The following is a 288,358-nucleotide window of genomic DNA, read 5'->3' on the forward strand; positions in this document are numbered from 1 at the left end:
AGACCAGCCTAACCAATCCGTGGCACTTGTTCAGTCACTACAAACAGGAATTACCAAAGGAATCTCCAGTTTTCAGTGAGCTGCTGTATATATTGGGTGAGCTATTGCACTATTACATAGACTAGTGCAACCTAACCAATCCGCTGCGCTTATTCAGTCACTACAAACAGGAATTACCAACGGAATCAGCAGAGATGGGGGATTAAAACAAATAGATTTTTAAATAAAAACTAAAAACAGTTTTGTGTACAAAAATGCTATATTTGAAAACTAAAACTGAATTTATTTTAAATAAAATGAAAATGGAAGTAAAAGAAGTGTTGAGAAAGAACTGGTGTTATTCTATAACAGGAGCATATAAATGATTTCACGTGCCTGTGATGTAGACTTTTTTTTGCCAGAGCTTGTGTGTTTTCCAGCTCAGTCTGCCATCTACTGGTGACTCTATGCAGTGCATCACGATGGTATTTAAGGACAAGTACGTAAAAAAGCATTGGAAAAGATCACAGCAATGGCTTTACTCTCACCAAATGTATGTAAAGACAATGGTCTGTATTAACTTGTGTATTATGTTAAAGATGTGGATATTTGGGACATGCAGTATACTAATAAATGTTATTTAAAAGTAAAAGGGAAAGCTATAACATGAGTAATTACAGAAAGGGCCCACAGTGCAGTTCAAAACAGATTAGGGGTTTCGAACACTAGAAGGAAACAACAGTAGAGTTTAAATGTGGCATTTCATCAGCAACAGTTTGTAGATCATTGAAGAAACTGGTTCTATGTATTAAAATAAAATAAATTTTAAAAACAGGCTTCAGCTAAAAACACGAAACTCGCGGGGCCTGATGTTTGCTTGCCTGGTATCAAACTCTCACGCAGTCTTTCTCAGATCTAAGAGACGCTTCCCATGTCTAAGATCTGTAGCCGCGGAGGAAGGGTCTGTGACTCTCACGCAGTCTTTCTCAGATCTAAGAGACACTTCCCATGTCTAAGATCTGTAGCCGTGGAGGAAGGGGCTGTGTACTCATTTTTTCCTTGTTTGATCTTTTTAGACTCAGAATTCCTCAGGACCCAGGCTGTTGTTAGGTGAGGATATTTAAACACAACACTGCTAGAGACACCTTCACACATCTGTAATAAATTCAACAAACACTTAACAAATATAATTAACAAAATACATTTTACAGCAGGACAACCAGACCTCAGGGTGTGATCTATTTCAGAGTAAACCAATCAAATGCGGATTATGGCAAAGCTGATGAATAAACTGCATCTTCAGATATTTATATACATCTAATACCAGCTTAAGAAACTTCTATCTATGGAGTACTTTTAACTTTTACCGCTTTTCTTGGCTTGGATGTGAAGAATGTGTCTTATTTTACTGTTTAAACAGTGGTGTGTTAACACAGCTGTCGTAAAAAGTGTTTGTTTTTGTGTTGTATGCACGGCTGATTTCCCCACTATTGAACTTCAGTCTTGCTCTGAAAATGCAGCTCTTCTATTCCTAGTCATGTGTTTATGTATTTGGCAGTGGCATGACTCTGAGAGATGGTAATTTCGGTTACAGCTCAGTGAATGAGGGCAATATGTACACATGCCTCTGACAAGTATTAGTTGGACACAGGTGTCAACGTTTCCATGTTTCCTGAATAAACTACAGTTCCCAGCATGCAATTCACCAGTCCAACCCTGATTTGAAACCATGCAGTAACCCCACTCCCCGGCAGGCAGCCAAGCTATCTCAGGACAAGACTAGCGGGGTGAGTTCGCTGTTGCCGCAATAATAAATAACAATAATATTAATACGTATTAATTTTGACATCTCATAATGATACCGTTTTGCTAATATCAGGTGCTTGTGAAGATGCCACACCTGTGTGTCGTGTAACATCAATAAACAGTACACAATGTGTAGAATTCATTATTCAGTCCGTGTGTGCCCACATTGTAATACAGGATGGTTATTTGCCCTACTGTTACTTTTATTTTTGCCCCAATACGGGCACTTTCTTTAAGTGATTCCACAAGCAGTGCAATGCGGTAACGCTTCGAGCGCTCTCTCTGTGCCACACGCACGCCAGTGTTGGGCTGGAGCTGTGCAATCCGCGCTTGTTTACCGGCGCTGGAGCTGTGCAATCCGCGCTTGTTTACCGGCGTGGAGCTGTGCAATCCGCGCTTGCGCTGGAGCTGTGCAATCCGCGCTTGTTTACCGGCGCTGGAGCTGTGCAATCCGCGCTTGTTTACCGGCGCTGGAGCTGTGCAATCCGCGCTTGTTTACCGGCGCTGGAGCTGTGCAATCCGCGCTTGTTTACCGCTGTGAGCCGGTCCAGCGGCGCTGGAGCTGTGCAATCCGCGCTTGTTTACCGCTGTGAGCCGGTCGAGCGGCGCTGGAGCTGTGCAATCCGCGCTTGTTTACCGCTGTGAGCCGGTCGAGCGGCGCTGGAGCTGTGCAATCCGCGCTTGTTTACCGCTGTGAGCAGGTCGAGCGGCGCTGGAGCTGTGCAATCCGCTCTTGTTTACCGCTGTGAGCAGGTCGAGCGGCGCTGGAGCTGTGCAATCCGCTCTTGTTTACCGCTGTGAGCAGGTCGAGCGGCGCTGGAGCTGTGCAATCCGCTCTTGTTTACCGCTGTGAGCAGGTCGAGCGGCGCTGGAGCTGTGCAATCCGCTCTTGTTTACCGCTGTGAGCAGGTCGAGCGGCGCTGGAGCTGTGCAATCCGCTCTTGTTTACCGCTGTGAGCCGGTCCAGCGGCGCTGGAGCTGTGCAATCCGCGCTTGTTTACCGCTGTGAGCCGGTCCAGCGGCGCTGGAGCTGTGCAATCCGCTCTTGTTTACCGCTGTGAGCAGGTCGAGCGGCGCTGGAGCTGTGCAATCCGCGCTTGTTTACCGCTGTGAGCCGGTCCAGCGGCGCTGGAGCTGTGCAATCCGCGCTTGTTTACCGCTGTGAGCAGGTCGAGCGGCGCTGGAGCTGTGCAATCCGCGCTTGTTTACCGCTGTGAGCAGGTCGAGCGGCGCTGGAGCTGTGCAATCCGCGCTTGTTTACCGCTGTGAGCAGGTCGAGCGGCGCTGGAGCTGTGCAATCCGCGCTTGTTTACCGCTGTGAGCCGGTCCAGCGGCGCTGGAGCTGTGCAATCCGCGCTTGTTTACCGCTGTGAGCCGGTCCAGCGGCGCTGGAGCTGTGCAATCCGCGCTTGTTTACCGCTGTGAGCCGGTCCAGCGGCGCTGGAGCTGTGCAATCCGCTCTTGTTTACCGCTGTGAGCAGGTCGAGCGGCGCTGGAGCTGTGCAATCCGCTCTTGTTTACCGCTGTGAGCCGGTCGAGCGGCGCTGGAGCTGTGCAATCCGCTCTTGTTTACCGCTGTGAGCCGGTCGAGCGGCGCTGGAGCTGTGCAATCCGCTCTTGTTTACCGCTGTGAGCCGGTCCAGCGGCGCTGGAGCAGAATCAGCATCGCAAGCAGCAGAGGAACTGCGCTCGCTGCATCTTGGGATAGCTCCCCTTGTGCACGGCCAGCCCGGTGAAATCAAGATGGCCGAGTTGGTTTTGTGGAAATCAGAGTGTCAAACAGGCCTGAAATGAAATATTTTCTCAGTAAAGCAGACACCTCTTCCGAAAAAAAAAAACCAGCAGAAACAAATATCCCATTCCGGCATCTTGCTGACATCGCTGAAAATTAACCGAAGGAGGTGTTTGTATACATACGCAAATAGAGAGAGAGAGAGAGTCTCGTATGAATTCCGACGAGAAGCCGGACTGTGAGTGTGCGCCACCACAGGCCAAGCCTAGCCCAGCAGCAGCAGCAGACAGGTCGGTAAGGGGTTGGGGCAAGGCCGGGGATGCAGGGGAACAGCAAAGTGAGAAGAGAATTGTTGTAGAATATTTGTGGAAGAGGCGTGCAACATTGTCAAGGTGAAATTGTCACAATTTCTAACTGCAGTACGGACATTAATTTCATTCGTTGCGAGAATGCATGCATGCATGTATTTATTTATTTATTATGCCAAGTAGTGTTTTTGACAGTTGCACAGCGACAGCGTACAGCTAATCGTGTTTAGGCCTGACAATATAATTTCAGAGGTTTGTAAGATACCAGCGCATTAAGCCTCTACCATTTGCATTTTTTAGATGTTGTCTAAATGCGAGCATGATTTTAACGCGCTGGACTGGCAGCAGTTAGATGCCGTTCTGTTTTTAGTAGATCTAAATGCCAGCTGTAATAGTTAATCATGCCCTGTCATTTCCCAGAAAGGCGGTTCTGTCAGTGGCACACACTGTACTGTTGCTAAGAAAGTATGTCTGTTTCCTGATACAAATATGACGGGTTTCTGTGTGCGCTGGAATTGTGTGTGTGTCTGTTTATAATCTGACAAGTGGATCCAGGCAGGTTGGCTTATTTGTCAACAGTAATAGCAGCTGTAGTATTGAGTTTGATTTGGTTAGTACACTTCAGATCAGGGTGACCGGAGGGCCTCCGCTGTGGGTCGGTTAGAGTTAAAGAATTCAGTTCGTCTGCATCTCTGTGCTTAAATTAAACCGGTCGTACATTTTGATGACTCTTCGTGTTAGTTTTATAAATAGAAAATGAATACAGTACAAAGCACATGTCCGTGTATCTTCCGTATGTACAGCGATAAAGAATGGGAACACGTTTTGATAAGTAGCACCTCTTAGACAGTATTGTTCCATTCCTTTAAAAAAGCACCTTCTTCTATTAAGACTTGGCGAGGGTACGTGATGTGTGTTGTGTTGCCTGATAAACTACAATGGGATTTGCAGTCCACTTGTCCATCATACACCTTGAGTTTTTATTTCCTTGCAAAATATTCATTAAAACAAACTTGCAAGATACATTCTTAGGCTCATCATACTCCTTTAAAAATGTACCTGAAATAAGCATGCATAAAAAAACAGGCCACAAGGAGTATACTTTGAAAGTACTAGCATAATGAGAGTTCAGAATAATGTGTTGATGTGCAATCTCTGCACATAGCTGCAGGGGATATTCCTAAACTGTATACAGTATAGCATTTACAGTGACTGTAGTCTCCATTGGGAAATCCTCAAACTGGTTTAACAACTGGGACTGTTACTGTCAAAATGAGATCCATTTTGTACCAAAATACAGATATTTGCCTACTGTTTTAATAATATTGTTTGCAGATGGCCACTATATTCTTATAGCCATTGCTATGACCAAACTGATGCGCATAACTGCAGCTAAGTTACATTTTCTGTTGCTTCAAGTACAGTAATGCATTGGTGAACATAAGGCATAATTGCTATTTGTGGCAAGAGCTGGGAATGAACATGGAAGTGCAGTGAACCAGTGACTGTACCAGTAACTAGGGTACTGATTTGTAACTATTGTAATGCTTATTTCTGTTAGATCATCAGGAGACCCTCACATAGAAACCCTTGAAGCTAGCCGAATGTAAGTACATACTGTGCTGCTTGCTGTGTCCTAGTGTGTCTTCATTGTGTAGTTGTACTTTTTTTTTTTTTTTAACATTTGTAGGGATGTTTATTTTAATTCTATTACATTTGTTTTGATTCTGGTGACATTAGCCAACAAAAAAGACTTCACTTGGTATGCAGTTTACACACGACTGTGTTTCACCCCTTGAGCGTTTCTATTTTTCTTGCATGTGCTCTTTACATGCTAGATGTGCACATGATGTTTCCCAGGGAGTTCAGTATGTCAGCGTTCCAGACCTTTATCAATACCGTTGGCAACCTGTTGCCTTTAGTCATTAAAATTTTGTAGGGAGCATTATAGTTAGTCAAACTTATGCAATGAGCCATCCAAATATGTGTTCTGGTTAAAAACTTTTCTGCTGAAAAATAAGATTAGATAAATTGGGGACTTAGGTATGTTACCAGCAACTGAAAAATGAGACTCCACATGCAGGTCCCTCATAATCCAATTGTTTGCACTCCTAACATTAAATCATGTATTCAATTATGAGCATAACCAGACCAAATGGGATTAGGATCTGTGAGGAAACCAGATAGGATTAGGATCTATGAGACACCCTGATAAACCCATACTAGCACAGTCTTTCTGTGAGACACCCTTATAAACCCATAAACCCAGATTAACCCAGACTAGCACAGCCTTTCTGTGAGACATGACCAGCACAGCCCTTCCTGATTAACCCAGACCAGCACAGCCTTTCTGTGAGACACCCTGATAAACCACCCTGATAAACCCAGACAGCACAGCCCTTCTGTGAGACACCCTGATTAACCCAGACCAGCACAGCCTTTCTGTGAGACACCCTGATAAACCCAGACCAGCACAGTCTTTCTGTGAGACACCCTGATAAACCCAGACCAGCACAGCCTTTCTGTGAGACATCCTGATTAACCCAGACCAGCACAGCCTTTCTGTGAGACACCCTGATAAACCCAGACCAGCACAGTCTTTCTGTGAGACACCCTGATAAACCCAGACCAGCACAGTCTTTCTGTGAGACATCCTGATTAACCCAGACCAGCACAGCCTTTCTGTGAGACACCCTGAGACCACAGTCTTTCTGTGAGACATCCTGATTAACCCAGACCAGCACAGCCTTTCTGTGAGACATCCTGATTAACCCAGACCAGCACAGCCTTTCTGTGAGCCACCCTGATAAACCCAGAGCAGTACAGTCTTTCTGTGAGACACCCTGATAAACCATGACCAGCACAGCCCTTCTGTGAGACACCCTTAGAAACCCAGACCAGCACAGCCTTTCTGTGAGACACCCTGATAAACCCAGACCAGCACAGCCTTTCTGTGAGACACCCTGATAAACCCAGACCAGCACAGCCTTTCGGTGAGACACCCTGATAAACCCAGACCAGGTGAATTTCCTGAAGCTTTTAGCAGCTTCCACTGCTGCGTACAATACAAGCAAAATCTATTCTGTTTGTTAATGTGTGCTTCTAGTTGCTATGACCACATTTAAAATTTTTTTATCTCGCTCTCACTGTGAGCATGGTTCTGGAATGTGAAAGCATCACAAGTAATTAACAGTGAGCACACCCTCGCTCTCACTGTAAGCTTGGTTCTGGAATGTGAAAGCATCACAAGTAATTAACAGTGAGCACACCCTCGCTCTCACTGTAAGCTTGGTTCTGGAATGTGAAAGCATCACAAGTAATTAACAGTGAGCACACCCTCGCTCTCACTGTAAGCTTGGTTCTGGAATGTGAAAGCATCACAAGTAATTAACAGTGAGCACACCCTTGCTCTTACTGTAAGCTTGGTTCTGGAATGTGAAAGCATCACAAGTAATTAACAGTGAGCACACCCTTGCTCTTACTGTAAGCTTGGTTCTGGAATGTGAAAGCATCACAAGTAATTAACAGTGAGCACACCCTCGCTCTCACTGTGAGCTTGGTTCTGGAATGTGAAAGCATCACACCCTTGGAAAACTTCATTGTTAATAAGGGGTAAGTTCCCATTAAGAATAGCTGACAATCATTCGGTGAGCGTTCTTTACAGAGCTGATCGACCCACACCCCTTTCACCATCAGATCAAGAGCCCTCAATAGCCCCTTATTCTTTTCTCATGGTCTGTTGATATTGTAATGAAATATGTGGATCAGATCAGATCAGCTGGTCATAATTTGAATTCCCTGTGTCTGATTGTTTTTGTAATTTGTAATTGTTTCAGACAGTGTCTTTTGCTATATATGAATTGTACCAGGAAGTTTCACAAGTATAGGGCAGCACTGTACTGCATTGACTGGTGTGTGCTGCTGTTTTCCACACACAGCCAGTCTTAGCAATAAGATCACTTCAGTCTCCGGAAAGCCCTCTATTAGTCTGTTCTACATTCATGTCCTTCTGTAGGCATTAGTGGGAGTGAGAAATTGTGAATGAAGGTTTATAGAAGCCTGAGGGATAATACAAAAAACAATGCAGTAGTTGGCATACTAAAGGTGATATTGTGATATAACCATTTTTAACAAACACAAAAAAAAACATGTTGGTAGAATTTAACTTAGGCTGCATGAAAAGAGAAGCCTTCACAGTTGCTAGTTTCACTTCTCGGTCAGTTCTCATATCTACTTTTCTAAAACCAAGGTCACATAACACCCATCTATTTTCAGCAGCAAAAGTGAGTAATTTTTTGGTGTTCACCGTGGTGTTTGGATTGGGGATGCGCTTTGTTTTGAAACCAGAAGTCTGCAGCATCAGACACCAAAAGCCTGACAACAGCTAGCACCAACATTACAGTTATTTTAGGGGTTCATTCATTTTTTTAGTTCCATGCGTCTTAGAAAAGTCCTTGCAAAGCGTTCTCAATTCCTATGAATTTGATTTGATAACTGCATCCCTCGTCATTGAGGGATTGTCTTCTGATCATGTCAGTCATTACGGAAACAGTTGATGACACAGCAAGCAGGTGGCAGGGTTTCTCAATCCCTGTTTGATGATGCCATTGACCACAGGAAAGACCAGATAGAAGAGCATGTTTGCCAACAGAAAGCTTCTGAAATGCCTGATGTTTGTAATCATGTGTCTGCCTTTCAAAAACCAGGATGTGAAATACTGTCTGGCTTTGGAATTCATTGGTCAGCTTTACATCCCTTTACGGTAAAAGAGACGTGTGTGTGACCCACAAAATAAATAAAGAATAATGGTAACTTTCTTATTTGTGCAGTGAGCTGCATGAAGCAAGGTTTGAAATGTACTGACAGGTTGGACCTGGTCATCCTCATTGTGAGTGTCCTCCTCGTGATGCTTGAGTCGCTCTCCAGTGTATCTTCAGAAGAAACCGTTTGATCAGCCGCTCAGGTCCTTGTGTATCTTCAGGGCTTAGGGTTCAACATAAGGACAAAGAGGGTAATACAGCTAGAGGCAGCTTTCATGGTTGTGTCCACAAGGAGGTGCTTTTATTTTTATGATCAATTGTCCAACCAGTTCTAAACATCCTGCCCCCGTTTTGCAATAGCTGTGTCTAGACAATTTCATGCAACGCTTTTGCTGAAAACAAGACGTTTTTAGAGTGTTCTCTACATGGACATCAAGATATATCGCCAAATACAAGGCCAATGTGTCTTTGCTGTGCAATTCTGTGCATTTTTCCTTTTTATCTACACAAAGATGGAAAGGTATTGTCTGGCCTTAAATTAAGAGAATGTCATTGTTTTGTTCGATTTGTATTTAGGTGTTTTCCACAGCTCCCAGTTATGTAAAGCATTTGCTAGTTGTCTTGTACAAAAAATGTATTCCTTTTCTTCTCCCATGTTTTTTTTTCATTTTTTTTCTTGTCATATTTATTACTCAACGCTGTTTGAGAGGATGCTGTAGTTTTATAATGATAACTGACCGTGATTGGTAATTGGCACATGTGATAGCATTACAAATGACATTATTTTATATATTGTTTAATATAGTAAATCTGAAGAAACAATGTGCTGAAGTGGAGTTTAATCCTGTGCTTTTTCATTGTGTGCACAGCGAGTAATTGAATGAGAATGCACTGCTCCACTGTGTCTCAATACAACCCTGCCCTGAAGGCTGTACTAATCCTTGTGCCTACTGTTTGAATATTTGGTACAGGAAGCGAGCCGCTGCAAAGCATCTAATAGAGCGCTACTACCAGCAGTTAACTGAGGGCTGTGGAAATGAGGCCTGCACGAATGAGTTCTGTGCTTCCTGTCCGAGTTTCCATCGTGTGGATAACAATGCGGCCGCCATCAAGGCCCTCGATCTTTATAAGATTAATGCAAAACTATGTGATCCTCATCCCTCCAAGAAAGGAACGAGTGCTGCTTACCTAGAGACCAGTGCCAAAGGAGCCCGCAACAACGCGTGCAGCGCCAGGGGGATGAACCGGACGGAGGAGCCTCCCGCGAGGGATCACTTCAAAGGTAACATACTGATTCTTCCAGCCACACCTCCTTCCGCCTGTAACTTCGAATGACCTGAAGCCCTTTGACGTTCAGAGAATGCAAACGTTGCAATGCATTACCTGAAAATACCAGTCAAGCTACAAATGTAGACTCTTTTTGGTTTGTTTGTTTTAAGTTAGTCATTCCACCCGAGTTAGTATGTTCAATGCAGTGCGTTACTTTTATGCAGAGTGAAAATGCTGGAACAGATAGATTAGGATTTTTTTTCTGAACAATGAAAACAAGCAGTAGAATGAGCACAGGTTAGAAAGATGTGCATTTACGTGAATGCTAGATGTCATTTTTTATTTTTAATAATGCTTGCTAAAAAAATTGTGCTTCATAACGTGCAAGTTATTTAGTTAGTATTTGTTTCACATTGGAAAGCTGTTTCAGTTAATGGCTGCTTTGAAGTGCAGACTACATACATATCTTACAATGGTATATAATGTGGGTAACCCATATAAACTTCGCTTTTTTTTAACACAATTACTATTTTTTTAAACTTTTTTTTTTTTAGTTTTTTTAATATTTATTATGTACTCTGCTTAGAGACACATGTATAAAAACACGTTATTCTATGACTTGAGGGATCTTGCAATACTTCCTGAAAGCTTTATTGAAAAATATTGGTGTTTGGGCAAATTACAAGACATTGTTTCACCTGAGTGATTACAATGACATCATACAACACGTTTATTGTCAGGGTCTTTATAAGCAGTAACTCTTGATTACTTTCTCAAATATTTATAAATGTTGTAAAAACATTTATTTATATATAATTAAATGTTCTACTATAACTGTCAGATAGTGCTGCTGAAAATGTCTCCACTCTTTAAAAATGAAATTCCTGTCTCAGTGACGTCACACGAAATTACAAACAAGCAGGCAGTGCAATTCAGTTCCTCCCCTGTCCAGTGATGTGTTAACAAGCTGTACTGCAAGTCAAAGAAACAAAGTGTGTTTTTTTTTTTATCGTGTTTACCTGATCACGGACCCAGAATGCCACGTCAGTGTGATCATGTTTACACCATCACAAGCTGCTTGCTGTGTTGCTTTGATCTGAGGAGCAGGATTTTGGGAGTTGTTTGCAGACCACCTGGAGTTTTCTCACAGTCCACAGGTTGGGAACCACTGTCCTAATACATTGCTATTGATTCTTACCTGTTGGGGCTCTAGCAAGTGTAAACTCAGGTGTGTTGTACAATAGCCTTGGATATTGTTACGTTCAGGCAGGGAGCCCTGCAGTCTCTTTATAAACCACAGCCCGTCTGGCTGCCACGGCTTCTTCTCCTTCTCATATTCATTGTCATGCCCTGATTAAAATAGAAATGTCTTCGATACACACATGCATGTAAATCGGCTGTCCCTCACACTCATTTGTTTGTTGTGCACACAATCCTTGACATGCATTGTCTTTAAACAATGCTTAGTTGGTAGGTACTTTGAAGACTGCATGCATGGTGTTTCACAAGGAACGCTCTCTATTGTGACGTGTTCATCAGAATGAACATCTTTTTGCATGTATTACCCCACTTCCCTTGGGGTAATGCATTGTTCTGGAGGCATGTAATACAATGCATGGGCCTCCAGTACAATACTCCTGCTTGTAAGTGATGACCCTACACCTTGTGGACATTTCTAGCCTGTTCGTTATGGGTTAAAAAGGCGCGAAAAAAGCATTTGCAATCGCACTTCTATTTTAAACCTCATTTTGTTCCTTGAAGCTGCAGCAGCTTTGAGTAAATGTAATCTCCCTGTGTTTATTTGATGGCTTTAAAAAAGAGTTTTGCTGTGGTCTGGTCAAGCAGAGGTAAATGAAGTTTTGTGTTCCCTACAATGCATTATTATTTTTATTCACACATAATGGGTAAGTGAGCTGTTCTTTTACTTGAATGTTCACCAGAAGAAATATAATTTTTCTTCAAAAAATCGCAAATGTATAATACTTACATTTTGTTTTGCTTTTTTTCCCATAAAGATTTGAATTACCTTACAGAGGAGAAAGTGTATGAGATCCTGGAGACCTGTGGTGAAAAGGAGGATTATTCCCCGTTGATCCGGGTGATCGGCAGAGTTTTCTCCAGCGCCGATGGCTTGGTGCAGAGCTTCCGAAAGACCAAGCAGCACACAAAGGAAGAGCTGAAATCGCTGCAGGGGAAGGATGAGGACAAGGATGAGGATGAGAAAGAGAAAGCCGCCTGCTCTGCTGCTGCGATGGAGGAAGACTCAGGAGCCTCGTCTTCCAGGTTAGAAGCCGGCAAGCCGGGCCCTGACGAAGTGTCTGTGGATGTGGAGGCGGTGAGGAGGGTCTACAGCAAACTGCTGGCCAACGAGAAGATAGAAACAGCCTTTCTCAACGCACTGGTTTACTTGTCACCCAATGTGGAATGTGACCTGACGTACCATAACGTGTACTCCAGGGATCCCAATTACCTGAACTTGTTTATCATAGTCATGGAGAACAGCAACCTCCACAGCCCTGAGTACTTGGAGATCGCCCTGCCTCTGTTCTGCAAAGCACTGAGCAAGCTCCCACTCCCTGCTCAAGCCAAGCTGGTGCGGCTGTGGTCTCGGTATAGTGCGGGGCAGATCCGTCGCATGACCGAGACGTTTCAGCAGCTCATCACCTACAAAGTGATCAGCAACGAGTTCAACAGCCGCAACCTGGTGAACGACGATGACGCCGTCGTGGCTGCCACCAAATGCTTGAAAATAGTTTACTATGCAAACGTGCTGGGAGGGGAGGTGGACAGGGGTCACAATGAGGAGGAGGACGAGGAGCCCATCCCCGAGTCCAGCGAGCTCACTTTGCAGGAGCTTCTGGGGGAGGAGCGGAGGAACAAGAAGGGGCCTCGGCTGGACCCGCTGGAGACAGAACTGGGCGTAAAGACTATCGACTGCCGCAAACCACTGCTCCCTTTCGAGGAGTTTGTAAACGAGCCACTCAACGACGTGCTGGAGATGGACAAAGACTACACGTTCTTCAAGGTGGAGACGGAGAACAAGTTCTCCTTCATGACCTGCCCCTTTATCCTCAATGCTGTAACCAAGAACCTGGGACTGTACTACGACAACAGGATCCGCATGTACAGCGAGCGGCGTATCACTGTCCTCTACAGCCTGGTTCAGGGGCAGCAGCTCAACCCCTACCTGAGACTCAAAGTGCGGCGGGATCACATCATCGACGATGCCCTTGTCAGAGTAAGTACTGCTCTCCTCAGCCTGTTTCAAAAGTTTCTGCTTGGGTGTAGGAGCTGAGAATCCTCACCTTATGAAAGTATACATGAATAGGTGGTGTGGGATTTATAATTATTATTATTATTATTATTATTATTTTTTTAATTGGATCGAAACCAATGTATTAATTCTTCTCACATTTGCTAAGACTGACGCATGGCATTCAACAGGGGCTGAGGGGGGGGGGGCGAAAGTCAGTAAAGTCATGGGTTTTATATTTCAAGCTACTTGATTGTTTAAGAAAGTCTTGAGTTGGAGGACTTACATCTGAACATATTGAGTGTAATAGAATTTATGTATGTATTTAAAAAAAAAAAAAAATGGTTAAAGTATTGGTCAGACCTACTAAGATCAGCCTGGGTTTAACCCCTGAATCACATGCTGGGCATCTTATCCATGTGACTGCCACTCAATGCACCACGAAGGTCCCTGCTGGAGTAATGCAAGAAGATAGGATTTCTACTCTCTTTGAAACCCAGTCGTTTCCCTTAAATTAACTGGTTTTAATGGTTTGTAAAGGGGCTGGTAGTTGCTCAAGGGATTCATCTATTTGCTGCACCCAATTCAATTGCTGTCACTTCTCTGAAAGGTGAGAAATGGTTTTGAGGGAAGGAGACGTGTTCAGTCTCATTTTGAGTCTTATTGGTGGATTAACCCAGAACTTTGAATACAACAGTTAGTCAGTTTTTAATACTACTGCTCTATTAAACATGTGAAATCAGCGTGCAATATGAGAAAGGCATTGCTGTATAACCTCAACACTCTATTAAACATGTGAAATCAGCGTGCAATATGAGAAAGGCATTGCTGTATAACCCTAACACTCTATTAAACATGTGAAATCAGCATGCAATATGAGAAAGGCATTGCTGTATAACCCCAACACTCTATTAAACATGTGAAATCAGCGTGCAATATGAGAAAGGCATTGCTGTATAACCCTAACACTCTATTAAACATGTGAAATCAGCGTGCAATATGAGAAAGGCATTGCTGTATAACCCCAACACTCTATTAAACATGTGAAATCAGCGTGCAATATGAGAAAGGCATTGCTGTATAACCCCAACACTCTATTAAACATGTGAAATCAGTGTGCAATATGGGAAAGGCATTGCTGTATAACCCCAACACTCTATTAAACATGTGAAATCAGCGTGCAATATGGGAAAGGCATTGCTGTATAACCCCAGCACTCTATTAAACATGTGAAATCAGCGTGCAATATGAGAAAGGCATTGCTGTATAACCCCAACACTCTATTAAACATATGAAATCAGCATCCAATACGAGAAAGGCATTGCTGTGTAACCGTAACACTCTATTAAACATGTGAAATCAGCGTGCAATATGAAAAAGGCATTGCTGTATAACCATAACACTCTATTAAACGTGAAATCAGCATGCAATATGAAAAAGACATTGCTGTATAACCATAACACTCTATTAAACATGTGAAATCAGCGTGCAATATGAGAAAGGCATTGCTGTATAACCCCAACACTCTATTAAACATGTGAAATCAGCGTGCAATATGAGAAAGGCATTGCTGTATAATCCTAACACTGTTAAACATGTGAAATCAGCGTGAAATATGAGAAAGGCATTGCTGTATAATCCTAACACTGTTAAACATGTGAAATCAGTGTGCAATATGAGAAAGGCATTGCTGTGTAACCGTAACATTCTATTAAACATGTGAAATCAGCGTGCAATATGAGAAAGGCATTGCTGTATAACCCCAACACTCTGTTAAACATGTGAAATCAGTGTGCAATATGAGAGGCATTTTTGTCCATAGTGACCTTTTTCTATCTGACCTGTGGCGACATCATTCTTTAACAATTCTTTCCTTGTAACTTTTCCAGTATAGCTTGTTACCCTCTTGGCCCTTATAATAAACATCCTCACAATTTATGCATTTGACACAGCCTGCTAATAAGAGCTGTCACTACAAGAGATTACAACAGAAGAGTACCAGACACCAACAACCTCCATATATCAAACCAGTTCCTTATCCAGTAGCTCGCATTTTCAGAGCACAGCAACATATAAAACCGAGAAACATTATAAAACAGCAGCTTATTCGTTGACAGATGGATTCAGATCATGTACTTGTATAAGTGGCTGTGAATACAAGTCATTTCAGAATGGCAATACAGAGACTAGGAAATCAAACCACTTGTATTGTTTCTGTGGTAGTTTATTGGTCAAGAAAGTTAAACCCCTTTTGCGCCACTCTCATTGGTTCTAGTTTTGAGTGGTTGAACTCGCTGCTGGTGCCTGGTCAGTGCTGGCTGCGTGTAAAACTCTATTGAGAGATGGGTTACCAATCAAGGCATGAACACCCAGAGATGCTTAGCGGAACCATCAATAATAAGGCATTAAGTACTCTCTTGCAGAGTGAAAACTAATTGCAGATAAAATGCATTTGGTTTATTTAACACGATTGGTGGTGGAATTGTGAAATTCTTATTATCCATAGCAGCTCATTCACTGGCTGGATTGGCTTTGTTTATATTGGAAAGAGCCAACCCATACGGAAGCAGTTGTCTGGCACTGACCGTAGATAATGGTGTAATTACCATTATGAAGTGCTGTACCCAGGATGAATGACTTTAACAATTAGCCCGTAGTCGGTGTAAAAGAAATCAATTCACTTTATTTCCTGTTTTTCCCCGCCCCCCCCCCCCCCCCCCCCCCCTCAGCCCCTGGTGAATGCCATGCAGAATCGTCTTAGCAGATGTGACCAGAATTAATACATTGGTTTTCGATCCATTTAAAAAAAAAATATATAATAATTTTATATATATATATATATATATATATATATATATATATATATATATATATATATATATATATATATATATATAAAATCTTAATCATGAATTTTGAGCTTGTGACGCAAGTGGTGGCACACTGCCCTTGGCAGACTGCAACATATACTGAGCAGGGAAATGCAATCTCCTCCAAACACTTCCACTAACTGAAATTGCACACATTCTGAAATTGCACCCATTCTGAAATTGCACCAATATGGTTTAAGTTCCACATTCTACTCCAAGGACAAGTGGATATTATTCTGCTTAATTTGTCAGTTACTTCTGAAAAGTGTTGTGCTGGGTTTAATCTGTGATTTTGATTATAGGGACAATACTAATGTAACAAATTCTAGGGGAGCCAAATCTAGTATAATGTATTCATTGTGTCTATGTGTTCTGCACAGGTGGCCTTTTATATAAGCGTGGGCCTGAGAATGTTATTCCATGTCCTATCGCCTCCCTAAGATCTTCTATCCTGAGACAACCAGACCCACTAGTCCAGTCAAACAACTCCTTTTTATTTCTGCAAGCCTTGTTACCTTGCTGTTTACTTTGGTTCACTACACAGCACAGTTTTTGCCCATTTCATTTAAAGCCTTATCCGTTTGCTGTGCTCTTGCCTCATGTTGACTTGGCAGTATGTTATTAAAGCTTGCAAACTTTACATTGACACTTGCTTTGATTGATGTAGGACTCTTGGGATATTGGTTTGTTTGCAAGATAAATGACAACAAAAAAATCTTAACCTTCTATACTAGAGCCATGAAATTTAATATGGCCATAAAAATATTCAAACTGTGAAGTTCAGATCTGGACAACGGGCCTAACATACAGTATATGGGTTCTCATTTGCAGGTTTTATTTTTGAGCTATGCCCAGAATTCAGTAGTAAATCTCATGCCTTTAGAAGAACTAGTTTGTTTTGAAACCCTACTTGGGAATTTCGTTGAAAGACCTTGAAATCTGTGCACCAGATTGCAGGGGACCTGGTACTGAATGCAATACACTGCTGTTGAAACACTGTTCAAATCATGGACTTTGAAGCCATTCATCATATTTCAGTGAAGCATAGGCGGAAAACCAATATGCTTCATTTACTCCAAAATAAAACCCTGAAATCAGAACCCCTGCTAGTACAAGCGGCCAGTTTAGGTACTAAAATACAAAAATGTTAAAATCATATTTGGCACAAATCAGAATCTCAGAATGTCAATCGCTGCAGCCCTCTTTTCCCAGCAAGCTGCAGCGTTGAGCTCTTGAGATTGAGAGAACACCTTTCAGTTAAAACTCATACCCCTGTGTTCTGCAGATACACAGACCTCCGGCACGGAGTCTGCCATGCCAAGTGTTTTGCAACGAGTGGCGTTCTTGCATTGGTGAACAGGACAGTCGCTGTATTAATCCCATGGAGCTAACCCTGTTGTTCATTTGGTTCTTCACGTTGAAATTGATTTCCTTCTGTGATGTAGCTTGAGATGATTGCCATGGAAAACCCTGCAGACTTGAAGAAGCAGCTGTACGTGGAGTTTGAAGGAGAGCAAGGAGTGGATGAAGGAGGAGTTTCCAAAGAGTTCTTTCAACTCGTAGTGGAGGAACTCTTCAACCGCGATATCGGTAAGATCTTCAAACTAACTTTGATGAATTTATTATTATTATTATTATTATTATTATTATTATTATTATGTTTTGCAATAATAAACATTAACCCTTTGCACCTCAGTGTCTTTAATGTATTTATGTTTGCAGTAGCAACATGTACTGACTGGCCAAACAATGGTAGACTGGCATTGCTCCATCCCCTAGTGCGTTGTTTCAGTGGAAGCCAGTGTTTTTGCAACAGTTTTGAAGGTTCAAGTGATTCGGGCCACTGTAGCATGTCTCGTTTGTCGCTACACGTTGCCACGCCTGCAGGCTTCAGTCCTTGTCATGCTTGAGAACAGCGTTGTGCTTTGCAGTGGTGGTTGCCATCCCAGGAGATGGACATGTTAAGCAGTGCAGACACTAATAGACACCCACCTTCATTCCCCTTGTGTAGACACTGGAGTGCTTGTGATTTCTCATTGCTGAACAGTTTCACCCAATTCTCACGCATGTTATATAGGCCTAGCAGGTCACATGACCATGCACATTTGAACACTAGTGGAACTATGAAGTACCTTCGTGAGGTGCTATGGAGTAGTCCTCCTACAGCTCTGTGAACTTTACAAAACATTGCCGATGCTGAATTCACATATTCCAGAATTCCTTGTGGAAAACGGAACCCTTCACTTTGCCCTGTGACCTAAGATGTCTGGCATATTCTGGTACACAGCTGTGTTCTCTGATCCTCTTGGTCCAGTGGGATTGTGGGCTTAGTATAAGAAAAACAAGCCCTTTTGTGTAAGTAGTTGTACAAAGCTGACGCTGATGTGTTGTCCTGTGTGCAATGCTTTAAAAACAATGTGCTCTATATTTTGGTGACCGTGACATTGATCTTTGACTTAGTATGGCTGAAATATTGAGGTCATGTGACTTCTATAGGTTTGTGGGGTGAGCAGGAACAGGTTTGAGCGTCCTGTATAAATTAAACGCTTCGCAGCCACATCAATTATACAGACTTCACACCATTTTCACAGCTGAAATACAGCTGGGATAAGAACATAAGAACATAAGAAAGTTTACAAACGAGAGGAGGCCATTCGGCCCATCTTGCTCGTTTGGTTGTTAGTAGCTTATTGATCCCAAAATCTCATCAAGCAGCTTCTTGAAGGATCCCAGGGTGTCAGCTTCAACAACATTACTGGGGAGTTGATTCCAGACCCTCACAATTCTCTGTGTAAAAAAGTGTCTCCTATTTTCTGTTCTGAATGCCCCTTTTTCTAAACTCCATTTGTGACCCCTGGTCCTTGTTTCTTTTTTCAGACTGAAAAAGTCCCTTGGGTCGACACTGTCAATACCTTTTAGAATTTTGAATGCTTGAATTAGGTCGCCACGTAGTCTTCTTTGTTCAAGACTGAACAGATTCAATTCTTTTAGCCTGTCTGCATATGACATGCCTTTTAAGCCCGGAATAATTCTGGTCGCTCTTCTTTGCACTCTTTCTAGAGCAGCAATATCTTTTTTATAGCGAGGTGACCAGAACTGAACACAATATTCAAGATGAGGTCTTACTAGTGCATTGTACAGTTTTAACATTACTTCCCTTGATTTAAATTCAACACTTTTCACAATGTATCCGAGCATCTTGTTAGCCTTTTTTATAGCTTCCCCACATTGTCTAGATGAAGACATTTCTGAGTCAACAAAAACTCCTAGGTCTTTTTCATAGATTCCTTCTCCAATTTCAATATCTCCCATATGATATTTATAATGTACATTTTTATTTCCTGCGTGCAGTACCTTACACTTTTCTCTATTAAATGTCATTTGCCATGTGTCTGCCCAGTTCTGAATCTTGTCTAGATCATTTTGAATGACCTTTGCTGCTGCAACAGTGTTTGCCACTCCTCCTACTTTTGTGTCGTCTGCAAATTTAACAAGTTTGCTTACTATACCAGAATCTAAATCATTAATGTAGATTAGGAATAGCAGAGGACCTAATACTGATCCCTGTGGTACACCGCTGGTTACCACACTCCATTCTGAGGTTTTTCCTCTAATCAGTACTTTCTGTTTTCTACATGTTAACCACTCCCTAATCCATGTACATGTGTTTCCTTGAATCCCAACTGCGTTCAGTTTGAGAATTAATCTTTTGTGCGGGACTTTGTCAAAAGCTTTCTGGAAATCTAAATAAACCATGTCATATGCTTTGCAATTATCCATTATCGATGTTGCATCCTCAAAAAAATCAAGCAAGTTAGTTAGGCACGATCTCCCTTTCCTAAAACCATGTTGACTGTCTCCCAGTACCCTGTTACCATATAGGTAATTTTCCATTTTGGATCTTATTATAGTTTCCATAAGTTTGCATATAATAGAAGTCAGGCTTACTGGTCTGTAGTTACCTGGTTCAGTTTTGTTTCCCTTTTTGTGGATCGGTATTACGTTTGCAATTTTCCAGTCTGTCGGTACCACCCCTGTGTCAAGAGACTGCTGCATGATCTTGGTTAGCGGTTTGTAAATTACTTCTTTCATTTCTTTGAGTACTACTGGGAGGATCTCATCCGGCCCAGGGGATTTGTTTTGTTTTGGGATGATTCAATCACGTTTCACTATCAGTGTTTCTAAATGTAATCATTTCATTGCCATGAAGATCCTGTTCAGAGTCATTTCACTTCATGTTTATGTCAATTCCATCAGAGATCCTTTGCCCTTCTGTTGTTGCTGGAGCTGGGGTGCATTCTCCTAGTTTTTTGGCCAGTCAGTGTGTGAGTCCACCCTCCTCCTGTCTAATGTCCTGTGTTGTTCTCACAGTAAGAATCTGTAACGACTGTAGCAACATAATTTATTTGAGGTATGCAAAAATATATTATGAAAATATAAAAGTAAATGAATATAAAGGAACTAGAAGGTGAACTTTGAAATGAAGCTCAAAACAACCCTGTGCATGTAAGTGAAATACTTCAGTATTAAGGGCTAGAGCCTGAAAAATACAGCGATTATCATATACAATACAGTGTCTGCTATTTCACAGTGAAAGAAAACTTTAGCAATTGCATTCGTTACGAGATTTTTCTATTTGAAACCATTAACTTATATTTAGTTTAGTTTATATTGTAATTTTAATATTCCCATGTTATTCACACTTTGCAAATAGTCTGTACAAAATGCACCCAGACTCTGGATCATTACAGGTCCTTCAGGAGTGAGTGAATAATTAGACGTGGAAAAGCATGGCTTTTGAATCTGCTGTAGAGGCAGTGGTGTAGCTGTCTGTGAATTGGAGAGGAGCAAGGTCAGGTTTATTTCCTGCACATACATGGGCATGCTTCACCATTGTGTTGTTAACAATGTGTTCCAGGAATGTTCACGTACGACGAGATGACCAAACTGTGCTGGTTGAATCCGTCCTCGTTCGAGACGGAGGGTCAGTTTACACTGATTGGGATTGTGCTGGGGCTTGCCATTTACAATAACTGTATCCTGGACGTTCATTTCCCCATGGTCGTCTACAGAAAGTTAATGGGGAAGAAAGGAACTTTCCGCGACCTGGCCGATTCTCATCCGGTAACGAACACACCCTGTTGCTGCATGCTTGCTGTTTTCAATGCTTTTACTTGCTACACCTACCTTTGGAGATTCATATTGAATTGCTGGGGCTTGAGTGTGTGGTAGGAGTTTCACCTGTAACGTTTTAAAAAGGTTTTAGATGAAACTTAATTAAAAGGTGGGAGAGACTAATGCGCCGGTGTGTCTAATATTAAACTACTGTGCCAGGGCCACAGTGGGGTTACTACAGACACAGTATGCGCTGGTGTGTCTAATATTAAACTACTGTGCCAGGGCCACAGTGGGGTTACTACAGACACAGTATGCGCTGGTGTGTCTAATATTAAACTACTGTGCCAGGGCCACAGTATGGGATTACTACAGACACAGTATGCGCTGGTGTGTCTAATATTAAACTACTGTGCCAGGGCCACAGTGGGGTTACTACAGACACAGTATGCGCTGGTGTGTCTAATATTAAACTACTGTGCCAGGGCCACAGTGGGGTTACTACAGACACAGTATGCGCTGGTGTGTCTAATATTAAACTACTGTGCCAGGGCCACAGTGGGGTTACTACAGACACAGTATGCGCTGGTGTGTCTAATATTAAACTACTGTGCCAGGGCCACAGTGGGGTTACTACAGACACAGTATGCGCTGGTGTGTCTAATATTAAACTACTGTGCCAGGGCCACAGTGGGGTTACTACAGACACAGTATGCGCTGGTGTGTCTAATATTAAACTACTGTGCCAGGGCCACAGTGGGGTTACTACAGACACAGTATGCGCTGGTGTGTCTAATATTAAACTACTGTGCCAGGGCCACAGTGGGGTTACTACAGACACAGTATGCGCTGGTGTGTCTAATATTAAACTACTGTGCCAGGGCCACAGTGGGGTTACTACAGACACAGTATGCGCTGGTGTGTCTAATATTAAACTACTGTGCCAGGGCCACAGTGGGGTTACTACAGACACAGTATGCGCTGGTGTGTCTAATATTAAACTACTGTGCCAGGGCCACAGTGGGGTTACTACAGACACAGTATGCGCTGGTGTGTCTAATATTAAACTACTGTGCCAGGGCCACAGTGGGGTTACTACAGACACAGTATGCGCTGGTGTGTCTAATATTAAACTACTGTGCCATATTAAACTACTGTGCCAGGGCCACAGTGGGGTTACTACAGACACAGTATGCGCTGGTGTGTCTAATATTAAACTACTGTGCCAGGGCCACAGTGGGGTTACTACAGACACAGTATGCGCTGGTGTGTCTAATATTAAACTACTGTGCCAGGGCCACAGTGGGGTTACTACAGACACAGTATGCGCTGGTGTGTCTAATATTAAACTACTGTGCCAGGGCCACAGTGGGGTTACTACAGACACAGTATGCGCTGGTGTGTCTAATATTAAACTACTGTGCCAGGGCCACAGTGTTACTACAGACACAGTCTAATATTAAACTACTGGCCAGGGCCACAGTGGGGTTACTACAGACACAGTATGCGCTGGTGTGTCTAATATTAAACTACTGTGCCAGGGCCACAGTGGGGTTACTACAGACACAGTATGCGCTGGTGTGTCTAATATTAAACTACTGTGCCAGGGCCACAGTGGGGTTACTACAGACACAGTATGCGCTGGTGTGTGCCAGGGCCACAGTGGGGTTACTACAGACACAGTATGCGCTGGTGTGTCTAATATTAAACTACTGTGCCAGGGCCACAGTGGGGTTACTACAGACACAGTATGCGCTGGTGTGTCTAATATTAAACTACTGTGCCAGGGCCACAGTGGGGTTACTACAGACACAGTATGCGCTGGTGTGTCTAATATTAAACTACTGTGCCAGGGCCACAGTGGGGTTACTACAGACACAGTATGCGCTGGTGTGTCTAATATTAAACTACTGTGCCAGGGCCACAGTGGGGTTACTACAGACACAGTATGCGCTGGTGTGTCTAATATTAAACTACTGTGCCAGGGCCACAGTGGGGTTACTACAGACACAGTATGCGCTGGTGTGTCTAATATTAAACTACTGTGCCAGGGCCACAGTGGGGTTACTACAGACATGCGCTGGTGTGTCAAACTACTGTGCCAGGGCCACAGTGGGGTTACTACAGACACAGTATGCGCTGGTGTGTCTAATATTAAACTACTGTGCCAGGGCCACAGTGGGGTTACTACAGACACAGTATGCGCTGGTGTGTCTAATATTAAACTACTGTGCCAGGGCCACAGTGGGGTTACTACAGACACAGTATGCGCTGGTGTGTCTAATATTAAACTACTGTGCCAGGGCCACAGTGGGGTTACTACAGACACAGTATGCGCTGGTGTGTCTAATATTAAACTACTGTGCCAGGGCCACAGTGGGGTTACTACAGACACAGTATGCGCTGGTGTGTCTAATATTAAACTACTGTGCCAGGGCCACAGTGGGGTTACTACAGACACAGTATGCGCTGGTGTGTCTAATATTAAACTACTGTGCCAGGGCCACAGTGGGGTTACTACAGCCATGGTTATGGCTCTCACAAACTTTACTGTCAAAAACACGATTTATTTTTTCAGGCTCTATGGCATGCAGGTCTGGGTAGAACCACAAAACCACTGTTCTGCTTAAGTTTTACTCTGTCATTTTGAATGCTAAACGCAGACTTTCAGTCTCTGGACTGACCTCATCTCGACCCAGAGGCGTGTACATGGAGAAAATAAAAGTAGCAGTTAAAGTTATTTGGAATATGAAAACGTCACAGCTATACTGCTTCACTGTTAACACAATGGCTGTCCATCTCTGTGAATTTCATTCCCAAGAGGGATGTCACGGTATTCCGGTTTTACGGTAAACTGCAGTATAAACTGCCACGGTTTTGAAACCGCAACCATTTTTCTATCCCATGATTACCGAGTTCACTCGGTTTAAGGTGATGTGCATGTTTTTTTATTCACAATTTGTCCATTGGTGAGCCACTTTGTTCGTTAGAACTAATTAATGAACACAGACATCTCAAGTTCTGAAAACTGCCGTGCAGGAGATTATCCAAGCAGGCAATTAAATAAGTGACGTCATATTTAATATAAACCGCCTACTAAACAGAGATCGCTAGCAAGCGTGATTGTCAGTAACTGAAACACAAGTACTCAAATATCCGCAAGAACAAGGCCCTGGAACTTTTCATCACTGCCTTCCTGTTAATTTACCAAACCAGAGAAGTAACAGTAGCTATTATCTACCGTATCGGTCAAGAGAAACGCAATAAGCACACACCAATGCAGAGAATGAAAAAGTCTATTTACTACTATGTAACTGAATCTAAGATGCTACAGGCATTTGTATTTTTATTTCAAACAGTATTATAAAGATGTTGCCTTCTCCTCAAGTTGATAGTTTTATATTTTAAAAAAATGCAATTTTATTTACATTTAAATAAATAAATAAATAATCCCCTAGATGCCGTTTAACTTTGCAATGGTGTCATCCCCACCTTAACTTTTCTTCTTTCCTTTGTGTTCATTGTTGTTAATATGCAGTAAAAAAAAACAATTTGCAGGTACCTTATCGTTAAGTTTTGCACTGTGCCGAGAGATTAGTGGGTGGGCACTGCATGTCTCAAAATTCACTCGATTGGCTATTGCTAGGTAACACTTTGCTTCTCTTAACTAATAGGATGCCGTCCAAACTGATAAAGATGAAGAGGGTATTCAGTTGCAGTGGTCACATCCTTACCCCTATCGTTCCAGTCTGAGCCCAGAAAATGTTAATATTTTGGTGTTTCTCCACAGTAATTTGAAATAAAAAAGCAGCATTATTTTGCTGAGCCTGTATGAGCTGGAATGAACACTACTTCCAGTTCGGTAGTATCTGACAGAACTGTAGTATCAGTCTGTTATTTGTTTTAAAACTTAAAAAATGACTTGACAAGTGTATTTCTTTAAATAGCCATTTAAACAAACAGATTACAAAAAAATGACATTATACCACGGTATGACGATAAACATGGTACATTTTTTGACGGTTACCATACAGTCAAAATTTGATACCGTTACATCCCTAATTCCCACCCTTCCAAGCCATTGGTTAGTCAACATTCAGAATGAACCCGCCTCTGGGATCCGTAACAAACAGCTATTGGTTAGAAAGCTGAGTAAACTTCTCAAGTCTTCCATTCGTTGTAACTACAATGCAGTATTATATAGTGAGGGTGTCTTTGAGACTAGATCAAATAGGACAGTCCAGACAAAAAATGAAAATGCTACACAACAGGCCGAAATGCATGGCAATCGCAATGCTGAAAAAGCAGTACGAGACTTGAGACGAAACAAAGACAAACTGAAACAGTACGAGACTGGAGACGAAACAAAGACAAACTGAAACAGTACGAGACTGGAGACGAAACAAAGACAAACTGAAACAGTACGAGACTGGAGACGAAGCAAAGACAAACTGAAACAGTACGAGACTGGAGACGAAACAAAGACAAACTGAAACAGTACGAGACTGGAGACGAAACAAAGACAAACTGAAACAGTACGAGACTGGAGACGAAACAAAGACAAACTGAAACAGTACGAGACTGGAGACGAAACAAAGACAAACTGAAACAGTACGAGACTGGAGACGAAACAAAGACAAACTGAAACAGTACGAGACTGGAGACGAAACAAAGACAAACTGAAACAGTACGAGACTGGAGACGAAACAAAGACAAACTGAAACAGTACGAGACTGGAGACGAAACAAAGACAAACTGAAACAGTACGAGACTGGAGACGAAACAAAGACAAACTGAAACAGTACGAGACTGGAGACGAAACAAAGACAAACTGAAACAGTACGAGACTGGAGACGAAACAAAGACAAACTGAAACAGTACGAGACTGGAGACGAAACAAAGACAAACTGAAACAGTACGAGACTGGAGACGAAACAAAGACAAACTGAAACAGTACGAGACTGGAGACGAAACAAAGACAAACTGAAACAGTACGAGACTGGAGACGAAACAAAGACAAACTGAAACAGTACGAGACTGGAGACGAAACAAAGACAAACTGAAACAGTACGAGACTGGAGACGAAACAAAGACAAACTGAAACAGTACGAGACTGGAGACGAAACAAAGACAAACTGAAACAGTACGAGACTGGAGACGAAACAAAGACAAACTGAAACAGTACGAGACTGGAGACGAAACAAAGACAAACTGAAACAGTACGAGACTGGAGACACAAAGACAAACTGAAACAGTACGAGACTGGAGACGAAACAAAGACAAACTGAAACAGTACGAGACTGGAGACGAAACAAAGACAAACTGAAACAGTACGAGACTGGAGACGAAACAAAGACAAACTGAAACAGTACGAGACTGGAGACGAAACAAAGACAAACTGAAACAGTACGAGACTGGAGACGAAACAAAGACAAACTGAAACAGTACGAGACTGGAGACGAAACAAAGACAAACTGAAACAGTACGAGACTGGAGACGAAACAAAGACAAACTGAAACAGTACGAGACTGGAGACGAAACAAAGACAAACTGAAACAGTACGAGACTGGAGACGAAACAAAGACAAACTGAAACAGTACGAGACTGGAGACGAAACAAAGACAAACTGAAACAGTACGAGACTGGAGACGAAACAAAGACAAACTGAAACAGTACGAGACTGGAGACGAAACAAAGACAAACTGAAACAGTACGAGACTGGAGACGAAACAAAGACAAACGAAACAGTACGAGACTGGAGAACAAAGACAAACTGAAACAGTACGAGACTGGAGACGAAACAAAGACAAACTGAAACAGTACGAGACTGGAGACGAAACAAAGACAAACTGAAACAGTACGAGACTGGAGACGAAACAAAGACAAACTGAAACAGTACGAGACTGGAGACGAAACAAAGACAAACTGAAACAGTACGAGACTGGAGACGAAACAAAGACAAACTGAAACAGTACGAGACTGGACTGAAACAGTAAGACAAAAACAGACAAACTGAAACAGTACGAGACTGGAGACGAAACAAAGACAAACTGAAACAGTACGAGACTGGAGACGAACAAAGACAAACTGAAACAGTACGAGACTGGAGACGAAACAAAGACAAACTGAAACAGTACGAGACTGGAGACGAAACAAAGACAAACTGAAACAGTACGAGACTGGAGACGAAACAAAGACAAACTGAAACAGTACGAGACTGGAGACGAAACAAAGACAAACTGAAACAGTACGAGACTGGAGACGAAGCAGACAAACAGAAACAGGTCATTTAATACAGTTGTACTGCACATATGCAACACTAAGATGTTTTGTTTACTGGTTATTAGATGTTGTCCTCTCTAGTTTGTCTTGGGGGGGGGGGGGGGGGGGGGTGCTTTTTTTAATTGATGCAAGCAGCACTGGTTAATGCTTTTCTTTTAAATTTGAATTAGTACAAGTGAATTTGTAAAAGCCAATGCAGCTGGAACTGTTAACTAAGTGTAGTTTTGGAAAGAAATGTTCAGTAAATCAAAGATGATACATTCTTGAAGTGTGTGGGTACTTGATAAGCTATAATAAAATACCGGTAGGTTAATTTTTCACTCTGTTAATTATTACTTTTGAAATCCATTCAAGTACCAATTGTCCGTGGCTTACACTTACTACTGGAATTTACACATTTACAGAAATGCAGGGTTTTTTTTGTTTTTTTTTCTCCCCCAAACACTTGGGCTGACTATTTTTCTGCGTGTGTTTTAGGTGCTGTTTCAAAGTTTAAATGAGCTTCTGGAATACGAGGGCAGTGTTGAAGATGACATGATGATCACTTTCCAGATTTCACACACCGATCTCTTTGGCAATCCGCTGACGTATGATTTAAAGGAAAATGGAGACAAAATCCCTGTTACTAATGAAAACAGAAAGGTAAGTTACAGAATGAATTCACAACTGAATGTATACCACTGTTATAACCTGTTACTAATGAAAACAGAAAGGTAAGTTACCGAATGAATTCACATTGCACTGATGTTACAAATAGGAAACGAACAAGCAAATAATACAGGCATTCACTTGATCCATGAGGGAAACTCTGTATCAGTGTTTCAAAATGTACAGGATTGTAAAATAAACCTGCAGTGGCTGTCCTGCCGCTGTGTTTAAACTGTTCTTGAGGGAAACCAACTCATTCCTCCAATGTTACTGTCTCGCGGGCTGGATTTTACCAAACCTTGGGTCTCTGTTTCTTTCACAGGAATTTGTTGCCCAGTACGCTGAATATATGCTGAACAAAAGCGTTGAAAAGCAGTTCAAGGCGTTCCGGAGAGGTTTCCACATGGTGACCAGCGAGTCTCCGTTAAAGTATTTATTCCGACCCGAGGAAATCGAGCTGCTGATCTGTGGAAGCAGGGTAAGGCCCTCAAACTCAGGGAGCTTCTGCAGTCTTCTCTCGCTCGCTGTCCATAAGAACAGTTACTGAAACCCCTGCATATATTGTGTGTGTTTGATTCACAGAACCTAGACTTTGAAGCACTTGAAGAAACAACAGAATACGATGGAGGCTACACCCGAGATTCCCGTGTCATTAGGTGAGTCTGCGTGTGCTGTATATTAATGTAGAACACCTTTGTGTCATTAGGTGAGTGTATGTGTGCTGTATATTAATGTAGAACACCTTTGTGTCATTAGGTGAGTGTATGTGTGCTCTATATTAATGTAGAACACCTTTGTGTCATTAGGTAATGTAGAACACCTTTGTGAGTGTGTGTGTGCTGTATATTAATGTAGAACACCTTTGTGTTATTAGGTGAGTGTATGTGTGCTGTATATTAATGTAGAACACCTTTGTGTTATTAGGTGAGTGTATGTGTGCTGTATATTAATGTAGAACACCTTTGTGTTATTAGGTGTTATTGTATCACTTCATGCCACAAACAACTTATTGAAGAGTTCTAATAATAATAGTACTAATACACTCTGTTTAATGTGATGCTGGTACAGTAATCCACAGAACCGTGTGTTTTTAGAGCCTTGTATAATGCGGTGTTGGTACAGTAATCCACAGAACCGTGTGTTTTTAGAGCCTTGTGTAATGCGGTATTGGTACAGTAATCCACAGAACCGTGTGTTTTTAGAGCCTTGTGTAATGCGGTATTGGTACAGTAATCCACAGAACCGTGTGTTTTTAGAGCCTTGTGTAATGCGGTATTGGTACAGTAATCCACAGAACCGTGTGTTTTTAGAGCCTTGTGTAATGCGGTATTGGTACAGTAATCCACAGAACCGTGTGTTTTTAGAGCCTTGTGTAATGCGGTATTGGTACAGTAATCCACAGAACCGTGTGTTTTTAGAGCCTTGTGTAATGCGGTATTGGTACAGTAATCCACAGAACCGTGTGTTTTTAGAGCCTTGTGTAATGCGGTATTGGTATGGTAATCGGTAATCTTGCAAATTGGCATTTTTTAATTTGAATGAAGATGGGTTTTGCTTTCAAACAGGAGCTTCTGGGAGATCGTCCATTCATTCGCAGAGGAACAGAAACGGCTGTTTTTACAATTCACCACAGGCACAGACCGGGCCCCTGTGGGTGGCCTTGGCAAACTGAAGATGATTATAGCCAAGAATGGCCAAGACACAGACAGGTAACACTGTGAACATTGGAAAGAAAACGCTCTGGAAAACATGGGCTTTGTTTTCTGACACCTGTAGGTTTTAAGGGTTGCTTGTTTCAGTTTGTACTGTGGAAGATGTCTTGCAGTGTTTAAACTCTACTAGAGTCACACTTACTGTACTTCTTAATATATGTTGAGTAAATCTCTGTTAAAACTCTGGATCTAAAAAAGCAAGTCACATTTAAAACATCACATCAACGAAGAGCCACAAAGATTTATAATGGGGGGCGGGGGGGTTTGAATGATGTGAGAATTTTACTCCAAACCCTTTTAGCAAGATAACCACCGTGGTGAAATGCCTGGTATTGTATTAACGAAGTGTATTGAGGGTGACTGCATTTACAGTGTGCAGCCACTGGGTGTCTCCCTGTTCACTTGGTAGAAATCTGAAGCACAATCAAACTGAAACAAAAACAATGGAGAAAAGCCCTTTTAAGTGTGTGTTGTGTGCACACCCCTTTTCCTCTAATAAATCTGTGCAGCTCCTTATTCCTCTAATAAATCTGTGCAGCTCCTTATTCCTCTAATAAATCAGTGCAGCCCCTTATTCCTTTAATAAATCTGTGCAACTCCTTATTCCTCTAATAAATCTGTGCAGCTCCTTATTCCTCCTTATTCCTCTAATAAATCTGTGCAGCCCCTTATTCCTTCTAATAAATCTGTGCAGCCCCTTATTCCTCTAATAAATCTGTGCAGCCCCTTATTCCTCTAATAAATCTGTGCAGCCCCTTATTCCTTATTCCTCTAATAAATCTGTGCAGCCCCTTATTCCTCTAATAAATCTGTGCAGCCCCTTATTCCTCTAATAAATCTGTGCAGCTCCTTATTCCTCTAATAAATCTGTGCAGCCCCTTATTCCTTTAATAAATCTGTGCAGCCCCTTATTCCTCTAATAAATCTGTGCAGCCCCTTATTCCTCTAATAAATCTGTGCAGCCCCTTATTCCTCTAATAAATCTGTGCAGCCCCTTATTCCTCTAATAAATCTGTGCAGCCCCTTATTCCTCTAATAAATCTGTGCAGCCCCTTATTCAGCCCCTTATTCCTCTTATTCCTAATAAATCTGTGCAGCCCCTTATTCCTCTAATAAATCTAATAAATCAGTGCAGCCCCTTATTCCTCTAATAAATCTGTGCAGCCCCTTATTCCTCTAATAAATCAGTGCAGCCCCTTATTCCTTTAATAAATCTGTGCAGCCCTTTATTCCTCTAATAAATCTGTTCATAACTACAAAAGGGCATTCGGTACATCTTGGACGACTTGATTACTTTAGGTAATAAATATTGCATTTGTGTAAGAGGTCATGCAAGTCTGCTGTCATAAGTTAGTGTATTTCATACTAAAATCACGGACCACTTGGAGAGATCCTGCATCCTGGGAATGTATGTTGTACTTGCATCTCTCAATACATTTGAAGTAACTTGAATATGAATAGAATTCATTACTTTTGAGACATTTTGAATGAAGAACTGAATCGCATTTTCTTTGAGGAATACGATCCTTTTAGTGGTATAAAAATACATGAAGCTTCTCAGAGTAATATACTTCTCTGTCCTTTTTCTTGCCTGCTTTATTCTTCTTAAAATCTGCTTCAGAATACGGGCCTGTGTTTGGTTGCTACTGTAACCTGATTTCTGTTTCCTCTCTCCCCAGGTTACCCACATCGCACACTTGTTTTAATGTCCTCTTGCTTCCTGAATACTCCACTCAGGAGAAGCTTAAAGAAAGACTCTTAAAGGCCATTACCTATGCCAAAGGATTCGGAATGCTGTAACAGATACATGGCTGTTATAAAGCACTGACATTTCTTTGGAAGTTTAATGTCCCTATTTAATAAAGAAAAGCAAAGCTGTCTAAGTTAGTGAGCTCCAGTAGTCACTTGTGTCTGTGCCTCCCTCCTGTACAGGGCAGTGAGCTGGAACAGCAGAGTACAGCTGCTTGCAGGAACACCTTTTTTCTGTTCATGTGAATTGTTCTATATTCCTTCACTTGTCTATACAAAAATGGGTTTTCCTGACTATTTTAAAGGTTCAGTCAGTTTCTCATTGTTGCGTCTGCTTGGAGTTGAGCTGTTTTTTGGGGGCGGGCCGGTATATCAATTGTAAAATCTCTGGAAAATCTTTCCATTGTTTAAGAGAAAAAAAGAAAAAAAAAACTTGGAGCTTCCAGCTCTTTTGCTTTCCCTTGTTTGTGACTTCACTCAGTGAGGAGCTGTAAGTTTCATCACTGGTTTGCTTTGAAACTTGAAGCCATGGAAGTGGTGTATTGTAACTACTCCTGTTGTAGCTGAAAGAGAATCCAGACCTATCTCTGCTCAATAAAGATGGAAGGGGGACTTTGGACTGTTAAACTGCAGCCTTGAGAATTTGACTTCAACCACAGCACATAAAAGCAAAAGAAAGGCAGCATTCACCCCACGATTGAGGGGCTTTACCAGTCTAGCAACCTGAGTATCGTACTTGTTATTTGTAAAGGATATCGTTTAGTAGTGATATCCTCGGGGGGGGGGGGGGGGGGGGGGGGGGTGCATTTTCATGAATTAGTGCGGAATACTGAAGAACAGTAAGAGATTGCTGTACCGTGCAATCATGCAGCGTGTGAAAGTGCACTTACAAAATGTGAAATGTTTAAACTTACGTTACAATGACATTGTTTTTTGTTGAAATTACCACTTAATTTTGAGTCTCACCAGTTTTCCATTGTTTTACATCTCGGGTTTCTAACAAGAAATATATTGTCATTTGCAGCAGCCAGTTTATTTGCTGTAGACTAATTATTCAATTTGATGCCCCCACATCCACATGAGCTTCACACTCACTGTGGCACAGGGAGTGAACAGAGACAGGAAACACAGTACTTCAATTAAATTTAGTGTCAACGCAGGATCCAAAGTCTGAAAAACTAAACTCTTCTGCAAGATGGGGGATTGTTTTTGAATTCTTGGTTATAAGACTTGACGTTATGCAACTGTATCCATTTCACTGCCGTTTGGCAATATGTGATCTTACATTTGTATGTGTCCTTCCTTTATTAGAAATATTGGCATTTTGTAGACAACAGGATAATACCACTTTCCCTGACAGTTTTGAATAGCGCCATCAATTCCACACTCACTAGTGTGTGAGGGGGGTTAATATAGGTAAGTGATTCCACAGTGGACTTTACCTGAACGCAAAGTTCATAAATCTGTCGCAGTACTCTATTCAACTGAAACAGTCACAGGAGTTCAATTCACACTGTATACAAAATCTTCAAATGAAGAGTGATAACCATTTTCTGTCTTCAGTCACTCCAGCAAACATATGCACATGCATTCAGTTTCCATACACGTATGTTTATAGTTTGTGCTTCCACTTCTTTTCTAACCTTGTTAACCAGATGCCCTGATGTCTGTTGATGTAATGTACCTGTTAATTGTACACCCCCACAGCTGTATATCTGAAAGAAGTCCAATCTTTAAGGGAAGCAAATAATCAATGTTGTTTTTACTGGGTTCATTTAAACCCAACCTTCTCTTCAAAACGAAAGAACAAGAAAAATAAGTGGTATGTAAACATGATGCTGAATAAAAGTGACTGCATTTTTAAAACAGTGATTTGATTATTTTAACAGGCGAGTTAGTACAAAGTAATGCCCCAGGAAATCAGTATATTATTCATATTCAACCTGGATTGAGTCACTCGAAATGCGAGGTATGTGTTGTGGCAAGATGAGAGATCTGTGAGCGAGGAGACCAGCGCTAGTGAGCTGGATAAGCAGTTCATCAGCCTTGTGGGGATGTACATCTACAAGGATATCGTGGAGCCACTCGTTGGTAAGTGTGTCACACTTTCACAGTAGATGTGTGAAGGACAGCTGATTCCAGGTAATGTTGTCGGCACAAGTACCCTACTGCAGTCGTTCAGCTATAACGAAACCATTCGGCTTTTGAGAGATTAGTGTTAGAATATAGGCTGCTGTTTCCTGTGCTATCTTTTTTTTAAATATCTTTTGAGAAATAGGTGTCTCATGTACTAGGGCCTTCCTGACAGCACAATTATGAAAATGTGTATTTAATTAGTTGTTGACTGTATGTCTATTACTACAGATGGGAATCTCGTGAGAAGGGTCCTGTATTGGTTTCCCTGCAGCATTGCTGCTAATTCTTGGCAGGTCAGTTAGTGGGACTGATCTTGTCGACAGAAGTGGTTCCTTCCCTGTCAAAAGATTTTAAAACGTTTGCATTGCAGTAAATCACTTTGTGATGTATTGCACTTTCTATGTGTGATGTACTCACTCTCCTTGCCAGTTCGTGAATGAAAAAAGGGGGGGGGTTCTTGAAACACGTTGTGTTTCATTTTGCAGTCTATATCCCACAGCTGGCTCTCTTAAAATTCCACCTGTAGATATCACATTATGGAAATCACTGATGCTTTTTTACAATTCTGAATTTTCAATGCAATGTTGACTACACTTTGTAAAACTCACCTGCAATACAGAAAACAACTGAATGTCCTACTAAGTGACAGTTGTCCAGGTTTCCAGGGTTGCGTGGCTTAAAGTAACGGTGCGCAACTCTGTCCTGGAAGGCCAATGTCCCTGCAGGTTTTTATTACCCCAGAGTACTTTATTGGACCTTATTAGAAGTTTAATTGGTTCAATTAACTAATTTAGGGTATGGTTAGAATAAAAACCAGGAGGGACACCAGCCCCCCATGACCTGAGTTGTGCACCACTGTCTTAAAGCATCAGTCTTCCCCTGCACACCACCCCGAGCTCCATTCATCTGTAGAGCTTCATTCAATTCTCCTTTGCGGCAGTGCATAATGCAACTGCCTGCGAAATGCTTTAGAATTGGCTGTCCAACATGGCCTGCTTCAGTGCTGTGTTCAATCCAACTGGAACTGCCGTAAGACAGGATTCATGGAGCGAGAAATACTAGGCGGGGGATCTGCCAAGAAATAAACATGCTTGAACTACACTGGGATACTGTGGCTCTAGTTTTACACATTAGATTTAACAGTAAATCTTGTTTTTTATTATGGGTGTAAAAATAATAGATTACATGTAACTACCACACTAGCATGGTACCATCCAAATCAATAAATATGTATTGTATTCAGGATGAATTGCTTATATGGAAAAAGAGACAAAGAAAAACAACTACTAATGAACATGCATCAATTAGGCTTTAATTAAACTAACAATAATTTACAAGCTTTATATTTGCATATTGTTAGTAAAAGCTTTCCATAGAGTTTTGTAGTTGTTGAAAGTTTAACAAGCCCTTTAAAATCCACACAGGGTATCAAGGGTCTTTTAAAGAAATCCCATCACAAAGGAAGTTCTGTTCGAAGTCGATTGAAATCCCATCAATGAATTGTGAATTGGATCTGCGGCTGGGTAACACAGCGTGTCGTCTGGTGCTCCTCCAGTATGAAGGTGGGTTTCTTTCTAGTTGGGTGAAACTGCAGCTTGTTTTCTACACCTTGCTTGTGAAATCCAAATCTTATGTGTTTTATTATGTTATTGTTATAATGGTAACTGCAGGAAATGCCTAAAACAGTACTGTTTAAGAAAGAAAATAATATATACATATACAAACACTAAAGACAATGTTCAGATCTACCAAATATCTATCAAATAAACTTTGAAGTGATTAGTAGACAAAATGACTTCAAGACTCCCATTTGCCGAATGAGAAAGGGTTAAGCCGTGGGTTAATACGGATTGTTAGCAATCCAGTTTCTTTCTTCCTTGTTTTCTTTGGTGATCAAAGCGCTATAGCTTTCCAAGAACAGCACCTCGGGAGGGATGTCCTTCCTTGTGAAATTCCTGTCCAGCTTTCTGATGGTGATGCTTGTGTTGGTGAGCCCTGTGCCAACAAGACCCCATTTGCACCGGTCTTCCTCCATGGCCAACAGCAGTTCCATGTCCCGACTCTTCTTTGTGGAGCTGTTGAAGTTTTCCAGCAGCCTCTGTGAATAGTAATCGCTCAGAGCATGACCTGGCTGCTGCTTGAGTTCAGTCACCCTGTCTACAAACTGACTCACTCTTCCCCCGAAGTCATGTCCTTTGTTAAGAGCAATAAGAACCTCTGCTATTGACTGTTTCTTAACTTCAACCCCAGTCTTTATGAAAAGGCTCTTGGAATCTGGGCAGTTCAATCTTTTCTTCTCTCCAGCCCTGCGAGTTGTAGCTCTTGGAAGGGTTTCTTCTGGAGAACTGGACGTGTGGCGTGACTCTATTTCAGCATTGGGCATTGGAGATCTTCCTTTCTGTGGCTTTACTAATTTGGCTGAAATGTCTGGGTTATTCTGAATGATGACTGCAGCAGTGTGCGGGCGCATGACCAAATCAATTTCTTTGGACAGTGAAGCCTTGGTTGTGTGAGGTCTTAGCTGAGCAAACGACACACCTTTCCCATTGCCTTTCCATTCACATGGGGTGCTATCCACATCGTCTTGAGGGTCTTTTTCCTCAGCCCATTGGATCTCAGGCTTCCCATCAGAGCAAACCTCTGGGGTGAATCTTACACCTCCTGCAGATTTTAATGAGCATAGCCCAGTTGCTTTGGGTTTGCAGAGTCCAGTACTTTTTGATGCTTGCAAGATCTGTCTCACTGCCATTCTGCTGTTATCTATGACGTTGGTGTTGAGCGAGAATGTGCTGATCTGCAGCTGCTGCATGAGATCCTTGTTGCCCATCCGTCTTGCATGTGCCATCTCCGATCTCTTAAGTTTGATCCGGAATCTGTTGTATACAATGCTCTGATCCAAAGTGTAGGAATCCTCAACCTGTTTTATCATCAAGTCCAGTGTATTCAACCTTTTCTTCAGCATCATCTCCTCTTTCCAGTTGAAGGACACAATTCGCAAAGACTTCTCTGAAACTTTGATTTTCATTTTCTCTGTCATTGTACAGTTTTCAGCTGAAACTCTTGCTGACCTAGCAAAGAAAGCAGATGATTGGATCTCCTCCCACAGTACTCGGTATAGGGACACTGTTAGCTGTCGCACACTAAACCTGTACAGTTCTTCCCCTGGAGTACAGCTCCTTTCTGTTGACAGTATTTCAAACCCTCCCCTGCGTTGTCTGTTGTCAAGGATCTTTGTTGGGTGCTTGGTGACATGAATGCTTGCCAAACCTTTTAATAAAATTCAACACTGTTTATTGTTAGTGCAGACGGATTCAGGAAATACCACATTCCAAAGCAAGGCTTCAAGCTAGGTCAATAAGATTATGACCTCACCTCAATTGAAAGTCACAGACGGTATTGATTTCTTTATTGTTGGTTATTACGGGAGTGCTTTTACAGTAATTCCAGTTATGTTCCATCACCACAGTAACTCCACACAGCAGCTCAGGAAACCTGAAGGCCTGGGTGTCCCCCCGGTCCCTATCCCAAACCAATTCCTTCTACAAACAGGTGCTTGTCCAGTCGCTCTGCCAAGCCAATAAACCTTTACAAACAGGTGCTTGTCCAGTCGCTCTGCCAAGCCAATTCCCTTTACAAGCAGATGCTTGTCCAGTCTCTCTGCCAAGCCAATAAACCTTTACAAACAGGTGCTTGTCCAGTCGCTCTGCCAAGCCAATTCCCTTTACAAGCAGGTGCTTGTCCAGTCGAGTGTCGTCGAGATTCAAATTCTTCAGACTTGTGAAGACTGCGAGACTGCTAACAGAGACACCTCATTCAAGAATAATCACTTTTACAGCGAAAGATAATGGGCAATTAGTTTATAAGTAGCAGTTAATAATGCTCCTAACAGTATAACAGCCAAATGAATAACAATAGTAGCACATATACAAAGTGTCTGTGGCATGTGATTTTGACTTCTGAATCAAAAAAGAGATTTGATTTTTCAAGAGCAGGTTGATCAAGGTCAAGGAAGCAATGGTTAACTGTGGCTACTTTCCTCCAACATGCACCGCTGGTATCCCCTGAGGGAAGAGACCATGCTGCAGGGAGGAAGCAATGCAAACCGCTGGTGAGAACGGGTGTGTTCAAATACCCTGGGGCTGCTTCTGATTGGCAGTATCTCAGTGCAGCGCAGAGAAGAGTTTCAATTTGAGTTTTGCAACAGTTTTTATGTTTTCTGTCTGTTTTCTGCTATTGTACAAAAGGACTGGACTTACTAAACTGTAGAGATTGCCTTCAAATTCCTATCTTTTATTTTGTAACTGTCTCAGCGGTTCCTGATTCGCTCATCATGCCAGAGTCACGAGAATGGAACTTTTCAGTAAACCGCTGCTGTTCTGGAAGGAGGTTAAAATACATAAACACAACGTTTGCTCAAATAAACCATTTTTATTTATATATGAAGGTTTTCATTCAGATGTTAAAACTTGCATAATTGAAATTACATTACAAACATACATAATAAAAAATAAATTACATTACAAACCAAAAACAATATTTAAGCATTGTAAGATGGGTCTTTCACTTTTGGAATGACCCACTAGTACCATGGAGTCTAATGTGTTCAGTTCAAGTACTATAGAGTCTAATGTGGTCAGTTTCTGTAAGTAGAGCCTGTTTTGGATGAATGCAGATCTTTATTTCTCTGGGTCTAAATGAAATCCCTCCGATTGCTCTATCGTCACTGTACTTAGCAGTTAAGGGAATTGCAAGTGTGATACAAGTGTATGCTCTGTTTTGATGAGATCTGAAAACCAAGTAAACCAATGTGTGTGTCAGGGTGAGACCCTCACAGTAATATTGAAATGCCTGTTATTGTGTTTGTTTATTGTTGTTCTACGAGTGATAGAGCCATGGGCTATCTGTATCATTTGTGCTGTTGAGCAAAGTGTATTTGATATGATGGTTTATTGCCGTATTTAGATTAGGGAGCTTACTTTAATGAAGTTACCGTAGCTTTACTGTACATGTGGGACAAATGTTTGTTATAGGCATATGTTCGGTAACCTTCCAAAAGAAGGGGTAATGCTTATGTTCAGTCATTATACTGGTAAGTTAGGGACTAGAGAAGAAGAAGAAGAAGGGTATTGATTAGGCGTAATAATGGAATAGTTAGTGATCGTCTGTTTAACAGACGGTATTCATGCAGGTTAAACACAAAAGTGTGAAGCAGAAGAAACATGTTTATTGTAAAAAGTAGGAATGGAATGAATGTTAGAGTTTCTTTGTGTATAAGATCATTCCGAGTGTAGCTGTTTATTGAATAATTCAAGAGCTTTGTGATGGTGGTCCACTATGAAAGATTGATTGAATGTTCATTCTGTTCGAATCAGGTGGGGCTGGGGCTTATTTCATGCCATGTCTTTCCTGTGCTTTTTGGGTCTTTCATGATCTTGTCTTTTGTGAACGTCGGTCATTTTGTGTTCAATGTTCGTCTGTGAGCATCAGTTGTAATTTGTGTGAAGTCTTCTTCCAGTGCCAAGGTAAATCTGTATGCCTGTGAACACTATCAAGTGGTTTTTTCCTGCATTCCACAAACCTCAGTGTTCCTGAGCTGATAAATGTGATTGTGAGTAGGGGAAGCTCGGACCATCACCCCGTCACAGTGTGCTGTATGTTTCTGTTCACTGTATTCGATGTCATGGATTCTTTTGGGGATACCCTGTGCAGCAACAATTACCAAAAGTGCTGTGAATCTTTACCATGGCTCATTTTCCCAGCTAATTGTGTTTGTCTTTGCAACTGCAAATGATCCAGTATAACACACTACATACAGAACTGATACTCATAAAGAGGCTTTTGCTAAAGGAAAACTATTTTCAGAGGAAAAAAAGTATAACTTTACATTGTATGTTAAATGAAAACAAGTTAAAAAGTATCAAACTATATTTTTTTCCTGTTTGGTGTCTTATAAAAAAACAAGTACCATTAGCTGGTCTAGTCCAAGATAATCAGAAATGCTCAGAGCAGTGCATGTTATTTGTCCTTTTTGGCCTCTTTTGCAGCTTCGTTGTCTGTTTCCAGATCCTCCGAGAAGCTTGCGCTCCCGTACTTCTTCACTTTGGACTCCACTGTTGCGAGTCTCTGTTTGAGCTTTTGCTGGCTCGAGGTAAACTCTGCCATCAGTCTGGCGAATTTCGTTTGCATGAGGTCCAGAACGGTTTCCAGCTGGTCCACCTTTTCTTGCATGTTTTGCGGGTCGTCTCCCTGTTTGGCCACCTCCTCGTCTATCAAGCCGTCCTTCATTAAAATGGCTTTCCCTTTCTCCTCCAGCGCCGCCTTGGCCTCCGGATACTCAGTCAGGGCTTCCATGAGGTCATCCTTGGATAAGCAGAAGAGATCGGAGTAGCCTATGCTTCTAATGTTTGCAGTCCTTCTGTTCCCCGACTTACTCCCCTTGATGTTCAAGATGCTGATTTCTCCAAAGTAACTCCCGTCACTCAAAACTACAAACTGGGTGATGCCGTCGTCCGCTACGACAGCCAGCTTCCCCTCTTTGATGATGTACATTTCTCTGCCAATGTCCCCTTTGCGACAGATATAGTCTCCAGGGCTAAACACCTGTGGCCTTAGCTTCAGCACCAGCTCTATCAGCAGCCCTGCTTCGCAGTCCTGGAAGATGCGCACTTTCTTCAGCGTGTCCAGGTGGACGTTGATGGCGATCTCGGCTTTCAGCTTGTCAGGCAAGTTCTTCAGGACCTCTTTTTCATCCACCGTTTTCTTGTTGGTCCAGAGATAGTCGAACCACTTGATGATTCGTGCCTCCAGGTCTTTGGTGACTTTGCGGAAATGCATGTATTGCTTAATGGAATCTATCTTGGCCTGGAATTCCGCTCTGGAGGCGTTCATGTTGGAAATCATGGCACCCACGTTACCGACGATGGTAGCGAAGATCAGCACTCCGATCAGGAAGTCGAACACCACAAAGAGGTACTCCACGTCCTTCACTGGGGGAGGGGTCTCCCCGATTGTGGTCAGCGTCAGTGTGGACCAGTACAGGCTGTAGATGTACTTCCTGGCCAGTCGACCGTATTCAGGGTGGCTTATGTTGGGGTACACCCAGGTATCTGTCCCAAACCCTATGGCTTTGGAAATGGCAAAGTATATGCATGCGTTCCAGTGGATAATAATCAGGATGTACAGGACAAGGTTGCCGATTCGAAAGATGTTGGGATAATTGGTTCTGGTTTCGGTGCGGTCAAAAAACTCAAACATGCGTGCGAATCGGAAGAGCCTGTTAAACCTCAGTTCAGGCCAGTTTGACCCAATTTTAATGCTGATTAAGTCTGTCGGCACAAGTGAGAGTGCATCAAATTTGAACTGCAAAGTCTTCATGTAATTCTCCCGTAACGCCTTTGAATCCTTGACGAGCAATCCTTGTTTGAGGAAACCTGGATTTTTATAAAACATAAAAAGGGTATTTAAGAGCAGCAGGCAGACGTGTATTTTTTCCTGTATATGGTTAACTTTAAAACAGTTTTAAATTGTCTTTGATGAAGAAACTGATAAACAGAGTTAGACATCATGCATTAACTTTTCATTGTATAGTTTGTTGATTCTGGGATCAATAAACTACTAACAACAAAACAAGCAATATGGGCCAAATGGCCTCCTCTCATTTGTAAACTTTATGTACAGAACATGCTGACTCGCACACACATGTACAGCACATGCTGACTCACGCACACACACATGTACAGTACATGCTGACTCACACACACACACACATGTACAGAATATGCTAACTCACACACACTTCAGTCACATATGCACTCACCTGTCCTAAATCTCACAAAAGTGTCAATGAGGTAGACACAATCTGAGGAGTAATCTAAAACACCCCACAAAACCAGGTAGTCCATTTGAAGTTCATCAAAACATGCCCTAAAACAAAATAAACAAGTTGTAATTACCATGTTTTAAATGTTTTAACAATGATTTGACATGTTCATTTTCTACATTAAAGAAGTAAAAGCCAATACATACAGTCTTGCCATGAATTGCAGGGCTGCTCTGCTGTCAGAGGCCAGGGAGATTTAAAGGGTGTGCCATTGCCTTGTGAGCCACTCTGGGACCATGAAGAAATCTCTTAACCTTTCCATTGTTTGTCAATCCCCACAGTCAATATTAAGGGGCCAGGAAAGAGAAACGGGGGGATAGTGCAGTCTGCAAGCGGGGGGGGGTGGGGGGGGGGGGTGGGGTGGGGGGGGGGGGTTAAAGATGCATTACAACAGTGCAGTCTGCAAGCCAGCCTGTGTTGTGTATCAGAGGGGTTAAAGATGCATTACAACAGTGCAGTCTGCAAGCCAGGCTGTGTTGCGTATCACAGATAGGATCCCCAGTTTTAGGAGCTGCCTCTTCATGGTTTCTTATTTCTGTGCAAAGGGTTTGCAGTAGTAGTCATACCTTCGACTAACTGTGAGGAGGTCAAGTGGAACCAGGTATCTCATGACACATCCGGTCACCTGGGGCTGGTTATTTAACACAAGGGCTGACTGCCTCATATGAATGATGGACTAGTTACTGTGCAGCGAGGGACCAAAGTTTTGCATCTCCTCAAATTTTAGGATTGAGATGTAATAAAACAAAAAAATAAAACTACATGAACATAATTTAGATCTTTTATTTAAAATTAAGTAATCATAAATTACAAAATGATATTGCAGATGTCTACCGGAAGCCATAATAGTAATACAGTATTTCATGTTACATTTTAAAGTCATATTTTTTAATTTTTGTCAGTTTACCATTAAGTATATATGGAAAACTGCAAAGGTAAGAAATTCAATGTTAATGTAACATTATTTTACAGGTTTCATTTGACTTAATGAAGCAAAATAAGTTAATTCTATAGGGTGATGCAACACTTTTAAGCATAGCTTTATTATTGCAGAAAGCGAGGGCGTTTGCAGTTTATGTTGATATTAAATCTTATAAATAAAGACATTAAAAACAAAAGCTTGTGTGTTGTATAAAATGATAATGGGAGTGCATTTAAAAGCATGGCTGAAACCCCTACCTGCACACCAGCAGACACCAGTTGTACATGACAGGAGCTGCAATAATGGACAGCCACCTGTAGTATAGATTGCTTGCAGGGTCGATGACAAACACTTCTTTTTTCTTCCTGCAAAATAATTCAATATGTAAAGAACACACATGGCAAGACTGAAGCCCAGCTTTAAGTCATCAAGTGAAAGCCAATGACCTCGTCCACTGATCCGCCTGGTTTATCATAACCAGAAGTATAATGGCACCATACAGGTCGTTCAAAGGGAGTAATACAAACAGAAAGCCACACAAAATGGTGCATACACAGTATATAGATATTTGCAAAGCATTTAGATCCTGATTTGAATATATGCAGAGCCACTTCAAATCCCTCTCTTTATGTCTGAGGTAAAGAAGTGTAATATATAGAAACCAGTGGATTAGTGAGAAGCCCGTACAATCCAGTATTAAAGATGCAAGTTTCTATGTCGTCTGCCCATTTTCAGATGTGTGATTATCATGCAGCTCTGTGTTAAGAAGTTGTGATTGTTCTGCAGTAATGTGTACTACAATCACAGCCCACTAGAAAGGGTTTGATTTCAGAAAGCCATCAAGCCCTTACTTCAGGACAAGAGTGGTGATCAGGAAACAATAAAAACAGATGCTTCTGGAATTGGAACTGCTTTTCATGTGTTTATAATATCCCTATGCAAATTTCAATCATTCTCTCAATTGTACAGTTTGTAATATACGGGTGGAACCCTGTCTAGAACTTTCATGACCAGCCTCAGAGTGTAGCTGCCATGGCAACATATTGTTGGTCTCTGTTTACACTTCTAGCAAAGGTGCCAGTTAGTGTCAATTATACGGCTGATTTACATGATGTGGAGACCTTTCTGCTAGGAATAAAAAGAACCCAACACCTCAATATGAGCAGCACTGGAGGTGGTGAGAAATGGGTCCAAGTCCTGTGTGTGTTTCAGCCGTTTAGAAGATGCTCGTGGCACTACTTCTGTTTATAGGTAGCAGTAAAAGCAACCTGTAGAGTTGACCCTTTCTAGAGATTTGCAATCGTTTTCACCATGTTCAATGGGCCAGGTCTCAAAGGGAAGCTGGTAATATTAAAGAAAGCCAGTTAGAAACACTGCCAGATAAATACTTACTCCTCTTTCTTTTTATCATCCTTCTTGGCATCTTTTTTCTCCTTTTCCTCTTTTTTATCATCTTCTTTCTCCTCCTTTTTGTCTTCCTTTTTGCTGTGTGATTTTTTTTAGTTTTTGGAGAAGCGCACAGGTTGTGAAAGTCTCAACTAGCAGGCATGCTATGAGGACTCTACAAGTCTCAGAAAGCTATGCATGGGAGGGAGGTCTAGCAGCTAACACTGAAGTCCTTGTCACAGCACATGATTCTTTGGACAGAGTGCTTTAGTTAAGAATCTTTTTCCCTTAGTGAATAAGAAACCCTCTACAATCCATTTCAGTTAACTGTCTCTTACAGCAAACGATTCTTCTTGTTCCACCTCAACTAAGAAAGCGCCAATGAGAAGACAGTACCGTTAGAGATGCAGGAAATGTATCAAAGAGGCACTCAGAGGATTGCACACAGGCATTCTCTGCTCAAGGCGAGGGATATTACTTTGGCAGCATTGATGACCCAGGATAAAAGAACCCAAACAATCCTAGTTTGTATTTTAATATGCAAAACTACACTGTGCACATAGGTGGCACTAAACGGGAAGAACTGGCAATGTTTAAAAGTAGAACTTGAAACAAAGTAACTTGAATTTATTGTCTTACCAGTATACCCTGCCTGGATAAGCCACAGCACCATCGCAGTGACTGCTTTAGAGCAATAATAGTAATGCTCTAATAAAATCCAGCGGTGCTATATCACAGCTGGGTACAAATTGATCAAATCGACCCCTAGGTCAAGAAGACAAGCGTCATTTTTTTCTTGTGAATGGAAGTCAGTGTAAGGTTCTGGTTAGGGAATGCTGAGTGTGTTCTGGAAGAGTGTAAGGTTCTGGTTAGGGAGTGCTGAGTGTGTTCTGGAAGTCGGTGTAAGGTTCTGGTTAGGGAGTGCTGAGTGTGTTCTGGGAGTCGGTGTAAGGTTCTGGTTAGGGAGTGCTGAGTGTGTTCTGGGAGTCGGTGTAAGGTTCTGGTTAGGGAGTGCTGAGTGTGTTCTGGGAGTCGGTGTAAGGTTCTGGTTAGGGAGTGCTGAGTGTGTTCTGGGAGTCGGTGTAAGGTTCTGGTTAGGGGGTGCTGAGTGTGGAGTCGGTGTAAGGTTCTGGTTAGGGGGTGCTGGGAGTCGGTGTAAGGTTCTGGTTAGGGGGTGCTGAGTGTGTTCTGGGAGTGTAAGGTTCTGGTTCTGGGAGTCGGTGTAAGGTTCTGGTTAGGGGGTGCTGAGTGTGTTCTGGGAGTCGGTGTAAGGTTCTGGGCTGAGTGTGTTCTGGGAGTCGGTGTAAGGTTCTGGTTAGGGAGTGCTGAGTGTGTTCTGGGAGTCGGTGTAAGGTTCTGGTTAGGGAGTGCTGAGTGTGTTCTGGGAGTCGGTGTAAGGTTCTGGTTAGGGAGTGCTGAGTGTGTTCTGGGAGTCAGTGTAAGGTTCTGGTTAGGGAATGCTGAGTGTGTTCTGGGAGTCAGTGTAAGGTTCTGGTTAGGGGGTGCTGAGTGTGTTCTGGGAGAGTGTAAGGTTCTGGTTAGGGAATGCTGAGTGTGTTCTGGGAGTCGGTGTAAGGTTCTGGTTAGGGAGTGCTGAGTGTGTTCTGAGTGTAAGGTTCTGGTTGTGCTGAGTGTGTTCTGGGAGTCGGTGTAAGGTTCTGGTTAGGGAGTGCTGAGTGTGTTCTGAGTGTAAGGTTCTAGGGGCTGAGTGTGTTCTGGGAGTCAGTGTAAGGTTCTGGTTAGGGAATGCTGAAGTCAGTGTAAGGTTCTGGTTAGGGAGTGCTGAGTGTGTTCTGGGAGTCGGTGTAAGGTTCTGGTTAGGGAGTGCTGAGTGTGTTCTGGGAGTCGGTGTAAGGTTCTGGTTAGGGAGTGCTGAGTGTGTTCTGGGAGTCGGTGTAAGGTTCTGGTTAGGGGGTGCTGAGTGTGTTCTGGGAGTCGGTGTAAGGTTCTGGTTAGGGAGTGCTGAGTGTGTTCTGGGAGTCGGTGTAAGGTTCTGGTTAGGGAGTGCTGAGTGTGTTCTGGGAGTCGGTGTAAGGTTCTGGTTAGTGCTGAGTGTGTTCTGAGTGTAAGGTTCTGTGCTGAGTGTGTTCTGGGAGTCGGTGTAAGGTTCTGTGCTGAGTGTGTTCTGGGAGTCGGTGTAAGGTTCTGGTTAGGGAGTGCTGAGTGTGTTCTGGGAGTGTGTAAGGTTCTGGTTAGGGAGTGCTGAGTGTGTTCTGGGAGTCGGTGTAAGGTTCTGGTTAGGGGGTGCTGAGTGTGTTCTGGGAGTCTGGTTCTGGTTAGGGAGTGCTGAGTGTGTTCTGGAGTGTAAGGTTCTGGTTGTGCTGAGTGTGTTCTGGGAGTCGGTGTAAGGTTCTGGTTAGGGAGTGCTGAGTGTGTTCTGGGAGTCGGTGTAAGGTTCTGGTTAGGGAGTGCTGAGTGTGTTCTGGGAGTCGGTGTAAGGTTCTGGTTAGGGAGTGCTGAGTGTGTTCTGGGAGTCGGTGTAAGGTTCTGGTAGGGAGTGCTGAGTGTGTTCTGGGAGTCGGTGTAAGGTTCTGGCTAGGGAGTGCTGAGTGTGTTCTGGGAGTCGGTGTAAGGTTCTGGCTAGGGAGTGCTGAGTGTGTTCTGGGAGTCGGTGTAAGGTTCTGGCTAGGGAATGTTTTGCTCAGTACATTCTTGTTGGAATATGGGGGTGCCCTGGGTTTTTTTTCAGATTTAAATTAAATATGGATCGTGCTCAAGCCTCTGTTGTAGTAATGTTTTTGTTTTTTGGATTTTTTTTTGCCCAGCAGAGGGCATACTGGCCTGAATCAGACACTGGATTAGAGTGAGACTTCCATTGTATAGAGGTTTTAACAAATGATTTTGCTTTCAGTGTTTCCAAAGAAAACATCCTGACTGCACACTTGAACACATTCTGACCCTTGTTTCTCAGGTTACTATGGAATCAGAGTGGATACATAATGATTGTGTTGCTGTCTCTCAGTCTGATACCTTTCTTGTGTACTTTTACCTACCCATGAATAATACATGATGTGTCACATGCAGTCTTAGTGGTAGTTGCTGCCTGGTTGTATAAAGATGTTTTTAATGTAGTCTCTGAATTGCATGTCACACTTTGTCACACACAGCAGCTACAGTTCTGTGGGCCGCCCCTCCCTGTCAGTATATCAGTGTTCCTGTCTCACTGCACAGCCGAATGTGGGTTACCTGCATCGATAATTCCTTACAAGAATGAAATCTGTTTATAGAAAAAACGAATGTTTGTAATCCGTGTTGGCATGTGATCTGTGACAAGTTTTAAATAATCATTTATACCCTTTGAATTTGTCCCATATTTTGTATGTGCTCTTAATGTATTAATATTTATTATCCAATGACATGATTTATTAATGTTTGACTAGGTACTGAGCAACACGCAGTAATGGGGAGGGCTGTATAACAATGACCACTAGGGGCGTGCACTGATAAATCCCTCCCCTGAAACAGTACATTTGTTAAAGATTTCTAAAGGAACTCTCTGACCAACTCACTGTTTTAGTGGGGTGCAAATTACTAGTGACACCCCAAGTGCAAACCTAGTGGTCATTTTTATACCAGCTTCACTGCAGCAATCCACCTTGTTCAGGCTTACTCAAAGACAGTCCCAGAGGTAAAATATACCAAATATTCAGAAGTGCTGAAATACACGATAACTAAGAACACATACAACAACATTATAGACCGGTACAATATCATTTGAATATTCTGTAAATTCCGAGGGTATTCTTTCAAGGGTTTGAACAGGGTAAATACTAGGCAAGCACTAACAGCACAATGCAAACTGTTCTCTTTCCAATCTAGAATTAAGAGTTCCGAGAAAGGGATATATCAAATTTAAGTGGAAGTGCAAATGAATAGATCACAGTGTGGAAAACAACTGAATTAGAAACTTTGAAATGTTCTCCAGTTTTAAATGGATTTAAAATGATGATTTATAAATAGCCAGTATTTATAAAATAAGTGTGCATTATAATTCATAGTAATTGATTGTTATCCACATTCACTGCAGTATATGCATTATGTACACACGCTAAGAATAAACTATGCTAATCACAGATATATATTTCTACAAATTCTATTTTGTGGACATCTGAGATACACAGCATAAATACTGTAATAAAACATATAAGGAAATATGGCAAAAGCATTTAATGAAACCAAAATATAAATATAATTTATTATTATTATTATAATAAACACTACAGTTAAAAGAATGCGATATGGATCCTCTATTATGCACACAATATAAAATCAGAATTCTGGATTTAAGGAATAATGCTTTTAACAGAACAAATTAAGGAGACTACAATCTAGAGAGACTAGCTAGAAGAGCAGTGAGAATCTCAGCGTCTGCTTCACTAGAACTAGAGACTAGCAAGAAGAGCAGTGAGAATCTCAGAGTCTGCTTCACTAGAACTAGAGAGACCAGCTAGAAGAGCAGTGAGAATCTCAGTCTGCTTCACTAGAACTAGAGACTAGCTAGAAGAGCAGTGAGAATCTCAGTCTGCTTCACTAGAACTAGAGAGACCAGTTAGAAGAGCAGTGAGAATCTCAGCGTCTGCTTCACTAGAACTAGAGAGACTAGCTAGAAGAGCAGTGAGAATCTCAGAGTCTGCTTCACTAGAACTAGAGAGACTAGAAGAGCAGTGAGAATCTCAGTCTGCTTCTCTAGAACTAGAGACTAGCAAGAAGAGCAGTGAGAATCTCAGTCTGCTTCTCTAGAACCAGAGAGACCAGCTAGAAGAGCAGTGAGAATCTCAGTCTGCTTCTCTAGAACTAGAGAGACCAGCTAGAAGAGCAGTGAGAATCTCAGTCTGCTTCTCGAGAACCAGAGAGACCAGCTAGAACAGCAGTGAGAATCTCAGTCTGCTTCTCTAGAACTAGAGACACTAGCTAGAAGAGCAGTGAGAATCTCAGTCTGCTTCACTAGAACTAGAGACTAGCTAGAAGAGCAGTGAGAATCTCAGTCTGCTTCTCTAGAACCAGAGAGACCAGCTAGAAGAGCAGTGAGAATCCCAGTCTGCTTCACTAGAACTAGAGAGACTAGCTAGAAGAGTAGTGAGAATCTCAGAGCCTGCTTCACTAGAACTAGAGACACTAGCTAGAAGAGCAGTGAGAATCTCAGTCTGCTTCACTAGAACTAGAGACACTAGCTAGAAAAGGGTTCGCTACAACTCCTCTGGTTGTACTTACTCGTCTGTATTGTTGCAGTTGTTCACATTGAAGTTTGCCGAGGGCCAGTGGCTGCGTTTGAAATATTGTCATAGTATTAGAGGCACGGCATGACTCAAACTCTACAACTACACAATCATACTTCTGTTTATGCCGTCTGAAAACACAATACGAAATGGCTCTGTTAAATACATCAGCATCAGGTCTCATTATTGTACATCAGAGAAGTACTACACTGTTAGCTACTGTGCTGCTGTACCAAGTGGCAAGTCTGCAAAGAAACATAGGTCATGTTTGTGTTCTTTCAGGGCATGAATACAACAACAGGACTCACGCGTTTCTCTATACCTGAGGTCTCTGTCCATTTCAGGGCACGCTAATGCTTCATGAATACAACCACAGGACTCACACGTTTCTCTATACCTGAGGTCTCTGTCCATTTCAGGGCACGCTAATGCTTCATGAATACAACCACAGGACTCACACGTTTCTCTATACCTGAGGTCTCTGTCCATTTCAGGACATGCTAATGCTTCATGAATACAACCCCAGGACTCACGTGTTTCTCTATACCTGAAGTTTGCCGTTATGGATTATGTGCCGCCCCCAGACAGAGACCTGTGTTAATGTCTCTTGATGTCCGCTGTGTGTGTGAGACTCACCTCTTCAATCTGCCATGCTGGCCCAGGCACAGAGACCAGTGTTAATGTCTCTTGATGTCCGCTGTGTGTGTGAGACTCGCCTCTTCACTCTGCCCTGCTGTCCCGCGCACAGAGACCAGAGTTATTGTGTCTTGATGTCCGTGTGTGTGTGTGACTCACCTCTTCACTCTGCCCTGCTGGCCCAGGGCTGACTGGGTGTTGCTCTCTCTGCTGGAAGCCTCCTTCAGCTCCGGGCCTCGGAAACGCTCCAGAAAGGAGTCTGGTCTCTGCTCTTCGTGGTGCAGTCGTTTCCTCGCCCAGTTTCTTATTGAAAGGAGAAATCGAGACACCCTGGAAGAAACAAATTAGGCTTTGACATTCTGCTTTAACTGAGCGTTTCCTTGGCTTGTTTTAGTCAGTGTGATGCTGTGTTTGGTTGGTTTGTTTTAGTCAGTGTGATGCTGTGTTTGGTTGGTTTGTTTTAGTTAGTGTGATGCTGTGTTTGGTTGGTTTGTTTTAGTCAGTGTGATGCTGTGTTTGCTTTGTTTTGGTCAGTGTGATGCTGTGTTTGGTTTGTTTTGGTCAGTGTGATGTTGTGTTTGGTTGGTTTGTTTTAGTCAGTGTGATGCTGTGTTTGGCTGGCTAGCTTTAGTCGGTGTGATGTTGTGTTTGGTTGGCTTATTTTAGTCGGTGTGATGTTGTGTTTGGTTGGTTTGTTTTGGTCAGTGTGATGCTGTGTTTGGTTGGTTTGTTTTGGCCAGTGTGATGCTGTGTTTGGTTTGTTTTGGTCAGTGTGATGCTGTGTTTCGTTGGCTTGTTTTAGTCAGTGTGATGTGTTTCGTTGGTTTGTTTTAGTCAGTGTGAAGCTGTGTTTGGTTTGTTTTAGTCAGTGTGATGTTGTGTTTCGTTGGTTTGTTTTGGTCAGTGTGATTGTGTTTCGTTGGTTTGTTTTAGTCAGTGTGATGCTGTGTTTGGTTGGTTTGTTTTAGTCAGTGTGATGCTGTGTTTGGTTTGTTTTAGTCAGTGTGACCCTGTTTATGGTTTGTTTTGGTCAGAGATGCTGTGTCTGGCTTGTTTTAGTCAGTGTGATGCTTTGTTTCGTTGGTTTGTTTTAGTCAGTGTGATGTGTTTCGTTGGTTTGTTTTAGTCAGTGTGATGCTGTGTTTGGTTTGTTTTGGTCAGTGTGATGCTGTGTTTCGTTGGTTTGTTTAAGTCAATGTGATGCTGTGTTTGGCTTGTTTTAGTCAGTGTGATGCTTTGTTTCGCTGGTTTGTTTTAGTCAGTATGATGCTGTGTTTCTTTGGCTTGTTTTAGTCAGTGTGATGTCCATACATATATACAGTCAAACCAACTTAATAGTACTCTGTTTAGTATCACACCCACGTATTTTCATCACATTGAAATGTCCCGCCCACAATGTGATGAGTAGATGGAAACAAGCTCCTCATAATGTCACGTGGGTTCATGTCACACTCCGCTTACTATCAAAGAAATGTAACTGATGCAACTGATGTCTGCCCACTTAATATCACTTCAGAATGCCTGCCTCCACTGGCCTGTATTGTGACACATTTTGTATAAACTGTATTCAACAGCCTTGTGGTCAAAGAATCACCCAGCTTGAGTCGTGCGATTTAAAAGTGTGTCTTCAGTGTTTTTTTGACCACTGCATATTAAAATGAAAAAGTCTCTTGACTTGTATAGCCAGTGTTTCACAAGCAGCAACATTCATAATTGTGATGCCTCCCCTTTCTCGGAGTTGAATAGATGGTGCAGACTGTTGCTTTTCTGGAATAATGGTCAGGTCCTTGCTAAGTGGGCTCTCTTCCCTGTGAAAGGTCATTACCTGGCCATGGCTCCCCTGCCTGTGAATGAACTCCTGCGGGATTCTGACATCTCTCTGGTCTCCATGGAGACAGCTCTCTGCAGCTCAGAGCAAGTGTCTTCGCACAGCGACTGATCCCTGAGGAATGACATGTACAGGAGGATGAGCACTGCTGTCCTTGTGCATTCAAAGGGCCTCTCGAGAGCTGATACTGCTGTTCTGAAGAGGCCCCGGAGACCGTGTCAGGCAGCAAGCTAACCATTTCTCTTGCAGGACTGTCAGCTCGTGCTTTTCTCTCATGTCTATCAAGGGGCTGAATGTAATTAAGGAAAAGGACAGGTCAACAAATGACAATGTTGTGTATAAAGAAGGATTGGGCATCATTGCTAATGAAAACTGCCACCTTGATAGATAAGAACGCACAGCTCTAGCCAAACGGCTTGCATCACCTAGACTTTTAGGATTGAGACATTATTAAAAAAAAAAAACTATATGAACATAATGGAGATCTTTTATTTAAATTCATGCAATCAAAGCAAATACAAAATGAAATGGCAAAAGTCTACTGGAAGCCATTATAGTAGTACAGTATTTCGGGTTCGATTTTGAAATGTCACATTAGAAATTGTTTGTCACTTTTGCGTTATGTATATGGAAAACTACAAAGCCGTCTGTAGTAATTCAATATGTTAACCTAACATTATTCAGCAGGTTTCATTCGGCTTCATAAAGCAAAGTGAGTTCATGTCAGTTTAGGGTTAGGGTTTATCCACATGATAAAGTGCTGGCTCTGATAAACCACACAGTGGCTTTGTGATTACATCTGAAGACATCGAGACGCTCAACTGAGGATGCTTGTATAGTTTATACACTAGACTTGTATCATCCAATTATTTCATATTTGAGGAAGCTTCACAAAGCTATCATAGAAATATCCACAAATGACCTCCTGTACCTTTGATTTATTTATGTATTTATTTATTTATGTTGCATATCTAGGATTAAAATGTAAACATGGCTCATACACGAATGTCCATTTTTAGGTGAGTCTCATTGCTAAATTAAATCTTGTGGGACTTTTGAAATAAGTGCTTCAATACAATGGGCTTACTGTAGCTAGTGTTAGGGTTCTCACACTATTCCTGACTCCCATTTTTCAGAGATGCACAGTATAACACTGATTTCAACTGCATGTTTGTGTTTTTTATATAACAGAATGATGTGTATGTTTGAAAGGTGATTATGACTTGCACAGTTAACCCTAAACACACAAGAAACTAAAGTTAAGAGAACACCCTGGTTAATTAATGTTCCTCATAAGAAAGCATTGCACTGGAGTACCTTCCTACCACTGTAGCCACCCTTGTGTCAACAACTGGGTAAGGGATACACAGTTCCATGGAAACGATTGGTTGTTACCTGCTGTTGCCGTTCTCAATGCAGTCTGCCTCGTCCTCATTGGTCCTGATTGACAGCCTGTGTGGGCCAGGGTAGGGTTGCTGGGTGCTGACTGACAGCCTGTGTGGGCCAGGGTAGGGTTTCTGGGTGCTGACTGACAGCCTGTGTGGGCCAGGGTAGTGTTGCCATGTGCTGATTGTCTCCATGTTGACTTGCCGCATCCCAATCCACGGCATCCAGACTCTGATTGACAGCTGGAGCACAACAAAGAACATCAAATAACTCTCCCATCACAAAAGAGTTTCCTTCCAGGATAAAACATTGAACCTCACTGACTTTCACATGTTCACATGTAACACTGAATCTCATTGGTGCTTTCAAATGTAACACTGAATCTCATTGGGGCTTTCACATGTTCAGATGTAACAATGAATCTCACTGGCGGGCAGTGTTGTGTGATACTCTCCCGTTATGGATTCTGTCCCGTCGGTGAGATGAGATGAGGTTAAAAGCTCTAAAACCACGAATACAGACAAGCCCTCTTATGCATAGCGGTTAAGACGCTCTGTTGCAGTGCGCGGGTTCACTGGTTCACACCCAGCCTCCGCCCTGTCACATAAACATCCGAGCCACATACTGTAATAGAACTATGTATTTTAAACTAGAAACAAGCAACTTAAACGCTATATATTTTTAAATCTTGATCTGTTTAGTAAATACAGTTTCAGTAAAACATCTGTTATCCAACTTAATTGGGACCAGGGTTCTGTGTAAAATTGATGCTACAAAAAACTAAAAACCATTCAGATCTGTTAACTGATGAAGTACTTGGCTTTCTTTCACTGGATGATCTGTACATTTCTTTTTACAGCTGGAGGGGTAAAACAGTCACATAAAGAGTGACCCACTGGCCACCGGTTACAGAATCAACTGGCACGCTCAACCTTGTTTATTGGAGAAACATGCACTTTAAAAACTATAGTTTAAAAGATGAACTGTTTAGTTTTAGACTGAGTTAGTAAAACACGGTTGCAGGCAGACAGATGGTAAGGGGAAGCTTTAAAGTGCACCAAACAGCAATTTAAAAGAGGACCCTGTGCTTGTCAGAGAGAACACTGGGGATTAAAACCTTCCAAATCTAAAACAGTCTCCTTCCTTCCATCACCCTTATAACATCACGGTTTCCTGAGTGGAACATCAAACAGGCTCTGATGTTACAATCACTTCAGGTAATAAAACAAAAGTGCACCTGCGTGATCAATGATATTCTGAAATAAGGGGTGATGTCTAAGAGAAGCAGTATTAACCTCAACATTGCATTGTCTTGTTGATTCTGTTGTGACCTGTGCTTAGCGATAATGGATAACTGTTCGACTGTATTGAATAAATGATCTACAACGGAGTTCGGAATCTCAATAATCATTTATACTGACGGAAGCATGAAGGAAAAAGAACACTAGCTTCTAAATATCCTTTTATGTTTAACTCAACATTGTTTAATATCACTTATATATAGTGCTGGGACAAACACGGGATTTTCATGTTCATATATTCACTCACAACTGAAATATTTGTTCGGATGTTCGTTCATTTTTCAAAAAGTAATGAAAATCATTATGTTCACAGAGAACAGGGGCCATCGACACGGTTTTATAAAGTAATAACACGATGTTCACTTGTGCCTTTTTTGTAGCTGAACAAGCAAACAATAACTTAAATTTAACTTTAAGCACTTATAGAAAATAAAACAAACATGAAAATGGCCCTGTAAAGTGACGGGGAAATGCTCACCATTCGGTTCTCGTTTATTACATTCCACATAACAGAAAGTTGCAACAAAAAACATATATAATATATCCAATCTATATACAAATCACTACACACCATTTTCAGGAAGTGGGGTTCAGAATGACATGCTTGCCTTGTTTCTGTTCCTTGAGATTCTGGCTCTAAAGCATCACAACGTGTTTTTGACCCAGATGGCTTTCCATAGAGTCCACTATGAGCATGTGCAGTATCTGGTTTGTTTACTTTTTACTGTCTAAACCTTTTAAATAGAGGCTCAAGAGCTGCTGTGTTGATCCTGTGTTCTTTATATATTCATCTCACATATATCACACAGAGCTCTTTTTCATTTGCCATTTTTTTAAGCTGTCACGCAAATTCTGGTGAGGCGGTAAACAAGTGCAAGGTATTTTTGTCATTTCTAGCAAAGATGAACATCTGATTTTTGTATCCAAATACATGTCAAAAAATATTTGTTTGAATATTCGTATATTTGTCCATGTACAACTTAAATGGTCTCTAATGTGTTATATCATTTCTTCAATCCTGCATTGCTATGTCAGTCACTATACAGTTAAGAATCATAACAAGCTGTGAAGACATGCTTTTCAATGTTGTTGTTGTTCTTATTTTACCCTAGATTACTGTTTTTTTAATGTAATTAAGGGGTTGCAAAAAAATCCAATAAATTATTCATTTAAATGTAGAATGCAATGGACCACATTCACAATGGTTTTTTTTTAGTCTGTCTGGATAACCCAAATACAGTTTGATACGCATACAACTCTTTTAGGTTTTTTTTTCTACCCAACTAATAATAACCAGTGATGTCTCCAGACCACTGCAACTCCCCACAACACCTCAGAAGAAGTGAAGGCTAGTGGGTGCCCATCTCCTCCAGTCCTGCATCCCACAAAGCTGTGCCTTTAGCAGGGGAGCCACTCAAGGACCCCTGAGCGAAACACATTATACATGCAACACTATACAGTATAATGCATTATACATGCAACACTATACAGTATAATGCACCAGAAAAGACTTAAGAACATTTATGTGACATAACAAAATAACCTGGCATCAAACCTGGCTGCAAACCTGTACCTCAGTCTACAGCAGTTTATTTTTCCCTCCAGTTAAATAAATGTTAACTAATATAACTAACATATTGCTCTTCTTTTACCACTGGGAGACTCTGGATGATGTAGGCACAGATTGTGTAAAGTAAAAAGGGTTACAGTTTGAATTGACCAGTACTTCAAAACCCAGAGAAACAGTCCAAGTAAACATGTTCTTGATGATAAAAAGTTATTATTGTTACTTTAAACAAATCGATGAATTATTCCAAAGAACATAATAGGCTTTACAGTGTCTTTGCTGCCTCGCATTAGTCCTTGTTATTGCCACTGGAGTTGCACAGGATTTCTATTGACGTAAGTAATCTCATGCTATTCAAAGAGAATACTGGTAAATAATGTATATGCTTATGGCTGTGATCAGTTGTTAAAGGCTGTTGATTAGCAAGGTTTTTAACACCTACTCTTTTTATATCTTTAAATCATTTGGTAACACTGCAGTTTAGGGTTCCATTATAAGTGATAATAAACAATAGCAAGAACAAAACAATGGCAAAAGTGTATAATAATACTCTCATTATTTCTAATAATATTCTGTAATTGTTAATAGCATAATTAATAACATGTTTATAGATTGTTTATAATCACTTATATAGGATTCCTAAACTAAAGTGTTACCAATCATTTTAAGATCTCTCAAATTCAATATAAGATATCTCGAAATGACTTCTTGTTCAATTAGAGATATCTCAAAATCATTTAGAGCTATCTTGAAATGACGTCCTGTTCATTTCAAAATATCTTAAAATAATTTGAGATATCTCTAAATGAACAGGAAGTTATTTCAAGATATCTATTGGCGTACCATGCTAGCAAAACATTATATAAAGATATCTGTAAATCAATTTGCGATCTCTTTCACTTTTGAGAGATCTCAAAATGAAATTAAGCTATCTTCAAAAGGGTTTCTTTGCAGATATCTCAAATTAATTTAAAGATATCTACAAATGATTTACAGATATTTCAAGACTTCTTAAAATGCAATTGATGATATCTCTAAATGATCATTTGACTTGCCACAGTTCTTCAGTTCAAGTACCTTGTACATAAATGGGAATATGGTTTGAGAACAGTGCTTTTACCTACCTCTTTCAAAATGTGAAACATGTATAAAGAACAGACGTGGCGGTGTAGCCCGAAAGTGATGCGTCATCAGAACATGACAGGCATGCCAAAACGCGACCCGTTTAAGTCAGAAAATGGTATCTGTCAAAAAGTGGAGTGTTTGTATTTCAAGTATATTTTTAATGCAAGTGCCAGTTCTTTTTTTTTCAATCTATACACTGATAGTGGTATAGCCTACAGTACAATGTGAAGCAAGGAAGTACTGAATAGGCTACTGGTGCATGCTTGCTATAAATATATCCATTTCAGAACCATTAGCTGTGTTCATAAGTTACTACAGAACTTAACATTGCCTAAACACAATATGCAGATTTAAACTCCTGGATTCTGCATTTTCAAATGTTTACATGTGATTGTGTTCCCTCATTTAAACAGATGAATAGAGTATACAGTAATTGTATTAAATGAGGTGTATATGCATGCTACATGTGTGTACTGTATACCAAGGACACAACACTGGATATGTTATGTTGGCTATAGCTAGATATTACTATTATCTAGCTATAGCCAACATGTGTTTTGTAGGCTACCTCTTCCCTCTAGGAATGTTACCATGTAAATGCAATGTTAATATGAACAGTTGTCCCTGGTTCCATGGTGAAGAGTGTCGTGTAAATGCAATGTTAATATGAACAGTTGTCCCCGGCTCCACGGTGAAGAGTGTCGTGTAAATGCAATGTTAATATGAACAGTTGTCCCCGGCTCTACGGTGAAGAGTGTCGTGTAAATGCAATGTTAATATGAACAGTTGTCCCCGGCTCCACGGTGAAGAGTGTCGTCTAAATGCAATGTTAATATGAACAGTTGTCCCCGGCTCCACGGTGAAGAGTGTCGTGTAAATGCAATGTTAATATGAACAGTTGTCCCCGGCTCCACGGTGAAGAGTGTCGTGTAAATGCAATGTTAATATGAACAGTTGTCCCCGGCTCCACGGTGAAGAGTGTCGTGTAAATGCAATGTTAATATGAACAGTTGTCCCCGGCTCCACGGTGAAGAGTGTCGTGTAAATGCAATGTTAATATGAACAGTTGTCCCCGGCTCCACGGTGAAGAGTGTCGTGTAAATGCAATGTTAATATGAACAGTTGTCCCCGGCTCCACGGTGAAGAGTGTCGTGTAAATGCAATGTTAATATGAACAGTTGTCCCCGGCTCCACGGTGAAGAGTGTCGTGTAAATGCAATGTTAATATGAACAGTTGTCCCCGGCTCCACGGTGAAGAGTGTCGTGTAAATGCAATGTTAATATGAACAGTTGTCCCCGGCTCCACGGTGAAGAGTGTCGTGTAAATGCAATGTTAATATGAACAGTTGTCCCCGGCTCCACGGTGAAGAGTGTCGTGTAAATGCAATGTTAATATGAACAGTTGTCCCCGGCTCCACGGTGAAGAGTGTCGTGTAAATGCAATGTTAATATGAACAGTTGTCCCCGGCTCCACGGTGAAGAGTGTCGTGTAAATGCAATGTTAATATGAACAGTTGTCCCCGGCTCCACGGTGAAGAGTGTCGTGTAAATGCAATGTTAATATGAACAGTTGTCCCCGGCTCCACGGTGAAGAGTGTCGTGTAAATGCAATGTTAATATGAACAGTTGTCCCCGGCTCCACGGTGAAGAGTGTCGTGTAAATGCAATGTTAATATGAACAGTTGTCCCCGGCTCCACGGTGAAGAGTGTCGTGTAAATGCAATGTTAATATGAACAGTTGTCCCCGGCTCCACGGTGAAGAGTGTCGTGTAAATGCAATGTTAATATGAACAGTTGTCCCCGGCTCCACGGTGAAGAGTGTCGTGTAAATGCAATGTTAATATGAACAGTTGTCCCCGGCTCCACGGTGAAGAGTGTCGTGTAAATGCAATGTTAATATGAACAGTTGTCCCCGGCTCCACGGTGAAGAGTGTCGTGTAAATGCAATGTTAATATGAACAGTTGTCCCCGGCTCCACGGTGAAGAGTGTCGTGTAAATGCAATGTTAATATGAACAGTTGTCCCCGGCTCCACGGTGAAGAGTGTCGTGTAAATGCAATGTTAATATGAACAGTTGTCCCCGGCTCCACGGTGAAGAGTGTCGTGTAAATGCAATGTTAATATGAACAGTTGTCCCCGGCTCCACGGTGAAGAGTGTCGTGTAAATGCAATGTTAATATGAACAGTTGTCCCCGGCTCCACGGTGAAGAGTGTCGTGTAAATGCAATGTTAATATGAACAGTTGTCCCCGGCTCCACGGTGAAGAGTGTCGTGTAAATGCAATGTTAATATGAACAGTTGTCCCCGGCTCCACGGTGAAGAGTGTCGTGTAAATGCAATGTTAATATGAACAGTTGTCCCCGGCTCCACGGTGAAGAGTGTCGTGTAAATGCAATGTTAATATGAACAGTTGTCCCCGGCTCCACGGTGAAGAGTGTCGTGTAAATGCAATGTTAATATGAACAGTTGTCCCCGGCTCCACGGTGAAGAGTGTCGTGTAAATGCAATGTTAATATGAACAGTTGTCCCCGGCTCCACGGTGAAGAGTGTCGTGTAAATGCAATGTTAATATGAACAGTTGTCCCCGGCTCCACGGTGAAGAGTGTCGTGTAAATGCAATGTTAATATGAACAGTTGTCCCCGGCTCCACGGTGAAGAGTGTCGTGTAAATGCAATGTTAATATGAACAGTTGTCCCCGGCTCCACGGTGAAGAGTGTCGTGTAAATGCAATGTTAATATGAACAGTTGTCCCCGGCTCCACGGTGAAGAGTGTCGTGTAAATGCAATGTTAATATGAACAGTTGTCCCCGGCTCCACGGTGAAGAGTGTCGTGTAAATGCAATGTTAATATGAACAGTTGTCCCCGGCTCCACGGTGAAGAGTGTCGTGTAAATGCAATGTTAATATGAACAGTTGTCCCCGGCTCCACGGTGAAGAGTGTCGTGTAAATGCAATGTTAATATGAACAGTTGTCCCCGGCTCCACGGTGAAGAGTGTCGTGTAAATGCAATGTTAATATGAACAGTTGTCCCCGGCTCCACGGTGAAGAGTGTCGTGTAAATGCAATGTTAATATGAACAGTTGTCCCCGGCTCCACGGTGAAGAGTGTCGTGTAAATGCAATGTTAATATGAACAGTTGTCCCCGGCTCCACGGTGAAGAGTGTCGTGTAAATGCAATGTTAATATGAACAGTTGTCCCCGGCTCCACGGTGAAGAGTGTCGTGTAAATGCAATGTTAATATGAACAGTTGTCCCCGGCTCCACGGTGAAGAGTGTCGTGTAAATGCAATGTTAATATGAACAGTTGTCCCCGGCTCCACGGTGAAGAGTGTCGTGTAAATGCAATGTTAATATGAACAGTTGTCCCCGGCTCCACGGTGAAGAGTGTCGTGTAAATGCAATGTTAATATGAACAGTTGTCCCCGGCTCCACGGTGAAGAGTGTCGTGTAAATGCAATGTTAATATGAACAGTTGTCCCCGGCTCCACGGTGAAGAGTGTCGTGTAAATGCAATGTTAATATGAACAGTTGTCCCCGGCTCCACGGTGAAGAGTGTCGTGTAAATGCAATGTTAATATGAACAGTTGTCCCCGGCTCCACGGTGAAGAGTGTCGTGTAAATGCAATGTTAATATGAACAGTTGTCCCCGGCTCCACGGTGAAGAGTGTCGTGTAAATGCAATGTTAATATGAACAGTTGTCCCCGGCTCCACGGTGAAGAGTGTCGTGTAAATGCAATGTTAATATGAACAGTTGTCCCCGGCTCCACGGTGAAGAGTGTCGTGTAAATGCAATGTTAATATGAACAGTTGTCCCCGGCTCCACGGTGAAGAGTGTCGTGTAAATGCAATGTTAATATGAACAGTTGTCCCCGGCTCCACGGTGAAGAGTGTCGTGTAAATGCAATGTTAATATGAACAGTTGTCCCCGGCTCCACGGTGAAGAGTGTCGTGTAAATGCAATGTTAATATGAACAGTTGTCCCCGGCTCCACGGTGAAGAGTGTCGTGTAAATGCAATGTTAATATGAACAGTTGTCCCCGGCTCCACGGTGAAGAGTGTCGTGTAAATGCAATGTTAATATGAACAGTTGTCCCCGGCTCCACGGTGAAGAGTGTCGTGTAAATGCAATGTTAATATGAACAGTTGTCCCCGGCTCCACGGTGAAGAGTGTCGTGTAAATGCAATGTTAATATGAACAGTTGTCCCCGGCTCCACGGTGAAGAGTGTCGTGTAAATGCAATGTTAATATGAACAGTTGTCCCCGGCTCCACGGTGAAGAGTGTCGTGTAAATGCAATGTTAATATGAACAGTTGTCCCCGGCTCCACGGTGAAGAGTGTCGTGTAAATGCAATGTTAATATGAACAGTTGTCCCGGGCTCCACGGTGAAGAGTGTCGTGTAAATGCAATGTTAATATGAACAGTTGTCCCTGGCTCCACGGTGAAGAGTGTCGTGTAAATGTAATGTTAATATGAACAGTTGTCCCCGGCTCCACGGTGAAGAGTGTCGTGTAAATGCAATGTTAATATGAACAGTTGTCCCCGGCTCCACGGTGGAGTGTCGTGTAAATGTAATTTTAATATGAACAGTTGTCCCCGGCTCCACGGTGAAGCGTGTCGTGTAAATGTAAACAAGGGAGACAGCAGCTGCTAAAGTAAAAATAAGATACTTTTAAAAATAAAGAATACAAAAAAATTAATAATCAAACACTTAGACTGCCCTTGGAGAATTGCTGGGAACTACGCGACTACACGCCGTTTGCAAGAAATGGAATGAGGGAGTAGGTAATCACCAATATATATAATTACTGAATATTTAATTTAAGTATAATTACTGATAAGACTAATTAAACATTTGAATATAGACTATTTAATGGTTATTTAAACAGCCAGTCTGTCACTCGTTGTATAATCCTTTTTTTTTTTTTTTTTTTTTAACGCAGCAGCAGCAGCTAATCTTTCAGTCGCTCCTGGGTGTATAATTTGTGGCTAATTAGTTTAAGTAGCCATATTGTGCTATACCTATTGCGCACTTTAATAATGAGATGATTTATTATTATTATTATTATTATTATTATTATTATTATTATTATTATTATTATTATTATTATTATTATATATTATTATTAATAATAATATAATAATAATAATAATAATAATACATTTACGTTTTGGCATTGTTTTCTTTTTTGTATTGATGTTGTTGGTGTGGTTTAACCTGGTGGATTCAGATGCTTGCAAGTTGCAACCTTTCGCTGCTCTATCTGGGTTGTTTACGGTTTTTTGACGAAATTAATGATTTGGAGTGCTGAAAACAAGGTCCCTGTGGTCTACAGATCTGTAGTTCGGGGTCGGTCTGTGCTGCTCGGACACGCGTGCTCTGCATTTAGATTAGCGCTAATGCCCAACGGCAAACCCAGCTAATTCAAAGTAAAGCAGATCCAGACAACTGCTATCCTGTTAGCTGCTTTACACGGATCAAAATATCCTTCGAGTGACCCTATTTTTGAACCCCATTCCTAAAATATCCCATTGTGAGAACAAGGAGTTGTATCGCATTTTGCATTTTGATTCAATTAAACGCCCCGATAGGAACTGCTCATTAAACTTTTAGTCACCTGTCTAAGATGTCTAGTATTTTATAGTAGGCTCTCATTTACCACGCACTACTTTCAAACATATTTCTCGTGGTGTCTCTTTCTTCACGTTTAGTGCTGTAACCGTTCACTCAAATCAATTTACCAAAATAACACAGATATATAATTATGCATAATCAATATAGAGTATATAAGAACGACATATAATTAAAGCTGAACTACTGTAGCCACTTACCCTGTAGAAATAGTTGTAACGCCTGCCTTGCTGTATTACTTGTGCAAACCGTAGTCCTCAAGCAGTTCCACAGGAAATTACACTTCCAGTAATCCTTTTCAGTTCCATTTTAAATAATCCCATTGTTGCAACAAGAATAAGGATAAGAATAATATATACATAAATCCTGGCGAAACAGTAACCCGCAATCGCGTAGTTCCGTTAGTTCAGTGCGCAACAAGTCCATAGGCATCATAAGAATCCTTCAGGGGTAGACTTTGCAGTCTCCGTAAAGTCTGTTGCACTTCTTTTAGCAGCTCGGGTGAAGGACAGCTCCGAGCTGAATCCTGATGTCACTGGCAATCAGCGCTCGCTCTATCCTCCCCTCACTCACTCACACTCTAAATTCGCAAACGTCACGCACCTCTTCTTAATATTCATCAGTGCCACAGCGCTTGTGCGCCACAAACGAACTATTTTCACCACACTGTTGAGCGTGTGCTCCAGATTGTATTTTTTTCTTCACTTCATTACGGATTCTGCGTTTGAAGAACATCGGCGAGGTATTTTATTTTATGTAAAGTGGATACTCTTTCTGGCTCCCCGACTCTCTGTAGGCTACTGTACTTGTGTTAATGTACAAACATTTTGAGAAAAGGAGACTGCATTCGTTTTTAATAAACCCTCAATTCAACCATTCGACCATTGGTCTCTTCTGTGATGTTTATATTTGGCCATAATACATATCATGCAGACCAGAATGAAAGCCTCAGTGTGGTCACCTGACAATATTGCCCCCAGCTCCCTTACCCCAATCCACAGCTACAATATTCATGTGTTAGCGTGCTCCTGCTTAGCAATATTCATCCAGTCCTGTGCACACTGCTTACAGTGTTAGCGTGCTCCTGCTTAGCAATATTCATCCAGTCCTGTGCACACTGCTTACAGTGTTAGCGTGCTCCTGCTTAGCAATATTCATCCAGTCCTGTGCACACTGCTTACAGTGTTAGCGTGCTCCTGCTTAGCAATATTCATCCAGTCCTGTGCACACTGCTTACAGTGTTAGCGTGCTCCTGCTTAGCAATATTCATCCAGTCCTGTGCACACTGCTTACAGTGTTAGCGTGCTCCTGCTTAGCAATATTCATCCAGTCCTGTGCACACTGCTTACAGTGTTAGCGTGCTCCTGCTTAGCAATATTCATCCAGTCCTGTGCACACTGCTTACAGTGTTAGCGTGCTCCTGCTTAGCAATATTCATCCAGTCCTGTGCACACTGCTTACAGTGTTAGCGTGCTCCTGCTTAGCAATATTCATCCAGTCCTGTGCACACTGCTTACAGTGTTAGCGTGCTCCTGCTTAGCAATATTCATCCAGTCCTGTGCACACTGCTTACAGTGTTAGCGTGCTCCTGCTTAGCAATATTCATCCAGTCCTGTGCACACTGCTTACAGTGTTAGCGTGCTCCTGCTTAGCAATATTCATCCAGTCCTGTGCACACTGCTTACAGTGTTAGCGTGCTCCTGCTTAGCAATATTCATCCAGTCCTGTGCACACTGCTTACAGTGTTAGCGTGCTCCTGCTTAGCAATATTCATCCAGTCCTGTGCACACTGCTTACAGTGTTAGCGTGCTCCTGCTTAGCAATATTCATCCAGTCCTGTGCACACTGCTTACAGTGTTAGCGTGCTCCTGCTTAGCAATATTCATCCAGTCCTGTGCACACTGCTTACAGTGTTAGCGTGCTCCTGCTTAGCAATATTCATCCAGTCCTGTGCACACTGCTTACAGTGTTACGTGCTCCTGCTTAGCAATATTCATGTGTTCCTGCTCACACTGCTTACAGTGTTAGCGTGCTCCTGCTTAGCAATATTCATCCATTTCCTGTTAACACTGCTTACAGTGTTAGCGTGCTCCTGCTATTTCAATGTTAATAATCTGTGTTTCAGCTCACAGGTATTTCATGTTAATAATCTTGTTTCAGCTCACAGGTATTTCATGTTAATAATCTGTGTTTCAGCTCACAGGTATTTCATGCTATGTTTCAGCTCACAGGTATTTCATGTTAATAATCTGTGTTTCAGCTCACAGGTATTTCATGTTAATAATCTGTGTTTCAGCTCATAGATATTTCATGTTAATAATCTGACATGCTTGGCTGCCAGTAAGGCGATTGACCGTGAACAAACTGTTGAGGTGAAATGACCTGGGAAGTAGAAGTGTAACATATTTCCTGGAAGACAAAGCAAGCAAACAGAGAACTTCCGTTAAGATAGCGCAGTACCAGATATCCTTTTGAAATTGAAAATATGTGCTTGTGAGGTATTTCAGAATGCTTTCTTCAAGCTACAGTATTTCATGTTTAATCTGTGTTTCAGCCTAGTGCATGTACTGACATGCTTGTCCAGTGTTTGAACAAACTGTTGAGGTGAAATGACCTGGGAAGTAGAAGTGTAACATATTTCCTGGAAGACAAACAAGCAGAGAACTTCCGTTAAGATAGCGCAGTACCAGATATCCTTTTAAATTGAGAATACATGCTTGTGACAGAGTGCTTTCTTTAAATTGAGAATACAACCTTGTGACACCAGTGCTTTCTTTAAATTGAGAATACATGCTTTTGACAGCGTGCTTTCTTTAAATTGAGAATACATGCTTGTGACAAAGTGCTTTCTTTAAATTGAGAATACATGTGTGTGACAGCGTGCTTTCTTTAAATTGAGAATACATGCTTGTGACAGCATGCTTTCTTTAAATTGAGAATACATGCTTGTGACAGCGTGCTTTCTTTAAATTGAGAATACATGCTTGTGACAGCGTGCTTTCTTTAAATTGACAATAGATGCTTGTGACAGCGCGTTTTCTTCAGAATGGTATTTGAGAGCTGATAGTGAATGCAGGCGCATGACAGGTAAAATCATTTCATTATTATTGTTTAGCTACAGTCAGCTTAAATAACACTTCAGCATATACTGAGACACTCATTGTCCAATCAAAATGAATGTGTGCATGCAAGCTGTGGTTAAATAATGAGAATGATTAGAAGCAATAGTGTTTTTATTAGATTGCACAAATCACAATGCAATAGCATTTATTAGATTACACACGTTATAATGCAATATTATTTATTAGATTACACAAGTTATAATGCAATAGTATTTATTAGATTGCACAAGTCATAATGCAATAGTATGTATTAGATTACACAAGTTATAATGCAATAGTATTTATTAGATTGCACAAGTCATAATGCAATAGTATGTGTTAGATTACACAAGTCATAATGCAATAGCATTTATTAGATTACACATGTTATAATGCAATATTATTTATTAGATTACACAAGTTATAATGCAATAGTATTTATTAGATTGCACAAGTCATAATGCAATAGTATGTATTAGATTACACAAGTCATAATGCAATAGTATGTATTAGATTACACAAGTTATAATGCAATATTATTTATAAGATTACACAAGTTATAATGCAATAGTATTTATTAGATTACACAAGTCATAATGCAATAGTATGTATTAGATTACACAAGTCATAATGCAATAGTATGTATTAGATTACACAAGTTATAATGCAATATTATTTATAAGATTACACAAGTTATAATGCAATAGTATTTATTAGATTACACAAGTCATAATGCAATAGTATTTATAAGATTACACAAGTTATAATGCAATAGTATGTATTAGATTACACAAGTCATAATGCAATAGTATGTATTAGATTACACAAGTCATAATGCAATAGTATGTATTAGATTACACAGATTAATGTATGGCTTTGTAGAAAGCTTTAGGAGACACACTGTATTAGTATGTATGTAGTATTCAGCACAATACCAACCAGCTTATTTGTATTATTGAAGTCAGAACTGAATTAAAGAAAATCTCTTTAATTGGAAATTGGCAGAAATTGACTAATCCATTTTTTTTTTATTTCCCTTCAGTACTTTAAATCATCAGATCAAAGCATGTAAAACATATAATTGAGGAATTCAAATTTCACAGAATTCAAACCACTGCAGCCGTCCGCCCCAGTGATTATGTAGAGGTTCAATTACACACAATGTCTCTTTATCTGTTTGTAAAAAAAGTAGACTTTGAACTTACCAGCTAAGTAGACCCCTGGAAAAAAAAGTAAATTTCAATTGCAATGCCTGTGTTTCATACATACTGCTCATTGATTACCCTGAAGTGTCTGTCAAACACAGTCTGTATTCACACTTTTCAAATGAAATTAAAATCTTTTTTTTTATTTTTTAGATTACCATCTATAATGATTATTGATGAGACGCTAAATGCTAAGCGTTATTGTAGACCCAGTTCCATCGCCCTATTTACACACAAAGCACACTGCCTGAATATGCATGAGAAAGATTTCATGACTAATGCATGTTTAAACCACTCGGGGAAAGGACAAGCCCTGAATATAAAGCACTATATTCAGGTAGGGCCTTTCCTCAAAGCTCTTTACTCAGTTCTTAAGAGTCTTTTCATGAAACGATACACTAGTTTAATTCTGGTTTTGTAAAAGCAACAGGTGTTTTTCGTTCACAACATCTCTCGCTGTCATACCCACTGGTGGCTCTTCCAATCTCTGATGGTGAAAATAAACAATGACCTGGATTGGAAGCAGATCCGGCACTGGAAGAGATGCAAAGCAGCACCTCTGTCTTTCAGCGATGCTGTTTGTTAAGCAAGTTGGAAGCATAATATGTGATTAATGACTTGAAGCACTGCTGGACACTCTAGAGTCACCAGACCCTGACCCTTCAGCTTCATCAGTCTCACTGCCCTCTTCTTCTTCATGCTCAGCTTGCTTCCTGTTATACATGTGCACTGCCTCATTGAACTGCTCCCCTGAGAGCCAGAAGCAGTGCTGGGGTTCCACATGCCAGCCGCTGGAAAGACACAAAGCAGCAGTGAATATCACTAGCTCATCAACCACTGTTCATTACAGCTCTAGACAAAAGATTTGCATCCCCCTATACAATGAACTCATGCTGCTTCATGAAGCCCAGTGAAACCTGCATGTATTACATACCGCTTTGTGGTTTTCCATATACTTAACAAAAAACTGACCAATTAAAAAAAAAAAGTGACATTTCTAAATCTAACATGAAATACTGTACTACGATAATGGCTTCCGGAAGAGTTTTATGATATCATTTTGCATTTCTTTGATTGCATGATGTTAAATATAAGCTCTACATTATGTTCATGTAGTGGTTTTGTTTGATGATGTCTCAATTCTCATTGTAGGTGATGCAAACCGTTTGACCAGAGCTGCAGTTGTGTTTTGGATGCCTGAGAGTAAATACCTGGACCTTTGAACACTGCAAACGTTACAAACTCAAGGTTCTTATTTTCTAACAGTGACTTTGGGAAAAATGTCTATGTAGAGTATTTACATTCTTAGTAAGAAAACCTTTAGGGTTTACAAGGAAGCCTCTCTCTCAATTGACATGTTGGCTTTGGCGATATCATAAGAACATAAGAACATAAAAAAGTTTACAAACGAGAGGAGTCCATTCGGCCCATCTTGCTCGTTTGGTTGTTAGTAGCTTATTGATCCCAGAATCTCATCAAGCAGCTTATTGAAGGATCCCAGGGTGTCAGCTTCAACAAAATTACTGGGGAGTTGATTCCAGACCCTCACGATTCTCTGTGTAAAAAAGTGCCTCCTATTTTCTGTTCTGAATGCCCCTTTGTCTAATCTCCATTTGTGACCCCTGGTCCTTGTTTCTTTTTTCAGGTCGGAAAAGTCCCTTGGGTCGACATTGTCAATACTTTTTAGAATTTTGAATGCTTGAATTAGGTCATCTGTGTAGTCAAGACTGAATAGATTCAATTCTTTTAGCCTGTCTGCATATGACATGCCTTTTAAACCCGACTGCGAGACAGGAACAGACTGCATGTTACATATGAATCCAAATCCAAATGCTAGCGTCATACCTTTTTCCACTGCAGAAGGAAACAACCAGCTTGGTCCCATTGAACCCACGGATAACCCCAGGCAGGTAAGTGAGGGAGGCGGGCTCTGCTAGTGTTAGAACACGGTCTCCCAGCGTCAAGGTACGAGAGCGAGTAAACTTTCCAAAGATAAAAGCAGCACTCTGCACTGCGGTGGAGCCATCCGCCCACAGGATCACATAGTGCTTTCCATCACCAACTCGCTCAAGGACCTCCCCTGAGATTTAAACAAAGACAACAAATTAAATGCCGGGGCTACTTAGCACAGCAGTCTTATTCCATCTCAGCTCTAAAGAAAGTGCCCATGTGTGTTGAGTGAGGGCAGGACTGAGCGAGAGGGAGTCTCAGCTGTAATGAAAGTGCTCATGTGTGTTGAGTGAGGGCAGGACTGAGTGAGGGGGGAGCCTCAGCTGTAATGAAAGTGCTCGTGTGTTGAGTGACGGCAGGACTGAATGAGGGGGAGTCAGCTGTAATGAAAGTGCTCATGTGTGTTGAGTGAGGGCAGGACTGAGTGAGGGGGAGTCTCAGCTGTAATGAAAGTGCTCATGTGTGTTGAGTGAGGGCAGGACTGAGTGAGGGGGAGTCTCAGCTGTAATGAAAGTGCTCATGTGTGTTGAGTGAGGGCAGGACTGAGTGAGGGGGAGTCTCAGCTGTAATGAAAGTGCTCATGTGTGTTGAGTGAGGGCAGGACTGAGTGAGGGGGAGTCTCAGCTGTAATGAAAGTGCTCATGTGTGTTGAGTGAGGGCAGGACTGAGTGAGGGGGAGTCTCAGCTGTAATGAAAGTGCTCATGTGTGTTGAGTGAGGGCAGGACTGAATGAGGGGGAGTCAGCTGTAATGAAAGTGCTCATGTGTGTTGAGTGAGGGCAGGACTGAATGAGGGGGAGTCAGCTGTAATGAAAGTGCTCATGTGTGTTGAGTGAGGGCAGGACTGAATGAGGGGGAGTCAGCTGTAATGAAAGTGCTCATGTGTGTTGAGTGAGGGCAGGACTGAATGAGGGGGGAGTCTCAGCTGTAATGAAAGTGCTCATGTTTCTGGAGCAAAATAGGTTTTATGGGTGTGATTCGCTAAATATTTTGGTCAGAAATATTTATGGCTTTACAGTATTTTGTTTAAATATAGCTGATGCAGCATAAGTAGATGGCGTTTCCTTTGAAAAGGGGTGGGACTGACAGTGATGTGAACCAATCACTGACAGATGGAGACTATTGCCCGGTGGTGTAAAGATATTAGAGCAAAAGTTCAAGCTATTTTTCCTCCTATGATGAGGTTTTAACTAATCACAGACCATAATTTCTAACACTATGTGTGTGTGTGTCTATATATATATATATATATATATATATATATATATATATATATATATATAGAGAGAGAGAGAGAGAGAGAGAGAGAGAGAGAGAGAGAGAGAGAGAGAGAATTTTAATAGCATGCATGCATTTGCAATATTTTGCTGTACAGTGTAAAGTACGTCTCTACCCAGGTGATACGTTCCACTTCTGTTATCTCTTGCTACAACTGGCTGTCCCACCCATCGTGCTTCACATTCTAGCAGATAGGCAACGTCTCGTTCAAACTTCTGGGTGGAAATCAAATAGGCCTGGTCCCTGGGCACCAGAGCTTCAGTCCCATCGTAATATCTCACCTACGTGAAGAAAACAAAACACATTCAATTCTACTCCATCTCAGTATCCTCAGTGCTGATTCTACTCCAAGACCCAGTCCATATCTCAATATCCTCAGTGCTGATTCTACTCCAAGACCCAGTCCATATCTCAGTATCCTCAGTGCTGATTCTACTCCAAGACCCAGTCCATATTTCAATATCCTCAGTGCTGATTCTACTCCAATACCAGGTCCATATCTTCATATTCTCAGTACTCTGGGTCCCAAACTCCAAATAACATTCTTGTCATGACTGGAAATACCGTCATGTTTTGCTTTACAGAACATCTATGGCTTCTACATACAAGCTTGAAAAGAATGCCTCGTGTGCCTGCACAGCAAGAGCACTGAGGCGTGCTTCAAGCATTTCAGAACTCAATGTAATGTAGTGTTTTATAAACTGCGCTAATACAAAAGAGAGTGTTGATCTTTACAAACCCCAGAACCTTTCCTGCATTGCAATGTAGTGTTTTACAAACTGCACTAATACAACAGAGTGTTGATCTTTACAAACCCCAGAATGTTTCCATTGCAATGTAGTGTTTTATAAACTGTGCTAATACAAGAGAGAGTGTTGATCTTTACAAACCCCAGAACCTTTCCTGCATTGCAATGTAGTGTTTTACAAACTGCGTTAATACAAGAGAGAATGTTCATCTTTACAAATCCCAGAACCTTTCCTGTATTGCAATGTAGTGTTTTACAAACTGCGCTAATACAAGAGAGAATGTTCATCTTTACAAACCCCAGAATCTTTCCTGCATTTGCAAGCACTTTTGGAACACTCAGGTATATTTATTTCAGTTGTCTAATTGTATTAAATGTTTCACTATGTGTTGAGAATGGTTTTTGTGTTCAATTGTAAATGTTACTTTATTTGTTTATTAACCAAATAAAAAGAATTGGACGGCACTAAACGTGCCGTACCCTGATGTTTTTTTCTTTAGATGTTAAAGATGGGTCTATATTGAAAACATTAGGTTTATAACTATACTGTAGGTGTTTTTTGTCTTGTTTTTTGTTGGATGTTCTCTGTGATCCCACTGTGGTGTAGGTAGTAGCAGGAGAATGAATGTTAATTTTACTGTTACACAAGACATACTAAACACAGTGATTGTGCACCTCTAGCTTCAAGTCCGGCATGACTCGAAGGACAGCTCCAGGGCAATAGCTGTGTGGATACAGTTGGTGCAGGCCAATGACAGGGTCCCCCAGCTGTGAAAATACAAAGCATGTGAAAATAAGCAAGACCAGGCTGTATCTGATTATAGCTGGCAAGCATGACCTGGGTCGGTGGTACTATAATCAGAACAGAGCACAACAACACACAAGCTCTTCTCTTGGGGATGCATTGATATACAGTACTGGAAAGCACTATCACTTACAATATTGATATATAGTACTGAAGAGCACTGTCACCTACAATATTGATATATAGTACTGAAGAGCACTGTCACCTATAATATTGATATATAGTACTGGAAAGCACTGTCACCTGCAATATTGATATATAGTACTGGAAAGCACTGTCACCTGCAATATTGATATATAGTACTGAACATCACTGTCACCTACAGTATTGATATATAGTACTGGAGACCATTGTTACTTACAATATTGATATATAGTATTGAAGAGCACTGTCACCTACAATATTGATATCTAGTATTGAACTGTCACCTGCAATATTGATATATAGTACTGAAGAGCACTGTCACCTACAATATTGATATATAGTATTGAAGAGCACTGTTCCACTGTTCTCTATAATTGGGGTCCCCAGCTGTTTTTGTGTCTCTTAGTCTCCTCATGGTAATATCAAACATTGTTTGTTGATGACGTTGCTATCTGTAATGTATCTGTTTTGATAGCACACAGCTGATATACAGTATTTTCACTATGCCGCTCCACAGGTTTACCTGTATTATGCTTTCAGCATCTTCAGTGTCTGTGATAAGATCCTCTCTCCATATTCTCTCAAGCTCTCCCTCATTGTTTTGCACAAAGTAACTCTGATCACCACAGGAGTGAATAACAGAACCTAAAAGAAAAGAATCTCACTGAACTCACTGAAATATCCACAGTGAATCTGATCTAACCCTAACCCATTGAAATATCCACAGTGAATCTGATTAACCCATTGAAATATCTATAGTGAATCTGATCTAACCCTAACCCATTGAAATATCCACAGTGAATCTGATATAACCCTAACCCATTGAAATATCCACAGTGAATCTGATTAACCCATTGAAATATCCACAGTGAATCTGATCTAACCCTAACCCACTGAAATATCCACAGTGAATCTGATTAACCCATTGAAATATCCATAGTGAATCTGATCTAACCCTAACCCATTGAAATATCCACAGTGAATCTGATTAACCCATTGAAATATGCACAGTGAATCTGATCTAACCCTAACCCATTGAAATATCCACAGTGAATCTGATTAACCCATTGAAATATGCACAGTGAATCTGATCTAACCCTAACCCATTGAAATATCCACAGTGAATCTGATATAACCCTAACCCATTGAAATATCCACAGTGAATCTGATTAACCCATTGAAATATCCACAGTGAATCTGATCTAACCCTAACCCATTGAAATATCCACAGTGAATCTGATCTAACCCTAACCCATTGAAATATCCACAGTGAATCTGATTAACCCATTGAAATATCCACAGTGAATCTGATCTAACCCTAACCCATTGAAATATCTACAGTGAATCTGATTAACCCATGGAAATATCCATAGTGAATCTGATCTAACCCTAACCCATTGAAATATCTACAGTGAATCTGATCTAACCCTAACCTTTTTCTGATACAATTGTGTACTTAACCCATTGAAATATCCACAGTGAATCATCTAAAAGTGAATCACACACAGTGTTAAGATACATTGTAACTATGCATAATAACATAATAACACTTAATTATGTGCTAGTACACATGTATTTACTAAATAACTACTACGTAATTACACAGTAATTAGAGACACCATGTAAAGTGTTTCTGAGTTTGGACTGTACTTACATGCACTTCGTGTAAGAGACTCAGATACAAGAGATGTTCTCAAAGTCTCCTTTTAGTGATTTAAACAACAGATCTGTTAAAACATTCAGAGCCATTGAATAGACCCTTGCTGCTTCAGTTCCCTCAATACAAGTGGCACCTTCTGTAAAACCTACCTGGGGAATACCATCCATCTAGTGACCAGCGGGCAAGCGGCTTCTCTCCTGGAGTCAGATTAGGGAGGCTGCGTCTGGCAATCTTTACATACTCGGGAATATCCTCAAAGGTACCCGCACCTTGCCATAAAAAACAAACCAATAAATCACACAGAAGAATCCACAGGTGGGTACTGTGGAGACCCTGGTAAAAATACATACTCCACAAGTCAGATCCATCTGGCTGCACAGCACTGACCTGCTCCATACAGTGTACAAGAAGCAATTGAAGTTATATAAATAATGCATTGCTGAGTTTCTAATAAAATAGGAATTCCATGACCTGACTTAAACCGTGTTTCCATGGTAACATGTCAAGATTTGATAAAGTCATTGCGAAATCTTCTGAAGCTTCACAGAAAACTCTTTTGAACTGTTTCTGAAAAACAACTCGTAACCTAATCAATGCATAATAATAAAATAGCAGTGCTGGTAAATGTGCTTTATTAGTATGTTATATATTCTGGATTATGTGGTTTCTCTTCTGTTTTAATCACAGGTAATCTCCATTCATAGAAACGTTGCTATTCTTTTAGCATGGTGTACCACAGCCTGAGCACACAGGCAACTGGCTTTTCTTTAAAGAGTCAGTGATAAGAGGTTTGGGAAAGCTGGATGTGTTCAGTGTATATCACAGTCCCCCAGCCTAATGGAGGGTAGTATCATAGTGAGTGAATATCACAGTCCCCCCAGCCTAGTGGAGGGTAGTATCATAGTGAGTGAATATCGCAGTCCCCCAGCCTAGTGGAGGGTGGTATTGCGTTCATGTGTTTTTAAGCGATCTAGTCCATGTAAAGCAGACGGGCTGCTTCTCATTTTCAATCTTTAAGCTGTTTCACTTGTTTATGCCGATACCTGCATCTGCTGGATGTGAACTTCAATCTGTCGGGAGTGTGCAGGCACTTCTGTTTTCATCTGTAACTCAAAACACGTAACGCTGTTATGCTAAATATTTCAGCAACACCTGCCTAGTTTGGGTACGTTCTTTTGTAACGCATATCAACGTCCCATTCTAAATGAGCTTTCTGCTCCTATTTCTGGATAGGATACTCGAGCTCATAATCTTTGTGTTGTTCTTGTCCTCTGTGCAATTCCACTGTCACGCCTGCCACAGAGTCCGTCTTGTGTAACTGGTGAACAAGCCAAGCAGATATATGATGACAGAAGGATCAGTCCTGAGCTGATCTTAATGAAATCATAAGGATTGTATATGCCAGCCTACTAGGAGCTCATCAAAGCATTCTCAGAGAATCCAGTTTCCAGTCCGATAGTGAGATCCCTTGCAGGCGCTCATGCAAGATGCATGGTCAGTGATGCATTTCACTGCCTGAATAACAGACGTGTGGGTTTCTAATCCTCAAGGTCTTCTGTTTCCTCCTAATGCATTTCAGTGAGGTCATGCTGTTTTATACACACACACTCACACTCACAATCACAGTTAACTCAGCATAATTTCCTTGATCCCTGACAAGGCTGCCAGGTGAAACTGTGTAAAGGCAGCATTTATTTATATAGAAGATACTTGTTTTAAAGATGAAGTTCTGTAAATATTTCACGGTCTGAGATTTGGATTTCTATATAGAAGATGCTTGTTTTAAAGACAAAGTTCTGTAAATATTTCATGATCTGAGATTTGTATTTCTATATAGAAGATGCTTGTTGCAAAGATGAAGTTCTGTAAATATTTCATGATCTGAGATTTGTATTTCTATATAGAAGATGCTTGTTTTAAAGATGAAGTTCTGTAAATATTTCACGGTCTGAGATTTGTACTTCTATATAGAAGACCCTTGTTTTAAAGATTACGTTCTGTAAATATTTCATGATCTGAGATCTGGGACAGTAAGGGGAATACTAGAATGAATACATTCCAGGTGTCTTACTGCAGACACCTTAACCAAATGCTTTATTTTACATCTGCTTTGATACCTTGCTAATGAAAGTGATTTAAAAAACACCATCATACCATGCAGTTTTAAGTATAAGTCTTGTTAACAGTCAATTCAAATGGTATTAGAAAGTCAAATAAGCTAATATTGGAGAAACAGAACTAAGAGTGGTACGTCTACTGATGTACAAGTTGCTGTGACATCACCAGTCGTTATGCATTGTGTTTGTGAGTAAGCAGCAGGCGGTGTTGTGATGTCACAGTCGTTATGCATTGTGTTTGTGAGTAAGCAGCAGGCGGTGTTGTGATGTCACAGTCGTTATGCATTGTGTTTGTGAGTAAGCAGCAGGCGGTGTTGTGATGTCACAGTCGTTATGCATTGTGTTTGTGAGTAAGCAGCAGGAGGTGTTGTGATGTCACAGTCGTTATGCATTGTGTTTGTGAGTAAGCAGCAGGCGGTGTTGTGATGTCACAGTCGTTATGCATTGTGTTTGTGAGTAAGCAGCAGGCGGTGTTGTGATGTCACAGTCGTTATGCATTGTGTTTGTGAGTAAGCAGCAGGCGGTGTTGTGATGTCACAGTCGTTATGCATTGTGTTTGTGAGTAAGCAGCAGGCAGGGTGTTGTGATGTCACAGTCGTTATGCATTGTGTTTGTGAGTAAGCAGCAGGCGGTGTTGTGATGTCACAGTCGTTATGCATTGTGTTTGTGAGTAAGCAGCAGGAGTCGTTATGCATTGTGTTTGTGAGTAAGCAGGTGTTGTGATGTCACAGTCGTTATGCATTGTGTTTGTGATTGTGTTTGTGAGTAAGCAGCAGGAGGTGTTGTGATGTCACAGTCATGCATTGTGTTTGTGAGTAAGCAGCAGGAGGTGTTGTGATGTCACAGTCGTTATGCATTGTGTTTGTGAGTAAGCAGCAGGCGGTGTTGTGATGTCACAGTCGTTATGCATTGTGTTTGTGAGTAAGCAGCAGGAGGTGTTGTGATGTCACAGTCGTTATGCATTGTGTTTGTGAGTAAGCAGCAGGAGGTGTTGTGATGTCACAGTCGTTATGCATTGTGTTTGTGAGTAAGCAGCAGGAGGTGTTGTGATGTCACAGTCGTTATGCATTGTGTTTGTGAGTAAGCAGCAGGAGGTGTTGTGTGTTGTGATGTCACAGTCGTTATGCATTGTGTTTGTGAGTAAGCAGCAGGAGGTGTTGTGATGTCACAGTCGTTATGCATTGTGTTTGTGAGTAAGCAGCAGCATCTCTTCTGTGAATAACAAAGAGTAGTATAAGGTCTGACAGCTCATTATACAATGCCTTTCCTGCTCTCATATTGTGAAGGTAATCACTGTCAGCACCAGCCCAGCCCAGAGAGACCTGGTAATCCGCTGACCAATCAGCAGCCAGCGTAGCTAATCACGGATTAAAACTCATCTCTCAACTGAGCCTCCTAATTCCTTTTCTTGGATCAGGGCGAAAAGCATGTACTGACTATAGAGCCTTAAAGTGCATGATACCCAGTGGTGAATACACCCCAGTGGGCAGCTCTGCTTATCAGCTATAAATAAAAGCACGGACTAGAAGAAGCAAGCATGTGCTTCAAAAGCAATGCTGTTCATTTAACCCTTTACTGTATTTGATTCTCCTCACTATGATGAAACTAAAGCAGTGTTCTTTCTGCTGTTGAAAATATTAGGTCATAAGAATACATTATTGTAAAATTAATTTCAAATAACTTTTGGATAAGCCACATAGTTAAAATTGTATTGTATTTTAGTTCTTTTCCTTAGTGATTTGTGTGAATACAACTTGTCTTGCTTCAAAGTACCTGAATGTAATACTTGGTCCCAAAACAAAGTACACAAACAGACCTGTGATACAAGTGCATATTAAAAACAGAAATGCATAAATCAATAATAAAAAAAAAAAACATCCATTCTTTTAAATCAGGGCTTGCCCTGGGATTAAACTTTCATTATTGTGCTGTAGTCCTTACAGCTATCCTTAAGAAAGTAGACTCACACAGGTCTAAAGCTGAGGGAACACGAATGTGGCTTCGAATTTGGTTTCAGGAGACTGAGTTTCAGGCCACTGCACGGCACACCAGGGTAGACGTGGGGGTTTAACACAGCAAAGCTGCCTCAAACTAGAATTTACTTGACATTTTTCAAAAATGAAGAATACAGTAAGTCACTTTTATAGCTAGCCCTTGAATTATCTAACAGATTGAAACATCACTCTGGGCCCAGTTCATTTAACTCTGTTTAATATGTGAATTATTTCATATGTGCACACTAGCATGTTTTATTCCCCAGAAAGTACAAAAACACTTTCAAGTTACCAAACCAAAGAACTGTGATAGTGATTGTAACCCCGAATGGATGTGCTCCTTTACGTTGCAGTGATTGTAACCCCGAATGGATGTGCTCCTTTACGTTGCTGTGATTGTAACCCTGAATGGATGTGCTCCTTTACGTTGCTGTGATTGTAACCCTGAATGGATGTGCTCCTTTACGTTGCTGTGATTGTAACCCTGAATGGATGTGCTCCTTTACGTTGCTGTGATTGTAACCCCGAATGGATGTGCTCCTTTACGTTGCTGTGATTGTAACCCGAATGGATGTGCTCCTTTACGTTGCTGTGATTGTAACCCCGAATGGATGTGCTCCTTTACGTTGCTGTGATTGTAACCCCGAATGGATGTGCTCCTTTACGTTGCTGTGATTGTAACCCCGAATGGATGTGCTCCTTTACGTTGCTGTGATTGTAACCCCGAATGGATGTGCTCCTTTACGTTGCTGTGATTGTAACCCCGAATGGATGTGCTCCTTTACGTTGCTGTGATTGTAACCCCGAATGGATGTGCTCCTTTACGTTGCTGTGATTGTAACCCCGAATGGATGTGCTCCTTTACGTTGCTGTGATTGTAACCCTGAATGGATGTGCTCCTTTATGTTGCTGTGGTCATTAGGGCAGCATCTTTGCAGAAGTGCAGGGGCCTGTCACAGTGTGTTCCCCACTGGAAGCACAATGCTCAGGGTGCTGACCACACACACATCATGAACACTGGATTTAGGCTTTTACACAGAATTCACAGCTGATTTATCATAGGGCAGGCACACTGCTGTTTAAAAGCTATAAAGAAGTGGATTCAGTGTTTATCCAGCCATGTGTGCCTCACCCTGTCGTTACAGGAATTAAGCAATCACATCTGCTCAGCAGAGAACTACATACATTTTCCCAGGCAAAGTAAGACTATATTTCAGCTAAATAAATGCTAACAAAAGGTTTGACTAAGGTTTTTTTTTTTTATATGCTTTTAAGAGTTGCGCTAAAAAGCTCCAGCTGTAGCTAGCAGTGCTGTTTGTACATACAGAAGATCACAGCTTCAATCTTGCCTCTTGTTTTCCTCATCACTGCTTATTCACAGAGCTCTTGGAAGTGTTTGCCTCACTTTTCTTGGGATTAGCAGCTGCAATGAGATTTATGCTAATCTTTTGATGCCATTTGGAAGCTAAATGAAAGTGGCACCCCATCTGCCTTTGAGAGAAGATTTCTCAGAACAGCAAGCGCAATGTCAGACTCAATCACCAATCAGATTCAACAAGCTTTGAGAGAAGATTTCTCAGAACAGCAAGCGCAATGTCAGACTCAATCACCAATCAGATTCAACAAGCTTTGAGAGAAGATTTCTCAGAACAGCAAGCGCAATGTCAGACTCAATCACCAATCAGATTCAACAAGCTTTGAGAGAAGATTTCTCAGAACAGCAAGCGCAATGCCAGACTCAATCACCAATCAGATTCAACAAGCTTTGAGAGAAGATTTCTCAGAACAGCAAGCGCAATGCCAGACTCAATGACCAATCAGATTCAACAAGCTTTGAGAGAAGATTTCTCAGAACAGCAAGCGCAATGTCAGACTCAATCACCAATCAGATTCAACAAGCTTTGAGAGAAGATTTCTCGGAACAGCAAGCATAATGCCAGACTCAATGACCAATCAGATTCAACAAGCTTTGAGAGAAGATTTCTCAGAACAGCAAGCGCAATGTCAGACTCAATCACCAATCAGATTCAACAAGCTTTGAGAGAAGATTTCTCGGAACAGCAAGCGCAATGCCAGACTCAATCACCAATCAGATTCAACAAGCTTTGAGAGAAGATTTCTCAGAACAGCAAGCGCAATGCCAGACTCAGTCACCAATCAGATTCAACAAGCTTTGAGAGAAGATTTCTCAGAACAGCAAGCGCAATGCCAGACTCAATGACCAATCAGATTCAACAAGCTTTGAGAGAAGATTTCTCAGAACAGCAAGCGCAATGCCAGACTCAATCACCAATCAGATTCAACAAGCTTTGAGAGAAGATTTCTCAGAACAGCAAGCGCAATGTCAGACTCAATCACCAATCAGATTCAACAAGCTTTGAGAGAAGATTTCTCAGAACAGCAAGCGCAATGCCAGACTCAATGACCAATCAGATTCAACAAGCTTTGAGAGAAGATTTCTCAGATCGGCAAAACGTTTTGTTTTGTACAAAATGAGCTTTCCTTTGTGTACCATGGGTTAGAGACAGGAGACTGAATGGAATATCCTGCAGACAAGAGACTGAATGGAATATCTTGTAGAGACAGGAGACTGAATGGAATATCCTGTAGAGACAGGAGACTGAATGGAATATCCTGCAGACAGGAGACTGAATGGAATATCCTGCAGACAGGAGACTGAATGGAATATCCTGTAGAGACAGGAGACTGAATGGAATATCCTGTAGAGACAGGAGACTGAATGGAATATCCTGCAGACATGAGACTGAATGGAATATCCTGTAGAGACAGGAGACTGAATGGAATATCCTGTAGAGACAGGAGACTGAATGGAATATCCTGTAGAGACAGGAGACTGAATGGAATATCCTGCAGACAAGAGACTGAATGGAATATCCTGTAGAGACAGGAGACTGAATGGAATATCCTGCAGACAGGAGACTGAATGGAATATCCTGTAGAGACAGGAGACTGAATGGAATATCCTGTAGAGACAGGAGACTGAATGGAATATCCTGTAGAGACGAGACTGAATGGAATATTCTGTAGAGACAGGAGACTGAATGGAATATCCTGTAGAGACAGGAGACTGAATGGAATATCCTGCAGACAGGAGACTGAATGGAATATCCTGCAGATACAAGACTGAATGGAATATTCTGTAGAGACAGGAGACTGAATGGAATATCCTGTAGAGACAGGAGACTGAATGGAATATCCTGTAGACAGGAGACTGAATGGAATATCCTCCAGATAGGAGACTGAATGGAATATCCTGTAGAGACAGGAGATTGAATTGAATATTCTGTAGAGACAGGAGACTGAATGGAATAGCCTGTTCAAGATCTTGTCAAAGATGTCTTTGCTGCAGATGACTGTCAGTAATGTGGTGTCAATTGGTCTGATTGAAAGTGATACAGAAAGTAGGAATCTCCTCCTCTGCATATCAACGTGTTTCCAGCCCTACAGTACGGATGCACTGGGATCAATTAGGATCCCCTGTAGACAACCATCTAAAGGCTAGAGCAAATTATTTAACAGTGATGTCCCAAGTGTCAGTAATTTATCTTTTACTCTTCTAAATTAAACACTGCAGGACTTGTAAGAGAAACCTGGCATGGGGATGAGATACTGGAAATCATGTTCCTCTCAAGCCTTTGCACGCCTGAAAAAAAATCTATATTATCAAATAAAACATTTCATGAAAGCCAAATCAACAAAGAAGCTTCTGTCACCTTTCTTTTCTTTCATTTTAATTGTGTCCTCAAAAACAAACAGCGTCTGTCCTCTGTGAGACGGACTGGTTAGATGGTATAGGTAGTTCTGTTAACTGCACAGTGAAACTGTCATTTGGTGATGCTTTGTTTTTAGTGTAATGGAATAGGCCTCCTTTGCCCTAAAAGCATTACAATGTATTTTGGGTTATTAAATTAATTCAAACTTTTAATTTTGAATACAGCAGCATTTAAAATAATTAGCTGTTGTGTAAGTTAATCTTAAAAATGCATGCCACACTGTTGCTCTGAGCACAATGAGAAAACAGACAAGCCAGCAATTGTCTTTAAGCACTAGAGAAGAGCTCAATCAAGCTTGCTTTCCTTCATCCCTGCAACTATTCATTCCCCTCTCCATCACTCTCAATGGGGAACTAATTGTTCTTCCTTGACAGCAGGACACTCTGAATTACAGCCTTGTCAAAAGCCTACAATAGTAGTGGCTTCATAAAATGTCAGTCTGCATGATGTATTCCTGTTCAAGACTTTTCTTTTATCTAGCATATATATGCATATATATATATATATATATATATATATATATATATATATATATATATATATATATATATATATATATATATATATATATATTGTTAGTAGCTTATTGATGCCAGAATCACATCAAGCTACCTCTTGAAGGATCCCAGGGTGTCCGTTTCAACAACATTACTGGGGAGTCGGTTCCAGACAGTACCTTACACTTTTCTGTATTAAATGTCATAACATAACACTGTGTAACAATTTTTTTTTTTTTTTTTGTTCCTGGGTAGTAAGTGTTATTTCCTAATTGCTTATGCCTCAAAAGTATAGAAAATGGCTATTAATCCCCACAAACTTTGCTTTTGTGACCAGGACAGTGATATTTTAAAATTTACCTATTTTCCAGAACATTCCAGATAGATTCAGTGCTGAGTAAACTTGGAGTAACTTCTAGAACTTTCTAGAACTTTCCAGTAATATAAATAGTAGTATAAATACAGGGGCCTTAAGCCAACCAGTTCAGTTTAGTTCCAGCTGCCTAAGTGGATACATATCTGCATTTTTCTGAGATGGCATCAAGAGGCTGCAATGGTGGCATTCCTGATGGGTCTCCAAGGCAGTTTTACCAAGTTTCCCTGCTATCTTTGCCTTTGGGACAGCAGGGACACCAAGGTGCACTACCACAGGCGGGACTGGCCACAGCGGACCGAGTTCTCTGTGGGGAGGAACAACGTCAAGTGGGAGCCACTGGTGGACCCCTGGAAGGTGCTGATGCCACCACTGCACATCAAATTGGGCCTTATGAAACAATTAGTCAGAGCTCTAGATAAGGAGTTGTCAGCCTTCAAGTACCTTCAAGACTTCTTCCCTAAGCTGTCTGAGGCAAAGGTCAAAGCCGGTGTCTTCGTCGGACCACAGATAAAGAAGATCCTGGAATGCAATGAATTTCCCAAGAAGCTCACTAGTAAGGAGAAAGCGGCTTGGAACAGCTTTGTGGCAGTGGTTCGGGGCTTCCTGGGCAATCACAAGGCCGAAAACTATGTGGAGCTGGTTGAGACTCTGGTGAAGAACTACGGCACAATGGGCTGTAGGATGTCCCTCAAAGTCCATATCCTTGATGCTCATCTTGATAAAGTCAAGGAGAACATGGGCGTGTACTCGGAGGAGCAAGGCGAGCGCTTCCACCAGGATATACTGGACTTTGAACGCCACTACCAAGGACAGTATAACGAGAACATGATGGGAGACTACATTTGGGGGCTGATTCATGAAAGTGATTCACAGTACAATCATAAATCCCAAAAAACTACTCACTTCTAAATCTTTTGTAGTCATTTTTGTATTACTTTAGTATAAATACATGTTAATTTGGATTCATATGTTGTTTTTTTCTGACTTTATGTGAACAAAAAGACTGTTTTCTTTTTTCAATATTTCAAAATGTCACTGTCCTGGTCACAAAAGCAAAGTTTGTGGGGAATAATAGCCATTTTCTATACTTTTGAGGCATAAACAATTAGGAAATAACACTTACTACCCAAAAATTGTGTTACATGGTGAATCAAACTGGCATGCATTCAGGGTTAATACAGCATTTAGTCACACTTGCATATAAATTGGCTGAGGAACCTTGACAAACTGATACACAAAATGTGAGCTTCATAAGGAAAGCATTTACTTGTTCCAATTTTAATATTCCACTTTTTAAAACAGCGATTGCAAAATACATTTTACACTGTTCAACCAGCAATGCCTGTGATATGTTAGCCTGTACTAAAGCTCCGGGCCAGGGGCCAGAAAAATGCAAAATCGTTTTTTCCGAACTCCAGGTTTACTCAAGTGTGGCAAATGCAAGCTTCCTCGAGTAGCACATTTCATATTAGCAGATGCATCATGCAGTAGAAAGTGACAGAAATACATAAAGTAGAGATCAGAAACTGAAACACAATTGTCCCACGTGTTAGCTGCAGCGGTCATGAATACACTCAGAAGCAACCTTTGTTTAAACCTGGACAGCATTCTTACTAGTCTCTCGTGGCTTTGCTGTCAATCTTTTTGTATCCACATTTTATTTTAATTTGACTGAAATTAACAGCAAAACAAAGGGATTTTTGTGACGGTTTTTTGTAATGGGTTATAAAAATCAGATGAATTGGCTTCTAATTCATAAATATTCCATTGGAAGAGTTGTTATTTCTTTTTTCAAAAATGTATTTAAGTTATCTGTACAACTCATTTAAAATAACTGGAAAAGCTAAAGTGGTATGACTCAATTCATATGCATTCCAATTAAATTCTAATGGCTTTTTAGTTCTCTTAGCATTACTGAAACAAGTCTGGACAAGTGTCTTTTTCAGTGTCAGACAAACAACAACAAACAACTATTGCCTAGCAATGTGTCAGTTGCTTGCTGGAGTGTGTGTAATTGAAAGGGTGCTGTTTCTTGTAAGAGCTGTGTTTGCTTGCTGGATTGTTTGTATTTGAAATGGTGCTGTTTCTTGTAAGAGCTGTGTTTGCTTGCTGGATTGTTTGTATTTGAAATGGTGTTGTTTCTTGTAAGAGCTGTGTTTGCTTGCTGGATTGTGTGTATTTGAAAGGGTGCTGTTTGACTGTGTTTCTTACCTCTCTCATCATGTCTCCTGTTTGCGCTGCTGCTTGTAAGAGGTCTCTGCTTTGTGAGTCGTTCTAGAAGCTCCTGCTGCTGTTGGGCTAATTGTTTCTGGTTGTCTAATATATCTGCGTCTTCATGAATCTTCCAGCTCACCAGATCTTTTACATGCTTTTGAATGAGCTATTGAGAAATCAAGACAATTCCACTGTCATGTCATCTTAAGTAAGAGGCACATGTTTGTAAATGAAGAGTGAACAGGTTCCATGTAATATCCCTGGTCTTTCTCTGAATATGATACCTACAGGCCTGCATTGCTGTGACGATCATGTTGCCCAATGCACACATGATCATCACATGAACTGTGTCAAGAACCTGCCACAGCTTGGGAGTGTTTGCAGAGGGAAAGGGTTTGTTTTGGTATATCCAGTTTATGCACCCCTTGCAACAATGCTGCTTGCAATGGCGTATTGGTGTACTGTGGGCACAGAGCATTACAATGAGCACAGTGGAACTGACACACACACACACACACACACACACACACACATTAGAACTGACACATCGACACACACATAGTGGAACTGACACACACACACACAGCGGAACTAACACATTCTGATACACACACACAAACTGACACACACACAGCGGAACTGACACATTGACACACACACAGCGGAACTGACACATTGACACACACACAGCGGGACTCACACATTGACACACACACACAGCGGAACTGACACATTGACACACACACAGCAGGACTCACACATTGACACACACACAGCGGGACTCACACATTGACACACACAAAGTGGGACTCACATATTGACACACACACACAGCGGAACTGACACATTGACACACACACACAGCGGGACTCACACATTGACACACACAAAGCAGGACTCACATATTGACACACACACACAGCGGAACTGACACATTGACACACGCACAGCAGGACTCACACATTGACACACACACACACAGCGGGACTCACACATTGACACACACAAAGCGGGACTCACACATTGACACACACAAAGCGGGACTCAAATATTGACACACACACAGCGGGACTCACCTCTTGTTGTTCCCTGTGCTCAGTGAGGGCCTGCTCCAGCTCTTCAGCCCAGTCCTCCAGTTTCCTGATCCTCCGTGCAGAGTTGTCACTCTGCTCTGAAGAGGCTGGTTGTGCTGATGGAGCTGTCAGCACCTCAGAATGCCTTGAGGACAGAGGGGTGGACAGTCTGCCAGATTCCAGGGAGCTGGTCCTGGAGTGAAGTTTAGACTGCAGAACACATGAAACTGCTCTGGAGGCGCGAGGAGGCGTGCCGGCTCTCTCTCTTTCATAGTCCCCGTTGGATTTCTCCTCTGTCAAATCAAACAGATGCAGCAGAGGATGACCAAAGAAGTGTGCAAGCAGGCTGACCCAGGGAATGCTGCCTTGCCCTTCGTGTCACAAAGGAACGGTGGGGGTCAAGTGTCTTTATTACCATGTGTGACTTCCCATAAACAGGAATGCAATATGAGCAAACAGAACCTCCAGCACGACGACCACAGCGCTGTAGGTCACAGTTATTCCCAGGTAAAGGTAAACCAACTAGAGGGATGTCTTATACATGTTTTACGAACCGCAAAAGAAACAACACATTTTTCAGACAATGAAAGGTAATTGTTTAATTGCCAGTTAAGTCACTAGCAGCAGAGGGAAGTGATTAATTAGTGACAAATAATTAATCTCTGTAATTAGGCCAATGAAGATAACTTGTGAAAGGTTTTCTGAAGTATCTGAATGCAAGACAGGTTGCAGCCCCTGATAGATACATGGCTGTATTCATAAAGCATTAACATTCATTCTGCAATATAGTTATCTCTAATGTTTCATGAATACAGTCATGTATCCATCAGGGGCTGCAACATGGAACCCCAGTGTTACCTGTGCAGGCTTCATCCCTTGAGGCACTCCCTGGGTCATGTTTACTGACAGCTGTCTCCTCGCTGTCTGAAGAATCCTGGCATGCTTTCTGCTCCCTCCTCTCTCTTCTCCTCTTCTCCTTCTTTGGATCTCCTCCCTGCTCTTCTGATGGATCCTTTCCTTTTTCTTTCTGTTGTTTGGAATCTTTAAGAAATGGCTTCACAGATTGGACGCTCGGTCTGGAGAGAAAGTATAGGGTTAACACGGACTGTGCTACAGGGTTACCTGCTCATACACAAGGTTACCACATTGCAATCCAGTCTCCCAGTAAACGGAAATCACCTTTACAGCAGTTTATCTGCTAAAGGATGTGCATATGTTTCTCTTGTACTTGCTCTGTACTTTAGTGTACGAGTGAAGAGAGGAACAATGGCACAGCTGCCATGAGAGTGTCCATTGACAGCTCTGCATGTCACCTCAACCCTCCCTGTCATTCAGACCTGTCCCTCACTCCAGCAGAGACGTGAGAGAGTCCATTGACAGCTCTGCATGTCACATCAACCCTCCCTGTCATTCAGTCCTGTCCCTCACTCCAGCAGAGATATGTTTGGTGTGAAAGGGGCTTTGTCATTTTTGTCATTCCTATTCAACTGTGTCACAAAATAATAACTGTAATTAGATGATTGCACAGCAGCTGTGATAATTATAGGATGTTAATGTACTGCACATTTCTAGGGTTCAGAAGACTATGGTGTGTTGTGCGGGTTTATTGAATTCATGAAGCTAAGAAAAGGTAACCAAGAGAATAAAGAATTCAGATATGCTTAGCAATTAGAATTCTTTTTAAACTGAAGGGATAGTAATTCAGCCAGAAGCACTTGGCATTGATTTAGATGTGTTATTTAATGTTGGGTGGTTCTTTGACTATGTTTCGGTTTCTAACCCTGCACTGAAGGAACAGGCATTTTTGTTCTGTCTGTGATGTGTACTTCAATACTGGAACAGGGCACAACAAGCCTGGCATCTACATAGATTGATTTGTAATGCAATTGATGACAGATATTCATAGGAGCTAATGACAAACTAGGTCAAAGAATATATATATATATATATATATATATATATATATATATATATATATATAATATGAAATACAGTAAATCTTAAATTGTATTGTATACCATAAGAGACTACAACTCATTTGGGGTATTCTGGGGCAACACTTTGTTATAAAACAAGGCTTTCATAGAAACACATCCACATGAGTAAACCCATAGAAACAGTATGTGTCTGTACACAGAGCTCACACACACACTATAGAAGAGCACACATCCACACGAGTAAACCATAGAAACAGTATGTGTCTGCTCACAGACGCACACACACACACACACACACTATAGAAGAGCACACATCCACACGAGTAAACCCATAGAAACAGTATGTGTCTGTGCACAGAGCTCACAGACACACACACACTATAGAAGAGCACACATCCACACGAGTAAACCATAGAAACAGTATGTGTCTGTGCACAGAGCTCACACACACACCATAGAGAACAAGGAAGGACAAGTCTAGTTCCAGCTCAGCCCAGGAAACATTCAGCTTGCTGATTTGTCAAATGATGCAGGTGCTTTTGGTATCTGTTAATTAGGACACATGCAATTATAATTCTCCAATACAGTCCCGTATGCCAGTATGAAAGGAAATACTGAACCCTTGCAAACAATGAGAGGTGCACCTCAACAAATGAGATGGTAAAGAAATGAGAGCAGCCTCTCTCTCTGTTTCCAATGAAACAATGCCATTGATTCATGAAAGACAAAGGGGAGGATGATTCAATTAGTTCTTCAATAGAATGCTTTTTTAATTACAATCCCCGCTGGATTTTTTTTTTACAAACTCTTAAAGGTGTATTCATCAAGTTGTTTTGAAGCTTTTGAAGCTGTTTGAAGCTGAGAGTGAAGCTACATTAAAACACTGAGAGAGTGAAGCTACATTAAAACACTGAGAGAGTGAAGCTACATTAAAACACTGAGAGTGAAGCTACATTAAAACACTGAGAGAGCGAAGCTACATTAAAACACTGAGAGAGTGAAGCTACATTAAAACACTGAGAGTGAAGCTACATTAAAACACTGAGAGTGAAGCTACATTAAAACACTGAGAGAGTGAAGCTACATTAAAACACTGAGAGAGTGAAGCTACATTAAAACACTGTGAGAGTGAAGCTACATTAAAACACTGTGAGAGTGAAGCTACATTAAAACACTGTGAGAGTGAAGCTACATTAAAACACTGAGAGTGAAGCTACATTAAAACACTGTGAGAGTGAAGCTACATTAAAACACTGTGAGAGTGAAGCTACATTAAAACACTGAGAGAGTGAAGCTACATTAAAACACTGTGAGAGTGAAGCTACATTAAAACACTGTGAGAGTGAAGCTACATTAAAACACTGTGAGAGTGAAGCTACATTAAAACACTGAGAGAGTGAAGCTACATTAAAACACTGTGAGAGTGAAGCTACATTTAAACACTGTGAGAGTGAAGCTACATTAAAACACTGTGAGAGTGAAGCTACATTAAAACACTGTGAGAGTGAAGCTACATTAAAACACTGTGAGAGTGAAGCTACATTAAAACACTGTGAGAGTGAAGCTACATTAAAACACTGTGAGAGTGAAGCTACATTAAAACACTGTGAGAGTGAAGCTACATTAAAACACTGTGAGAGTGAAGCTACATTAAAACACTGTGAGAGTGAAGCTACATTAAAACACTGTGAGAGTGAAGCTACATTAAAACACTGTGAGAGTGAAGCTACATTAAAACACTGTGAGAGTGAAGCTACATTAAAACACTGTGAGAGTGAAGCTACATTAAAACACTGTGAGAGTGAAGCTACATTAAAACACTGTGAGAGTGAAGCTACATTAAAACACTGTGAGAGTGAAGCTACATTAAAACACTGAGAGAGTGAAGCTACATTAAAACACTGAGAGAGTGAAGCTACATTTAAACACTGTGAGAGTGAAGCTACATTAAAACACTGAGAGAGTGAAGCTACATTAAAACACTGAGAGAGTGAAGCTACATTAAAACACTGAGAGAGTGAAGCTACATTAAAACACTGAGAGTGAAGCTACATTAAAACACTGAGAGAGTGAAGCTACATTAAAACACTGAGAGTGAAGCTACATTAAAACACTGAGAGAGTGAAGCTACATTAAAACACTGAGAGAGTGAAGCTACATTAAAACACTGTGAGAGTGAAGCTACATTAAAACACTGTGAGAGTGAAGCTACATTAAAACACTGTGAGAGTGAAGCTACAGCTACATTAAAACACTGTGAGAGTGAAGCTACATTAAAACACTGTGAGCTACATTAAAACACAGAGAGAGTGAAGCTACATTAAAACACTGTGAGAGTGAAGCTACATACATTAAAACACTGTGAGAGTGAAGCTACATTAAAACACTGTGAGAGTGAAGCTACATTAAAACACTGTGAGAGTGAAGCTACATTAAAACACTGTGAGAGTGAAGCTACATTAAAACACTGTGAGAGTGAAGCTACATTAAAACACTGTGAGAGTGAAGCTACATTAAAACACTGTGAGAGTGAAGCTACATTAAAACACTGTGAGAGTGAAGCTACATTAAAACACTGTGAGAGTGAAGCTACATTAAAACACTGTGAGAGTGAAGCTACATTAAAACACTGTGAGAGTGAAGCTACATTAAAACACTGAGAGAGTGAAGCTACATTAAAACACATTAAAACACTGAGAGTGAAGCTACATTAAAACACTGTGAGAGTGAAGCTACATTAAAACACTGTGAGAGTGAAGCTACATTAAAACACTGTGAGAGTGAAGCTACATTAAAACACTGTGAGAGTGAAGCATTAAAACACAGCTACATTAAAACACTGTGAGAGTGAAGCTACATTAAAACACTGTGAGAGTGAAGCTACATTAAAACACTGTGAGAGTGAAGCTACATTAAAACACTGTGAGAGTGAAGCTACATTAAAACACTGTGAGAGTGAAGCTACATTAAAACACTGAGAGTGAAGCTACATTAAACCACTGTGAGAGTGAAGCTACATTAAAACACTGTGAGAGTGAAGCTACATTAAAACACTGAGAGAGTGAAGCTACATTAAAACACTGAGAGAGTGAAGCTACATTAAAACACTGAGAGAGTGAAGCTACATTAAAACACTGAGAGAGTGAAGCTACATTAAAACACTGTGAGAGTGAAGCTACATTAAAACACTGTGAGAGTGAAGCTACATTAAAACACTGAGAGAGTGAAGCTACATTAAAACACTGAGAGAGTGAAGCTACATTAAAACACTGTGAGAGTGAAGCTACATTAAAACACTGAGAGTGAAGCTACATTAAAACACTGTGAGAGTGAAGCTACATTAAAACACTGTGAGAGTGAAGCTACATTAAAACACTGTGAGAGTGAAGCTACATTAAAACACTGAGAGTGAAGCTACATTAAAACACTGTGAGAGTGAAGCTACATTAAAACACTGAGAGTGAAGCTACATTAAAACACTGCGAGAGTGAAGCTACATTAAAACACTGTGAGAGTGAAGCTACATTAAAACACTGTGAGAGTGAAGCTACATTAAAACACTGTGAGAGTGAAGCTACATTAAAACACTGTGAGAGTGAAGCTACATTAAAACACTGTGAGAGTGAAGCTACATTAAAACACTGTGAGAGTGAAGCTACATTAAAACACTGTGAGAGTGAAGCTACATTAAAACACTGTGAGAGTGAAGCTACATTTAAACACTGAGAGTGAAGCTACATTAAAACACTGTGAGAGTGAAGCTACATTAAAACACTGTGAGAGTGAAGCTACATTAAAACACTGTGAGAGTGAAGCTACATTAAAACACTGAGAGAGTGAAGCTACATTAAAACACTGTGAGAGTGAAGCTACATTAAAACACTGTGAGAGTGAAGCTACATTAAAACACTGTGAGAGTGAAGCTACATTAAAACACTGAGAGAGTGAAGCTACATTAAAACACTGTGAGAGTGAAGCTACATTAAAACACTGAGAGAGTGAAGCTACATTAAAACACTGTGAGAGTGAAGCTACATTAAAACACTGAGAGAGTGAAGCTACATTAAAACACTGTGGTGAAGCTACATTAAAACACTGTGAGAGTGAAGCTACATTAAAACACTGTGAGAGTGAAGCTACATTAAAACACTGTGAGAGTGAAGCTACATTAAAACACTGTGAGAGTGAAGCTACATTAAAACACTGTGAGAGTGAAGCTACATTAAAACACTGTGAGAGTGAAGCTACATTAAAACACTGAGAGTGAAGCTACATTAAAACACTGTGAGAGTGAAGCTACATTAAAACACTGTGAGAGTGAAGCTACATTAAAACACTGTGAGAGTGAAGCTACATTAAAACACTGTGAGAGTGAAGCTACATTAAAACACTGTGAGAGTGAAGCTACATTAAAACACTGTGAGAGTGAAGCTACATTGAGAAAACACTGTGAGAGTGAAGCTACATTAAAACACTGTGAGAGTGAAGCTACATTAAAACACTGTGAGAGTGAAGCTACATTAAAACACTGTGAGAGTGAAGCTACATTAAAACACTGAGAGAGTGAAGCTACATTAAAACACTGTGAGAGTGAAGCTACATTAAAACACTGAGAGTGAAGCTACATTAAAACACTGTGAGAGTGAAGCTACATTAAAACACTGTGAGAGTGAAGCTACATTAAAACACTGAGAGAGTGAAGCTACATTAAAACACTGAGAGTGAAGCTACATTAAAACACTGAGAGAGTGAAGCTACATTAAAACACTGAGAGTGAAGCTACATTAAAACACTGTGAGAGTGAAGCTACATTAAAACACAAGAGTGAAGCTACATTAAAACACTGTGAGAGTGAAGCTACATTAAAACACTGTGAGAGTGAAGCTACATTAAAACACTGAGAGAGTGAAGCTACATTAAAACAGTGAAGAGAGAGTGAAGCTACATTAAAACACTGAGAGAGTGAAGCTACATTAAAACACTGTGAGAGTGAAGCTACATTAAAACACTGTGAGAGTGAAGCTACATTAAAACACTGAGAGTGAAGCTACATTAAAACACTGTGAGAGTGAAGCTACATTAAAACACTGTGAGAGTGAAGCTACATTAAAACACTGTGAGAGTGAAGCTACATTAAAACACTGAGAGTGAAGCTACATTAAAACACTGTGAGAGTGAAGCTACATTAAAACACTGTGAGAGTGAAGCTACATTAAAACACTGTGAGAGTGAAGCTACATTTAAACACTGTGAGAGTGAAGCTACATTTAAACACTGTGAGAGTGAAGCTACATTTAAACACTGTGAGAGTGAAGCTACATTTAAACACTGTGAGAGTGAAGCTACATTAAAACACTGTGAGAGTGAAGCTACATTAAAACACTGTGAGAGTGAAGCTACATTAAAACACTGTGAGAGTAAACACTGTGAGAGTGAAGCTACATTAAAACACTGTGAGAGTGAAGCTACATTAAAACACTGAGAGAGTGAAGCTACATTAAAACACTGTGAGAGTGAAGCTACATTAAAACACTGAGAGAGTGAAGCTACATTAAAACACTGTGAGAGTGAAGCTACATTAAAACACTGTGAGAGTGAAGCTACATTAAAACACTGAGAGAGTGAAGCTACATTAAAACACTGTGAGAGTGAAGCTACATTAAAACACTGTGAGAGTGAAGCTACATTAAAACACTGAGAGAGTGAAGCTACATTAAAACACTGTGAGAGTGAAGCTACATTAAAACACTGTGAGATTGAAGCTACATTAAAATAAAGTGAAGCTACATTAAAACACTGAGATTGAAGCTCCATTAAAATACTGAGAAAGTGAAGCTCCATTAAAACACTGTGAGAGTGAAGCTACATTAAAACACTGTGAGAGTGAAGCTAAAACACTGAGAGAGTGAAGCTACATTAAAATACTGAGAGAGTGAAGCTCCATTAAAACACTGTGAGAGTGAAGCTACATTAAAACACTGTGAGAGTGAAGCTACATTTAAAACACTGAGAGTGAAGCTACATTAAAACACTGTGAGAGTGAAGCTACATTAAAACACTGAGAGTGAAGCTACATTAAAACACTGTGAGAGTGGATTGTATGCAGCATCATTTTAATGTATTCAGAATCATTTTAATACTGTATCCAGCATCATTTTAATATGCACAACTGCAGCCTTCTGGTAATGTATTCAAATTCTGTTTCATGCATTATTATTATTTTCTTAGCTTGTTCTGCAGATGTCTCATTGATGCTTTCTCTGTGGGTCCTTCAGTGTGGCTAAAAGAATGATAATGTTGTTTCCACAAAGCATTTAAATGGCAATGGGAAATGCATGTGGTATTATCCTTTATAAGCAGTTTGGGTGCAGGATGCCATATGTTCACATTCAGGTGAGAGGAAAGCTGGAGTGAAGCCAGTAAGATGCTGAGCATATAGAAAAGAACAGGAATCTCAGTCCCTGAAGGAACCACACCTAAACAGCAGCATCACAACAAGCTGCAACAGAGCCTATATAAGAGAGAACTGCAGATGTCTGCAAAAGACCTAAGGACTTGCCTGTATTTAGCTCCATCCATTTTGCCATCTACCCTGACAAGCTTCCCAGTCCCTGCCGATGAAAAGCATCCCCATAGCATGATGCTGCCACCACCATGCTTCACAGTAGGGATGGTGTTACCTGGGTGTTGTGCTGTGTTGGGTTTGCACCAGACATTATGCTTTGCATTTAGGCCAAATAGTTCAATTTTTGTTTCATTGGACCACAGAATCTTTTGCCACATCTTTTCAGACTCCCACATGCCTTTTTGCAAATTCCATTCTTCAGAAATGGCTTTCTTTTTCCATACAAGCCAGATTTGTGGAGTATCTCAGCTACTGTTGACACATGGACATTTTCTCCTATCCCAGCCATGGAACGCTGTAGGTCTTTTAGAGTTGTCATTGGCCTCTTGGTGGCTTCTCTGACCAATGCCCTTCTTGCCCGGCTGCTCAGTTTGGGAGGATGGCCTGCTCAAGCAGATTCTGGATGGTTCCTTATACCTTCCACATCTTAATGATCGACTTGACTGTGCTCCAAGGGATATTCAATGCCTTTGAAATCTTTTTATACCCCTTTCCTGATCTGTGCCTTTCCACAACTTTATCCCAGAGTTGTTTTGAAAGCTCCTTGGTCTTCATGGTAGTATCTTTGCTTTGAATGCACTACCCAAATGTGGGACCTTACAGAGACAGGTGTAATCATGTGAACCACTTTTATTGCACACAGACAGACTTTTACTGCACACAGAAGGCAACTGGTTGCACCTGAGCTTGTTTAGGAGTGCCACAGCAAAGGGGGTGAATACTTATCTAATGAAGACTTGTCAGGTTTTATTTTTAATTGATTCGTTTTTTCCCCCCCCCCCCCCCCCCCCCCCCCCATTTTTTTCACACACTGAAAGTGTTGAGTGGGTTGTGTAAATCAAAGAAAAAAAATCCCATTTAAGTGCATCAAGATTTCAGGTTGTAACACAGCAAACTGTGAAAACGTCCAAGGGGGTGAATACTTCCTATAGGTACTGTATATAAGGTGTCGCAATTCTATACCTCTCAGTCCTAAAATTAAGCATATTAAGTATTAAGTATAGATTGCTGGTAATAAGGACATGACTCTCACACTGTGTGATGCTGGTCTATTTCTGATTGGTATATTGATATATTGTTGTCTGATCTTAATCATCTCATAATAATGCCAGAATAATGCCATAGCTGAAATCTGATATGTTGTGGCAGAATACCATTTGATGAATGTTGAATCACTGTTTACCATACGTGTTCTATATTAATTTAAATTACATATATACTATATCAAAATGGAATAATTGCTAAAGAAAATAAGAACTAATTATCATATTAGTAAAAATCCAACAGTCATGCATTTGCAGCTTATAAAAAAAATCTTATTTCCTGTCTTCGTTTATTACATAATATCCCTACAGTTTTAACTGCGAACATTAATCCTTTATATTGTTGTTATTCTTCACCAGGTAATACTTACATTGTGTGAGAGATCATCTGGCATTCTCTTATGTAACGGCAGGCCAGGGCATACCTTGTCTGGCTAGTTTTAACAATCCCGCTGCGCAGCAAAACCTCCTGGAACAGCAGAACATGTCATTGAACATGGATTTCATCAATGGATTACTATTAATAACTAACAAGGATTTCATCTATGAATTACTATAAATAACTAACAAGGATTTCATCAATTAATTACTATTAATAACTAACAAGGATTTCATCAATGAATTACTATTAATAACTAACAAGGATTTCATCAATGGATTACTATTAATAACTAACATGGATTTCATCAATGAATTACTATTAATAACTAACAAGGATTTCATCAATGAATTACTATTAATAACTAACAAGGATTTCATCAATGAATTACTATTAATAACTAACAAGGATTTCATCAATGAATTACTATTAATAACTAACAAGGATTTCATCAATTAATTACTATTAATAACTAACATGGATTTCATCAATGGATTACTATTAATAACTAACAAGGATTTCATCAATGAATTACTATTAATAACTAACAAGGATTTCATCAATGAATTACTATTAATAACTAACAAGGATTTCATCAATGAATTACTATTAATAACTAACAAGGATTTCATCAATTAATTACTATTAATAACTAACAAGGATTTCATCAATGAATTACTATTAATAACTAACATGGATTTCATCAATGAATTACTATTAATAACTAACAAGGATTTCATCAATGAATTACTATTAATAACTAACAAGGATTTCATCAATTAATTACTATTAATAACTAACAAGGATTTCATCAATGAATTACTATTAATAACTAACAAGGATTTCATCAATGAATTACTATTAATAACTAACAAGGATTTCATCAATGAATTACTATTAATAACTAACAAGGATTTCATCAATTAATTACTATTAATAACTAACAAGGATTTCATCAATGAATTACTATTAATAACTAACATGGATTTATTAAAAACTAACATGGATTTCATCAATGGATTATCAAAAGCACCCTAAACATCAGGTCCAGGAGTTTGGCAATAGCTGTCCAGATGATAAAGACTAGCTCGGAGATAAACTCACATGAACACTATGTTTTGGTTTGTGTTGTTCCTACACAGACACATTGTAATGTTAAAAGTAAAATGGTAAGTTTGTTTATATTATTGATTGATGGCACTGGTAAGCTTCTAACTTCCTTAGAATTTGAAAGTGCCTCAATAAATACGTCCTGTGTTAACTGTTATTCAGTAGTACTGTTTGTGTATCTTACAATGTGACAGGGGGCAACTCAATTTTAGCCTTTTATTTTAATGCAGACTTTAATGCAGATTTTTTAGTTTTTTTTTTATCTGAGAATTTGGGAGGAGGGGGGGTTATTGTATAAAACTAGGATCCTTGTTAATAACTAACGGACAGTTCTATAAAATAAAAGACTATTTTTTTTTTTTAATATAGGGAAATTATTCATATTCTAATGTTGTACTGAAGATAAAAACACATTTCTGAACATTCTGAACCCTTTCAGACAAAAGCTGGGTGAGGGGATTTCATTGGGTTTCAAATGCAGTGCAAGAAGAGCAGCTGAACCCAGCTGAACAGCAAAACCATAATGAGAAAGAAAGCCTCCAATTAAAGAATGTCTGTTTATTACTATACTTTTCCCTATAGAGCAATCCTTTTTATTTTGAACATGCATTTTCAGTCATGTTTTTCAAAGAGCTTTCCTAGCATTGGAAGATGATTACCCAACACATAATTGCTCGCAGGTCTTCCCAGCGACAGCGAGTGGAAGCGACAGCGAGTGGGAGAAGTACAGGCGTGGAAAAGTACAGAGCAGTTTCGAAGCAGAAAGGAGAAATTGCATCTTGAATTGCTTTAATCAGAAAACAGAGGACATTGGGGAAACACAGCAGCAGCTCAAAGTCAAACAGCCGCGTGTGTTTTTCTGATAACAAACAAGCTGAAACTCGGAGCAGCTGATTCAAATTCAGCGCCGTTTTGAGACACGGGCGAGGGGAGGAGCCGACAGCACAGCAGAACAACGCAGTTAAACGAGGCAGTCTTCCCAGCGACAGCGAGTGGAAGCGACAGCGAGTGGGAGAAGTACAGGCGTGGAAAAGTACAGAGCAGTTTCGAAGCAGTTTGAAAGCAGGTTGACGGCTGCAGAAGAAACTAAACTTAAAAAAAAAAAAAAAAAAACCCTCAACATGGTCTTCAAGCCAGTAATCTGTGACACCTGCTTGATGTGGGAAATCCGAGAAAACCCAGCGGAGCTAAACCAAGTGTGCGTAAAGTGCCGCGCGATCCAGGATTTGCATAAACTAGTAAGTATGCTAGAAATGGAGCTGGAGGAAGTGAGACAGCAACAGGATCTTGAGGAACTGGCACACCCACAATTCATGGAAGTCTGCATCACCCCTAACAGACTGAAAGCCACCAGGGAGATAGAAGGTCAGAACAGCTGGGTTCAGGTAGGCAGAAGCAGGGAAAAAAAGAAACTTCGTCAAACACAACCACCAGAAATCAAAACAACCAACAGATTTGAGTCACTTCAGAATTGTGATGAGCAGAACCAACAACAAGAGAATGAAAGGAACAACATCCAGGACCCCATTGACAGTGGTGACCAGACAGCAAAAAGAAGGGAGGTCATGATTGTTGGGGACTCCATATTGAGAAACACAGCAAGTTCAGTTCGCAGTTTGGACCCCCTTACTACAACAGTGTGCTGCCTTCCGGGAGCCTCGGTCAAGCACATCACTGAAAACGTGGACAGGCTCCTAGAACGAACAGGAGACGACCCGGTAGTAGTCGTCCACATCGGTACAAACAACATTGGAAGAGACAGACCAAAATCCCTGCAAAATAAATTCAGAGAGCTAGGAAGGAAATTAAAAGAGAAAACCAAAACTGTGGTATTTTCTGGTATACTACCCGCACCTTGCAAAGGACCATATGGACAGCTGGAAATAATTAATCAAAACGCATGGCTGAAGACGTGGTGCACACGGGAAGGCTTCACCTATCTTGATCATTGGACCACATTCTACAACGAGGACTATCTGTATAGACGGGATGGACCGCATTTAAATAACAAGGGAACTAGTCTACTCGGAGAAAAGATCCTCGAGCAGGTTCGGAAGCATTTAAACTAGAAAGGAAGGGGGGAGAAATCAACAAAAAAACAGAAGGGAGACCGCATCAAAACAAGAACAACAACTCAGGTAAGACAACCATTAAATGTATTTATCTAAATGCTAGAAGTATCAGAAACAAAATTCTAGAACTTGAAGCTACTGCACTAACAGGTAACTATGATGTGATAGGTGTTACAGAAACGTGGTTATCTGAGAGTGATGGGGACGAATATAATATTTGTGGGTATACACTGTATAGGAAAGACAGGCAGGACAGAAGAGGAGGAGGGGTAGCGCTATACATAAGAAACAGTCTTGAAGCCCAGGTGTTAAACCTGGACAAAGAAAATAAAACCGAATCAATATGGGTCAGAATAACAGACAAAAATTCAAAGGGCATAATAATAGGAGCATGCTATAGACCGCCAGATTCAGACGGTGAGCACAATAATCTGTTATACAATGACATTAGAAATGTGTGTAGCAAAGGAGAAGCCATACTAATGGGGGATTTCAACTTCCCCCAAATAAAATGGGAAAACCCGGTGGGTAGCACGAAGGATGAAATAGAAATGGTGGAAATGACAAATGACTGCTTCCTAACACAATTTGTGAAGTAGAGGGGAGGCATGCCTTGATTTAGTCTTTTCAAATAACGAAGATAGAATAACTAAAACAGAGGTCAGAGAACCACTGGCAAACTCAGACCATAACATGGTCTCATTTGAAGTGTTTTTTAAATCCCCAAAAGTAAAGACTAAAGTTAAGGTTTACAATTTTAGAAAAGCAAACTATGAAGGTATGAAACAGAGACTAACAGAAGTAGATTGGAGTAAAATAGAGAAAACACCCACAGAAGAAGGATGGTTGTTCTTCAAAAATGTAGTACTAGAGGCGCAAAACAATTACATCCCTAAAGTAGACAAATCTAAATGTAAAACTAAATTGCCAAAATGGTTTAATAGATCAATTAAAAAAAATATTCAGCGAAAAAAGGCACTTTACAGAGCATTAAAAAAGGACCAAAAAGAAAGTACGCAGAAAGAGTACACGGAACTGCAAATGCAAGTCAAAAAGGAAGTTAGAAAGGCCAAGAGAGAAATAGAAATGAACATTGCTAAGGGAGCTAAAACCAATTCCAAAATGTTTTTCCAATATTACAACAGCAAGAGAACATTCAAAGAGGAGATTAAATGTTTAAGAGATACAAATGGCAAAATCGTAGAGGAAGAAAAAAAAATAGCAAATATGTTAAATGATTACTTTTCACAAGTTTTTACAAAGGAAGATACTGACAACATGCCCCACATGTCATCCAGTTCCTATCCAGTTTTAAATAACTTTAGCATAACTGAGGCAGAAGTGTTAAAGGGACTAGGAGCTCTTAAAATAAACAAATCCCCTGGGCCGGATGAGATCCTCCCAGTAGTACTCAAAGAAATGAAAGAAGTTATTTACAAACCGCTAACCAAGATCATGCAGCAGTCTCTTGACACAGGGGTGGTACCGACAGACTGGAAAATTGCAAACGTAATACCGATCCACAAAAAGGGAAACAAAACTGAACCAGGTAACTACAGACCAGTAAGCCTGACTTCTATTATATGCAAACTTATGGAAACTATAATAAGAAACCAAAATGGAAAATTACCTATATGGTAACAGGGTACTGGGAGACAGTCAACATGGTTTTAGGAAAGGGAGATCGTGCCTAACTAACTTGCTTGATTTTTTTGAGGATGCAACATCGATAATGGATAATTGCAAAGCATATGACATGGTTTATTTAGATTTCCAGAAAGCTTTTGACAAAGTCCCGCACAAAAGATTAATTCTCAAACTGAACGCAGTTGGGATTCAAGGAAACACATGTACATGGATTAGGGAGTGGTTAACATGTAGAAAACAGAAAGTACTGATTAGAGGAAAAACCTCAGAATGGAGTGTGGTAACCAGCGGTGTACCACAGGGATCAGTATTAGGTCCTCTGCTATTCCTAATCTACATTAATGATTTAGATTCTGGTATAGTAAGCAAACTTGTTAAATTTGCAGACGACACAAAAGTAGGAGGAGTGGCAAACACTGTTGCAGCAGCAAAGGTCATTCAAAATGATCTAGACAAGATTCAGAACTGGGCAGACACATGGCAAATGACATTTAATAGAGAAAAGTGTAAGGTACTGCACGCAGGAAATAAAAATGTACATTATAAATATCATATGGGAGATATTGAAATTGGAGAAGGAATCTATGAAAAAGACCTAGGAGTTTTTGTTGACTCAGAAATGTCTTCATCTAGGCAATGTGGGGAAGCTATAAAAAAGGCTAACAAGATGCTCGGATACATTGTGAAAAGTGTTGAATTTAAATCAAGGGAAGTAATGTTAAAACTGTACAATGCACTAGTAAGACCTCATCTTGAATATTGTGTGCAGTTCTGGTCACCTCGCTATAAAAAAGATATTGCTGCTCTAGAAAGAGTGCAAAGAAGAGCGACCAGAATTATTCCGGGCTTAAAAGGCATGTCATATGCAGACAGGCTAAAAGAATTGAATCTTTTCAGTCTTGAACAAAGAAGACTACGTGGCGACCTAATTCAAGCATTCAAAATTCTAAAAGGTATTGACAGTGTCGACCCAAGGGACTTTTTCAGCCTGAAAAAAGAAACAAGGACCAGGGGTCACAAATGGAGTTTAGAAAAAGGGGCATTCAGAACAGAAAATAGGAGACACTTTTTTACACAGAGAATTGTGAGGGTCTGGAATCAACTCCCCAGTAATGTTGTTGAAGCTGACACCCTGGGATCCTTCAAGAAGCTGCTTGATGAGATTTTGGGATCAATAAGCTACTAACAACCAAACGAGCAAGATGGGCCGAATGGCCTCCTCTCGTTTGTAAACTTTCTTATGTTCTTATGTTCTCAATAACTGCATGATTTTCACAGTAACTGAATGCTTTGCTTCAGAATCTGTAAGACACGAGGAGCTTAGCAGATCCCCTTGTTGCAGAGAACACAGTTACAGGCAAATCTGTTTGCCTGTGTGCCAATAACGTAAACTATTAAAATACAATACCATGCATCTCTACAAGCTCCTGTTCCAGATTTGTAACCTTTAAATCACTAACGTGTCATTTGTAATATACAGTACGTCTGATCTATATAATAGTAGGTATCTCTTTTTTTAGAACAAGTGTGCAGTTTGAAACCGATGGCAGCCATTTCGGAGAACCAATCATTGTGTTTTTTCTAAAGATTACCTCAATATGATAACCCTGAGCCCCCTTCATTTATGAGTGGTTTAGACTCACAAGAAACTGCTGAAGCACAAAGAAAACAATCTGCCAGTTTGAATGAGAAAGTAATGACACGATGCTTGGAGAGAGGTCTGCTCTTTTTAGTTCTTTATTTTCAATTCAGTAAACTGGACCTACTTGTTTGTTGTTGTATTTCAGAACCATGTAGAATTTATCTGTTGATTTGCCTCGTTGTGGGGTTGCTATAACAATACCAGGGACATAGCACTCTCCGGCACAGTCAGTCCCACTTCGAACAAATACAAAATCTCCAACCTGAGGAAAGCAACAGAGGACCTCAAATTAGAGCTCCCAGAGGGTCCTGCTCAAACTGACTTTCACCTGAAATCAAAATAAAGTCTTATCAAGGCCTAATTATTGCAATCACTTGTATTGTGCTCTTTTGCTCGTCAAAGTGTGGAGAGACTGTTTGAGTGGAATAGAGGGCTTTTTAAAAGGCAGGCGTTGTTATGAACTGTCTTTACAAGGGCTCTGGAATAGAGGGCTCTTTAAAAGGCAGGCATTGTTATGAACTGTCTTTACAAGGGCTCTGGAATAGAGGGCTCTTTAAAAGGCAGGCGTTGTTATGGACTGTCTTTACAAGGGCTCACACCACTGCTGGTCAGTTATGCACCTTGATCATTAGAATAATTCTAGGCAGATGTCTCTATTTTCACAATGTATCTATAGGGACTATCATTCTGACTCAAAACACAATGTTTGTGCACATAATCAGTCCAAGGAAATAGTAAACTTGGCAGAAAGGCACTTTCTGTGTATTTGTTCATGAGCCCAAGTTAGGAATTCATGTCATGATGTTAAAGTTATAATTGTAACATACAGCTCTGGCCCAAAGGTTTGCATCCGCCTAGACTTCTCTACTTGTGCTTCACAAAGTGGAATGAAAGCTGCTGAATAATATTACGTTAACATATTGAATTACACACCGCAGCTTTTTAGTTTTCCATATAGTTAGGAAAAACTAACAAACACTTTAAAATGTGACATTTCGAAATCTAACATGAAATACTGTACTACTATTATGGCTTCCGGTAGACTTTTGCGATATCATTTTGTAGTTTCTTTGATTGTATGATGTTAAATATAATATATATATATATATTATATGTTATATATATATATATATATATATATATATTTTTTTTTTTTTTTCAAAAAAAAAAAAAAATTTGTCTCAATCCTAAAATTCTAGGTGATGAAATACTTTTGGCCATAGCTGTACATATAATTAGACAGCAATTTGTTTTTTTTATTTTTTTTTATGTATAGTCTTTTGATATTTACAATAAATATAGTATTGCAGGTACTAATCTGTATGTTTTCTACACCAGTACGTTGTCAGTGTATTTGTGTGTTTTCTACACCAGTACGTTGTCAGTGTATTTGTGTGTTTTCTACACCAGTACGTTGTCAGTGTATTTGTGTGTTTTCTACACCAGTATGTTGTCAGTGTATTTGTATGTTTTCTACACCAGCATGTTGTCAGTGTATTTGTATGTTTTCTGCACCAGCACAGATCAGATCCAAGCTGGTAAATCTCCTGCTTCTACTGATGATACAGAACTGAAGAGAGGAGCATGGCCAGAAGATGCTGCCTGGCGTAGTATACGGGCAGTCAGACCCACATTCGAGTGGTATCATGCTGTCTAGGTGCTTACCTGCAGTGGTGGGCAAGGGAGAGCACCTCCAATGGGAATCAGAAGCCCTAGTGGTGTAATCTGGGTATCTCCATTGCTGAAACTAACAATAGCCTTTTTGGAGCCAATGCATTTTGTCACTGTACCTGAAAACAAACATATTCAATTAATAGTTTTTTTATCTTTTTTTTCTGACAAACCATAAATGAACGAATCCTACAAAAAATAATAATAAAATGTGACCACACATTCGTAATATCACAACATTTCAGAGTGGTTCAGCTTTCCAGAATAATTTCAAAAACTCATTTTCGAGATTTACGATTATACTGTATTTACCCTATGATCGTAAATCTCCAAAAACTACTCGCTTCTAAATCCTTTGTAGTCATCTTTGTATTACTTTAGTATAAATACATGTTAACTTGGATTCATATGTTGTTTTTTTCTGACTTTATGTGAACGAAAAGACACACATTTGCCTATTTTCCCATTAGAAATAGTGATATTTTGAAATATCACTGTCCTGGTCACAAAAGCAAAGTTTGTGGGGAATAATAGCCATTTTCTATACTTTTGAGGCATAAGCAATTAGGAAATAACACTTACTACCCAGGAACAAAAAAAATAAAAAAAAATTATTACAGTGTTATAAAACAAATAATGAAATATTGAAATGTTGCCTGAAATACGGGAAATGCTGAATTGTTGAATATTTTTTATGACCCTTTTAAAGACATTCTATTTTCACCATCAGTGAATTATCAGACAAAATAAAAACATAAACACATTTAAAACTAACAGCAGGCATGTGAAATGTTCCTTTATTTTACTGGACAGAGGAATCTTTAGCAGAAACGTTGCTGATGCAGCTGGAGTCTTTTTCTTTGAAGACATTTTAAAGTAATTGTACAGCTCTATGCAGTGTGTGTTTAGTGGTGTTATTTTGTTTTATGGTGTAGTGGTGTTATTTTGTTGTGGTGTAGTGGTGTTATTTTGTTTTGTGGTGTAGTGGTGTTATTTTGTTTTGTGGTGTAGTGGTGTTATTTTGTTTTGTGGTGCAGTGGTGTTATTTTGTTTTGTGGTGCAGTAGTGTTATTTTGTTTTGTGGTGCAGTGGCGTTATTTTGTTTTGTGGTGCAGTGGTGTTATTTTGTTTTGTGGTACAGTGGCGTTATTTTGTTTGTGGTGTAGTGGTGTTATTTTGTTTTGTGGTACAGTGGTGTTATTTTGTTTTGTGGTACAGTGGTGTTATTTTGTTTTGTGGTGTAGTGGTGTTATTTTCTTTTGTGGTACAATGGTGTTATTTTGTTTTGTAGTGTAGTGGTGTTATTTTGTTTTGTGGTGCAGTGGTGTTATTTTGTTTTGTGGTACAGTGGTGTTATTTTGTTTTGTGGTGCAGTGGTGTTATTTTGTTTTGTGGTACAGTGATGTTATTTTGTTTTGTGGTGCAGTGGTGTTATTTTGTTTTGTGGTGCAGTGGTGTTATTTTGTTTTGTGGTACAGTGGTGTTATTTTGTTTTGTGGTACAGTGGTGTTATTTTGTTTTGTGGTGCAGTGGTGTTATTTTGTTTTGTGGTACAGTGGTGTTATTTTGTTTTGTGGTACAGTGGTGTTATTTTGTTTTGTGGTACAGTGGTGTTATTTTGTTTTGTGGTACAGTGGTGTTATTTTGTTTTGTGGTGCAGTGGTGTTATTTTGTTTTGTGGTACAGTGGTGTTATTTTGTTTTGTGGTACAGTGGCGTTATTTTGTTTTGTGGTACAGTGGTGTTATTTTGTTTTGTGGTACAGTGGTGTTATTTTGTTTTGTGGTACAGTGGTGTTATTTTGTTTTGTGGTACAGTGGTGTTATTTTGTTTTGTGGTACAGTGGTGTTATTTTGTTTTGTGGTGTAGTGGTGTTATTTTGTTTTGTGGTGCAGTGGTGTTATTTTGTTTTGTGGTACAGTGGTGTTATTTTGTTTTGTGGTGTAGTGGTGTTATTTTGTTTTGTGGTACAGTGGTGTTATTTTGTTTTGTGGTACAGTGGTGTTATTTTGTTTTGTGGTGTAGTGGTGTTATTTTGTTTTGTGGTACAGTGGTGTTATTTTGTTTTGTGGTACAGTGGTGTTATTTTGTTTTGTGGTACAGTGGTGTTATTTTGTTTTGTGGTACAGTGGTGTTATTTTGTTTTGTGGTACAGTGGTGTTATTTTGTTTTGTGGTACAGTGGTGTTATTTTGTTTTGTGGTACAGTGGTGTTATTTTGTTTTGTGGTACAGTGGTGTTATTTTGTTTTGTGGTGCAGTGGTGTTATTTTGTTTTGTGGTACAGTGGTGTTATTTTGTTTTGTGGTACAGTGGTGTTATTTTGTTTTGTGGTACAGTGGCGTTATTTTGTTTTGTGGTACAGTGGTGTTATTTTGTTTTGTGGTACAGTGGTGTTATTTTGTTTTGTGGTACAGTGGTGTTATTTTGTTTTGTGGTGCAGTGGTGTTATTTTGTTTTGTGGTACAGTGGTGTTATTTTGTTTTGTGGTGCAGTGGTGTTATTTTGTTTTGTGGTACAGTGGTGTTATTTTGTTTTGTGGTACAGTGGTGTTATTTTGTTTTGTGGTGCAGTGGTGTTATTTTGTTTTGTGGTGCAGTGGTGTTATTTTGTTTTGTGGTACAGTGGTGTTATTTTGTTTTGTGGTACAGTGGTGTTATTTTGTTTTGTGGTGTAGTGGTGTTATTTTGTTTTGTGGTACAGTGGTGTTATTTTGTTTTGTGGTACAGTGGTGTTATTTTGTTTTGTGGTACAGTGGTGTTATTTTGTTTTGTGGTGTAGTGGTGTTATTTTGTTTTGTGGTACAGTGGTGTTATTTTGTTTTGTGGTACAGTGGTGTTATTTTGTTTTGTGGTGTAGTGGTGTTATTTTGTTTTGTGGTACAGTGGTGTTATTTTGTTTTGTGGTACAGTGGTACTGCACAGGATATTTCTCACTTGATGTGTTTTGAGCTGCATTTTTTTCTTTTTCATTTCTTGCATTGTTATAGTCAACCTATAAATTCCCTGGATCTGTGATTACTTTTTTTTTCCTCATTTCAAAAGCAAGGTGCGTCAACATTAATCTGATCTATAAAAGGGAGATGGTGCTCTATTATTTAGAACAATGTATTTGTGTTTAGTAAAATGCAAGATGCTGTAAATAAATCTTCTAAATGTAAGACTAGATTGCTGAGTATGAAATCATACATTTAATTTATTGGTCACTCTCAATGCAATGAGGTCTGCTGTTCGCCAGTTTCATATCAGTACGGAGAGTTGTATTTTAAATGCTACCTCACCTCTGACTCATGGGGTTAAGTCCCTCCCATACATGTAGGAGTCTGGCACTTCAGCTGTATCATTTTAATGGACTTCACTGTTAATGTGCAGGGTGAGAAAAAATTTCATTACACCGTTTATCACCAAGTGTGTGTTAATGTGCAGGGTGAGAAAAAATTTCATCACACCGTTTATCACCAAGTGTGTGTTAATGTGCAGGGTGAGAAAAAATTTCATCACACCATTTATCACCAAGTGTGTGTTAATGTGCAGGGTGAGAAAAAATTTCATCACACCATTTATCACCAAGTGTGTTAATGTGCAGGGTGAGAAACGTATTTCATCAAGCCGTGAAAGCTCAGCGAATAAGATAATTTATAATAAGAAGACTGCCCAATTTTTTTACCCCCGAGAACTGACGGTTCAGTGGGCGTCCTCCGATCCCACGACCGAGCCAGCTTCCTCTTTTACACCCAGGAACTCGAGAGTGGATGTCAGCGAGCTACTGGCCTCTGGAGGACAAAGGCCAGCCCTGCAGGTGTCCACTCTGAGCTCACTGGGCGCCTGGCCAGCAGGGTTCGCTGCAGCACGATGAGGAGAAACAGTCTCTGCTAGTTTTGCCTCCCTAACCCATGGGAGTGCCAGAGCCTATGAGACACTCCCTTCTGAGTCACAAGCGAAGACTGGCAACTCCACATGGCCATGCTTTACCAGGTGAGCCACATGAGGACCCAACACTGGCTATTTTAATATACCAGACACACCACTGAGTTTTGTAATTATGATGCTATATGCTTTTATTTGAAAGGAGATCATAATAATAGTCATTACCTGGGTAATAAAAGCCATCCGCCTCTGCCCTGGCAATGGCCCGCTGGCCTCTTAGTGTGTCCAGGACCCTTTTCTCTCCTGCACTGGCTCTGAACACATTGCTGCCTTGGATCTTTTCTTCCTGTACAAACAGGGAGAATACAATCATCTTTACAGCATGTTGAACAGAAAGCCGAAGGGATGTGAACCCATTACTATGAAAGATCACATTTCACCTTGCAGCTTTCCTGGTCTAGCTAAGCATCGGAAAGTGGATTTTATACAAAGAAGTGCCTGGATTATTAAAACTTGTTAAGGTATACATACAGGAGGAACCCTACATTTCAATTCTACACTTTATGATGCAGTGTGCATGTTGCACAATCCCATCTTCTGTCTTCACACTGAAGAATGTTAGTTTTCCTCAGCCAGCAGTATTGTCAGCAATCTAAGTGATATTTGCTGAGCTTTGAGCACTTGGAGTGGTGGTCATGTGACTTGGGCTGAAATCACAAAGTCTCATTTTCACTATGGGAAACTTTTATAAGGGCTGTTTCATGACAGGGTTTTCAGGTCAGGAATTTTGTCCACAAACCTTAACAAAAGGAACGTTAACTGCTTGGGGGGTGCTTGTGATCCCCAGGCTAAACGAACAGCAGTTAGATTAAATATCTGTTTCAGGTCCATTTGAGTGACCCTGAACGAACTAAAACAAGCATGACTCTTCAGCCATGTGCAAGAGGCTTGCCTTCTTAACACTAAAACAAGCATGACTCTTCAGCCATGTGCAAGAGGCTTGCTTTCTTAACACTAAAACGAGCATGACTCTTCAGCCATGTGCAAGAGGCTTGCTTTCTTAACACTAAAACGAGCATGACTCTTCAGCCATGTGCAAGAGGCTTGCTTTCTTAACACTAAAACGAGCATGACTCTTCAGCCATGTGCAAGAGGCTTGCTTTCTTAACACTCAGTGCAGGTTAAAAGCAGTGAGATGAGTCTGTCTGTCTGTCTGTCTGTCTGTCGCACTTATCATTTATCTACAGAACCGCTTATCCAGTTATGATGAAGCTTAAAAAAGGATATTCTTTTACACAACCTATTAAGAATCTGCAGTTATATGGACATGCATATTTTACAGGTAAGAGCTCATTCAATCAGCTGACAACTGACACATGGTTTGGATTGAAAGCTATTGAGAGTATCAGAATGCAATGCTACATGTTTATACAGTGCTTGTTTTCGTAGTCTTGCTCTAATTTTGTATTTGCAGCGTGGCAGGGGATGTCATATTATTTATTATTACTTTATTATTATTATTATTATTATTATTATTATTATTATTATTATTATTATTAAACATGCAGTTTTGTTAGGTTAGGTTTGTTAAACAATATTGTTAGTGTCCACTCATGGAAAATCCATCCTGTATCTTAAAGAACAATAAGATATATAATATTTGTATATACTATAATAAAGCACATCAGCATAGTAAGAGTCTGAAGCACATCAGCACAGTAAGAGTATGAAGCACATCAGCACAGTAAGAGTATGAAGCACATCAGCACAGTAAGAGTCTGAAGGACATCAGCACAGTAAGAGTATGAAGCACTTCAGCACAGTAAGAGTATGAAGCACTTCAGAACAGTAAGAGTATGAAGCACATCAGCACAGTAAGAGTATGAAGCACATCAGCACAGTAAGAGTATGAAGCACATCAGCACAGTAAGAGTATGAAGCACATCAGCACAGTAAGAGTCTGAAGCACATCAGCACAGTAAGAGTATGAAGCACATCAGCACAGTAAGAGTATGAAGCACATCAGCACAGTAAGAGTATGAAGCACATCAGCACAGTAAGAGTATGAAGCACATCAGCACAGTAAGAGTATGAAGCACATCAGCACAGTAAGAGTATGAAGCACATCAGCACAGTAAGAGTATGAAGCACATCAGCACAGTCAGTTTGAAGTACATCAGCACAGTAAGAGTCTGAAGCACAGGCACAGTAAGAGTCTGAAGCACATCAGCACATTAACACATGACTGCCACAGTTAGGGATCTAAGTTTTAATATCTTAATCCAGTGATGACTGTGTGGGGTTTTGCTTCATATTTGATTTCAAAGCACACCACAGTCATTTGGTAATACTTATGATTCCTCCAGGCTCTCAGGCAGACCACGGTTACGGCAGGTTAGGGATCTGTTTATTTGGGTTCCTCCAGGCTCTCAGGCAGACCACGGTTACGGCAGGTTAGGGATCTGTTTATTTGGGTTCCTCCAGGCTCTCAGGCAGACCACGGTTACGGCAGGTTAGGGATCTGTTTATTTGGGTTCCTCCAGGCTCTCAGGCAGACCACGGTTACGGCAGGTTAGGGATCTGTTTATTTGGGTTCCTCCAGGCTCTCAGGCAGACCACGGTTACGGCAGGTTAGGGATCTGTTTATTTGGGTTCCTCCAGGCTCTCAGGCAGACCACGGTTACGGCAGGTTAGGGATCTGTTTATTTGGGTTCCTCCAGGCTCTCAGGCAGACCACGGTTACGGCAGGTTAGGGATCTGTTTATTTGGGTTCCTCCAGGCTCTCAGGCAGACCACGGTTACGGCAGGTTAGGGATCTGTTTATTTGGGTTCCTCCAGGCTCTCAGGCAGACCACGGTTACGGCAGGTTAGGGATCTGTTTATTTGGGTTCCTCCAGGCTCTCAGGCAGACCACGGTTACGGCAGGTTAGGGATCTGTTTATTTGGGTTCCTCCAGGCTCTCAGGCAGACCACGGTTACGGCAGGTTAGGGATCTGTTTATTTGGGTTCCTCCAGGCTCTCAGGCAGACCACGGTTACGGCAGGTTAGGGATCTGTTTATTTGGGTTCCTCCAGGCTCTCAGGCAGACCACGGTTACGGCAGGTTAGGGATCTGTTTATTTGGGTTCCTCCAGGCTCTCAGGCAGACCACGGTTACGGCAGGTTAGGGATCTGTTTATTCCTCTAATCCTTGTATTTTGCTAAAGTAGCTTGAATGAAATGTTCAGCATTTTTCCTTCCTGTCCTTTTATCTTTGCATGATGTGGAAGATGATGTGTTGAATTGTGTTGTGTGTGTGTCGAGTCCCTTTTATCTTTGCATGATGACGAGGATGTGCTGAATTGTATTGTGTTCGTGAGTCCCTTTTATCTTTGCATGACGAGGATGATGTTGTGTTGAATTGTATTGTGTGTATCGAGCCACTTTTATCTTTGCATGATGATGAGGATGTTGTGTTGAATTGTATTGTGTGTGTTGGGTCCCTTTTATCTTTGCATGATGACGATGATGCTGTATTGAATTGTATTGTGTGTGTGTCGAGTCCCTTTGCATGATGAGGATGATGTTGTGTTGAATTGTATTGTGTGTGTGTCGGATCCCTGTTATCTTTGCATGACGATGATGAGGATGTTGTGTTGAATTGTATTGTGTGTGTCGGATCCCTTTTATCTTTGCATGATGATGAGGATGTTGTGTTGAATTGTATTGTGTGTATCGAGCCACTTTTATCTTTGCATGATGATGAGTATGTTGTGTTGAATTGTATTGTGTGTGCCGGGTCCCTTTTATCTTTGCATGACGATGATGAGGATGTTGTATTGTGTGTGTCGAGTCCCTTTTATCTTTGCATGATGATGAGGATATTGTGTTGAATTGTATTGTGTGTGTCGAGTCCCTTTGCATGATGATGAGTATGTTGTGTTGAATTGTATTGTGTGTGCCGGGTCCCTTTTATCTTTGCATGACGATGATGAGGATGTTGTGTTGAATTGTATTGTGTGTTTTAAGTCCTTTCTAGCCCAAGTTCAGGAGTAGCTCTTGAGATGTAGTTGCCAAACTCACTATAACACATGTGACACAGGCTAGGCCAGAAACGTCTCTTGTAAATAACACACAGTAGCTACTAGTAGCTATTACCGGTTAACACAAGAAGAATCTACTGTGTTCAGCAATATTACAAGCTCTACCGATTCAGTGGCTAAGGACAGTAACATGCCATGTACTCACGGCTGTGTTGCCCTCTTGAGATTGTGAGTGCGTTTCCAGTGCTAGGTTTTGTAAGTCTGAGGCCTGCTGAAGATACGCCTGCCCAGTCTCTATCTCCCCCTCCAGCACAGACAGGCTCTCCTCGGGAATCGGCCAGCCCAGCCTGTCCAGAGCCTGAAGCAGAGCTTCCTTGTGTTCTTTGAAGGGAACTGGCTCAGTGCTATCAAACCTAGAGGAGGAACACAGTTAAACCAGGCATTGCATTGACATGATCGCTTTCAACACAATCTGCTTCACTGTGTCGCGCTGTGATCCAGACAGACATAGTCCTGGAACTACTGTGCTTATAGCAGTGGAAGTGTAGGAGAGACAAGAAAGAACAAACATGTGACCTATATTTACTGTGTGTGTGTGTGTGTCTATATATATATATATATATATATATATATATATATATATATATATATATATATCAATATTATATATATATAGCCTATTATAGGGATATAGTAATTTAGATTAAATATATATCTGTATATATATGTAGCTCATTTCATAGGGTTACCTAAGTATACATAGTGTATTGAAGAGGCTTGTACACATTCAACAACCTCAATCTGCTAAACAGCTGTGCGTAAAAAGGGGTCAAATTCAATAAACTTCAGGGATAGAAACGAGACTCCAGTTCCACAGACGTTTGATCCATTCCTGGCTTTACTATAAGTCTAATAAGATGCACCTGAGCTTGTTACCTACACACTGTGGCTAATCAAGCTGGGGCTAATCACATGGAATGTGTGAAATGGATACTTTCCTCCTGCACTTTTAAGCTTGGAAAACCCCTGAATTCATACAGTGAATGTGATGAATAAGCTCCATATCTGCTCAGCTTATTCCATTCGTTTCTGTTATTCTGAAATGCAGACACGTTGCAGAGTTGCCCTCAGATATTATTCATGCGTTGGTTGATTTGTAACAATACGATGCACAACGATGATCACATACTTATCTCTTTCTTCTTGGGTTAAAGCTCTCCACACAATTCCATTAAGACGTCTTGTGAAAGAAAACAGAAAAGCCTGTTATTGATGAGTTTTAGTGCTGTTCTAATATGATGAATACATATCATTCTTACTCTGACATGTGATTTCAAGCTGTTTTTTATGTATGAGTCACACTCCTGTGGCCCATCCTTGAATTAGCATTAATATATCTTTACACTTGACCTGTGTGCCCTTATACACGTTTACCAGGGTATCTTTGCACTTTTTCCATGGCTCTGCTATACCATTCCCATAGCGCCCCCTGGTTTATCACACCTAGCCATTCTGTGCCATGCTGTTACTGTGCTTTATTACACATTGCTATGTGTTTCTGTAGGGCACTTGTATAAGGTGTGGCTGTTAATGCATGTACACAGCAACAGCTCTACAGTCTTCACCCCAATCTGGACTAACTGGGGTTTCTGAATGCGTTTTTCAGACGACACACTAAATCAATGTGATCTTGTTTAACTGCAAACTCATTGCGTAAAGGTGTGCTGGTAAAGCATAGTAAAGAGCAGTAAAGTGAAATCACGGTAAAGCACCCACATGCATCGTATACAACATATACACACTGTAAAGCATCGTGAAAACAATGGTTAACCTTTGCAAAGCAGGAGCAACACTGTACATCCCATGAGAATGGGAAAAGTGCATCCCATCAGCAAAATGACTGTGGTAAAGTACTGGAACCCATTAATCCTGCAGCAATACACTGCTCTGTAACCCTGACGTGATCATTATATAACCCAGTGAAGTGGTGTGTGTGCTGTTGTCAATGATACAAATATAACCCAGTGAAGTGGTGTGTGTGCTGTTGTCAACAGTACAAGTATAACCCAGTGAAGTGGTGTGTGTGCTGTTGTCAGTGGGGCTTTGTTTTTGTTGTTTTTCTTTGTTTGCTTGTCTGTTTTTTTGGTTCTTTGTTGTAAGAGTGTAAAAAGTTTCATATTGAAATGCAGATTCCGAGATTCCGCAGATTCACCTTTCATAGGCTTTCAGAGCCTGCTTCAGCTTCTCTTTGTAAACTTCCAGGTTCACAGCCTGGGGATTAACCAGCGTGATCCGTGTCTTGCTGTTACTTACATGGGCCAACGGTAAAATCTAAGAATATAAAAATATAAGAACAGATGCTTGAATTACTGGGGTTTTACAGTAATATCAATCGTGTGAATAGCACATCGGGCAAGAGAGCACAGGACAGGGTGCCAGGGGGCAATGTGTGAACATAAAGAACATAGAACATAAGAAAGTTTACAAACGAGAGGAGGCCATTCGGACCATCTTGCTCGTTTGGTTGTTAGTAGCTTATTGATCCCAAAATCTCATCAAGCAGCTTCTTGAAGGATCCCAGGGTGTCAGCTTCAACAACATTACTGGGGAGTTGATTCCAGACCCTCACAATTCTCTGTGTAAAAAAGTGTCTCCTATTTTTCTGTTCTGAATGCCCCTTTTTCTAAACTCCATTTGTGACCCCTGGTCCTTGTTTCTTTTTTCAGGCTGAAAAAGTCCCTTGCGTCGACACTGTCAATACCTTTTAGAATTTTGAATGCTTGAATCAGGTCGCCACGTAGTCTTCTTTTGTTCAAGACTGAACAGATTCAATTCTTTTAGCCTGTCTGCAATGACATGCCTTTTAAGCCCGGAATAATTCTGGTCGCTCTTCTTTGCACTCTTTCTAGAGCAGCAATATCTTTTTTATAGCGAGGTGACCAGAACTGCACACAATATTCAAGATGAGGTCTTACAAGTGCATTGGACAGGACAGGACAGGGTGCCAGGGGGCAGTGTGGATAACAAGAGCACAGGACAGGACAGGACAGGACAGGGTGCCAGGGGGCAGTGTGGATAACAAGAGCACGGGACAGAACAGGCTGCCAGGGGGCAGTGTGGATAACAAGAGCACAGGACAGGACAGGGTGCCAGGGGCAGTGTGATAACAAGAGCACGGGACAGGACAGGATGCCAGGGGGCAGTGTGGATAACAAGAGCACAGGACAGGACAGGGTGCCAGGGGGCAGTGTGGATAACAAGAGCACAGGACAGGACAGAGTGCCAGGGACAGTGTGATAACAAGAGCACACAACAGGCCAGGATGCCAGGGGGCAGTGTGGATAACAAGAGCACAGAACAGGACAGGACAGAGTGCCAGGGGCAGTGTGATAACAAGAGCGCATAACAAGACAGGATGCCAGGGGGCAGTGTGGATAACAACAGCACAGGACAGGACAGGACAGGATGCCAGGGGGCAGTGTGGATAACAGAGGTGTCGAATAATCGAAAATTGGATAATCACTGTGTGTTTTTATTTGCTGTTTTACTTGAAAAGGTTGTAATATAGGCTCTGTAGCATGGAAAATGTATGTAAAACTAGACATTTCAAACTCAAATCAAGCCATAGTATAGGCCAATGGAACAATATAACTTCCTGAAAATGGTTATTGTATTGCAGGACGGTAAAGATCTCGAAACAGCCTTATTCAGAATCTTCCTTCCGATTATAGTTGGTTGTACTGATTCCTGGTAACCACAACATGATTATTATTATTATTAATTATTATTATTATTTGTACTCTCTCTGGACACACAGCCACACGTTGATTTCAAATCCGGACCCAAGTGATGTGGTTGCATGCAATAGAGGCAGTAGGGTAGAAAGTGCTGTAAATCAAACTCCTACCCTCAATTATCAAATAACAAGTATCCGAGCTGAGTTATGGAGTCATCTATTTACATAAATCAAACTGTAGCACATTTTGAACTGATAATTTTATCAGTTTTGTTTTCCACTATGTTTTCTCTCACGATTCACTGAAGTGCTATATCCAATAAATTCTACAAATGCAAGGTGTTTCTTCAACAGACTGAAGGGGGGTGACCCGCTCAATTAATTCATTAAAGCCCTTGCATGGACCCATTACCTGATTTAATTCACTTAGCTATGGCCGCTGTCTACAATTCATCACCATATACTCTTTCCTCAGGCTTGAGGGACTTTTCATGGGCAGTCTTTCAAAAATTACTGACACAAAGTATATTTATATTATATATATAATAATATATATGTATATATATATATATATATGTGTGTAAATGTGCGAGAGAGAGAGAGAGAGAGAGCGACAGATAGAGAGAGAGAGAGAGAGAGCTAATTTATTGTTGTGTACATTAACCTGCCTCCTGTATGGAAAATGTTTGCCTTTTTATTTTAAAACAAAACCTTGTCATGTTCCTTTTATTTATATTGGATTTCTACAAAATCAGTAACAGTAAGAAATAAATGTCCATCAGGACTACAGCAAAAGTATTGCGACTGTATTTCAAGAATGGAGCTTTTAGTTTTAAGTATTGTATCCATTATGATTTTCATAATGGAGTCTTTATTTTAGCACCTATTTGATGCCTTAGTATGTAAGATTAAGAAACATTGAGACTTTTTTCCATGACACGAGGGAAACAAATAGCAAGCGAGGGTGAGGCTGCCTATTTATTATAGTTCCAAAATTAGGATCCTGTTGTACGTTTATTGTCCCAAAATTTGGAGCAATATAGGCTGCAACTCAATGCAGCATTCCTGTTTTGTAACACCCTAACCCCAAACCCACTACATTGTCACTGCAGCTATAGTCAAAGAGAAGAGCCTAACCTGTCCAAATATCAAAACACTGTGAGAGTGAAGCTACATTTAAATACTGTGAGAGTGAAGCTACATTAAAACACTGTGGTGAAGCTACATTAAAACACTGTGAGATTGAAGCTACATTAAAATACTGAGAAAGTGAAGCTACATTAAAACACTGAGATTGAAGCTCCATTAAAATACTGAGAAAGTGAAGCTACATTAAAACACTGAGATTGAAGCTCCATTAAAATACTGAGAAAGTGAAGCTACATTAAAACACTGAGATTGAAGCTCCATTAAAATACTGAGAAAGTGAAGCTACATTAAAACACTGAGATTGAAGCTCCATTAAAATACTGAGAAAGTGAAGCTACATTAAAACACTGAGATTGAAGCTCCATTAAAATACTGAGAAAGTGAAGCTACATTAAAACACTGAGAGAGTGGATGTATGCAGCACATTTTCTAATTGTAGTCAGAACATGGTAATACTGTATCCAGCAGTCATTTTAATATGCACAAATGCCAGCCTTCTGGTACTTATTCTAAATTCTGTTTTCCATGCGTTATTATATTTCTTAGTGTCTGAAGATGTCCATTGATGCTTTCTCTGTGGGCCTTCAGTGTGGCAAAAGATTGATATGTTGTTTCCACCAAGCATTTTTAATTTAAATGGCAATGGAAATGCATGTCTTATTTCCTTTATAAGCAGTTTTGGGTTTTGCTTGCAGGATCGCATAGGTTCACCATTCCGGTGAGAGGGGAAAGCTGGAGTGAAGCAGGAAGATGCTGAGCATAAGAAAAAGAAAAGGAATCTCAGTCCTGACAGGAAACCACACCCTAAACAGCACGCATCACAACAAGCTGACAAACAGCGCCTATATAAGAGAGACTTGCAGATGTCTGGCAAAAAGGACATAAGGAATGCCTTGTATTTAGCTCCATCCATTTTGCAATCCACCCTGACAAGCTTCCCAGTCCCTGCCGATGAAAAGAATCCCCATAGCATGATGCTGCCAACACCATGCTTCACAGTAGGGATGGGGGTTACCTGGGAATGTTGTGCTGTGTTGGGTTTGCACCAGACATTATGCTTTGCATTTAGGCCAAAAACATCAATTTTAGTTTTGTCAGACCACAAAAAAAATTTTGCCACATCTGTTCAGACGCCCACAGCCTTTTGCAAATTCAATCTTCAGAATGGTTTTATTTTTCCAACAAGCCAGATTTGTGGAGTATCTCCAGCTACGTTGACACATGGACATTTTCTCATATCCCAGCCATGGAACCGCTGTGTCGCTTTTAGAGGTGTCATGGCCTCTTTGGTGGATTCTCTGACCAATGCCCGTCTTGCCGGCTGCTCAGTTTGGGCAGGAGGCCTGGTCAAGCAGATTCTGGAGGTCCGTAGTACCTTAACTCTTAATGATCGACTTGACTGGCTGACGAAGTGGATATTCCCCCCCCCCACCACCCCCCTTGGTCTTCATGGTAGTATCTTTGCCCCCCCACTGTGGGACCCCCCCCCCCCCCCCCCGCCCCCCCACCCCCCAACCCCCCACGCCCCCCCACCCCCCCCCCCACACCCCCCCCCGCAACCCCCCCCCCCCCCCCCCCCCCCCACCCCCCCCCCCTCCCCCCCCCCCCCCCCACCCCCTCCCCCCCCCCCTCCCCCCCCCCTCTCCCCCCCCCCCCCCCCCCCCCCACCCCCCCCACCCCCCCCCGCCCCCCCCCCCCCCCCCACCCCCCGCCCCCCCCCCCCCCCCCCCCCCCCCCCCACCTCCCCCCATTTTTTTCACACACTGAAAGTGTTGAGTGGGTTGTGTAAATAAAATAAAAAAAATCCCACTTAAATGCATCAAGATATCAGGTTGTAACACAACAAACTCTGAAAACGTCCAAGGGGGGTGAATACTCCTTATAAGGAGTACTGTATATAAGGTGTCGCAATTCTATACCTCTCAGTCCTAAAATTAAGCATATTAAGTATTAAGTATAGATTGCTGGTAATAAGGACATGACTCTCACACTGTGTGATGCTGGTCTATTTCTGATTGGTATATTGATATATTGTTGTCTGATCTTAATCATCTCATAATAATGCCAGAATAATGCCATAGCTGAAATCTGATATGTTGTGGCAGAATACCATTTGATGAATGTTGAATCACTGTTTACCATACGTGTTCTATATTAATTTAAATTACATATATACTATATCAAAATGGAATAATTGCTAAAGAAAATAAGAACTAATTATCATATTAGTAAAAATCCAACAGTCATGCATTTGCAGCTTATAAAAAAAATCTTATTTCCTGTCTTCGTTTATTACATAATATCCCTACAGTTTTAACTGCGAACATTAATCCTTTATATTGTTGTTATTCTTCACCAGGTAATACTTACATTGTGTGAGAGATCATCTGGCATTCTCTTATGTAACGGCAGGCCAGGGCATACCTTGTCTGGCTAGTTTTAACAATCCCGCTGCGCAGCAAAACCTCCTGGAACAGTAGAACATGTCATTGAACATGGATTTCATCAATGGATTACTATTAATAACTAACATGGATTTCATCAATGAATTACTATTAATAACTAACAAGGATTTCATCTATGAATTACTATAAATAACTAACAAGGAGTTCATCAATGAATTACTATTAATAACTAACAAGGATTTCATCAATGGATTACTATTAATAACTAACAAGGATTTCATCAATTAATTACTATTAATAACTAACAAGGATTTCATCAATTAATTACTATTAATAACTAACAAGGATTTCATCAATTAATTACTATTAATAACTAACAAGGATTTCATCAATGAATTACTATAAATAACTAACAAGGAGTTCATCAATGAATTACTATTAATAACTAACATGGATTTCATCAATGGATTACTATTAATAACTAACAACACACTATACTATTGGATTGCATCAATGAATATTATGGCATAAGAACAAGGAGTTCATCAATGAATTACTATTAATAACTAACAAGGAGTTCATCAATGAATTACTATTAATAACTAACAAGGAGTTCATCAATGAATTACTATTAATAACTAACAAGGAGTTCATCAATGAATTACTATAAATAACTAACATGGATTTCATCAATTAATTACTATTAATAACTAACATGGATTTCATCAATGAATTACTATTAATAACTAACAAGGATTTCATCAATTAATTACTATTAATAACTAACAAGGATTTCATCAATTAATTACTATTAATAACTAACAAGGATTTCATCAATTAATTACTATTAATAACTAACAAGGATTTCATCAATTAATTACTATAAATAACTAACAAGGATTTCATCAATTAATTACTATTAATAACTAACAAGGATTTCATCAATGAATTACTATTAATAACTAACATGGATTTATTAATAACTAACAAGGAGTTCATCAATGGATTATCAAAAGCACCCTAAACATCAGGTCCAGGAGTTTGGCAATAGCTGTCCAGATGATAAAGACTAGCTCGGAGATAAACTCACATGAACACTATGTTTTGGTTTGTGTTGTTCCTACACAGACACATTGTAATGTTAAAAGTAAAATGGTAAGTTTGTTTATATTATTGATTGATGGCACTGGTAAGCTTCTAACTTCCTTAGAATTTGAAAGTGCCTCAATAAATACGTCCTGTGTTAACTGTTATTCAGTAGTACTGTTTGTGTATCTTACAATGTGACAGGGGGCAACTCAATTTTAGCCTTTTATTTTAATTGTGAAATAATGCAGACTTTAGTGTTTTTTATCTGAGAATTTGGGAGGAGGGGGGGTTATTGTGTAAAACTAGGATCCTTGTTAATAACTAACGGACAGTTCTATAAAATAAAAGACTATTTTTTTTTTTTAATATAGGGAAATTATTCATATTCTAATGTTGTACTGAAGATAAAAACACATTTCTGAACATTCTGAACCCTTTCAGACAAAAGCTGGGTGAGGGGATTTCATTGGGTTTCAAATGCAGTGCAAGAAGAGCAGCTGAACCCAGCTGAACAGCAAAACCATAATGAGAAAGAAAGCCTCCAATTAAAGAATGTCTGTTTATTACTATACTTTTCCCTATAGAGCAATCATTTTTATTTTGAACATGCATTTTCAGTCATGTTTTTCAAAGAGCTTTCCTAGCATTGGAAGATGATTACCCAACACATAATTGCTCGCAGTCTTCCCAGCGACAGCGAGTGGAAGCGACAGCGAGTGGGAGAAGTACAGGCGTGGAAAAGTACAGAGCAGTTTCGAAGCAGAAAGGAGAAATTGCATCTTGAATTGCTTTAATCAGAAAACAGAGGACATTGGGGAAACACAGCAGCAGCTCAAAGTCAAACAGCCGTGTGTGTTTTTCTGATAACAAACAAGCTGAAACTCGGAGCAGCTGATTCAAATTCAGCGCCGTTTTGAGACACGGGCGAGGGGAGGAGCCGACAGCACAGCAGAACAACGCAGTTAAACGAGGCAGTCTTCCCAGCGACAGCGAGTGGAAGCGACAGCGAGTGGGAGAAGTACAGGCGTGGAAAAGTACAGAGCAGTTTCGAAGCAGTTTGAAAGCAGGTTGACGGCTGCAGAAGAAACTAAACTTAAAAAAAAAAAAAAAAACCCTCAACCTGGTCTTCAAGCCAGTAATCTGTGACACCTGCTTGATGTGGGAAATCCGAGAAAACCCAGCGGAGCTAAACCAAGTGTGCGTAAAGTGCCGCGCGATCCAGGATTTGCATAAACTAGTAAGTATGCTAGAAATGGAGCTGGAGGAAGTGAGACAGCAACAGGATCTTGAGGAACTGGCACACCCACAATTCATGGAAGTCTGCATCACCCCTAACAGAATGAAAGCCACCAGGGAGATAGAAGGTCAGAACAGCTGGGTTCAGGTAGGCAGAAGCAGGGAAAAAAAGAAACTTCGTCAAACACAACCACCAGAAATCAAAACAACCAACAGATTTGAGTCACTTCAGAATTGTGATGAGCAGAACCAACAACAAGAGAATGAAAGGAACAACATCCAGGACCCCATTGACAGTGGTGACCAGACAGCAAAAAGAAGGGAGGTCATGATTGTTGGGGACTCCATATTGAGAAACACAGCAAGTTCAGTTCGCAGTTTGGACCCCCTTACTACAACAGTGTGCTGCCTTCCGGGAGCCTCGGTCAAGCACATCACTGAGAACGTGGACAGGCTCCTAGAACGAACAGGAGAGGACCCGGTAGTAGTCGTCCACATCGGTACAAACAACATTGGAAGAGACAGACCAAAATCCCTGCAAAACAAATTCAGAGAGCTAGGAAGGAAATTAAAAGAGAAAACCAAAACTGTGGTATTTTCTGGTATACTACCCGCACCTTGCAAAGGACCATATGGACAGCTGGAAATAATTAATCAAAACGCATGGCTGAAGACGTGGTGCACACGGGAAGGCTTCACCTATCTTGATCATTGGACCACATTCTACAACGAGGACTATCTGTATAGACGGGATGGACTGCATTTAAATAACAAGGGAACCAGTCTACTCGGAGAAAAGATCCTCGAGCAGGTTCGGAAGCATTTAAACTAGAAAGGAAGGGGGGAGAAATCAACAAAAAAACAGAAGGGAGACCGCATCAAAACAAGAACAACAACTCAGGTAAGACAACCATTAAATGTATTTATCTAAATGCTAGAAGTATCAGAAACAAAATTCTAGAACTTGAAGCTACTGCACTAACAGGTAACTATGATGTGATAGGTGTTACAGAAACGTGGTTATCTGAGAGTGATGGGGACGAATATAATATTTGTGGGTATACACTGTATAGGAAAGACAGGCAGGACAGAAGAGGAGGAGGGGTAGCGCTATACATAAGAAACAGTCTTGAAGCCCAGGTGTTAAACCTGGACAAAGAAAATAAAACCGAATCAATATGGGTCAGAATAACAGACAAAAATTCAAAAGGCATAATAATAGGAGCATGCTATAGACCGCCAGATTCAGACAGTGAGCACAATAATCTGTTATACAATGACATTAGAAATGTGTGTAGCAAAGGAGAAGCCATACTAATGGGGGATTTCAACTTCCCCCAAATAAAATGGGAAAACCCGGTGGGTAGCACGAAGGATGAAATAGAAATGGTGGAAATGACAAATGACTGCTTCCTAACACAATCATGCCTTGATTTAGTCTTTTCAAATAACGAAGATAGAATAACTAAAACAGAGGTCAGAGAACCACTGGCAAACTCAGACCACAACATGGTCTCATTTGAAGTGTTTTTTAAATCCCCAAAAGTAAAGACTAAAGCTAAGGTTTACAATTTTAGAAAAGCAAACTATGAAGGCATGAAACAGAGACTAACAGAAGTAGATTGGAGTAAAATAGAGAAAACACCCACAGAAGAAGGATGGTTGTTCTTCAAAAATGTAGTACTAGAGGCGCAAAACAATTACATCCCTAAAGTAGACAAATCTAAATGTAAAACTAAATTGCCAAAATGGTTTAATAGATCAATTAAAAAAAATATTCAGCGAAAAAAGGCACTTTACAGAGCATTAAAAAAGGACCGAAAAGAAAGTACGCAGAAAGAGTACACGGAACTGCAAACGCAAGTCAAAAAGGAAGTTAGAAAGGCCAAGAGAGAAATAGAAATGAACATTGCTAAGGGAGCTAAAACCAATTCCAAAATGTTTTTCCAATATTACAACAGCAAGAGAACATTCAAAGAGGAGATTAAATGTTTAAGAGATACAAATGGCAAAATCGTAGAGGAAGAAAAAAAAATAGCAAATATGTTAAATGATTACTTTTCACAAGTTTTTACAAAGGAAGATACTGACAACATGCCCCACATGTCATCCAGTTCCTATCCAGTTTTAAATAACTTTAGCATAACTGAGGCAGAAGTGTTAAAGGGACTAGGAGCTCTTAAAATAAACAAATCCCCTGGGCCGGACGAGATCCTCCCAATAGTACTCAAAGAAATGAAAGAAGTAATTTACAAACCGCTAACCAAGATCATGCAGCAGTCTCTTGACACAGGGGTGGTACCGACAGACTGGAAAATTGCAAACGTAATACCGATCCACAAAAAGGGAAACAAAACTGAACCAGGTAACTACAGACCAGTAAGCCTGACTTCTATTATATGCAAACTTATGGAAACTATAATAAGATCCAAAATGGAAAATTACCTATATGGTAACAGGGTCCTGGGAGACAGTCAACATGGTTTTAGGAAAGGGAGATCGTGCCTAACTAACTTGCTTGATTTTTTTGAGGATGCAACATCGATAATGGATAATTGCAAAGCATATGACATGGTTTATTTAGATTTCCAGAAAGCTTTTGACAAAGTCCCGCACAAAAGATTAATTCTCAAACTGAACGCAGTTGGAATTCAAGGAAACACATGTACATGGATTAGGGAGTGGTTAACATGTAGAAAACAGAAAGTACTGATTAGAGGAAAAACCTCAGAATGGAGTGTGGTAACCAGCGGTGTACCACAGGGATCAGTATTAGGTCCTCTGCTATTCCTAATCTACATTAATGATTTAGATTCTGGTATAGTAAGCAAACTTGTTAAATTTGCAGACGACACAAAAGTAGGAGGAGTGGCAAACACTGTTGCAGCAGCAAAGGTCATTCAAAATGATCTAGACAAGATTCAGAACTGGGCAGACACATGGCAAATTACATTTAATAGAGAAAAGTGTAAGGTACTGCACGCAGGAAATAAAAATGTACATTATAAATATCATATGGGAGATATTGAAATTGGAGAAGGAATCTATGAAAAAGACCTAGGAGTTTTTGTTGACTCAGAAATGTCTTCATCTAGGCAATGTGGGGAAGCTATAAAAAAGGCTAACAAGATGCTCGGATACATTGTGAAAAGTGTTGAATTTAAATCAAGGGAAGTAATGTTAAAACTGTACAATGCACTAGTAAGACCTCATCTTGAATATTGTGTGCAGTTCTGGTCACCTCGCTATAAAAAAGATATTGCTGCTCTAGAAAGAGTGCAAAGAAGAGCGACCAGAATTATTCCGGGCTTAAAAAGGCATGTCATATGCAGACAGGCTAAAAGAATTGAATCTGTTCAGTCTTGAACAAAGAAGACTACGTGGCGACCTAATTCAAGCATTCAAAATTCTAAAAGGTATTGACAGTGTCGACCCAAGGGACTTTTTCAGCCTGAAAAAAGAAACAAGGACCAGGGGTCACAAATGGAGATTAGAAAAAAGGGGCATTCAGAACAGAAAATAGGAGACACTTTTTTACACAGAGAATTGTGAGGGTCTGGAATCAACTCCCCAGTAATGTTGTTGAAGCTGACACCCTGGGATCCTTCAAGAAGCTGCTTGATGAGATTCTGGGATCAATAAGCTACTAACAACCAAACGAGCAAGATGGGCCGAATGGCCTCCTCTCGTTTGTAAACTTTCTTATGTTCTTATGTTCTCAATAACTGCATGATTTTCACAGTAACTGAATGCTTTGCTTCAGAATCTGTAAGACACGAGGAGCTTAGCAGATCCCCTTGTTGCAGAGAACACAGTTACAGGCAAATCTGTTTGCCTGTGTGCCAATAACGTAAACTATTAAAATACAATACCATGCATCTCTACAAGCTCCTGTTCCAGATTTGTAACCTTTAAATCACTAACGTGTCATTTGTAATATACAGTACGTCTGATCTATATAATAGTAGGTATCTCTTTTTTTAGAACAAGTGTGCAGTTTGAAACCGATGGCAGCCATTTCGGAGAACCAATCATTGTGTTTTTTCTAAAGATTACCTCAATATGATAACCCCGAGCCCCCTTCATTTATGAGTGGTTTAGACTCACAAGAAACTGCTGAAGCACAAAGAAAACAATCTGCCAGTTTGAATGAGAAAGTAATGACACGATGCTTGGAGAGAGGTCTGCTCTTTTTAGTTCTTTATTTTCAATTCAGTAAACTGGACCTACTTGTTTGTTGTTGTATTTCAGAACCATGTAGAATTTATCTGTTGATTTGCCTCGTTGTGGGGTTGCTATAACAATACCAGGGACATAGCACTCTCCGGCACAGTCAGTCCCACTTCGAACAAATACAAAATCTCCAACCTGAGGAAAGCAACAGAGGACCTCAAATTAGAGCTCCCAGAGGGTCCTGCTCAAACTGACTTTCACCTGAAATCAAAATAAAGTCTTATCAAGGCCTAATTATTGCAATCACTTGTATTGTGCTCTTTTGCTCGTCAAAGTGTGGAGAGACTGTTTGAGTGGAATAGAGGGCTCTTTAAAAGGCAGGCGTTGTTATGAACTGTCTTTACAAGGGCTCTGGAATAGAGGGCTCTTTAAAAGGCAGGCATTGTTATGAACTGTCTTTACAAGGGCTCTGGAATAGAGGGCTCTTTAAAAGGCAGGCGTTGTTATGGACTGTCTTTACAAGGGCTCACACCACTGCTGGTCAGTTATGCACCTTGATCATTAGAATAATTCTAGGCAGATGTCTCTATTTTCACAATGTATCTATAGGGACTATCATTCTGACTCAAAACACAATGTTTGTGCACATAATCAGTCCAAGGAAATAGTAAACTTGGCAGAAAGGCACTTTCTGTGTATTTGTTCATGAGCCCAAGTTAGGAATTCATGTCATGATGTTAAAGTTATAATTGTAACATACAGCTCTGGCCCAAAGGTTTGCATCCGCCTAGACTTCTCTACTTGTGCTTCACAAAGTGGAATGAAAGCTGCTGAATAATATTACGTTAACATATTGAATTACACACCGCAGCTTTTTAGTTTTCCATATAGTTAGGAAAAACTAACAAACACTTTAAAATGTGACATTTCGAAATCTAACATGAATATTACTGTACTAGCATTATGGCTTCCAGTAGACTTGTGCGATATCTTTTTGTAGTTTCTTTGATTGCATGATGTTAAATAAAATATCTAAATTTTATATTATATATATATATATATATATATATATTATATATATATATATATATATATATACTTTTTTTTTTAAATTATGTCTCAATCCTAAAATTCTAGGTGATGAAATACTTTTGGCCATAGCTGTACATATAATTAGACAGCAATTTGTTTTTTTTATTTTTTTTTATGTATAGTCTTTTGATATTTACAATAAATATAGTATTGCAGGTACTAATCTGTATGTTTTCTACACCAGTACGTTGTCAGTGTATTTGTGTGTTTTCTACACCAGTACGTTGTCAGTGTATTTGTGTGTTTTCTACACCAGTACGTTGTCAGTGTATTTGTGTGTTTTCTACACCAGTACGTTGTCAGTGTATTTCTATGTTTTTTACACCAGCACGTTGTCAGTGTATTTGTATGTTTTCTGCACCAGCACAGATCAGATCCAAGCTGGTAAATCTCCTGCTTCTACTGATGATACAGAACTGAAGAGAGGAGCATGGCCAGAAGATGCTGCCTGGCGTAGTATACGGGCAGTCAGACCCACATTCGAGTGGTATCATGCTGTCTAGGTGCTTACCTGCAGTGGTGGGCAAGGGAGAGCACCTCCAATGGGAATCAGAAGCCCTAGTGGTGTAATCTGGGTATCTCCATTGCTGAAACTAACAATAGCCTTTTTGGAGCCAATGCATTTTGTCACTGTACCTGAAAACAAACATATTCAATTAATAGTTTTTTTATCTTTTTTTTCTGACAAACCATAAATGAACGAATCCTACAAAAAATAATAATAAAATGTGACCACACATTCGTAATATCACAACATTTCAGAGTGGTTCAGCTTTCCAGAATAATTTCAAAAACTCATTTTCGAGATTTACGATTATACTGTATTTACCCTATGATCGTAAATCTCCAAAAACTACTCGCTTCTAAATCCTTTGTAGTCATCTTTGTATTACTTTAGTATAAATACATGTTAACTTGGATTCATATGTTGTTTTTTTCTGACTTTATGTGAACGAAAAGACACACATTTGCCTATTTTCCCATTAGAAATAGTGATATTTTGAAATATCACTGTCCTGGTCACAAAAGCAAAGTTTGTGGGGAATAATAGCCATTTTCTATACTTTTGAGGCATAAGCAATTAGGAAATAACACTTACTACCCAGGAACAAAAAAAATAAAAAAAAATTATTACAGTGTTATAAAACAAATAATGAAATATTGAAATGTTTGCCTGAAATACGGGAAATGCTGAATTGTTGAATATTTTTTATGACCCTTTTAAAGACATTCTATTTTCACCATCAGTGAATTATCAGACAAAATAAAAACATAAACACATATAAAAATAACAGCAGGCATGTGAAATGTCCCCTTCTTGTACTGGACAGAGTGATCTTTAGCAGAAATATTTCTGATCATTGATGTAGCTGGTGTCTTTTTCTTTGAAGACATTTTAAAGTAATTGTACAGCTCTATGCAGTGTGTGTTTAGTGGTGTTATTTTGTTTTGTGGTGTAGTGGTGTTATTTTGTTTTGTGGTGTAGTGGTGTTATTTTGTTTTGTGGTGTAGTGGTGTTATTTTGTTTTGTGGTGTAGTGGTGTTATTTTGTTTTGTGGTGCAGTGGTGTTATTTTGTTTTGTGGTGCAGTAGCGTTACTTTGTTTTGTGGTGCAGTAGCGTTATTTTGTTTTGTGGTGCAGTGGCGTTATTTTGTTTTGTGGTACAGTGGCGTTATTTTGTTTTGTGGTGTAGTGGTGTTATTTTGTTTTGTGGTACAGTGGTGTTATTTTGTTTTGTGGTACAGTGGTGTTATTTTGTTTTGTGGTGTAGTGGTGTTATTTTCTTTTGTGGTACAATGGTGCTATTTTGTTTTGTAGTGTAGTGGTGTTATTTTGTTTTGTGGTGCAGTGGTGTTATTTTGTTTTGTGGTACAGTGGTGTTATTTTGTTTTGTGGTGCAGTGGTGTTATTTTGTTTTGTGGTGCAGTGGTGTTATTTTGTTTTGTGGTGTAGTGGTGTTATTTTGTTTTGTGGTACAGTGGTGTTATTTTGTTTTGTGGTACAGTGGTGTTATTTTGTTTTGTGGTGCAGTGGTGTTATTTTGTTTTGTGGTACAGTGGCGTTATTTTGTTTTGTGGTGTAGTGGTGTTATTTTGTTTTGTGGTACAGTGGTGTTATTTTGTTTTGTGGTACAGTGGTGTTATTTTGTTTTTTGGTGTAGTGGTGTTATTTTGTTTTGTGGTGCAGTGGTGTTATTTTGTTTTGTGGTGCAGTGGTGTTATTTTGTTTTGTGGTACAGTGGTGTTATTTTGTTTTGTGGTACAGTGGCGTTATTTTGTTTTGTGGTACAGTGGTGTTATTTTGTTTTGTGGTACAGTGGTGTTATTTTGTTTTGTGGTACAGTGGTGTTATTTTGTTTTTTGGTGTAGTGGTGTTATTTTGTTTTGTGGTGCAGTGGTGTTATTTTGTTTTGTGGTGCAGTGGTGTTATTTTGTTTTGTGGTACAGTGGTGTTATTTTGTTTTGTGGTACAGTGGCGTTATTTTGTTTTGTGGTACAGTGGCGTTATTTTGTTTTGTGGTACAGTGGCATTATTTTGTTTTGTGGTGTAGTGGTGTTATTTTGGTTTGTGGTACAGTGGTGTTATTTTGTTTTGTGGTACAGTGGTGTTATTTTGTTTTGTGGTGTAGTGGTGTTATTTTGTTTTGTGGTGCAGTGGTGTTATTTTGTTTTGTGGTGCAGTGGTGTTATTTTGTTTTGTGGTACAGTGGTGTTATTTTGTTTTGTGGTGTAGTGGTGTTATTTTGTTTTGTGGTACAGTGGTGTTATTTTGTTTTTTGGTGTAGTGGTGTTATTTTGTTTTGTGGTACAGTGGTGTTATTTTGTTTTGTGGTGCAGTGGTGTTATTTTGTTTTGTGGTGCAGTGGTGTTATTTTGTTTTGTGGTGCAGTGGTGTTATTTTGTTTTGTGGTGCAGTGGTGTTATTTTGTTTTGTGGTGTAGTGGTGTTATTTTGTTTTGTGGTGTAGTGGTGTTATTTTGTTTTGTGGTACAGTGGTGTTATTTTGTTTTGTGGTACAGTGGTGTTATTTTGTTTTGTGGTACAGTGGCGTTATTTTGTTTTGTGGTGTAGTGGTGTTATTTTGTTTTGTGGTGCAGTGGTGTTATTTTGTTTTGTGGTGCAGTGGTGTTATTTTGTTTTGTGGTACAGTGGTGTTATTTTGTTTTGTGGTGTAGTGGTGTTATTTTGTTTTGTGGTGTAGTGGTGTTATTTTGTTTTGTGGTGTAGTGGTGTTATTTTGTTTTGTGGTACAGTGGTGTTATTTTGTTTTGTGGTACAGTGGTGTTATTTTGTTTTGTGGTGTAGTGGTGTTATTTTGTTTTGTGGTACAGTGGTGTTATTTTGTTTTGTGGTGTAGTGGTGTTATTTTGTTTTGTGGTACAGTGGTGTTATTTTGTTTTGTGGTACAGTGATGTTATTTTGTTTTGTGGTACAGTGGTACTGCACAGGATATTTCTCACTTGATGTGTTTTGAGCTGCATTTTTTTCTTTTTCATTTCTTGCATTGTTATAGTCAACCTATAAATTCCCTGGATCTGTGATTACTTTTTTTTTCCTCATTTCAAAAGCAAGGTGCGTCAACATTAATCTGATCTATAAAAGGGAGATGGTGCTCTATTATTTAGAACAATGTATTTGTGTTTAGTAAAATGCAAGATGCTGTAAATAAATCTTCTAAATGTAAGACTAGATTGCTGAGTATGAAATCATACATTTAATTTATTGGTCACTCTCAATGCAATGAGGTCTGCTGTTCGCCAGTTTCATATCAGTACGGAGAGTTGTATTTTAAATGCTACCTCACCTCTGACTCATGGGGTTAAGTCCCTCCCATACATGTAGGAGTCTGGCACTTCAGCTGTATCATTTTAATGGACTTCACTGTTAATGTGCAGGGTGAGAAAAAATTTCATTACACCGTTTATCACCAAGTGTGTGTTAATGTGCAGGGTGAGAAAAAATTTCATCACACCGTTTATCACCAAGTGTGTGTTAATGTGCAGGGTGAGAAAAAATTTCATCACACCATTTATCACCAAGTGTGTGTTAATGTGCAGGGTGAGAAAAAATTTCATCACACCATTTATCACCAAGTGTGTTAATGTGCAGGGTGAGAAACGTATTTCATCAAGCCGTGAAAGCTCAGCGAATAAGATAATTTATAATAAGAAGACTGCCCAATTTTTTTACCCCCGAGAACTGACGGTTCAGTGGGCGTCCTCCGATCCCACGACCGAGCCAGCTTCCTCTTTTACACCCAGGAACTCAAAAGCAGATGTCAGCGAGCTACTGGCCTCTGGAGGACAAAGGCCAGACCTGCAGGTGTCCACTCTGAGCTCACTGGGCGTCTGGCCAGCAGGGTTCCCTGCAGCACGATGAGGAGAAACAGTCTCTGCTAGTTTTGCCTCCCTAACCCATGGGAGTGCCAGAGCCTATGAGACACTCCCTTCTGAGTCACAAGCGAAGACTGGCAACTCCACATGGCCATGCTTTACCAGGTGAGCCACATGAGGACCCAACACTGGCTATTTTAATATACCAGACACACCACTGAGTTTTGTAATTATGATGCTATATGCTTTTATTTGAAAGGAGATCATAATAATAGTCATTACCTGGGTAATAAAAGCCATCCGCCTCTGCCCTGGCAATGGCCCGCTGGCCTCTTAGTGTGTCCAGGACCCTTTTCTCTCCTGCACTGGCTCTGAACACATTGCTGCCTTGGATCTTTTCTTCCTGTACAAACAGGGAGAATACAATCATCTTTACAGCATGTTGAACAGAAAGCCGAAGGGATGTGAACCCATTACTATGAAAGATCACATTTCACCTTGCAGCTTTCCTGGTCTAGCTAAGCATCGGAAAGTGGATTTTATACAAAGAAGTGCCTGGATTATTAAAACTTGTTAAGGTATACATACAGGAGGAACCCTACATTTCAATTCTACACTTTATGATGCAGTGTGCATGTTGCACAATCCCATCTTCTGTCTTCACACTGAAGAATGTTAGTTTTCCTCAGCCAGCAGTATTGTCAGCAATCTAAGTGATATTTGCTGAGCTTTGAGCACTTGGAGTGGTGGTCATGTGACTTGGGCTGAAATCACAAAGTCTCATTTTCACTATGGGAAACTTTTATAAGGGCTGTTTCATGACAGGGTTTTCAGGTCAGGAATTTTGTCCACAAACCTTAACAAAAGGAACGTTAACTGCTTGGGGGGTGCTTGTGATCCCCAGGCTAAACGAACAGCAGTTAGATTAAATATCTGTTTCAGGTCCATTTGAGTGACCCTGAACGAACTAAAACAAGCATGACTCTTCAGCCATGTGCAAGAGGCTTGCTTTCTTAACACTAAAACGAGCATGACTCTTCAGCCATGTGCAAGAGGCTTGCTTTCTTAACACTAAAACGAGCATGACTCTTCAGCCATGTGCAAGAGGCTTGCTTTCTTAACACTAAAACGAGCATGACTCTTCAGCCATGTGCAAGAGGCTTGCTTTCTTAACACTAAAACGAGCATGACTCTTCAGCCATGTGCAAGAGGCTTGCTTTCTTAACACTCAGTGCAGGTTAAAAGCAGTGAGATGAGTCTGTCTGTCTGTCTGTCTGTCTGTCTGTCGCACTTATCATTTATCTACAGAACCGCTTATCCAGTTATGATGAAGCTTAAAAAAGGATATTCTTTTACACAACCTATTAAGAATCTGCAGTTATATGGACATGCATATTTTACAGGTAAGAGCTCATTCAATCAGCTGACAACTGACACATGGTTTGGATTGAAAGCTATTGAGAGTATCAGAATGCAATGCTACATGTTTATACAGTGCTTGTTTTCGTAGTCTTGCTCTAATTTTGTATTTGCAGCGTGGCAGGGGATGTCATATTGTTATTATTACTATTATTATTATTATTATTTATTATTATTATTATGCAAAAACATGCAGTTTTGTTAGGTTAGGTTTGTTAAACAATATTGTTAGTGTCCACTCATGGAAAATCCATCCTGTATCTTAAAGAACAATAAGATATATAATATTTGTATATACTATAATAAAGCACATCAGCATAGTAAGAGTCTGAAGCACATCAGCACAGTAAGAGTATGAAGCACATCAGCACAGTAAGAGTATGAAGCACATCAGCACAGTAAGAGTCTGAAGGACATCAGCACAGTAAGAGTATGAAGCACTTCAGCACAGTAAGAGTATGAAGCACTTCAGCACAGTAAGAGTATGAAGCACATCAGCACAGTAAGAGTCTGAAGCACATCAGCACAGTAAGAGTATGAAGTACATCAGCACAGTAAGAGTATGAAGCACATCGGCACAGTAAGAGTCTGAAGCACATCGGCACAGTAAGAGTCTGAAGCACATCAGCACAGTAAGAGTCTGAAGCACATCAGCACAGTAAGAGTCTGAAGCACATCAGCACAGTAACAGCCTCAAGCACATCAGCACAGTAAGAGTCTGAAGCACATCAGCACAGTAAGAGTATGAAGCACATCAGCACAGTAAGAGTATGAAGCACATCAGCACAGTAAGAGTCTGAAGCACATCAGCACAGTAAGAGTATGAAGTACATCAGCACAGTAAGAGTCTGAAGCACATCAGCACAGTAAGAGTCTGAAGCACATCAGCACATTAACACATGACTGCCACAGATAGTCTTCTAAGTTTTAATATCTTAATGAGTGATGACTGTGTGGGGTTTTGCTTCATATTTGATTTCAAAGCACACCACAGTCATTTGGTAATACTTATGATTCTTCCAGGCTCTCAGGCAGACCACGGTTACGGCAGGTTAGGGATCTGTTTATTTGGGTTCCTCCAGGCTCTCAGGCAGACCACGGTTACGGCAGGTTAGGGATCTGTTTATTTGGGTTCCTCCAGGCTCTCAGGCAGACCACGGTTACGGCAGGTTAGGGATCTGTTTATTTGGGTTCCTCCAGGCTCTCAGGCAGACCACGGTTACGGCAGGTTAGGGATCTGTTTATTTGGGTTCCTCCAGGCTCTCAGGCAGACCACGGTTACGGCAGGTTAGGGATCTGTTTATTTGGGTTCCTCCAGGCTCTCAGGCAGACCACGGTTACGGCAGGTTAGGGATCTGTTTATTTGGGTTCCTCCAGGCTCTCAGGCAGACCACGGTTACGGCAGGTTAGGGATCTGTTTATTTGGGTTCCTCCAGGCTCTCGGGCAGACCACGGTTACGGCAGGTTAGGGTTCTGTTTATTTGGGTTCCTCCAGGCTCTCAGGCAGACCACGGTTACGGCAGGTTAGGGATCTGTTTATTTGGGTTCCTCCAGGCTCTCAGGCAGACCACGGTTACGGCAGGTTAGGGATCTGTTTATTTGGGTTCCTCCAGGCTCTCAGGCAGACCACGGTTACGGCAGGTTAGGGATCTGTTTATTTGGGTTCCTCCAGGCTCTCAGGCAGACCACGGTTACGGCAGGTTAGGGATCTGTTTATTTGGGTTCCTCCAGGCTCTCAGGCAGACCACGGTTATGGCAGGTTAGGGATCTGTTTATTTGGGTTCCTCCAGGCTCTCAGGCAGACCACGGTTACGGCAGGTTAGGGATCTGTTTATTCCTCTAATCCTTGTATTTTGCTAAAGTAGCTTGAATGAAATGTTCAGCATTTTTCCTTCCTGTCCTTTTATCTTTGGATGATGTGGAAGATGATGTGTTGAATTGTGTTGTGTGTGTGTCGAGTCCCTTTTATCTTTGCATGATGACGAGGATGTGCTGAATTGTATTGTGTTCGTGAGTCCCTTTTATCTTTGCATGACGAGGATGATGTTGTGTTGAATTGTATTGTGTGTATCGAGCCACTTTTATCTTTGCATGATGATGAGTATGTTGTGTTGAATTGTATTGTGTGTGTTGGGTCCCTTTTATCTTTGCATGATGACGATGATGCTGTATTGAATTGTATTGTGTGTGTGTCGAGTCCCTTTGCATGATGAGGATGATGTTGTGTTGAATTGTATTGTGTGTGTGTCGGATCCCTGTTATCTTTGCATGACGATGATGAGGATGTTGTGTTGAATTGTATTGTGTGTGTGTCGGATCCCTTTTATCTTTGCATGATGAGGAGGATGTTGTGTTGAATTGTATTGTGTGTATCGAGCCACTTTTATCTTTGCATGATGATGAGTATGTTGTGTTGAATTGTATTGTGTGTGCCGGGTCCCTTTTATCTTTGCATGACGATGATGAGGATGTTGTATTGTGTGTGTCGAGTCCCTTTTATCTTTGCATGATGATGAGGATATTGTGTTGAATTGTATTGTGTGTGTCGAGTCCCTTTGCATGATGATGAGTATGTTGTGTTGAATTGTATTGTGTGTGCCGGGTCCCTTTTATCTTTGCATGACGATGATGAGGATGTTGTGTTGAATTGTATTGTGTGTTTTAAGTCCTTTCTAGCCCAAGTTCAGGAGTAGCTCTTGAGATGTAGTTGCCAAACTCACTATAACACATGTGACACAGGCTAGGCCAGAAACGTCTCTTGTAAATAACACACAGTAGCTACTAGTAGCTATTACCGGTTAACACAAGAAGAATCTACTGTGTTCAGCAATATTACAAGCTCTACCGATTCAGTGGCTAAGGACAGTAACATGCCATGTACTCACGGCTGTGTTGCCCTCTTGAGATTGTGAGTGCGTTTCCAGTGCTAGGTTTTGTAAGTCTGAGGCCTGCTGAAGATACGCCTGCCCAGTCTCTATCTCCCCCTCCAGCACAGACAGGCTCTCCTCGGGAATCGGCCAGCCCAGCCTGTCCAGAGCCTGAAGCAGAGCTTCCTTGTGTTCTTTGAAGGGAACTGGCTCAGTGCTATCAAACCTAGAGGAGGAACACAGTTAAACCAGGCATTGCATTGACATGATCGCTTTCAACACAATCTGCTTCACTGTGTCGCGCTGTGATCCAGACAGACATAGTCCTGGAACTACTGTGCTTATAGCAGTGGAAGTGTAGGAGAGACAAGAAAGAACAAACATGTGACCTATATTTACTGCATGTGTGTGTGTGTCTATATATATATATATATATATATATATATATATATATATATATATATATATATATATATATATATATATGTAGCTCATTTCATAGGGTTACTTACGTATACATAGTGTATTGAAGAGGCTTGTACACATTCAACAACCTCAATCTGCTAAACAGCTGTGCGTAAAAAGGGGTCAAATTCAATAAACTTCAGGGATAGAAACGAGACTCCAGTTCCACAGACGTTTGATCCATTCCTGGCTTTACTATGAATTTATTAAGAGATACCTAAGCTTGTTACCTATACACACTGGGGCTATTCAGCGCTGGGGCTAATCACATGGAATGTGTGAAATGGATACTTTCCTCCTGCACTTTTAAGCTTGGAAAACCCCTGAATTCATACAGTGAATGTGATGAATAAGCTCCATATCTGCTCAGCTTATTCCATTCGTTTCTGTTATTCTGAAATGCAGACACGTTGCAGAGTTGCCCTCAGATATTATTCATGCGTTGGTTGATTTGTAACAATACGATGCACAACGATGATCACATACTTATCTCTTTCTTCTTGGGTTAAAGCTCTCCACACAATTCCATTAAGACGTCTTGTGAAAGAAAACAGAAAAGCCTGTTATTGATGAGTTTTAGTGCTGTTCTAATATGATGAATACATATCATTCTTACTCTGACATGTGATTTCAAGCTGTTTTTTATGTATGAGTCACACTCCTGTGGCCCATCCTTGAATTAGCATTAATATATCTTTACACTTGACCTGTGTGCCCTTATACACGTTTACCAGGGTATCTTTGCACTTTTTCCATGGCTCTGCTATACCATTCCCATAGCGCCCCCTGGTTTATCACACCTAGCCATTCTGTGCCATGCTGTTACTGTGCTTTATTACACATTGCTATGTGTTTCTGTAGGGCACTTGTATAAGGTGTGGCTGTTAATGCATGTACACAGCAACAGCTCTACAGTCTTCACCCCAATCTGGACTAACTGGGGTTTCTGAATGCGTTTTTCAGACGACACACTAAATCAATGTGATCTTGTTTAACTGCAAACTCATTGCGTAAAGGTGTGCTGGTAAAGCATAGTAAAGAGCAGTAAAGTGAAATCACGGTAAAGCACCCACATGCATCGTATACAACATATACACACTGTAAAGCATCGTGAAAACAATGGTTAACCTTTGCAAAGCAGGAGCAACACTGTACATCCCATGAGAATGGGAAAAGTGCATCCCATCAGCAAAATGACTGTGGTAAAGTACTGGAACCCATTAATCCTGCAGCAATACACTGCTCTGTAACCCTGACGTGATCATTATATAACCCAGTGAAGTGGTGTGTGTGCTGTTGTCAATGATACAAATATAACCCAGTGAAGTGGTGTGTGTGCTGTTGTCAACAGTACAAGTATAACCCAGTGAAGTGGTGTGTGTGCTGTTGTCAGTGGGGCTTTGTTTTTGTTGTTTTTCTTTGTTTGCTTGTCTGTTTTTTTGGTTCTTTGTTGTAAGAGTGTAAAAAGTTTCATATTGAAATGCAGATTCCGAGATTCCGCAGATTCACCTTTCATAGGCTTTCAGAGCCTGCTTCAGCTTCTCTTTGTAAACTTCCAGGTTCACAGCCTGGGGATTAACCAGCGTGATCCGTGTCTTGCTGTTACTTACATGGGCCAACGGTAAAATCTAAGAATATAAAAATATAAGAACAGATGCTTGAATTACTGGGGTTTTACAGTAATATCAATCGTGTGAATAGCACATCGGGCAAGAGAGCACAGGACAGGGTGCCAGGGGGCAATGTGAACAACAAGAGCACAGGACAGGACATAAGAACATAAGAACATAAGAAAGTTTACAAACGAGAGGAGGCCATTCGGCCCATCTTGCTCGTTTGGTTGTTAGTAGCTTATTGATCCCAAAATCTCATCAAGCAGCTTGAAGGATCCCAGGGTGTCAGCTTCAACAACATTACTGGGGAGTTGATTCCAGACCCTCACAATTCTCTGTGTAAAAAAGTGTCTCCTATTTTCTGTTCTGAATGCCCCTTTTGGATAACAAGAGCTCCATTTGTGACCCCTGGTCCTTGTTTCTTTTTTCAGGGGCAGTGTGATAACAAGTCAATACCTTTTAGGATTTTGAATGCTTGAATTAGGTTGCCAGTAGTCTTCTTTGTTCAAGACTGAACAGATTCAATTCTTTTAGCCTGTCTGCATATGACATGCCTTTTAAGCCCGGAATAATTCTGGTCGCTCTTCTTTGCACTCTTTCTAGAGCAGCAATGTCTTTTTTAGCGAGGTGACCAGAACTGCATACAATATTCAAGATGAGGTCTTACAAGTGCATTGACAGGACAGGACAGGGTGCCAGGGGGCAGTGTGGATAACAAGAGCACAGGACAGGACAGGACAGGACAGGGTGCCAGGGGGCAGTGTGGATAACAAGAGCACGGGACAGAACAGGGTGCCAGGGGGCAGTGTGGATAACAAGAGCACAGGACAGGACAGGGTGCCAGGGGGCAGTGTGGATAACAAGAGCACGGGACAGGACAGGTTGCCAGGGGGCAGTGTGGATAACAAGAGCACAGGACAGGAAAGGGTGCCAGGGGGCAGTGTGGATAACAAGAGCACAGGACAGGACAGAGTGCCAGGGACAGTGTGATAACAAGAGCACACAACAGGCCAGGATGCCAGGGGGCAGTGTGGATAACAAGAGCACAGAACAGGACAGGACAGAGTGCCAGGGGCAGTGTGATAACAAGAGCGCATAACAAGACAGGATGCCAGGGGGCAGTGTGGATAACAACAGCACAGGACAGGACAGGACAGGATGCCAGGGGGCAGTGTGGATAACAGAGGTGTCGAATAATCGAAAATTGGATAATCACTGTGTGTTTTTATTTGCTGTTTTACTTGAAAAGGTTGTAATATAGGCTCTGTAGCATGGAAAATGTATGTAAAACTAGACATTTCAAACTCAAATCAAGCCATAGTATAGGCCAATGGAACAATATAACTTCCTGAAAATGGTTATTGTATTGCAGGACGGTAAAGATCTCGAAACAGCCTTATTCAGAATCTTCCTGTTGAAATCTTTACAGAGCAGCACACTGAAAGCTGGATGTGCATTTCACCAGGGCTGCGTGCAGCATACAAATACAAGAGAGAAATGTGTTACATATTGTCTAGTTGAGCTGCAGAGGTCACACATGCAGTGGAAGTGGAGCACTGCTCCTTGGTAATGAGGAGTTGCCATGGCAGCCTCTTATAGCGCCATTTCATATGCAAGGAAATGCACTTCATAGGGGTGGCCTTCCAAAATGGCCTTCTTTTATTGCATTTGCTTTTTTTTTATAATACAAGAAATCCCAGCACACAAAACAACTACAAGCAACACACAACTCCAGAGCTCAGACTATTTAACCAGTTGCTGCTGGAAACGCTTTCTGAATGCAAGGTACCTGTTGCTCTATCTGCATTTCCAAGTACATATGGAAGACTCATCATTTACAGGAAGGCTTGTATACTTGTAGACTACTGAATGCAAAGTGTGCTGCATGTAGTGAAGCATTTGCTTCACTGTGATTAATACACTGCACACAAGCGAGCCTAGCATACTGCACATTGCCACTACAATACTTGATAAGACCCTCATGTTTTAAGCATGGAAAGATTCGGTACCTTTAGCACATCAGTTTGGCACAGGCTTCACAATGCATTTTAATGGGAAACCATTTGAATACATGTTCAACTTTAAATAAATAGCAGTAATTATCCTTGTATTTACAAAAACATACCTCTTTTTTTTTATCCAAACTAATATTTAGGCTGCTTAGTGTCTTATATTTTACACAACCATTGCCATGCTAAAATGTAAGGACCCAAATTCCACATTCATTGATCAGATGCAAGTGGGCCATTGGTCGCTCAACACCAGAACAACCATAAAAAAGCAGAGTTCCAATCCTTTCCCATTGGAAACGAAAAGATAAGCATCTGTATACAGTGTCTGCTGCATGAGAAATATCATGTGTGATAAATGCTGAAGGCTTTCCACACAGTGCAGAAGAGTTAGAGTGCCCTCTGCTGTTCTCACACCCTCATCACAGACACCACAGCTCTCTTCGTTTTGCTGACAGTTCATTTCCAAGGGCTTTGATTGAACTTTACACTCTACAGCGTTAAATCAATACCGTTGGCGTGTGTTTGACATCCCTGTGGTAACGGTGTTAGCAATTGAGTCAGCTGCAAGTGTCAGCATTGACATACAGTAACGCTCAAGACAATCCCAGAGGAAGTCTTTCAAGATAGAAACATGCAGCAGAATGTTTGTCTGCTGCTCAGCTTCTACCAGTGACTGTGGCCAAAGCTGGCCAACCTGCATTTGCAGGCATCTCAAATCGAACCAGCAGCGTATGTTTCTGTAATGCTTGGCGAGGCAGCGACAGCAATGCAGCTCCCTGAGCTGCATTTGGGTTACAGCCTTAGTTGCTTGATAGGAACTTAATTAAGCGAGATTCACCCATAGCAGTCGGAATTCTCAGATACTTTAATAAAGTCAAGTAGACATTATAAACACATCACCCATAGCAATCTGAATTCTCAGATACTTTAATAAAGTAAGTCTATTCCAAGCGCTGGTCCAATCTTTCGATTTTCTTTCTCTTTGTACTTGCTGGGATAATCCTTGTGGTTTGGCCATGCTATGGTGGTATTTCTAATGGATACTGTAGTTATTGCAGGAATGAGGACAATGGGACGAGCTCCTGAAGGGGTAGACAGTCTCATTGGTATTTCTAGTGGATACTGTAGTTATTGCAGGAATGAGGACAATGGGACGAGCTCCTGAAGGGGTAGACAGTCTCATTGGTATTTCTAGTGGATACTGTAGTTATTGCAGGAATGAGGACAATGGGACGAGCTCCTGAAGGGGTAGACAGTCTCATTGGTATTTCTAGTGGATACTGTAGTTATTGCAGGAATGAGGACAATGGGACGAGCTCCTGAAGGGGTAGACAGTCTCATTGGTATTTCTAGTGGATACTGTAGTTATTGCAGGAATGAGGACAATGGGACCTGAAGGGGTAGACAGTCTCATTGGTATTTCTAGCTGTAGTTATTGCACTGAGGACAATGGGACGAGCTCCTGAAGGGGTAGACAGTCTCATTGGTATTTCTAGTGGATACTGTAGTTATTGCAGGAATGAGGACAATGGGACGAGCTCCTGAAGGGGTAGACAGTCTCATTGGTATTTCTAGTGGATACTGTAGTTATTGCAGGAATGAGGACAATGGGATGAGCTCCTGAAGGGGTAGACAGTCTCACATTTCTAGTGGATACTGTAGTTATTGCAGGAATGAGGACAATGGGACGAGCTCCTGAAGGGGTAGACAGTCTCATTGGTATTTCTAGTGGATACTGTAGTTATTGCAGGAATGAGGACAATGGGACGAGCTCCTGAAGGGGTAGACAGTCTCATTGGTATTTCTAGTGGATACTGTAGTTATTGCAGGAATGAGGACAATGGGACGAGCTCCTGAAGGGGTAGACAGTCTCATTGGTATTTCTAGTGGATACTGTAGTTATTGCAGGAATGAGGACAATGGGACGAGCTCCTGAAGGGGTAGACAGTCTCATTGGTATTTCTAGTGGATACTGTAGTTATTGCACGAATGAGGACAATGGGACGAGCTCCTGAAGGAGTAGACAGTCTCATTGGTATTTCTAGTGGATACTGTAGTTATTGCAGGAATGAGGACAATGGGACGAGCTCCTGAAGGGGTAGACAGTCTCATTGGTATTTCTAGTGGATACTGTAGTTATTGCAGGAATGAGGACAATGGGACAAGCTCCTGAAGGGGTAGACAGTCTCATTGGTATTTCTAGTGGATACTGTAGTTATTGCAGGAATGAGACAATGGGACGAGCTCCTGAAGGGGTAGACAGTCTCATTGGTATTTCTAGTGGATACTGTAGTTATTGCAGGAATGAGGACAATGGGATGAGCTCCTGAAGGGGTAGACAGTCTCATTGGTATTTCTAGTGGATACTGTAGTTATTGCAGGAATGAGGACAATGGGACGAGCTCCTGAAGGGGTAGACAGTCTCATTGGTATTTCTAGTGGATACTGTAGTTGTTGCAGGAATGAGGACAATGGGATGAGCTCCTGAAGGGGTAGACAGTCTCATTGGTATTTCTAGTGGATACTGTAGTTATTGCAGGAATGAGGACAATGGGACGAGCTCCTGAAGGGGTAGACAGTCTCATTGGTATTTCTAGTGGATACTGTAGTTATTGCAGGAATGAGGACAATGGGACGAGCTCCTGAAGGGGTAGACAGTCTCATTGGTATTTCTAGTGGATACTGTAGTTATTGCAGGAATGAGGACAATGGGACGAGCTCCTGAAGGGGTAGACAGTCTCATTGGTATTTCTAGTGGATACTGTAGTTATTGCAGGAATGAGGACAATGGGACGAGCTCCTGAAGGGGTAGACAGTCTCATTGGTATTTCTAGTGGATACTGTAGTTATTGCAGGAATGAGGACAATGGGACGAGCTCCTGAAGGGGTAGACAGTCTCATTGGTATTTCTAGTGGATACTGTAGTTATTGCAGGAATGAGGACAATGGGACGAGCTCCTGAAGGGGTAGACAGTCTCATTGGTATTTCTAGTGGATACTGTAGTTATTGCAGGAATGAGGACAATGGGACGAGCTCCTGAAGGGGTAGACAGTCTCATTGGTATTTCTAGTGGATACTGTAGTTATTGCAGGAATGAGGACAATGGGACGAGCTCCTGAAGGGGTAGACAGTCTCATTGGTATTTCTAGTGGATACTGTAGTTATTGCAGGAATGAGGACAATGGGACGAGCTCCTGAAGGGGTAGACAGTCTCATTGGTATTTCTAGTGGATACTGTAGTTATTGCAGGAATGAGGACAATGGGACGAGCTCCTGAAGGGGTAGACAGTCTCATTGGTATTTCTAGTGGATACTGTAGTTATTGCAGGAATGAGGACAATGGGACGAGCTCCTGAAGGGGTAGACAGTCTCATTGGTATTTCTAGTGGATACTGTAGTTATTGCAGGAATGAGGACAATGGGACGAGCTCCTGAAGGGGTAGACAGTCTCAACGCTTGTTGTACAAGTTTCAAGACTTTGAGAAAGAAAGTTTCTTTTCATTCAGCATAACATAGTATAGTAGCCCAGCATCTTGACCACTTTATTGACATTACAGTACACTGGATGCAATGCAACAAAGGGTTAATGTGTTTGACACAAGCTAATCTTATACGTGTCAGCGCGATTACTGAACTGAAATAGAAAAACATGTACAAACTTGCAGTGTTTGCCTGATCTGCTTATTTAAAACATGCCTGATTTATTGAGGTTCCTGAGAGAGTATGTGCTGTTTGTAAACATGCCTGCTCAGAAACTAGAAGGTATCAAAGTGCTGTGTTTATAACTGATGCCCTTGTGAATAATTCATTTCCACATCACTGACAAACCATTCCCAGGAATGAGATTTAAAGTATCTCTAGCGTAACACTGTTTATATTAGATTAAATCTAAGCAGCCTATCAGAAAGAAAAAAAAAAAACATAATGCTGTTTACTTAACATTTTAACCTTCTACATATAATCGGTTTTAAAATAAATGCTATAAACATACCTTCATTAATGCCTGTGTCTCACTGAGTAACCTGTGCAACTGCACTGCTCTCTAGTGGTGTAAAACAGCACTGCAAGAATGATCCTAATTTTTGTATGTGAAGTAGCATAATATTTCTGCCATGCACCAGAGGAATTCATCATACTGACAGAAACATATTCTTGATAACTGCATGTATTCCTGTTACATACACGGCTATTGACATGAACTTTACAAGAACCTCCAAACAGACAGCTGACTCATCTATGATCTGCAGCAATGGATTCAAATTCAACCTCCACACTTACTTCAAAGTAGTGAATTAGAGCTGGCAGCAGACAGGCATCTCCAGCATGTGTGTTCATGAAGCTACTAAACCACATTACACCACAACTGGGCAAGCAGTTCTCCAGATATGCAAGTGGCATGTAAGTGGCATGAACTCATCCCTACAGTGTATACCTGGACTACAATACTCTCACTTACTGAACCAAGCCAAGCACATTATGTATAAACTCTACAGCGTGACTTTGTGACACAGTGTGCCTCCAGGGATATACACCCCCCACTTGGGGACCAGCTACTTGCCATTGAAACAGTTCATGCAATTCAGAATCTGCAGGGTTTTCCATTGTAACCAAAGAAACCAGGGGCTTACCTCATCAAACACCTTAGAACAGACGTGCTTGTCCAATATGGGAATGTATTTCGCGGTCTGCGGCACAGCGGTAGGTGCCAAGGCATCCATGATGGTGAGCCTTCTGGCAACCAAACCATTGGTTTTAAGCCAGCGAGCTGAGGACATGTCCAATGACCTTCAAGAGAGAAAAGACGAGTTAAAGGGGCCTTTGGTGACCAGTAAGCACACACACACAAACACAGTGAATAAAAGAAATTATCATACATTTGGAGGTATATCATAAGGAATGAAATGGTTGATTTGATCAGCCTCTATCCTGCTGGGATAAACCCACCCTGGGGAATATTCTGAATTGCATCAGAAAGCAATGTTGGTTCTTGGGATTGTCCTGAACAAACAGGAGGTTCCCCAGGGCTGTGCAATGCTATAATAAAAGACAGCTTTGACTTCTCAGCAGGGTACAGTTGATCAGATCCATTTCATCTGTGTTATATGACTTAGTGCTTCATCTACAGCTGTGTTTGTTAGAGACAGTATAATATGTACAGTAGAAAATAATCCATAAAGCATAATCCATGTCCACTTCCACCTTATCATGTAAAGCATGTTAACCCATTCACTGAAGCACATCTATAAAAGCGCAAAGCTGCATTCAAACAGCAGCAATGAATGTGTGTGGCTTGGTTTTACACACGGGTTAAAGACACTACACTCCATCACAGCAATGGTACACAGGGAGGAAGAGAAACATTGAATTGCAACATCAAAATACATGTTTGTTGGGTTTTAAAAAAACCTTGTTTCAGAGCACCTGCCTAAAAGGACTGTTCTTAGTCATTGATTACTTATCCCAGCAGCCCTTTTCCTGTTTGTTGAAGCATCCTGGGAAATGAAGTCTTTTCGTAGACTTTTAACTGGTAGGACTACATTTTTCTTCCTAGCATTTTATCCCAGTATTTAAGCCATGGGGTACAGACTTGGGGTTATGTGGGGCCCACACGGGTCAGAAGCTTGTGCTGTCCTTCTTGTTACAGGACACACACAGAGTGCCTGCTGACTTGCTGAGTTTGTAGTACTGCATTACTGTCTGAAGTATCTGCATCTTTTATTCAGACTAGAACCAGCATGTGTTGTGTTTAAAGAAAAAAACAAGGCCTATCTGTGAGCATTATTGTGTGTTATTTAATTCACTTGCAGGGTATACGTGTTGATCATAAATCATCCAGTCTCAATACTGTAACTCAATACTGCAGCTTGAGCTCCTCAAGATAATAAAAAGACAAGCAGCGCTCGTCCACTCACTCCTTTGGTTTGCATTTTGCTTTCTTCTGAATCTGTTTGTTTGCTGTTAAATGGAGTCCTGCAATAAGAAATGAAGCATTGATTAAACACAGGCTTACAGAATAATTATAGAAATGAAGCATTGATTAAATACAGGCTGATGTAATAATTATAGAAATGAAGCATTGATTAAACACAGGCTGATTTAATAATTATAGAAATGAAGCATTGATTACACACAGGCTGATTTAATAATTATAGAAAGGAAGCATTGATTAAACACAGGCTGATGTAATAGTTATAGGAACGAAGCACTGATTAAACACAGGCTGATGTAATAGTTATAGGAACGAAGCACTGACTAAACACAGGCTGATGTAATAGTTATAGGAACGAAGCACTGATTAAACACAGGCTGATGTAATAGTTATAGGAACGAAGCACTGATTAAACACAGGCTGATGTAATAGTTATAGGAACGAAGCACTGACTAAACACAGGCTGATGTAATAGTTATAGGAACGAAGCAATATACGGCTGTATACTGAACGGCAGAGCTATCAGTGTGATTAACACACACACACATACACACACACACACACACACACACACACACACACACGAGCGCGCGCACACACACACACACACACTTTCCAAAATTACCATTTAGTACTTGATTTTGTTTTGCTAAATTCCTTTTAAAAATCTGCTGGGTTTCCGGCAGCATCCACTCATGCAGAGCGCTGTCTTTGCCACTGATTCCCACACCATTGCTCAGGAATCGCAGCAGACTGGACCTTGTGTAAGCTGCAGTGAACATAAAGACAGCAGGAGATGCATAGCAATACTGAACACGGGTACTGGGTCTTTGCAGATCCTTTGATCTGTGGGTCTGATCCCTGTCTCTGTGACTGTGATGAGAGGCTGGGGTCCAGGGGAGTGCTGACAGGGTTAGGGTTAACTCAGCCCCTGTGCTGTACATTACAGATGCATAAGAATACTGGGGTTTCACTTCTTTTCCTACCTGCATGTCTAAGCTTCTGTCTTTGCAGATCCTTTGATCTGTGGGTCTGATCCCTGTCTCTGTGACTGTGATGAGAGGCTGGGGTCCAGGGGAGTGCCGACAGGGCTCTCTTAGTCACTTCAAGATCCTCAGAGCTGGACTGAAGCATGGAGGCACTGTGGGGTCTTTCCTGGTTTCTGGTAATAGAGAAAATAGCTTGTGTTGAACATCACAGAGTACAGTACCTTGTGTTCAGTCTCAGAGTACAGTACCTTGTGTTCAGTCTCAGAGTACAGTACCTTGTGTTCAGTCTCAGAGTACAGTACCTTGTGTTCAGTCTCAGAGTACAGTACCTTGTGTTGAATCTCAGAGTACAGTACCTTGTCTTCAGTCTCAGAGTACAGTAACTTGTGTTCAGTCTCAGAGTACAGTACCTTGTGTTCAGTCTCAGAGTACAGTAACTTGTGTTCAGTCTCAGAGTACAGTAACTTGTGTTCAGTCTCAGAGTACAGTAACTTGTGTTCAGTCTCAGAGTACAGTACCTTGTGTTCAGTCTCAGAGTACAGTAACTTGTGTTCAGTCTCAGAGTACAGTAACTTGTGTTCAGTCTCAGAGTACAGTAACTTGTGTTCAGTCTCAGAGTACAGTAACTTGTGTTCAGTCTCAGAGTACAGTACCTTGTGTTCAGTCTCAGAGTACAGTAACTTGTGTTCAGTCTCAGAGTACAATAGCTTGTGTTCAGTCTCAGAGTACAGTAACTTGTGTTCAGTCTCAGAGTACAGTAACTTGTGTTGAATCTCAGAGTACAGTAACTTGTGTTCAGTCTCAGAGTACAGTAACTTGTGTTCAGTCTCAGAGTACAGTAACTTGTGTTGAATCTCAGAGTACAGTACCTTGTGTTCAGTCTCAGAGTACAGTACCTTGTGTTGAATCTCAGAGTACAGTACCTTGTGTTCAGTCTCAGAGTACAGTACCTTGTGTTCAGTCTCAGAGTACAGTAACTTGTGTTGAATCTCAGAGTACAGTAACTTGTGTTGAATCTCAGAGTACAGTACCTTGTGTTCAGTCTCAGAGTACAATAGCTTGTGTTCAGTCTCAGAGTACAGTAACTTGTGTTCAGTCCCAGAGTACAGTAACTTGTGTTCAGTCTCAGAGTACAGTAACTTGTGTTGAATCTCAGAGTACAGTACCTTGTGTTGAATCTCAGAGTACAGTAACTTGTGTTCAGTCTCAGAGTACAGTACCTTGTGTTCAGTCTCAGAGTACAGTAACTTGTTTTCAGTCTCAGAGTACAGTACCTTGTGTTCAGTCTCAGAGTACAGTAACTTGTGTTCAGTCTCAGAGAATACCTGTTTTGTATCTGCTCATCTCCATTGTGGTACCAATCCAGTATCACACACTCGGCTTGAAGCTTCAGTACTTTGTCCAGGTCCTGCTTCCCCTGCTCCATTTCTTTCTTTAAAAGATATGTGTCTTCACTCTAATAAACAGAAAGCACAATAACTCCATTCAGAGCACACTGATCAAATACTTTAATTGCCACAGATCGAGGTCCTGGAAGGAACTTCACTATGATAGCAAGCTCCCATACTCAACAGTGTAAACCCAGTGAGGAATGGTACAACATATTAAACATGGAAAACCGTGGGCAATGCACAGTAAACCATGGGCAATGCATAGTAAACCATGGGCAATGCACAGTAAACCATGGGCAATGCATAGTAAACCATGGGCAATGCACAGTAAACCATGGGCAATGCATAATAAACCATGGGTAATGCACAGTAAACCATGGGCAATGCACAGTAAACCATGGTGAATTTTAGAGGCTGTGGTACAGTGGTTAAAGAAACGGGCTTGTAATCAGGAAGTCCCCAGTTCAAATCCCAGCTCAGCCACTGACTCACTGTGTGACCCTGAGCAAGTCACTTAACCTCCTTGTGCTCCATCTTTTGGGTGAGAAGTTGTTGTGACTCTGCAGCTGATGCATAGGTCACACACCCTAGTCCTGTATCTTGCAAAATGCTGTGATGGTGGTCCACTATGAAAGGCACTATATAAAAATAAAGATTATTATTATTATTATTAATGCATAGTAAGCCTTGGGCAATGCATAGTAAAGCAGGGTAAACCATAGGTAAAGCAGGGGAAACTGCAAACTTACTGTGCAAACCTTTATTAGGGTTATATAACAACAGCTTTCATATTGCTTGTTTTTAAATTCCTGGGTTTTAATAAAATAGATAAGTTATGTGTTGCTTCCTCTGCGAGTGAGACTTCAACAGAATCCCTGACAAGATTATGAGAGAACAACGTGCACTGAAGGACAGAACGAGCAGGGACATCCTCCTCTGTGCACACTACACACAGTCCTGATAACTACGGGACATACAGTACTCTGATAACTACAGGACAAACAGTACTGATAGCTGCAGTGCATACAGTACCGATACCCAGCTCTAATGCCAGTGAAGACTGTTACCACAAATGGCTGAGGAGCTTGGGGCTCTGTGATGTCACACTGGTAGCAATGGAACCTGCCCCCAGTCTCCTCGGAGAGCTCATGCAAGAACCTGGAGGCTTCCAGATCAGCACAGTGGAATGAGATGCTGTGAATGGGAACCGGAGGATGCAGATGCATCTGAGCCAGAATCGTCTTCGGAGGCTGTTTTATAGAAATAAGACACAAGGTTAGTCCATCTCCACGTCTGTGGAAGTCATGTGTCAGGGTCTCTTACCCCAGGCTAGTCCATCTCCACGTCTGTGGAAGTCATGTGTCAGGGTCTCTTATCCCAGGCTAGTCCATCTCCACGTCTGTGGAAGTCATGTGTCAGGGTCTCTTATCCCAGGCTAGTCCATCTCCACGTCTGTGGAAGTCATTTGTCAGGCTCTCTTATCCTAGGCTAGTCCATCTCCACGTCTGTGGAAGTCATGTGTCAGGGTCTCTTATCCCAGGCTAGTCCATCTCCACGTCTGTGGAAGTCATGTGTCGGAGACTCTTATCTTTGTGGGGCGTGAAGGCGAAGGTGAGTTTTGGCCCACACTGTCAAAGTGATTGATGCTATAATAAGAGACGGCCGACACATGCTGTTAGGTGTTGTTTTTTTATTCTGTAATATGTACTGTGATGATATCTATACACAAGGTAAGTATAGGAATTTCCACACATTATTAGCACTGCTTTTCTCATATTTGATTTTTAAGTATGTAAACAAAGGCAATTATCTTGTCCATAGGTGTGTTCTGTAAGAATGAGTAAAAAAAAAAAAAGATATATGGTAGGATTTAGTCTAAATTCAGGTCATACTCTGGCAGCACACTGGCACTGAAACGATACCGTGGTATTGCAATAGAATCCTAGTGTATATTGATCACACCGTCTACCAAATTCACCAATGGCTCATAACACTGTATCTGCCCTTGTGCCACTATTGCCCCTTATTAAAGGGTCAATGCATTGAAGATCAGTAGGTAAAGCTGAGCCCAGCTCAGTCTGTTTTGCCTTGGCTTGCATGAATACTTCAATCTGGGTTTAGTCCAGCAGTACAACACATATTATTCCTCTAATCCTTTTCATTACTCAAAATACTCAATGCAATCGGCTGCATCTACTTTCTTTTACCCTAATGTCTGGAATGCCATTGTCCTGCTTGCGAGTACCTGATCTGGTCTCCCATCGCTGAGGAGGTAGACCGCGTGAGTTCCAGGATCAGCCAGGGCCAGCCTCAGAGCTCCCAGTGTGTTTGTAGAGCCGCCTACCTGCAGCAAACCACCAATGAGCTTCGACACTCAACAAACACATTGTTCCAGGGCTCTCTCACAAACACCACTGTCTTTCAATCGACTCCTAGTCTTCAGCTAAATCACCTAGCCACGCTATTGAGAGCCTGCTGTATTTCAATGAATATTAACATTCCGCTTTACAGATGTTGCTTTTCCAAGCTGCAATATTCCTCGCTATGCACCTCCCTGTTGCAGGGTTTCCAGTGAAACTCAGCACTCTGTAATTATCCGTTAACAAATCCATGCATCTTATTTACTGGCACTGACAGCTGTATGTGAGGAACTTGCTTATGCATTTCCCACATTTAAATTAAACCCCCTGGAGTACTTATTTTAAAAAAAGTCAAAGACACAAACACAGCATTATGTTGAAATTCTTACTTGAATGATTTCTTTGTCTTTTATATGCTGTACTCCATATGGCCTTGAAATAGTTTTTACAAATTTCAGAAATGCATTTCCTAGTAAAGTGCTCATGTTTCAATGTTTTTGGATAGTCTGTAAATGTGTGCTTACCTTAAATCCTTTTACCCAAAGCCAGGCATTTTCCAGATTTTGTTCACTGACTTCTGCCAGTCGATCGCGCCAGGCGACAGCGCGGGAATCAAACCTCACAAAGTTCACTTTGCTTTTGTGTCGTAGCTGTTCCTGTAAATGATGCAGAGCTAACAGTTTATATGTAATGTTGCATCCAGTGGCGAATGTAAAAAATCACATCCACATAAAATAATCAAGGAACACTATTGTTTTTAACCTGCATAAGCTGTAAGATTTTGTCCTTCACTGTTGGCAGCTTGTCCTTCATAGATTCTGAAGTGTCTATGAGGACGTACACCTGATCCTCAAGAACTGTTCCAAACAGCTCCCTGCTGCCAGTCTGAAGCCAGTCAAGCCTGCCATGAGAGGAACATTATTCAAATCTCTATTATAATCCACTAGTGACAGAAACCTGCATGTTTCATGATGCTAATGATACCCGTCTATCATTTTACTATGGTACATCTGCAAAGCATCGTTCCTGCTTTGCCTTGCTTTTCTTGTGCTTTTTCTATGTTTTGGCCATAGCTACCCAAAGTGTCCTGCTGTTACAAGGCTTCAACACATGAAGCAATAGCAATGCATCAAAGGCACAAAGGCAGGTGCAATCGAGAGAGTCATGCAGCAGTGCTTCACTTTTCAGATTTTGACACATTGTAATATAAGAAGGGAATGATGCTCATCTGGTAACTCTATGAAGTTCTAAGGTGCTATTTAGGACCAGTGTGCTGTGTTTGTTCCAAATCAACTGTGTTACCATTGTTCCTAATGGGTAATACGCTGGTATTTTAATGGTATTCCAGTGGTATTTTTAAAACCTTTTTCTGCAAGCTCTTACTATGAATTACAACACTTTGCACAATCTTGTTTTGCAATTAATATCACAAATACACAGTAATGAAGGGTTACATCATCTACTATACTAAAGACTTGCCTACAGGCAAAAGCACATGTGTGTTTGTTAAATGGTCATTATGGTTGCATGATGTTCAATAACGTGTTGATCATATCACTACATGTGCTGTAAAAATCACTGCAATATACAGTATAGCAAGCGGCTGAAAATAATTTGGGATTTCACTGCATATCTCCATTCAACATTGACACATAAATAACTGCTGATTGGTACCTTTCCAGTTTAACTCTGCAGATCAAAACCTTCCATAGATCATTAAATGCAATTCATTTCATAAAGCAATATATTGCATGGGCTATCTTCACACAAAGGAATACAATTGCATGTTCATGAGAAATACAGGAGGTGTACAAACAGCAGCACTCTACAATGTCATGTTTAACTCTCACTAATTTGCTGACCTTTTCTGTAAGTGATTGAGAGCTGTCTTCATCCTTCCTTCATACCACTTACACTTCTCAGCAGTGATATACATGTGGACCACTGATCCATCTCTCCACTTTGTGTGAGCAAATCGGTCGCAGTATTTGGCATTGACAAGCTTGTCTCTCTTTTCCTGATGGCAGCAAAATAATGACAATTTACAGTATTTATACTGAAGCTATAGCATTCTCCTCGCAAGACTGCCACCTCTATGGGACTGTTGAGGGGTTTCTAAAGGGTTGGGTCAGGGTCAGGGGTATCTTTGAAGTTATTGGGTCCCAGGGCAGCCCACTGATGAAAAGGAAACAGCTTTTATCATCAAAAGTGACCAGATTAATATTTAGGCGCACATCCTTAACTGGCTGATAATGACGTGTAGGGTTTGGTTGGGGACGAAGCCAACTGATACGTCTAGAGTTTATTACTCACAGCATCGGTGTGCAAGCTCTCATCAGCTGGCTTGGATTTCACATCAACGACACCATCAGAATGGGGAAAGGCGCAATCGCCTAGAGCATCGTAAAATAACAGCTTCTGTGCCTTCAAGCCATACTTCTGCAGCCAGTCCCTGGAGCTCATGCAGTCCTCTGACTTCGGCATGTCAGGGTGCTTTGAAATCATTGCCTCTAAAAATAAATAAATACACAGAAAACAAGAAATCTCCCAGTATGTACAGTAACATCACGCCATTCTGGAATCTTTCAGCTTACCACTTCCATGCTGAACTAAACATTGTGGACTGGGAAAAGAAAACAAATTCAACTCCTGCAGAGTTACCAAGGTCACGAAACTGCTTGTTTTCAAATTGAAAGTAAATTACAAAAGTGCAATATTTTGCTTTACAAGCATTATGACTTTTATGTAAGATAAACTACTAAAACTGCTGAATGTGTGCAATACTCCAAGAGCATTGTGTAGGAGAGATGGGTCAGTCAGTACACTCTGAATGTGCGCAATACTCAGAGTGCATCGTGTAGGAGAGACGGGACAGTCAGTACACTCTGAATGTGTGCAGTACTCTGAGTGCATCGTGCAGGAGAGGCAGGTCAGTCAGTACACTCTGAATGTGCGCAATACTCAGAGTGCATCGTGTAGGAGAGACGGGACAGTCAGTACACTCTGAATGTGCGCAATACTCAGAGTGCATCGTGTAGGAGAGACGGGACAGTCAGTACACTCTGAATGTGTGCAGTACTCTGAGTGCATCGTGCAGGAGAGGCAGGTCAGTCAGTACACTTTGCAGCAAGTGGTCTGGAACTCCATGAAATCTCTGTTATGGCTGCAGTGGGGAATGGCACTGTATTGAGCAGAGATAATACTTTATCAACACAATAATATTCTTTTGTGAAAGTTACCGTGACCCCCTATTGGCTGAGGAACTTCCAGAACAAGAGCCTGAACATGTTGCAGAGTGTTCCTGGCTTCCTCCATCTCTCTCCAAATCAGGAATACATCTTCCCTAACTCCAGCTCCTGTGGGGGAACAGCAGGAAGAGCAGGCAGTGATGGAGACGGAGCACATGCCAGAGATGCATTCCACTGTTGTGCTCGAGGCACTGAATTTACTGTCACACAGGCCCTTGTGCATTAACATGCAGAATTAGGGGTCATTGTAATACTACAGTTATAGTTCTTTTTAGCTCACATTTATAGTAACACAGCACATGTGAAGCAAAGTCAAATGGAAGCATGTCTAATCATGAGCCTCTTGTTATGTTAAGATATCTTAAATGCATAAATATCTTCATATTCAGTCAGAGCAATTTAAACAGATCTCAGTCCTGGCTTTGTGTCTGCTGACATGTAACACACACGTATCAGAATCTACTTTATTTGTATTAATTTAGCATGCAAAACATAAAGTGTGTGTTGGGGTGGTTTTTCCATATATCTCGACAAAACTAAAATGATATGTGAGTGGGGGAGCATATATAGCAGGTCTAAAGACTGTCTCACAGAAACAGCAGCTGTTACTCTGTGTGGAGACTGTCTCACAGAAAGGCCGGTTGTTACTCAGTGCCAGTCTCAGAAGGGCATTACCTGGGGGTAGACCTCCAACAGGTCTTCTTAGTGTCTGGAGAGCTGAGCCATGCACACCACTCTCTCCACCCGCAATACACAAAGCATCTTCTGTGTAATCAAACATTTCTGCGAAAGCATGGAACCTAGAGAAACAACATCACTCTCAAGAGTTTCAAAATGTGTAGTAGCATTTATTCATCAAAAAATCAATAGCACCAAGATGAAGCTTGATTTTGCCTACCCTAACCCTAACTCTAACTCTAACCCTAACCCTAACCCTAACCCTAACCCTAACCCTAACGCTAACCCTAACCCTAACCCTAACCCTAACGCTAACGCTAACCCTAACCCTAACCCTAACCCTAACGTTAACCCTAACCCCAGCTTCAGCTTTTAGATTGTGTTAAGTTTGGGTGCCGATCCTAATCCTGGTTAAGAATTAATAATCACAATACAGCAGTGGCAGATGGCAAAAACTGTTTAATAATATATGCTCCTACAATCCTTTCTGTAAACCCTTTCTTCCATCCTTGCTAAAAACAGATAGTAAACGATTCCAGGTGTCTTACCTCCCTGCAGTGAGATGGGCTAAATTCTTTAAGAGCTTTATAGTTCCTTCATGTTTGGCATTGAATGATACAGTGTGGACAGGGCACAGACTGGGAAACGCTGTCAACAGATCCACCATAGCTTCTTTAAAATCCCCCGCAGCAAAGAGATAAACGGCTTCAACCTAAAAGAAACATCCCATAGAATGAGTTTAAAAAACTGCAGGATACAGATTCATGCTACAAATGAACAGCTGGATGTTAAGCTATCACTTTTGAATGATTACTATAGAGTAATACACAGAAAAAGAAAGAAACAACTATTTTCAAAAATCAAATGCTGTTTTGAATTGATCTGTCCAGGAAATTGAAACCGTTATCTATTCACAATTAGCAGCAGAACTTTTAGCAGTTCCCCCCTTTCTTATTATGTTGGTTCTCTGCTTGTTATTTTACGTTTAACACAATTGATTAAAAGTTGCAGTTGCTTCCTGTGCTGTAGGTGCACCTCACTCCAATAGTCTTTCTGCACACCATGTGACCTACAGAACAAATGGGGTTCTAAGAAGCAGCAGCCTAGACTGTGGATCAATAGTAATACAAATAAGCAAAGAAACAAGATATCCTGGGCAAAGCAGGCACTGTTGCCAGTTCAAATAAGAGGCAGGAGAATTGACCTTAGCCTTGGTTCGAGCTCTGAATGGGCTCATAGAAATACCATGCTTTTAAATGACATGAAGCGAATTCATGAGTTTAGTAAATCTTCCTTTAAACAGAGTGCTATTCACCAAACTGCGGCAAACTGCAAAATAACCTTACTTCAAATGAAAGGTGTGTTTGTTTTTGACATGGTATATATATATTGTGTCTATGTTCTCATCTCTGCACTGTTTATTTTACTGAGCAGTTTCATCTCACTGTTTTGTTGCTCATGGCTTTCAGAACTGCCTCCACCGCTCTGCTCTGGCTGCTCCAGGGCTTGTGCTCCAGGTTCCTTATCCAGCCCACTGCAGAATCGATGGTGGCTCTAGTGCTGTGAACTGCTTTCTCATGATACATTTCCATCTCTGCAGCTGCCCTGCAAATTGACCGGTAAATACAAAAATATCACAAAAAAGCTATAGTACAGTGCAGTGTTAGTGTGGTGCAGTGTTAGTGCGGTGCAGTGATAGTGCGGTGCAGTGATAGTGTGGTACAGTGATAGTGTGGTGCAGTGTTAGTGTGGTGCAGTGATAGTGTGGTACAGTGATAGTGTGGTGCAGTGTTAGTGTGGTGCAGTGTTAGTGTGGTGCAGTGTTAGTGTGGTGCAGTGATAGTGTGGTGCAGTGATAGTGTGGTGCAGTGATAGTGTGGTGCAGTGTTAGTGTGGTGCAGTGATAGTGTGGTGCAGTGTTAGTGTGGTGCAGTGTTAGTGTGGTACAGTGATAGTGTGGTGCAGTGTTAGTGTGGTACAGTGCGGTGCAGTGATAGTGTGGTACAGTGATAGTGTGGTGCAGTGATAGTGTGGTGCAGTGATAGTGTGGTGCAGTGTTAGTGTGGTGCAGTGTTAGTGTGGTGCAGTGTTAGTGTGGTGCAGTGTAGTGTGGTGCAGTGTGGTGGTGCAGTGTTAGTGTGGTGCAGTGTTAGTGTGGTGTGTAGTGTGGTGCAGTGTAGTGTGGTACAGTGTGTGTGGTACAGTGATAGTGTGGTGCAGTGTTAGTGTGGTGCAGTGTTAGTGTGGTACAGTGTTAGTGTGGTGCAGTGTGGTACAGTGTTAGTGTGGTACAGTGTTAGTGTGGTGCAGTGTTAGTGTGGTGCAGTGTTAGTGTGGTGCAGTGTTAGTGTGGTACAGTGTTAGTGTGGTGCAGTGTTAGTGTGGTGCAGTGTTAGTGTGGTACAGTGTTAGTGTGGTGCAGTGTTAGTGTGGTGCAGTGTTAGTGTGGTGCAGTGTTAGTGTGGTGCAGTGTTAGTGTGGTGCAGTGTTAGTGTGGTGCAGTGTTAGTGTGGTGCAGTGTTAGTGTGGTACAGTGTTAGTGTGGTGCAGTGTTAGTGTGGTACAGTGTTAGTGTGGTGCAGTGTTAGTGTGGTGCAGTGTTAGTGTGGTACAGTGTTAGTGTGGTAGTGTTAGTGTGGTGCAGTGTGTTAGTGTGGTACAGTGTTAGTGTGGTGCAGTGTTAGTGTGGTACAGTGTTAGTGTGGTACAGTGTAGTGTGGTGCAGTGTTAGTGTGGTGCAGTGTTAGTGTGGTACAGTGTTAGTGTGGTACAGTGTGGTACAGTGTTAGTGTGGTGCAGTGTTAGTGTGGTACAGTGTTAGTGTGGTGCAGTGTTAGTGTGGTGCAGTGTTAGTGTGGTGCAGTGTTAGTGTGGTACAGTGTTAGTGTGGTGCAGTGTTAGTGTGGTACAGTGTTAGTGTGGTGCAGTGTTAGTGTGGTGCAGTGTTAGTGTGTACAGTGTTAGTGTGGTACAGTGTTAGTGTGGTACAGTTAGTGTTTAGTGTGGTACAGTGTTAGTGTGGTGCAGTGTTAGTGTGGTACAGTGTTAGTGTGGTGCAGTGTTAGTGTGGTGCAGTGTTAGTGTGGTACAGTGTTAGTGTGGTGCAGTGTTAGTGTGGTGCAGTGTTAGTGTGGTACAGTGTTAGTGTGGTGCAGTGTTAGTGTGGTGCAGTGTTAGTGTGGTGCAGTGTTAGTGTGGTGCAGTGTTAGTGTGGTACAGTGTTAGTGTGGTACAGTGTTAGTGTGGTACAGTGTTAGTGTGGTGTGGTGCAGTGTTAGTGTGGTGCAGTGTTAGTGTGGTGCAGTGTTAGTGTGGTGCAGTGTTAGTGTGGTGCAGTGTTAGTGTGGTGCAGTGTTAGTGTGGTACAGTGTTGTGTGTGGTGCAGTGTTAGTGTGGTGCAGTGTTAGTGTGGTGCAGTGTTAGTGTGGTGCAGTGTTAGTGTGGTGCAGTGTTAGTGTGGTACAGTGTTAGTGTGGTGCAGTGTTAGTGTGGTGCAGTGTTAGTGTGGTACAGTGTGGTGGTGCAGTGTTAGTGTGGTGCAGTGTTAGTGTGGTGCAGTGTTAGTGTGGTACAGTGTTAGTGTGGTACAGTGTTAGTGTGGTACAGTGTTAGTGTGGTGCAGTGTTAGTGTGGTACAGTGTTAGTGTGGTAGTGTTAGTGTGGTACAGTGTTAGTGTGGTACAGTGTGGTGCAGTGTTAGTGTGGTACAGTGTTAGTGTGGTGCAGTGTTAGTGTGGTACAGTGTTAGTGTGGTACAGTGTTAGTGTGGTACAGTGTTAGTTAGGTGGTGCAGTGTTAGTGTGGTGCAGTGTTAGTGTGGTACAGTGTTAGTGTGTGGTGCAGTGTTAGTGTGGTACAGTGTTAGTGTGGTGCAGTGTTAGTGTGGTGCAGTGTTAGTGTGGTGCAGTGTTAGTGTGGTACAGTGTTAGTGTGGTGCAGTGTTAGTGTGGTACAGTGTTAGTGTGGTACAGTGTGGTACATTGTTAGTGTGGTACAGTGTTAGTGTGGTACAGTGTTAGTGTGGTGCATTGTTATGCTTCTAAATGAACCTGCTTACAACACCACTTTCAAATTCCAATCACAGTATCTGGGAATCAGTAGCTTGGCAAGTCCTGCCTGACTAGTCTCAGCCTGGCCAGTAGGGGTCGCTGTGGCACAGTAAGGCAAACCTGTCCCAGAGCACTGTGGGAGCGTAAAGGCCAATGAGACCCCCAGCAAACATCAACAACTCTGTGCAATCAGCGTTTAAACCAGCACACTACCAATGGAATGACTACCCTGCGCTCTACACTTCAGTGTCTTTTACTGCATGGGCCACTGTGAAGGTATACATATCCTAAAGTGTGAAGCTTGCCAAACTGGTGACAAAAAGATCGTAAAACCAAAAAAAAAAGCTATTAACCCTTTTGGTCTCGTCTTACTGATTGGCAATTACCAGGTGGCACAATAGCACCACTATGAAAAGGGGTGATCCTGTAAAAATAATGAACCAGAAACTGGAATGTCTGAATTTTGATCACCCACTTGGACATTTGGAAGGAAAATCGTTTTGGGGGAAAGTACAACAGGAGCAAAAAACAGCTGATTTGTCTGTGGAACTGCCCCTCTCCCAACCCCCTTGCATACAGAGTGTACCTGTATCTTACCGAATGAGATGAAATGTGGCAATGTGTGCCACCTGTTCCCTGAGCACAGCACACAGCACGTCACAACAAAGATCAAATTGAGCCTTGGAAACGCTGCCAAAGTCCAGGACGAGAGCAACAGAGTGTTCCTGAATGACACCGAACATCTGCCGACTTCCACTGGTCAGCCAGTCCAGGCGCTGCTTGTAGAGCTTCATTCTCCTCATCAAGCTGGCAACAAACTCAGAGAGCTGGTCTCTGCTGGCTGTTAACTGCAGAGGACAAAACATGATCCAAATCCAGAAAAAGAAAACACTCACATTTATATAAGGGCTTCACTCTCAATCATAGTTCACAAGGGTCTGAGCTGTGCTGGCATTACACATGCAGAAAGACCATGCTGTATGCAGCAGTACTGCTCAGGTGAGATTCTTTAAACAAGGATTACTGGGCAAAACAGCATCACTGACTGTGAACATCAATGCACAGCATCGTTCTTCAAACACATGCTAAGGTATTGGACATTACAGGCATACTTACATTATACATTTGTCCATTTTTTGTGAACTGCGAAAACAAACCTTCAGCATATTGAGAGGAGACAGGTTTTCTCAATGAGGAAATGTATTCTGAAAAGAAGGTTTGATTTCGGTTTATTAAACAGGTGTGCACATTGCAAATTGTTAAAACAGTTTTCCTGTAACATTGACTGATAACACTAAGTAACACAATTTTTGTTCCTGGGTAGTAAGTGTTATTTCCTAATTGCTTATGCCTCAAAAGTATAGAACATGGCTATTATTCCCCACAAACTTTGCCTTTGTGACCAGGACAGTGATATTTCAAAATATCACTATTTCCAATGGGAAAATGGGAAAATGTGTGTCTTTTCGTTCACATAAAGTTAGAAAAAAACAACATATGAATCCAAATTAACGTGTATTTATACTAAAGTAATACAAAGATGACTACAAAAGTGAGTAGTTTTTCAAGATTTACAATTATACTGTATTTGCAGTATAATTGTAAATCTCGAAAAACTACTCACTTCTAAATCTTTTGCAGTCATCTTTGTATTACTTTAGTATAAATACATGTTAATTTGGATTCATATGTTGTTTTTTTCTGACTTTATGTGAACGAAAAGACACATATTTGCCCATTTTCCCATTGGAAATAGTGATATTTTGAAATATCACTGTCCTGGTCACAAAGGCAAAGTTTGTGGGGAATAATAGCCATGTTCTATACTTTTGAGGCATAAGCAATTAGGAAATAACACTTACTACCCAGGAACAAAAAACATTTTTTTTTTTGTTACACAGTGTAATTGATAATATTGATCATGTTCTTTCTTAATGCCTTTCAATAAAAGTCATCTGTCTTTCAAACTATAAACACAATTAAATATTCAGAGAGTGTAGACGGTATATGATATCATAAACAAACCGAGGTCTGTCAATAAATATTAAATATTATATTGGGGGGATATAATATAAATAAATATTGGGGGGATTTTAACGGTCATTTTCCCAAAGTGTGACAGATTGTAATGTGATGGCAAATGGAACAGGCAGCAGACCGAGACCAATATTGCAGAATCGGGATCAGATTGAATTTTACACAGTGGTTTAATGGTGCAGATTTCTTTCTTGAGAAAAGATCATGTATTATCCCCAGACGTGAGCTTTGGTGTTAAACACATGGAAAGTCTGGACAGCTTCAGAACCCCCTCGTCTACCTTCCCTGTGCTTGAATCCTATCTGAGAGAATCTGGGACAGAACCCGCTCGTCTGAGCATACCTTCCCTGTGCTTGAATCCTATTTGAGAGAATCTGGGACAGAACCCGCTCGTCTGAGCATACCTTCCCTGTGCTTGAATCCTATCTGAGAGAGAATCTGGGACAGTTGAAGCCTGGATTCCTTAAGACCATGAAGCCTCAGCCACTTTGAGGAAGAGATGAGGGTGCAGGCATCCAGCTCAAAGGAAGCATCCTTATTCCTGAAACCGATGCGAGGGACTGTCTCCTGATTCCCCTGACTGAAGGCATGGAGACCCAGCTTCCCTCCTTCATCAAAACTGACTTCTGAAAAACAAGTAGGGAATGCATCTCCAAACAAATCTGTTCAGCAACCTGTAGCTTTTTCAGCCCACCCTTACAGAAATGCATATCCCTGTTTAGCACATCATTACAGATGTGCTGCACATGTTGCACAGTGGTTGTGTAATAGGTATGGTTCTGCTTCCATGGTCCTGCAATGGTGACCAGTGAGTCATACCGCTGGTCTGTCTAAACTGCAGTGCTGCATCACCAGGTAAATGTACATAACTTAACAATTCACAGGTTTTCATTCTGTAGTTATTATAACCCAAGCTGAATTGGTTTGTAGAATTAAAAAAATGGGTCTGGATATTGTGGGTCTAAAAATGTGCAATTAAAAGCATGCATCATCTTATTGCATTGCAAGCCTGTGATCACAGTTACATCCCATGGTAACACATTAACTGCAGTTTGCTTATGTAAACACCGCACCACAGCTCTGAAGATGTCACAGTTGTATGTACTTTATACATTTGTTTTTGGATTTGGTTCATAGTAAGAATAAGATACAGCTTCTTGTTCCTGTTTCATTTTTTTTTTCTGTGGAAATTCAAAGCTAACTTTAACTACCATGTGACGGCCTTTAAGCTAGAACTACCATGTTACAGCCTTTAAACTAGAACTACCATGTGACAGCCTTTAAACTATAACTACCATGTGAAAGCCTTTAAACTATAACTACCATGTGAAAGCCTTTAAACTAGAACTACCATGTGACAGCCTTTAAACTAGAACTACCATGTGACAGCCTTTAAACTAGATCTACCATGTGAGAGCCTTCAACCTCTCCCTCAGGACCTGCTTGTTAATGTGACACCCCTCTCTCTCAATGGGGCCAGCTTAGCACATATTAAATAATCAGAAAGCTGCTTGCTGTCGTCTGAACTGCTTATATTCCAGATGTCACCAGCCATCTTTGTGCTTCCAGGTAGCTGCTTTTCTTCTGTGATAATAAATGACATTTTTTACTTAAAGCAAAAGTGTTTGAAACTTTTTTTTTCTGTACTCATCATAAACCAGACCCTGGCTCTCAAGTTTTTTAAAATGTGCGTGAGAAAGTTACAGCCTTCCTGCCGCCTTCTTGACACTGTGAGCTGATCAAACATGATCCGCTGCCTGCAGCAGTAGCAGGTAATCTGCAAACACAGCTGTAACTCAGGGGAGCAAAACACAAATGTAAACCAATTTAAGAAAAAACAATTGTGTTTTTGTTTGACATACTGACAATATTGAGCGGGAAACAATGGGGGTGATGTAAGCATAGGCGCAGTGCAAATAATTGCGGATGCAAAATTCAAATTCTTTGCGGTCAGGCAATTATTTTGCACTGTGTCCTATGGAAGCTTAAGAGCAATGCAAATTACTCAACATGCACAAATAATGATCCGCAATTTTGATAACGAGGGTCTCAATGAGCGCATCACTCTATTTAGCGGCCACACTTGCAGAGTTAGGAGTACAGAGAGCAGGAGTCATGAATGGCATTTGTGAAGCATGAAAATACAAAGCAAAAACATTGTCAGATGAAGAGCAGCAAAGTCCTCCTGAAAAGAAAAGTTTTCTGAGAAGGAGCTGAGAGTCCTTATGGCTGAGGTCACTCAGCATGAGTTGTTGGAAAAGCCTCAGTCAACATCAGTTATACAAGTATCCTTAGGAAATGACATGTATTGGCCTGCCCTTTTTAGCATGACATCCAGAAATGTGCCTAGCACTCTGGAAAAGGTGGATTTTACTATCCCTCGAGACATTCCAACTGTAGTCTGAAAGGAACCAGAGGCTTAGTGCAGAGAACACAGCACTTTCACATCTAGGGATAACGGTCCCTAGATTGATGCTGGGGTCTAGCTCATCCCTCAATTCAAGGATGACCTGTACAGAGAGACAATAATGCTTTAGCACCACATCCTTCAGCATCCCAATCAAAGTGACCCTGGGATTGAATATGCAGGGTCTTCTTCATCTTGCCCTTCTCCTCCGAACGTGTTCCTGCCTCTCCTCAACAAGAGCCAAGTGTCGCCGCATCAGGAAGTGAACCACAGCAGCCATCCTGAAGCCAACGACAGGTCTCTGCAGGTGTGTGCTTTTATACAGCTCTTAGTTACTCACTTCTATAATGGTGTGCACTTGTAAGAGAGGTGTAAAGTTTTTGGAGGATCAGCAATTACCTAGTGCAGGGCAAAATCCTTACATCTCATTATAATGTTTGCGCCCGCTTGGTATCCAGATCCCGCCCAATACCACACACTTTTCTTCCTTTGAATGCATTTCAATATAATTTTAATGGATTAATGATGGCAAAGTGCAAATTTGATAGCCTGGTGCAGAACACCAGGGGCAGGTTTTTCAAAACTCTGGTAATCGGATTTATGCGTTTGATCTGGATTATATTGTGCAATTGGGTTGTTCAAAACATCGAAATGCGATCGGGATTACTGTGATCCAGATTTTGTTTTGGAAATCATATCGCTCTTTTAATCATGATTAAATGTTGCAATTGGGTTTTTCAGAATTTAAAGAGGAAATCAGGATTACTTTGATCCAAAATACCAAGATTATTTTGATCTAGCTTTAAAATGATCAAAAAACAGCAATATTTAGTTTGAATTGTCATAGCAAACACATGCTATATGTCAAAATAGAGTGTTATAATATAATAGTTACATATTTATTTAAGTTTTGTATCCATGCAAGCATAAAGGAAAACATGTATTTAGTGGTATAGCTTTAATAAAAAAGCATACGCCTTCACAAACACCTCCTTAAAGATCGTCTGAGAGATGCTGAATATTCAAAGTGATTTAGATGTTGTTTACAAAATAATATATAAAAAAAGTTGTGCATTATTCATTATTACCATCATCTTATTTCTTTTGTTAAATGTATGGTAGCGTATGCAAGGTTTAACACATATATGCAGTTTTGTGCTTTTGCAGGCTGTAACACATTCTGTATATGAAGCTTTGTGCTTTTGCAGGCTGTAATACACGCATGTCCTCAGTGTAACACATTCTGTATATGAAGCTTTGTGCTTTTGCAGGCTGTAATACACGCATGCCCTCAGTGTAACACATTCTGCTTTGTGCTTTTGCTCAGTGTAACACATTCTGTATATGAAGCTTTGTGCTTTTGCAGGCTGTAATACACGCATGCCCTCAGTGTAACACATTCTGTATATGAAGCTTTGTGCTTTTGCAGGCTGTAATACACGCATGTCCTCAGTGTAACACATTCTGTATATGAAGCTTTGTGCTTTTGCAGGCTGTAATACACGCATGCCCTCAGTGTAACACATTCTGTATATGAAGCTTTGTGCTTTTGCAGGCTGTAATACACGCATGTCCTTTGTTATCTTGAGGGAGCAGAGGCCTCGCTGAACATTTCATGAATACACATAAAGGCCATCAGACAGAAGACCACCTTCTAACTAATAATGGCATATACATATGAAACACATTACAAGACATCCACAATGCAGAGTATGCCAGGGACAATGTGCAGCTGTTTGATATGTTGCTCGGAGAAAAGCAGCTAGAATAATGTAGTCTAGCATTTTAAAAAGATAAGTACATTGTATAAAAGCAGCTGTTATTATAATGTTCACAAGGGTTTAGTAGTTCACACAAACAGATGCTTTGGTTTGAGCAGTGGGTCAAACTTTATATCATAAGAATATAACAACATAAGAAAGTTTACAAACGAGAGGAAGCCAAGCTCGTTTGATTGTTAGTAGCTTATTGATCGCAGAATCTCATCAAGCAGCTTCTTGAAAGATCCCAGGGTGTCAGCTTCAACAACATTACTGGGGAGTTGGTTCCAGACTCTCACAATTCACTGTGTAAAAAAGTGCTTCCTATTTTCCGTTCTGAATGCCGCTTTATCTAATCTCCATTTGTGACCCCTGGTCCTTGCTTCTTTTTTTCAGGTTGAAAAAGTTATTTGGGTCGACATTGTCAACAACTTTTAGAATTTTGAATGTTTGGATTAGGTCGCCATGTAGTCTTCTTTGTTCAAGACTGAATAGATTCAATTATTTTAGCCTGTCTGCATATGACATGCCTTTTAAACCCAGAATAATTCTGGTCGCTCTTCTTTGCACTCTTTCTAGAGCAGCAATATCCTTTTTGTAGCGAGGTGACCAGAACTGAACACAATATTCAAGATGAGGTCTTATTAAAGCTTTAACATTACTTCCCTTGATTTATATTCAACACTTCTCACTATATATTTTATAGTTAAACAGAATCCAAATGTAAATTTTACCAGATGTGTTTACATTCATGCATAATTTATTTAAACAGATGTAGACAGTCATCCATAGCTACCCATCACACCAACAAGTACAGTAAAGGTGGCACGCTTTTAGCACGTTCCCCCAAACCACTGGAAAGTTACATTACTATATAGAATGGGCGCAAAACAACTAAACACACAAAAGCAAACCTAAATATACAATTTCTTTACATTTTATAAAATCAAAGCTCCTTTAATGAAATGCGCATTATTTATTAAAGTTGCGTGTGCATTTTGAATGCATGAATAATTAACAAAGCTAAATACGAAGGTTTATTTTTCTATTACCGCTAACAAAAAACAAATAACCTTTACATTCGAATCAAAACACTGTTCCAGTACAACTTAAAAAATCGCATGTGTTTTGAGAACACAGAAGTAGCACACGCCAAATTCTTTACCTTTCTTTTGTGACGTATTCATTTTGGAGGACAATTCTTCGATTACATTATTCTTGTTGCTCTGTTATACAGTACAGTCCGCGTACAGGCGTCTTCACTCCACTGTTGTTCATAGTTACCATTCAGTTGCGAGGCTCTGACCAATCAGAGCCCACCCAACCCCTATATATATATATATATATATATATATATATATATATATATATATATATATATATATATATAAACACACACACACACACACACACACACACACACACACACACACACACTCTCTCTCTCTCTCTCTCTCTCTCTCTCTCTCTCTCTCTCTCTCTCTCTCTCTCTCTCTCTCTCTCTCTGCCATTGCTAAGGACTGGAAATGTCTTGAGAGAGAACAGACGCCCTGCAATATATGGTAATGCTGTAACTCCATTGCCGTTATCAGAGTCTGATTAATTACTTTATGAATCTTCTATTTGTTTTGCATAATAGTAACACACACACACACACACACACACACACACACACACACACACACACACACACACATAATTAGCCATGAAATGCATCGCTAACAAAAGTGAAGTGATAGGTATAGTGAAGTGATAGATATAGTGAAGTGATAGATATATTTAAATGATAGGTATAGTGAAGTTATAGATATAGTGAAGTGATAGGTATATTGAAGTGATAGGTATAGTGAAGTGATAGATATATTGAAGTGATAGGTATATTGAAGTGATAGATATAGTGACGTGATAGATATATTTAAATGATAGGTATAGTGAAGTTATAGGTATAGTGAAATGATAGGTATAGTAAAGTGATAGGTATATTGAAGCGATAAGTATAGCCAGAGCGCATGCAAAAACTGTTTGTGTTACACAGATAACAATTCTCAAGAAATACCTGCAGATATACTGTAAAAACCATAAAACTGCTTTTAAACCTGCATGGGCCACAACACGTTTCAATAGGTTTCTAATTGCAGGCTGTTTGTTGAGTTTTAGTTCAGTGGTCCCTTAGTGACGTATTTCTGTATTGCTGCTAGTTAAACATTACCTAATATTCTGCTTGAAATACCTACAGGCGGCGCTCCTTTTGTATTAAGTAACTAAAACAAGCTCCCTGCCCAGTGATATGAATGAGTAACACAGTCAGCAGCTAGGTGGGTACAGGTTGCATTAGTTAAAAGTCACACTTGAAACAGAGAAGGGCAGAGCAATGTTTGTCTGTGAGTGGTGTGTCAATTCAGTAGACACAGTAAGAGAAGGAATTGTGCGTCTCATAGTGACATTAGGTTAGGATGAAGCTTAGGGTTTGGATAGTTCCTAAATGAAGGTCTCATAATAATATGCCTTTATCTGACTTTGAAGCAGTGCTCTTTACCTGGCTTTGAGACAGTGCTCTTTACCTGGCTTTGAGGTAGCGCTCTTTACCTGGCTTTGAGACAGTGCTCTTTCCCTGGCTTTGAGACAGTGATCTTTACCTGACTTTGAGACAGTGCTCTTTACCTGGCTTTGAGGCAGTGCTCTTTACCTGGCTTTGAGACAGTGCTCTTTCCCTGGCTTTGAGACAGTGCTCTTTCCCTGGCTTTGAGACAGTGCTCTTTACCTGGCTTTGAGGCAGTGCTCTTTACCTGGCTTTGAGACAGTGCTCTTTCCCTGGCTTTGAGACAGTGCTCTTTCCCTGGCTTTGAAGCAGTGCTGTTTACCTGGCTTTGAGGCAGTGCTCTTTACCTGGCTTTGAGACAGTGCTCTTTCCCTGGCTTTGAGACAGTGCTCTTTCCCTGGCTTTGAAGCAGTGCGCTTTCCCTGGCTTTGAGACAGTGCTCTTTCCCTGGCTTTGAAGCAGTGCTCTTTACCTGGCTTTGAGACAGTGCTCTTTCCCTGGCTTTGAAGCAGTGCTCTTTACCTGGCTTTGAGGCAATGCTCTTTCCCTGGCTTTGAGGCAGTGCTGTTTACCTGGCTTTGAGACAGTGCTCTTTACCTGGCTTTGAGACAGTGCTCTTTCCCTGGCTTTGAAGCAATGCTCTTTACCTGGCTTTGAGACAGTGCTCTTTACCTGGCTTTGAGACAGTGATCTTTACCTGACTTTGAGACAGTGCTCTTTACCTGGCTTTGAGACAGTGCTCTTTACCTGGCTTTGAGACAGTGCTCTTTACCTGGCTTTGAGACAGTGCCCTTTACCTGGCTTTGAAGCAGTGCTCTTTACCTGGCTTTGAGACAGTGCTCTTTACCTGGCTTTGAAGCAGTGCTCTTTACCTGGCTTTGAGGCAGTGCTCTTTACCTGGCTTTGAAGCAGTGCTCTTTACCTGGCTTTGAGACAGTGCTCTTTGCCTGGCTTTGAGGCATTGCTCTTTACCTGACTTTGAGGCAGTACTGGGGACTGAACAACCTCCCTCCTTTACCTCACATCATGTGGAAATGTAGCTTTTTAGGTGGGGCTGACAGAGTTGAAAGATTACACTGTCACATGATTTAAATGGAATGAGGAAGGGAGACAGTGCCTTTTTTATTTGACTCCAAAAAAGACAAATGGTAAAAGGTTAATATTGGAACAACAGAACCCAGAAACACTCTGAATGAATGAAAACATCCTGAAACAGAACCCAGAAGCACCCTGAATGAATGAAAACATCCTGAAACAGAACCCAGAAGCACTTCGAATGAATGAAAACACCCTGAAACAGAACCCAGAAGCACTCCGAATGAATGAAAACACCCTGAAACAGAACCCAGAAGCACTCTGAATGAATGAAAACACCCTGAAACAGAACCCAGAAGCACTCCGAATGAATGAAAACACCCTGAAACAGAACCCAGAAGCACTGAATGAATGAAAAGTCCCAGAAACAGAACCCAGAAGCATTCCAAATGAATCAAAACTCTGAAATAGAACCCAGAAGCACTCAGAATGAATGAAAACATCTTGAAATAGAACCCAGAAGCACTTCGAATGAATGAAAACACCCAGAAACAGAACCCAGAAGCACTCAGAATGAATGAAAACACCCTGAAACAGAACCCAGAAACACTCTGAATGAATGAAAAGCTTGAAACAGAACCCAGAAGCACTCTGAATGAATGAAAAGCTTGAAACAGAACCCAGAAGCACTCTGAATGAATGAAAAGCTTGAAACAAAACCCAGAAGCACTCTGAATGAATGAAAAGCTTGAAACAGAACCCAGAAGCACTCAGAATGAATGAAAACATCTTGAAATAGAACCCAGAAGCACTGAATGAATGAAAAATCCCAGAAACAGAACTCAGAAGCACTCCGAATGAATGAAAACACCCTGAAACAGAACCCAGAAGCACTCTGAATGAATGAAAAGCTTGAAACAGAACCCAGAAACATTCTGAATGAATGAAAACACCCTGAAACAAAACCCAGAAGCACTCTGAAGAATGAAAACACCCTGAAACAGAACCCAGAAGCACTCTGAATGAATGAAAACACCCTGAAACAGAACCCAGAAGCACTCTGAATGAATGAAAAGCTTGAAACAGAACCCAGAAACATTCTGAATGAATGAAAACACCCTGAAACAAAACCCTGAAGCACTCTGAAGAATGAAAATCCTGAAACAGAAAGAGAAACACAGAAGAGCAATTGAAATGTTCTTCAAAGCCAGCTACTCTAAGTTTATTGGAGGTTTCTGTGTTGATGGTCCTGGAGTCTTTGTACATAGAAACCAAGGCTTTGCAAACACGGCTTCTTCACAAAACAATGTTCCCAGGAATATTGTTTTACAGGATATTCTTCTTTTCACTTTGACTCAAAGGAAACACATGCATGTTTGATACAAATACTTTCTGTGCTTCAGACCCAGTGATTGGAGGCCACATGGTTTATTATTATTAGTAGTATTATTATTTGTAGCAGGTCACCTGAGTGTAAGAGCACAGGCTGGGTGCCAATCAGCAACCACAAGCAAGTGCCTTAACCGCTTTGCAAAAGAGCCAGACTCGTCGTGGTGTTAGAGCTTTTAACCTTCTCCCATCTCACCGGCTGGAAAGGACACAATAGGATCAGCGCTAGTTCTGTCATGACCCTCTGCAGGTATGAACTGGGGAAATGGCATTAATCAAGTTTAACACTGCAGGCCTACAACTACCTGGTGGCTAGTGATTATCTGCATGTGGCAGTGTTGACTGTGGAGTCAGCAGCCTGGTCACATGTTTACTGTGCTCTCCACAAGGATTATATTGGCATGGGTGTACATGATGGTTTTTGTTACTATAATGTGTGCCGTGTTATAACATTAAATCAATGAATGTAATGTAAACTGAAATTATTATTCCTTTTGTCAGTCGCATGCCTGGTTTCTCAAGAGTTCTGATAAATGTAAATACTTTCATTCTCACAGGGATCAGTATTAGGTCCTCTGCTATTCCTAATCTACATTAATGATTTAGATTCTGGTATAGTAAGCAAACTTGTTAAATTTGCAGACGACACAAAAGTAGGAGGAGTGGCAAACACTGTTGCAGCAGCAAAGGTCATTCAAAATGATCTAGAAAAGATTCAGAACTGGGCAGACACATGGCAAATGACATTTAATAGAGAAAAGTGTAAGGTACTGCATGCAGGAAATAAAAATGTACATTATAAATATCATATGGGAGATACTGCAATTGGAGAAGGAATCTATGAAAAAGACCTAGGTGTTTTTGTTGACTCAGAAATGTCTTCATCTAGACAATGTGGGGAAGCTATAAAAAAGGCTAACAAGATGCTTGGATACATTGTGAAAAGTGTTGAATTTAAATCAAGGGAAGTAATGTTAAAACTGTACAATGCACTAGTAAGACCTCATCTTGAATATTGGGTGCAGTTCTGGTCACCTCGCTATAAAAAAGATATTGCTGCTCTAAAAGGAGTGCAAAGAAGAGCGACCAGAATTATTCCAGGCTTAAAAGGCATATCATATGCACAGGCTAAAAGAATTGAATCTGTTCAGTCTTGAACAAAGAAGACTACGTGGCGACCTAATTCAAGCATTCAAAATTCTAAAAGGTATTGACAGTGTCGACCCAAGGGACTTTTTCAGCATGAAAAAAGAAACAAGGACCAGGGGTCACAAATGGAGATTAGACAAAGGGGCATTCAGAACAGAAAATAGGAGACACTTTTTTACACAGAGAATTGTGAGGGTCTGGAATCAACTCCCCAGTAATGTTGTTGAAGCTGACACCCTGGGATCCTTCAAGAAGCTGCTTGATGAGATTTTGGGATCAATAAGCTACTAACAACCAAACGAGCAAGATGGGTCGAATGGCCTCCTCTCGTTTGTAAACTTTCTTATGTTCTTATGTTCTTATATCTGCTTTCACTTTCCAAATACTACATGCACGGGTGCCGGGCAGCAAACCTTACAAATCTTATTTTAATCATTTAAAGAAAGCTTTGTTACTTTGTTACTTCTGGCCCATATTGTCTGATTTACTTCTCTAATACTACTACTACTGCTACTACTACTGCTACTGCTACTACTACTACTCCTGCTGCTACTACTACTACTACTACTGCTACTGCTACTGCTACTGCTACTGCTACTACTACTGCTACTACTGCTACTACTGCTACTACTACTGCTACTGCTACTACTGCTGCTACTACTACTACTACTACTACTACTGCTACTGCTACTACTGCTACTGCTACTACTACTACTGCTACTGCTACTGCTACTACTGCTACTGCTACTACTGCTACTACTACTGCTACTACTGCTACTGCTACTACTACTACTACTACTACTACTGCTACTACTACTACTGCTACTACTACTACTACTGCTACTGCTACTGCTACTGGACTACTGCCGACTGATAATACTGCTGACGATGCGATACTGATGATGACTGATACTGACGAATGACTACTACGATGACGACTGATGATGACGATGACGATGACGATGACGATGATATATGATGATATGCTACTGCTGACGTGACGATGACTACTGCTATGCTACGATGACTGATACTTTCGTTCAGTGGTATGACCACTAGTAAAGCAGCACCATACTGTGAATGTGGCACCGTGCGCTTCTACTGCAGGCGTGTTCTCTGTTGCAGTACCGCGCTGTGCCGCAGCGTGTCTCTCTTCCCAGATAGCGCTGTATATATCAGTTAATACGCTGGGGTCCTTCTCGTACTCATAGTGATATACAGATATAGCAGCATGGCGAATTGGGGGAGAGCTCAGTTCTTCCCTCACCTTTCAGCGGAGAAAAAAACAAGATGCTTGGAAGTCCTCCGGATTTTATTTATTGTGTTTTTTCACACAGCACACGCCAATAAAGAAGGTCGGTACATGTTCCTGTTGCTTTGTTATTGCAGTGTATTGCGTTCCGCTGCTGCGTGCATACGGGCTCCTTCGCTACACACAGCTCCCAGTCAGCAAGGGGATGTTTCCCAGTCAGTGGAAATATCGGGCGAATTATTTCTTAAAACTTCCGCTGTGCGGAAGAAGCGGTTTATTAATAGTGTTGGGTTGCTTGTTTTATTAAAGAGCCTTGTATAGCTGTCCTGCGTTTCCCAGTGGATGCCCTAATAAGAGTACATAGCAATGTTTACCTGGCTGGATATATTTCACTGTGGTTCTAAAATAATAATAATATTCGTATATAGCTGCTCGTGAAGTTGTGAGCATGTCGGACGTTGGTTGAGTGTTTTTAAAAGCATTCTTGAGTTTAAAAGCTAGTTTTTCTGTCTTTCGCAACTGTGTGTGTTCAAGGTATAACAACACAGCGACGCAGACAGCTCCCTCTATCCCGTCTGCTTTTTCTTTTTGCAGGACTGACTCTGAACGTCAACCCCCAGGCTTCATTTGGGCCTGGACTCCGTTCTGGTAGTGACAATTTATTTGAAACCCAAGCACAAATATTTGACCGCGCTTTAGTTAATTAACTAGCGTAATTATAGCAAGCACTGCAGGGGTGTATGCTTTATCTAATGGTGTAATTTAAACGTTGTCACTGACAAAGAAAAACAAATCGGTACTTCAGGCATAATAATTTGTGACTGTCAGTTTAAAAAAGAAGTTACTCAACATTTATTTTTTGGAAAGGGTATTTGATCTGCCATAGAAGTTTACACATTACTTTTTTTCAGCAGGGGATACGTGTGAAGCGAAAATAAAATAACACACGCTGACTGCCGTTGCGTTGTGAGATCTGCCAACTCACATTTGACTGTCTTGTCATCGAGCAATCATTATCGGTTTGTTTGGTATTTGCGCGTTGAACATGGATGTGTTAACTTTTATTTAAACCAACGGGATGGGACACGCTTCAGTTTAATGTTCGTAGAATATCGTAAACTTTAAACACTGTTACCATCGCTAGTTGTACAGTACAGAAATAATGTTGTCGCTAGTGCATCTTGTGAGTGTGTGTATATGTTAATGTAAACATAATGATTAGCTCTCAAGTCAAGTTTACAGCTGTGAGTTGCTTGGTTTCACTTGCGCAACATTCTATGTATGTTTGTTTTTGTTGACTGAATTAGACGCGCTACGCAACATGCTTGTTTACTTATTTTAAAATCGTATGATTCCACTTCAGTGACTGTTAAGAAAATAAATAAAGGAATCATGGGATTCACGTAGCTCGTAAAACTCCATTTGTGTGATGAACGTTTGTTTGTACGTTTGTAATTTTATATAATACATTTAGATGTGGGCTGGTGTTTTTAGTACCACAGTACTAGCAATGTTGTAGCTGCACATTTGAAAGAGATCCGTTTACAACTGAGAATGTACAAGTAGTTGTGAATTTTGTGAGATTCAGCATTAGTATTGTAAAAAAAAAATAAAGAAACGTGGATATTAAACCAGACACATTTGACTAAAAGGTTTTAATAGTATATCATAACATTCGGTATAATTAGTGTATAATTTGTCATTGCTTCATTTTTATAGTTTTATGATGCTGTATGTTGGCTGATATTCACGTGAATCGTTCAAAGATAACGTTCTAATTTATCTGTACAATATTTGCATTGGGTTGGAATCAAATGTACTAGAACATCAATGATTGTCCAAACCTTTGGGCTGTTTCCCAACGCCTTGGACATTGTGAATGTTTCTCTTGGTATGAGGGCACTGAGTGTTATAGTAATGGATGAGGTCTTCAGACAGTGGAGCTCCTTTTGAAACCATGCCCCAGTCTTGGGCTTAGGTAAAGTGTTTTATTTAAGCTCTAGGTTCCAGATATTTGAGCAGCGGTGTGTGCTGAACAGATCAAACTTCATACAAAATTGTTAAGCAGTGATGCTGGACCAGTCACCCCAGTCTGAGAGTTCAAAGCACAGGATTGTTAAGCAGTGATGCTGGACCAGTCACCCCAGCCTGAGAGTCCAGGAGAGTCATGATTGCTCACAATCCTGGCACCTGGTCTATTAAATATGAGTGATACAGAAGTTCTTCCTTAATAAAGGAAAATGTTCCTGAAATAATATAAAATGAAAAAACACTTTTTTTTTAAAAAACTTTCCAAATAACAAAAGCACATTTATCCCAGGACTGTGCGCTGGTCCATTGCTTGTACAGTACAGCATAGATACCTGAATCATAGCATAGTAGCCCATTTGTTTTTTGTTCCCTCTTTACTCACTTTATTGTGTGCACTAGTGGATTAATAGTGTAGAGTGTAAAGAATGCAATATAACATCAGCATTGTATTCTGCAGCTTTCAAGTGTCTGACACACAGTGTTTCTGACACAAATACAGTGTTTCTGTTAATTAATGTAAAGAGACTGTCTTTACATGCACGATCAGGGACTGTTTCTTGCTATATTAATTAGGGCTATGCCAGGAGCATAATGTAAACCTCCATGCGCTCAGTGTACCTGGGATCAGTTACATTCCAGCTGTGTGTGTGCAAGTCACGTGATACATGCTCATTCTGAAGCATAGTGTAAACCTCCATGCGCTCAGTGTACCTGGGATCAGCCACATTCCAGCTGTGTGTTTGCAGGTCACATGATACATGCTCAGATCCTGAATTGTCAGCACCAAGCTGCTCTTTTAGAAGTGCATGCCTCTTGGTTGAGTCATGCTGGCTGCCTCGGAAGTTCAGTAACACTTTGATTCATTTCTCTGGAATGAAGAGTCATTTGCTGTATGAGTACGTCATCCACGGATGGGTGAGGTGAGGTTTTGAGTGTCTTTGCTCGTGGCAGAGTGCTTCAGAGGACCTGGTTACATGTGACTGAGCCCTGCCCAGCACAAGAACCATACCTGTGTCTAATTCACACTTTTTATTGCCCTGAAAATTGTGTTCAGTTAGCATGGTACAGCACACTGTGAAGCATAAACAAGCCTCTTGTGTGCTGATAGAATGCTGCTTTTTAAATAAAAAAAAAAAAGGGAAGAATAACAGGCAGTTCTGTGTGGCTCAAAAGATGTCCAGATATAAAACTCCCATTTAGAGATCTGTATTGAAATCCACTGTTTAGATCATTCAAATGACAGCTACAGAAAATTTCAAAATCTTCTACTCAAAGTAAACATTGATGATTGTTTCTTTTCTTTGTTTTTTTTATTTCATATCTGATTTTTTTTTTTTTTTGTTTCTATACTTTGCTCCTGCAGGTACAGTATTCTGAGCCCTTGCTAGTTTCCTGTACTGACTGTAAAGTCAGGAAATTTTGTATAAGCTGGTGTTTGTTATATTGATCATTTTCACTGTTCTCTAGTCAGCTGTGCCAGTGTTCAGCTTAGTATTCTTACAGGTATGTTCAGAAATAGGAGGAGCCCCTCTCCTTTACAGCCTGCTATTAATAGAACAGCATGTTTTACTGCTGAGAGAGCTATTGCATAACTCTCTAAATGTTATTGCATACCTCTCTGAAACCTGCGATGAACTAACAAAAACAGCTAACATTACCCGGTTGCTGTTTTATAGTCAGAAATGTTGTGCATGTTTTAAAGTAAGCCTGTGGTTACCTACTAAAGCTTTCTGTTTTCTTTGTTGGCAGTCAGTATTTACAGTACTCATGAAAGACTGTGGCTTGATCAGACTTTCTTGAACCCTAATCTGCAGTGCTGACAAGAAAATCTTGACAAAGCAAACGTGCTGGATATTGTAAATGGGCCAGCTACTGGCTGTAAAGGATGTAATGCAGAACACGTGTGTGGAGCCAGCTTTCTGAAGGTACAAAGTGTGATGATTCAGTCCCAGGTTATAGTTTATGAATAGTTTAGCAGCAGCGTTCCTGCGCTGTTTGCTTGTACTAGCTTCATAATATTTCATGCATATACCTTTTACAGGCATCTCTTACTGGTTAAGCATTTAAGAAAAAAAGAAATGGCTTTGAAAATCTAAAGGATGAGAGACACACACACACAGTCCAAATCTGCTACCTTGGAAATCTATCAAGGTCAGTAGCCATCTGCCTGCACCATTCACTTTTCATTGAAATAATATGCATTTAGTGTCTCTGATCAAATACCAGATATACGGTTAAACCTGCTTTTGCGTTAAAAGTTGAGCCCAGGCTGCAGTGGTCAAACTCCATAGCCATTGTTTGTTCAACTGGACACGCTTGTTTGTGGCAAGACATTGATGTGTAACTTTTGAAACCTGCACAGTTCAGTAATTCATGATCAGAGCTTTATCAGAACCGTGTGCTGCGCTGTGCTGGGTGAAGGCATTTGGCCTAAAGTAATTAAACTGGGTAAGATTGCACTTCTACCGTGGTGGGTGGATTTCTGTTTTATTATAAATCACAGTCTAGAGGTGGCTAATGGCTTCATGGGAGACCACTTTCTCTCCCTTTCAATCGCACATTTTTTTTAATTAAATTTTTTTAGAAACATATAAAACAATTTGTATGAACTCTATGGAGTTTGAGAAGTAGCCCTACCGTAACTTTAATATATGCAAAGATGGGAAACTTAATGCAGTACAACTGAGCATGAAGGGAGTCTATTCAAACATAAGCACTGAAAAAAATGTTTTTTTCAAGTTCTTCCTACTTCCTTTCAAAGAGGATCAAAACATATATGTAGTGTACATCAGATAGGCTGCATACAATAGCAAGATGGAGAGGCATGCAGTACGCTGCAGTGGTAACAGTTCGATTAAACTCTACAGGGATGGAAATTCACCTCATATTGCAATGGGAGTCTTCTAGGAATGGATCACACTGCTATGCAATGGGAGTCTTATTCCAGGAATGGATCACACTGCTATGCAATGGGAGTCTTCTAGGAATGGATCACATTGCTATGCAATGGGAGTCTTATTTCAACCCCTGCTCTACAGCAGCTTCTCTGTTATGCAGCAAGCCTGGTGATCACAGTAATCGGGTATATTTGTATTGTAATGCACCCATTTTGTCTCCTGCTGAAAAGGCACAATTGCGGTTTTCTACAGTCTGGGAATCAAAATCCAAGTGAAAGTAGCGCTCACTTTAAAACAAGAACACCCTACTGTTTCAGCTTCTCTGTGTTCATAGAGAGTGTTGGGCCTTGCAGTGCATCCACCTGAAGCCTCCTTTTCATTTTGCAGTCACGCTGCTCCGCCATTGTGCTTGAACCACTGTGGGATAAGTCCATCAGTAGACAGCCTGAGCCTCCACTTGACATAAAGGGAACTGCATTCATTCTGATCTGGCAGGATATTGTTAGATACTGCTGTAATTTTACATGGCTGCTGTTAGCCTCTTAAATCGTATGCTGCTGCTGTATGCGTTTCCAGCACTACAAGCAGTATATCCAGCCCTTTAGACATTTTGATGGTTAGGGAAAATGTATTTTCAATTTGCTTGTATGTTACGAATAAGTGTGAGGAGGCAAAGCATGAGCGTTAACAATATGAATGTTTCACAATCAAGGCAGGTGTTCTGTGAATCAAGGCTGTTTGAGAGCAGCGGGGAGCGCTGTGGCACACAGCCATGTGGTTCAAGATCAGGAATGAATTGAGGCTCTTTTGAGAGCAGTGGGGAGCGCTGTGGCACACAGCCCTGTGGTTCAAGATCAGGAATTAATTGAGGCTCTGAGAGCAGGGGGGAGCACTGTGGCACACAGTGGGGAGCCTGTGTGTGGTTCAAGATCAGGAATGAATTGAGGCTCTGAGAGCAGGGGGGAGCACTGTGGCACACAGCCCTGTGGTTCAAGATCAGGAATGAATTGAGGCTCTTTTGAGAGCAGTGGGGAGCACTGTGGCACACAGCCCTGTGGTTCAAGATCAGGAATGAATTGAGGCTCTGAGAGCAGGGGGGAGCACTGTGGCACACAGCCCTGTGGTTCAAGATCAGGAATGAATTGAGGCTGTGGCACACAGCCCTGTGGTTTTAGATCAGGAATGAATTGAGGCTCTTTTGAGAGCAGGGGGGAGCACTGTGGCACACAGCCCTGTGGTTCAAGATCAGGAATGAATTGAGGCTCTGAGAGCAGGGGGGAGCACTGTGGCACACAGCCCTGTGGTTTTAGATCAGGAATGAATTGAGGCTCTTTTGAGAGCAGTGGGGAGCGCTGTGGCACACAGCCCTGTGGTTCAAGATCAGGAATGAATTGAGGCTCTGAGAGCAGGGGGGAGCACTGTGGCACACAGCCCTGTGGTTTTAGATCAGGAATGAATTGAGGCTCTTTTGAGAGCAGGGGGGAGCACTGTGGCACACAGCCCTGTGGTTTTAGATCAGGAATGAATTGAGGCTCTTTTGAGAGCAGGGGGGAGCACTGTGGCACACAGCCCTGTGGTTTTAGATCAGGAATGAATTGAGGCTCTGAGAGCAGGGGGGAGCACTGTGGCACACAGCCCTGTGGTTTTAGATCAGGAATGAATTGAGGCTCTGAGAGCAGGGGGGAGCACTGTGGCACACAGCCCTGTGGTTTTAGATCAGGAATGAATTGAGGCTCTGAGAGCAGGGGGGAGCACTGTGGCACACAGCCCTGTGGTTTTAGATCAGGAATGAATTGAGGCTCTGAGAGCAGGGGGGAGCACTGTGGCACACAGCCCTGTGGTTTTAGATCAGGAATGAATTGAGGCTCTTTTGAGAGCAGTGGGGAGCGCTGTGGCACACAGCCCTGTGGTTCAAGATCAGGAATGAATTGAGGCTCTGAGAGCAGGGGGGAAGCACTGTGGCACACAGCCCTGTGGTTTTAGATCAGGAATGAATTGAGGCTCTTTTGAGAGCAGGGGGGAGCACTGTGGCACACAGCCCTGTGGTTTTAGATCAGGAATGAATTGAGGCTCTTTTGAGAGCAGGGGGGAGCACTGTGGCACACAGCCCTGTGGTTTTAGATCAGGAATGAATTGAGGCTCTTTTGAGAGCAGTGGGGAGCGCTGTGGCACACAGCCCTGTGGTTTTAGATCAGGAATGAATTGAGGCTCTGAGAGCAGGGGGGAGCACTGTGGCACACAGCCCTGTGGTTTTAGATCAGGAATGAATTGAGGCTCTGAGAGCAGGGGGGAGCACTGTGGCACACAGCCCTGTGGTTTTAGATCAGGAATGAATTGAGGCTCTTTTGAGAGCAGTTGTGGCACACAGAGATCAGGAATGGAGGCTCTGAGAGCAGGGGGGAGCACTGTGGCACACAGCCCTGTGGTTTTAGATCAGGAATGAATTGAGGCTCTGAGAGCAGGGGGGATGTGGTTTTAGATCAGGAATGAATTGAGGCTCTGAGAGCAGGGGGGATCACTGTGGCACACAGCCCTGTGGTTTTAGATCAGGAATGAATTGAGGCTCTGAGAGCAGGGGGGAGCACTGTGGCACACAGCCCTGTGGTTTTAGATCAGGAATGAATTGAGGCTCTTTTGAGAGCAGGGGGAGCACTGTGGCACACAGCCCTGTGGTTTTAGATCAGGAATGAATTGAGGCTCTTTTGAGAGCAGGGGGGAGCACTGTGGCACACAGCCCTGTGGTTTTAGATCAGGAATGAATTGAGGCTCTGAGAGCAGGGGGGAGCACTGTGGCACACAGCCTTGTGGTTTTAGATCAGGAATGAATTGAGGCTCTTTTGAGAGCAGGGGGGAGCGCTGTGGCACACAGCCCTGTGGTTTTCAGGAATCTCTAGAGCAGGGGGGATGTGGCACACAGCCCTGTGGTTTTAGATCAGGAATGAATTGAGGCTCTGAGAGCAGGGGGGAGCACTGTGGCACACAGCCCTGTGGTTTTAGATCAGGAATGAATTGAGGCTCTGAGAGCAGGGGGGAGCACTGTGGCACACAGCCCTGTGGTTTTAGATCAGGAATGAATTGAGGCTCTTTTGAGAGCAGGGGGGAGCACTGTGGCACACAGCCCTGTGGTTTTAGATCAGGGTTCGTGAACCTGCTGTTAAAGATGCTCAGCTTGCTGGCTGAATGTACACTTGCTTGGCCTTCGTTGTTTGACGATTCAGCAGTTTGTCATCTTCCTGTAAAGCAGTTTCAGTTCAAAGCGTGTCCATAGAAAGCCGTTATTTTAGAACTGGGGGAAGCATTCAAAATCATACACATCAGGGGTAGAGCGATTCACTGCGCATTCATGAATCGGCTTCCTTTCTTTACACGTATCGTAATAGAGGTCTATCATTCGTATGGTAGCTAATTGTAATTCACCAATGAATAATAAGTGTGTTGTATTGTTGGTATGAATACAGTACTCTCCCCAACTTCTTTAATTTTCGTCTGGCATTAAGTGACCATCTTATCATGATATTGTTCATCATGCAAGCAGCCCATGAGGACGATCGCATGTATCATTAAGATTTCCAGAACAGTCAGTAGCAGCACTAGTCTCTTCGATCAATGTATTTAACTGCTGCACATGTGCATTCAGGCATATTAACCAGGGTTACTGTACCATTGGATGCAATGCTTCTATACTGTTTTTACCAGGGTTACACTAACATTGGATGCTATGTTGCTATTCATGTTTTTACCAGGGTTACACTAACATTGGACGCAATGTTTTTATTCCAATGTATTATATATGCGAGAGAGCTCTTCTTTTACAGGCCACACAATGACCAGCGCAATTGAGCCTATTCTTTCAAGACGTCTTGTGCTCATAACACTGGATCCCTGTGACATTATGTCCTGGGGAATATAAGGTTTACAAAACCTTTAAGCAATAATTGGTCTTGCATGATCTTGTTGTGTCCAGTGTGTGGTGCTGTGGTGAATGGGGTTGTGTCCAGTGTGTGTGTGTGTATTTCTCTGTACTGTTTGTCGCTGTTCCAGTGTGTGTGTGTACTGTGTCTGTGCTGTGCGAGTGTGTGTCTCTGTACTGTGCCTATATCTTTGTGCTGTACAGGCAGGTGTCTGTATTTCTGTGCTCTGCTGTACCTGCTTCAAGGTGTCATCCAGTTCCCTGCTGCTTTGCCTAATCCAGAACAGACCAGGCTTGGCTCAACGCAACATACCTGTCATTAATTTGGATGACCGGTACAGCACACACTGCATCAGATATGGAAACCTGCTGTTGCAAGATCTGGCATTAACCCTTGGCGGTCCATTTATTCAGTGCTTGTCAGGAGCATCTGGTCCAATTTATTTTCACACACGCTGTTTATTTTACACACGTTGTTTTTTTTTTTTTGTTTTTTTCAGAGTAAAACCAGTTTAAAAGGCTCTGCATAGCAAAGAACACTCAGTACTGCATCTCCAGCCAAGCCCCACCCTTTGTTTGCTATATTTTTCATGCACCTCTTCATAGTCGTGCATACTGGTAAATCTTCTCCTGATCACTCTATCACCAAACTCCTCAATAATGCAATCCAAGTCAATATTTTCTTACTATAACATCTCAAAAAGCTCTTCAAGTGTCTATGGTTTTATTTCCGCACTAGATGTGGAAGCAGCTGTTTTTTTTGTTTGTGTCCGTGTTATCTCTGTGTATTGCTCAAATACGCTCGTTTGTTTTTTTCGTTTTTTTCCCGGCTCCTATTGGTCTCACTCGGCTATTGAAAGGTTTTCTCGGCTTTTTCCAGAGAAAAAATGACTAGAGACCTGTGCTCGACGTCTTTTTGATAATGTCGGACCTGATCAAACCCTGCAAAGGATTAAAGTGCAACAGCGTTTAGAGACTGGGTTGGGTATGCTTATTATGGCAAACCAGTGTGTGAAATCTTATTGACATTGTGGCGTGAGTTGTGTCTTGTACTGTTCATTGTTGTGTCTTTCCAGACCCCCATTGCGTAGCAGTTTGATACATTCCTGGTCTAACTATGAGCTTAATAAGACACACCTGAGCACGTGTCTATAGCTAATTTAAGCTTATAGGAAAACCTGGGATGGGTGAAACTGCTGTGCAATAGGAGTCTTATTTCCATCCCTGCTTTCAGTGGCAGCTGTCCTGCATGTTAAAATTAGGCCTATGTTTCTGACCCTAAAGCTTCAATTAGTGGTAAACAGAAACAGTTCAAACATTCCCAGCTGTTTTAGTTGCAAGCTACTGTATGTGACAAAGTGATTGGTGTGAACAGTACACACAGGATCAGCTGACAAGTGCCCTGCAGTACAGACACAGTGTAGCAGTGATTTCAGAAAACCTTGGCATTTAAATACAAAATGTCATATTGCTTCCAAAACTGACATTTAATTCACTGTTCTCCTTTAAAGTATGAGGAATTTACTGCATATTATCTAAGATTATTTTGAAAAATTGAGTCGGCATCATGATTAAAATATGTCTCAAGCTGGAACGCTGACCTTTCAAAGTCCTATAAAAATGCAAGGTTATTAGGCAATTGCACCTCCCTGGTAAACGTTTGTATATGCTATAAATTACCGTCAATCCAAAATTTAAAAAAGAAACTTTCAATTTAAAAATAAATGCATTTGAATTAAAAATATCATGTGCCACAGAATTGTCAGCTTGGTCACGGTTTACGGTTTTCACCAATTTAAGTAAGGCATGTAAGAATACAGGTATAATCTTGGGGTCCTATCTTACTGATGACATTGTCTGGTAACTGTCTCTGGTAACAGTAATCCAAAGGCACAGTTCTCTGATCCACTGCACCCTGCTGGGTCAAGACCAGACTGGGTTTTAGTACCTGCTCATTTGACTTCACCACAGTCAGGGAACGAGAGAACCAGAATTGGTGTGAATTATTATTCACAAGCACTGTAAGGGCAGCACGTTACACAGATGGATTATTATTGTACACACACTTTACACAGATTATTATTGCACAAGCACTCTAAGGGCAGCACTTTATAGAGCTGGAGCATGCAATCCCAGTGTGATATTGTGTTAATTGTGCTGTAATAGTATGCATTGTCAAACTTGTACATTAGTTATAGCAATAGACACAAACATTGTTGTCTGTGTGGATGTATTTATAGATGTGGTGTTATCTTTCCTATGCCAGTATAAGGGCAGTCTGCAGTTTCAAGTGTAAGAATTATGTTTACAGAGTTATTGCAAAGTAACAATCAAGTATAACGTGTATTCACAGCATACATGCTAATCCAGTAGAACAGTACGCAATGTAAACCAGCATACTTTGAGCAGGTTTATTTTTAACCCATGGCCCAAGGCATGCTGTTTTGATGTGTTGCTTGCAGTCGGCAATGCTGTAGGCTTGCATTTAACTTTGCTTGCAAGCCAGAAAGCAACTGTGGTTTGTATATCTTGGGATTTGAATTTATTCAAACATGCAAATAAATGCTGAGCTGTGTAAATGACCGATGGCAAAAACCACACTTATAAACACCTTTCTAATCGGCTCCTCATTTCATACTAATCTGGATTTCTACAAACAGACTCATTAAAAATCTGGCTGTCCATATTTTTGGTGTTACAGGCAAGTTTACGTGTACAGTTAGCGTGCCACGTTTGTACAGATTTTAGACTGGAGATGGTTGCATGTTCTAGTAGACACGCAGAGTTGATTTTCAGTGGTAACAAATGGCAACAAACAGGTCAGACCCAAGCATTTCATTGTAAAGCTGCTTGCCTTCTTAAAACAACAAAAGCACCCCTCTTACTTTTGACATGTCTTGCATATCCTTTTTAATTATCACTTTTTATTTTTTATCATATTTTATAAATATTTTATTAAATATTAACAGTGATACACAACATCCACAATACAAGCTGATTCAGCACTGCACACACAGGCTTATTAACACTGATACACAACATCCACAATACAAGCTGATTCAGCACTGCACACACAGGCTTATTAACACTGATACACAACATCCACAATACAAGCTGATTCAGCACTGCACACACAGGCTTATTAACACTGATACACAACATCCACAATACAAGCTGATTCAGCACTGCACACACAGGCTTATTAACACTGATACACAACATCCACAATACAAGCTGATTCAGCACTGCACACACAGGCTCATGTAAAGCGTGTTGGTCAGCCCTGTGGCTACCGAGCTGTTTTCTTGTGTACCACATACTTCCTTTCCAAACACGAGGGATGGAAATAGAAGTCGGCCAGTCTTTCACAATACATGTGTCTAAGAGCTGCTTTAAATATCTTTGGACCTGTTTTGAAGCAAGGGCAAAGGCACATGTCGGGGTAATAAACCCATTCAGAAAGTAGAACACTAGCATGAAACAACTTGGGCAAGTACTGGATTTTATGTATGCCTTTGAGAAATGTCGTGTTGTAGTTTATTAAAACAATGTTACTCAATTCTGAATGTGCATTTACAAACTATTTGAATTAGGGCCTGTACAACCAACATATTTTGTTGTTTTGTGCTTCTGTCTAACTTGCATGTGGGCTGATACGTGCTCGCTTGGAAAGGGCTTCTGTTTCAAAGATTACATCAGTTACCCATAGAAAAGTTTGCAATGGTATTTTTGCAGTGGATCTGTAAATTTTTTTTTACCATGCATTTCCTATGGTTCTACTGTGCATTTGCCATTGTTTACCGTACTTTAATATGCTATGCCATACCTCTCTGTGCTTTACAGTGCTTACCCATGCTTTCACTGCTCTGTGATTTACACTTTGCTCTGTTTTTACGATGGGACACTTCTATTCGGATACTGCTGCTTCATTGTGATAAGCCCCACCTGTGCGGCCCTTCTCAACACACCTGCAAAAGAGATTCAGTTACACCACCCACTCTATGTCGCGGGGGTCGGGGTCCAATATAAATCCGCTATACATCGACGGCCGTGTTATAGCGAGAGACCCATAGAAAAACAAATAGACTAAGAAATACTGTACAGCCACTCCTTAATTTTATTGGGGGCCGTCAGAGTCCATTATAAGTCCCCTACCCAACCTGCTTTTTCTCATTTTTCGTATAAAAAGCAGCACACTGTTGTAATTCTTACTGCGGAGGGTAATTGCTTCTCATCAACTTCAGTCTCCAATTTATTTCTTGCGTCTTCCTCTCCTTTCTCAAATGGACAAACCTGCTGCATTGAAAGAATCGGCTCCCAACAGGCTTGTTGCTAAGGAGCTGACGTCACTGCCCTGTGACCTTTGCCAGTGCATTGCTGCCACACGTGAACATCTCATTGGTTGAAATAAAAACCGCTTCAGCAAGTAGATATTTAATTTGCTTTGTGTTATTGTGCAATGCGTGTGTGTATGACAACAGTCCGACATTAATGCTTTAATTGTTTTATATATTTGTTTGTTTGTGGTGTGCAGTACAAAATAAAACAAACAGTAATTCTAAGTGAAATTGTCTGTGTATATTGCAGCTAAGGCACACTCAGTTAGACAGTAAAAATGGGGAGCCAACTCCAGGATCGCAATATGTCCGAATCCGCGGTATAACGAGGGGTGGGTGTACTTTGTATCAGGATGTTGTTGTGCAGTAACTCCTGAATCAAGATTGCATAACATCCAATTTTAAAAGCACATCCAGTTTAGAAACAGACTTGTGTTCTTCAGTATTCCCTAATGCTGTTGAAAGGGGTGAGTGTTGTGTCCCACACATTATCACTCTACTGGACTCAGCTGCTGTATTATCCTAATAAGAGGCTTCTCCATTTGTCTTTGCAGCATTCATCCAATCAGATACCATCCTGGAGGTGCTACGTTTCGGTGATGGGAGCCTGTTACTGGTAAGGTGAAACTTTTAATTGTTTTTTATGGGAATTAAATATTGTTTAACAAGAAATTGGTTCCTGCTCTGTCACAAAGACGGCTGCAGTGGGTGACGTCAGACCAGAAACAAGAAATAAACGACAGAGAGGTGGAGTTTGGTGGAGCTGAGCGAAACGGTTTCGATCAGCATTTAAAAAATGAACAGACAGCCAGAAAATAAACGGTTGTAACAAACACAAAAACACAAGACACGGCACATTCGCCAAAACAAAAGAAAAACAAAATGGACTAACACTACACAAAACACGTGAGCAGATATTTTAACTTTACATTATTATTTTATTATTTATTACCTCGTATTCCAATCCCGTTCTCCACTCACCGAACACCCAACCCCGAGTGGGTGAAAACAGCTGCATAAAAGCAGCATGACCGTGACTCATTTGCTAATCAAGCGTTCAATTACAGTCGCGGTGCAACTGCATGTGAATTAATAAAGTGCAATTCCCCATGCTCACATATTATTACGTTTTAATTGCATGTGAAGTGCTGTGCAATCCTTGTGCCTAAATAAAAATATGCATTTTAAACACTCGTGTTACACAGACCCGTTTATATACCATGTACCAATGACTATACACCAACATAAACACAAAATACACACAGGGGCGGGCACTTCGCCACAGTGCTTTAAAAGATCATGCAGATCCCTTCTCTGCACACTAAACTTTTTCTTAGTTTGCTGGTCCAGTACTTGGTAACGTCCATGTCCAGTCTTAATGTAATCCTACTACTTTACGTACCATACAGACCAATCACTTTAAAACTTGCATGCATTTTACCACGTACACACACCCACTCACTGTCGCACACACATTCACGCTCCCTCATACACTTACACACACACACTTACTGTCTCACACACATCCACGCTCCCTCACTCTCTCACATTCATACTCCACACACGTACACACACCCACTCACTGTCGCACACACATTTACGCTTCCTCATTCTCTCACATTCACACTCCACACACTTGTGTTCGGCACATTGTACTTTTGTGTTAGTGAGGTTTTTGGGTTTTGTGGTGAGGAGGAGGATGATGATGAGGGGAGGAGGAGGAGGAGGAGGGGATGATGATGATGATGATGATGATGAGTGAGGGGATGGATGATGATGATGAGAGTGAGGAGATGGGTGATGAGAGTGAGGGGATTGATGATGATGAGAGTAAGGGGATGGATGATGATGATGATGATGATGAGGGGAGGGAGGATCCCTACTACTCTGATGATCTCACTCTCTACAAGGGGTGGACTCTCACTCTGAGTGGGGCCCTAACTACTACTACTGCGGGGCTCATTCCCCTAACTACTCTATACTACTCTCTCTGCTACCTGAGGGGATCGAGACCTCTGATGTTGATGATGATGATGATGATGATGAGAGAGGGGATGGAGGATGATGATGATGAGGGGATGGAGGATGATGATGATGAGAGGGGATGGATGATGATGATGATCATGAGAGTGAGGGGATGGATGATGATGATGATGAGAGTGAGGGGATGGATGATGATGATGATGATGATGAGTGAGGGGATGGATGATGATGATGATGAGAGTGAGGGGATGGATGATGATGAGAGTGAGGATGATGGATGATGATAAGTGATGATGATGATGATGATGATGATGATGATGATGATGAGAGGGGATGGATGATGATGATGATGATGATGAGGGTGAGGGGATGGATGATGATGATGATGAGAGGGTGTTGGAAAACATGGATTGAGAATTGATTAGGGGTTTGCTACGCATGTGGACTAGCAGAGCTATACTGGTGTTCTTTTCTGAAAAGAGACTAATATTGCAGATAGCAGACTGTTTGGTTCAAATCGCATGTACTGCTAACCACTGATAGAGACGATGCGTCTACAAACTGCCCAACAATGACTGCAAGCTAATGAGATAACAATGCTGTGGACTAGAAGGGAACAGGCTCTAGACTTCAGAGAGATCAAAAGAGAGAATCCCACTGGCATCAAAGCGGGTCGCAAGGAGATAACAAGGCAGATGTATGGACCTTTTGTCTCCAGGAGTGTGAAGAATGCACTGAGTTCAGAGGTTGTCACACTAGACTACACACACAGACACACACACACATTAACACTCACACAATAAATTAAATTACCTTGACCATTGGTTAATGTCAGAGAAAGGGGAGGTGGACCATCTATACAGAAGGGTGATGATGATGCTGATGATGAGAGAGTGGATGGATGATGATGAGTGAGGGGATGGATGATGATGACGATGAGAGTGAGGGTACTACTACTACTACTACTTCACCCCCTACTTACTATACTACTAATCTGCTACTTCACTCCCCTACCTACTTACTACTACCTCTCCTGACTACTCTACTTCACTACTGTACTGACTACTCTGGACTCTCTACTCTACCTCAAACTACTCTAATGATGAGAGAGGGGATGGATGATGATGATGATGATGATGATGAGAGAGGGATGGATGATGATGATGATGATGATGATGATGATGATGATGAGACGGGATGAATGATGATGATGATGAGAGTGAGGGGATGATGATGAGAGTGAGGGGATGGATGATGATGATGATGACGGTGAGAGAGGGGATGGATGATGATGATGATGACGATGATGATGATGATGATGATGATGGATGATGATGATGATGATGATGATGATGATGAGAGTGAGGGGATGGATGATGATGATGATGAGAGTGAGGGGATGGATGATGATGAGAGTGAGGGGATGGATGATGATGATGATGATGATGAGTGATGGGATGGATGATGATGATGATGATGAGTGAGGGGATGGATGATGATGATGATGAGATGAGGGGGGATGGATGATGATGATGATGATGAGAGTGAGGGGATGATGATGATGATGATGAGGAGGGATGGATGATGATGATGATGATGAGGGTGTGAGGGGATGGATGATGATGATGACGATGAGAGAGGTACCTATATCTACTACTACTCTACTCCTAACTACTACTACTACTGTACTCTCGATCCTCCCTACTACTACTACTACTACTCTCACTCCGACTACCTACTCACACTCCTACTACTCACTCACTCCTACTACTACTACTACTTCACTCCCCTTACCTACGACGACTCTACTCACTACTCCTGACTCCTCTACTCCTACTCTACTACTAACTCCTCTACTCTACTCCGCTACCTACTATACTACTACTACTACTACTCCCCTACCTACTACGACTCTCCTACCTACTCTCACTCCGCTACCCCTACTACTACTCTACTACTACTCACGGGACCCTACTACTCCTATCTACTACTACTACTCCTACTACTCCTCCGACTACTACTACTACTCTCTACTACACCTACTCTGACTACTCACTCCTCTCCCTACTTCCTGCTGCACTGCCCTAACCTACTACTACTATCTCCGACTGCCCCTACCTACTGAAGTACTCTCACTCCCCCCTACTACTGACTCAGACGGGAGGACCTCCTACTCTCTCTCCCTACCGCTACCTCCTACGACTACTACGGAGCCTGCTACCTACTACTACTACTACTCACTCCTGTCCTACTACTATACTATGTGATGATGATGAGAGTGAGGGGATGGATGATGATGATGAGAGTGAGGGGATGATGATGATGAGAGAGTAGGGGATGGATGATGATGACGAGGATGATGATGATGGAGGATGGATGATGAGTGAGGGATGGGAGATGAGGATGATGATGATGATGAGTGAGGGGATGGAGGATGATGATGAGAGTGAGGGGATGGAGGATGATGATGATGATGAGAGAGGGGATGATGATGATGATGATGATGATGATGAGAGTGAGGGGATGGATGATGATGATGATGACGATGAGAGAGGGGATGGGATGATGATGATGAGAGTGAGGGGATGGATGATGATGATGATGAGAGTGAGGGGATGGATGATGATGATGATGAGAGGGTGAGGGGATGGATGATGATGATGAGTGAGGGGATGGATGATGATGATGATGAGAGTGAGGGGATGGATGATGATGATGATGATGAGGGGATGGATGGATGATGATGAGAGTGAGGGGATGGAGGATGATGATGAGAGTGAGGATGATAGAAGATGATGATGATGATGACTACTCATCCTACTACCTCTACTACTCCTCCCACCTACTACTACTACCTCCCTCACTCCTACTACTATACTCTCCCTCCCTACTACTAATCTACTCCACTACCCTACTACTACCTCACTCCGGGATGGAGATGAGATGATGGATGATGATGATGAGTGAGGGGATGGATGATGATGATGAGTGAGGGGATGGATGATGATGATGATGAGGAGGGATGGGATGGATGATGATGATGATGATGATGAGTGATGGGATGGATGATGATGATGATGATGAGGGGATGGATGATGATGATGAGTGAGGGGATGGATGATGATGATGATGATGACGAGATGGATGATGATGATGGATGATGATGATGATGAGAGAGGGGATGGATGATGATGATGATGATGAGAGTGAGGGGATGGATGATGATGATGATGAGGAGATGGATGGATGATGATGATGATGATGAGAGTGAGGGGATGGATGATGATGATGATGATGAGAGAGGGGATGGATGATGATGATGATGAATGAGGGGATGGATGATGATGATGAGAGTGAGGGGATGGATGATGATGATGATGATGAGGGTGAGGGGATGGATGATGATGATCAGGGGGAGGGAGGATGAGGAGCAGGGTGATGAAGGGGAGGAGGAGTGCTAATAATTAGCTCACAAGTCCCAGCTGTTTCCTATTTTCTCAGTAGTTCATATCTACCCTGTTAATACTTTCATCTTTTTTCTTTTTGTTTTCATTTCAGACAGAGTCAGATATCGGCCTAAATTCATATCATCAAAAAAGGTAAGAAACAAGTTTGGATTGTGTATATACTGTATTTATCTCTGATCACAAAAAAGTGTTATACCAAGAGTTTTCACATGGTTCGATTACCTGCTATAAATAAACAGATGCTGTTGTGTATGCTGATACAGCTGTAGCATTCCTGCAATGAGAAGTTCTCAGATGAACGACGAGACATCCTACTGCAGGAATCGAGGGAATGCACTTTCTCAAGGGTGGAAGAAATCCTACTACTGGAATCGAGGGAATGCACTGTCTCAAGGGTGGAAGAAATCCTACTACAGGAATCGAGGGAATGCTCCTTCTCAAGGGTGGAAGAAATCTTACTGCAGGAATCGAGGGAATGCACTTTCTTAGAGTTGTTTCGATGTGGGTTCAGAAGTGTTGGGGGTGTGTTAATAATAAGCAGTCTGTGGTTTAGCAGGTTCTAAAATGCTAGAAATTTCAGAAATGGAGAACTACGGTTTAGAAGTGGCGGAGAAGGGAAGAGGGAGGGGGAGGAGGAGCTCCTCTGCTTACTACAGTAACACTTGAGTTTTGCAAAAATAATAGATAATAATAGTGTGTCAAAACGCTCAGACATGTGAACAAGAGTTTGAAAGTAAATAATTGCAACAATACCTATTCCCTCGGTACAGATAACAGGCTATAGGGCACTACCACTCACTTTCATTTATTTGCACCTGGAATGTTGGCAAGGAATTTCTGTTCCAAGAAATGTTCATTTGCTTAGTACAGTACATCACTACAACACCCAGAGAGCTGAATTTCACATTCATGCATGAGACAGAAAGTCTCTTTTTTCATGTTATATAACGCTCTGGAAACTCTTTAAATCTTTAAGCATTTCTCTAACTGGGGATGTCTGCTATGTATGTGGGTAAGAGCACAGTGTTTGTAGGGGGCTACAGTTACATAGTGATTGGGGCGGGGGCTCAGATACAGTTACATAGTGATTGGGAGGGGCTCAGGTACTGTACAGTTACATAGTGATTGGGGGTGCTCAGGTACAGTTACATAGTGATTGGGAGGGGCTCAGGTACTGTACAGTTACATAGTGATTGGGGGGGCTCAGGTACAGTTACATAGTGATTGGGAGGGGCTCAGGTACAGTTACATAGTGATTGGGAGGTGCTCAGGTACAGTTACATAGTGATTGGGAGGTGCTCAGGTACTGTAGTTACATAGTGATTGGGAGGGGCTCAGGTACAGTTACATAGTGATTGGGAGGGGCTCAGGTACAGTTACATAGTGATTGGGAGGGGCTCAGGTACTGTACAGTTACATAGTGATTGGGAGGGGCTCAGGTACAGTTACATAGTGATTGGGAGGGGCTCAGGTACTGTACAGTTACATAGTGATTGGGAGGGGCTCAGGTACTGTACAGTTACATAGTGATTGGGAGGGGCTGAGGTACAGTTACATAGTGATTGGGAGGTGCTCAGGTACTGTACAGTTACATAGTGATTGGGAGGGGCTCAGGTACAGTTACATAGTGATTGGGAGGGGCTCAGGTACTGTACAGTTACATAGTGATTGGGAGGGGCTCAGGTACAGTTACATAGTGATTGGGAGGTGCTCAGGTACAGTTACATAGTGATTGGGAGGTGCTCAGGTACAGTTACATAGTGATTGGGAGGGGCTCAGGTACTATACAGTTACATAGTGATTGGGAGGGGCTCAGGTACTGTACAGTTACATAGTGATTGGGAGGTGCTCAGGTACAGTTACATAGTGATTGGGAGGGGCTCAGGTACAGTTACATAGTGATTGGGAGGGGCTCAGGTACAGTTACATAGTGATTGGGAGGTGCTCAGGTACAGTTACATAGTGATTGGGAGGTGCTCAGGTACAGTACACATAGTGATTGGGAGGGGCTCAGGTACAGTTACATAGTGATTGGGAGGGGCTCAGGTACAGTTACATAGTGATTGGGAGGGGCTCAGGTACAGTTACATAGTGATTGGGAGGTGCTCAGGTACAGTTACATAGTGATTGGGAGGGGCTCAGGTACAGTTACATAGTGATTGGGAGGTGCTCAGGTACATTGGGAGGGGCTCAGTTACATAGTGATTGGGAGGTGCTCAGGTACAGGTACTCAGGTACAGTTACATAGTGATTGGGAGGTGCTCAGGTACAGTTACATAGTGATTGGGAGGTGCTCAGGTACAGTTACATAGTGATTGGGAGGGGCTCAGGTACTTACATAGTGATTGGGAGGGGCTCAGTTACATAGTGATTGGGAGGTGCTCAGCTCAGGTACAGTTACATAGTGATTGGGAGGTCAGCTCAGGTACTCAGGTACAGTTACATAGTGATTGGGAGGTGCTCAGGTACTGTACAGTTACATAGTGATTGGGAGGTGCTCAGGTACTGTAGTTACATAGTGATTGGGAGGTGCTCAGGTACAGTTACATAGTGATTGGGAGGTGCTCAGGTACTGTACAGTTACATAGTGATTGGGAGGGGCTCAGGTACAGTTACATAGTGATTGGGAGGGGCTCAGGTACAGTTACATAGTGATTGGGAGGGGCTCAGGTACTGTACAGTTACATAGTGATTGGGAGGGGCTCAGCTCAGGTACTCAGGTAGTTACATAGTGATTGGGAGGTGCTCAGGTACTGTACAGTTACATAGTGATTGGGAGGGGCTCAGGTACAGTTACATAGTGATTGGGAGGTGCTCAGGTACAGTTACATAGTGATTGGGAGGGGCTCAGGTACTGTACAGTTACATAGTGATTGGGAGGTGCTCAGGTACTGTACAGTTACATAGTGATTGGGAGGTGCTCAGGTACTGTACAGTTACATAGTGATTGGGAGGGGCTCAGGTACTGTACAGTTACATAGTGATTGGGAGGGGCTCAGGTACAGTTACATAGTGATTGGGAGGGGCTCAGGTACAGTTACATAGTGATTGGGAGGGGCTCAGGTACAGTTACATAGTGATTGGGAGGGGCTCAGGTACAGTTACATAGTGATTGGGAGGGGCTCAGGTACAGTTACATAGTGATTGGGAGGGGCTCAGGTACTGTACAGTTACATAGTGATTGGGAGGTGCTCAGGTACAGTTACATAGTGATTGGGAGGGGCTCAGGTACTGTACAGTTACATAGTGATTGGGAGGGGCTCAGGTACAGTTACATAGTGATTGGGAGGGGCTCAGGTACTGTACAGTTACATAGTGATTGGGAGGGGCTCAGGTACTGTACAGTTACATAGTGATTGGGAGGTGCTCAGGTACTGTACAGTTACATAGTGATTGGGAGGTGCTCAGGTACAGTTACGTAGTGATTGGGAGGTGCTCAGGTACAGTTACATAGTGATTGGGAGGGGCTCAGGTACAGTTACATAGTGATTGGGAGGGGCTCAGGTACAGTTACATAGTGATTGGGAGGGGCTCAGGTACAGTTACATAGTGATTGGGAGGGGCTCGGGTACAGTTACATAGTGATTGGGAGGGGCTCAGGTACAGTTACATAGTGATTGGGAGGGGCTCAGGTACTGTACAGTTACATAGTGATTGGGAGGGGCTCAGGTACAGTTACATAGTGATTGGGAGGGGCTCAGGTACTGTACAGTTACATAGTGATTGGGAGGGGCTCAGGTACAGTTACATAGTGATTGGGAGGGGCTCAGGTACTGCAGTTACATAGTGATTGGGAGGGGCTCAGGTACAGTTACATAGTGATTGGGAGGGGCTCAGGTACTGTACAGTTACATAGTGATTGGGAGGGGCTCAGGTACAGTTACATAGTGATTGGGAGGGGCTCAGGTACAGTTACATAGTGATTGGGAGGGGCTCAGGTACAGTTACATAGTGATTGGGAGGGGCTCAGGTACTGTACAGTTACATAGTGATTGGGAGGTGCTCAGGTACAGTTACATAGTGATTGGGAGGTGCTCAGGTACTGTACAGTTACATAGTGATTGGGAGGGGCTCAGGTACAGTTACATAGTGATTGGGAGGTGCTCAGGTACAGTTACATAGTGATTGGGAGGGGCTCAGGTACAGTTACATAGTGATTGGGAGGTGCTCAGGTACAGTTACATAGTGATTGGGAGGGGCTCAGGTACAGTTACATAGTGATTGGGAGGGGCTCAGGTACAGTTACATAGTGATTGGGAGGGGCTCAGGTACAGTTACATAGTGATTGGGGGGCTCAGGTACTGTACAGTTACATAGTGATTGGGAGGTGCTCAGGTACAGTTACATAGTGATTGGGAGGGGCTCAGGTACTGTACAGTTACATAGTGATTGGGAGGTGCTCAGGTACAGTTACATAGTGATTGGGAGGGGCTCAGGTACAGTTACATAGTGATTGGGAGGTGCTCAGGTACAGTTACATAGTGATTGGGAGGTGCTCAGGTACAGTTACATAGTGATTGGGAGGTGCTCAGGTACAGTTACATAGTGATTGGGAGGGGCTCAGGTACAGTTACATAGTGATTGGGAGGGGCTCAGGTACTGTACAGTTACATAGTGATTGGGAGGGGCTCAGGTACTGTACAGTTACATAGTGATTGGGAGGTGCTCAGGTACAGTTACATAGTGATTGGGAGGTGCTCAGGTACAGTTACATAGTGATTGGGAGGTGCTCAGGTACAGTTACATAGTGATTGGGAGGGGCTCAGGTACAGTTACATAGTGATTGGGAGGGGCTCAGGTACAGTTACATAGTGATTGGGAGGGGCTCAGGTACAGTTACATAGTGATTGGGAGGGGCTCAGGTACTGTACAGTTACATAGTGATTGGGAGGGGCTCAGGTACTGTACAGTTACATAGTGATTGGGAGGGGCTCAGGTACTGTACAGTTACATAGTGATTGGGAGGGGCTCAGGTACAGTTATATAGTGATTGGGAGGGGCTCAGGTACTGTACAGTTACATAGTGATTGGGAGGGGCTCAGGTACTGTAGTTACATAGTGATTGGGAGGGGCTCAGGTACAGTTACATAGTGATTGGGAGGGGCTCAGGTACAGTTACATAGTGATTGGGAGGGGCTCAGGTACAGTTACATAGTGATTGGGAGGGGCTCAGGTACAGTTACATAGTGATTGGGAGGGGCTCAGGTACAGTTACATAGTGATTGGGAGGGGCTCAGGTACAGTTACATAGTGATTGGGAGGGGCTCAGGTACAGTTACATAGTGATTGGGAGGGGCTCATACAGTGTGATTGGGAGGGGCTCAGGTACAGTTACATAGTGATTGGGAGGTGCTCAGGTACAGTTACATAGTGATTGGGAGGGGCTCAGGTACTGTACAGTTACATAGTGATTGGGAGGTGCTCAGGTACAGTTACATAGTGATTGGGAGGTGCTCAGGTACAGTTACGTAGTGATTGGGAGGTGCTCAGGTACAGTTACATAGTGATTGGGAGGGGCTCAGGTACAGTTACATAGTGATTGGGAGGGGCTCAGGTACAGTTACATAGTGATTGGGAGGGGCTCAGGTACAGTTACATAGTGATTGGGAGGGGCTCTGGTACAGTTACATAGTGATTGGGAGGGGCTCAGGTACAGTTACATAGTGATTGGGAGGGGCTCAGGTACTGTACAGTTACATAGTGATTGGGGGGCGCAGGTACTGTACAGTTACATAGTGATTGGGAGGTGCTCAGGTACAGTTACGTAGTGATTGGGAGGGGCTCAGGTACTGTACAGTTACATAGTGATTGGGAGGTGCTCAGGTACAGTTACATAGTGATTGGGAGGGGCTCAGGTACAGTTACATAGTGATTGGGAGGGGCTCAGGTACAGTTACATAGTGATTGGGAGGGGCTCGGGTACAGTTACATAGTGATTGGGAGGGGCTCAGGTACAGTTACATAGTGATTAGGAGGTGCTCAGGTACTGTAGTTACATAGTGATTGGGAGGGTCTCAGATACAGTTAGTTACATAGTGATTGGGAGGGGCTCAGGTACAGTTACATAGTGATTGGGAGGGGCGCAGGTACTGTACAGTCATAGTGTACTCAGGTACAGTTACATAGTGATTGGGAGGGGCTCAGGTACAGTTACATAGTGATTGGGAGGGGCTCAGGTACAGTTACACATAGTGATTGGGAGGGGCTCAGGTACAGTTACATAGTGATTGGGAGGGGCTCACTGTACAGTTACATAGTGATTGGGAGGGGCTCAGGTACAGTTACATAGTGATTGGGAGGGCTCTCACTGTACAGTTACATAGTGATTGGGAGGTGCTCAGGTACTGTACAGTTACATAGTGATTGGGAGGGGCTCAGGTACAGTTACATAGTGATTGGGAGGGGCTCAGGTACAGTTACATAGTGATTGGGAGGGGCTCAGGTACTGTACAGTTACATAGTGATTGGGAGGGGCTCAGGTACAGTTACATAGTGATTGGGAGGGGCTCAGGTACAGTTACATAGTGATTGGGAGGGGCTCAGGTACTGTACAGTTACATAGTGATTGGGAGGGGCGCAGGTACTGTACAGTTACATAGTGATTGGGAGGGGCTCTGGTACAGTTACATAGTGATTGGGAGGGGCTCAGGTACTGTACAGTTACATAGTGATTGGGAGGTGCTCAGGTACAGTTACATAGTGATTGGGAGGGGCTCAGGTACTGTACAGTTACATAGTGATTGGGAGGGGCTCAGGTACAGTTACATAGTGATTGGGAGGGGCTCAGGTACTGTACAGTTACATAGTGATTGGGAGGGGCTCAGGGTACAGTTACATAGTGATTGGGAGGGGCTCGGGTACACAGTTACATAGTGATTGGGAGGGGCTCAGGTACTGTACAGTTACATAGTGATTGGGAGGGGCTCAGGTACTGTAGTTACATAGTGATTGGGAGGTGCTCAGGTACAGTTACATAGTGATTGGGAGGGGCTCAGGTACAGTTACATAGTGATTGGGAGGGGCTCAGGTACTGTACAGTTACATAGTGATTGGGAGGGGCTCAGGTACAGTTACATAGTGATTGGGAGGGGCTCAGGTACAGTTACATAGTGATTGGGAGGGGCTCAGGTACAGTTACATAGTGATTGGGAGGGGCTCGGGTACAGTTACATAGTGATTGGGAGGTGCTCAGGTACAGTTACATAGTGATTGGGAGGGGCTCAGGTACAGTTACATAGTGATTGGGAGGGGCTCAGGTACAGTTACATGGTGATTGGGAGGGGCTCAGGTACAGTTACATAGTGATTGGGGGGGCTCAGGTACTGTACAGTTACATAGTGATTGGGAGGGGCTCAGGTACAGTTACATAGTGATTGGGAGGGGCTCAGGTACAGTTACATAGTGATTGGGAGGGGCTCAGGTACAGTTACATAGTGATTGGGAGGGGCTCGGTACAGTTACATGGTGATTGGGAGGCTCAGCTCATACAGTTACATAGTGATTGGGAGGTGCTCAGGTACAGTTACATAGTGATTGGGAGGGGCTCAGGTACAGTTACATAGTGATTGGGAGGTGCTCAGGTACAGTTACATAGTGATTGGGAGGGGCTCAGGTACAGTTACATAGTGATTGGGAGGTGCTCAGGTACAGTTACATAGTGATTGGGAGGGGCTCAGGTACAGTTACATAGTGATTGGGAGGGGCTCAGGTACAGTTACATAGTGATTAGGAGGTGCTCAGGTACAGTTACATAGTGATTGGGAGGGTCTCAGATACAGTTTACATAGTGATTGGGAGGGGCTCAGGTACAGTTACATAGTGATTGGGAGGGGCTCAGGTACTGTACAGTTACATAGTGATTGGGAGGGGCTCAGGTACAGTTACATAGTGATTGGGAGGGGCTCAGGTACAGTTACATAGTGATTGGGAGGTGCTCAGGTACTGTACAGTTACATAGTGATTGGGAGGGGCTCAGGTACAGTTACATAGTGATTGGGAGGGGCTCAGGTACTGTACAGTTACATAGTGATTGGGAGGGGCTCAGGTACAGTTACATAGTGATTGGGAGGGGCTCGGGTACTGTACAGTTACATAGTGATTGGGAGGGGCTCAGGTACTGTACAGTTACATAGTGATTGGGAGGGGCTCAGGTACTGTACAGTTACATAGTGATTGGGAGGGGCTCAGGTACTGTACAGTTACATAGTGATTGGGAGGGGCTCAGGTACAGTTACATAGTGATTGGGAGGGGCTCAGGTACTGTACAGTTACATAGTGATTGGGAGGGGCTCAGGTACTGTACAGTTACATAGTGATTGGGAGGGGCTCAGGTACTGTACAGTTACATAGTGATTGGGAGGGGCTCAGGTACAGTTACATAGTGATTGGGAGGTGCTCAGGTACAGTTACATAGTGATTGGGAGGTGCTCAGGTACTGTACAGTTACATAGTGATTGGGAGGGGCTCAGGTACTGTACAGTTACATAGTGATTGGGAGGTGCTCAGGTACTGTAGTTACATAGTGATTGGGAGGTGCTCAGGTACAGTTACATAGTGATTGGGAGGGGCTCAGGTACAGTTACATAGTGATTGGGAGGGGCTCGGGTACAGTTACATGGTGATTGGGAGGGGCTCGGGTACAGTTACATGGTGATTGGGAGGGGCTCGGGTACAGTTACATGGTGATTGGGAGGGGCTCAGGTACTGTACAGTTACATAGTGATTGGGGGGCTCAGGTACTGTACATTTACATAGTGATTGGGGGGTGTTCAGGTACAGTTATATAGTGATTGGGAGGTGCTCAGGTACAGTTACAGTGATTGGGAGGGGCTCAGGTACTGTACAGTTACGTAGTGATTGGGAGGTGCTCAGGTACAATTACATAGTGATTGGGGGGTGCTCAGGTACAGTTACATAGTGATTGGGAGGGGCTCAGGTACAGTACACATAGTGATTGGGAGGTGCTCAGGTACAGTTACATAGTGATTGGGAGGGGCTCAGGTACAGTTACATAGTGATTGGGAGGTGTTCAGGTACAGTTACATAGTGATTGGGAGGGGCTCGGGTACAGTTACATAGTGATTGGGAGGGGCTCAGCTACTGTACAGTTACATAGTGATTGGGGGGCTCAGGTACTGTACAGTTGCATAGTGATTGGGAGGGGCTCAGGTACAGTTACATAGTGATTGTGGATTCTTCTTTACTGAAATGTAGACCCAAGGTACTGCGCTCAGACGGGGCGTTCCGGAAGAAAGTAGCCAAATTACTTGAGTATTTAATTGTTGTTTAGTTTATTTCTTTCTATGCTACCTGCCTTTTAATAAAGCTTTAATTAGCAATGTTAAACCATGACTGTTTCTTAATTACATTATATTATGTGACATTGAAGAAACAAGCTCAAAGCTATTTTTCTAGCTATACATTCCTTTAAGGAAATTGATTTCTTTTACTGTGTAAAGGGTGTAGTCACTACACTACACACCGTTTGTTTTATAAAGACATTCTGTCTGGAGACACACCTGCTTGTTAAATCTTGTAAATAAGGTAGAATTAGTAAATAAACTATTGGAAAGATTAATTATGAGTTTACTTTAAAAGGGACGCTATTTAAATTACAGTCGGTGATGCACAGCAGTGAACCTGTTTTGAGCACAGAGTCGGTCAACACGCCTTTATCCGTGTTTCATATGTTATCCTGGTTATTGTAACGCCGGTGAAATGCTAAACTTTATTTGTGAAGTACGGTGAATAGGGTTACTCTCACGTGACACTACTGGAATGTTACTAAACTCTTTATTGTTATTGTAATGCCAGCAATAACAGAAACACCTTCGTTTGTACACTGAAGTACAGTGTTGGTGGAAGACTGTAATATTATTCTCAACAGTGCTGCACTTTGTTTTCTGAACTGTTGCAATGCAGGCTGATTCTTAGGTTGTCCTGCTTATTTTAATGCCAGCAACAAGCCAAGTGATGTTTATGGTGCTTTAGTTACTATTCCAGCAACAAGAGTCTGATTGGAAAGCTTGGATTAATAATAATAATAATAATAATAATTTAATAATATTTACCAACACTTTATATTCAAATGCCATGTTTTATTATTAAGTTAATAAAAAATGGTGAAAAAACTAAATTGGCCATTTTTGAAAAATTATTCCCAAGAATGTTATATCAGAAGCCTCCAAGTGAGGCTCATTCAAATACCAGTTTAAAAAGGACAAAGTATGCAAGACTAGTAACTAGACAAAGTATTTTTTATTTTTTTTTAAGCTGCTGGTAATGCCTGAAACAAGTTTGACTGCGAGGAACTCCACCTTTCTTTCATTCCAATAGCTCTGTTTAGAAGCCTCTGTGTCAGTTCACTCTACACTTGCGAAGTGTCTCCCTGTGATTGGTTGTCAGGATGGGCTGTTTTGACAGCTGCAATGCACTCTCCCACCTGGACACACCCATTCAAGAGCTGCCAAAATACCCTGATGAAAAAGTGGAAGTGAAAATGTGCCGCGTTGCAGCTTTGATTTCCTTGTGCAGCTGCAGCCGTGCTTCAAGTTGCTTCTGTATTGGATTTGTTTTTGTGTCATTGTGCTGATGGTATATTGATTTCACATTTCTATTTAGTTTTCAGTAGTTTGAGTCAGACTACAACTCAAACAAGGCTCCACCTTGACTGAGTGTGCCTCGATTCCAGTTGCAGTATTGAAACTTCGTGATCCACTACAGTATCTAGCCAGGGCATTTTCCAACCCTGGTCCTGGGATCCCCCCCTGAGTCTGCTGGTTTTCATTCCAGCTGAGCTCTCAATTACTTAATTAGACCCTTAACTGAGCTAATAATTTACCTTTTTACTTGTTTTCTACTCTTTAAACAGTTGCAGATTTCAAATTTGCTTTGACATTTTATAAGTAACGTGAATACTGTAACTTTTCCAGGAGCTGAGAATTAAATCGGTCTAATTAAGCAAATGATCAGTTCAATGAAGGGTCTAGTTAAGTAATTGAGAGCTCAGTTGGAATGAAGACCAGAAGATACATGAGGTCCCCAGGACCAGGGTTGGAAAAGCCCTGATCTAGACTATTTGTATTATGATGTATTGAGCTGAAGTCACTTTTGGCCTCTTGTCTGATCAGGTGGGGCTGTGCCATAGTGTTATGCTATACTGATGTTTGTATTGAGCTGAAGTCACTATTGACTTCTTGTCTGATCAGGTGGGGCTGTGCCATTGTATTATGCTGTACTAATGTTTGTATTATGATGTATTGAGCTGAAGTCACTATTGTCTTCTTCTCTGATCAGGTGGGGCTGTGCCGTTGCGTTGTGCTGTGCTGGTTAACCACACAGATGTGATGTCTGTTCAAAGGCAATGTGTCACATGCCTTGTTTCCACTGCCTGGTGCCACAAGCTTTGGCTTCCTGTGCCAATATAATCTGCATAGGGAAGTGAGCTCTGAAATGTAGATGACATGCTACACTCACATGTACATGTTGGAGATTAGATGTATGCAGTACTTATCATACCATACTTTACATGCTGTTCAGAACAGTTTTATACCCATCAATCCTTTTAGAAATGTAGAGCAATAAATGACACGTTCCCTCCTCTATTTTTACATTTGCAGTACAATAAGTGAGATTGGGAAGTTGGGTTTGAATCAAGAAACACAGCCTGTTTCCTTTCCAGCAGCTTTAAAGAGATGCCAGTATCACTTACAGTACCTGGTAATGCAAACCACATCCTGAGCTGGGAAGGCATGGTTGTGTATTTCAGAAGTAAAATTGAAATGCTATCTGATGTATGCTCAGGTGCAGTGAAACCACATGGGGATCAAAAAGTTTTAGATTTTAGAAAAAGAATGCCAGTGATTCAGCTTGAGTATCATTTACTGAATATTTTACTGATCAAATGAGTTTGAGAGTCTGTTGTGCAAGCAGTGTAATCATAGTTTGTTTGAATGGAGGAACGTGAATGGATCGGGTTCAAATCCATTTGTTCATTTTTGGGATACAAAAGTGAGTGAGCGCTCAACCTGTAACAATACTTCCAGATGCTTGCACCGTTCCATACTGTACATGCTGTCTGTAACGTGCATCGGTGCAGCAAGTACAGAGTATGGTGCCATGCTGTTCTCTGTCTTCAATAAGACTGTACACAACATGTCTACTTTAGTTGGGCCTGCAGCTGAACATGTCATGAGAAAATGTCTGCAACAGTTAAATAAAAGGCAGGAGTAGCTGTGTCCCTCTCAAGCACATCATTGTGTTGTGTTTGTCATGGGTACAGTTACAGTTACCAGGATACCATTCATCAGGCATTCACAAACATCACCATACCCACATTGAAACACATTTACTGCTTTCTACTGCATGTTCATTTCATACAGAAAACAAAATAGGTACTGCACCCGGGATCTTCCGTTTGGCTCCTGCACTGTGCAGTGGTACAGGTGGTATTGTTTGGCTCCTGCACTGTGCAGTGGTACAGGTGGTATTGTTTGGCTCCTGCACTGTGCAGTGGTACAGGTGGTATTGTTTGGCTCCTGCACTGTGCAGTGGTGCAGGTGGTATTGTTTGGCTCCTCCTGCAGTGGTGCAGGTGGTATTGTTTGGCTCCTGCACTGTGCAGTGGTGCAGGTGGTATTGTTTGGCTCCTGCACTGTGCAGTGGTGCAGGTGGTATTGTTTGGCTCCTGGTGCAGGTGGTATTGTTTGGCTCCTACACTGTGCAGTGGTGCAGGTGGTATTGTTTGGTTTCTGCTCCTACACTGTGCAGTGGTGCAGGTGGTATTGTTTGGCTCCTGCACCGTGCAGTGGTGCAGGTGGTATTGTTTGGCTCCTGCACTGTGCAGTGGTGCAGGTGGTATTGTTTGGTTCCTACACTTTTATATATTTGTCAGTGTTCTATAATATTCCAGCAAGCCAGCACAACACAGTGAAACAGAGAGCATTGCCTATGATCTATCTAATGATGACTAATGTTTTTATAAAATATTAATTATTATATTAAAGGAAACTGAAAATATACAATGTAATTTGAAATGCATTTTAACAGTTGGTTTAAACAGTTTAACAGGAAATGCTGGAATATTTGTATAATTCTGTGCAAATAAATATAAAACTATAAAGGGGAAACAATATTAATCCAAAATAGGACAATCATTTTGTATGTGTTTTTTTAGTGCTGGGCTGTTTTTAGATAATAATAATTTGACAGTACAAATTTGATAGATAGACTGGCTCCGACAGCGTTGAAACGAATTGTGACTGTCAGAAGATTTCCTGATCTCAGGGAACAACCAGGGACACATGGGGATCAGCAGATCTTGAAGATACGGTCCAAGACCACAAAAGGCCTTATAGGTAATGAGAATAACTTTAATAATAATAATAGCAGCAGTAGCATCCTCAGTAATAAACTGAAGAATGAGATGGATGCAGTAATTGTTTCAATCTTGGTTTTAATCACATTTAATTAACTTAGATTTTTTTTTTAAATGGCAAGATTAATCAGGATTGATTTTTTTTTTTAATCACTTGGCAGCCCTAATATTTTTTAATATGTTGTACAAATTCCTTACTACGGGACAATCTGAACAGAACTGCATAGTAGAAGAGGCATCTTCCTTGCATCACTAGCGTTTTATCTGTGGAATTTTTTTCATTCCTGGTTTCATTCATTCAGAATCTAAAGTTTTTCCCATTTTAATGAAGATCATTTTAGTTTCAGACTCTTCTGGGCTTAAGATAAGCATGTAAGAAAGTTTGTGATGAAGAGTAAATAGGCCTCATAGCATAAAAGAACAGGAAGAATTCATTTTGCAATACTGTGAATAAAAGCAGGCTGCCTGTCCAGCTTGCTGATCAGATGGGTTATTCAATCTACAAGAATGTCAACAGGACATCCTGACAATGTGTGTTCGTTTCTCAACAGTTGTTATGCCAGGCTGGTGCTCTTGCTCATGATTTGAGGTGCAGGAGAGAGGCTGGTGCTCTTGCTCATGAGTTTAGGTGCAGGAGAGAGGCTGGTGCTCTTGCTCATGAGTTTAGGTGCAGGAGAGAGGCTGGTGCTCTTGCTCATGATTTGAGGTGCAGGAGAGTGGCTGGTGCTCTTGCTCATGATTTGAGGTGCAGGAGAGGCTGGTGCCCTTGCTCATGATTTGAGGTGCGGGAGAGCAGCTGGTGAAAGTGGTTTTGCCTCAGGTGTCTCTGTAGCAGTCATTAATGACTCGGGTCATTCCTTTTACTTCTGCTTTGTATAGAGCAGATTTCCTCTGGAGGTTAGGGTTAGGGTCCCTACTGCTTTCATTGCAGTCGACTCTACTCTGTATGGATTGATAATATCCAGTTTCGTCAGTCCTGAGTGCTTTCATTGCAGTCGACTCTACTCTGTATGGATTGATAATATCCAATTTCGTCAGTCCTGAGTGCTTTCATTGCAGTCGACTCTGCTCTGTATGGATTGATAATATCCAGTTTCCTCAGTCCCTACTGCTTTCATTACAGTTGACTGTACTCTGTATGGATTGATAATATCCAGTAAGAAGGACTTTGTAATGTATAACTACGGTGTTAAGCTTGCTGTAATCTTTTTTTTTGTATGAAACTTCTAAACCAAGGACATCTGAAATAGTGTGATTAGAAAGTCGTTTACCACATCTATGTATATTTGACATTGGCCTTCACCAGTCAATCCTCAGAAGCAAAGTTCTGTAGTCAGATATGTAATTGGTGCGACAGTGCTGCTTGACTTGGCAAGACTGGAATTGTTTCCAGTTTGTTTATCTATGGTCACAAGTGAGGCTATCATGCCTGCTGTGTAACTGATGGAAACGTGTTGCTGTTGGATGGTTTGCCAGAGCATGCTGAAGTTCGTTCAGAGTGCTCATATTCTCAGTATCCTGGTGCTGTAAATAGAGACCTGTGAACATTTTCCTTGCAATAGTGGACTTGTGAGTGAGTGTTTCATGAGGAGAGTTGGTATAGCTGTTACAGTAAAGCCCTGTATGTTTGCATTAATTCTCTCAATCATAGAAAGAAGTTTAGGTGGGAGTCTGTGCACCACTTACACACACTTGTCTAGCTTTATAGATACAGAGGCATGCATCTGTATAACTAGCGATCTCTTTGTTAATCAGCAGCGTGATTTTACAATGGACTGGAACATGTTCCACAGGAAAAAAGAACATGACAGTGAAAAGTAGACGGTGTAGCTGCTATAGTAAAGCTCCAGCCTTTATTTCTCGTCTGCTTCAATCCAGAGCACCACACTGCCCTGGAGTTTTGAGTGTCTGTTAGATTGGACTGGATTTCAATCGCATTGGATTGTATCGCGTTGGATTGACTCCTTTTTAAAACCTATAAGGTATCATTTCCAGGTTCAGCAGTTTTAACCCGAGCACAAATGCAGAGAACTCCCTCCATGTGACAGATCAAAATAGAGCAGGGACACCATGAAGAGCAAGCTATCAATGCCTTTACATGTGGGAACACTCGCAGGAGAGGGTGGAATTCCCTGTGCGTTACTATTTCTTACAGTATACAAAAGAATGGATTGTGTTTTTGTTAACGGACAAAGATTTCAGAAATATGAAAATATTTATAAATCTACTGTAACCCCCAAAACAATGTGATTATTTTTGTGTAGGTGGTCAAAGTTTCTTCAGCTCACACACACACAGCCCCTGTCTGATTCGTTCTTTGCCTACAGCATGTGTGAGAGAGAGAGAGAGAGAGAGAGAGAGAGAGAGAGAGAGAGAGAGAGGAGAGAGAGAGAGAGAGAGAGAGAGAGAGAGAGAGAGAGAGAGAGAGAGAGAGAGAGAGAGAGAGAGAGAGAGAGAGAGAGAGAGAGAGAGAGAGAGAGAGAGAGAGAGAGAGAGAGAGAGAGAGAGAGACACATGTTTGTTTTGCATACTGTAGTGAACTAAATGGATCTCTGAATTCCTGCAATAAGACACCTGTACAGTACTACCCAGGCAGGTCTGGTGGGTTCCTCCCCCGGCAGAGAGCTCTCTCTGCTTGGGGCAGCAGCTCATATATTTAGCAGACATGTGTGAGATGCAATGTTTTCCAGTGGTGTGTACTGTGGGGAGATATCTGTACTGTTCATTGCTGTTGTTCCAGACCTTTCATTTGTTTTGCAGTGCATCCCTGCACCGGGGGAATTGCAGACCAATCAGGTTTGAGCCGCCGATGTTGGACTTCCATGAACAGTGAGTACGAAACTGAGACCTGCATTCCTTCACTGTGTGTGTCCTTTGTTTAAAAACCATTAGAGGGAATAGAAAATCAGATTCCTTTTTAAATGTGTGTTTGATTTTTTATATATATATATTTTTTTTTTCTATGCATAGCATTTTGATCAGTTTCCAATGTAGGCCAGTGTCAAAATTTGTACAAATGGGTTTACTGTCAAGTTTGACCAAAAAAATGTCTACCTATGCAGGAAAATATCTACCTTTTATTGTGGTTCCTTTGCAGCTACAGCAGTGTGTGTGAGAGAGTGTGATTGATCTACCAGCACAGTGGCATGATTGGAATGCATTTGAAATGCAAGTTGCTTATGCTAACTTTTCTGAATGCCTGCAATATTTTGATGATTAATAAGTATCACTTTATATACTGTTATACTGTAGCCTTGCTTCTTTAATTCACTGTTAGAGTGTTGAATTAAAGCAAACTGTAGTTGTCACCTATAGCCAATTCCTTCATTGTGAAGGGACAGTGCATTCACAAGGTGCCTCAACGCTTCAAATAGATCCAGCAAAACACGGGGTACTGAAGGGGAACTGAACGTTGCATATAAAAATGAAAGCTATAGTAGTATTAGTATTATTATTATTATTATTAGTCGTAGTATTAGTATTAATTTATTTAGCAGACACCTTTTATCCAAGGTGATTTAGAGACTGCGGTGTGTGCCCTATGCATCGGCTGCAGTCTCTGACAACAACGGTTAAGTGACTTGCTCAAGGTCACACAATGAGTCAGTGATAGAGCTGGCTGGGGTTAGAGATGAAGTTACCCTTTCTATGGGTATTCATCTTCCCATTGGTTTTACTAAGCAATCAGAGACCAGACTCCCATCACAGAGTCTATTGCAGTTAGAGATGAAGTTCTCTCTGTGGGTATTCATCGTCCCATTGGTGTTAATGAGACATATTTTGGTATATATACTAGACACACATTATAGAAACCTCACATGATTTACGTGAAGGCAGTGGATTTGGATACAGATCTTGAGAGGTGTAGGTGTATTTTCTGTCCCATCTGAAACATATCTTATATACTGTAGATATTTGTTGTCCATGATAGACATGTGAGCAAAGTTCATGCTTTTGTGGCTTCTTGTTTGTCATTATGAATGAAATGCTTTTTATTGTCTTTTGCAGCACAGATAACACATTTGTAAAGACAGTCCTGTTAAAGGGATAGACCAGTGTTACAGAAGTAATATGAAACTGCACTGTTGCTCACACACCAAGGGCACAGTTTATTAAAACCTTGCTTGTTTTAGGAAAAGGACGTCCCTGAAAACTGAGGCCCCAGATTTCCCATGAATCTCATATTTATTAACCTTAAAAAGGAAACTCATCCACAGCGACAAGGATCTGGTGGAGACTACAGTATACAGGAGGAACTTCAAGTGGAACATTTGTCAAAGAATTGTACTTTTATTATTTGTTTGTTTAGCAGACATATTTATCCAAGGCAACTTAGAGACTGGAGACTTGTTTGTTTTTAGTATTCAGTGTGCTTGTGTGACATGGTTTCTTTCGCTGTGGTTTGATCAGCGCTTCTTTGGTTGTGGTGTAAGTAGTGTGGACATGACGATACATTCACTCCGGCTCAGTAGTTATTTACGCTTGCATAAACAATGCAGTGAGATTCAATTGCAGTCACTCAGTTTCACTTCTACATCCAATACACTGTGTGCCTTTCTCTATTCCAGCTCTCCCTGATTATAATGCTGTAATCGGGAGCTATTGGTAAGAAGCCATACTGTTTGTGTTCCACCCTATAATGAGAGTGCAGTGCTGGTGCAGTGGCATTGTGGCTCCAGTGGGAGCTGCTGTGGTTCTTCAGTGCTCAGATTGAATGGTCAGTAGGTTTGAAACTCAGGATTACGTTTAGTTTTGCAGGCTTGTCTTCTACTTAAAGTAAAACGAGAACAACGTCCTCAATTGGTTTATCCCTTGAACAAACCAGTAAAATCTTGAAAATGCCACTACATTCTTGATGCAGTTACTAAAACTACAACCAAAACCTTTTGAATTGGGTTTAGCAAGGTTTAAAAGCATGTTGGCGATTGGTTGCTAAACTTGCATCTTCTTTGTTTTTTAATTTTGGTTTGTTAAAATGTGAGCACAAGTCAAGCAGTGGAGAGCTTGAATGTGAGCAGATGCTGCGTCTGTAAATGCAGTTCAGAGAGAGAACAGGTGCTCTCTGTCAGTCCTGTCAACCGTCCAAACAGGAAGATGACTGCAACAACCCCCACACTACACCACAGTGAGACACAAGACAACCCCCACACTACACCACAGTGAGACACAAGACAACCCCCACACTACACCACAGTGAGACACAAGACAACCCCCACACTACACCACAGTGAGACACAAGACAACCCCCACTCTACACCACAGTGAGACACAAGACAACCCCACACTACACCACAGTGAGACACAAGACAACCCCACACTACACCACAGTGAGACACAAGACAACCCTACACTACACCACAGTGAGACACAAGACAACCCCACACTACACCACAGTGAGACACAAGACAACCCTACACTACACCATAGTGAGACACAAGTCAACCAACACACTACACCATAGTGAGACACAAGACAACCAACACACTACACCATAGTGAGACACAAGACAACCCTACACTACACCACAGTGAGACACAAGACAACCCTACACTACACCACAGTGAGACACAAGACAACCCCACACTACACCATAGTGAGACACAAGACAACCCCACACTACACCATAGTGAGACACAAGACAACCAACACACTACACCATAGTGAGACACAAGACAACCCTACACTACACCATAGTGAGACACAAGACAACCCTACACTACACCATAGTGAGACACAAGACAACCCGACACTACACCGTAGTGAGACACAAGACAACCAAGACACTACACCGTAGTGGGACACAAGACAACCCTACACTACACCGTAGTGAGACACAAGACAACCAACACACTACACCTTAGTGAGACACAAGACAACCAACACACTACACCATAGTGAGACACAAGACAACCAACACACTACACCATAGTGAGACACAAGACAACCAAGACACTACACCGTAGTGGGACACAAGACAACCCTACACTACACCGTAGTGAGACACAAGACAACCAACACACTACACCGTAGTGAGACACAAGACAACCAACACACTACACCGTGGTGGGACACAAGACAACCCAACACTACACCGTAGTGAGACACAAGACAACCAACACACTACACCATAGTGAGACACAAGACAACCCTACACTACACCATAGTGAAACGCAATAGAAGAAAATGCATCTGGTGTTAGTGTGTGTGAAAACGGATTTCTAGTTTTCTGTCTGTGTGCTGTACAGAGGCTGAGATCTTCCTTCGGGAGGGGCAGGTGGAAAACCCTGATCCAGGGTGTCCGGATGTGAGAATTGCACAAGCCGCCTGTATCGTAAAGAATTGACATCATGTACGGCTGAAAAAGCAAACGTCAGCACACCAAGTAATTCCACAGAAAAGATCAAACGTGAATAAAAAATACTATATATATCCTGTTTTCATAAAACTGTACAGTAGCAGCAGTCTTTCTTGGTGCAGTGAAATTGTTTGTTATTTAGAAATCCAGAGTTTAGAGACTTTGATTTCCCCCTGTCAGTGCAATGAGAGAACAGCAGCATTTTCAGAGATCAGCTGCGCATATTGAATCAAGTCAAATCCAAATGTATTTATAGAGCGCATTTCATGGCAGGCCATCTCAAGGCGCTGAACAAAGAAGAAAAACATTTAAGCACAATAAACATTAAGCACAATAAAAAGTCAGTCGACAGCTAATCTCAAGTACAAAGTGTTCTCTTAGTTTCTGACAGTATTGATCACCCTTGTTATAAACACATAATGTGCAGACTAATCTGTGTGAGCAACATGTATAATAAACACATAAATAAACCAGTTCTGTTGGTGATCTGCTACTGATTAGTTTAAATGTCTTGAGATCCAGCTTCACGCTCCATTAGATACCCACTGATCCCCATTAGGAAACAGGAGGCTGTTCCTGCAGCACACAGCTCTCCCCTGTGTGGTAATCCGCCTGTGCACAGTATTGAGGGAATTATAGTAGCTCCAGTCTGTGCACAGTATTGAGGGAGTTATAGTAGCTCCAGTCTGTGCACAGTATTGAGGGAGTTGTAATAGCTCCAGTCTGTGCACAGTATTGAGGGAGTTGTAATAGCTCCAGTCTGTGCACAGTATTGAGGGAGTTATAATAGCTCCAGTCTGTGCAGCAGTGTTGGAGTTGTAGTAGCTCCAGTCTGTGCACAGTATTGGAGTTGTAATAGCTCCAGTCTATGCACAGTGTTGATTGGGAGTTGACTTCTGCATGCCAGTGTTAATACTGAATGCAGATATGTTCCTCTGGGAACTGGTTCAGATCCATCAAAGGGACGTCGTGGCAGATTGATTTCTGGTGCTCTGAATAGACATTGATCAGTGTCAGGGAAGACGTGATCTTTGCTGGCATTTAAAATGCAAAATAGAGAATTTTAGGAGCCTTTTTTGTTCCCTAAAGGCTGTAACATTTGCATTCTGCAGTTATTTAAACGTGTACTGTAACCCATCTAAACTTGCTGTCTTTACAGTAACCCCCCCCTTAAAGTAGTTTTGCTTTGGTTGCAAGCAGAGTGCTGAATTGGATTGTTACAGGTCACTCACTGTCATTTTGGCACTAATCTGTTGATAGAGTTACTGTAGTGAGGCTGTGGTGCACCCCCGTGTGAAGGAGTGAAGTACGTAATTGCACTTCACCTCTAAATAAAAACACTGGCACGTGCTCTTGGTTACTAAAGATAACAAGGGTCAAACTGCAAGTTATAGTGGAAGGGATTAATCCTGCAGTAAAGAGAGATCACATGATTCTGTTTCTCCACTGAGAGATTAACACTTGTTCAACCCCCATGCAGATGTGAAAAGAATTCTTGTGCTGCAGTAACAGGTCCCACTTAATAGCAGTGCAATATGCATGTGCTGCAGTAACAGGTCCCACTTAATAGCAGTGCAATATGCATGTGCTGCAGTAACAGGTCCCACTTAATAACAGTGCAATATGCATGTGCTGCAGTAACAAACCTTAGTTAAATGGGAGCTCGTGGCGCAACGGTAGCGCGTCAGACTCCAGCTCAGAAGGTTACGTGTTCAAATCACGTCGGGGTCAAAGCCGTCTTTGTTTAGGTCTTCCCAGCGACAGCGTGTGGAAGCGACAGCGAGTGGGAGAAGTACAGGCGTGGAAAAGTACAGAGCAGTTTCGAAGCAGAAAGGAGAAATTGCATCTTGAATTGCTTTAATCAGAAAACAGAGGACATTGGGGAAACATAGCAGCAGCTCAAAGTCAGACAGACGCGTGTGTTTTTCTGATAACAAACAAGCTGAAACTCGGAGCAGCTGATTCAAATTCAGCGCCGTTTTGAGACACGGGCGAGGGGAGGAGCCAACAGCACAGCAGAACAACGCAGTTAAACGAGGCAGTCTTCCCAGCGACAGCGTATGGAAGCGACAGCGAGTGGGAGAAGTACAGGCGTGGAAAAGTACAGAGCAGTTTCGAAGCAGTTTGAAAGCAGGTTGACGGCTGCAGAAGAAACTAAACTTCAAAAAAAAAAACGTCAACATGGTCTTCAAGCCAGTAATCTGTGACACCTGCTTGATGTGGGAAATCCGAGAAAACCCAGCGGAGCTAAACCAAGTGTGCGTAAAGTGCCGCGCGATCCAGGATTTGCATAAACTAGTAAGTATGCTAGAAATGGAGCTGGAAGAAGTGAGACAGCAACAGGATCTTGAGGAACTGGCACACCCACAATTCATGGAAGTCTGCATCACCCCTAACAGACTGAAAGCCACCAGGGAGATAGAAGGTCAGAACAGCTGGGTTCAGGTAGGCAGAAGCAGGGAAAAAAAGAAACTTCCTCAAACACAACCACCAGAAATCAAAACAACCAACAGATTTGAGTCACTTCAGAATTTTGATGAGCAGAACCAACAACAAGAGAATGAAAGGAACAACATCCAGGACCCTATTGACAGTGGTGACCAGACAGCAAAAAGAAGGGAGGTCATGATTGTTGGGGACTCCATATTGAGAAACACAGCAAGTTCAGTTCGCAGTTTGGACCCCCTTACTACAACAGTGTGCTGCCTTCCGGGAGCCTCGGTCAAGCACATCACTGAAAACATGGACAGGCTCCTAGAACGAACAGGAGACGACCCGGTAGTAGTCGTCCACATCGGTACAAACAACATTGGAAGAGACAGACCAAAATCCCTGCAAAATAAATTCAGAGAGCTAGGAAGGAAATTAAAAGAGAAAACCAAAACTGTGGTATTTTCTGGTATACTACCCGCACCTTGCAAAGGACCATATGGACAGCTGGAAATAATTAATCAAAACGAATGGCTGAAGACGTGGTGCACACGGGAAGGCTTCACCTATCTTGATCATTGGACCACATTCTACAACGAGGACTATCTGTATAGACGGGATGGACTGCATTTAAATAACAAGGGAACTAGTCTACTCGGAGAAAAGATCCTCGAGCAGGTTCGGAAGCATTTAAACTAGAAAGGAAGGGGGGAGAAATCAACAAAAAAACAGAAGGGAGACCGCATCAAAACAAGAACAACAACTCAGGTAAGACAACCATTAAATGTATTTATCTAAATGCTAGAAGTATCAGAAACAAAATTCTAGAACTTGAAGCTACTGCACTAACAGGTAACTATGATGTGATAGGTGTTACAGAAACGTGGTTGTCTGAGAGTGATGGGGACGAATATAATATTTGTGGGTATACACTGTATAGGAAAGACAGGCAGGACAGAAGAGGAGGATACATAAGAAATAGTCTTGAAGCCCAGGTGTTAAACCTGGACAAAGAAAATAAAACCGAATCAATATGGGTCAGAATAACAGACAAAAATTCAAAAGGCATAATAATAGGAGCATGCTATAGACCGCCAGATTCAGACGGTGAGCACAATAATCTGTTATACAATGACATTAGAAATGTGTGTAGCAAAGGAGAAGCCATACTAATGGGGGATTTCAACTTCCCCCATATAAAATGGGAAAACCCGGTGGGTAGCGCGAAGGATGAAATAGAAATGGTGGAAATGACAAATGACTGCTTCCTAACACAATTTGTGAAGGCACCCACTAGAGGGGAGGCATGCCTTGATTTAGTCTTTTCAAATAACGAAGATAGAATAACTAAAACAGAGGTCAGAGAACCACTGGCAAACTCAGACCACAACATGGTCTCATTTGAAGTGTTTTTTAAATCCCCAAAAGTAAAGACTAAAGTTAAGGTTTACAATTTTAGAAAAGCAAACTATGAAGGCATGAAACAGAGACTAACAGAAGTAGATTGGAGTAAAATAGAGAAAACACCCACAGAAGAAGGATGGTTGTTCTTCAAAAATGTAGTACTAGAGGCGCAAAACAATTACATCCCTAAAGTAGACAAATCTAAATGTAAAACTAAATTGCCAAAATGGTTTAATAGATCAATTAAAAAAAATATTCAGCGAAAAAAGGCACTTTACAGAGCATTAAAAAAGGACCAAAAAGAAAGTACGCAGAAAGAGTACACAGAACTGCAAACGCAAGTCAAAAAGGAAGTTAGAAAGGCCAAGAGAGAAATAGAAATGAACATTGCTAAGGGAGCTAAAACCAATTCCAAAATGTTTTTCCAATATTACAACAGCAAGAGAACATTCAAAGAGGAGATTAAATGTTTAAGAGATACAAATGGCAAAATCGTAGAGGAAGAAAAAAAAATAGCAAATATGTTAAATGATTACTTTTCACAAGTTTTTACAAAGGAAGATACTGACAACATGCCCCACATGTCATCCAGTTCCTATCCAGTTTTAAATAACTTTAGCATAACTGAGGCAGAAGTGTTAAAGGGACTAGGAGCTCTTAAAATAAACAAATCCCCTGGGCCGGATGAGATCCTCCCAGTAGTACTCAAAGAAATGAAAGAAGTAATTTACAAACCGCTAACCAAGATCATGCAGCAGTCTCTTGACACAGGGGTGGTACCGACAGACTGGAAAATTGCAAACGTAATACCGATCCACAAAAAGGGAAACAAAACTGAACCAGGTAACTACAGACCAGTAAGCCTGACTTCTATTATATGCAAACTTATGGAAACTATAATAAGATCCAAAATGGAAAATTACCTATATGGTAACAGGGTACTGGGAGACAGTCAACATGGTTTTAGGAAAGGGAGATCGTGCCTAACTAACTTGCTTGATTTTTTTGAGGATGCAACATCGATAATGGATAATTGCAAAGCATATGACATGGTTTATTTAGATTTCCAGAAAGCTTTTGACAAAGTCCCGCACAAAAGATTAATTCTCAAACTGAACGCAGTTGGGATTCAAGGAAACGCATGTACATGGATTAGGGAGTGGTTAACATGTAGAAAACAGAAAGTACTGATTAGAGGAAAAACCTCAGAATGGAGTGTGGTAACCAGCGGTGTACCACAGGGATCAGTATTAGGTCCTCTGCTATTCCTAATCTACATTAATGATTTAGATTCTGGTATAGTAAGCAAACTTGTTAAATTTGCAGACGACACAAAAGTAGGAGGAGTGGCAAACACTGTTGCAGCAGCAAAGGTCATTCAAAATGATCTAGACAAGATTCAGAACTGGGCAGACACATGGCAAATGACATTTAATAGAGAAAAGTGTAAGGTACTGCACGCAGGAAATAAAAATGTACATTATAAATATCATATGGGAGATATTGAAATTGGAGAAGGAATCTATGAAAAAGACCTAGGAGTTTTTGTTGACTCAGAAATGTCTTCATCTAGGCAATGTGGGGAAGCTATAAAAAAGGCTAACAAGATGCTCGGATACATTGTGAAAAGTGTTGAATTTAAATCAAGGGAAGTAATGTTAAAACTGTACAATGCACTTGTAAGACCTCATCTTGAATATTGTGTGCAGTTCTGGTCACCTCGCTATAAAAAAGATATTGCTGCTCTAGAAAGAGTGCAAAGAAGAGCGACCAGAATTATTCCGGGCTTAAAAGGCATGTCATATGCAGACAGGCTAAAAGAATTGAATCTGTTCAGTCTTGAACAAAGAAGACTACGTGGAGACCTAATTCAAGCATTCAAAATTCTAAAAGGTATTGACAGTGTCGACCCAAGGGACTTTTTCAGCCTGAAAAAAGAAACAAGGACCAGGGGTCACAAATGGAGTTTAGAAAAAGGGGCATTCAGAACAGAAAATAGGAGACACTTTTTTACACAGAGAATTGTGAGGGTCTGGAATCAACTCCCCAGTAATGTTGTTGAAGCTGACACCCTGGGATCCTTCAAGAAGCTGCTTGATGAGATTTTGGGATCAATAAGCTACTAACAACCAAACGAGCAAGATGGGCCGAATGGCCTCCTCTCGTTTGTAAACTTTCTTATGTTCTTATGTTCTTAAATAGCAGTGCAATATGCATGTGCTGCAGTAACAGGTCTCAGTTAATAGCAGTACAATATGCATGTGCTGCGGTAACAGGTCTCAGTTAATAGCAGTGGAATATGCATGTGCTGCAGTAACAGGTTCCAGTTAAATAGCAGTGCAATATGCATGTGCTGCAGTAACAGACCTTGGTTAAATAGCAGTGCAATATGCATGTGCTGCAGTAACAGGTCCCACTTAATAGCAGTGCAATATGCATGTGCTGCAGTAACAGGTCTCAGTTAATAGCAGTGCAATATGCATGTGCTGCGGTAACAGGTCTCAGTTAATAGCAGTGGAATATGCATGTGCTGCAGTAACAGGTTCCAGTTAAATAGCAGTGCAATATGCATGTGCTGCAGTAACAGACCTTGGTTAAATAGCAGTGCAATATGCATGTGCTGCAGTAACAGGTTCCAGTTAAATAACAGTGCAATATGCATGTGCTGCAGTAACAGGTCTCAGTTAATAGCAGTGCAATATGCATGTGCTGCAGTAACAGGTCTCAGTTAAAAGCAGTGCAATATGCATGTGCTGCAGTAACAGGTTCCAGTTAAATAGCAGTGCAATATGCATGTGCTGCAGTAACAGGTTCCAGTTAAATAACAGTGCAATATGCATGTGCTGCAGTAACAGGTCTCAGTTAAAAGCAGTGCAATATGCATGTGCTGCAGTAACAGACCTTGGTTAAATAACAGTGCAGTATGCATGTGCTGCAGTAACAGGTCTCAGTTAATAGCAGTGCAATATGCATGTGCTGCAGTAACAGGTCTCAGTTAAAAGCAGTGCAGTATGCATGTGCTGCAGTAACAGGTCTCAGTTAAAAGCAGTGCAGTATGCATGTGCTGCAGTAACAGACCTTGGTTAAATAACAGTGCAATATGCATGTGCTGCAGTAACAGGTCTCAGTTAATAGCAGTGCAATATGCATGTGCTGCAGTAACAGGTCTCGGGTAAAAGCAGTGCAATATGCATGTGCTGCAGTAACGGTTTCAGATCGGTTTTATTATTGAAGTATTTTATTTATTCTGTAATATTGAATTTTGAATGCCTCATGCTCAATTTGAATGATTTGAAATGTTGCCCTAACAGGTTGCTGGCCTTATGGGGATGGAAATAAGACCCCCATTACATAGCAGTTTGATCCATTCCTGGTTTTATTATGAGTTTAATAGAACACACCTGGGCGTGTTCCCTGTACACTGGGGATAATCACCTTCGTAGTAAAACCTGGAGTCGTATTTCCATCTCTGAGATGTTTCTTGTGTTTTTTTCTCTGTGCAAACAGTTTTCATCTCATTTACTGGTTTCTAATGTATTTATTCAATGTCTAATGCATGTGTTTTCAGAGGGTCGTTTTTACAGCTTGCTTTTCCCATTGGAGAGGTTTAGTTTGCTTGTGATTGCTGATCAGAGTCTTTAATGAAGGTGGCTTTGCAGTCCTAACCCAGGAATGTAAAACAGTGGTTTGATTTGTGAGGGGTCCCTTGTCTGTCTAATTGAGTGACATGCATCTCTTCTTTTATTCCTTTTTTTTTTGTAGGCCGGTTGGGATGCCAAAAATGGAAAAAGTTTACTTGCACAATCCAAGTTCAGAAGAAACTATTATTTTAGTATCAATATCAGCAACAACATCGCACTTTCATGCATCTTTTTTTCAGAATAGGGTAAGTTTGCTTTTTGTTTGCTTGTATCGTGTGTGTGTGTATTTATTTAAGCTGTGTCAACACCTTGCATCCATAAATAAGAAAAGACTGTAGCACAGTGCGGGACCGGGCTCTTTCTGTAGAACAGTGCGGGACCGGGCTCTTTCTGTAGAACAGTGTGGGACCGGGCTCTTTCTGTAGAACAGTGTGGGACTGGGCTCTTTCTGGACTGGGCTCTTTCTGGACTGGGCTGTTTCTGTAGAACAGTGTGGGACTGGGCTCTTTCTGTAGCACAGTATGGGACCGGGTTCTTTCTGGACTGGGCTGTTTCTGTAGAACAGTGTGGGACTGGGCTCTTTCTGCAGAACAGTGTGGGACTGGGCTCTTTCTGTAGCACAGTGTGGGACCGGGCTCTTTCTGGACTGGGCTGTTTCTGTAGAACAGTGTGGGACCGGGCTCTTTCTGGACTGGGCTCTTTCTGCAGAACAGTGTGGGACCGGGCTCTTTCTGGACTGGGCTCTTTCTGTAGAACAGTGTGGGACTGGGCTGTTTCTGTAGAACAGTGTGGGACCGGGCTCTTTCTGGACTGGGTTCTTTCTGCAGAACAGTGTGGGACTGGGCTCTTTCTGTAGCACAGTGTGGGACCGGGCTCTTTCTGGACTGGGCTGTTTCTGTAGAACAGTGTGGGACCAGGCTCTTTCTGGACTGGGCTCTTTCTGCAGAACAGTGTGGGACTGGGCTCTTTCTGTAGCACAGTGTGGGACCGGGCTCTTTCTGGACTGGGCTCTTTCTGCAGAACAGTGTGGGACTGGGCTCTTTCTGTAACAGTGTGGGACTGGGCTCTTTCTGTAACACAGTGTGGGACTGGGCTCTTTCTGGACTGGGCTCTTTCTGTAGCACAGTGTGGGACCAGGCTCTTTCTGTAGCACAGCGTGGGACCGGTCTTTTTCTGTAGCACAGTGTGGTACTGGGCTCTTTCTGGACCGGGCTCTTTCTGCAGAACAGCGTGGGACTGGGCTCTCTCTGTAGCGCAGTGTGGGACCGGGCTCTCTCTGTAGCGCAGTGTGTGACCGGGCTCTCTCTGTAGCGCAGTGTGGGACCGGGCTCTCTCTGTAGCGCAGTGTGGGACCGGGCTCTCTCTGTAGCGCAGTGTGGGACCGGGCTCTCTCTGTAGCGCAGTGTGGGACCGGGCTCTTTCTGTAGCGCAGTGTGGGACCGGGCTCTCTCTGTAGAGCAGTGTGGGACCGGGCTGTCCCTGTAGCTTTCATTTATTTCCTGTTGTGATGATGCAATCCTTGTTAATGTAAAAAATGAGAAATATAATATTCACACATCTTTGCAAGCTATGATGTTTGTGCCCCAGAAATATATGTGAATTCCTAATTGAACACGAGTGTTTTATTTTTTCCTTAATTACCTTTCAAAGTATTGCTAAATAAATATTGCGTGTACAGAGTTCTTAGAATTCAGAGGAGAGTTGGGTATAGGTTTAGCAGCATGAGTAGTCATGTGATGTGTAATAAATTGCATTGGAGTGCACCTGTCTTTTAACCATTCATCAAGGGCCGTCCCAAACTCTCAGGAGGCCCCTGTTTTTAGTGGGTTAGTGCAGATTATACCTCTGCTGTAGGTTAGTAACTGGAGATGGTGTGAACTGAGCTGTTAGGTTTTAATAATACTGACTTGTAACTGGAATGCATTCAGCTGTCTAGTGCAGCACAATGCAGCAGCTTCTGAATAGCAATTAACCTTTGTTGTTCTTGTAACACAAACAAACTGTTGTAAGGTTGCCTCCTCGCTGTGTTTAGTGTGGTTCATTTGGAGTGTTTGACTTGAGTAAAGCAAAGTTAATCTGTTTTAATGATGGGCTTACTGCATGTTTCAGAAAAGTACACACTGTGATCTTAAGTATTAACCGATTTAGCTTTGTAAGTATTTAATCTTTTCTCCGACAGATAATTCCACCAGGAGGAAACACATCTTTCGATGTGGTGTTTCTCGCCCGAGTCGTTGGGAATGTAGAAAATACTTTATTTATTAACACATCCCACCATGGAGTGTTTACATACCAGGTAAGAGCATCATTGAAGTGGCCAGCAAGTGCTTGATATTCATTGTGAGTGCTTTCTCAGTCGCCTGTCTTTGTTTCCTCATTCCTCAGGTGTTTGGTGTTGGGATACCTAATCCTTACAGATTGCGACCCTTCATTGGGGCAAGGGTTCCTGTAAATAGCAGCTTTTCCCCTTTAATAAACATTCACAACCCGCACAGTGAGCCATTGCAGGTAAGATTAAAAGGGGATGGTGCTGATTTTCCTTTGTGATTCTGAAGTTCTTATCCCATCCGAAATGTGTTCAAATAATATGCAAGTAAGAATTGTCAAACACACACTGCAATTCTTTATTGACAAATGTCTGCTTTCTAAATTTCAAATGCTATTCAGAAAGTTTGTTTTGGTTATGTTTTAGGGCATTTTGGGACATTTGAAGTGCTGTTTTTGCTTGATGCTTGTCAGACATCGCAGTAGTTGTGGCGACAGGTGTAATGAAGATGATTCCATGTGCTGCACTGTATCTCAGCACAGTGAAGCGTGCTCCACTCAGAGTGCAAAGTAAAAACACAGAGTACACAAAACCAAGAAGTGATGTTTGAGATCTCTGGCATGGTTCATCTTCTAGTGGGACACCCGCATGTCTCTCTGTCTGGTTGTGTTGAAACATGGCAAGAGCATCTCCAGGTTGTGATGCCTGATATAACCCGGGCCACTCTCTACATAGTGAATGGCAGGACTGCATCATTCCTTCACTCTACATAGTGAACGGCAGGACTGCATCATTCCCTCACTCTCTACATAGTGAACGGCAGGACTGCATCATTCCCTCACTCTCTACATAGTGAACGGCAGGACTGCATCATTCCCTCACTCTCTACATAGTGAACGGCAGGACTGCATCATTCCCTCACTCTCTACATAGTGAACGGCAGGACTGCATCATTCCCTCACTCTCTACATAGTGAACGGCAGGACTGCATCATTCCCTCACTCTCTACATAGTGAACGGCAGGACTGCATTATTCCCTAAATATGAAGTGTGTTTCCTGCTTTGCTGTCTCTTAGGTGGTAGAAATGTACTCGAGTGGCGGTGATCTGCATCTAGAACTACCGACTGGCCAGCAGGGGGGCACCAGGAGATTATGGGTGTGTCTTCTTTCTTTCATTACTGTGCAGCACTGTGAGTCTGCTATACAGGTCTGTGCATAGTGTGTGTGTGTTTTGTATGTTCTTTGCAATTTCACATTGCAATAAAGTTTTAAAAAATTATGGTAAAGGTTGTATTTGAGGAGGATGTTCCCAAAGAATATAAATAACAATTATTGCAAACTTTTAAATGGAAGTCAGACTTACATTTCCAGTTAATTATATTTCCACGTACAAGTTTCTATATACGTATTAAAATGGGAGCCCACAGGAAGCACTGCACTGGCCTTTACCTTCCTGGGCGTTGGCAAATGGTAGCTCACCTCGTAGCACTTCAGCACCCCCTAGTGGTCAGCCTGGCGCATGCAGGCAGAGACTTCCTGGCTGGAATCTTGATAACCTCTTGTTTGACAGCTGATCATCAGTCCCCGCCAAGTCAGTGCCATGATGAGGCAACATTGAAATTGTGTAGAAAAAAGGGGGGTACAATTGATAAACAGTAGGTCAAAAAAATTAAGATAAAATCAGTCTCCTATTGCATAGGAGTTTCACCCATTCCAGGTTTTACTAGCAGTTTGATTAGCCCCAGTGTATAGATAACAAGCTTGGGTGTGTCTTGGTGAACTTGTAGTGTAACCAGCAATGGATCATTGCCATCCCTGCAATGTAAACTCTATTGGTTCACACGTGCAGCAGCCCAGCGCTCAGTTTGAAACATGTGTTCACGCAGGCAAGGCAACTATGTCTCTTTCTTTAAAATACAATACAGGAAATTCCACCATTTGAAACAAAGGGTGTAATGAGGGCCAGCTTCTCGTCACGAGATGCTGATAATCACACAGCCTTCATTCGAATCAAAACCAATGCCTCGGATGATGCAGAGTTCATCATACTGCCGGTGGAGGTGGAGGTGACAACAGGTAGGGCTGCATTCAAATATCCAGATGCAGTGAGCAGCAGTGCCTGCGTGCTATGGTGTGCTTGCTTGCTTGCTTGCTTGTGTGTGTGTGCGTGCTAGCGTGTGCGTTAGGTAATGAGTGGTGGGAAAGTTGCAGTTTTAAGAACATAAGAAAGTTTACAAACGAGAGGAGGCCATTCGGCCCATCTTGCTCGTTTGGTTGTTAGTAGCTTATTGATCCCAAAATCTCATCAAGCAGCTTCTTGAAGGATCCCAGGGTGTCAGCTTCAACAACATTACTGGGGAGTTGATTCCAGACCCTCACAATTCTCTGTGTAAAAAAGTGCCTCCTATTTTCTGTTCTGAATGCCCCTTTGTCTAATCTCCATTTGTGACCCCTGGTCCTTGTTTCTTTTTTCATGCTGAAAAAGTCCCTTGGGTCGACACTGTCAATACCTTTTAGAATTTTGAATGCTTGAATTAGGTCGCCACGTAGTCTTCTTTGTTCAAGACTGAACAGATTCAATACTTTTAGCCTGTCTGCATATGACATGCCTTTTAAGCCCGGAATAATTTTACTCCCAATGTATTTCTTAAGTGATGTATTTAAAGCATTCCTGTATGTATGTGATTAATGAGAAGCACTAAAATCTCACATTTTCATTTGTTCTAGAGCCTGGAATTTATTCTTCTATAGAAATGTTAGACTTTGGTACATTGAGATCACAAGGTAAAGTATCCTTACTTAGTTCAGTTTATTTTTACATTGTTTTACAAATTTGTAGCACTGATTTTAGTGGGTTGTTTTTTTTTTTTTTTTTGTAGATCAACCTAAAGTCTTAAATCTACATCTACTAAATTCAGGAACAAAAGATGTACCAATAACAGTAAGTAGTTGTTGTAAAAGACCAAGTTATTGTTATTATTATTTTATTATTGTTTCTTCCATTGGTTTTGTTTCTTGTCCATTATTGAAAACTGATTTGATGTTTCTGGTTTTGCAGAGTGTCAGACCAACACCGTCAAATGAAGCTGTTACAATAGACTTTAAGCCAATAACATTAAAAGCAGGCGAAAGTAAATATACCAAAGTTGCAAGTATTAGTTTTGATGGTAAGTCATGCTCTGTTGTTTTGATGGTAAGTTGTGCTCTGTTGTTTTCTGAAGTCTGAAATGTGTCTCGTACAAAATCTGAAAAATAAACTTCTCATGGCTTTGTCAGGGTTCTTTTGTTTTACCTAATTTATTCACAAAAGAATAAGGCGGCTGTAATCCGTAACTGGCTATAATTCAAATGTAAATAGTTTGTGTGACACAGGTCAGCATTTGCAATCTTAGAAGTGTTGAGCACACTCAGTGTTATATGAAGCACACTCACAAGCACATGCATTGTGTTTTATATAAAGCACACTCACAAGCACATGTATTGTTATGTAAAGCGCACTTTTGTAGGATACCTACGTGCACGTCCAGGCTTTGAAGACATAGATCAGTCTTGGTTTGTTTTTGTTGTTTTTGAGAGTAAGCCAGGAGTAATAAAATCAGTTGAGACAGCAGATGGGGTTCAGCTCTCATACGGATTCACTAAGATTCCTTCTGTTTGTTTTGCAGCTTCAAAAGCAAAAAGATCATCCCAGTTTTCTGGAAAAATAACAGTTAAAGCAAAAGAGAAAAGTTACTCGAAACTTGAAATCCCATACCAAGCTGACGTTTTAGAAGGGTGAGTATATATTTTAGTATGCAAATCCCAAGTGTGCTGTTCTATGTACTTAAAATCTTCCAAAAGAATCAGGTATGCACAGACAAGTGCTGGCAAATGCCGGTTTGCAGAATCAGCCTGTATCTCTCGATGTGACAGATGTTTGTGATTGCTCGTTTAGATAGAGCATGCCTGGTAAACCACTCTGACATCTTTTATTATGTCACATTAATTTCAGAAACATTTGTTTCTTTATTTAAGTAGGAGATTTGCCCGTTGAGACCAAGGTCTCATTTACAGGGGGGTCCTGGAGAACAATAAAGGACAAATGCAAAGACAAATACAATACAAGCTACACATTAAAAACACCTGTGGATAAAATGTATATAATGTGTGTATATATACACTGAGTGTACAAAACATTAGGAACACCTGCTCTTTCCATGAAATAGACTGATGAGGTGAATCCAGGTGAAAGCTATGATCCCTTATTGATGTAACCTGTTAAATCCACTTCAATCAGTGTAGAAGAAGGGGAGACAGGTTAAAGAAGGATTTTTAAGCCTTGACACAATTGAGACATGGATTGTGTATGTGTGCCATTCAGAGGGTAAATGGGCAAGACAAAAGATTTAAGTGCCTTTGAACGGGGTATGGTAGTAGGTGCCAGGCACGCCGGTTTGAGTGTGTCAAGAACTGCAACGCTGCTGTGTTTTTCACGCTCAGCAGTTTGCTGTGTGTATCAAGGATGGTCAACCACCCAAAGAACATCCAGCCAATGGCAGGCCAGTGGTTGAAAACGGCTCATTGATGAAAGAGGCCAAATGAGGCTGACACAAGTTGTGCAGAGCAATAGACGGGCTACAGTTAGTCAACTGACAGTCCAGTACAACATTGGTGCCGAAAGACCCATAAAAGAATGCACAACTCGTCGTACTTTGACACGAATGGGGTATGGCAGCCAACAACCTAACAGAGTTCCACTTCTTTCAGCAAAACACAAGAAACTGCGGTTGCAGTGGGCTAAGAAACGAAAACACTGGACACTGGAGGACTGGAAAAACATTGCCTGTTCCTGTTTCACGCTGATGGGAGGACTAGGATACGGAGAAAACCACATGAGTACATGCATCCATCATGCTTATTGTCAACATTGCAGGCTGGTGGTGACGGTGTGATGGTGTGGGGTGTGTTTTCATAAAAGTGGAGCAACGTTTGAATGCAACAGGATATCTGAACATCATTGCCAGTCAGGTGCATCCCTTCATGGCAGCAGTGTATCCATCTGATAATGGATTTTTTCAGCAGGATAATGCCCAATGCCACAAGGCTAGGATTGTCCAGGAATGGTTCCACAAATATGACAGTGAATTCATCTTACTGTAGTGGCCTGCCCAGTCACCAGATCTCAATCAAATTGAGCATCTGTGGGATGAGATGGAACGAGCTGTTCGGAGTAGAGATCCACTACCAGCCAACGTGACACAACTGTGAGAAGCATTGGAGTCAACACGGGCCAGCATCCCTGTGGAACGCTTTTGACACCTTGTAGAGTCCATACCTTGACCAATTGAGGTTGTTCTTAGGGCAAAAGAGGGTGCAGTATGTTGTGAAGGTGTTCCTAATGTTTTGTACACTCAGTGTATATACTGTGTGTGTGTGTGTGTGTGTGTGTGTGTGTGTGTGTGTGTGTATGTATTATGCATGCACATACACACATTGTTCTGTTTCTAACTAGTACTCTCCTATTTGTAATCCGTGGGAACAGAACACAGATTCATCTGCTAATTCTTGTGTTTTTTGTTTTCCAATGTTTTGGTATGTTTAACATAGAGGCACACAAATATATTGATAATATCTGTGTTAGGATGATGTGCACTGAGCAGTGCTGCAGTAATACCCATATTGATGATATCTGTGTTAGGATGATGTGCACTGAGCAGTGCTGCAGTAATACCCATATTGATGATATCTGTGTTAGGATGATGTGCACTGAGCAGTGCTGCAGTAATACCCATATTGTTGATATCTGTGTCGTTAGGTACCTGGGGTTCGACCACACAGCTACGCTGTTCCACATCAGGGACAGCCCCACAGACCCAGTGGAAAGGGCAGTCTGCCTGACCAACACTTTCAACTTTGCCATTCGAATTCATAATGTTTCGTTGCCAGAAGAGGCGAAATCAATGTTCAGTGTAAGTGCTGGTCTGAGGCATGCGTTCTGATAGTTTGGTTTGAAGTTTATCATTTTAAACTGTAAATAGGTGACTGGTTTTTAAGAGCAGAGGCATCTCTGTGGAAATCTCTCACAGGGATAATGTTAGTATAAAATATAAGGAGCTGTTGATTTACAATATTACGTTACCATGTCGGGATTAACAGCTTTTATGTTTTTAACTTCTTACTAAAATAACACCATTGGTTATTTTAGCTTCTCGTCTGAGTTAATTATTGCCCTGCTATTTATAAATAAATAAATTACATTGTGTTTTTTCTTCGTCACAGGTGCTCAACTTCAGTGCTCCGATTGTAGTTCCTCCTCATGAGTCCCGCTACACATTCTCCCTCCACTTCGCCCCTGCCCGGCCATCTATTCACATAGATAGCAACATCCTGCTCATCACCAATGCTTCAAAATTCCACCTGCCTGTGAGGGCTTATACAGGCTTTCTAGAGGCAAGTGCTGCTGTTCTGTGTTACTGTCTCCCTGCAATATTGTACCACACCCCACCACCAAGGACTAGCTTCTCCGAACCTGCCTGTAGCCACAGCTGCTACAGCAGGGTTGTGTCTCTGCCAGGGCGTGCCTGTTTGGGTCTTTTTGGGCTTCTTAACGATGTAGATTTTAGGTAATCAAGGCAGTTACTAAATAATACTCCTCTCTGTGCTTGTCCTTTACAGCCCTTTGTCCTTCCACCAAGCTTGGAAGAACGGTTCCTAGACTTCAGTGTACTGAGTGTCACCGAGTCCAGCAGCATTCTGTTTGCTGTCATTAACAGTAACCCTATTGAGGTAAAGCTATACTGTCATATCTGTTTCTGTGTTTTTTGTTTTTCTAGCCTGCATTTCTGCTCTCGCACCAATTCATTTATGCAGTGTGTATTTGTTTTCCTTTTCTCTTAAAGCTGGCAGTAAAGTCATGGCAGGTCATAGGGGAAAGTCTCATGATAGAGCTGCTGAAATCAGACAAAGGCAACAAAACCACCATCCTGGACAGAATTCAGCAGCTACAAAATAACACTTTATCAGACCAAACAACAGTAAGTGCCCCTTTGCTGTACTCTTTGGAGATTGGGGTGTTTTTTTCGATCTTTGAAACCAAGTAGAGGGGTAATTGTTTGTTAAGCACTGATTTTATGAATGTGTATTTCTTTATTTAATGTATTTATTAAAACCTATTGTATTTCTGCATTTGGTTTTATAATATCACATTAAAGGCAATCCAGTATCAATAATAGCTAGTATTCAATTTCATTCACTGTGTAGATGCAGGATGTGCAGTTTTGAAGGAACCACATGTTTTTTTCATATGAAGAAATTATACTTGGTTTGCATACCTTGCTTTCAAGCAGGATGTTCACTTGGGGTCAAAGCATGTCCAGGTGAAATAGCCTAGAAAGTGCAAGTCTAATATACAGTACAGCTTGAGAGCCAGGCATCCAAACTAAGAGCTTTCCTTAACCTTTAGAAGCTTTAAAACTTGAAAAGCATGACTTTCTCCAGCTTCTACTACATTACTGCAGTATGAGAGTGCTGGTAAATCAGACACAGCTTTGATTCAGACTGCTCTTCTACCTTACTGCAGTATGAGAGTGCTGGTAAATCAGACACAGCTTTGATTCAGACTGCTCTTCTACCTTACTGCAGTATGAGAGTGCTGGTAAATCAGACACAGCTTTGATTCAGACTGCTGTTCTACCTTACTGCAGTATGAGAGTGCTGGGAAATCAGACACAGAGTTGATTCAGACTGCACTGCTCTGCCCGTTGTATTTCCATTCCTCGCAAGCTCACAGTTATGGGGGCTGCAGTTTTCTGCAGAACTTTGTCATTGCTGTGTTTGTGCAGAGGATTATCCTTGTTTTAATGTCAGATTATCTGCAAATCTGATTAGCTTAATGGTAAGAAATAGTATTTGTTTAGAACAATTAGTTTGATCCTGAAGCCTTCGCTAAACTGCACAGTAACACGGATCAAAATGCACGCTGACAGCAATTCCATTTCCTGCTGCCCAGGCGACACTTTGAAGCCGTTGAACTGAGTTTGCTTTCGCTCAGTCTTCTATTCATTTGCAAATCCAGTTCCAGCACCTGTGTTGGAATGCCAGTCACATTTGATGTTGGTTCAATTGAAAGAAAAAGAAATGCCGTGGTGACGAGATGATTCATAGGGTTACGCTGCTTTCCTTCAGCTGCTGCCTAGTGTATTGGCTTTTTATTGTTAATGAATGAACAGAAAAGTGCCAGGGATCTGTCTGACATGTAGGTACCTGACTTGCCTTGCACGGTATTGATAGAAACAATAATCTTTACAACAATGCTAAATACACAAGCCTCTTGTAAGTATTGACACACATGAATGTGTTTGCAATGCCTGTCACACATTTAGCACTATCCTGTGTAAAATGTGTTTGTTCATGCAGTGAGGAATGGCAAGCCTGCTAGCGCACTGATTCAGTGTTGAGCCCCAGTCACATTTGTGGGGTAGAATAAGCAAAGGCCACAGTGTTTAGCCTGCCTCCGTGCTGCAGTGCATGAATGTTGGGAATGATTTGTAGGTAAATCTTTAATGCTGGAGCATTTCAGCTAATGTGTCGATGATTTTCACAGGTAATACTGGCTTCAGGTTACTATGCAGTGTTCAGGGTCACACTCACTGCAAAGGAACTCGAAGGAACATATGATGGAGCAATACAAATTACAACAGATTACGAGGTAACGCATATATACAGTGTGTGAGTGGGTATGTGTGGTCATAGATAGGTATAGATGTGTTATTCTGTATTGTACTGTGTAGACACCATATGATCACAATGTGAATAATGAACCCATGAAGGGAAACCACAGCTGGGTTCATATGGAGTTCGAATTCAGATCTAATGTTTCGATCACTGAAACAGACAACGCTGTTGCAGTTGAAGACACAAACCAGGACTGAATCTGAAAATATGCTGCCGATTCCCGTATTGTGCCTTCATAAAAATGTCACGTAACCAGCTGGCATACAGAATGTTCAGTCGTGTTTTCATATGTACAGTAATGTATCAGTTGCCCCTGTTTTTATGGAGCAGTGTAATTAGAGTCAGGGTGTGTGCAGTGTACCTCAGCTGTGTTCTCCCTTCTCTATTACAGATATTAACAATACCAGTGAAAGCTGTTGTCGCTGTGGGCACACTAACCAGCTCACCCAAGCACATTGTTCTTCCAGCTTCCTTTCCGGTAAGAGAACAATGAATATTTTCATTTGGAAATTCAATATTTAATTTCGTAGGAATGGATGGAAGGATGAGTTAATAACAGCTGCTTGTAGATTGCATTTCTAAGGGTTGAAGTGATCTTGTCAGCTGAAGCTGATATATTGTATTTAGTTTGTTGGATATCTACCTGCGTGCAAATACTGGCAATGTTTACAACACACACGGGCAGCATGCTATACTACAGCATTGTTACTCCTGAAACTGCCCCAGTGTTTGACAGGGGGGCAGTTGTTCTCTCTCATCAGTCAGTGCAATGGTCCTTCAGTTGTTTTTGAGGCTACACAATAATATCACAGATGAGCAGGAAGGGTATTTAATTGAGCCGCACTTCAAACAGAAGGGTATTTAATTGAGCCGCACTTCAAACAGAATATAAATTATATAAGTATATATTATATTATATATACTATATATATATATATATATATATATATATATATATATATATATATATATATATATATATATATATATACACACACACACACACACACACACCCTCACACTCACATATACAGCTCTGCAAAAAATCAAGAGACCACTGCAAAATTATCAGTTTCTCTGGTTTTACTATTTATAGGTATGTGTTTGGGTAAAGTGAACATTTTTGTTTTATTCTATAAACTACTGACAACATTTCTCCCAAATTCCAAATAAAAATATTGTCATTTAGAGCATTTATTTGCAGAAAATGACAACTGGTCAAAATAACAAAAAAGATGCAGTGTTGTCAGACCTCGAATAATGCAAAGAAAATAAGTTCATATTCATTTTTAAACAACACAATACTAATGTTTTAACATAGGAAGAGTTCAGAAATCAATATTTGGTGGAATAACCCTGATTTTCAAGAACAGCTTTCATGCGTCTTGGCATGCTCTCCACCAGTCTTTCACATTGATGTTGGGTGACTTTATGCCACTCCTGCTTGAATTTTTGTGCCAGCTCGGCTTTGTTTGATGGCTTGTGACCATCCATCTTCCTCTTGATCACATTCCAGAGGTTTTCAGTGGGGTTCAGGTCTGGAGATTGGGCTGGCCATGACAGGGTCTTGATCTGGTGGTCCTCCATCCACACCTTGATTGACCTGGCTGTGTGGCATGGAGCATTGTCCTGCTGGAAAAACCAATCCTCAGAGTTGGGGAACATTGTCAGAGCAGAAGGAAGCAAGTTTTCTTCCAGGACAACCTTGTACTTGGCTTGATTCATGCGCCCTTCACAAAGACAAATCTGCCCGATTCCAGCCTTGCTGAAGCACCCCCAGATAAGTCAAATTTTCAGCTTTGCCCAACACCTGGTCGTCTAATGGTTAGATGGAGACCTGGAGAGGCCTACAAGCCACAGTGTCTCGTACCCACTGTGAAATGTGGTGGGGGATCGGTGATGATCTGGGGGTGCTTCAGCAAGGCTGGAATCGGGCAGCTTTGGCATGAATCAAGCCAAGTACAAGGTTGTCCTGGAAGAAAACTTGCTTTCTTCTGCTCTGACAATGTTCCCCAACTCTGAGGATTGGTTTTTCCAGCAGGACAATGCTCCATGCCACACAGCCATGGTCAGTCAAGGTGTGGATGGAGGACCACCCGATCAAGACCCTGTCATGGCCAGCCCCATCTCCAGACCTGAACCCCATTGAAAACCTCTGGAATGTGATCAAGAGGAAGATGGATGGTCACAAGCCATCAAACAAAGCTGAGCTGCTTGAATTGTTGTGCCAGGAGTGGCATAAAATCACCCAACAACAATGTGAAAGACTAGAGGAGAGCAAGCCAAGATGCATGAAAGCTGTACTTGAAAATCAGGGTTATTCCACCAAATATTGATTTCTGAACTCTTCCTAAGTTAAAACATTAGTATTGTGTTGTTTAAAAATGAATCTGAACTAATTTTCTTTGCATTATTCGAGGTCAAACAACACTGCATCTTTTTTGTTATTTTGACCAGTTGTCATTTTCTGCAAATAAATGCTCTAAATGACAATATTTTTATTTGGAATTTGGGAGAAATGTTGTCAGTAGTTTATAGAATAAAACAAAAATGTTCATTTTACCCAAACACATACCTATATATAGTGAAACCAGAGAAACTGATAATTTTGCAGTGGTCTCAGTTTTTTCCAGAGGTGTGTGTGTGTGTGTGTGTGTGTGTGTGTGTGTGTGTGTGTGTGTATATATATATATATACAGAGAGAGAGAGAGAGAGAAAGAGACAGCATCCAAACAGCCCAAACCATTTAACAAATGCTGGCTTATATCCTTTTGTGTGATCTGTGCTTTGTCTGTCTGTGGGAGGTCCGTGAAGGCACATGTGTGTACTAATATCAGTATTGCCTGTGTCTTTCTCAGGGGAAAATCGTTCATCAGAGTTTTAACATACAGAGTTCCTTCTCACAGAAGGTGAAACTACAGCACATCCATTCTGTCACAGAGGACGTGCGCTTTTACTACAAGCGTTTAAAGAGTAATAAGGACGAATTGGAACCAAGAAGGAAATCCAAGGTATGTTGCCTTATTTCCTCTCTTGCAGAATGTGTGCTTTACACTGATTTACTGTGCATGCTGTTGGGCCCTGCTTGGGTTGTTGCTGGTGGTGGGTGTTTGGGCATGTTTTTCTATTCAAGCTTGTGAGGCGTATAAGTCAATGCTTTTTTTGGATTGATCTGAAACTTTGCAAACGGTTTCGCAGGAGTGAGTAACAATATGGAGGACAGTTACAGATTTGTTAAACGATGCATTCTTTTTCCTTTTGTTTTTCAGGTAGCAAATATTTATTTTGATGCTAGATTACAATGTGGAGATCACTGTTATGCTGGATTACCTTTTTTATCTAAAGGTCAGTAACAGTGTTTTTTTTGTTATTGTTGGTGTGTGCGACTGCATGTGTGTTGAGTGCTGTGCCTGTCAAACAAATAAACAGTGAACTCTGTTATTCCAGGAGAATCTAAACCACACTGGCTGGCAATGCAACAAGATCTGTGGGATGCAGACGTGGACTTGTACCAGATTTTTCACAAGCGGTGGAGTGAATTGAAAGAGAACTCTGGGCACGAGTAAGTCTAATCTATGCTTATCAGAAGAGTCCTATAAAGAAACTCTGCCTGCAGCTTATTCAGTGTTGGGGAAGTTACTTTTAAAAAATAAGCCGCTACCAGTGACTTGAGCTCAATTGTAACTAGTTATAAGTAACGTATTGCTTGGGGAAAAATGTAACAACAGTAGTTACTGTTACAAATAGTCAGGCACAGTTTACACTGTACGGAGATACTGGTCAGGCTGCAGCTCAGTGTTTGCAGATCCAGTGATCCAACCCTTCGCTCCCTCCTCATTATAAAAAGTTTGCACTGTCAAAGCACTTTTGGATTTCCATGTATTCATTTGCCTTATTATTAAAAAAAAAAAAAAAAGTAACTAAAAGTACCTACATTCACAGTTACAAGCTAATGAAAAATTTAATCAGAAACAAGTAGTGTGTTACAGTACATGTAGTGTGTTACTCTATAACACTGGTTGCTGTGTTTGCTGTAAATAAACAGCTGTCTGAAGTTTACTTGCTTACAAATGTGTGAGTTTCTTGAAAGTCGGTCATTTTTGTGCTGCATTTTGCCCCCTCCCTCAGGGCTTATGCTGTGTTTGAGGTGGATACAGATCTTCAGAAGAATGTGGATGCCAGAGTTACAGCACAGATGATCTGGCCGTCAATAATCAACACTCCACGTCAAATCATGTTCCCTCTTACAAACACAAACAGCTCTTCTGTGAGTGCGTCCTTCTCTCAGCTGTTCAGTAGAATTCAGAATGTGGCTCCTGTGATGCTCTGCCAGTGTCATACATTCCAGAAGTCTAACCACTGCGGTACAGCTAAAGAAAGACTTTAAACTGAAGAAGCACAGCAAGTGCGTGGCGTGCAGTGTAATACATGTGCAGACTCCAGAAATGCTGTAATGGCTTCTCATTGCCACCTGTCTGGTGGGGAGCAGCCCAGTCCCCTCCCATGCAGTGTATTAAAACCACCGCTGTACTCGGAACATGTGGTTACAATGTGTGCGTGCTTCTTTGAGTTTCACCTGTGAAAACAACCCTTTGAAAATGTGTTTCAGGGGGAAGAAGTTGTTCTCTCAAACCCAGCGGACGTTCCTGTGTTTGTTCAGGTCCTTCCTTTATCCTTGTATCCAAGCCCTTCAGCTGTGGTGGAGCAGTTAGCAAAGCGGTAGTTATTAAAACACTTCATTTAAAGAGATTTCGGTGTGAAGCCATGTCCTTATTTTTATTTTTAGTGTTTCTTGCAAAATTTTATTTTTTTGTTTTGAATTTCTAAACAGAGACTAAGAGATTTGCTTGTTTTCTGCTATGGTCGGTTTTGAGCTAAATGATAACCATAGGAATTCTATTCTATTCTGTTGTATTTATTTGGAATTTTCTCATTTGTAGGCTCAATTTGGGGAAGCTTACAAACTTGGATACAAAGACATTGGAGTTCCAGATCCATAGAAACCAAGTAAGAAAGATGCAAGGTTGTGTTTGTTATTTGTTATCTCTGTAAAATACGCCTGTTTAAATCTTGAAAGCAGATAACAAGCCAGGAGTTTTAGGATGATAGGTGTTTTAATGAGAACTATGTCATCACATGACAGCTACACCTCTAAAGATAGGAGTTTTAATTGGAAACTACATCATTATCACATGACAGCTACATCTCTAAAGATAGGAATTTTAATGGGAAACTACATTATCACACGAGACACCTAAAGATAGGAATTTAGTGAGAACTACATCATTATCACATGACAGATATACCTTTAAAGTGCTGCTGCTTCTTTATTCCCAATATATTAATATTATCTGTGGGGTTTTTTTGTTTTGTTTTTAATTTAGTCATCACCAATTTTTTTCCCCAGTTTTCTCCCCAGTTTAGTATGCCCAATTATTATCTGTATCCTCGGCTCGCCGCTCGCAGCCTCCTTGCCAACTCGGGGAAATGGCGGCTGGAGCACGTGTCCTTCAAAACGTGCTGATGCCATTCCATCATTTTTCGCACTGCGGATCCAAAGCGGTGCAACCATATCTATAGTGCTGGAGGACAACACAGATCTTGTGACTCCACTGCAGAACCACAGACACCCTGTTGGCCACAGGGGTCGCCCGATTCTCCTGCCGACCTAAGCCCTCCCTACCCTGGCAGTGCTCAGCCAATTGTGCGCCGCCCCCTAGGAACTCCCAGTCAAGGTCGGCTGTGACATAGCCTGGACTCGAACCTGCAATCCCCAGGCTACAGGGCACTCTGGGAGTGCCTCTACTGGATGCGCCACTCGGGAGCCCCAATATTATCTGTGATATTAGTGGTACTGCTAAAAAAACAAAAAAACAATTTTTGTATTTTCCAGACGTCCTCAGTTAAAAGTAGCAGTGGGTTTGTGGAAGGACCTTCACGTCCCTCTGTTTACAACATGATCCTTCTGCCTGGGGAAATGAAATCCTTCACAGTAAAGTTTACTCCACTCCACAACAAGACTGTCTCTGCCTTCATTATTGTAAGGTAAATATCTGAGCTGTTTCTGCAGCATTGTTCTTTCCACCCTAGTATTACAGCATTGGTCTTTTAAACTTAAAATGCACACCCTTCATTCAATGAGTAGTTTTACCCCCCCCCCCCCCCCCCCCCCGTTCAATGAGTAGTTTTAATCCCCTCCTCCCCAGTTCAATGAGTAGTTTTAACCCCCCCCCCCCCTGGGGGAGGGAGGGTTTCAACCAAGTGGTTCAACAAGTAGTGGTTTGGGGGACCAATGTTCACTCATCAAAATGTACGCCTTGTTCAGTCAATTTCAAAGGTACTTTTCCTCGCATAAGAAACCATACATGTTGACTGGCCTTCTGTTGTACTTTTTGATCAAGCCTGAGTTCAAATCCTGGGTATTCTGAGATACTAACAATGTTTACAGAGGTGCATTATATCATGTTTACAGAGGTATGTTGTCACATGTGTATAGAGGTGCATTGTAACAATGTGTATAGTATTAGTGGTTTCTCATTGGCCTTTTGGTGAGCTTCCTTACATCACACTGTACATTTACATTGATTTTGTGTCTGTCCCCCAAGGAACAATCTGACAGTGCTGGACTCTGTAGTCGTTAGAGGGCAGGGAACCACAGAGAGCCTGAAGGTTGCTGGCAAGCCCCCTGGCTCTGGGAGTTACCTGCGGTTTAAAATGACAGAGTCTTTATTGAAAGACTGTTCTGATAGTAAGTATTGCATGTTGAGGGAAGTTGGGGTCTGGTAAAGCTGCTGTAAAGGGAGCGCACACATAATGTGGGTGTGTTTTCTGTTGCACTGCATATACGCTGTCCAGTACATCCTGCACCCAGAAGACAGGAAGTCTCCATATGGGTGTGTAACAGGGTGACATGACACAGAGCATTGGTGTTGATATGCCACACAGGTGCGCAGATTTAATTTAAAAACCAAACTAACACTAGGGTACTAGCGATGGTGGACCTAGTGCCACATTTAATAAAGAAATAAAAACAAAAGCTAAAAATAAAAGGTTGCCACACAAAGTGACAAGCGTTAGCCCCACTACAAGGAACGTCCCGCTCCAGGAACCTACTACACTATGGTAACCCTCTCTGTACTGTTTTGGGATCCCCATCCCCTAAGCTGACCTACTTCTGTTCTGTTGCTTCTGAAGTCCTGGCCTCCCAGTGACTCGAGGCTCTTCCGATGGTCCTGGCTGGGAGGAGCCTTCACAAGCACCGTCTTGCAGTTAAATGGTTCCGTGGTAGCAGTTCCTGCAGAGCGGACGCTCCCCGCTTCGATGTAAACAAACACAGCGCCCGTCTGTGTGTCAGTGGCATTGCAATCACCCCGAGCTGTACCCGAGCTGCTTTTTGAGCTCTGCGCAGCATCCCCAGGCACGCCCCTCAGCCAATCCGGACCTCCTGATCATCTTGGCTCAGGGCCAGCCTGCCACTCAGCTGGTTACTTAGCAACACGTCTCCGGCTGTGCGTCACTGCTGATTTATCACAGGGACACGCACTTGTGCAGGAACCAGCGACCCGACTCCCTGTCACAGGGTGTATTGGTTCTTAAGAAATGTAAATGCTGTAATAAGAACACAAGGTAGAAATGTTTTTGTACAATACAGTTATTGCATGCTAGTTATTTTACAGTTCAGTGAATTGTCTTGCTATTATTATTATTACTAGAACAACCTCTCTCTGGGTAGATTTTAAACAAAACAGAGGCATGAGGTTGATATTTCCACAGAAAACACAGAGCCAAGCTGTTAATATTCCCACAGAAAACACAGCCAAGGTGTTAACATTAACACAGAAAACACGCTCCCAATGCAAAGAGGTTCTACCCAGGCCAGTTTCTACAATTGGTTGCTTCTGACCTCTCCAGAATATGCAGTATGGGTCCAATACAGCCTCCAATAAATAAATAAATAAATAGTCTAGAATATCTTGAACTGCTATGTAATGGTAGTCTTACATGTAAGCTTTAGCATTCACATTGAGTGTAGAAGGAAGCAAAGTATAGAAATCTCTAATTCTGCACAGTGATGGAGTCACATCTCCATTAGAAGATGCTGTGTAGAGCAGCCCATTAGAAGATGCTGTGTAGAGCAGCCCATTAGAAGATGCTGTGTAGAGCAGCCCATTAGAAGATGCTGTGTAGAGCAGCCCATTAGAAGATGCTGTGTAGAGCAGCCCATTGGAAGATGCTGTGTAGAGCAGTGCATTAGAAGATGGATGGAGCTTCTCTGGTGCTGGTTGAACGGGTCCCAGGATCTGCTACGATTACCTGTCTGCTCTCTCAAGAAGAATAACCTACATGTGTTTTGTTTTTATTCTTAGAAGTCAAATCAAAGGAGCCAAACTTTACTCTAAGAAGAACATTTAAAGTTGAAAACATGGGCCAACTTCCAGTTTTTATCAAATCGCCAGAAATCAGTGGATATGCATGTGAAGGATACGGATTTAAAGTTGTCAACTGTCAAGAATTTGCACTTAAACCAAATGCTTCAAGAGACATTGTCATAATGTAAGTGATTCATTCTTTATTGTGGGGGGGGGGGGGGGGGGTTGAATTGAAAATTGGGCAATAAAGGACAATCTATACATGTACATGTGTGCCTTTACATTACAATATGCAGTCAGAATTTCAATGTTTTGATCTAACTCTCCCATGTATGTCATTATAAATACACACTGCATGGTATTACACTAATGTAACAGGCAAAGTCCAAACTTGCACTCGCCTGTTCCAGGATAGCAGAAGCTAACGAGCATGTCATCCACACTCAGCTGAATACCCAGCCACAGTGTTACTAATATAGCCACACTCGGCTGAATACCCAGCCACAGTGTTACTAATATAGCCACACTCAGCTGAATACCCAGCCACAGTGTTACTAATATAGCCACACTCGGCTGAATACCCAGCCACAGTGTTACTAATATAGCCACATTCAGCTGTAATACCCAGCCACAGTGTTACTAATATAGCCACACTCGGCTGAATACCCAGCCACAGTGCTACTAATATAGCCACACTCAGCTGAATACCCAGCCACAGTGTTACTAATATAGCCACACTCGGCTGAATACCCAGCCACAGTGTTACTAATATAGCCACACTCGGCTGAATACCCAGCCACAGTGTTACTAATATAGCCACACTCGGCTGAATACCCAGCCACAGTGTTACTAATATAGCCACACTCAGCTGTAATACCCAGCCACATTGTTACTAATATAGCCACACTCAGCTGAATACCCAGCCACAGTGTTACTAATATAGCCACACTCAGCTGAATACCCAGCTACAGTGTTACTAATATAGCCACACTCAGCTGTAATACCCAGCCACAGCATTACTAATATATCTAAAAGCAAATTGACATTAAAGCAAATAGCCCATGGCGTTCTCCAGTCTGAGTGCAATTTCTAAGACTTCTTAGAATATTGTTGCCTTGGTAAATGTGACTTGACATTATGTTTTCATCCAATATAATAAAGCTGCTTGAAGTAACTTGCAGGTTTGTGAGTTTTTAATAATGCACATTTTCTTTTCTCCAGGTTTACACCAGATTTCACTGCCTCAAGAATCCTTCGTGAACTGAAGCTCATTACAGCAGGAGGCTCTGAGTTTGTGTTTGTTCTGAACGCATCACTTCCTTATCACATGCTCGCTGCGTGTGCTGAAGCCCTGCCCAGGCCGAGCTGGGAGCTCAATGTGTACATAATCATCTCCCTGGTAATGAGGTACGGAGCTGGGCAGAGGCTGCTCTGCACTCTTACCTTCAATTCACATTGAAGTACTTTTGTCTTGTTTTGCTTGTTTTTGATTGTGCTAAACTTCAGGTTTAAAAATAATAAATAAATGAGCTCCACAAAGAATACATATTGAGTGGCTCTGTTCAAATATATATATTTTTTTTCAATTTACAGTTCCATGTTCCTTTTAGTGATCGCAACGGCGTACTTAGAAGCACAAGGAATATGGGAGCCATTTCAGAGACGTCTGTCTATTGAAGCATCCAACCCTTCTTTTGATTTTGGAAGGCCATTTGATCTCAGGAGAATTGTAGGAATTTCATCCGATGGAAAGTAAGTTGATCACAGCCAACTAAACAGTCACTAGCGCCAGCCAATCAAACAGCAGTCATTAGCACCAGCCAGCCAATCAAACAGCTTTTGCAACAGGCAACCATTCCTTTGTTGAAATGTTGAACGTACAGCACAGGAATCAAGAGTGTGTGCAAGTTATACAATATGTTGGCCTGACACAATTGTTAATGTAACTGAAATCACATTCCACCAACAAAAAAAAAAAAGTTTATCCACATATCGGAGCTTAAAAATATTTTAACATTGAACAGTATCCCAGAGAGGTAGAGTCAGCAGTGTTTTGGATATTTATTTTCTTACATCACTGATTGTGCTTTGATCAGTATTTGCCGGCATCTGTTTAGATTCCAGGTCCAGTACTTTGTATTTATAGTAAACCTCGCTTTCAGTTATCATGTTGGTGCTGCAATGTTAAAGAGCAACTTGGTATGCATGTGACAGATCACGTCTCGTTTAGATGCAGTTTGTACGGATCACGTCTCGTTTAGATGCAGTTTGTACGGATCACGTCTCGTTTAGATGCAGTTTGTACGGATCACGTCTCGTTTAGATGCAGTTTGTACGGATCACGTCTCGTTTAGATGCAGTTTGTACGGATCACGTCTCGTTTAGATGCAGTTTGTACGGATCACTTCCTGTCACCAGGATTTGATGACTAGAATTGAATGTGATGTGTTACATGATTCTAAACAACAGGAAGAATGCTAGTTTCTATGTTGGAATGTTAGAATTTAGTTAGGATATTTCATGGAAAGGGTAGTGAACCATTGGAACAAGCTGCTGGACAGAGTTGTTGAAGCAGTGACTATCGGTTCCTTCAAGAAAGACCGGATGCTGTCATGAACAATACTGCATAACCCTCTCTGACCATAATAAGACCTTTAGCCAGCCTGGAGGGCAGTCCGTTTAGCCACATATTCCCAGAGGGTTTATTTCTCCTACTAACCTGATTTAGGGGGTTTTGTTTTTACTCTCCTGAAAGCTAATGGACCACACTGGCACCAGAGTGAGCAAGCTAGCACAGGTGGGGTGAATGTCCTTTTCTCGTTCTTGAATTTATTCTGCTCTTATGACTGAGTTCATACGTGCAAGTTGCTCTTAAGCAAGTCCTAGTTCTGTTTTTAAATTCATGGGTGTATTTTCCCTTTTGTGTTTGTAGCTTGAATGAATATGGAGACTCGAACCCCAGCTCGAGAGTAGTGTGTGGAGCAGGCGGTGGGGGCGCCTCCAGGTCCAGTGCCTGGACCCACAGGCAGTGCAGCACACAGGCCCCTCTGCACAACCATAGAAACCCAGGGGACTGTGAAGCTCTCAAATCAAGGACCAGTTCCAGTAATGTCAGCAGGACTTATATGCAAGCAGCCTCAATGCAGTCTGCCAGCAGTAAAGCAGGCAGCCCTGCTTCAGAGACACATCCTGCCCTGTATCAGAATACAAACAGAAAGCTTCGGACTGCCAGGCAGCAGCACCAAGCACAGCAGCAGCAGCTGCAGCAGCAACCGGCTCCCAGCCTCCAAGAGCAGCAGCCGCAGCAACCAGCAGCGCTTGAACAGCAAGAGCAGCAGCCTGAAAGCTCTCCAAAACCCCCAGTAACACAGCCAGAGAGCAGCACAGCCAGGCACACCTCCGAGGACTTGGATTACACCAGCCTCCTGGAAGCCATGGACAGAGACCTGGAGCGGCCAGAGTCGCTGCCGCCCCCTGATGTGTTGCAAGAGCTGCCCTCGTCCCCAGCAGCACAGGGCAAAGGTGCAGTGACTTCACCCTGACTTCTTTTAATGTTGTAGAAGTCAGCCATTCTTACATTGAATTGGCTTTGACAACCAATCATATTGCTTTAAGCGCTTTGATTCTACAGATTATTCTGTGCTTGCCCTTGTAAACAGCTGTATTCTATGATTCTCTTAATCAAGCTCTTTTACAGGTAGTGTCCAGTGATTTTCTGAACTGTTTCAGCACCTCATTGTTTTTAACCTCAGGCTATATAAATGGTGCAATCTTTTACACAATTCAATTTTCCAGCCCATTTGATCTTCTGACGTACAAGAGACTATGTACCGGTTATGCTTTTGATATTGTTCACATTTCTAGTTTACGATGGCGTGCAGGTTTTCACAGTGTGGTTATTAAAGCGCCTGGCAATTCATTAATGGATTTAGTAGTTCAAGAACATAAAGCTGTGAGTTAAGTGATTGAAGGAATACATTGTTTGAAATAAGAAGCAGTTTAAACAGCAGTAAGTGATTCAGCTGGCCCCTTGATTTCTAAATCTTGTTGTATTTGACACTTGTAGTAAAAGGAAAACTTCAGCGTAAAACGAAGGCTCAGAAAAAACGTGAAGAAAAGGAGAGAATAACAAAGGCAGGGCCACAGGAAGATGAATTAAAAGACTCTCTGGCAGATAATGACGACAGCTCTTCAACCACCACTGAAACATCGAACCCGGACGCAGAAGCAAGTGGAAAAGAGGTTACAGGGGCTTCTGTTTTCGTTAGGTTTTTCATCACAAATTGTAAAATCTTTGTGCTGGTACCCAGTGGAGGAATGAACATGCAACTGTCAATACCATCACATGTACAACTTCCTGAACATGCAACTGTCAATACCATCACATGTACAACTTCCTGAACATGCAACTGTCAATACCATCACATGTACAACTTCCTGAACATGCAACTGTCAATACCATCACATGTACAACTTCCTGAACATGCAACTGTCAATACCATCACATGTACAACTTCCTGAACATGCAACTGTCAATACCATCACATGTACAACTTCCTGAATAGCCCAGACTTGAACCAACGATGTGCACACTATAGGGCGCATCTTGTACTCGCGCAGAGCGCCTTTACTGGATGCGCCACTCGGGAGCCCCTATACCTGCTGTTTTATTGAAGTCTAAAGTATGCCTTGGTTTAATCTGGTGGCTCTTTCTCTTATCTGCAGTGATCACATTGCGGCTCTGTGTTGCACGTGTGGTTTAATTATCCAGCTGCAGCTTTACAAATAAAATAGATGCCTTTTTTAATCCAAGTCTATTGCCTGCATGATCAGTTGATGAACTCGTCTTAATTGGCTGTTTCACTTTCAACAGGAGCTCGAGAAAAAGAAAGTCGGACCATTCACTTTTAATAAAGAAAGAGAAGACTATCATCTATTTCACATAAAACTCCAGAACAAGAAACTAATTAATACAAAGAAGGAAAACCAAACCAATGCCAAATCCAGGTGATTTAGTCTTTATTATTATTATAATTATTTAGTTATTTATTATTATTTAGTTTATTTTAGCAGGCGACTTAGAGACTAGGGTGTGTAAACTATGCATCAGCTGCTAAGTCACTTACAGACCTCTCTCCTGAAAGACGGAGCACAAGGAGGCTGAGTGACTTGCTCAGGGTCACACGGAGTAGGTGGCTGAGCTGGGATTTGAACCGGGGACCTTGTGGCTTTGTTTTCATACAGTGCTGATAATCTGTTTGATTGCCCATGTGTTTCATTGTTTACTTCATAGTTGTTTGGAGTTGCCATATACAACCCCCCTGGAAAACAAGCAGCGCAAGAGCTTCACATTGAAAACACTGATGCAGCAGCAGCTGCCTCCGCCGCCTCGAACAGGGGGCCCCAAGATGAGACATCTACACAAACAGAGAGGTGCTTATTTTATAACCATTTTAGAATGAACGCTTTTCATAGATCGAGTAGGTTACAATTCAGTGAACAAAAACAGAGTTGCATCAAGTAATCATATCCACCTACATATACTAATGTTAAGATGCGGTAAATAAGTCATGATATTCAAATGTAAATTAATACTTTTGTTAGACTTTATCATTCTATAGACCAGAATTATTCCTGGTTTAAAGGGCATATCATATGCAGGCAGGCTTGAATAATTGAGTCTATTCAGTCTTGAACAAAGATGACTACGCAACGATCTGAATGTCGACTCAAGGAACTTTTTCGACATGAAAAAAAGAAACCAGGGCCAGTGGTCACAAATGGAGATTAGATGAAGGGGCATTCAGAACAGAAAATAGGAAGTACTTTTTTACACAGAGAATTGTGAGGGTCTGGAACCAACTCCCCAGTAATGTTGTTGAAGTTGACACCCTGGGGTCCTTCAAGAAGCTGCTTGATGAGATTCTGGGATCAATAAGCTACTAACAAGCAAACGAGCTGGATGGGCCAAATGGGGCCTCCTCTTGTTTGTAAACTTTCTTATGTTCAAATACATTTTACTAGCTTTAGCTGCAGCAAAGTCCTTTAACAAATCTGAGTATTCTTGGCAACTTCAGTCACATTTGACAGTGTGTCCAAATTTGACAGTGTTTTTTGAGTCAGCGTTGAGTGCAAATATGTCTTGATGAATTCCAGCCTGGAAAAGCTGTTCTCCCCAGAAGCACCTGTCACTGGAATGGTCTGCCGGCTCCTCTGTTTCCATGCATGTACTGCAGCGTTTTCATAGGGCTCATACTGGCAAGGTGGCAACGGGGCAGTTGTATGTGTTACATGCTACACAATGTATTGTGGTTTGTTCTTTTTTCTGCTCTATACTGTACAGTGCTTTGCAATTACGTTTGTATAAGTAGCGCTATATAAATGCAATAAGTAAGTAAATAGGGAATTTTATATGTGGGTAGATGTATTATTATTCCATTCTGGATAAAAAAAACTAATTAAAATGATACAGTATTAGAAACAATTGTGATGTGTGTGTTTGTCTATCGCTGTATCTGTATATCTGCCTCTCTGTCTATCTGTCTGTTTATCTAAAAAATCTATCTCTCAATCTCTCTATCATCTATCAGTAATATCTTAACACCAAAGTTGCTGTATTAAGAAACCTAAGACAGCAGATGGAAGTAGCCCAAACATTTGACATGTTAACCAAGCAATATCTCGTCAATTCAGCTATATTGAATTGTATTAATGGATTAGATTTACATTAGCTGCAACAAGTAATTTTTGTTTTGACAGAAATCCTTGATTTATGTGCATGTAACCAAAGCAGGAGCATTTTTTAATCAACACAATGTGTTTGTAAACTAGCAAGCTTAACTTTCGCAGTAAATGAAGAGGCTTGTGAACATGACTCGCTATTTTACAGTGTATTGTTAGTGGTCCAGTGTTTCCCACATACCTTTTTGACTTGCTGAACAAAGATGTAATTGACAACTGTGTAGAAGTGCTCTGCGACATGTTTGTTAGCATGCTCGACACAAACCTCCTCTCCTGTGTGTGTGGAGGAGTGTGGGCAGGTCATGTGAGTAGTCAAGATCCAGTGAGAAACTATCATCTATGGTTGTTAAGGAATTAAAAAAAATAAAAATAAATAAAAATAAAAAAAAAATTTAATGTTGCTGGCTCTATTTAAGGTACCGCAGAGTTGCAGCCCTGGGTGTTTTGCGCACACTAACAAACATCAAATCTCGCGGCACGTTCAATCTCACGACAGTCCGGTTGAGCGCGGGCCCCCAGGGTGAGGTTCCTAGGCGGCCGCCTTGCTTGCCTTGCCTTAAGGCCAGACCTGAAGACATGCATGTGTGTAGAAACAAAAATCTCAGGACATCAGATGCCTCTAAAACAGTTGGACGTTTATTCTTTCCAGCCTCCTGTGGAAAGTTTGAAGATTGCAGACCAACTGCAGCAAAATTCCTTTCCAACAGTTGTGTTCAGGAGCTGGGAAACAGCAGCAGCTCAGAGGGGGAAAAGGACTCTCCTCCACCAGAATGGGATTTCGTTCCGCTTCATAAAGCCGGCAGCTGTAAGTACAACCTGAGCCGTGACGGGGCCAGTGTACAGAGCAGGAATGTGCTCAAGGATTGATCAATGGCTGCCTTGAAAAATGAAATTAGTGAAGGTCATATTTCCAGTTATGGGTCAGAAGCAGGCTTTATTAAACCCATTGCTGATGAATGTGGTGGTGTTGTCTTGTGGAAATGTACAGAATGTATATGTTTATATACGTTAGATGCCTGTCTCGGGAGGAGAAGCTGACACATCGCTGCATGTATATGTGTTTGCTTGTTTGTTTTTTTTAAAGCCGCAGACAGCCTTCACCAGATCTCCATGCAGACCATGAATGCTGATGCTTTTCTAAAAAGGCCAGTTTCCTCCATGTCAGGAACTTCATCCCCGCCCCTGACAACATTGAACTTCTCCCGTGGCTCCTACAGCAGCATTGTCAATGCCAGCAGGTGAGCCTGTCTCTCTGTTCCCTCAGTGTCATGTGATCAAGGGCCCCCATCAGAAGACTGCAGTGTGTCTCTGTGCCCTGTGTCAGGGACTGTCATGTGATTAAGGGGGCGTATCACTGTTGTCAGGGGTGTCATGTGATCAAGGGGGTGTGTCTGTCTGCCCAGTCAGCAACATGGACTCTGAAAGGATGGCCATGTATATAGTTCATTGTTTTTCCTCAGTGAAACCTGCTTGGGTTTGTGATGACATAGCATGCATAACATGTATCTATTATCTGTTATTGCAGTTTAGGCTTGTAGGATTAATACAACCCCCCAGTAAATGAGATTCATTTCAGTTTTGAATGGGGCTGATTTTAGCAGCTTCCACAAATGTACAGAAACCAAAGGTGATAGCCAGGTTCCCTTGACAGCAGTGGCATGACAAGAGCGCTCGTGACAGCATTTCAAATGCAAACTGCGCCGACGGCAGAGTTCCGCTCGTCAGGAGTGCGGAGCTATAAAGTTGGAATGGTTTTACTCCAAAGCAGATCTGCTGTCAGTTGTGGTTCGCGCCCCCCGCCTCCCCAGTGTAAACACTCCTGTGGTCACCTGACCTGTTATGTGGAGTATCCAATAAAAATGCACAATTCTGTGGCCAATTTGATTTAACCCGTCACATCTCAGAAGCACTTAGATACATACTTCATGTCTTCCACAACTAATTTCTCCCTTTTCATAATCGGATGCACCTTCCCCCTTGAACTGTGTCACCAGGGATGCTTTATTCTAAATGGTATTATTATATTTTCCTGTCTTGCAGTGAGAATTCTGTGAAGATGACAAATGGAACCAAACCCAAGTTAACAAAATCCACTTCTTTGCCGGGCAAAAACGGGAACCCGACCTTTGCAGCTGTAGCTGCTGGGTATGACAAGAGTCCAGGTAACACACTGTGCTGCGAGTCTCTATAGAGTGCAGGTAACACTGTGCTGTGAGTGCAGGTAGCACACTGTGCTGTGAGTCTGTAGTGTGCAGGTAGCACACTGTGCTGTGAGTCTCTAGAGAGTGCAGGTAGCACACTGTGCTGTGAGTCTCTAGAGAGTGCAGGTAGCACACTGTGCTGTGAGTCTCTAGAGAGTGCAGGTAGCACACTGTGCTGTGAGTCTGTAGAGAGTGCAGGTAGCACACTGTGCTGTGAGTCTCTAGAGAGTGCAGGTAGCACACTGTGCTGTGAGTGCAGGTAGCACACTGTGCTGTGAGTCTCTAGAGAGTGCAGGTAGCACACTGTGCTGTGAGTCTCTAGAGAGTGCAGGTAACACACTGTGCTGTGAGTCTCTATAGAGTGCAGGTAGCACACTGTGCTGTGAGTCTCTAGAGAGTGCAGGTAACACACTGTGCTGTGAGTCTCTAAGAGTGCAGGTAACACACTGTGCTGTGAGTCTCTATAGAGTGCAGGTAGCACACTGTGCTGTGAGTCTGTAGTGTGCAGGTAGCACACTGTGCTGTGAGTCTCTAGAGAGTGCAGGTAGCACACTGTGCTGTGAGTCTCTAGAGAGTGCAGGTAGCACACTGTGCTGTGAGTCTCTAGAGAGTGCAGGTAGCACACTGTGCTGTGAGTCTCTAGAGAGTGCAGGTAGCACACTGTGCTGTGAGTCTCTAGAGAGTGCAGGTAGCACACTGTGCTGTGAGTCTCTATAGAGTGCAGGTAGCACACTGTGCTGTGAGTCTGTAGTGTGCAGGTAGCACACTGTGCTGTGAGTCTCTAGAGAGTGCAGGTAACACACTGTGCTGCGAGTCTCTATAGTGCAGGTAACACTGTGCTGTGAGTCTGTAGTGTGCAGGTAGCACACTGTGCTGTGAGTCTGTAGTGTGCAGGTAGCACACTGTGCTGTGAGTCTGTAGAGAGTGCAGGTAGCACACTGTGCTGTGAGTCTGTAGAGAGTGCAGGTAACACTGTGCTGTGAGTCTGTAGAGAGTGCAGGTAGCACACTGTGCTGTGAGTCTGTAGAGAGTGCAGGTAGCACACTGTGCTGTGAGTCTGTAGTGTGCAGGTAACACACTGTGCTGTGAGTCTCTATAGAGTGCAGGTAGCACACTGTGCTGTGAGTCTGTAGTGTGCAGGTAACACACTGTGCTGTGAGTCTGTAGAGTGTGCAGGTAGCACACTGTGCTGTGAGTCTGTAGTGTGCAGGTAGCACACTGTGCTGTGAGTCTGTAGTGTGCAGGTAGCACACTGTGCTGTGAGTCTGTAGTGTGCAGGTAACACTGTGCTGTGAGTCTGTAGTGTGCAGGTAACACTGTGCTGTGAGTCTGTAGTGTGCAGGTAGCACACTGTGCTGTGAGTCTGTAGAGAGTGCAGGTAACACTGTGCTGTGAGTCTGTAGAGAGTGCAGGTAGCACACTGTGCTGTGAGTCTGTAGTGTGCAGGTAGCACACTGTGCTGTGAGTCTGTAGTGTGCAGGTAACACTGTGCTGTGAGTCTGTAGTGTGTGTGCAGGTAGCACACTGTGCTGTGAGTCTGTAGTGTGCAGGTAGCACACTGTGCTGTGAGTCTATAGAGTGCAGGTAGCACACTGTGCTGTGAGTCTGTAGTGTGCAGGTAACACACTGTGCTGTGAGTCTGTAGTGTGCAGGTAGCACACTGTGCTGTGAGTCTGTAGAGAGTGCAGGTAACACTGTGCTGTGAGTGCAGGTAGCACACTGTGCTGTGAGTCTGTAGTGTGCAGGTAGCACACTGTGCTGTGAGTCTGTAGTGTGCAGGTAGCACACTGTGCTGTGAGTCTCTAGAGAGTGCAGGTAGCACTGTCCTGTGAGTCTGTAGTGTGCAGGTAGCACACTGTACTGTGAGTCTGTAGAGAGTGCAGGTAACACTGTGCTCTGAGTCTGTAGAGTGTGCAGGTAGTACTGTCCTGTGAGTCTGTAGTGTGCAGGTAGCACACTGTGCTGCGAGTCTGTAGAGAGTGCAGGTAGCACACTGTGCTGCGAGTCTGTAGAGAGTGCAGGTAACACTGTGCTGTGAGTCTGTAGAGAGTGCAGGTAGCACACTGTGCTGTGAGTCTGTAGAGAGTGCAGGTAGCACACTGTGCTGTGAGTCTGTAGAGAGTGCAGGTAGCACACTGTGCTGCGAGTCTGTAGAGTGTGCAGGTAGCACTGTCCTGTGAGTCTCTATAGAGTGCAGGTAACACGCTGTGCTGCGAGTCTTTAAGCCAGCATGTTTAGTGGACAGGGATTTCTTTCTTTCTTTTAAACTGTCTGCAATGTGTTTGCAGGGGGCAGCGGTCCCTCCAAGGGTTCATCCAGTAAGAGAGACACCCCTGGCAGTGTGACCGTTCCCAACGCGCCGTCCTTTGAGGGTGATGGTTCTGACAGGTAAGAGAAACTACAGCCAATCCTGGATCTGCTTCCATTGTTTTATACAGTCAGTACCATCCTACAGTTTGTACTGTGCCTCGTGGGAGGCGGGGGAGACTTACTGTCTTGCTAATGGAATAGAAATCCAATGTGTACCAAGCTGTGTGCTTTGTATCCAGATAGGATCACACATTTGCCTCACCCTGTTGAAGTCTCTGAACAATGTGTTTATTCTGACTTCATATTCTGATTTGATTGTTTCTTCAATAATATATTTTACATTTTTGAAATAGTTCTGCTTTATGGAGTCCCATCGACAACTCCAACAGCCCAAACAACTTTGCACTGAACCCTTTCTCAGCTTTCGGATCCAGCAACTCCTTCAACCTAACTGGAGGTGAGCTCTGGGACTTATACTGGGAGAGAGAAGGGGTGCATGTAGAGTTAAGAACAATAAAGAATATTATTATTATTATTATTATTATTATTATTATTATTATTATTATTAATAATAATCAGTAGTTCATTGAAGCAGTTCTCTCTGATCCTGTGTTTAGTCTGTGTTACGACTGATCCTGTGTTTAGTCTGCGTTGCGACTCTGTGATCCTGTGTTTAGTCTGCGTTACGACTCTGTGATCCTGTGTACTTGTTTTTAATCAGAGGTGTTTAGTGGGATTGGGTTTCCCAAGCCCTACAGCAGTCCAGAAGCACAGCAGACCTGGCTTGGATACACCCCCGTGCCTGTGGCCTCCATATGGGACCCTCCAGCCAGTGATCGTCTGCCTGTCTGGTCACCCAGCTCGGGCTCCTCCACAGCCCCAACAGCAGTAAGCCTGCCTTCTTCAAGAACATTACTATTGTATATGGCATCCAGGGAGGGTCATGAGGCTCCCATTGTATAGCAGTGTGATCCATGCTTGTATTTACTGTGAGTTTAATAACACTCACCTGAGCTAGTAACCTATACACACTGGGACTGATCAAGCTCATAGTAAAACCTGGGGTGGGTGAAACTGCTCTGCAATAGGAGTATTATTTCCATCCCACATGAAGTCTTAACTTTTGGGTTTGACCTTCTGACTCCATGTTTAGGGAACACTCAGCAGCTGTGAAATCATTGAAAAACAAGAGTGTTGGATGAACACATTTTCTGCTGAGACAAACCATGACTGATCTTTGAAATTACACACACGTTACAGCAGTAATAAAGGCGTTACAGCATAAATACAGTCAGTAGCATTCACTCTTCAAGAATGCATCACTGTTTAAAATTCTATCAACACACACAACACATGCTTTGATTCATTTCTGTTTTCTTTTTTTTTTTGGGGGGGTGGGTATTTATTGATAAAATAGTGTGGTCTTCTAATAGACTTTTGCTGTCCTATTATTAAAATATTTAGCTGTTGTAAAACTCTATTTAAATGTGTTTGCAGTCAATCCTTGGCAATGGCAGCACCCTCTGGTCTTCAAGCACTCCATTCAGCCACTCCATCTGGTCCACGAGTGTGGAAAGTGGCCTTCCCTTCTCCACTACTTCTGAACCCATCGGAAGCAACAGCAGCAGTGCTGCCCCCCCCTCGAACCCTGACATGGGCCGGACCTACAACCCCTGGAGCATGTGGCGCCCCACACTGGGCCGGAGGAGCTCCGAACCCTGGCCCAACAACGGCAGCTCTGCCCCTGACAGCGGAGACTAGGGGCTCCCACTCTGCCCCTCACTTCAAAACAGGCCGCGCAAATTCAACACCTTCTTTATTTTAAATGTACAATTTCTTCGCTATAACAAATAACTATTAATGCTTCCTGCCAGAAAATGACGACTCAAAACTGGTTCGATAGCCCCTCCAGTCTAACCGTTCTGGTGATAAAATAAATATTTGCTGTTGTTACTACTTTAACAGATGAGGCTGGTTCTTTTCACTCATTTTTAAATGTAACTTTAGCAACCCCAACTTAAAACAATTACAAAAATTAAATTATGTAGTAATAATAATAATATAATAATAATAATAATAATAATAATGTTTCCCTTATAGGGATGTTCTGTATATGATAAAGTTTCCCTTTAAAATTAATAATGATTTTATGGAATCTGGTCATTTTTAAGGGGGGAGAGGGGAATATTAGAATATGTTCTTGAAACAAGCACTTTGTGTAAAGATAATCGATTCAGAGAGTCTTGGTTTAGGGTTGCAATGATGTGTTGGGCATATTGGCTCTGGATTTGAAGCTGTTCATGGGTAAACTTGAATTCTGGGTAGCGTGGTTGTTAAGAGTGATCTGTCTGGCTGGATTGACCATGTTGCCAGTCTTTGTATTGTCATCTTCGTGTGCTTGGGGCTTTGTGTGTCTGCTGCCTCGGTGCATTTTAACAGGTTGCACTGAAGTATTCCTGGACCTCTTGAAGGACTGAAGGGATTGGGTGATTTCTCATTAAAAGGACAACTCTGGGTTGGACTTTTTAAATTAAATAAATGTTTTGAAAAAAAAAAAACGATTTCCTCTTTAATTGTTAAATTTCCTATTTGTACTAGTAAGGTTGTGTTTTTTTCATGGTTTTCACAATTTCAGTGCAGTATACTTATTGCCGTCTAATATATAGTTAGTTCCTTGTGCAAATTCCAATTTCCCATAGTTTTATCTCTTAAATAAATGCAGCAAACATTTGCCTGATTGACACACTGCCTGTACACTGCATTAGGAACCTGGCAGCCAGTTTAGTGTGCTTCCTGATTGACACACTGCTTCTTACACTGCATTAGGAACCTGGCAGCCAGTTTAGTGTGCTTCCTGATTGACACACTGCTTGTTACACTGCATTAGGAACCTGGCAGCCAGTTTAATGTGCTTCCTGATTGACACACTGCCTGTTACACTGCATTAGGAACCTGGCAGCCAGTTTAATGTGCTTCCTGATTGACACACTGCCTGTACACTGGATTAGGAACCTGGCAGCCAGTTTAGTGTGCTTCCTGATTGACACACTGCTTGTTACACTGCATTAGGAACCTGGCAGCCAGTTTAGTTTGCTTCCTGATTGACACACTGCTTGTTACACTGCATTAGGAACCTGGCAGCCAGTTTAGTTTGCTTCCAGTAAATGAGTGAGCACACACTGCATAGAGCAGCACGATTTCTTTCAAATGTCTTCAAGGAAAAAGACACCAGTTGCATCAAAGATGTAAAATATTTCTGCTAAAGATCACTCTGTCCAGTACAAGGGGACATTTCATGTGTTATTTATCTATTTGTTTTCACTTTTGATAATTTACTAATGGTGAAAATATAATGTCTTTTAAAATATTCTACAATTTAGCATGTACTGTTTTTCAGGTGTGCATTTAAATATGCAACAGTGTTATATATTTTCTATTTTGATACATATTTGATCATGAAATACCTTGAAATAATTATTATTTTTAGTTATTTCAAGATGTTTATTTAATGTGAACAAAAATACAGCCCTAAGTAGCAGCTTCCTTGTAGTACTGAGCCTCAGTGTGTTCATAGTTTGAAAATGTTTAGAACTGTGTGTGTTTGAGGTCAGCTGAACTGAAAAGTGGAAACTCTTTTTTTAAGAACATAGAAGTTTACAAAAGAGAGGAGGCCAATTCTGTAAAGATGTGGTTCTGTCTTCTGATTGTAGTCATGAGATTGGTCTGTATTCTTAACCTTGTGGCTGTTGAATGAAGTATTAGTGAAAGTGCTGAAGCTGCATTCAGATCCCTGGCTTGTCAGACCCACCTTGTCTTGTAATGGCAGAGTCCCACCTGAACAGCCTGCTTTTACAGCACTGACTCAGTCCATGGGTCTGAGGGTACACTGAACTAATACTGATTCCAGTGAGTCTTACCTCAGATGTGTTGCCATGATTTCAGAGTCTCACCTTGATGAAACACACACATGCTATGGTAAAGGGGAATCAGATTTTATTTAATGGCTTTTTGTTGTGCAGAGTATCCTGGGTGGTGATTCAGCAGCTCTGCTTTAAAGCAGCCATGAGCAGCTGTGTGAACTTGTTCATGTCCCACTCCTTCATGAGGAAGGCCTTGTGCTTCTTGTTCAGGGTGTGACTGGGATCCAGGATCATCATGCCTCTGGTTAGTTCTCCTCGCAGCTCCACACTGACTGAGCACTCGATGCTCCCACTCATTACACTGCTGTCTATAGCGGCTGCCATGGCATACGAGTCGTAGGATACAAAGCCAGTTCCGAACAGCACATCCTTTCTGGATGTGGCTCTGGAATAGGCCCTGCACCCATTCGTCAAAGAATTCCTGTGTGAAACATTGTCACCAGAGTTTAACATTGCACAGGATTCTGTGTTCATCTGAAAATCATTCTACAGGTTCATTTTCACACACATGCTGTACCCATCCCACCCGAACCCCAACACTGTGGTTTCTGTGGTGAAGGAGCAGGCACTACTCTTCCCAGATGTGACTATGTCCTCCATTTGTATTACAAAAGTCTGGGTTATTCATGGAAGACATCTTCACATCGTAGCTGAAGAGCTGCTGTTAATGAAGTCAAGTTTCAAGTACACCCTACATAAAGAAGCTGTAGACAAGCTTCAAGTGATCACTTTCTATTGTCCCAGTCTAAAATGAATTTGCAGTATTGTTGCAGTTCTGGATGCTAACCTTGGATACTCCAGTGGTTAGATTTTGCATAGAGTCAAGTGTAGAGCACTGGCCAAACCACAGGAACAATATACATGGGGCTCAGAGGTGAAGTAAGAGGCACCAGGTCTCGGGATGTAGCTGTGTTTAATATACTGTGAATGGGGCTCAGAGGTGAAGTAAGAGGCACCAGGTCTCGGGATGTAGCTGTGTTTAATATACTGTGAATGGGGCTCAGAGGTGAAGTAAGAGGCACCAGGTCTCAGGATGTAGCTGTGTTTAATATACTGTGAATGGGGCTCAGAGGTGAAGTAAGAGGCACCAGGTCTCGGGATGTAGCTGTGTTTAATATACTGTGAATGGGGCTCAGAGGTCTCCGGATGTAGCTGTGTTTCCATTGAGCACATTTCCATTCAGCAGTATGTTCCTGTGATTGTCCGCCCCTCCCTCTGGAAGCTGTCAGCTGGTGTCCGCCCCTCCCTCTGGAAGCTGTCAGCTGTATAGTTTTGTGTGTGCAGGTACAGGAGTACACTGAGCTCAGAACAGGAAAACGCTGCACTTCTGACCCATACACAGACTGGAGTTCCCATGAGAGGGGAGGGACAATGGCAAGTTAGCTCATATTATCAGTACTTTGCAAATGTTCCAACTTGTACAAGAAATGCTTTGGTCAGATATAATTTGTTAGTCCTAGGTAGCAATTTACATATGGCAGGAAAACTAATTGAGAACGGCATAAGCAGCTTCCGGGTCCATCACGAAATTGAACTCTCTGCAGACAGTCCTGTTCCCTTTACCTGCAGAGCAATCTATTCCTTACCTTCCATGTTCCCTCCCATAATATACAGGTCCTTGAGTTTCTGAGGGAAAGTCGGGTCTATTTGTACAGCAAGGGCCAGGTTAGTCAACAGCAACTAGAGAAACCTGCAGGGTGCAGTGTATTATAATAAGTGTGCTACGTACATAGGAGAAGCTGGCCTCCCTGCTGTCATCCAGGCTCTGTGTAGTAATAAACAATCACCACAAGAAGTCCCAGTGTTGAGAATAGTGTCTCTAGGTGTTTGTTTTAGCTTCCATCACAGGGTTCAAATTCTGACACAGCAGTTTGTTTCTTATATGCTCTTTCTACACAATGCTCCGTCCCTGTGTCTGCCTCATCTGGAGTGTCGCCTAGTCCGTCTGTCCCAAAGTGATCGAAGGGAAGGCTTGCTCTAGTTCCTACTAGGGAGGAGGCTGCTCCGCGAAACACAGGAATCTAACAGCGACATTCACACCCATCAGTCACAAATAACACAGGACTCTTACACACTGGATGCAGGGCTAGTGTGAGTTTCAACCCTAACATTCGTAACCCAGGACTGGGTGCAGGGCTAGTGTGATTTTCAACCCTAACATTCGTAACCCAGGACTGGGTGCAGGGCTAGTGTGAGTTTCAACCCTAACATTCGTAACCCAGGACTGGGTGCAGGGCTAGTGTGAGTTTCAACCCTAACATTCGTAACCCAGGACTGGGTGCAGGGCTAGTGTGAGTTTCAACCCTAACATTCGTAACCCAGGACTGGGTGCAGGGCTAGTGTGAGTTTCAACCCTAACATTCGTAACCCAGGACTGGGTGCAGGGCTAGTGTGAGTTTCAACCCTAACATTCGTAACCCAGGACTGGGTGCAGGGCTAGTGTGAGTTTCAACCCTAACATTCGTAACCCAGGACTGGGTGCAGGGCTAGTGTGAGTTTCAACCCTAACATTCGTAACCCAGGACTGGGTGCAGGGCTAGTGTGAGTTTCAACCCTAACATTCGTAACCCAGGACTGGGTGCAGGGCTAGTGTGAGTTTCAACCCTAACATTCGTAACCCAGGACTGGGTGCAGGGCTAGTGTGAGTTTCAACCCTAACATTCGTAACCCAGGATTGGGTGCAGGGCTAGTGTGAGTTTTAAGCCCTAGTAACAATTAAGAACTGGATCCTCAGTAAAATCAGAATAAGGTTGGCACCATACTATTATGCAGCTGGTTTCATAACTAAGATGAGCACTGATCTTACATGACCTTACCTAAGGCAACAATCAGGCTCTGTGGAACAAGCTGATAAAGCATAGCTAGTATAGATAAAGAACAGTATAACACTGACTTCTAAGTGAACATCCACACTTGCCTCGGTCCTGTTGCATACTCTCAGGACCCTGAGTGTATTTCTGCACACGTTCTCGATGGCTGCGTTCCCAAAGCAGCAGGTCACCCCCAGCACCTGAACCCGGGGGGCAGCCAGGGCCATCATTAATGCCTGAGCATCATCCACACCACAGTCTGCATTCACAAGCAGTAGCTTCTTTGCCATTTCAACAGAGCTGCTGCAAAACAAATACAGCCAAGGCAAGGGAACTCCCAATACAAGAAACATTAAGAAAAACAGCCATAGAACCCACAATACAAGAAACATTAAGAAATACAGCCACGAACCCACAATACAAGAAACATTAAGAAATACAGCCGAGTGAACTCACAATACAAGAAACATTAAGAAATACACCTAAGGGAACCTACAATACAAGTAACATTAAGAAATACAGTCAAGGCAAGGGAACTCACAATAGAAGAAACATTAAGAAATACAGCCATGTAACCCACAATACAAGAAACATTAAGAAATACAGCCAAGTAAACCTACAATACAAGAAACATTAAGAAATACAGCCATGGAACCCGCAATACAAGAAACATTAAGAAACTTTACCTCATGTAACAGCGGTGCTTGATTGCCTCTTGTTTCTGCAGTCGCTTGTTGCTCTTTTGAAATAGTTCAGGTGTTTTTGGCAGTGGCTCAGTTCTTAATAATAATTAACGGTAAAGCAATGATGTTGGTTAGCTTCAGTCTCAAAGTTTAAACTGGCATGTTGAAGATTGAAGGTTAGGTTTTTGTATGAAGGCAGTTGCCACATGATCCATAACAAGATGTGATAGAAACATGGTAAAGATCATTATCCTCTTTTGACAGTTTGACCCTAATTTATGAGGTGTCGTTTCAGACAAAGGTCTGTCAAATATGCTGTCCTTACAAAGGTAACATGAGATTCTGCTGTAAGGACACTGCACTATGATTGGCTATCCTACTAGTGTTAATAAAACAATGAATAATCCTCTCCCTACACTGAAACCCTAACCTTAAGGGCAGTATCCTATACTGCAGTCATTACACATCTAAAGTAGTTAATGTCTGGCAATGAATAAGCATTTTTGTGAGCGGAGGTGCTGAATTCCTTAGTTGTCCTGACAGGAACATTTCGTGTTACCTTCGTAAGCACCGCATCACATATGGCGAGTGAAGGGACTGGTCATGTTTCGGTGCAAAGCATCATGGCTAGCAAGGGAGAGCTCAGGGAGATTTTTGTAGACGGGTAATAATTAAAAAAATGTTTCTGTAAGTAAAAATTAACTACACTCCAAATTTTCAATGAACTCAAAATTGGCCTAAGAACCAAACATACAAATTAAATAACCGAAAGAACAACCTACCTTACCTGGTCAATTAGATCCCCACGTACATCCTCCTGCTTCTCATTGCAAACCTGTTCCAGTGCTTATAGGTCTCGGTTTTACCACAGCCATTTAAAGCATGATTCACATGGGATTAAACAGCAGGTGTCATCAGAGTTGGTCACAAGAGCTCGTCTAGTAACAGCCCAAACTCTTTCAGACTGATTCGTTTTCATCAAGTCGGTAAATTCAAAATGAAATGCGATGATTTGTAAACAATGAACCCGGTTTAAATAACTAATTGTGTTGAACCTTCGGCTACAACCAAAGGCTACAACAACCATCTTGTCCTCTGTGATGTGTTTCCATACATATCTTCAAATTCACTGTTAAAAGCGTTCATTTTTTAAGAGCCGTGTTTTACTGAACTGTAGAATCTTAGGACAGATCGTACCAATTGTAATGTTGTTATATTATGGTTTCGTACCAATTGTAATATTATGTTAGTGTGGTACACGGCTTTTCTTTTGGTATTGCAATGCCTCACACGACATTTACAGCAAAACAATTAAAGAATGTTTCACTCTGACATACATAGATGTGATTGTCTCATTAATGGTGTGATTTGAGACTGAAAGGTGCTATAATAAACGTATTATTATTATTATTATTATTATTATTATTATTATTATTATTTAAACAGCTTAATCATCTGCATGGCAATGCTGAAATATTCAATAACAGATTATTGTACAGCAAAACAGAGAACCACGTAACTTTGAACTTCAAACTACATTATTACTCTCCAGTCTCCATAGAAACAAGCTGCTGCCTCTTTATAAAAGTACTCAACGCTCACTGCCTGGAAGTTGGACGCCTCCTCTTCAGACCTTACCATCATTTGGTGGGGTTTTACTTGTATATAAATTCATGTACATTTCATTTCATTTACGTTATTCTAAAACAACATGATAATTTTTGCATTCAAACGAAATTTAAAGCAAAAACATACACATTTTTATCTTTCTGATTCAATATCATAAAATCTGCGATTTTAATGCTAGATATGTCTCCCCTGCTGTGGCAGAGTAGTACAGTCGATGCTGCAGCTGAGCAGGAAGACGGTGTATTAAAGCTTCGGTGCATTAGGAAATGTTCAGCTTCTCGTTTCCTGTTTAAATGACGCTGTGAGGTATGTATGTATGTATGTATGTATGTATGTATGTATGTATGTATGTATGTATGTGTGATCGTGGTACATAATCCCGAGTGAAGGGTTGGTGTGGTTTTATTATAAAGTACGCATGCTCAATGTGTGGTTTCGTGTTGTTAATCCAGACAGACTCTGAAAAGCAGGATTTTACAGTACCAACGCAGAATGACATGTTATTTTGATGGTAAGGTATATAATAACAGTTGTTATTGATGATTTAATACTTAGCTAAATCGTGTCATGGTTTTGGTTCTTTATAGGTACACCATGTTGTTATTATAAATGAATGACTGGCCTAAAACTGACCAATTTAGATATCTTTTTCGGGTCGTGATGATAATATCTCACATGAGTTTGATTGGTCTGAATAGCCCCATTTTCCACGCCTTCAATCACAGATAGTATAAGCTGCCATGTTTTCTGAGCACTCCGCATTGCCCAGGTAAATAGCGTTAACGCTACCTCTACTAAACAATTGCACCACACAGGACACATTACAGCTAAGTTTGGTAACGTCGCCACACACAAAGCTAGGTATGAATGCCGAGCTTTCAAAGCTTGATGATATTTGAAAAGACCAGTAAAGGGCGTTTGAAGTATGGCCTTTTGTTTCACTATTCTGTTGTTTAGGTGGGATGTTGCATGCTGGAGTAAATTGCGTGTAAAACAGCTACACTCCAGACCAGTGTGGTTTGCAGGGTCATCCGTGATAAAATAAAGAAAAGAAGCACAAGAGACACTGCCCAAGTTTGAATCTGTACCTCCTACCATCTGTAGCAGCTGTCTCACTGTGTTTGACACAGACTAGCTGTGTCTGACATTTTCCCTGAAATCTTATCTTGAAATACCGGACTTGAGTGAACAGTATTTCTGTTGTAATGTGCTTTCTTGAGTGAACAGTATTTCTGTTGTAATCTGCTGTGTGTATCTGACATGGAAACAACTTGCTTTAAAAATCCATATAAATTTTTGTTCTTTTCCAGATTCGGCCGGTGGTGTTCTGTTGCATGGCTGGATTTAAAAAATCCTCTTAATAGCCGACTCTTCTCTCATGTACTATCCCAGCTTCATTCAATGCCTAACACTGCAGGAAGTCCAGCCACAGATCTTTCAGGCAGCGGTGACAAGGCTGCTGTGGAGAAGCCGCGGAGCAGAGATGGGGGGGAACACGCCTTGTTCAATTCTTTGAGCCGAGGTGCTTCGGCTGAATCTGGAGGATCAAACAGCGAAGGGCAGCGTCCACGGGCCTGCCTAGTGACACACTCCCGGGAACAGTTTTACACAGTGTGTTCAGACTACGCCTTGGTGAACCAGGCTGCGTGTCTCTATCACTCCTCTAAACACTCAGCCCCTGCAGCCCCGCTCGTACAGTCGCACGCTGAGGGCCAGGATCACAGCAGCTCCAGTATCACTTGTGAGGGGGACTCTGCTATGGAAGCCGTGTCTGCCAGTCACACAAAGCCTGTGCTAGCGTGGGAGATCGACACCACAGACTTTGATACTGTTCTAATAAGAATGAAAAGCTGGACAGGTGAGTCTGAAAACAGTCCACGAAATGGAGTCTACGAAATGGGCTACAACTGTGCTCTGTGTCAGTACATTCTATTCTGTGAGGTTTGGTTAGATTATAAAGAACTCATTCATTTTCTGTAGGCAACTTGAAGACTGGCTGCAGGAAGATAAAGGCATCTGATAAGCACTGTCGAAACTTACAAGAGTTTCCCCAGCAGGCAACACTGGAAGAAATAAAACAGAGAAAAGTACTGGATCAAAGAAGATGGTGGGTTTATTATATAAAAGAAAGTGATGGCTTGGCTTCAAAGACAAACAAGCCCGTGTGTCTCTTTGAACACCCATCCAGTATTATAGTAGTAATTTGCAAGATATATATAATGACACACACACACATATATAAGTTAATGTTAAATGCTTGTGTATCCCTTTATCATTTGGTTGCAAGCAATGGTGGACTAAGGATGTTTAATGTTCTTTTGAATATTTTGCGCTCAGGTATTGCATCAGTCGTCCCCAGTACAAGACTTCCTGTGGAATTTCCTCTCTGGTGTCGTGTTGGAATTTCTTGTACAGCACACTTGGGGCAGGGAGGTAAGAATAATGCCACAATGAATTCCCTCCTTCAAGAAAATCTCATCTGCATGGTGATCAGTTTGGTGATGTAAGCTGTGGGACATAGTTCTGTCTCATAGCCCAGACTGTTTAAGCAGCAGCAGCAGTGTTTTCTAGCCAGTGTGAATATCTCCACACAGCTGCAACTGACTTGCTGATGAGGTGGGACAATGCAGGGGATTCCTTTTCTTCAGTGTTAAGTAATGAACCCTCAAGCAGTGTGTGCAAACTGATCTGAAGCAGCAATCTTTCAGCTTGTTCAAATGTATTTTCTAGTCTCCCACCAATCACCCAAGAGGAGGCGTTGCTTATTTTGGGCTTCCAGCCACCCTTTGAAGAGATCAAGTTCGGTCCCTTCACTGGAAATGCAACACTAATGCGGTGGGTTGAGCTGCTTACTGTATCCAATGCTATTGAAAATAATAACAATGCTAATCTGACCTTGTAAAATGTTGTATTAACAGGTGGTTCAGACAAATCAATGATAACTTTCGTGTTCGAGGATGTTCATATATTTTATACAAACCGCATGGGAAAAACAGGACCGCTGGGGAAACGGGTAAGTGCGAGTACAAGTCACTAATTCTCATGAGTCAGACATTGAGATATCTGGACATTCTACCCAAAATGACTTGCACATCATAACATATTGAGAACAATGAACTGCTGAATAGGTATTATGTTTGAAAATACTGTAAATGTACAATTTACTTTAAACACAGTGAAACCACATTATCATAATGTGTGAATTTTCTGATGCACTCAATTAAACTGGCAACAAACTGTCTCCACACCACACTACTTACTATTTGCAAGACTAGTTTGGGTTTCACCCATAACTAATAAACGCTCAATAGTGCTAAATCTAGAAATAACAAAAGAAACTGAATCCAGTGACCAGAGGCTCCTCTTCACATTAAGACTCCTGAATAATGCTGCTTATTAAATTGCTTGGTTGAGTGTTGGCATGATACCCCTCTTACTGCAGTGTAATAACGCAAGTCTTTCTGTGTGTAGCTGAAGGAGCTTTATTGAAATTAACTCGAGGACTACAAGACGATTCGATGGCTTATATCTACCACTGTCAGAATCACTACTTCTGTCCAGTGGGATTTGAAGCAACCCCATTGAAAGCTGCTAAAGCATACAGGTAGGGTCTGCCAATCCTCTGTCTTCAGTATCACACCTGTGCAGTTTCAGTGAAAGCCTTCCTTTCAGTGCACACTCACTGTGGACGTGTTGTTTATAAATAGGGCCATGCTTCAGTATTCATTTCAGTAGCGCACAGAATCCTGTGGTATTCGTCTCCTTTTAGAGTAGCATCTGTTCTGATCAAACTGGAGTTCTTCATTGAAACATCAAGAAACTGCGCAATTCATCACTCAATGTGCAATGACAGACCAATGCCGCCCAGCCACACAGTCATCTGTTTAGAAACCAAGAATGAGAAAAACTCTTGAAATTGATCAGCACCACAGGCGGTGCAGGAGTCGTTCATTTGGGGAGGCTAGTATTCCACGCTTTTCCCCTGCATTTGTTGTACAATAAAATACCTTGTTTACCTGTGTATCTGAGAACTGTCTTTGGTAATCAAAACCATTCATTTTCATCAGAATATTAAAATACATTTTCATATTTAGAGCACAGTAAATGGGCAGCTGTGGTTTTCTGCTTTCCTTGCAAACACTTTTTCAGAAGTTCAAAAGACCCTGCTTTCTGAAAATGGAGTGAATGACTGGAAAAATCTAAAGAATAAACTTAAGAAACATTCATAATCTGGCACCACAAACAGTGTTCTGAAAGGCGACATTTGCTCTCAATAGAAGGAAGTATGTAGCGTCACCTGCAGTTACAAATTTTCACAAAACGGTGGTGCGTTAAAACAGATGATATGCTACGAAAATGTTCTGCCACCAGTTCTGTAAAATCAGATTCAGATCAAGCTGTTTGTATAGATAACAGCAATTTAGAATAAATGTTGACATTGTGAATTGAATGTTCCAGTCAAGCGAATGAGCGAAAAGGAGTCAGTGTTTTCGTCGACTGCCTCCTGCAGCGGTATGGGGGGCTCAGATCGGCGGGAAGAATTGACGTTAAACCAGCCAAGCATTCTCCTGCAGTGACATTGAGGACCACTGCTGTAGGCAGATATAGGATTTAGGTGCATTTCAAAGTGGTGCCCGCGAAGCCAGGGTATCATGCCTGCAGCAGCTGTTCTTAAATTGTGGGTCGTGAACACATTTCTAGCAGGTCGTAGCATGGAAAAGTAAATAAAGCTTTAAACACGTTTTCCAATAAAAGCGCCACAGCAGTCTGACAGCGCTGCTCGCTTATGCTGTGCTTGTACCTCTTTTTCCCCTCAAGGGCCTCTGCGATACAATCAACCAATTGAATGTCTGTATTTTCTCTGCGGTAGCCCAATCATAAGTTAGCTGGTTGGGACATAAATTCAGTTGCAGGTACTGACAGTAAGCTTAACCAATAGGAGAGTCAAATATCTGCCAACTTTTACGCAGCTATCCAATCATAAGCAAACAGAGGCCATTCACAGTATTCTGCATGAATATTGAAGGCGAGTGAGTAGCCAATGAGAAAGTGAAAGATCTGACAGCTGTCCAGTCATTCCAATCAACTGGGATGTTAATAGGCCAGGTGAGAACTTTCGCCGACTGTTATTGTGAAAAATAATACATTTCAGTATTTAGAATTTTATTTTTTCTCTCTGTCTCTTGCTCTCTGAGATCTATCTATATATATATATATATATATATATAGTTATATATATATATATATATATATCTATATAGAGAGAGAGAGCTCTCTTTGCTATATATAAGAGAATTTTGTTTAATGGTTATCTGTGTAAACATGCTATTAAAATATTTCCATTGTATATTTTATATAAATTATTTAAAAGAATAAGCGCAGCACTCACAATTACTGTCTGAAACTTGGCCTTGTAAGAACATAAGAAAGTTTACAAACGAGAGGAGGCCATTCGGCCCATCTTGCTAGTTTGGTTGTTAGCAGCTTATTGATCCCAGAATCTTACCAAGCAGCTTCTTGAAGGATCCCAGGGTGTCAGCTTCAACAACATTACTGGGGAGTTGATTCCAGACCCTCACAATTCTCTGTGTAAAAAAGTGTCTCCTATTTTCTGTTCTGAATGCCCCTTTTTCTAAACTCCATTTGTGACCCCTGGTCCTTGTTTCTTTTTTCAGGCTGAAAAAGTCCCTTGGGTCGACACTGTCAATACCTTTTAGAATTTTGAATGCTTGAATTAGGTCGCCACGTAGTCGTCTTTGTTCAAGACTGAACAGATTCAATTCTTTTAGCCTGTCTGCATATGACATGCCTTTTAAACCTGGAATAATTCTGGTTGCTCTTCTTTGCACTCTTTCTAGAGCAGCAATATCTTTTTTATAGCGAGGTGACCAGAACTGAACACAATATTCAAGATGAGGTCTTACTAGTGCATTGTACAGTTTTAACATTACTTCCCTTGATTTAAATTCAACACTTTTCACAATGTATCTGAGCATCTTGTTGGCCTTTTTTTATAGCTTCCCCACATTGTCTAGATGAAGACATTTCTGAGTCAACAAAAACTCTAGGTCTTTTTCATAAATACCTTCTCCAATTTCAGTATGTCCCATATGATATTTTTAATGCACATTTTTATTTCCTGCATGCAGTACCTTACACTTTTCTCTATTAAATGTCATTTGCCATGTGTCTGCCCAGTTCTGAATCTTGTCTAGATCATTTTGAATGACCTTTGCTGATGCAACAGTGTTTGCCACTCCTCCTATTTTTGTGTCGTCTGCAAATTTAATAAATTTGCTTACTATACCAGAATCTAAATCATTAATGTAGATTAGGAATAGCAGAGGACCTAATACTGATCCCTGTGGTACTCCACTGGTTACCACACTCCATTCTGAGGTTTCTCCTCTAATCAGTACTTTGTTTTCTACATGTTAACCACTCCCTAATCCATGTACATGTGTTTCCTTGAATCCCTACTGCGTTCAGTTTGAGAATTAATCTTTTGTGTGGGATTTCGTCAAAAGCCTTCTGGAAATCTAAATAAACCATGTCATATGCTTTGCAATTATCCATTACCGAAGTTGCAGCCTCAAAAAATCAAGGAAGTTAGTTAGATACGATCTCCCTTTCCTAAAACCATGCTGACTGTCTTCCAGCACCCTGTTACCATATAGGTATTTTTCCATTTTGGATCTTATTATAGTTTCCATAAGTTTGCATATAATAGAAGTCAGGCTTACTGGTCTATGGTTACCTGGTTCAGTTTTGTTTCCCTTTTTGTGGATCGGTATTACATTTGCAATTTTACAGTCTGTCTGTACCACCCGTGTCAAGAGACTGTTGCATGATCTTGGTTAGCGGTTTGTAAATAACTACTTTCATTTCTTTGAGTACTATTAGGAGGATCTCATCCGGCCCAGGGGATTTGTTTATTTTAAGAGCTCCTAGTCCCTTTGGCACTTCTGCCTCAGTTATGCTAAAGTTATTTAAAACTGGATAGGAACTGGATGACATGTGGGGCATGTTGTCCGTATCCTTCTTTGTAAAAACTTGTGAAAAGTAATTATTTACTATATTTGCTTTTTTTTTTTTTTCATCTACGATTTTACCATTTGTATCTCTTAGACATTTAATCTCCTCTTTGAATGTTCGCTTGCTGTTGTAATATTGGAAAAACATTTTGGAATTGGTTTTAGCCCCTTTAGCAATGTTCATTTCTATTTCTCTCTTGGCCTTTCTAACTTCCTTTTTGACTTGCGTTTGCAGTTCTGTGTACTTTCTTTTTGGTCCTTTTTTAACACTCTGTAAAGTGCCTTTTTTCGCTGAATATTTTTTTTTAATTGATCTATTAAACCATTTTGGCAATTTAGTTTTACATTTAGATTTGTCTACTTTAGGAATGTAATTGTTTTGCGCCTCTAGTACTACATTTTTTGAAGAACAGCCATCCTTTTTCTGTGGCTGTTTTCTCTATTTTACTCCAATCTACTTCTGTTAGTCTCTGTTTCATACCTTCATAGTTTGCTTTTCTAAAATTGTAAACCTTAGCTTTAGTCATTACTTTGGGGGATTTAAAAAACACTTCAAATGAGACCATGTTGTGGTCTGAGTTTGCTAGGGGTTCTCTGACCTCTGTTTTAGTTATTCTGTCTTCGTTATTTAAAAAGACTAAATCAAGGCATGCGTCCCCTCTAGTCAGTGTCTTGACAAACTGTGTTAGGAAGCAGTCATTTGTCATTTCCACCATTTCAATTTAATCCGTCGTGTTCCCCCCCTGGGTTTTCCCATTTTATATGGGGGGGAAGTTGAAATCCCCCATTAGTATGGCTTCTCCTTTGCTACACGCATTTCTAATGTCATTGTATAACAGATTATTTTGCTCACTGTCTGAATCTGGCGGTCTATGGCATGCTCCTATTATTATGCCCTTTGAATTTTTGTCTGTTATTCTGACCCATATTGATTCGGCTTCGTTTTCTTTGTCCAGGTTTAACACTTGAACTTCAAGACTGTTTCTTATGTATAGCGCTACCCCTCCTCCTCTTCTGTCCTGCCTGTCTTTCCTATACAGTGTATACCCACAAATATTATATTTGTCCCCATCACTCTCAGACAACCAAGTTTCTGGTTCTCACTTATCAGAGTGAGCCAAGAATAACTCCCACTAAAATATATACTGCACGTGTCGCAGGAAAGCACTGTGTAAGATAATAACCTATGCAATAGTCAGCGTGCCCGCAAACAGCCAAGTAAGATCAATTTATGCCCGTGCCAAAATTACTTTGAGGACCCCTGGTCTACAGTGTTGATTTTTATATCCCAGCTGCCCTAGTGATCTGGTGGTTGTGCAGTAGAAACACGAGAAATATGTTTGTTAAATCTGCTTTGCGTGCTTGCGGAAAAAAAAAAACCCAAAAAAACATCGATCTTCTCACAAATATTTTTTGTGTCGGTCAGAACAATTTCTTGTGAGGGTTTGGGTAATTTATTTTGGGGAGGCTTAGCCTCCCCAAGCCTCTTATACGCGCCACCCATGATCAGCACACACATCGAAGTCTAGACATGTATTGTATTTTGTGTTCTCCTCAGAAACCCTTTGTATAAATACAGTAATAGCAGAGTGCAGGAAACCCAAACCAATGAAATCTGAAGTACCCGGCCAGTGTTTTGGACCCACTCGTGTGCTGTAGAGCCTCCTGCCACTTTTTCATATCCAGACCAGGCTGCGTTCATTACTTCATCCTGGAAGAGCACAGTGCATTATGTGTGCACCTGGACCTGAACAAGTTGGTCAAGCACAGCTCGCCTTGCTGAATGTACCTTCCAAGATGAGAGTGCAGCCCTTTTCATTGCACTACAACACAGCCACCAGCACCCAGGCTGGAGGAACCAGTGGGACGCCAGTTGAGCTGTGAGAGATCAGGGCTGATACCAGATGCCTAGATAAACAACTGGCTACTGGAATTCAATTGTGACCTCTGTCTCTTTGTCTTTGTGTAGGGGTCCTCTCCCACATAAGGAAGTGGAGCACTGGATACTTATTGGAGAGCCAAGTAGGAAACATCCAGCTATACACTGCAAAAAGTATGTTGATGTGTTTTTATGTAGCTTTAAAATCCAACTTTAATCTCCATTCACCCCTAAAGCCCTGATGAGGGTGACTGTCATGAGGAGAATTATTCTAAGGATTCTAGGTTGACTGGAGCCCACATTTTTTAAACAGCATTGTTCTATTATTCTTTCAGTCATACCAACTTCCACATCGTTTGAACATATGACCATATCAAAGGTGTCATGACACGATGCATGTTTTATTTTTCCTCAGATATACTGGAATCTAGTTTGATTCTATTGTGATTTGAATGTTTTCAGGTGGGCGGACATAGTGACAGATCTCAATACACAGAATCCAGAATATCTCGACATTCGTCACACAGACAGGGGTTTACAATACCGAAAAACAAAGAAGGTACGTTTTCTTCAAATCTGCAGAACTTCAGTTAACCAGAAGGAATCCTATACATATACTGTAGTTTAATGTAGTAATGCCTGTCCAAACACCTGTGCAGCAGTAGGGTGTAAGATCTATTAAAGAACACATTCATTTTCTGTATGAAAACAATGCAAAAATGTACATGCCTTTTCCCTACTTTTCATAATCACAAAACCATTTCCATTTTGGCAATACTTTATAAATACTGACATGTTAAATATTGATATTCTCCACGGGATGAATATTAAAGCTAGATATCTGATGAATAATAATGTGGATGAAGGCTTTCCTACATTTGATTTGTAACAGGTGGGGGGTAACCTGCACTGTCTCCTAGCATTCCAAAGAGTAAACTGGCAAAGACTGGGCCCCTGGGCGTCACACTTTGAAAACCTTGGGCATGAAGTTCATGAGCAGGTCTCGGCTCGCAGCGGGGCAGGCATCTCTGACAGCATGGAAGACGACAGTCCCGTCAAACACCGCGGATGCTTGGGAAGGACTCTTAGTGGAGGCTTTCAAAAAGAATGGAAGAGATTATCTAACACCTCCGAATGCAGGAGAGCTGTAGCCCCGGAGAGTGAAAGGGACAGAGAGCCTGCTGATTAAAACAACTATATGCAAAGAACAGCTGTGCTCCCTGCACTGGAGCACAGACCCAGGTACAAATGTAAACTGCAGAGCTGAAATGTACTGCAAGAACACCTCCTCCCAGGTCAGGAGTTTGTTTTTCTCTTACTTCAGGGGAGGGTGAAAAAAAAAAACTTATAGAAATAGAAAAGCATCTTTATAAAAGTACACCACGCAGTTGCTGTGTGAAGTAATCCATGTGAAACCCTATAGTGTGAGCACAAATCACTAATGTTACAGTGTGCATAACACCATTGCTGTGCGTGTGGGGTTGGGTGGAGTGACAGTGTTTGCTAATGTTACAGTGTGGAGAACACCATTGCTGTGCATGTGGGGTTGGGTGGAGTGACAATGTTTGTCAATGAGAGCTTTGGGTAGAAGACACTGATGTAACAATCCAGGGCTGTGTGACAGTGGAGCTGGGGATTCTCTAGAGCAGATGGACCAAGCTGACTGATCACCTAGAACAATAAAACAGCTGCATCGACATCACTTTAGTGTGTGTGGGCTTATCAAACTACAAAACAGTGGTATACTGTTGTGTGATTGTCAAGTTACAGGTATACCAGTACTGCAACTGATGGGAAAGCACAGAAAGTTTCTGTCTGTCTTTCTATAAAAGGGCAAGCCCAGGGCTGTGTGAAGTTGGGTTCATTAAGATTCTCATGCAACCAAACTACCATATATCATATGAGATGAATACAGCAAGTGCTGAATTGTGAAGTTGGTGTGTGCATTTTTAAATCTCTTTTTGTGAAATACAAAACGATGACTGCATGTTTGCTTACATCTAAATAAATATATATAGTATATACATGAGCTTGTATGTGAAATTGTACTGCCGTTCAGTGGCAGCCACACTGTAGTGAAGTCATTGTCCTCTATTTCTGACTTGTGTGTTTTTTTTTTCAACACTCCCACTCGCAACCTCCGCTCTGCTAATTTCAGACTGCTGTGTCCCGCCTGCGCTCTATGGGCGACAGGGCCTTCTGTTGCTATGCCCCCAAATTATGGAACTCTATTCCACTAGCGATCACTCGGCTTCTTTGAGTGTTTTTAAAGTTAATTTTAAAGACTTGCTTTTTTAGAAAGGCGTTTAAGATTTTTATAATTGTTTTATTTCCTTGTGTTTTTTTTTTTTTATGCATAATCAATTAATTGTGAAGCCCTCTGAGATGACTGCTTTTAAGGGCGCCATACAAAATAAAGTTTATTATTATTATTCAGTTTATGTTTAGACAGTGAGGTGAGGATTTTTTTTTTTTTTTTTTTTTTTTAAATAAAGATTTCTACTTGTTCTTCAGTGTTGGTATATATTTTTATTCACATCATTGAAATCACACAATCTATTAGTACAATGTTTCTGTCTCGTATTTGGTTAATATGGTCCCTCACACTGCAGCATCCTCTTGACTGTTATTGTGATCATGCAGCCGATGTTTTAGCTGTGCAATGTCTGAAGGGGTAGTTCCACAACAGCCACCTGTCGATAAACAGAAGTGGTGTGACTGTCTAAATGAGTTTGTATCAATTAAACATGTGCGGCACCTACTGATACTGTGTGTGCTTACCACAGTCAGGCTGACACCAAGCGCAGGATCTGTTGCCAATGCCACGCTTTGAAATCCTGCAACCGAATCAGAGTAGTGTAGTGCTGTGTACAGTAACCAAACCAGAGAGAGAAGCATGTGTCATTTCTAACAAGATCTTTCAGGTGTGTAGTGCTGTGTACAGTAACCAAACCAGAGAGAGAAGCATGTATCATTTCTAACAAGATCTCTCAGGTGTGTAGTGATGTGTACAGTGCTCATGTACACAGTACCTGTAAGTGCATTGTTTCCTCATAGGCCCCTGTGTACTCTGACCCATCGTGCAGAAAGGCACCATAAGGTCCAACAGAAGCAGCAACTAAAAGCATCTTCCTTTCTGAAAGAACAACAAATATATAAATAGATATAGAAATATATATATAAATACTGTACTGTATGAAATCTATAAAGACGGTAGTTATTCATTGTTTGAATAGAATTTAACAGGATAATCAGCTATGACATGTACCTGCTTTAGATCACATGCTGGTTTAGATCACACTGTATTGCAGTAAAGACCTAATCTTAAAAGCATTGCTGCAAGATTTTAAATCCCATTGTCTTGCCTCTTGCTGCTCTGCAGAATTAGCACGGGCCCCTTTTTCTTTGTACTGAAGATCTTTTGGTTCTGAGCTTGTTTTTTCTACTTTCATTTTTGATACACAGACAAATGGATACAACGAAATGAATGAAAGTGTTTCTTCCTGGGTTCTAGGTCACAGAAACTACTGCAGCCAGAGTGAAACTGCACGACAGCACAGTGATTCAGTACGAGCAGGCACCAGACCCGACTACTGCAGCCAGAGCGAAATTACACAATAGCACAGTGATTCAATTCTAGGAGGAAGCTGACCTGACTACTGCAGCCAGAGCGAAATTACACAGTAGCACAGTGATTCAGTTCTAGGAGGATACAGACACTTCCATTTCTAGCATTGTCTCAGAAATCTGCAGCTTCCAAACACTGTAGATTGTAGATCTAAAAATGAAGCGGGCTGCCCTACATCAGAGTCCATTCACCTGGATCACGGCAGGTTTGATGAAATTCCTGCGCTGCCTCTTTAGCACGATACACCCCTGACATGAGAAGCTGGACAGTTTGCTCTGAGCTCAGTCCCAGGAACTTCATAAAGCCCTCCACACTCGCCTGAGAAGTAGCTGTACAGATAACATCAGCACCGCTCGAAAGAAACCTACCGAATAAAACAAGACAGAAACTATTCCACTAGGCAGCATCTTTATATAAACTATTCCACTAGACAGCATCTTTATATAAACTATTCCACTAAACACCATTTTTTAATTCCAAAATACAATTTACATTCCACAGGTACCACCTGCTGTTTCTAACAAACTCTTTTATTACACATTCTTCACAGCGGAGACCAATGTTAGGGTCTTTTTAAAAAAAGAGCATTAACACAGTTCTATATTGTTTAACCAGAAAAAGCAGATATTCAGATTTGCATCTCGTTTACAGCGAGGTCCTGGAATATAGCTGCACCAGAAACCCGCATTCAGTCAGTTACAAAACAAAAATAATGTGCACGGCTGCTTACTGCTGCTAATTAAACTTCAGCCAAGCAGCTCAAGTCCTAAAAATAAATACAAATAAATGGCCTCAGCGTACCTGCAGTGCGCTTCTTTGATTGCCTGGGGATTCGTATGAATTAATCTGGCACTCCACAAGGGATCTCCCTGTCCAAAATAAAATAAGGTTCAGTTCTGTGTTTCTGTTGTGAGACTGGTTTCGACATCAGGGGTTGTGAAACGAGCCGTTTAACCGTCAACAAATTTAAAATGCGTTGCAGGGGAAACTGGTAAGGTTACAAACATAGTTTAAACTTTATTGTATATAATTAAAAAATATTAATATAGCCTACCTGGATCTTAAACCCACCCGCTTCTAATCCTGTTGCAAAATCACCGTCTAAAATGACAACCTTTTCATTCATGTTTATTTCGTGTAAATGCTCTCAAAGCCAACGGATATTCTTTTACAAAATGATTAAAGATTAACAAGTGGCAGCGGAAACTCCACTCCGCGGTTTGCTATTGAATATCTAGAATATTGGTCGGCTGTCCAGTGCTGGGAAGTAAACTAGAGCTGAAATACAACGACTTTGGGCTGGAGTCGTTCCCGTAAGAGGAAATGACCTAGTTGAGGGACTTTTGATACCAGCGATTCGTGTTTTTTTTTTTTTTTTTTTTTTTTTTTTTTATTTATTTTTTTTTTTTTTTTTTTTTTTATTTAAACAATTATTTTAAAGAATAGTTTTTTTTTATGATAATTTATAATACATTTTTTGTAAATCCACTTAGTATGTCTGATCTGAAAATAAACACTTGAACGCGCCACCCATGATAAGCGGAACTGTTTTTTGGAGACACTAAATGGTCGGGTGGATATACAGGACGTACAAGCATTGATAACAAAGCATAGTCGAGGTATTGCAGTCTTGTAATGCCTGCTGTCTGTGGACTTGCAGTGGAAACACGCTTATGGTTTGACTGCATATTGCAGCAGCTGTCAAGACTAGCGAAGAAGGTATTCGGTGTGTTGTATTTATTAGTATTACCAGTTTTTACTTTGTTCAGGTTTTGCATTTAACTTATAAGAACATAAGAAAGTTTACAAACGAGAGGAAGCCATTTGGCCCATCTTGCTCATTTGGTTGTTAGCAGCTTATTGATCCCAGAATCTCATCAAGCAGCTTCTTGAAGGATCCCAGGGTGTCAGCTTCAACAACATTACTGGGGGGTTGATTCCAGACTCTCACAATTCTCTGTGTAGAAAAGTGCCTCCTATTTTCTGTTCTGAATGCCCCTTTGCCTAATCTCCATTTGTGACCCCTGGTCCTTGTTTCTTTTTTCAGGTCAAAAAAGTCTCTTGGGTCGATATTGTCAGTACCTTTTAGAATTTTGAATGCTTGAATTAGGTCGCCGCTTTGAACCTCGTTCTATTGCAGAAATATATATATATTTAATGTATTTATTTATTTATTTGTGTAACTGCTGTGTTTGCTTATACTGTTTTAAGAAGGAAGCGTTCAGATGTAATATATTACATTCGCCGACTGACTCATTACAGTGAGACAGTGTTAATTGAAATGTTGGTGTTATATCTTTCTAAAATGTACGTTGTCTACACAATAAAATTAGGAAGAGAAACTTCAGTGTGTTAGTGATAGTTTAGAAATTAGCAGTGTTTGAGCTGACCTCGTTTTCAACTTGCATGTCAAAATGATATCTTTTGATGCTTCGAGGACTATCGACTGTAAGGATAGCGTGATTGCAATACTGTTAATATGCTCCAGGGGACGCTGGGTGTCTTATTAGAGGGGGTTTATTGAGAAATGTATCAGAAGATTGTAGTGCAAGTCAATAAACGAGTTCACGTTCTAACGATGTGTTGAGTACATCATTCTAGTTAGAACTTGATACCAGGGGAATACACTTGAAATACAAATATGTGGTTATATAATGTATACAAAAATAATACAAATTAAAAAAAAAAAAAAAAAAAAAAAAAAACGATCAAGCAACTGCTTACTTAGAGTGCAGTCTGCTTGAGGTGGAATTCTCTGAGGTGTACAGTAACCCTTTTACCCAGAGTGTGGTCTGCTTGAGGTGGAATTCTCTGAGGTGAAGTTCAGTAACCCTCTTACCCAGGGTGTGGTCTGCTTGAGGTGGAATTCTCTGAGGTGTACAGTAACCCTTTTACCCAGGGTGTGGTCTGCTTGAGGTGGAATTCTCTGAGGTGTACAGTAACCCTCTTACCCAGAGTGTGGTCTGCTTGAGGTGGAATTCTCTGAGGTGTACAGTAACCCTCACCCAGTGTGATCTGCTTGAGGTGGAATTCTCTGAGGTGAAGTTCAGTAACCCTCTTACCCAGGGTGTGGTCTGCTTGAGGTGGAATTCTCTGAGGTGTACAGTAACCCTTTTACCCAGAGTGTGGTCTGCTTGAGATGTAATTCTCTGGGGTGTACAGTAACCCTCTTACCCAGAGTGTGGTCTGCTTGTACAGTACAGTAAACTCCTATGTTGTTCTGTGACACTCCCCTGGTCCTGCTACTCTTTTTAAAGATGGACTGCATTGGAATGTAATAATTCTGTCTCATGCTATTCATTTCAGATTGCATTGTGAAATGAAGGTTTAAAGGGCGCTCATGTTTTCTCCAGTTTATTTTCCCATTCAGGTATAACCCACATATGAAGCAGCATGGGAGTGCAGGGCTTGTGGAAGCTGCTTGAATGCACAGGAAGACCAATTAATCCAGAGACCCTAGAGGGGAAAGTCCTTGCTGTTGGTATCCTTATTATCACTCTTCATTCACCTCGCAAAGCATTTATATATTTTTTTCGTTTCTTTAGAGTTTTCTAGCTTTTGCCCAGAGGTGAAAGTAAGTCAGTATGGCCCAGTACTACATGCTGGTAAAACATTTTATATTTCGACTTGTCAAAACGATTGTTTGAGCTGCATTATTTTTTGTTTGTATTTTCAGTCCTTTCCTGCCTTATTAGCTGTCCAGTTAACCTACTGTTGATGTTTAAGTAAAAGAACTCAGTCATTTGGGTCCTGCTCACTTAAGATGACAGAGGGGGGATCGCCATGGTAACCATCACTCTGCAGCAAGCAGCACAGACTGTGAAAGCAGGTTCCGCATACCTATCAACACTGAGATTTCAAAATAAGGGAGCTTTTATGAACTGAAATCTTAGTGGCCTGAATTGAAGTGAAAACCTCATAAGACAAAGGCATGCAGCTATCCCACTTAATTACAAGGTAGAATGATAGACTGTTCCTTCTAATTACTTTTAAAAAGGAAAAAATATCAAACAGAAAAACAACCACGAGGTGCTTCACAATCAGAATGAACTGCACACAATAACACCACTCGGAAGCAAATAATGTTAATATGCTCCAGGGGACGCATATTAACAGTATTTCTGAGGAAATAAGCAGAGCAAAAACGGCCTTCATTTTTTGTCACAGTCAGAAACAGTGAAGTTGTTCAGTTGCCCCTGTTTCATGATTGTATGTTTGTATGTTTTTATGTTTCTTTTTTTTTTTTTTTTTTTTTACAAAACTGCATGGTAGCAGTGGCAGGTGCTTTAAGCAAGTTCTGCAGTTTTTGTGTATTTTTTTTAAATGGAATTACTGCTCCTGACACTTTTGGTTTAACATCTCGTGGCACGAGTCAGATTTGTCAAGTTATAAGTAGTCTATGTTACCTTTTCTAATTCAGTCGACACTTAAAACAATACCATAGTCAGTTTTAAAAAGCTAAAATGACAACAAAAATATTATTTATCACACATATGCTGGTCATACAAATCCATATTTGAAAAAATCCATTTACAGCTACCGCACTGATAGTGCTGGTCGGCCATTTTGGACCTCCAACGAGGCAGCTCTGAGCTCGACTCGCTGCTGTTAGGAAACGCTCTCGGCGTGCAGGCTGTTCGATAGAAAGGGCCGTAACGCTCCAGCGAGGCAGCTCTGAGCTCGACTCGCTGCTGTTAGGAAACGCTCTCGGCGTGCAGGCTGTTCGATAGAAAGGGCCGTAACGCTCCAGCGAGGCAGCTCTGAGCTCGACTCGCTGCTGTTAGGAAACGCTCTCGGCGTGCAGGCTGTTCGATAGAAAGGGCCGTAACGCTCCAGCGAGGCAGCTCTGAGCTCGACTCGCTGCTGTTAGGAAGCGCTCTCGGCGTGCAGGCTGTTCGATAGAAAGGGCCGTAACGCTCCAGCGAGGCAGCTCTGAGCTCGACTCGCTGCTGTTAGGAAGCGCTCTCGGCGTGCAGGCTGTTCGATAGAAAGGGCCGTAACGCTCCAGCGAGGCAGCTCTGAGCTCGACTCGCTGCTGTTAGGAAACGCTCTCGGCGTGCAGGCTGTTCGATAGAAAGGGCCGTAACGCTCCAGCGAGGCAGCTCTGAGCTCGACTCGCTGCTCTTAGGAAACGCTCTCGGCGTGCAGGCTGTTCGATAGAAAGGGCCGTAACGCTCCAGCGAGGCAGCTCTGAGCTCGACTCGCTGCTCTTAGGAAACGCTCTCGCCGTGCAGGCTGTTCGATAGAAAGGGCCGTAACGCTCCAGCGAGGCAGCTCTGAGCTCGACTCGCTGCTGTTAGGAAACGCTCTCGGCGTGCAGGCTGTTCGATAGAAAGGGCCGTAACGCTCCAGCGAGGCAGCTCTGAGCTCGACTCGCTGCTGTTAGGAAACGCTCTCGCCGTGCAGGCTGTTCGATAGAAAGGGCCGTAACGCTCCAGCGAGGCAGCTCTGAGCTCGACTCGCTGCTGTTAGGAAACGCTCTCGGCGTGCAGGCTGTTCGATAGAAAGGGCCGTAACGCTCCAGCGAGGCAGCTCTGAGCTCGACTCGCTGCTGTTAGGAAACGCTCTCGCCGTGCAGGCTGTTCGATAGAAAGGGCCGTAACGCTCCAGCGAGGCAGCTCTGAGCTCGACTCGCTGCTGTTAGGAAACGCTCTCGGCGTGCAGGCTGTTCGATAGAAAGGGCCGTAACGCTCCAGCGAGGCAGCTCTGAGCTCGACTCGCTGCTGTTAGGAAACGCTCTCGGCGTGCAGGCTGTTCGATAGAAAGGGCCGTAACGCTCCAGCGAGGCAGCTCTGAGCTCGACTCGCTGCTGTTAGGAAACGCTCTCGCCGTGCAGGCTGTTCGATAGAAAGGGCCGTAACGCTCCAGCGAGGCAGCTCTGAGCTCGACTCGCTGCTGTTAGGAAACGCTCTCGCCGTGCAGGCTGTTCGATAGAAAGGGCCGTAACGCTCCAGCGAGGCAGCTCTGAGCTCGACTCGCTGCTGTTAGGAAACGCTCTCGCCGTGCAGGCTGTTCGATAGAAAGGGCCGTAACGCTCCAGCGAGGCAGCTCTGAGCTCGACTCGCTGCTCTTAGGAAACGCTCTCGGCGTGCAGGCTGTTCGATAGAAAGGGCCGTAACGCTCCAGCGAGGCAGCTCTGAGCTCGACTCGCTGCTGTTAGGAAACGCTCTCGCCGTGCAGGCTGTTCGATAGAAAGGGCCGTAACGCTCCAGCGAGGCAGCTCTGAGCTCGACTCGCTGCTGTTAGGAAACGCTCTCGGCGTGCAGGCTGTTCGATAGAAAGGGCCGTAACGCTCCAGCGAGGCAGCTCTGAGCTCGACTCGCTGCTGTTAGGAAACGCTCTCGCCGTGCAGGCTGTTCGATAGAAAGGGCCACGTAACTCTCTGGAGCGCTCTGCTGACTGCACTCATAACCGTACTTACATGGACAGTCGATAAACTAAAGCTGTGATATAAAATTGGTCAGACACTAATATCTAAGCCAAACAACTGGACAAAACTCACAAAAATAGTGTTGTTATAACTGTTAGTATTAATCTGTCTATTTAAGGTTCAAAATTAATAATTCAAAATGAAGCAGAACCTTAATTTTTGTATTTTTTTTTTATTTTGAAAACATTATTTAAAATAAAATGCCCTTCCCTCTCGATTTAGCTTTGGTCCCCATAAATTAGCAATGCCTTGTAGCTAGTTTATCGTAGGGTGGCACAGAACATTTCTACAGGACCGGCTAGAAATTAAAGTTCCTTTCACTTCTGCTTTTACCGCTAAATCAAGAAAGACACATTGTGGAGCTTGATGAGCCATCTGTTGGTGTGTAAACAGCATTTCACTTTTAACATTACACAAAGGTCTAAAATGAAGAAAACAAGTTTCCAATCTGGTGCTCAACTGTACCTGGTTTTATATAGTTACTTTTGAGATATAACATGTTTGTTTTTTTAATACACTGCATATTAAGGATTTCCTTAGCTCTGTATTCAGATATCAGCATTTGGTTGAACCAGGCTTTGAAAGGCGCGAGAGACCGGGACGGGAACTCTGTTCACAATGCTCACCTCCTGACCCTGTTCAATCGGCTGTGCAAGCTGCTGTTTTTTAGAATACGACCCGTATTTGTGTTTGACGGCGATGCCCCCCTGCTCAAGAAGCAGACGCTGGTTTGTATACATGTTTTTGAACAATTAGAAGGTTCTTAACAAAGTGTGGTATAGGTATATTTGTGAACAAATTCAGGACAAATCTACCTGCCTCAGTCGTGTATGTCAACACTCTTATTGCTGGTGTCATGGCCGGTGCACTTCACAGCACTCTTATTGCTGATGTCACGGCCAGTGCACTTCGCAGCACTCTTATTGCTGGTGTCATGGCCGGTGCACTTCACAGCACTCTTATTGCTGGTGTCATGGCCGGTGCACTTCACAGCACTCTTATTGCTGGTGTCATGGCCAGTGCACTTCGCAGCACTCTTATTGCTGGTGTCATGGCCGGTGCACTTCACAGCACTCTTATTGCTGGTGTCATGGCCGGTGCACTTCACAGCACTCTTATTGCTGGTGTCATGGCCGGTGCACTTCACAGCACTCTTATTGCTGGTGTCATGGCCGGTGCACTTCACAGCACTCTTATTGCTGGTGTCATGGCCAGTGCACTTCACAGCACTCTTATTGCTGGTGTCATGGCCAGTGCACTTCGCAGCACTCTTATTGCTGGTGTCATGGCCGGTGCACTTCGCAGCACTCTTATTGCTGGTGTCATGGCCGGTGCACTTCGCAGCACTCTTATTGCTGGTGTCATGGCCGGTGCACTTCGCAGCACTCTTATTGCTGGTGTCATGGCCGGTGCACTTCACAGCACTCTTATTGCTGGTGTCATGGCCGGTGCACTTCACAGCACTCTTATTGCTGGTGTCATGGCCGGTGCACTTCACAGCACTCTTATTGCTGGTGTCATGGCCAGTGCACTTCACAGCACTCTTATTGCTGGTGTCATGGCCAGTGCAGTTCATTTGAGGTTTGGGGATTATACAGTCATTTCCAGCTGATTGCTTCACATGTGGTCGTTCAAATTCACTCCAGTTGTTGAGCAGCAACTAGACCATGTGACCTACAGCAAAGGAACCAGGATGCAGCAGTTTACTTATTGTGTTGTATTTCAAATTTTTTCATCCTGAATGAGCATTCCACAAATAAATGAAGAACCAATAAATACACAGCAAATAAAAGCATGTGAATACAGGCAATGGAAGGTAAGAAAAGGGATTGTGGTTAGCACTCTTGTAAAGCACTAATTTTCTTATCAAGTTTAAGAAGGCATCGGTGGGTTACTACTTTATTTCTGTTGATTTTGATGTGATTTCTATGAAGTACCATATTCAGTTGCAAAATATTCACCTCATAAACTTCTTTAGGCAAGTAGAAGGCAGAGGAAGGTAGAAGCAGTTAAAGAGTCAAAAGAAACATCAGAGAAGCTACTGAAAACGTTCCTGAAGAGACAAGCCATCAAAGCTGCTTTGGGAGACCGGAGGTGAGTGGAACACACAGCTACCATACAGAGGCAGAGAGAGCGAGACACTGCTGGACACACAGCTACTGTACAGAGGCAGAGAAAGCAAGACACTGCTGGACACACAGCTACTATACAGAGGCAGAGAAAGCGAGACACTGCTGAACACACAGCTACTATACAGAGGCAGAGAGAGCGAGACACTGCTGGACAAACAGCTACCATACAGAGGCAGTGAGAGAGCGAGACACTGCTGGACACACAGCTACTATACAGAGGCAGAGAGAGTGAGACACTGCTGGAAACACAGCTACTATACAGAGGCAGAGAAAGCGAGACACTGCTGGACACACAGCTACTATACAGAGGCAGAGAAAGCAAGACACTGCTGAACACACAGCTACTATACAGAGGCAGAGAGAGCGAGACACTGCTGGACAAACAGCTACCATACAGAGGCAGAGTGAGAGAGGGAGACACTGCTGGACACACAGCTACTATACAGAGGCAGAGAGAGTGAGACACTGCTGGACACACAGCTACTATACAGAGGCAGAGAAAGCGAGACACTGCTGGACACACAGCTACTATACAGAGGCAGAGAAAGCGAGACACTGCTGGACACACAGCTACTATACAGAGGCAGAGAGAGCGAGACACTGCTGGGTCTTATTCAGTGTTTTGTGACTACCCGCACAGCCCTATTTCAGAATAAACATCTGCACACTCAGTTTAACGCTATTTGGTCACTTTCACCTGCTGTTTTGGAAAAAGTTGGATTAAAAACATTAAAATGAAATTCTTTGATGTAGTTTTTAATGTTGCTTTACAGTCAAGAGACTTTGCCCAGCATTTCAAATGTCCGAAGGGAAGAAGTGGACGATATGTATGTTTTGCCTTCCTTGCAAGATAAAGAACTAAACAGGTAAGTGCTGTGCAGCCTTTCAACCTCAAAGATACACGGTATCATCAACTGGCTTTTCCAGCAAGTCATTTGTCTAAATATTTAAAATAACAGTAAATGATGCCAAACTGATAAACTTGAGACTGTGATTTAGTATTGAACTGTGTCTTCAGACTGTGATTTAGTATTGAACTGTGTCTTGTAAGGGTTAGCCAGACATCCACAATTCGTAGTTTGCGAGCTTCTTGGTTGTCCATGTAAATATTTGTGGTTTTGAAAAACCTTGTGCTGGACTTTCAAAATGAATACTTGATTTTCAGAATTAAAGTCACTGTGGAAGCAAGAAAGTTATCCATGACTTCTGTATTCATATACTGTACCAGTGCTTTTCAACTGCGGGGCCACACAATCCCTCATAACGTGCAATTCCAAATAATGAGCAGCACAGTCATTTCTCACACTTGTGTGTGTTTTAAACTAATAAATCACTGATCAGAAAGCATTTCAGATACACACTGTATATTCACAATGTGCTTTAACAATACATGTGGCAGCATATGTTAGACTGCCAGTGATCTCATTAATTTCATTTTTAGATCATTAAACTTTTTTTTAATATATATTTTTGTACAGTTCTGAAGAGGAAGCTGAGCAAGAATGGGAAGAGACAGCGACTAACAGGAGAATATTTCAGGTACCATCTATGAATATGCAGGAAGAACACAGTAATGAATCCCATAAGAAACATCAGGAATTTCAGCTCTCTAGTCTTGTTTTTTCTCTTCAATAAACAGGAAGAATTTTTTGAGAATCCCAACGCTATGGACATCGACTCTGAAGAATTTGCCACTTTACCTGCAGAAGTGAAGCATGAGATCCTTAATGAGATGAAGGAGTTTAGCAAGAGACGAAGAACAATGTTTGAAGCGCCGCCAGAGGTATTTCTAAAAGCATTGTGGGGTCTGTACTGGTCTAACAGTGTCGGGGTTCTAAAAGCATTGTGGGGTCTGTACTGGTCTAACAGTGTCGGGGTTCTAAAAGCATTGTGGGGTCTGTACTGGTCTAACAGTGTCGGGGTTCTAAAAGCATTGTGGGGTCTGTACTGGTCTAACAGTGTCGGGGTTCTAAAAGCATTGTGGGGTCTGTACTGGTCTTACAGTGTCGGGGTTCTAAAAGCATTGTGGGGTCTGTACTGGTCTGCTGGTCTAACAGTGTCGGGGTTCTATACCAGGAGTTTGCATATCTCTAGTAACGAGGATGGGGTGGAGATGTCGGTATTGGTGTACATCAAGCTTCTATTTGCTTATATACTGTATGTAGAAAGAATCACAAGGATGTTCTTGTGCACAAGTTATTGATAGTGTTATTGATAGTCTTTGAATTTCTGGAGACACGTGTACACATGTTCTTGTGAAACTGATGCTAGCTCTAATTGTGTGTTTACAGATGTACTTCTAAACCATAAGGTTAATTAAACAATATAGTAAATAATCAACAATTTAATAATGATGGAATTAGGAATCATAAGATGACTTTAGCCAAATAATTTCTTCTTGATGCATGAACAGTGATCTAGCTTGAACAGGAGGATGCGAAGCAGAGACTGTTTGTATTTATTCATGATTTGTAATTGGGGCTTCTGATTTTCGGTTTTAACCGATAAACGATAAAACACCCTGATACAAAAAAAAAAAATGAAATCCAGTGTATAGCCGGAAAAAACTCTGGAAATGGGCACTGAAGACGTCATCCCTTTCCCATTTAAAAATCTATCTATCATTAATTCCATCTGAATACTTTAAACCCACCCCAACAACTGAGTGGCAGCACATTCCTACATTTCTATTGGAGACTCCGCTTGCGAGATATAAAACAATTAGGAACTGAGATTTGTTCGCGGGATTTAAAGCTATATTACTGTTAGATAGGGAAGTTTTAAAACAACATTGCAAATTGTGGCGAAATGGAAAAAATTGACGACATACAAAAACATTTTTTTAAAAAAATGAAAAAAACATTTTGGGATATCTCGAAAATAGCTAAAAAATAAGCACTGACAAATGTAATTAAGAAAAACAGAAGCCCTATTTATAATCTAAAGCTGCACGGCGGTACACAGGGCACCAATGAATTCCCTGCTTGTTTGTTCCTTCAGAAATCCCTCGAGTTTTCACAGTACCAGCTGAGCGGATTGCTGAAGAGGAACAATCTAAACCAGCGCATCCAGAGTGTGCAGGCAGAGCTGAATCAGCAGAGCTCAGGGCTGCTGCCAGTGGAGTTCAGCATGGAGGGAGGAGCTGACAGCAGCATGGAGACACGGAGGCTGCTCTCAGAGGACACTTCGCATTACATACTCATTACAGGCATGTTAAACACAGCATTCCCTAGTGCAGTATTACTTGCTAAATATTTTCATTCAGCTTTACAAGAATGAAAAAGCATTGCTATATAAATATTGCTGTTGTGTGTCAGTTTCAGAGCTGTCCTTGATGGGGTGGAGGCTGCTCTATATACCTTTACACATTATACCAAGACATAAACATGCACATGGGACATCAATCCAATATAGAAGCAAAGGCAAGGTCATCAGGTTAGGCTTGCTGAGTGCTTCGGGTTCATGGTTTCCAACTCCGCACACTGAAAGGAAATGAAAGGACAGGCCTCTCCATCAGAACCACTTCAAGTGTGTATGAAGCCATGGTAAACTTTGATCACTGTTAAAGAATAATATTGTTTTTGTTTTGTTTTTTCATATCCAGGGAAAAAGAAAACTAAAAAAGCTTTGGAGGAGAAAGAAACAATTCAGCCCTCGGCTAGCAAATCCAAAGGAGCCATCGTTTGTGTGGAACCTCCTCTCTGGCACCCAGCGCCAAATGAAGAGCCTCCCTCCCCTGGCACACTCTGGGCAATCAGAGAGGCAGTGCAGGAGGAGGAGAGCGCCCATACTGGTGCTGCCCCGCCGTCTCCCAGAACTGTGCAGGCCATTCAGGCAGCCATGGAGAGTAGCTCTGAAGATGTGGAAGATGTTGACAGTGAAATGGCCTGGAGACAGGAGGCTGTGCTTGGTAGAGGAGAGCTCTGGAGACAGGAGGCTGTGCTTGGTAGAGGAGAGCTCTGGAGACAGGAGGCTGTGCTTGGCTCAGGAGGACTGTTGACACAGGAGGCTGCGCTTGGCTCAGGAGGACTCTTGAGACAGGAGGCTGTGCTTGGCTCAGGTGATACAAGTGAAGGACGGCTCTTGACACAGGGGGCTGTGCTTGGCTCAGGAGAGCTCTTGACACAGGGCGCTGTGCTTGGCTCAGGAGGACTGTCACCAAGGACTCTGTGTGCCAACCAGGTGGCTCTTAAATACGACAGGAAGGAAAAACCAGTGAAGCAATCTGAAAACAACCAGCAGGGTGTCAGAAAAACAATTCTCATCAGCAGCTCCGATGACGAGGACATCATGGACGTAACCTGTGAAAGAAACCAAGCTTCCCGAGCTACCGTAGCTGTGCAGAGCACGCTGCTGGAGGACAAGTCTCTTGAAGTGGTTCACATGGAGGACAGCAGTTCAAGATCTGAAAAAGCAAGTGGGAATCTAGAAGGCGATTATGACCATTCCCACGCAGCTAAACTGGAATTGGGCAAAAGGGTGTCCGACAAGCTGCTTGGAAATGAAAATGGTTCAGAAATCACTTTGCTTCCTCACTTAGCAGTTTCAAATAGGAAGGGAGCTGATTCACCAGCCTGCACCCTTTCTTCAGAGGCTGGAGAGACATCAGTTTATTCTTCTAAAGAGGAAAGTTCTAAAGACACAAAACAAAATGTGATTTTGGAAGATTTCTCTGCAATAGGTACAGAAATGCTGCAGAGGGGAAGTGAAGAGAGTGATTCAGAAGGTAATGTTTCATAGTTTGGATGTTTATTGACCCTTTTGATTTTCCATGCACAGGTAACTGATGTTCCACAAGGAACAGTCTCAGAAGTAATGTCTCTATGGTCGAGGTGGATTAAGAATTCTTAAGGCCCTGGGCATGAAGAACATTGGAGCCCACATCCCTTTAAGACACACATGTGTTGTGAAATACATGAGGAAATAGCCTGTAGAATGTTTACACACTGCATTAATAATAAAGCAAATCGTACCACAATATTATACGCTGAAATGAAACTGCTTCAAAATTAATAACGGCTATCCTGGCTTTCCTATTGAAAGTGTTATGGGAGCTGTTTCTGAGCCCCTGTATAGATTGCATAATATGTATTTGATGCACTGCAGTAAAGTGCTGATTTGTAAGATTCTGAGCAATTAAGCTGTAACACACACACGTCATTGATGGTCATGTAATTGACTGATTAATGGGCAAACAGTTCAATAGCAACAGTATCTGGATCTGCCACGGTTTAGTTCATTAAAACAGACCCCTTGATGTGTTCAGTGTTATATGGAGAATTCACAGCAAGCTGCTGCTTTGTTTTTTTGTTTTTTTTCTTCGCCTCTTAGAGAGCTTTATTGAGGTGTCTGATGTGGAGGAGGTGGACCCCCCAGAAGAATGGTTTGGTGCTCCACACCCCACTTCTACAACCGAGCACATTCTCAACCCTGCAGCCAGACAAGAGTGTGCTGAAGAGAAGGCTGTGAACGAGTGGGCAGATAGGAGCTTGGTAATGTGCTGAAGAGAACGCTGTGAACGAGTGGGCAGATAGGAGCTGGTAGTGTGCTGAAGAGAACGCTGTGAATGGGTGGGCAGATAGGAGCTGGTAATGTGCTGAAGAGAGGGCTGTGAACGAGTGGGCAGATAGGAGCTGGTAATGTGCTGAAGAGAGGGCTGTGAAGGAGTGGGCAGATAGGAGCTTGGTAATGTGCTGAAGAGAACGCTGTGAACGAGTGGGCAGATAGGAGCTGGTAGTGTGCTGAAGAGAGGGCTGTGAACGAGTGGGCAGATAGGAGCTGGTAATGTGCTGAAGAGAGGGCTGTGAAGGAGTGGGCAGATAGGAGCTTGGTAATGTGCTGAGGAGAGGGCTGTGAGTGAGTGGGCAGATAGGAGCTTGGTAATGTGGTGCTTTACTTTGTACAACACTGGCTTTGTTTCAATAACCAATGCAACAGTGATTAGGAATGGACAACCAGCAGCACACATAACAAGTGCTTTTGTAACCTTTTAAGACTAACCCTGAATGGTTAAAGAGATAAAGGTAAGACCATGTGGCAAAGTGCCCACCCCTTGTGTATATTTATTTATTTATTTATTTATTTAATATATGAGAATTTTATTATATGACACTGGCGAAAAAAGTATACTTGATTATACCGTTTTGTACAGTGTTTGTCTGTTTTGTTTTGGCCCATGTGCCCTTTTCTTGTGTGTGTTTATATCAATGTTCTTTTGTTATTATTTAATAAAAGTATTGCTATGACAGTTTAGTCCCATGCATGTTGTTCTGGATGTTTTCCTGGTCCGTGACCAGCCATTCTTGTGTCAGACCATTACAGGAGTGATGACTGCGGCTTAAATCTCTGTTCTTGCCTATTTTAGGCACTTATTAGTGTTCTCTTCTCATTGTTATATTATTGAGTAATAACAGAGAGGCTGACCTCCATAGAAAACAACAGGAGGGCAGTGTCCGGCTGTTGTGTAGTAGTGTATATATGAACACAATTGAAAGTATAATTGATCCTACTAAGCACGTTATATAAAAGCCTTGCGTTGTACAAGGGATGTTAAATGAAAATGTTCAGTATGCACAATGCACAGGGTGCTCACATATATTCTGAACAGGATGGCATGTTGCCTCATGCTGATTCGAATTGAAGGCACATAAGTGAATAAAATACACTTTCTATTAAGAGCTGTATTAGTTACAGTTGGTAGTAAGAAAGGGGGAAATGTTTCCTGCCTGAACTTTTTATTCTTGGTTTTAAGGAAGAACTGGAAGTGCTGGAGAACAACCTTTATGTACAACAGAAGTGCCTTCAGGCTGAGAAACAGCAGCAGGAACGTATTGCTGCTACTGTCACTGGCCAGATGCAGCTGGAGAGCCAGGTGAGCTTGTTTATAACCCCAGCTACATTATCAACTGATTTATACAATTACTGTGAATGAGTCCAGAATGACAAAGCATTCAAACTGTGAGCATGGCAAAGCATTCAAACTGTGAGCAATGCAAAGCATTCAAACTGTAAACATGGCAAAGCATTCAAACTGTAACCCAAATCTTCACACTGAAGCAGCTGTCCGGCAGCTAGGCTATGTTTAACATTGCGTCAAGCTGTTCATGTGAGCTATGGGTGATATGTGAGGATAAAGTGATGTGTAAAAATAGAAATAACTAAAATCTATTTTCTTAATAGGCCAAGCAGAATAGTCATGTTTTCTGAGCCTTGCAGCTTCATCCGTTAAACTTTAAAGGCTTTCTGGCGTGCTGCAGTGTCTGTTAGTATTGCACAAACAGGTCCATTGATGTATTTGTGTCATGTAATTGATCACTTCATAAGAAAGCTTACAAACGAGAGGAGGCCGTTCGGCCCATATTGCTCATTTGGTTGTTAATAGCTTGTTGATCCCAGAATCTCATCAAGCAGCTTCTTGAAGGATCCCAGGGTGTCAGCTTCAACAACATTACTGGGGAGTTGGTTCCAGACCCTCGCAATTCTCTGTGTAAAAAAGTGCCTCGTATTTTCTGTTCTGAATGCCCCTTTATCTAATCTCCATTTGTGACCACTGGTCCTTGTTTCTTTTTTCAGCTCGAAAAAGCCCCTTGGGTCGACATTGTCAATACCTTTTAGGATTTTTAATGTTTGAATCAGATCGCCGTGTAGATTTCTTTGTTCAAGACTAAAAGATTTAATTCTTTTAGCCTTTCTGCATATGACATGCCTTTTAAACCCGGAATAATTCTGGTCGCACTTCTTTGCACTCTGTCTAGAGCAGCAATATCCTTTTTGTAGTGAGGTGACCAGAACTGAACACAATATTCTAGGTGAGATCTTACTAATACATTGTACAGTTTTAACATTACTTCCCTTGATTTAAATTCAACACTTTTCACTATATATCCGAGCACCTTGTTGACCTTTTTTTATAGCTTCCCCACATTGTCTAGATTAAGACATTTCTGAGGTCAGCATAAACTCCTAGGTCTTTTTCTTAGATTTCTTCTGCAATTTCAGTATCTCCCATATGATATTTATAATGCACATTTGTATTGCTTGCATGCAGTACCTTACACTTTTTTTCTATTAAATGTATTTGCCATGTGTCTGCACGGTTTTGAATGCTGTCTAGATCATTTTGAATGACCTTTGCTGCTGCAACAGTGTTTGCTACTCCTCCTATTTTTGTGTCATCTGCAAATTTAACAAGTTTGCTTACTAGAATCTAAGTCATTAATGTATATTAGGAATAGCAGAGGACCCAATACTGATCCCTGTGGTACTCCACTGGTTACATAGCTCCATTTTGAGGTTTTCAATCAGTACCTTCTGTTTTCTACATGTTAACCACTCCCTAATTCATGGATTTCCTTGAATCCCTACTGCGTTCAGTTTGAGAATTAATCTTTTGTGCAGGACTTTGTCAAAAGCTTTCTTGAAATCTAAGCATGTCATATGCTTTGCAATTATCCATTGTTGACGTTGCAGCCTCAAAAAAATCAAGCAGGTTAGTTAGACACGACTCCCAGGATACTGTTAGCATATGGGTAGTTTGCCATTTTGGATCTCATTATAGTTTGCTTAAGTTTACATAGTCAGGCTTATTGGTCTGTAGTTACCTGGTTCGGTTTTTGTCTCCCTTTTTGTGGATTGGTATTACATTTGCAATTCTCCAGTCTGTTGGTATAAACCCTGTGTCAAGAGACTGTTGCATGATCTTGGTTAGTGGTCTGTAAATAACTTATTTCATTTCTTTGAGTACTATTGGGAGGAGCTTATCTGGTCCCGGGAATTTGTTTATTTTAAGAGCTCCTAGTCCCTTTTAACACTTCTGTCTACACTAAAGTTATTTAAAACTGGATAGGAACAGGTCAGCATGTGGTGCATGTTGTCCGTATCCTCCTTTGTAAAAACTTGAGTAATAGTTTAATTTTATTAAAAGTAATAATTTGCTATTTTTTTCTCTTCGTCTGTGATTTTGCCATTTGTATCTCTTAGAAATTTCACCTCCTCTTTTGAATGTTCTCTTGCTGTTAGAATATTGGGGAAACTTTTTGGAATTTGTTTTAGCCCCCTAGCATTGCTCATTTCTATCTCTTTCTTGGCCTTTCTAACATCCTTTTTTGACGTGTTTGCAGTTCCAAGTACTCTCTCTGTGTACTTTGTTCTTGGTCCTTTTTTAATGCTTAGCGGACACTCGGTACTGCATCTGCAGCCAAGCCCCAGCCCTTGTTCGCTGTATTTATCACATACCTCTTCATAGTAGTGCATACTAATAAATCCTCTCCTAAAACCCACTCGTTTTATCACCAAACTCAATAATGTGATCCAAGTCATTATTTTATTACTATTACATCTCAAAAGCTCTGCAGATGTCTGTGATATTCTTTGAGCGCTGGATGCGGAAGCAGCTGTCTTGTTTTTTTATGTCTGTGTTAGGTCTGTGTTGTAGGGCCTCTGTGTATTGCTCAGATCCGGACCTTTTTTTCAGCTCCTATCGGCCTCACTCGGCCATTGAAAGGTTTTCTCTGCTTTTTCTGGAGAAAAAACGACTAGAGATGTGTGCTTGGTATTTTTTTGATGATGTCAGAAGGGTCCGACATCAGACCGGAAAGGGAAAATTTTAATGTCAGACCTGGTCCGCAGAGGGTTAAATGCTCTGTAAAGTGCCTTTTTTCTCTGAATACTAATTTTAATTGATTAAAACATTTTGGCAATTTTGTTTTAGATTTAGATTTTTCTACTTTTGGGATGTAATTGTTTTGCATCTCTAGTACTACATTTAAAAAAAGCAGCCTTTTTCTGTGGATGTTTTCTGTTTTACTCCAATCTACTAGTCTCTGTTTCATACCTTCATAGTTTGCCTTTCTAAAATTGTAAAACTTAGTTTTAGTCGTTACTTTTTGGATTTTAAAAAGCACTTCAGATGAGACCATGTTGTTGTCTGAGTTTGTCCATGGTTTCTGGCCTCTGTTTTAGTTATTCTGTCTTCGTTATTCGACAAGACTAAATCAAGGCATGCCTCCCCTCTAGTCGGTGCCTTGATAAATTGCGTTTGTCATTTTCTACCTTTTCAATTTCGTCTGTGTTTGTAGTCTTTCTGGTAGTGCTTGTGTTTGTAGTGTGACTGACAGTGCTGTTGTGTTTGTAGTCTCTTTGGCAGCGTTGTCGTGTTTGTAGTCTGTCTAGCTGTGCTCTTGTGTTTGTAAGGTGTCTGACAGTGCTGTTGTGTTTGTAGTGTGTCTGGCAGTGCTCTTCTGTTTGTAGTGTGTCTGGCAGTGCTGTTGTGTTTGTAGTCTGTCTGGCAGTGCTCTTCTGTTTGTAGTTTGTCTGGTCTATCTGGCAGTGCTCTTGTGTTTGTAGTGTGTTTGGCAGCGTTGTTATGTTTGTAGTCTCTGGCAGTGCTCTTCTGTTTGTAGTGTGTCTGGTCTGTCTGGCAGTGCTGTTGTGTTTGTAGTCTGTCTGGCAGTGCAGTTGTGTTTGTAGTCTGACTGGTAGTGTTGTTGTCAGCTTGGCTGTTCCAGTTACAGTGTCTC

The 288,358-nt window shown here is 41.6% G+C and overlaps 6 protein-coding genes, 1 non-coding gene and 1 pseudogene across 18 annotated transcripts in view; 4 read left to right on the top strand and 4 right to left on the bottom strand.

Moving 5' to 3' along the window:
• The first annotated feature begins 327 nt into the window (after nucleotides 1-327).
• LOC121321020 (ubiquitin-protein ligase E3A) lies at nucleotides 328-31,621 on the top strand. Of its 3 annotated transcripts, none has more exons than XM_041259918.1 (11): nucleotides 328-1,766; nucleotides 5,387-5,431; nucleotides 9,557-9,867; nucleotides 11,870-13,092; nucleotides 17,423-17,567; nucleotides 20,896-21,101; nucleotides 27,852-28,016; nucleotides 28,345-28,500; nucleotides 28,605-28,678; nucleotides 29,588-29,731; nucleotides 31,414-31,621. In XM_041259918.1, coding segments are annotated over exons 2-11 (2,547 nt in total). In that variant the 5' UTR covers nucleotides 328-1,766; nucleotides 5,387-5,429; the 3' UTR covers nucleotides 31,535-31,621. The 3 variants fall into 3 exon arrangements, with proteins under 3 accessions (XP_041115852.1, XP_041115851.1, XP_041115853.1); XM_041259917.1 differs by lacking the exon at nucleotides 328-1,766 and adding an exon at nucleotides 3,333-3,807; XM_041259919.1 differs by lacking the exon at nucleotides 328-1,766 and adding an exon at nucleotides 3,764-3,807 and having other exon boundaries at nucleotides 9,753-9,867.
• Nucleotides 31,622-38,227: 6,606 nt separating this feature from the next.
• On the bottom strand, nucleotides 38,228-51,705 carry LOC121321117 (cyclic nucleotide-gated channel cone photoreceptor subunit alpha-like). Its single transcript, XM_041260020.1, has 7 exons — nucleotides 51,484-51,705; nucleotides 49,818-49,988; nucleotides 49,018-49,068; nucleotides 44,446-44,458; nucleotides 42,678-42,826; nucleotides 41,436-41,542; nucleotides 38,228-41,049 (listed from the first exon to the last, which is right to left on the bottom strand). The coding sequence occupies exons 1-7, from the start codon at nucleotides 51,612-51,614 to the stop codon at nucleotides 39,635-39,637; spliced, it is 2,037 nt and encodes a 678-aa protein (XP_041115954.1). The 5' UTR covers nucleotides 51,615-51,705; the 3' UTR covers nucleotides 38,228-39,634.
• Nucleotides 51,706-66,483: 14,778 nt separating this feature from the next.
• On the bottom strand, nucleotides 66,484-161,291 carry LOC121321118 (von Willebrand factor A domain-containing protein 3B-like). Its single transcript, XM_041260021.1, has 43 exons — nucleotides 161,285-161,291; nucleotides 160,141-160,362; nucleotides 158,816-158,904; nucleotides 158,297-158,547; nucleotides 155,096-155,255; nucleotides 154,199-154,362; nucleotides 153,648-153,772; nucleotides 152,964-153,080; nucleotides 152,038-152,234; nucleotides 151,587-151,741; nucleotides 150,487-150,625; nucleotides 150,249-150,380; nucleotides 149,610-149,708; nucleotides 148,252-148,614; nucleotides 147,299-147,429; nucleotides 145,971-146,146; nucleotides 145,610-145,753; nucleotides 144,968-145,025; nucleotides 143,684-143,840; nucleotides 136,939-137,057; nucleotides 135,916-135,966; nucleotides 134,983-135,190; nucleotides 130,961-131,081; nucleotides 126,856-126,980; nucleotides 125,310-125,447; nucleotides 118,720-118,817; nucleotides 117,563-117,692; nucleotides 113,677-113,795; nucleotides 112,654-112,704; nucleotides 111,670-111,877; nucleotides 107,669-107,789; nucleotides 103,575-103,699; nucleotides 102,034-102,171; nucleotides 95,431-95,528; nucleotides 86,313-86,530; nucleotides 85,458-85,747; nucleotides 84,379-84,547; nucleotides 73,539-73,658; nucleotides 72,253-72,374; nucleotides 71,456-71,548; nucleotides 70,148-70,313; nucleotides 68,651-68,885; nucleotides 66,484-67,596 (listed from the first exon to the last, which is right to left on the bottom strand). The coding sequence occupies exons 1-43, from the start codon at nucleotides 161,289-161,291 to the stop codon at nucleotides 67,416-67,418; spliced, it is 6,330 nt and encodes a 2,109-aa protein (XP_041115955.1). The 3' UTR covers nucleotides 66,484-67,415.
• Nucleotides 161,292-171,206: 9,915 nt separating this feature from the next.
• On the top strand, nucleotides 171,207-250,254 carry LOC121321021 (transmembrane protein 131-like). 3 transcript variants are annotated; one of them, XM_041259920.1, is made up of 41 exons: nucleotides 171,207-171,370; nucleotides 184,997-185,058; nucleotides 189,984-190,024; nucleotides 206,027-206,095; nucleotides 217,218-217,341; nucleotides 219,276-219,392; nucleotides 219,482-219,604; nucleotides 220,439-220,519; nucleotides 221,289-221,439; nucleotides 222,091-222,147; nucleotides 222,243-222,304; nucleotides 222,422-222,530; nucleotides 223,029-223,137; nucleotides 225,158-225,311; nucleotides 225,622-225,792; nucleotides 226,018-226,128; nucleotides 226,242-226,376; nucleotides 227,945-228,049; nucleotides 228,467-228,553; nucleotides 230,934-231,086; nucleotides 231,345-231,420; nucleotides 231,523-231,637; nucleotides 232,204-232,342; nucleotides 232,685-232,794; nucleotides 233,016-233,082; nucleotides 233,969-234,120; nucleotides 234,681-234,823; nucleotides 236,442-236,628; nucleotides 237,666-237,851; nucleotides 238,038-238,196; nucleotides 239,377-239,966; nucleotides 240,511-240,686; nucleotides 241,318-241,451; nucleotides 241,738-241,877; nucleotides 243,835-243,990; nucleotides 244,270-244,423; nucleotides 245,226-245,347; nucleotides 247,675-247,774; nucleotides 248,050-248,153; nucleotides 248,418-248,584; nucleotides 249,194-250,254. In XM_041259920.1, exons 1-41 carry the CDS (start codon nucleotides 171,247-171,249, stop codon nucleotides 249,455-249,457), a joined length of 5,586 nt encoding a protein of 1,861 aa, XP_041115854.1. In that variant the 5' UTR covers nucleotides 171,207-171,246; the 3' UTR covers nucleotides 249,458-250,254. The 3 variants fall into 3 exon arrangements, with proteins under 3 accessions (XP_041115854.1, XP_041115856.1, XP_041115857.1); XM_041259922.1 differs by lacking the exon at nucleotides 206,027-206,095; XM_041259923.1 differs by lacking the exons at nucleotides 232,204-232,342; nucleotides 232,685-232,794.
• Nucleotides 211,281-211,352, top strand: trnaw-cca. The gene has a single exon. It is a non-coding gene; the product is annotated as a tRNA-Trp (tRNA).
• A 1,428-nt stretch (nucleotides 250,255-251,682) lies between the features above and the next one.
• Nucleotides 251,683-256,430, bottom strand: LOC121321119 (annotated as a pseudogene).
• Nucleotides 256,431-256,927: 497 nt separating this feature from the next.
• Nucleotides 256,928-288,358, top strand: part of ercc5 (excision repair cross-complementation group 5) — a 36,516-nt gene continuing 5,085 nt past the window's right edge. The window contains exons 1-19 of one of the 6 annotated variants that reach the window (XM_041259929.1): nucleotides 256,928-257,044; nucleotides 258,049-258,596; nucleotides 258,719-258,845; nucleotides 259,076-259,171; nucleotides 259,469-259,573; nucleotides 259,657-259,751; nucleotides 260,210-260,342; nucleotides 265,742-265,825; nucleotides 266,114-266,210; nucleotides 266,544-266,787; nucleotides 276,262-276,437; nucleotides 277,688-277,803; nucleotides 278,615-278,707; nucleotides 279,320-279,380; nucleotides 279,481-279,624; nucleotides 280,842-281,049; nucleotides 281,446-282,567; nucleotides 283,173-283,333; nucleotides 284,593-284,712. In XM_041259929.1, coding sequence (XP_041115863.1) covers nucleotides 258,140-258,596; nucleotides 258,719-258,845; nucleotides 259,076-259,171; nucleotides 259,469-259,573; nucleotides 259,657-259,751; nucleotides 260,210-260,342; nucleotides 265,742-265,825; nucleotides 266,114-266,210; nucleotides 266,544-266,787; nucleotides 276,262-276,437; nucleotides 277,688-277,803; nucleotides 278,615-278,707; nucleotides 279,320-279,380; nucleotides 279,481-279,624; nucleotides 280,842-281,049; nucleotides 281,446-282,567; nucleotides 283,173-283,333; nucleotides 284,593-284,712 — 3,639 coding nt within the window. In that variant the 5' untranslated portion in view covers nucleotides 256,928-257,044; nucleotides 258,049-258,139. Of the gene's footprint in view, nucleotides 257,045-257,091; nucleotides 257,250-258,048; nucleotides 258,597-258,718; nucleotides 258,846-259,075; nucleotides 259,172-259,468; nucleotides 259,574-259,656; nucleotides 259,752-260,209; nucleotides 260,343-265,741; nucleotides 265,826-266,113; nucleotides 266,211-266,543; nucleotides 267,905-270,888; nucleotides 271,006-271,961; nucleotides 272,081-272,303; nucleotides 272,761-276,261; nucleotides 276,438-277,687; nucleotides 277,804-278,614; nucleotides 278,708-279,319; nucleotides 279,381-279,480; nucleotides 279,625-280,841; nucleotides 281,050-281,445; nucleotides 282,568-283,172; nucleotides 283,334-284,592; nucleotides 284,713-288,358 lie in introns of those variants that run through there. The other 5 variants (XM_041259926.1, XM_041259924.1, XM_041259927.1 and 2 more) reach the window with 5 other exon arrangements.
• Nucleotides 268,166-270,608, bottom strand: LOC121321024 (homocysteine S-methyltransferase 1-like). 3 transcript variants are annotated; one of them, XM_041259932.1, is made up of 6 exons: nucleotides 270,334-270,608; nucleotides 270,081-270,148; nucleotides 269,471-269,643; nucleotides 268,684-268,787; nucleotides 268,433-268,488; nucleotides 268,166-268,344 (listed from the first exon to the last, which is right to left on the bottom strand). In XM_041259932.1, the coding sequence occupies exons 1-5, from the start codon at nucleotides 270,403-270,405 to the stop codon at nucleotides 268,438-268,440; spliced, it is 468 nt and encodes a 155-aa protein (XP_041115866.1). In that variant the 5' UTR covers nucleotides 270,406-270,608; the 3' UTR covers nucleotides 268,166-268,344; nucleotides 268,433-268,437. The 3 variants fall into 3 exon arrangements, with proteins under 3 accessions (XP_041115866.1, XP_041115864.1, XP_041115867.1); XM_041259930.1 differs by having other exon boundaries at nucleotides 268,433-268,515; XM_041259933.1 differs by lacking the exon at nucleotides 268,433-268,488.

Source organism: Polyodon spathula, chromosome 9 (assembly GCF_017654505.1).
Source record: "Polyodon spathula isolate WHYD16114869_AA chromosome 9, ASM1765450v1, whole genome shotgun sequence".
NCBI classification, from domain to species: Eukaryota; Metazoa; Chordata; class Actinopteri; order Acipenseriformes; family Polyodontidae; genus Polyodon; species Polyodon spathula.

Excerpts from the sequence above, each read along its gene's own strand:
- LOC121321020 (XM_041259917.1), top strand. The coding sequence starts at position 3,731 with ATGAATTCCGACGAGAAGCCGGACTGTGAGTGTGCGCCACCACAGGCC. Across the intron at positions 28,679-29,587 it reads CGAGATTCCCGTGTCATTAG|GAGCTTCTGGGAGATCGTCC; the intron begins GTGAGTCTGCGT and ends GCTTTCAAACAG. Across the intron at positions 29,732-31,413 it reads AATGGCCAAGACACAGACAG|GTTACCCACATCGCACACTT; the intron begins GTAACACTGTGA and ends CTCTCTCCCCAG.
- LOC121321117 (XM_041260020.1), bottom strand. The coding sequence starts at position 51,614 with ATGTCATTCCTCAGGGATCAGTCGCTGTGCGAAGACACTTGCTCTGAG. Across the intron at positions 49,989-51,483 it reads GGCAGGGGAGCCATGGCCAG|GGTGTCTCGATTTCTCCTTT; the intron begins GTAATGACCTTT and ends TGTTTCTTCCAG. Across the intron at positions 41,050-41,435 it reads TTTTGTGAGATTTAGGACAG|GTTTCCTCAAACAAGGATTG; the intron begins GTGAGTGCATAT and ends ATAAAAATCCAG.
- LOC121321118 (XM_041260021.1), bottom strand. Across the intron at positions 126,981-130,960 it reads GGATGGCTTTTATTACCCAG|GTACAGTGACAAAATGCATT; the intron begins GTAATGACTATT and ends GTTTGTTTTCAG. Across the intron at positions 86,531-95,430 it reads CAGATGATCTCTCACACAAT|ACCGAGCGTCCAATCTGTGA; the intron begins GTAAGTATTACC and ends CTTTCTCTCCAG.
- LOC121321021 (XM_041259920.1), top strand. The coding sequence starts at position 171,247 with ATGGCGAATTGGGGGAGAGCTCAGTTCTTCCCTCACCTTTCAGCGGAG. Across the intron at positions 185,059-189,983 it reads GTGATGGGAGCCTGTTACTG|ACAGAGTCAGATATCGGCCT; the intron begins GTAAGGTGAAAC and ends TTTTCATTTCAG. Across the intron at positions 231,087-231,344 it reads AACCAAGAAGGAAATCCAAG|GTAGCAAATATTTATTTTGA; the intron begins GTATGTTGCCTT and ends TTTGTTTTTCAG.
- LOC121321024 (XM_041259930.1), bottom strand. The coding sequence starts at position 270,405 with ATGAATGAAAAGGTTGTCATTTTAGACGGTGATTTTGCAACAGGATTA. Across the intron at positions 270,149-270,333 it reads CGGGTGGGTTTAAGATCCAG|GGAGATCCCTTGTGGAGTGC; the intron begins GTAGGCTATATT and ends TATTTTGGACAG. Across the intron at positions 269,644-270,080 it reads ATCAAAGAAGCGCACTGCAG|GTTTCTTTCGAGCGGTGCTG; the intron begins GTACGCTGAGGC and ends TTTATTCGGTAG.